Raw genomic sequence first — 216,278 nt, forward strand, 5'->3', positions numbered from 1 at the left:
CCTGAAAGCACGGCAGTGCTGAAGTGGGCGGAGGACGTGGGGGGGGAGGGGGGAGAGAGAAAAGGGGGGGGGTACGAGCGGCGGGTGAGACTGTTGAGGAGAATCCGAATTACAAGGCTCTCCGTCTACAAATTACACCCTGCGCCCGTCATGATGTCGTGGCTGGGTGGGTGATTTTTTTCTGCGAGCGAGGGCTTCCGGTTCCTGCTGGCAGGAGGGAGCTTAGAAAAATCTTCCAAGTGGAAATCCTGTATAAACCCACTTACCTCGGGCGGGGAGAGCGACTTTGAAATCATAACGATTTGCTTTTGAGTAGATATAAAACCCTGTGACGGCAGAGTCGGGGTTGGGGATGGCTACCCTCTTACGCTCATGAGAAAGAAGTCCCCTCCCCCCCCAGTAAAAAAGCTCGAAGGGGTTTATTTCTGAAGAGACAAATCAAATAAATATCAAATAAAAATAGTGCAGACAAATAAAGCAGCATCAGCAGACTGAGGTGCTACCTTTTCATGGCAGGGTTTTGAAGTAACCCTGCTCTCTCAAAGGGCTGAAGAAAACCATATCATTCTAGATGTTGAATTGTAGCTCTCAGCCACCCTAAAGTGTGGCAGTGATGAGGGAACTAGGAATTCATCAGTAACAAAGCCTCCTTCCTCTTTAAAACAATAAATACATCATCTGTTCTCCCACCCATCCTAGTCTGGACCCTTTGGGTGACAAGGAGAAATTCAACAGGTGAAAAACAGACATATACTCTAATGTGGCAAGGGAGGTCATACTTCCACTTCTGATAGTACATCCAGTACCTCATGTATAGGAATCAATGTACTGTAATTATTTCAGTCCCCAACATGGCACATCACGAATTTATATTAACCGTGTTGAATAAAATTACTGGATCTGAAAAGACACAGAAGGGCCATCTTCCCAAGATGTTTATTCTTGTACGTGTTACGGTACTTCTAAATTGAGATTAAAATCCTACTCTGTATGCAAGCTGTTACGCCTCAGTCTTTTTCCTAATTAAACTTCACTATTGAGAGATTTTTGAATATATATATTCAAGCCTTCCAGTGACAATCGGACAAAAAAGATTGCTGTTGTAGTCAAGAGTATCTTTCTGAAGAGAAGAAAATGTACTGCCCATGTACAAGGAACCACTGACAGCATCTTACTTGCTGTCCTTCCAGAGCAGAACTTTCTTGTGAAAAGGAGTAGCCAGTTGGAAAGCTAATGTGCTGAAAAGTGTCTGGTCAGAAAGTTAAAAATATGAAAAGAGAAAAGGTACTCAATAGAGGTTGGGAATGGAGAGACCAAACGGCAAACAGTGAATTTTAATTTATTATATTAATAATTTATTTTATCCTATATTTCGGAGCAGTATTTTTTCAGTCCAGTTGGGATCCCTTCTGAATTTTATTTGTAATAAAATATTGCTGATGCATCCAACACATAAATAAACCAAACCGTTATTTACATTGGCAAAATGTTTAACCCTTCTTTGCAGTTATGATTGTGTCTTTCAGCCTTGAGGGAGGGGGACTGTTTTCATAACCAGCTGCTTGACATCTGTGGCTTTTTCCAAGAGCCATGTTTTCCTCTTCTATGTGTATCTGTAGAAGCCTATGGGTGTTCAAGCTTAATTGTAACAGAATTTAAAAGGGGAAAGAAAATGGCAGTGATGATGCAGCATGCACAACTTAAAACTCCATGACATGGCACCAGTGATCCATTTTGCTTTTGTGTCCAGACTGAAGAACAGAACTGTGTGGTCCAAGAACTTGACATACAACATTTTTACATGTTTGTTCAACTAAGAAAATTTATTTGCTTGCTGTTTGACTCTTTTTGTTATTCTTTTGATCCAAATGATTACAGAGACGAATTGATTTTTGTATCTGTTTATTAGTTTTACAGTGATAGGTTCAAAATAAAGGGGGCACAAGAGATCTATGATCACATTGCTCCCCCCAACATATTTTTCTTTGCTTAAAAACTAATGTTGCATTTCAGGACCTGATTTTAATTTGGGAATGGTTCTGCAAAGGGTTAACATTTCCTTTCTGCACCATTTTTCAGATAGAATTTTTCACTGAAGGGAAAAAACAGATCTGTTTTGTTCCTTGCCCATGGCTAAATGTTACCTGCTAGCTGGATAGCTCAATGGTTTAGACTGAGCTTGGGAGTTCTATTCCCCATTGTGCACCTGTGACTACAGCCAGCCTGGGTGGCCTTGGGCAAGCTGCAGAATCCCCCAGAAGAAGGGAGTGATAAACCGCTCCTGAGTATTTACTACCTGGAAAACCTTGAAAAAGGCTACCGGAAGTCAGAATTGACTTGATGGCATCTGATTATTATTATTAAAAGTAATCTGGAAGTAAGGATTTATATCATGAAATAATATAAAGTGAAATCCCTCATGGTGATTTTAACCCCCAAAAAATCATTTTTATATTAGGAAAGTATATCATCTCAATATGGGAATTTAACAGAGATAAGTACAGATACACAGAGAGGGCTTGAGTAATTATACTTGGTCTTGTGTTTTTCTGCAGCATATTAGTATGGTTAATTGATGCTTTAGCTGTAACAACTTCCTATCATTACTCCTTTACAGGGAGCTTAAGAGAGAGTTGAAACACTTCACATTTTTTAAAAACCCACTTGTGAAATGGAGAATATAGTGTGTGATTTGTAGATCATATGTTCAATAAGATCTGTAAATCTTACTTCTGTTACTCTGGAAGTCTGGAACAATCTCTGAATGCCAGTCTTATTTGAAATTGGAAGTCTCCAAACCGATTTCAATACTTTTTGGTATGAATGCATAGGTGTCTGGTGTCACCAGTGGGGGTTAAAACAATACTCTCTAGCCAGTTAGCTACGGAGGGGATCCAACTTGTTTGTCAGACGTTAGACAAACCAACAATTATCAATCTATCAGTAATACATAAACATCTGGCACCATCAGCAAACTATGGACAATAGCACCCTCTGGGGTTATAGCCTGGGATTGTGAAAAAACGTCAGCTGCTAAAGCACACATTTACTTGTGTAAGGGACATCTCAAGTAATAATTTTTTTTTTGTATGTTTAAAAAAAAAATTTTTTTTCTGGAGGAAGATGTGATGAAAGCTCCTACTGTGTTAAGATACATATTTCTTTTATATCCAGTTATGAAACAGATATAAGATTCCGAGTTATATGACATCAATCTGTATTTGCTTACTATTACTGTACATTCCTTCCCCTACCTATATGTTTTGGTCACATCCTGCCTCATGAAAGGAACTAAAGATCTCACAAACTTGCACATAATATGTGCTCTTCTGGTTGGCCTAATAAAGATATTGCAGGTGTTAGTGTAATTTCTTACATATACATTGTGAGATGGTTGTGGATACCTATACATCATGTGCTATAAAGTTGGTTCTGACTATGTCAATTATCCCAGGGTTTTCCAGTATAAAGTACTCACAAGTAGCTTACCAGTCCCTCCTTGTGGGGCACACTGGCACCATGACACCTGACCAAGAGCCTACAAGGAGCAGGGCATATAACCCCATTGGCTACGTACATATGCTTTGATTAATCTTAGTGGACCCTCTCCCTGGAGGCATTCAAACTCCTGGGCTGCTGAGCTATAACTGCACTATTATAAGAATCTGCTTATGCACATATCAAGTTGCTGTGGTAAAAAAAGAAAGCAAACATATTCAACCTGCTCCCCAAACTGAGGTCTACTTTGGCTGTCATTTAACAAAAGACAACACCAGATTTTTATCTGAAAAAAAATTGTAATATTAGCTAGTGTGCTGTACACAACAGCCTGATTCCCTGAGCAACAATGTGGGCAGGCATAGCCATATGGTCCATGGGCCAAATCCAAAAACAGAATGAGCAATAACATTAGACCGCTAAACTATCACAGATAGGCAGCATTTGCAGCCTACAGATGGGCCATTGCTGATCTTGCAGGACAGGGAGAAAGATCATCCTAACTAAATGTTGAAACCCTAGGATTTGTAGTGAGTAGTAGTAAAAATAGTATAAAAATAAAATAGTAAAAAACAGTCCAAGATTAAGGTTCAGCCTGACGCAGTGGTTCCCAGCCTTGGGTAACCCAGGTATTCTTGGACTGCCACTAACTATAGCCTTCACCATTAGCTGTAGTGGCTGGGCTTTCCGGGTGTTATAGCCCAAGAACACCTGGGTTACCCAAGATTGGAAACCACTCGTCTGACGTGTTTGGAAGGATCAGGTTTTATCTGCAGAATATGAGTACAAAGTCAATTATCTTTGTCTGCATAAACAAAGTTAATGCCAGTCGTTCAGTGAATGTTCTGTTGCCGTATATCATAATATTTCTGCTGTTATCTGGAATATTCTCCTTTATTCATTTCTCAAGTACAAATATTTGGTGTCTCATTGCAGCAAGGCACAGAGTGCAAATCCTTCTGCTTTGTAAGCACAATGTCCCAGCCAGACATTGCTTTCCAAACTAAGCTTTTTTTTTTGGTACACTGTCAACTGACTTGACACAAATAGGGAAATAAGCCATGCCACTTCATGAAAAGGGCAGGGAACGCCCACAGCAAACAACAGACAAGGGCAACAGGTTTCAGTTTTCACATTACTGTATACTAAAAATCCCAAAGAATTTAATGATTTACAGAAAACTGGAAGGGTCTTAGACAGTTCTTTTTGCACTTAGTAATTATATTATGATTGTCTCAAGACATTTTGCATCTTGAAGCAGGGCAACAAATGGCATCCCCCACCCCACAGTCAAGAAAATGCCACAAGGATGCCTCATCTCATCTCTGTTAGTAAAAATTCAAGACCAACAAAGTAATCAAACAACAATCATGTCAACCCAGATCTTCCGCCTGAAGCTCCTGCCTTCCTTTGTCTAATGGTAGGACTGGCTCACACTAAACTTTCATTCAGGGGTGGAGCACAGAGAAGAAAGAAGTGTATTATATTGAAAAGAGTATTTAAAAAAAAAACAATTCTAAGTAACTAAATCTGAAATGGATTTACACAAGATCAATTATCAGTTATCTTCCTTACAGAACCAAGGGCCCCCTCTCCATGTTTAGTGAAAGACAAAGTTCACAAGAACCCCAACTTTGAAGCAGGAGGGGGTGAATTTGACAGCCGATAATGACAGTAACACTAAGGTGTGATAAAGAGTGTGTGGACACTGCAATCCACTGTAAATACATTTTCTCTCCAGGGAAGTAGAAGTAAAAGGGATTAACTGCAATGGCATTTTCTCATTGGTTCCTGTTAGACAGACACTGTGTGTTTTGATGGATAATTAGTACCTGACAACACTAGACTTATGGAATGGAGGTCTTGAAGAGGCATACCATATATATTCAGCTCTTCTTTGAATGCCCGTTATTCTCTTGCTCCCAAGGGTTACGGGCCAAGGCCTTTCACTGCTCAGAGCCTGACAAAGATGGCTTCTTAGAACAGCTTAAGGCAGTGGTTCCCAACCTTGGCTCTCCAGATGTTCTTGGACTAAAATTCCCAAAAGCCTTCCCCTCTAGCTGTGCTGGCCAGGATTTCTGGGAGTTGTAGTCCAAGATCATCTGAGGATCCAAGGTTGGGAACCACTGGCTTAAGGTGACGCTACCTTCTCTTACCCTCTGCTAGTTTTGCTGTCAGGTGATGAGTAGAGGAACCTGATGATGGGTGCAGGGCATACGGTGGCCCTTTTTCTCTTCACTTGTGCTGCTGGAACCTCCAGTGCTATAATAAGGCATCCTCTTCAAAGCAGTAATACAATGTAATGAATAAGCCAAAGACAATAACTTACTCAGAAGGAGGAATAAGAAATAATGACAGACTATCCCTGGTATGCAGAGGCAATTGATTCAAATGAGACACAGAGATGGAGAATGTGTGTCCCTACACTTTAGCCAATGCAGCCAATGACAAAGGCATGAGAATATTATACTCCAGCAACATCTGGTGGGTCACACATACCCCAACACCGATATGATTATCTGGAAGTAAACATATAGTACATATGTTTTTTAAAGCCACATAAACATTAAAGGATCCAGAAGAACTGAAGAGGTCCCTTTTGTCACATCCCAGTGTGTTTCCCGTCTGTATTGACTTGGGCATGAAACAGAGGGTGGCTGACGGCTAATTATACATTGCTTAAAGCAAGCAGGAAGTAGTAATACATTCCCTGGTGGTGACAGGCGACAGTAAGACACTTCCAATTAAAAGAAAAGAAAAGCATTTTTTTTTTTATGGTTAGGTCTGTAAGAGTGCACAGAAAATACCATGCAAATTAGACATTAAGTGTATTGTCTCAGTGGCAGATCAGCAGATGGGTAAGCACTTTTTATTTGTAGCTGAGCTTGAAGATAGACCTTCCTCATATCCCAGCCAATAACAGGAAATGGCTAAAAAAAAACCAAACCCAACACCTGCTTGCATTTAGAACATTCGTATAGATACTATACTTATCAGTATAAGAATTCATAGGCTGCAATCTGATGCTCACTTACCAGAGAGGAAATCCTATTAAATCCAGTGGGGCCTATTCTTGAGTAGCTCTCCATAGATTTGTATTGTCAATTAAAGAATTCATGGTTCGTATTCTGCACAACAAAGCTGGAAGCACATTATAGGCCACTATTGTTGCCATGACTCCCACAGAAGAGACAGAACCATATATTATTGAAGACTTTGCACATTCTACCTCAGAAATTTGTGTTTTTGGTCTTGTTTTTTAAGACAAAAATCATTTTGTATAGGTACTCAGGATGTATGGGGGGGAAATGTTAGTATTTCCTTCTTTTGGGAGTCTTTCAGTTTTGGTTTCTTTCAGGTGCAGTTCTTTTTTGGGTTCGTTTCTTTCAGATTCCCCATTCTGGTTTCTGATGCTAAACCCAATGAAGCTCTACACAATACTCAAAACTACAGTGCTTCCCCGAAAATAAGACACGGTCTTATATTAATTTTTACTCCTAAAAACGCAGTAGGGCTTATTTTCAGGGGATGCTTTTTTTTTTCCATGTACAATAATCTACATTTATTCAAATACAGTCATGTCATCTTCTTCTGGTGGCTGCACAATGGTGGAGGGCGGGGTTTCACTTAACTAGGGCTTATTTTTAGGTTAGGGCTTATATTACGAGCATCTTGAAAAATCATACTAGGGCTTATTTTCAGGGTAGGCCTTATTTTCGGGGAAACAGGGTAGTCCATAAAAAGAGATATGACAAGGCAACAGATAAAAGTGGACAATAACAACAGTGCACAAGAAAGAAAAATCAGCCATCCACACACTTACGCAGGTACTAATAATAGTTTAAACATTACAATTAGCATCACATCATCCCCATCAATTCATCATTAGGAATTACATAGACGAGAAAGGGAAGTCATTATCATAATCAAAATAAAAAACACACGTACTCACCAAGGGCAAAATGATCAAACCCTCCCAATTCAAACCCCCAAAAGATGAAGGTGTGGGGAGACAGGTCTCCCTTCTATCACTTTAATAGCTTTAGTTCAGCAGCGCAGGCAGTAGTCCATCAGCTGGAGAACAGGTAGCCAGGGACTGTAGACTTTGGAACTCACTCCCTCAGGAGGCCAGACTGGCCCTATCTTTGCTATCCTTCCACAAGCAGGCAAGGACCTTTCTCATCAGGCAAGCCTTTCCCCAGTAACTAGCTACCTGTGTGTGATTTTTAGGTAAACTGCTATGCATTACTGCTTTGACTGGATTTTTAGTACTACTTATGTTTTCCATGTTTGTGTTTTCATTTCTCAGAGTGGCATTTTTCTTTTTTTAAATATCTGTCTACTTACTGATCTTTGCCTCAATATTGCCTCATTGTTTTCAACTTTAAATATTATATATAAATAAAATAAATTAATAAAATGAATACCTTCAAACATCAATAAAATAAAAGGCCAAAAAGCAGAATAGTATGAAAAAATGAAAGAAATGCATAATGTTCCATAACCTCTTTTGGAATCCCGAATCTTTTGTATTTCAGAGAGTCTCTATCATAAAGCCATGAAAGAATCTGGAAAGGGCTTCTTTCATGCTTTTAAAAAACCACTGGATTAACCCAAAAGTCCCATCCCTAAGTCTTACCATATAATTTGCCAGAAAATTTTTGCCTCATCAGATTCCTTAGAGCACTGGTTCTTAACCTTGGGTTACTCAGGAGTTTGGGACCGCAACTCCCAGAAGCCTTCATCACCAGCTGTGCTGACTGGGGTTTCTGGGAGTTGCAGTTCAAAAGCATCTGAGTAACAAAGGTTAAGAACCACTGCCTTAGAGTACAAATCCAATGATCCCTCACCACTGAGCCATGGAGGCAGGAGCTTCTGTAAGAAGGAAGCCCCACATATCCTCAACCCTGGTTTATCCTGTGTAGAGACATTTGCTGATAATGCACCCTCCAAATGTGTTGGATTACAGGCTCTAAAGGCAATTACTGTGGACGATGGAACTTGTAGTCCAACACATCTAGGGTAAGTGCTCCCCTCCACAGATTGGAGAAGGCTAATGTAAGAGTTTGATAGCCCAGTCCTATGCATATCTAATTAATGGGGTTCAATGGGGCTTACTCTTGTTTAATGCTAAAAGCATTGTAATCCTGGATTCATGTATTCTGGCATAAGCTCCTTTAAACATAACAAAACATGCTTCTGAGTAGACATCCACAAGATTGCATTGAAGAACAAATAATTACAAAACAGTAATAAAAAAGCACCTCCTCAGACATACTCATTGTTTTATGCACTTACCTGAGAACTTATTTCCTGGGAAATACATGAAGTATTACAACGTAAGTGAAGAGAAAAAAAGAATGGAAGAGGAAAAAAAATACTTTGATTTATTTACTATTGAGATCTATATCCCACCTTTCTACGAAAAGTAACAACAATAGCAGCTGTAATTAAAATCAGAAAGAAAGTTAACCAGCACCAGGACACAAGCAGGAAGCTTGGGCAGTCTTCTAATCTGGGCCTTTCTCCCATGTGTATAACATTGAGCTATTTGTAAGGTGCCTGTAAAGTACTGTAGACAGAATTACCAGACTGGAACATTATAGTATTTGTAATCTATAACATGCAAAAATCCCATCTTTATGTATGACCCTCTAACTGTTGCTGAATTGCAAATTCCCTGATCCCTTCAAGTAAACTGTTGAGCTTTCACATCTGTACTGTATATGGTAACTGTAAATGCTATAGTTTAAATTTATTTTCCTTATATACTTTCATTGGAAGATGTCTTAAAAGTTCCTTCACAGCTGCTCTTTTGAGATTTAGTCTTCTGATTTCTTGGCTGCAGTTTCCATCTGGATTGATGACTGAACTGAAATACACAAAATTCTTCTCAACTTTGGTTTCTTCATTGTCAACATGAAAGTTATTAAATTCTTCTGATAAATTCATCTTTCTTTCTTTCCTGCCCCATTAGTGCAAGCCCTACTGTGGGCAGTTTACAAGTTAAAACTTAAAACCCCACAATACTCCATATACAAACAAACAAACAAATGGTTGTTCTCTTAATATTCAACTATGGTCCTGCTTTTTCATTTTCTTCTTTCACCTACATCAGAAGTCATTTCAAGTCACAGCTGATTTCTGCCAGTGATATGGTGATACCAGCATATCTTAAATTATTGATTTTTCTTCTAGCAGTTTTCACTCCTCCTCCATCTGAATCTAATCCAGTTTTTCTGAATGAGATATTCTACAGAGGGGGAGATAAAATACACCCCCGTCTAACACCTCTGTCTATGGGAAAAATCTGTTTCTCTGTGTTTTAACAATCACTTCAAAATATTTGTAAAAATTAGAGAGATGAAACAAAGCACTATTTCCCTTGCAATTTAACAGATAACAGAACAGCCCAAAATTTTTAAAAATCATGTCAAAATCCTGCTACATGGGCTTCCAAAAATACATTTTGAAAATATAAATATAACTAATTTAAAAAGAAACTTTGTGTATAGCTGTTTGGTTACTTTTGAAATATAACCTATATGTTTGAGTTTTGTTTGCAACTTTGAAATCTGTCTCTGTTTTGTGTAACTGGGAGGAACTTTTCTGGGAGGGAAAGTTTGTCTAACCAGCACAAACAAATCATTTTTTCTGGCCTCTGAATTGAAAGAGAGGCCTACCTCTCTACTGAGTGTTTTTTTCTTCTCTTTGATCTGTTTGTGCCAGTTGTTTGTTGCTATTGATCTGTTCAGTTAACTGTGAAGTGTGTGTGCAATAAAGAAAGCAGCATATATAAGTCTGTACTGTAACTTCAAATAAATGTAAGTAAACAAATGCTTTTTAGTCTTTTTCCAACAAATGTCTCAGAGTGAGTTATTGAGACTTTAAGTGCCAGTTAATGAGAAAAGGGTGGATTTTAGGGAATGCACAGCTATTCTTGGTAGATCTCTGGGCTTTGTGGAGCAAAAGAGAATTTCACCAGAATTTCAAAACTCTACAGCACTTAGTATTCTAGAAAAACAACCGACAGGTAACAGCATGACTTTTAACTAGTTACTCTGAAGTCCTTGGAGTTAACACATATAAATCCTCTAAAACAGGCTGGCAAATCTCATTCCTCCCACTGTTATCTGTTCCTTCCCGGTCAGCCCTAGATAGGCATGCCCTTTCCTCTAATCCCCACCGTTTAGCGATTTTCTTGGTTACCCATTTTGGTAAGAATGTGTCTCATATTAAAAAGCTGAAATGTACTGGCCTTAAAATAAAATACAATTACTGTATGTTTGGAAGTCTCAGCTTTCGGCTCCACTCATCATTGCAAGGTGACCCCTGAAATTTTTTGTGAAATTGCATTCTGCCCTTGGGCTCCAAGATCCTATTGTTATGATGATTCAACTATTATTATTGTTTATTATATTTATATCCCGCCTTTCCACTAGGAAAGAGCGCTCAAGGCGGCTTACCTCTCCTCGCTCCCTTTCCTTGCTCTAAAATTAATCTGGCCCAAATCCTGCTGCCCAGCGTCCCAGAAGGGTCCCGGATTGAGGAGCGTCTCTGCAAAAATGTCTCGATCCAGGACGTAATGCCATCGGGCTGCGCTACCCTATGTCGGGGGAAAAATGGTTTCCTCAGAAAATCCCCGGTTTTAAAAGTGAAACCTTCCTTGCTCTCATTTGCAAGGAAATTCCCCATAGATCGAGACGAGCAAAGATCCTTCCTAGCTATCCTCGCCATCGCTACCGGCGCAGAAAGAGGCGGAAGCCGGGGATTTTTTCTGGGAACGAGTTCTTAGGCAGAAAACCGAAAGTAACTTTTGCGATCATGTGACGCCCGAGGAAGCGAGCGAAGTCCCCCCCCCCTTTTTTATTTCTATCGGTTGTGGAGCGGGCTTTCATCAGCACCGAGGCAGTGGGGACGGAAAACGAAAAGGTAGGGACGCGGAGGGGGAGGGCAAGCCCGATCGATGTGCGGGGGACTGGACTGACTCAGCTCTCCGAGGAGGATCCTCCTTCTTGCACCGGATCTTCAGCGGAATAAACTGGAAACTGGCCTAGGAAGAAGCAGCCTCCCTCCCCACCTCCCCACCAGGAGTTCCGAAATAGGCTTTATATTCAGATCTTCCGATGCTTGCTTCTTTCCTCGGAAGGAAGTGCCGCTCTATTTGAGTGGGCTTACTTCCTTTGCAATAACAGTGTGCTTCGTGATGGGGTACCAAGAGGATCGCCCCAATCCACTTCGTAGCTAGGCGGAAGTGACCCACACTTGCTTCTTTGTGAAAGTCTTGTTGTGTCTAGGATTCCAGCCAAGACCTTCCCATGTATGTTCTAGCCTTAGCTAGCCTGCCTGCAAAATGGGGAATATGATCCGTTGCTATTAGGATAACAATCTAAAGAGATTTATTCAAAGCTTTGAAAAGTCACTACTTTGGAATACAGCTCCCAGCATCCCGGGAGCTTCGACTGGTTTGGGGATTTGAGGCGTTGTAGTTCAAAATGGAGTATTTCCAAGCTCTGGGATGGTGATCAGTTATCACCACCCCCAGTATACTGTCAAATGTAATAAAATCTCCGAACAGTTACAATTAAAAGCATATCTCAAAAAATATGGTAGCAGATCAGAAGCACTGAATAGGCACACTGTAGTCTTTCTGACCAGAACAGTTCCCCTCCTCCAAATTTTGGGGTGAGGCAATATCTTGCTTGGTCCATGAGCCCACACTTCACGTGCGCAAAATTTCTGCCTCAAAACAAGGCACATTCACTAATTATATAGCAGGCATACAAACACAGTCTCTCATCTGCGATGGTGGCTGGTGGTTCCATTTTTGCTCTGAATCCACCCTGGGTCTTAGTCTGCACTTTACAGGAGTTATCTAAGGGTCATCACCCTAGATATTATTGCTAAAGTGCAGAGTAAAATGTGGAGTGGATTCACAGTACCCCCAAAATGAGGGTCACCAGCCACCACTGCTCCTCTGTAAGTGTACATTCAGAGAGAGAAAGACAGAAGGAGGGAAATGATTGAATTGAATTATGATTCATTATTCCATCATTATCTTCTCTCTTCTCAGCAGGTGAAACTGTGACATCCACAACCACAATCCTCAATGGGTGCTCAGAGGCCTCTGATTGTACCCTGGCTAATAGAGAAGTTGGATGCCCAGGTATACCCAGGGGTATCATGGCTAAACCCTGAACGGACTCGTTTCCGAGTGCCATGGAAGCACGGGGCACGGCAGAGCGCTGTTCCTGAAGATTTCCAGATCTTTCAGGTAACCATATTTCAATAATTCATATCTGTGTGCATCACATTGCTTTCCCCTGTGGATTGTGGAACGAACACATCACAGCTGCTTCGTTTCTTGATTTCAGGCAGCTCAAGGCCAGCCCTACTGTTAGGCAGAGCGAGGCAGCCACTTCACATATTTGATTGTGGATTTCGTGGGAGTTAGTAGCAAATTGGGGACCACGGAGAAAATTGCTCCTGAATTCAAGGGGGGGAACTGTCTCTGCTCCTGTCATAAGCTACCTGTGATGAAAAGGCAACATATTGTTCAATTTTACAATGCATTGTTGTGTTTTATTTTATTTTTTACGTAGGTGAGCAAGGGGCACTGGTGAGATTTTCTGTGTCATGTACTACCATCACTTGCATGGTTTTAGGTAACATGTGTCTTGGCTTAAATGATTTCAGGGGTTTCAAAAGGATCCAAGTTTTGGTAAAATGCCCATTCTAGTGTAATGCTTCCAAATGAAGAGGATTTTATAATGGGGGTCCTACAGCTGGGTAAAACCCTTGCTCAGTTTACCTTTCCCAGGTATTGCCTACAGTATAACAGTGGGTAACCCAAGTGTCTTTGGACTGCAACTCCCAGAAACTCTGGGGGGTGAAGCCTTCTGGGAATTACAGTCCAGGAACGCCTGAGTTACCCCAAGGTTATGAACCTGGCTTATAGACAGGTACAACCAAAATTTTCAAAGCTATGTTAAGTACTCTTAAGTTATTTAATCCCTCGTAAGTGTCTATACTGTGCTATAAGCCAATACTTTGAAGTAGGCTCAGAAGCTAGTACTGATCGTGGAGAACAACGGTTTAACTAAGGTTACTATATCATTAGAAGCCTATAGTCTCTTTTCCTTCCAAGTATGTAATTTCTTGAAAGCTTATATTTTTATATTTTTATATAATTTAGCTGCTTGTAAACTGCCCAGATTAGTGTGTATGCACTAATGAAAAGAGAGTAAGAGAGAGTGAGTAAATAAAGCAAGCAAGCTTCACACAGCTCATTGTGGAAAAACACCATATAAATAAACTTACTGAGAGTGTAGCCTCAATTAGGATTGCTCAAGGCCAGATGAAGTTATGATGGATCTAAACCAGACCCAGGATTGGTGGGTTGGAGCTTCGCTGGGGGTACCTTCATTGTCTCCAAACCTTGTGCTAGCATAGAGACTGTCTCCCTGAGTTGGAAGAGGTTTGAATCTGACACAATCCATCTCATCCTGTCTCTTCTCTATCTTTTTTTCCCTCTCTTCTGCTGCCAGCTCTTATCTGGCAAAGCAGTTTTGCTTGCAGATTCTCCAAGCAACAGGTCCCCTAGATCAGCAATGGCGAACCTATGGCACGCATGTCACAGCTAGCATGCAGAGCCCTTTCTATGGGCACGCAAGCCATAAGTCGCTGGATCGCTACTCCCCACTCCCCCCGTGGAGCCAAACCTCAGGAGGCGGCTTCAGCTGCGGTGCTGGTGCTTCAACAGGCGGATCCGGAGTAGCAGGCGCTGGCGGAGGATCCGTAGTGGGGTCTCGAGGCACCTCTGTGCCTGAGATTTCCCCGTCCGCTGCCACTTCTGGTTCTGCCTCTGCAGTGTCCTGCCTGCTGATTTTTTTTGTTTTTGTTTTTCCGTTTGGGCACGCGAGCCCGAAAAGGTTCGCCACCACTGTCCTAGATCAACTGACACAAAGGCATTTCTGCCAGCAGAAGAGGCAGCGGTGTACCTTTGAGTTATGATTACACTGTAACACTGTAGGGGATAGCAACATTTTGTATTTCTCTTAGATTTTCCTAGTAGCATATTGAGTCTTTGATTTAGCCTATGTGCAAGCTTAAATGTTAAAGGAGAAAAAGGAGGCAGTGTTCCTATTGGTTATTTATGCCACTGGCAGCTAGTTTAACCAGTTGTTGCTTGTATTCATATCATGCCAAATCACATGCCTAGCACACAACCAAGAATACAAGCAGCTACAGTGGTGCCTCGCTTTATGATCACTCCGTTTAACGATGAAACCGCATTACGATGAACTTTTTGCGATCGCTTTTGCGATCGCTTTACAATGTTTCCTATGGGGGAATTTGGTTCCCTGCTTTGGAAACCAATTCTTTGCAAAACAATGATTTTCAGACAGCTGATCAGCGGTTTCAAAATGGCCACCAGGTAAACAAAATGGCCCCCCACTGTTTTCTGGGACGGATTCCTCACTGCACAGGCAGCGAAAATGGCCGCCCTATGGGGGATCTTCGCTGGACGGTGAGTTTCCAGCCCATCGGAACGCATTAAACAGGTTTTAATACGTTTCTATGGGCTTTTTAATTTCGCTTTACGACCTTTTCGTTCTACAGCGATTTCTCTGGAACAAATTAACGTTGTAATGCGAGGCACCACTGTACTTAAGTAGCACCAATCTGCTGCTGCAATTTATACCATCGTACATATTGCTAGTGTAAATGAACAAGAAAATTCAGTCTCAGTTGCCTCACCCAATAAGATTTAGACAGCCAAGGCCTGTCATATCTTAGATGCTGGCAGATCCATCTAGCAGAGGTAGGACGGCCATCTCTTGAAGATTATCATCCTTTGGATTTCCTGCTTTAAGCAGGAGGTTGTATTACATCCTTTGGAAACCACTTGGTTCTCCAGATATGTTGGACTTCAACTCAGATAGGGCCTAGACAGCATTACCAATGGTGAGGCTCTGTGGGAGTTGTATCTGGAAGTTGAGTCATGGCAACTGAACTTCTTTCTTATTAGGTTGAAACATTTCGCTACTCATCCAAGTGGAATGTTCAAAGTATTTTGCTTTGGTTCCTTTTGTTTTAAGAATGTTGTGAGCTGCCTTGGGTTCTTGCTCTGGAAGAAAGATGGCACAAAAATGAAATGAAATGAAATGAATGATCCATAAAACTAAAGTGGAAAAAAAATCTGTTAGTCTCAAAGGAACCATAATACTTTTGGTTTTATCCTTTATGCATGTTTTTGTTATGCAGGTGGAAACAAACCAGTCTGGCTACCTCTTCAAAAGTGGCCATGGAGGAGAGGAAATCTTACCTACTGTTGTCTTCCCCTTCTAGGACTGGGCCATTGCTAGAGGCCGCTACCGCCCTGGCGTAGACCAGCCAACCCCATCAGAGTGGAAGCGAAACTTCCGTGCTGCCCTAAACCGCAAAGAAGGGATAGAAATGGTGCAGGATAGCAGCACAGACTCTGAAGATCCCCACAAAGTGTTTGAAATACAGCTTAATATTCCGAGTAAGGCGTTAAGATGAGACCAAGAGGCCCAGTGTGGGGCTTCTAATGGTGAACCTTAGGCAAAAGGTGCACAGTGATGGAAGGACGGTGTGTGGGTGGGCTGGGGGAACTGCAGTTCAAGAAATCAGTTTTTCTAAACTCTGGACTCTTCACTGAATGCACCATAATCTTGCTCATGACTGTCTTCTCATGCAGTAAATCCAAATGGTGGTGCAGGAAGGGTGGTGAATGCACCGTCTGATGATCCATCCTCTATGTCCACTGGAAGCCAGGAGGTATTTGGAGGTGGTTTATCTTCTAGTCAGGTCAGTTCTTCCTCTTTGTCCAGGTCTCAAGAAATCCAGAATGGGGAAGTGGGAATGGAAAGAAGAAGCAGAGCATGAATTCTCTGTAGCCTTTTCACTTGATTCAAAGTTGTTCCAGTTGTGCATCAGCAGCTGGGGGTCAATCAATGGACTGAACGAGGGTGAACAAGGAGCAGCTCAATCTAAATGGGTCAGAGGTGTTATTGGTTAACAGAAAAGCAACAACTTCTGCTGGGTGGGGGTCACCTTCCCCAACAAAAATTCCCAGAGTTTGGACTGTATAGGTGTACACTTGGATTCATCCCTGACGTTTTTGTCAGTGTTCAAGAGAGTGTTTGCACAGTTGCACATGGTGCTCTAAGTACTAGATGAAACCATTACAAGGTCATATTCTTTCATGGAGCATGCCTAGATTTTGGGATTTTTAGAGGAGTTCTTTTGCTTGGTCCTGCCACCATAAGAGACCTATTTGGCTTTGGTGATGATGTGAGGGAGGGGCTTCTCAGTGACTGCTCCCAGGCTCTGAAACATCATGCCAAACGGCTTCACTGGTTCTTAATCATTTTTTTTAAAACAACATTTCAATTGTATTTTAAATTTTATTTTTGCTACTTCTGTTATGTGCTGTCAAATTGATTCCAGCTTCTGGCAACCCAGTGGCTTCCAAAAGGTTCTGTTAGTATGGGCCTAAATCCTATTGTGTAATTAGGCCTATGAGGGGCAAACAACGTGGTCTACCGTGGCTTCTTACTGGCAGTCATCAAGTCCTTGTTTGGAATTTCAGGTGCACTCCAGCCCACGAGACTGATGTGCACCCAAAAGTCCAAGTGGCGACTCATTAATTAGCAGCAAAAAATCTCATGCAAGTTATGCCATTTGCCTTCTGCAGGTATAAATAAGCAATGGGATTTTGGCCATTTTAGCCCCCATTCATTGGTAGAAAAATGGCATAAAAATGAGAAAGGAGGGGGTTGTTGGGTTGTAGGGGTTTGTTTTTTTCTATGTATATGTTTTTTCACCCTTGGGATGTACATTCTAATTCCACTAGCCAATATGGCAGCTGGTTTGCTTAAGGGCTTTGAGGGGATTTTAGGTAGAAATAGACTGTAAGGGATGGGGGGGGTTGTAGGCATTGTAGCCTGAAAACAACTTTTCTAAGCTCTGCTATAAACAAATGATTAGAGCAGGCTGGGGAGTAGGGGACCAAGTAGCAGAGCAAGATGGGAATCAAGGAAGCAAAGGCACTGAGTTGTCTCCATCCTGTTCTTCAGGACAACATATTGGAGAATGTGCTGAGTGCCCTGGATCTCTCCAGTTCCCAGGCAGGTGAGTAATGGGGATCAGAAATGAATCTGGGAAAGGGATAGAGAGGATTGTGGGAAAAAAAGGGGCAAAAAATTAATAAGGGTTCACCTCTTAAAATGATCCATATTCTGTAGTCAGATTCTACTGTACAAATAGTACATGATGAGGATCCCAAACCTGTTAATGTTCCAGAGATGCAATTCAGGCAGGTCTTTGTCACAGAGTAAGCTTATTTGCAAACAAACCTGTGCTTACCGTTCAATGATGCATCACAAACCAATTAAGCTAAATTCACAAACTGGGAGATGTGAAGGATTCTTGCTGTGATAATCAGACATTTTCAGCACTTAAAGAATTTCCTCTGTGAGTGATATACTATTTTTAATATACTGTACATTCTGGCCCTCAGACTTGGTCATGTGCTTACTTTGTCTCTTTCTTTGATAATACTGTAAACAATTTATTTCCATTACTGAATTTGTGCAGAATTTGTACATTTTTTGAGGCATGAAGCCACGATGTGCTAGAAAAATAGATTCCCCCCTCCCCCCAAAAAATCCAGAGAGAAGAAATTCTCCCATCACCTTTTACTTGACTAGAAAAGAACATGCTTGCAGGCAGGTGGCTGGTACACATTGCAGAATCTCTTCCTCCCCCTCTGAGATCCTTTGCATTGTACTCCTTACAGCTATGGCTTGCAACCTTTGCAGTGGAGGAGACTAGGAGTCAGATTTAAAGAGATTTCAGCTGTAGGTACTAGACTTTGTATGTGTATGATGAAACACAAGAAGCAGCTCTGATTGTGGTTGGATTCCTACGCTAGATGGGAGAAAGTTTGGGAATGCTGCCTTTAGCTTCCTATTTCACCCCCTTGGTTCATCTTTCTCATCAGAGATATGGAACCAAGAATTCCTTCTAAATCCCAGGAAGCAACATTATAACCCATTTATGCCCCAGTCCTCTTAGCCAACTGTCCTAATGTACTAAGACACCTTTCCTATCCTGCAGCCTTCCAGATGTTGTGGACTCCAACCCCCATCATTCCCAAACAGCTAATGGGTAGCTGGATTCAAAATATCTGCAGGGCACCAGCATGGGAAAGACTGCTATTGAGTCCTTCAGTTGAGGTTTCCGCAGTGTACTCTTCTGTCCTGGTCATCTGTAAGTTAGGCATTAATCATCTTTCGTTCTTTCCCCCCTGCAATGTTTCATGCCAGAAGTGGAAGATCCTGTTTGGGGTGGAAGCCTGTCCAATACCAACCTGGATCTGAGTCTGACAGCTACAGGGTCACCATTGGGACCAATCTTGGGAACCAACATGTATGGTGAGCTTCTAGGATCTCTAGACCAAGGGTGGGCAAGTTGTGGCTTGATCACTGAATGCAACCACACAGGTGTTGTTGTTTTTTGCTCCTCCCAGAGGTCTCCACCCCCTCTTATGAAAAAAAAATTCTTTGCAAATCAAAATGAGTGGTTTACAAACCAGCCTTGGGATTGTCTGCTAAGAACCCTAACTGCACACCTCAAAATTAAACCAAACCAAGCCAAACCAGGAGCATTTCTCAGCTAGTTGTTGTCGGGGGGGGGGGGGCTATGGTGTCTGGCAAATTCCAGGTGGTCTACTGTGGGCCCCGGAGCTTCCAAAGGTTATTTACCCCCCCAAAAGGGCATTTCCCCAGGGACTGTTAAATGTTGGCTTTCTTAGGTTTCTACCTGACCCACTTGTGTGTGGTGTATTAGTGTTTTGAATCTTTTGCTTCTGCAACCCAGTGCAAGAAGAAAATCCAGCTTGCTATGGAGACCAGCCTCCACCCAGTTTGAATCCAGTTGACGTCACAGTGACACCCTTGGAGCAGATCTTGGCATCTCCTACATTTGGTAAGCTTCTGGGATATAAAGGAAAGAGTTGTTTCTCTGGTGACTGCTGTGGAGAAGGGAGTCTGTGCCAGTACCTCTAGGCAGAGTCATTACCCGGGCAGAGCAAGCAGGGCTTTTGGCTGAAGGCAGCGAAATACAGTGGTGCCTCGCAAGACAAGTGTAATTTGTTCCGCAAGTAGCACTGTCTTTTGAAATTTTCGTCTTGCGAAAAGTGGGAATCTCGCAAGACAAAAATAATTCATCTTATGAGGCATTGGTCTTGGGGGAAAAATCATCTTGTGAAACATGGCCATAGAAGCCGTCTTGCGAGGCACCACAGCAGTCACAAAAACTATTCGTCTTGTGGGTTTTTCGTCCCACGAGTTGTCTTGTGAGGCACCACTGTACAGAGCATGAAAAAAAATTGCCGCTGGACGGGTACGATGCCCACATGGAGATTTGATGTTGGAAAGGCACAAACCTACATGTTCCAAGTTTTCACATTATGGCCAAGTGCTTCTCCCTATGAAGGGAACACAAACCAAATGGGCTCAGCACTGAACCAGTTTTACACTAAGACCCAAGCATGATCATTCCCATTCCTCTGTCTTTAATCTGTGTATACCTGTTTCACGTGACATGGGCTTAACGCAAGAGGGCACTGAAATTGCTAGTCCCTGCTGTGCCTGAAGAACATATATCCTTCATATTTTAGCAAGATGTGCAATTTGGGTGGATCTAGAGGCCAGTTTTCCATCCCCAGAATCAGCTGCATAACATATAACTGAATAAAATTGCCTCTCCAAATAAATAAAAAGACACACCAGCTGAAATCGAATTGCGCACTCTAGCAATGAGTGTAGCTTTTGGAAACAGATTTCCATAAATTAATAACTCTCACTAGATTATCAGTTACATACTAAACTGCACGGCACGGTATGCAACAGCCAAGGTCTGCAGAGATTTACTAACTTAATGACAGTTTTCACTTAAAAATTGGACCATTTGGCTGAAATCCTATCGTGCAGGTACACAATGTGGGATTTCCAAATCCCACCCACCCCACCTCAGCCCATGTATATGCAAAGGAAGGTGTTTGCTTTATAGAGAACAGGGCTTCCTGGAGGGTTCTAGTAGTGGTTCAAGGACTGAGGGTGTTGCCACTCTTCTCCCCCTCCCCCCGTGTGAAATAATGATGGATAGAATGTGATCTCTTGAATTTCTGCTCACCATGCACCTGAAAAGGGGACTAGGGTTCTAGAAAGTGGCGGTTGGCTCATCTGGCCCAGTCTTGTTTACAAATGATTTGTGGACCAATGGATATTTTTGCAAGTTTTACAAAGCATCATAGACCTTGTTAAGGGCACAAACAGGGAAAGCTGAACTACAAGGAACCTGATAAACTTCCCGTCGTTTTTTGCCCATGACATTTCATACCCTACGGCGGCTGCTACACAGGGCTTGGAAAAATTATGTTTAAACTATAGCCACCATGTTCGTACCGTGCTTGCTGGTCGATTCTGGGAATTATAGTCCAGAAAAAGTATTTTTTTTCTAAACCCTGATGCTACACGGGTAGAGTGAGGAGGACCAGTCATGTGAATGGTCTTTCACATAACTACAGGTGGTTCATCTGAAACTGCACACAGATACCCTAACTTCCCTCTCTTCTCTTTAGAAACAGATTTTGAGGTTCGGGCTTATTATCGGGGCCGGATGGTTTTCACCAAGGTGTTCAGTAATACACGAGGCCTTTGCTTTGTGCCTCCTGGCTTCTCTGGTCGCTATCCTGATTTAGTGGATGTGGTCCTACCCGACCCGTCTCCCTTGAGCGACCAGGTGCAAGCATCTTACACCCAACGCCTTCTACGTGGGGTAGCTCCAGGGGTGCTTCTCCGCATCGAAGGCAAATCGCTGTGCGGCACACGTCGAGGTCCTTGCCATGTCTTCTGGAGCCAATCTGAGATAGCCACAGAGAATACACCACGCGGAGAGTTGTCAAAGGAAAAATTCTGCCCCATCTACAGCTTGCATCAGTTTACGGAAGGTAAGCCTATGCTGCCCATGCATTCCCTGTTGAGAGCCACCGGCCAAAGGCTCTGCTCGCTTTGATTCTGCTTCTGCCGCAGTGAAATGTCTGCACCAGCATTTAATCCTCTTCTGTCATCATGACGGGGAGAAGGCTCAGCTCACCAATCAAAATGTATAAAAGTAGCTCCAGCTACAAAGAAAACTAATGCTGGAGATTTTTTCCCTCCTCTTTTGCAGCCTTACTATAGTTTTTCATTGATGCTGCAATTTGAAGTTTCTATTCTGCTACCTTCTAAAAGCTTGAAGTCCCTACCTTGTGTCATTTATCCAAGTAGACATTAGAGGGGTAATTATGGGGTGAAAGCTGGCATTATATGCAGGGAAATGTCCTTGGCAGAAAAAAAATTTTTTTTCTGACCTCCCTTACTGTGAGGCTAAAAGATAACAATTTTTCTCCCAAGGCAGTCCTTTGTCAATGAGGAATTTGATCCATTCAGTTTTCTGGCAGTGAAGAGGTAAGAACACAGGAGACTGACTTGCAGAGTCAAAATACTGGTCTGTGTAGTTTCCTGATGCCCTTCCTGCCCTTGCATCTTCAGCTCCCTTTAGTTCTAGGCTGCACTGTCAATAATTAAATAATTAGTCATTCTGGGATTTGTAGTTCAGACTGTTGAAAGGACACCAGATTGCTTGTGCCTTGTCTGAGAAATGACTGGAAGTGGGTCTTAGATCATAGAAACACAGCCAAATGTCCTAAAAATCAATCAGCCAACTGGGACACCTTCTCTTCCCTCTTTCTGGGGAATGCTACTTTGATCAATACTGTTCTTCAGGCAGATCTTCCTTTGGCATCTGGCGGTTTGACCAGTTCCACTCCCCCAGGGAGCTTCCATGGCAGTCAGAAAATTGATCTCAGGTCTCCCGAGTCCTAGTCCATCACTATTGGGGGCCATATAAAGAGGATTCAAGATAACCACTGGTTGGGAACTAGGCCTTATGTCATTCTCTGGTGGGGCAGTAGATTATTAAGGAAGCTGCTCTTTCTTCCTCTCTTCCTTCAGAACTGATTGGGTATATGGAAGGAAGGAATAACTCCCCTAAGTACACTTTGTGGTTATGCTTTGGAGAAAACTGGCCTGACACTGAGCATCCCTGGAAGAAAAAACTGATCATGGTAGAAGTAAGTGCCTTTTCCCCTTCTTTATGCTGCTAAAGACCAGAGATATGAAAATCCCTTTCTTGAAACACAACTCTCACCATCAGGTCTGATGGATTCTAAAAGTTGTAGTCCAAACATGGAACTCTCCCCATGTTTGCTAAAAACAAACTTAAACATGCATACCACCACCTCTAATATGCTTCTCCAGTTTCCCCATCTTTTGAGCAAATGTGTTGCTATAAATTAAAACACCTTTTAATAACTACAGCTAGGATTGTTTAAGCAAGATTTGACAAATGGGACGTACCATCAGTTTCTTTCTTGTGAGATACAGTAGCTACTGTACTGTATGAGCCTGAGCAGATGGGAAGATGAAGTGATACTGAAATTTGCCTCCTTCCTCCACCCTTGTTCTGTCTGTGTTTGCAACTGCTTCCTGTGTCATTACTGTCCCCTCTGAAATCCCAGTACCCCGAAATGAGTGCTTAAGGGAATGAACTAGCAGCTCTCCTACCGTTCTTTGCTCAGGAGGCTGCCCAGGGGGCAGAATTAGCCAAACAGTTGCTGCTACTTACTGGCACAATGAAAAGTTTTACTATTTTGTTCACAGTGACGTGCCATTAAGAGTAAATGGCTGTGGTTTTTCTCAGCCAGAGTTTGCTGCTGTAGCCATGAAGTGTTCAGCAGATATCTGATCAACCCATTTGTTTTTTGCAATTTCTAGTTTTCTCCTGCCCCTTTTGTTTCCTCCTGTTTTGCAGTGGGCAGCTAGGAAAATAAACCAAGACACAGTTATAGATTCAGGCATGATGGCAACCTGTGGTTTAAACAAGTCAAGACTGTTTTAAACCAACAAGCAGCTGTGGCTTCTAATTGTAATAGGCAGATAGCAAACAAACCAGTTTGTCAGAATGAGTTTTGACATATAACCAGCCCAGCATTCAACAAACCACAACATGGCTTATTGTTGTTTGTGAATCCAGGCAGTGCTCCTCTGAGGTAATGTAAGTCAGCAGGGTAAAGTCACAAAAAAACCTTTGCATATCTAACTAGAACTAAAGCTGAGGTGATAAAATGTCCCTTTCAGTTGATAAAACACGTATCTCCCTGACACTGCTTCTTTTAAACATGCAAACTAGAAATTTGTTGAAAAACACAAGATAGTAAATTTCATCTGACATTCCCTGGAAAAAGTGTTTTCCGATTCTCCATTTGTATTTTTGAACAGCCAGTTGTATCCTACACCCATACTAGCTTTTCTAGTCTAGCTCTAGAACTTCCACAAAGCAGGCATTGCTAACGACTTTGCAAGAGCTCACAAGGAATCTTCCTGCAATCAGAGGTGGGGTAATACCCACCATCTCTCAAATGGCTTTAAACGTGGAATTCCCTAAGGAATCATGGACTTAACAGAGTCTATTAAAGTCAAACCCACTGTCAAATGGAGTCTGTCTACAGTTTCAGGATCTCCAGTTCAAAAACAAGTCCTTGTATATAAAAAGGAAGTTAGAAGTATTTACTAAAAAATTCATTGACCATTTCATCCAAATTGTGGCAGCTGTCGTTTGCTTTGAAGTTGTGACTTTTCATGCTGAGATAAAAGACCAGAGCAATGCTATAAAATGGAAACGGAGGTTTTGAATCTTTTCTCTGTATCTCTTTCCCTCAAGTATGAGTGGGAATAAGCATATGTTCCAGAGACTGGAAAAAAAATCTTGTTTGGACTGTACCCCCTAGGATTTCTCCATTCTATCAAAAAAAAGCCATTTCTTCAAGGTCTGCATGTTCCCCAGATTTGCTACTTTGTGCTTCCTGAGCAGACCCTGAATTCTCATCCTTTAGCTGGCAGTTCTTCTATTATGGGTTTACCAAGGCCAATCAAAGTATGTAGCTGGCACAATACAACTGTGAGAAGATGGGACAAGGAACTTATCTTTGTTGTGCCAGTGTTTAAGAAGTTATTATTTGTTACATTTATATCGCACGTTTCCACTACAAAACAGTGCTCAAAGTGGTTTGCAATTCTCATTCCCTCCCCTTGCAATTTGTCATAGTCTCCAACCGGACAGCCACCAAGGTAGTGGCCAAATCCTGCTCTCCTACATATACGGAGGGTACTAGATTGGAAAGGGCAGTTTATATACCCGGAAACAGCTCTGGCTCAAGCCATTTGCCTACTTGAAGTGTCACAGCAAACAGCACCACGTAGGTCAAGGGGCAGAGTCCTCAAAGCCAGCCACGTGGCTTTGGCAGCTGAAGCAGAAATCACGTGGTTTACTGTTGTTTGTACTGCCATACCTGGCAGTACAAATACATTCATAACATAGGAAGTAACTGCATTTTTAGGACACCCAAAATATGTTACCATCAGAAGCTGTATCGCTCTCCCTTCACAGAGGACTAGTTCTGCTCAGAGAGCAGCAAGAATGGATTTCTGATTTTCAAGTTATAGCTGAGGCTCAGCCACCAGGCATCTCCATTTCTTTGGCAAGTCAGGAGAAGTAGGGTAATTCTCCTTGACAGTGGGCTTGCTGGCTTCAGAAAGCAGCCCTGCACTGTTCTTCCCATTTTGCTTTCAAATCTTCCCTCAATCTCAAATGTCATTAGAAGTCCTTTCTTTAAAACAGTGCCTCCCCCTTCTTATTTTCCTACTCTCTCTACTACACTATCATTGTTTTCATCTCTTTCCTGTATTCCCCATACATCTATCCTGAGTGAGTGACCTACAGCTTTCCGGAGGCTGCTGGACTGCAGTCCCTACTGCCTGTGGGAGATGCAGTCCAGCAACCTCCGGAAGGCACAAGATGACCAAATCTACATTTTAAAAACCCCATCTTGCCCCATATGTGGGACAGTAGTCCCTCTCCCTCCAACAAGTAGGTGAAAGTAGATGGAAAGTCTCAACAACTTCAGGTATTACAAAGAGAACAGAAAAGAATAGCAGGGGCTTTCAAGACCTGCAGGGCCAGGGCACCACTACTTCTGACCAAGGCTAGGGGATTTGCAGAACTCCAGAGGTTATTTGCTTGCATCTCCCATCATCCCTCCCTGAGTGTTGCTGACTATGGCTGACGGGAACCGAGAAGCCAGCAGTATCGGGAGGACACCAGCTTCCCTAGCTTTGTGGTTGATAGTAGCATGCTGCAGTGTAGTACAAGAGGGAAAAACACACATAGGAAGAACCAGCCATTAAGTGGCAGCTGTTTTGGTTTTCCCCTCCAGGTCATACCTAAGGTTTTGGAAGCTCTCTACGACTTGAGCCAGATCTATGGGGCATCTTCATTAAAACAAAACAATCCAGACTTAAGGATATCAGACTCACTGGAGCAACCCTCCTTCCTGGATCAGCTGCGAGAATGGAAAGAGAAGATGGAGGTGGAGTCCAGCAACTAGCCCATTTCACAGAGAGGCAAACTCAACAGTCTTCCCTGGAGCCTTTTCAATTCTTTTCTTCAGCAGAGGGATTTTCCTTCTCTTACTTTTCCTAAGAGAAGCTGGATGCTGGTAGTTGAAAAACAGCTAATTTCTATGTCAGAAGGTGCATTTCCTTGCACTTGTATCAGTTCAGTACTAGAGATGAGCAATTCGTATTCGTATCCCTGGGGACACAAATACGAATATCAGCACCACAGGTGCCGTGGAGATCCAAGCTCTTCCCCCCCAAACTGACTGGTCCACTTACTGGTTGCTGCGTGGCATGCATGACAGTCATCCATAACTTTGCACCAATCGTGGAAGCAGCCTCGCTGTCACTTCCCTGCCTCCCCACACAGCCGACCACTCCAGCGAGAAGGCAGGAGTGGGAGTCTCCTCACTCAGCTGTTGTGTGATCAGCTGTGCAGAGAGGCGGCAAAGCAACGTCTGGGCTGTTTCCATGATTCTCACAATAATGTGGATGACAGCCACGCGCACCACATGGAGAGCAGTGAGTGGACCGGCTGGTTCAGGGGGGAAGGAATGGACCTCTGTGGCTCCTGTGGTGTCGCTATCCATATCCCCAGGAATATGAATACGAATAGCCCGTCTCTATTCCATACCACTTTCACTGTCTTCACTCTATGTCAGTGGTTCCCAACCTTGGGTGACCCACCAGTTATTGGACTGCAATTCCCAGAAACATAGCTGGTGTTTGTGGGAGTTGCAGTTCAAGAACACCTGGTTTATGCAAGGTTGGGAACCACTGCTCTATGCTAAGGAATCCTGGGATTTGTAGTTTAGTGAGCTGCTGACCATTCTCTGCTGGAAAGCCATGAGAGTTCATGAAATCAAATCTAACGGGGTTCTATGTATCTCCTCGTTAAACTCAAAATCCCAGGATTCTGCTGGATAGGTCAGGACAGCTGAAAGTATTATCAAGCTGATATAAATGCATAATGGAGATACAACTGCAGCACATCTTCCACTTGAATAAGAGACTGACTTTAGCTCTCTTTGAGTGTTCACTATAACAAGAGGGAAGCCTGCTAGCCTTGCCTTCATGTGAAGAGCAACTGCTCTGGAGAGTCTCCTCTATGTGTGGAAACTCTTTACACAAGCCAGAAATCTGAAAAATCGTGTTTCTGGCTCACATGGAGTCTGAACAGAGAAAAGGCTCACTTTTTCAGATCCTTCACTTCCCAGATACACAAAGCAACAATGAAGCTAGCACATTCCTCATGTTACTTTGATCACCTCAACAGGGTTTGAGTTGGTTTGAAATAGGGTCTTTATTTGCTGAGGATGTTCTTCTTTCCTTTCTCTGCCCTTGCCAAACTGGTAACTGTAGTCTACAACGTAATACAAACCCAGATGTGTACAAAACTGAATTTATCATCATTTTCTAATAAAAGTCTTGCCACCTACTCATACTTACCATTAATCATAGACTTTACTGTTTTACAGTCTTGGCATGGTATTTAACTCAGGTCTCTTCTCATCCACAGCAATGTTGATGCAAAGACTTGCTTAAAAAAAATCAATATTGCTTATATATGCTTATTCCTTATGGTTGCATTTAGTTCATATTTTGGCTCATTCTCATCTTGATGCTGTTTGTATTTTTCATGTTGTTCTCCCACTTTATATTCCATTCCACAATCCTCAAATTCTATTGTTCATGTTATTATTAAAGCTTGGAAAAAATATTTAGCTGCAGATACCCTAGCCATGGGCTATCTGGATGATGGCTACTGGGAATTTTAATCCAGAAGAGTAACTTTTCCATTCTCTACTTACTTTAAGGCTTTTCAGGAACATGGTCATTTTCCTTTCTCAACTACTGTTTCTCCTTACTGCATTTTATGTTATGTTATTTTCCACCTAATCCAAGGGTGAGCTGAGAGTTTCAGGCTCACAGGATTGAAAATATAAGAGCTATACTGAATCAGACAAAAGGCTTAGCTAGTCTAGTTTTCTGTTCACAAAGCAGGCAACCAGTTGGCCTGTGAGCAGGACATGAATGTCACTGCAGCATTTACATACAGTGGTGCCTCGCTTGACGAGGATAATCCATTCCAGCGAAATCCTTGTCAAGCGAAATGAAAAAGCCAACTGAAATGCACTGAAAACCGGTTCAATGAGTTCCAATGGGTGAAATACCTCAGCGTCCAGCGAATATCCTCCATAGGGTGGCCATTTTCCGATGCCTATGCAGCGAAAAATCCGTCCTGAATGCAGTGGGGAGCCATTTTGAACAGCCGGCAGCTATTTTGAAAACCCGACGATCAGCTGTTTTGATCGTCGTAATGCGAAGAATCGGTTCCCGAAGCAGGGAACCGACTGTTGTAAAGCGGATTTTGCCCATTAAAACATCATTTTGCAATCGCAATAGCGATCGCAAAAACGTCGTGAAGCAGATTCATCGTCAAGCGGGGTAATCGTTAAGCAGGGCGCCACTGTACTTTTTATGTTTGTTTTTTACTGGAGCCTTGAGATCCACTAACTTGGAGCCAGGTGCAAGAAACATGTTAGAATTAAAGAAGTCTGAGCTCACAAACTTATTTTGTGTATTAAAGCAGAACAGAGCTCACAGTCTTTCTAGACAAAAATACTCCTTCCTTAATATACCAGAGCTTTATGCCAGTGATACACTTTAGGACAGGAACCAAGTCATATTGTTACTGTAATTGTTAAATAACTGGTAATGACAAAATGTTGTTGATCTACTGCAAATCCCCAGGGTCTACCAGTAGGCTCAGATCTACCACCTATCCCCCCTGATTTTAATCATCTGGTTATGCCAAACTTTGGATGTAACACATTACAAATAACAATGCTACCTGGTAGCATGCATCTTTTTCAGGGAATGAGGGCATAACAGTGGTCCTTTTGCAAAAATAATGTAATGCTCAGTAATGTTGTTACTATATTTTAGTGCCATAACTCACTGCTGCTTAAGTATTTCTTTGTGATAGAAGGTCTTTTTCTTTCCAAAGAAGAACATTCTTGTGAAATACTGTAATAAACTAAAAATAATGTGTCACTTGTACACTACAAAAGTACAGTGCTTAAAGTAATAAATACCACAGAATTAACTTTTTAAAAAAACTTTTAAAAAGAGTAATAACTAACACATAAATTTTTAAAATAGTATCTCTAGCTCTAAGTTATGATTATCTTTTTCTGTGGACCACTTGCAGTCCTATGCCCTGGTCTCTCTCTCTTCTTGAGACTTTCTACATCCCACTCTATCTTTGTGGGTTTTTTTAACAATGCAGTCCTGAATATGCCTACTCAGCAGGAATCCCATCTACATTTACTTCAGTAAGGCTTAATTCTAAGTAACTGTGTAGGATGGAAGTCTTAAAATTTACTTCCATATTGCACTTCCTTCAAATTGGTTTGGGGCTCCTATTTCCTTTTGAATTTGTCTTTCCCTTCTTTCTGCCGTTATTTCCCTAACTTTCTGAAGCTAACTATGTTCACACATAGTGCTAAACCAGGAATCCTGGCTTAATGAACCATAATATGATGAAACATTTGGTTCATAAAAGCAGCTCATTAGCTCCTATTTCACACTTAAATAAAACAGGATATTAAAAAAATTGTATTATGTGCAAACTCAGATTAATGGTTAAGCTACATCCAAACAAGCTAGGATTTCTAAGCTAACACCAATCATTGGTCAAAAGCTCATTTATGCTCTTGATGTGTTTAGGCACAAACCACCATCATCCTAAATCTGGCTGTAACACTGGCTTGTCAGCTCATTCGTGCAAATTATTGAGTGGTGTATACTGGCAAATTCTGATTAACACCATGGTTTACCAAGCCAGGATTCTGCACTAAGTATTACATGCAAATGCAACTACCGTTAAGTTCATACTATGATCCTGAAAAGTAGGTCTTTTGTCTTTATAATACAATGCCTATAGTTTTAGTAACTTTAAACAAAGCAAGGAGAAAACAAATATGTGCACCCCAGTACACTCCTACCCTGTTGTAATTTCGGGGCAGAAGTAGCAAAGAGCCAAATAAGCTGGCGGGAAGGAGATGAAACCAACTTGTCTATCATCTGGTACTGAGCCACACTTGTCTGAACGTTAGAGATTCAGTATAATCACCATGACCAAGAACCATACATAGTCTGATGTGTCCTGATTTCCTCAAATCCTCATTTAGCACCTGTTGTTCTTTGGGTAGCATAGCCCAATTATTCCAGTATATATTTTTGGAAAAACATCATTTGCTTTGTTCCTCCTTAAACTCATGCCACCCCATTTCATAGGAAGCTCCAGTCTTTATAACCAGAGAAAGAATTTCTCTCGTTTTCTCCATGCCATGCATCATTTTAGAAACCTCTGCGATTCTCCTTCCAACCATTTAATTGCTATTTTTTTCTGAATGAAAATTCATTTAACATTATTGGACCATTTTGGCTGGTACACCCTGGGAGCTGTAGGCTTTTTAAGAAGCAGTTTCTCCAAGTTTTTCCTCCCCTGAACCTGCTCAATTTCAGAAAGGCGCTGACCTTTAAGGCATGAACAAGAACAGGCAAATATTAGGCAACAGGACAAATGAGGAGGCTCAAGATGGATTATAAGATAGGCAGTGTATATACCAAAACCCGCAGAAGTAACAGTGGGTCCCAAAATCCAATGACAGGCATGGAGAAAGCGAGATGGAGAGTATTTTCACAGGTGGCTACAGGGCCAAAAAGGCTGCCAATCTTGTTCTGGGGTGGCTGACCATGTCAGGACCTTCATCCTAGGCAGTGATTTAGTGGCCACTAGGGACTCTGGCAGCTGTAAACGTAATGCCTGGGAATGTTAGTTACTAAGGAGGGATCCTTGAATAGCAAAGCATTGAGGCTGCTCTCTTGTTAAGTAAACTGGAGCAACAAGCACAATCTAGCCATGTTTTGAGATAATGGACACCAGGATTCTTCCAACCATCAGAAGAAGACTCCTTATTCCTGAAGCCCAGAGCCCTCCCCTGCCCCCATTGCTAAAGGATCATGGAAGCGGAGCCAGGTTTGGATGGCTAAATGCAGTTTTATGAAGAGAAAGAGGGCAGGGAAAGAGAATGACAAACTTACAACTGGGAGGAGGGCACGGGGGGGGGGGTGAGTTACCTCCCCAACATGGCAGCAGGAAGCTGCCACCCCAGGGCCATTGTGGTACTGCTGCTTCATGACTGCTGACAGGGAGGGTGAAGAGAAAAAAAAAACCCCAACAAATTAAAAACATGCTAAATGAGTAAAAACTAGGTGGAGGAGGGGCAGGAGAGGAATAACACCACCCATTGTATCATGGGAGCTTGAGAGCGATGAAACTACAAATTAGCCTCATCCATCGGTATTTACAGGGCAAAACACCAGTCAGCTTGTGACTAAAACTGTGAAAGGTGTTTGTGGGAGGGGGTCCGGGACAGATAGCAGATGCACAAGAACCGCACTCTTCAAATGCCACCACTCCCTCAAACAAAACAGGGTGTCCCCAACCCTCTCCTTCCACAGACCCCACACAGTAAATGAGGTGGGAGGAAGGGCTCAGCCCAGCCTATTTGCATAAAGAAGGACCACTTTGTTTTGTTTCTTTTGCCTTCTGTTCAGAGGGGGGGCATGGGTAAGCCAGACTTGTCAAGACCTCCTATTTCCTTGGAGGCCCCCGCCTCTTCATCCATCTTGCGTCCATGTTTTCGAAAGTACTTGTATCTCTGGACATAGGCCTTGACGAGGTTGTTCACCTTGACTGGATTAATTTCTCCACTCTTGCTGTGGCAGATCTAGAGGATGTAAAGGGGAGAAGTTAAAGCAAAGTTCCCCTTCTTTCTTGGTGCCTCTTTTGTATCCCCCTCCCTTCCAAGCTCTTCTCTGCCCCTCTCCCCTCCACTCGCTTCTCTACCTTGTGGACGGCTTTGCGGAGGATGTCCTTGTATTCTTCCTTTGTGATCTCCTTTTTCTGGTAATAGGGCTTGATGGCTAGTTTCACTTCCTCCACGGCTCGCTCTTGTGTGTGAAGCTTCTTCAAGTACTGAAGTGGGAACACAGCAGTCAAGCTAGCAGCCTAAGCAGACCACCTGTCTCATCTGATTTTTGAAAGCCAGGCAGATGAGGCCTGGCTTGTGTCGGGATGAGAGATCACCAGATAATAACACAGTAGGACAAGAAAGGCATCCTGCCTGAAATCCTGGACAGCCATTATTGGTAGACAGAGCTGACAATGCTAGACTATATGGGCTGACAAACTCTTTATAAAGCGGTAACATTCAAAGTTCAAGAAAAAATGATGATCAGGATGTGGACATAGTTAATTTTTTGGACTACAACTCCAAGAATCCCAGTCACTGGCTGGGAATTCTAACAGTATAGTCAAAATGTCACCTAGCCAAGCTTGGGTTGCACCACAGAATTGACAATGGTGACCTTGTCAGTTCTGAACTAATTGAGCCCAGCCCTGTTAGCCATTACAAACAATGAGGCATCTGCCAAACTGCTATGTGTGCAACAGCATAATCTAATCTTGGCTCATATCTTCAGGCAGTAGCATGAATTCTGTCAGATGCACTTTAGAAGAACAATGAGCAACCTGGTGGTCCCTCCAGTGGTTTTGAACGTATGCTACACATCCAGCTTGCCCTGCAGTGAGACACTATGGGAGGAAGTAGTCCAAATTTCCCCTTCATGGATTGCTGCCTTGTCGTGGCAAAGGGGCTTGAATAATCCAGAGAAGCTATGGGCTAGGCCATGCAGGGACGCCCAAGATGGACAGGAGAGTTCTGATTGAACGTGATCAACCTGGAGCAGGAACTGGAAAGCCACTCCAGTATCTTTGCCAAGAAAACTTCATGGGCAGAAACAAAAGACTAAAAGATATTACTCTGGAAGATGAGCCCCTCAGGTCGGAAGGAGTCCAACATGTTACTGAGGAAGAGCGGAGGAGAAGGACAAGTAGCTCCAGAGCTAATTAAGTGGTTGGGCCAAAGCCGGAAGGACGCTCAGCTGCGGACACGCCTGGAAGTGAAAGGACAGTCTGATGGTGCAAAGAAAAATACTGCATAGGAACCTGGAATGTAAGATCTATGAACCTTGGTAAGCTGGATGTGGTCAAACAGGAGATGGCAAGAATAAACATTGACACCATGGGCGTCAGTGAACTAAAGTGGACAGGAATGAAAGAATTCAATTCAGGTGATAATCATATCTACTATTGTGGACAAGAATCCCGTAGAAGAAATGGAGTAGCCCTCATAGTCAACAAAAGAGTGGGAAAAGCTGTACTGGGATACAATCTCCAAAATGACAGAATGAGTTCAATACGAATCCAGGGCAGATCTTTCAACATCACAGTCATCCAAGTTTATATACCCACCACTGATGCTGAAGTGGTTGAAATTGACCAATTCTATGAAGACTTACAACACCTTCTAGAACTGACACCAAAGAAAGATGTTCTTCTCATTATGGCAGACTGGAATGCTAAAGAAGGGAATAACAGGAATGTTTGGCCTTGGAGTTCAAAACAAAGCAGGGCAAAGGCTAATAGAATTTTGTCAAGAGAACAAGCTGGTCACCACAAACACATGGACATTACCAGATGAGCAAAACTGAAATCAGATTGTGTTCTCTGCAGCCAAAGATGGAGAAGCTCTATACAGTCAGCAAAAACAAGACTTGGAGCTGATTGTGGCTCTGATCATCAGCTTCTTATAGGAAAACTCAAGCTTACTGAAGAAAGTAGGAAAAACCACTGGGTTAGTCAGGTATAATCTAAACCAAATCCCTTATGAATATACAGTGGAAGTAAAAAACAGATTTAAGGAACTCGATTTGGTGGACAGAGTGCCTGAAGAACTATGGATGGAGGCTCGTAACATTGTACAGGAGACAACAACAAAAACCATCCCAAAGAAAAGGAAATGCAAGAAAGCAAAGTGGCTCTCCAACGAGGCCTTACAAATAGCACAGAAGGGAGGGGAAACAAAATGCAAGGGAGATAGGGAAAGTTACAGAAAATTGAATGCAGACTTCCAAAGAATAGCAAGGAGAGACAAGAGGGCCTTCTTAAATGAAAAGTGCAAAGAAATAGAGGAAAATAATAGAATGGGGGAAAAAACCAGATCTGTTCTAGAAAACTGGAGATATTAAAGGAACATTTTGTGCAAAGATGGACATGATAAAGGACAAAAATGGTAGCGACCTCACAGAAGCAGAAAACACCAAGAAGAGGTGGCAAGAATACACAGAGGAACTATACCAGAAAGATCTGGATGTCCCGGACAAGCCAGCTAGTGTGGTTGCTGACCCTGAGCCAGACATCCTGGAGCGTGAAGTCAAGTGGGCCTTAGAAACCATGCCTAACTACAAGGCCAGTGGAGGTGATGGCATTCCAGATTACGCTGTTAAGGTGTTACACTCAATATGCCAGCAAGTTTGGAAAACTCAGCAGTGGGCAGAGGACTGGAAAAGATCAGTCTACGTCCCAATCCCAAAGAACGCTCCAACTACCATACAATTGCACTCATTTCACACGCTAGTGAGGTTATACTCAAAATCCTCCAAGGTAGGCTTCAGCAGTATGTGGACCGAGAACTCTCAGAACTACAAGCTGGGTTTCGAAGGGGCCGAGAAACTAGAGACCAAATTGCCACCATACGCTGGATTATAGAGAAAGCCAGAGTTCCAGAAAAACATCTACTTCTGCTTCATTGACTACGCAAAAGCCTTTGACTGTGTGGACCACAACAAACTATGGCAAGTTCTTAAAGAAATGGGAGTGCCTGACCACCTTATCTATCTCCTGAGAAATCTATATGTGGGACAGGAAGCAACAGTTAGAACTGGATATGGAACAACTGATTGGTTCAAAATTGGGAAAGGAGTACAACAAGGCTGTATATTGTCTTCCTGCTTATTTAACTTATATGCAGAATATATCATGCGAAAGGCAGGACTGGATGAATCCCAAGCCGGAATTAAGATTTCCAGAAGAAATATCAACAACCTGAGATATGCAGATGATGCCACTCTGATAGCAGAAAGTGAGGAGGAAATTAAATCCATTGATTGATTCCATTTTGAGATGACCCATTAGATCTGTGGGGCTTACAGTAGTGTTGACTTAACAAGTCACATTCTTTCAGTGGTTTGAGTCTATGCAGAACTAACAACTGGACCTAGCCCTGTCAAATTTTAATATCCCCTAGATTTATATGACTATGGCAGTTGATTACTAGGAAATATGGTCCGCTGTACCTGGAGGACCACAGGAGTCAAGCAAAGTTTGGGCCATGCTCACTGGAAGATTCTGGGAGAAGAAGTCCAAAAAGACAACTAGTGGGGACTTTATGCTAAATGTCTCTTCACTAACCCACAGATCACAAAAATTCTCTCCTTTCCAAAGGCTTTGTTTTTTTACCTTATCACTGTCTCCACGCCCTTCGGAGCTAGTGCTGCCCAGATCGGTCCCAGATGAGGAAGCAAAGATGCCAGCTGAAGGAGGGCCTGCTGAGGCCTGGCTCAACGTCGCAGGCAACACCCCCGTTGGGGTAGTGGGAGTTGAACCACAGCCACCAAGAGGCAGGGAACCCTGAAGCAAGTAGGAGACAGGTGGTACAGCCAGGTGTGAGGCAGACGGCTGGGTGGGCGGTGCTGGAGGCTGAGGGGGGCCCAAGGAGGCTGAGGGCTTTGTGTGGGTCAAGATCTGGAGGGTCAGAGAGTGCAACACAGAGGGTTAAGATAGTCTGGGGGGAAAGAAAAATCCACGGCCCACTGGCTTAGCCAGTGGAACACAACAAAGAATATAAACACTAGAATGTGCCTCAAAACGGAGGCAAACTGATAACTAAATGGGTCTACCTGGCTCTACAGAAACAGAACCATAATATGGCAAAACCCATTTTCTTAACGATAATAACACAAATACTCCATTAGCATGACTATGGCCATGCCAACTGGGGGATTCTGGGAATTATAATCTTAAAAAATGTTTCTGAGCCCTGAGCAAGACAAAGTAACCTTTCATTCTCCATTCCCCTTCATTGTGACTGAATGGTTGCACAGCTTGGAAGCTGCGCAAACAGTCTATGGCAAAGGCAATGTGCGTTTTTTCTCTATTCCTCCCTCTCAATCCCCCTTTCTTTGCCTATTGTCTCTTTGAGATCACAAGGTTCAGGGGCTGGAATTGTCATACTACTGAGCTTTCCACTCTGCATAGGGAGACTTTTTGGCTAAAGGGTGGAGCAAATTTTTATTAGATTAAGGGTGGGCTACATATAAGCCACATACAACTACCATTGTTTTTCTAGCTCCTGACCTCCCCTTGATTGCCTTGTGAAAACAAGAAGCACAAAAGGTGTAGGTCTCATCTTTAAAAAATATGTGCCCCTAGAAATTTCCAGGAAGTGTGATTTTGCTTTTACATGACAGAAACTTCAGTAAGAGTTGCGACAGCATCAAGAACTTCAGGGATTTTTACATGTGAACAAGGCACCCAGGAATCTGCACACTGTTTACTTGACAGAAAATGGACATTTCCCAGCAAATTGGGTTGTAGAGATTCTGTGGGGGTCCCTGGATAAAGACCATCACTCATTTTAATGATTGTTCAATTTCCTAAAGCCCTGGTTTCTCCCTTCAGCACAAACTGGGGACTAGAGATAAACCACAGAAAGTGGTAGCAGTAAACAGGTTTCTGCATAGCAGAGGAATAGTTAACAATGACATTAACACACCAACAGAACATTTAAGTACTCTAACAAAAAGCTTCCAATATGGTTTGAATTAGAGGCTTTAGAGAAAACACCCAAATTGTTCTGGGGGAAAGAGGAAATGGCTGCTAAACAGAGCTTGATAGCTGAATGGCTGCAAAATGCCACTTAATTACAAAGAAAAACATCTGCTCTTCAGCGGGATGAAGCAAACTCACATCTGTAAATGGAAAGAATTTACAGCCTTAAACCCACTTGTGTTTCTTTGGAAAGCCAGTCCCATTTTGTTCAGCTGGACTTTCGTCTGAGTAATTGGATCCACAGCTGAAACCTGAAGTTTTAAACTGTGAGTTTGTCAAAATAGCTTATTTGTACACATCTAATCATTTGGCATGCATTATGCTAAAGATGGGGAGCCTTTGGCTTGTGGGGATATTATGTCCCACAGAGTTTCCTCCTCTATAAGTCCCTCCCTTGGCCAACCCCCTGCCCCATGACAGTAGGAAGCAAAAATGCCTATTGTTCATCTTTGAACGGCAATGGGATACAACTGTGAGGATGCCCAATGCTTTGCCCCCCCCCCATTCTGATGAGGAAGGGCATAGGGCAGATGAAGCATAATCATCTTGGGTATGTAACCTGAAATAATGCTCCTCCAAGATGTCAGTCTTACGCTTCCTCTATGGCTTCCCAAACTGGAGATGCTGAAGGGTACAAAACATTAGTCCCCAGCCAAAGTCTGCAGCTGTACTAGGAGCAACTCCAGACACTGTTTGGCCAGGGACCCCATCATGCCTGCAGGCTTGCTGGGGTGGGGGAGCGGATAATTCATGCAATAAATGATAACTCCTAGTCCACCCCCCAAGATATTTGGGACCCTCTCTCAAGTGACAAAGTCCTAAATAGCACCAGAAGGACATGAGGGCCTTCTGTAACCACTTTGGGAAGTGAAGAAAACAGAGGCCTAGGAGAGAAAAAGTCACCATTCCTTAGCACTGCAGTAGACGGAATTGCACTTCTCAGACAACCACCGAAAAACCTAATGCAACCCCTCTCCCTTCAGTTATGTGCCAGCAGCGCTAGGCAATCTGCCGTCCTCCAAATTTCCTGGGTCACAAACTCTGAACTTTGGCTGGGGTTCGTGAGAGCTTTAATCTAAACCAGCTAGAGTGCACCCGGTTGGCTAGGACAGTGTTAAGCTGTTGCCTAGCTTCAAACATATCAAACACTCCCACAGGAGTTTGGACCAATTCACAGCAATGTCTAAAGAGCCCCCAAATTCTCTATTAAGAACTAAATTTTGCACATATTTTACAAATATCCTAGAAATCTGAAGATGTCTTCACTGAATTTCAGATTCTGGTGCAAAAAAAAAAAGCTTGGAAAAGGACTGGAAGCTTGCTTTGTATCATTTCAAATTAGAACACTGGACTACAACAACCATGTTGGCTGGGGGATCCTGGTAGTTGAGGAGTCAAAACCCAACTTCTGCAAGCTTCAGGACTGAAACCTAGAATATCAAGACTGCCACCATCAGGTGAAAGAAATGCAAAGATACTCATCCGTCATTCAGATTCTGCATTCAACTTAACAGTGTCAAACTCCTTTCGTACCTGATTGGTTGCTTGAATAAGCTCTTGGGCTTTTGCACGGCTTGCAAGATTGGCCTCTTCCATCTTGAAGAGGAGGGCAGTCACTAGGTAAGAAATACACATGGTTTTCAAGTGGCAGGAGAGGGAGATCAATCCACAGATTGCCAGGCCCTTCTGCCAGCCTGGACCTGGCCCTCTAACATGACAAGGGAACCCAGGATGCTCTGTCTTGGACTTCATGCACTGAGCAAGAGGCTGAGGCAGATGGCCTCCAAGACCACTCTTTTTTCCAACTCTATAATTATATCCCCTGCCTCTTGCCACAACAGAAAACAGCACGAAGGGAAGGAGACTTATAACAGGGAAAAGAACAAGTACCCCGTGTCCAGCAACATGCTCAGGTCCCACTGCTCTTACCCACCCACTTGCTTTTAAGAGAAACTTAAACTTGTTTGGAGATCCAGTAGAACATCACAGATAAGCAGGCCCTTGCCTTCCCATCTTGTTTTGCAGTGGCACCATGAAAGAAAATCTACTTATCTTACAGGATACATCTCAGCTGGAGTATGGCCCCTGACATCTCTTGGGGCACTTTCATAGCGACATTACAAGAGTCCCAAGATCTTCCAAATGATTTCCTCCGCCCATTCCTGTGGCAGTGGCACTGAGTTTCTACATAAGGCAGTAAAGTTTCTGCAAAAGATTCCTTGCTCTGTTTTCTCCCACCCACCACCTAAACACTGACCCAGAGTAATTGTAGAGCTGGCCCAAAGGGTTTTAGTGCAGGAGATGAATGGGGATGCAAACTCCCACCCAAAATAAAATAAAAATTGATTAACTGAAAACTGACATGGTGTGAACCCCAAGGAGATCATCCTGTTTTCTTTGGCTCATTTGTGCCAAGACTAGAAAAATAAGGGAATTATTTCCCATCTGAAAGAATGCACACAGGTACCTGCTCAAGGATAGAAGAACTCCATGCCCCGTTTCCATTCTTTCTGACTGCTAGATGTGGGGCCAGCCCTACTATTAGCCAGAGTAAGGCAACAGCCCACAGGGCTGATGGTGGGGGCTGCAAATATCTGGCCAACCCTCTTGAACCCTTCAGCTATTCTCTTTTGTTAAAGGATGCAACTGTGTGTCTTATATAGCCATTTCTGCACCCACTAAACTGTCCAGCTTGCCTGTAGATTTCAGATGCAGTGGATTCTGCTATCACACCCTTGGTATTGAAAGAAAATACAGCTGGCAGCCCAGTTAGGTTTTGAACTGTGAATTGGGAGATAAGATGGAATCTTCTTTGCCTTAGGCAGCAAACCATCTTGAGCATGTTCTGACCTCGAATCTAACAAACTGCATATCTATCTGCCTTTGTGTCACTTGAAGGAGAAAAAAACTTTCAAAACCATAGACTTTGGAACCCAACAACAGCAAAAAAACAAAAAAACAAAAAACACCTTAGTACATATATGAAAACTGACATTGTGTGGCTTTTGAGCCTCTGTACTGTATCTTGGCTTTTCCTTTGAGTCTGCTTAAAGTAATCATCATTCCATATACAGTAAGACCCCCATATCCAAGGAATCAGTATCCACAGTTTCACGTATCCACAGTCTGAAAATATTAAAAATATTAAAAGATCCAGAAAAACCTATTTTCATATGTATTACCATAACAGGCCACCATATGGAGCAAGGGACCATACTGTACTATGAATATTTGTTAAGTGAAGTCCATGGTGCCCTCTAGTGTCCAATTCTGACAATGCATGCGAAAAATATTTTTCTTGTTTTTTTTTCCTTTTATCATGCTATACCTACAATGCCTACTGTTATCCACAGTTTTCAATACCCACAAGAGGCCACACAACAAATCCCAAGAGAATATGGGGATCCTATAGTACATTTAGGCCAAAAGGTGCCCATCTGCAAGTATGTCCTTTCTTCACATTATTCTCTTGCTGCTAAAGTTTAAAACATTTGAAGCCTATGGTCACAGAACCTGTGGCAGAAGAAATGGGAACCATTAACCATCATCCTGCTCCAATCTATCTTCCCAATTCTATAGGTTGGAGGTCTAAAGCAACTGCCAATATTTCATCCACAGATTTTAAGAGACACCACATTAAGTGTGACATGGTAAGGATAGTGGATTAGGACTTGGGAGACCCAGGTTCAAATTCCCACTTGTCTATGACATTCACTCACTGACCTTGGATTTGTCACTATGTCTTCTACTACTCTACCTCACTAATTATTCAAGAGGATAAGAACTGAGTAAAGCAACACATATGTCACCTTCAATTCTGTAAAGGAAATGTGGGATATACCTATTATTATTACTTCAAACCTGTCTTGCTTTTAAAAAAGGAAACCTAGAACAAGCTAGGCTGCCAAGACTTATGGTCAGAATTGGGATCCTGTGATTGGACAGTGAACATTTAAATGACTTTAACTTAAGGGGCTTACTGCATCATGGACACAGTGAGCCCAGCTTTGGAGACGGGCTCTAGATGGATTCATAAGAATTCTACTAAAGTAAAAAAACAGAATTCTTCTTGGAACTTGAGATTGGAGCCTACAGAGCTTATACTGGCAGTTCATGTCAGAACCTACCATGGCCATCAATGACTACAGTTCCATGAATGGCCTGCCCTCCTCCCACACCAGCCCCCATAGAATACCTACATGCCAATACACCACTGGTGCAGTCTACCCCACCCTGCAGATTCCAAGACATGGGGGCAGGCGGCTGGGGAGTGCTGCGGGGTGGATGGGGTGGCTGTTGCTGTTGTGGCTGCTCCTCTTTGGTCTCAGACATGCTGTCTGCTTCGGGCTCATCAGCTGGCACCCTCGGCTGCTCAGCTGGAGGATCTTCTGGAAGGAAGGAGACATCCGGAGTCTTACAGCTACTGTCCACTGTCTGAGAATCAGGAGTCAGCTCCTGATCTGGAGCCAGCAGCTGAGGGCTCGGCGGCTTGGCTGTGCCCTCTGATTTCTCCGAACCTGACCAGGATGGCTCCTCTTTGACCCGCAGAGGGCTGCTTGCACCTTGACTGCAGCTGTCAGCTTTGGATTTCTTCAGTCCAGTTTTCACTTTGAGCTTCTTCTTCTTCTTGGGTTCTGAGGAGGCTCCCTTTGGCTTGATGCCCTTCAATTTCTTCACACCCATCTTGGCCTTCAGCCCTTTGACCTTCTTGGGTTTGAAGCCTGGCTCCTTGACATCAGCCATCTCACCTTGACCTGCTGCTGAAGCCCCGACCATCAACACCTTCTCTTCTGACTTCAGGAAAGGTGAGCGGCTCTCCTTGTCACGGCTGAACTTCACACCAATGGAGCCCACTTCTTTGACTGATGTGGTGCTGCTTACCCCTTCACGGATCAACACGGCCACCTTGGACTGAAGCTTCACTTTCCGGCCAGAACCCAACTTACCACTCTCCTTGTGGCTTCCGGCTTTAATCTTTTTCCCAGGCTTATCCCTGTCAGGTCGGGCCTTTTTCTCAGCCTTAGGCAATTCCTGTTGTTCAGAACAAGGAGGCCCTTCCTTTGGCTTCTTTTTGTACTTATCCCGGGCACCAGGCCGCTCCTCAAGGTAGGCTCTCTTGCGTTCTTTCTCCTTGGGTATCTTCTGCTTGGTGTCCTCTTCAGGCCGTTTGTCCTTGCGGGATGGGACTACATCCTCCTTGGCTGTCAGCCGTGCTCCACCAGATTTGGATTCCTCAGCAGGCTCACGGTCTGAGAAGCAAGCATCAAAGCTCATCCCTTCAGAATCGTAAAGAACCTCCCGCTTAGCTCTCTCTGGAGTCTCCAACAGTCCCTCCATTTTCTCCTGCTGGTTGACTGTGATTGTCCTCTTGATGGTGAAGAGATCATTGTCATTGAGATCCTGGATTGAAGGTGGCACGACAGTCCGCGCATCTCTCCGACGCTCCATCAACACCTTCTCAGACTTGGGCTCTTCCAAGAGGTGAACCTCCCGCTCCTTGTCCTTCGATAATCGATGGGAGGAATGCTTTTCACGGGAACGAGACCGAGAACGCTTCTTTTTCTTTCTGCTGCCCTCTCCCCGATGTTTCTCTTTGTGCCGACTGCGATGTGCCCGACTACTGCTGTGTGACCGGGAATGACGGCTACGACGCTTCTCCTTGGATTTAGACCTTCGGCTCTTGCGCCGCTCCGCAGAAGCATGCGAGGAGCCAACAGCAGACAAGCTGGTGCTGATCGAGGGGGACCAGGAACGAGAGGCTCGGTGGTGTGAGCGGGACCTTGAGGCTCTGTGGCGCGAATGCCGACGTTCCTTGGATTTTGAGCGTGATTTTGATTTCTTCTTGGGGTTCCAGGAGGAGACATAAGACTCCTTGTTTTTTGAGGCCTTGCGCTCTCGGGATCGTTTGCGCTCCCGCTTGGATTTCTTACATGAGCCTGAGCTAGAACCAGAGTGAGATTTTGAGGCAGGACGTTTGGGGGCAGGTGGCGGCGGCGGTGGCGGAGGCAAGGGTGATGGGGCTCGGTAGCGTTCTCGGCGCTGGGTGAGGATCTTCCGCCTCAAGTCCACACCCTTCCAACGTGGGTCAGGCTGGCTTTCACTAAAGTCAATTTGCAAGGCGCCTTCATCGTCCGAGTCTGCATGTAATGACAGGAAGTCATCTCCCTCCACCACCCGCAGGGTACGCTGTTCTGCAGGCCGGCATCTGCTCCGGAACAGTCGAATAGGACTATACCTCTCATCCTCTGGCTGAACAATCTCACCTTCTTCAATTTCAGAGTCACCACCTCCACTCCCATCCCAGTCCATAGATGATCGGCGCCCAGCCCGATGATGCCCTCCTCCCTTGGACACCTTCTCCCCACTCCTTAGTTTGGCATTTCCAATGGTGACCACCTCCAGAGACACCTTCCCCTCCAGCTGGGGCTTGGCTTCTGCATCCAAGCGGCCTTTGGGGGCCAGGTCTACCACAAATACCCGGCGGCGTGGCTCAAGAGCTTGGGATTCAGCTTGATCTGGAGGGAGCTCCTCAGGCAGGGTGGAATCTGCACCTGGAAGTTCTTTGCCCTCAGGAGGCTCAACAGGGCAGGTGCCCTTGGATTCATAATCCCTGTCAGCCTCTGCTTCTGGTTCTGAATCTTCTTGTCCTTTGTCTGAGCTGGGGAAATCTTGGCTCAAGCTGTTCTCATCATAGATTCCAGCCAATGTTTCTGAGATGCGGCTAATGCTGTGGGACATGTCTGGAGGATGCTGGTCATGGTCATCATCCTCGTCATCGTCCTCATCATCCTCCTCCTCAGGTGAAGGAGTACTAACAGAGGAACTGGGGTTGGAGCCTGTGGGATCAAAGGGATCATATTTCTGGTCATGCTCCCCGCCCTCGGCCTCTTTCTGGGGAGAGTCACTGAAGCCAAAATCGCCATTCAAGTTATCCTCATCAGTAGGGTGGAAGGGATCATAAATATCTAAGTCCGGGGAGCGCATTGGGGGGCAAGGGTTCGAAGACCCACCACCACCACCTTCACCAGGCAGGCCCTGGTGAGAAGATATGGAGGAACTTGATGAAGAACAAGATGATGAAGAAGAGGTGCTGGAATCAGCCTTATCCAAAGAGTTGGCAGGTGGTGGCTGGGATCGCTGCTGAGTTTCAGACTCCCGGCCAGTGGTGTTCTGTGGGCGCTGCTGCCCCCCACTGGATACCCCCATGCCAGTGCCCAGAGTCATGCCCAAGCAAGGTGAAGGAGAAGTCCTATCTGCTTTAGGAGACTGAAAAACCCTGCTTCCACCTAAAACAGAAGTCCAAGTGGCCTTGTTTATTACAGACAGAGTTCCGTTTGGGTCCAGAGGGTAGGGCTGCTCTGAAAGGGAAAGCTGGCCAACAGGGCACGGGCTGCTTCCTCTCCAGCAGGGTGTAGATGATTGAAGGCAGGCTACAGAGAGGGCAAAAGAAAAAAGAAGTGCGTCAAAATCTGTACCTTGATCCCCTGTGCTTTAAAACAGGGATAGGAATTGTGTGGGCCACATGCAGTCTATCAAACCACCCTGCCATTAAAACACGACCCCCCCATTGGCAAAGACAAATGAACAATTTGGTTCTCAAACAGAGAGTTGCAACCCCAAATGACTCTAGTGGGTGTAACTGACCACTTCAAGGCCTTTTTCACTTCAGTGTATTCTTGAAGGCTTTCGTGGCTGGCACCCGTTGGGTGTAGGTTTTTCAGGTTGTTTGGCCGTGTTCTGGAGGTTTTTCTTCCTAATGTTTTGCCAGATGCTGGCCACAGAGACTGGCGAAACATTACGAAGAAAAACCCCCAGAACACGGCCAAACAACCCAAAAAACCTACAGCAACCAACTTTTTCACTTCCCTTGAACATTTTTGCAGGCCAAAATAAACCTTTTCTTTACCTCTAAAACTGGAAGTGGCCATCTAGATACTTTTGGTTTTGAAAACGTGGAAATCTTGAGTTGCATTTAATGAATCATCCAGCAATCTCTGGACACTTCACAGCTTCCCATTTCTGCTTTATAGAAACCTTTCCCAAAACCATACTCTCCAGATATACTGGGAGTATGGCTTCCAGCATTCTCAGCTAACAGGGCCAGTAGGACCAGTGGTTGGGAATAATGGGTATAATAGAACACCAAGACATCTAAAGGGCATCGGGTTGGAAGAAAATGCTCTAAAGGGAGGGAAGCTCCTATATCTCAATTTGCAAATGGTTTTCCTTTTAACTTTAAGTCAGCCAAGGTTAATTCAAACTTTGCAGATGTCAAGATCCAGATAATCCTCAATTTGTCTTTCACCCATACATCCCAAACCATACATCCCAAACCCTGGCATCCCTATCAGCCCACAGACATGCCGAGTTACAGGGCTACTGTCATCAGCAAATTGACAGTTTTAGCCCAGATCTCCATCCAGAGTTAGTGAATCCTGCCTTCCAGGTTAACTAACCAATCACAGGCTTTATAGGCATCCCTTTAAAGATTTTGATCACTGCCTAGAACAAAAGACCCCAAGACAGTAGTATGAGAAATTCTGCAGCCATGTGACCTTGGGCAGACCAGGGAGGCCATACCTAGAATCTTCTTTCCCCAGGAGATGGAGGTGGCCTGGGTGGAAAAAAAGAGCTGCAATGCAATCTATTGATGCAAACACAGCTATGCTGAGGGAGGGCCATCAATTTTTTCCCCTTTTTTGCAGTCAAGTCTGGCAGTCTTTGTCCCCCTGCCTTAATAAAGAACCACTGTTTCCCAAGGAGGCAAGACAAAGAGATTTTTTTAAAAAACTGGGACACTGAGATCTGGGCCCTGTCAATACCTCCTGCCTCAAAATCCAGAGACCATTCTCTCCTCTAGAAGATAATAAGCCTGCATCCTTTTCTCCATCTCTCTCATTCTCGCGTGCACATACAAACACATATACCTGTCTTCTGTATCCTCCAGGACAGGTTCCTCCGAAAGATCCCTGACAGGGCACCAACATCCCCCAGCCGTACTTCGGCTACCAGCTCCACTTCTTCCATCTCTTCATTTTCACTGTTGAAAGGCAGAGAGAAAAACACATGCCCATTAAAAGAATCAGAATAGAGATCTCACTGACCTATCACAGATCCTGTGTTCCCAAGCCAACATTGTACTTCTTAGAGTTTAACTGAGAGAAGGGGATTCAGATGTTGTTGGAGTACAAACTCTGTTAACCCACACAATTGCTGGCCATGCTGAGTGTGACAATTGCAGTCCCACAACATGTGGAAGGCCCACCTGCTTTAACCAACAGATTCAATGAATCTGTGGTCTTCCAGATATTGCTGGCACCCTGTTTTCCCATCCAGTCCAGCCACTGGTAGGGGACCACAGGAGAAACTGGGTAGCGCCATCTGGAGAACCAACAGTTCCCCAAACTATAGGTAAAGGTAAAGGACATTTAGTCCAGTGGTGTCCGACTCTAGGGTGCAGTGCTCATCTCTGTTTCCAAGCCATAGAGCCAGCGTTTTTGTCCGAAGACAGTTTCTGTGGTCACGTGGCCAGCGCGACTAGACACGGAATACCGTTACCTTCCCACTGTGGTGGTACCTATTTATCTACTCGCATTTTTACATGCTTTCAAACTGCTAGGTCGGCAGGAGCAGGGACAAGCAACGGGGGCTCACTCCGTCACGTGGATTCAATCTTACGACTGCTTGGTTTTCTGACATTGCAGCACAGAGGCTTCTGCGGTTTAGCCTGAAGCGCCACCACGTCCCTTCCCCAGACTATAGTTAAGCCGTAAAACAAGATTCAGTGTATCTGCACAAATTTCTGAGCAAAGTCGATGCTACAAAAAGCCACGCTGCCCAGATCTACAAGCGAGTCAATCAACACGCACTTGACTTCAACTAAAAGTGACCGTTTACTTTTGTGCTTTCTTTCCCAGGCAGTGATCTGGCAGTCATTAACCAAAACTTTACCTCTCTGGGAATGCAACACAAGTGCAGCTGCCTCACAGCTCAGAACCATTACTCTTTGGGACTATAACTCCTACTTGTCATGCCAAATAGTCATTCCCCATCTTTGAGCTGCCTCTGAAGCTGAACACCAGGGTAGGCAAGTGAGATGTGGGCACTCTAGTGCCCACACCTACCCCTAAAAGACCTGCTAAGCGTAATACCAAGTGCCCAATGAATCTTTGAGGTCTGAAACAACAGCATTGCCCATCTGTGTGCCCTACTGTGGCATCAGGGGCTGCCAGGAGTGGCTTTCAGCAGGTTCCTGCCCTTTTGCCCCAAATGACTTTTTCACCACAGAGACATGAAGGCTTGAGGCCATGACATTATTAGAAGCAGGAGTCATTCTGGCAGATCTTGAACACTGCTTCCCAGTGCTATTAGGACTCGCACTGGGAACTAAGGAAGAGACTTTTTCTGCTGCAACGCCACCATGTCTGCAACCGTTCCTTTTTAGTCTGGCAGTTGTGATTCAATCATTCTCAAGCTACTAAAAATAACACAGACATTTCTGCATTTGACGTATTTATGAATTTCATTTGTGAAGCAGCATATGCTTCTAAAAGCACCGCTATTATTGTATCATATCCACGGGATGGCTTTAATTCATGGAAGATTAGGCTATCAGTGGCTATTAGTCATGTTGCCTATACATCATCTCCAGCGCCAGAGAGAAATGTGCCTCTTGAGTACCAGCAGCTGCTGGAGAACACAAAAGTGGAAAGATGCTATTGATCTCATGTTCAGCTTATGGGCACCCTAGAGGCATCTGATTGGCCACAGTGGATTAGGAAGGGTTTTGGTTAGCAGGGCTCTTTGTTCTTCATAGCATTTCTCTACTTCTGTAGAGGACTTTGTTTTCTAAGCAGCAGAAAATCAGAGTCTTTAACCCAGATTCCAATATGGCATCCACAGTAGCACATTACAGATCTATGCTCTGTAAGAGGAGCCCACTTACTAAACTGCCTCTGTCCCCATGGGGCTCTCTACTTCCTGGGGCAAATGGGAAGTCCATTCCAGGTAATCCAAGACTCCAATCAAGGCAGATACTGTGTCAGAAGAAGGAGCTTCGGGAACCTTGAGGAAAAATGAAAAGGTAGCATTAACAAGGACAAGATCTAAAATTCGTCTTCCTTGGGTATGGTGTGCTGGGTGGGTGGGTGGGAGGCAACAACAAACCAATATTCACAATACTAGAAGTTATGGAAGCTACTTTTCTGGACTAAAATCCCCAGAATCCCCTAACAGTACAACCAAAACTGTTCACTATACTGTAAAGTTAAACTTTTGTCATGACCACCTATAATATCTGGGTGGGCAACCTATCTTCCAATGACATTACACTGCTCCTCCCAAACTCAATTATGCTGGCTAGGGCCAAATGGAAAGTACAGATTGTCCATCCTGCAATAAACAGTCCCATCCAGTTGAGCATATTGTTGACCAGAATTTGTATGACTTGGAAGAGCAAGCTCAAGTGCTGTTGACCTCAATGTCTTAACAATTTCCAATATCCAATTGAGCAGTATTTGCCAATCTATAATTGAACCTGTGAGTTCACTAATTTTCACCCATCATGCAGGAGGAAGCTTTATTTACACAGGATGGCATTGCAACATACCTCGCCCATCTGGCCATTCTTATCACAGGCCACTGCGGAGTCTCCAGTTCCTGGCCAACTTCCTCCAAGCCCTTCAGATTTGGAGCTCCTGCACCATTTTCTGCGGCTTGTGCGCTTGCATTCAGCATCTAGACAACAGGGAAATTACAGCACAAGGGACTCAAAGCTCCGACAAGAGCAGGCAGCATTCCAGAAACTGGGATACAAATAAAACTACTACCCAATCCAATGTTTTTAAAACGTCATCTAGACTAGAGATGCTCAGCTTTGAAGGATCTAGAGACAAATGACCCATTCCCACGACTCATGAAAAGCCATGTTCCAAAATTATGAGGGAAACTGTGCTTCTGCTTTGCAGAATGATACTGCGGGCTCATTCTGAAGGGTAGAGGAGCACACTATTTTACAGCAAAACTCTTGCTCCTAAACAATTCCAGGAACAAAGAATGACTTTTCCACCAACACCACCACTGATTTTTTTCACGGACTGGGGGGCATGTGAAGGTCTAGGGGTTCCATACACCTTTCGGTGGAGCACCATTGCCAAATGGTGAACACACACAATTCATCTGGGTAACAATCCTCCCCAACTTATTCTCCAGAAATATTGTACAATAACCCCCATTAACCCCAAACAGCCTGGCCACTAGCCAAGATGGCGGAGAGTATACGAGTTGTAGTCCACCACGTCAAACAGACAGAAGATTGAGGAAAGCAGAAGGCTGGGGAAATCTTTCTGAACAATGGGAGGCAAAATATCAGTTCCAAATAAAGGTTGCATATCCATTACACAGATATTAGAAGTCAGATGTTGTCTAGTCCAGGAGTGCACAGAAGGCAGATTTAAATCCACTGGCTGATCTCTGGGAGTGTTGCAAAATACGAGAATTTCTGCTACCTGAATGTTTAGCAGCAGCAGTAGCAGCAACAATACAATGTCTATGCTAGATCATACTGTGGTACAGTGGTGCCCCGCATAGCAACGATAATCCATTCCGAAAAAATTGTCGCTATGTGGATTCGTCGCTATGCGGGGCTAAAAAGCCCATAGAAACGCATTAAAACACGTTTAATGCATTCCTATGGGCAAAAAACTCACTGTTATGCGGAAATCCTCCATGCGGCCACCATTTTCGCTGACCGGTAAGCGAGGAAAGGGCGTGAAAACACAGTGGGCGGCCATTTTCTTTACCTGGCGGCCATTTTGGAACCGCCAATCAGCTGTTTAAAAAAATCGCTATGCGAAAATCGGGAACCGAAACGCTTACTGATCATCGCAAAGCGATGTTTTACCATTAGAAACATCGCAATGCAATCACTTTTGCAATTGCAAAAAACACATTGCTATGCGGATTCGTTGTTAAACGAATCCCTCGTTATGCGGGGCACCACTATACAAAGAAATGTCTTGTATCTAGACATTAACAAGTATTATCTCAAAATTTAGAAAGTTTGTCCAGATGGCTGGTATCTGGCAGCTCTCCCCTTAGATGGTGCCGTCCCTGTGGGTCAGACTACAACTCCTATCATCCTAGCTGTTGTGGATATGACTTGTAATCCAATACCTCTGAAGGGCATGAGGCAGGAAGGGTCAACAAAGCAGCTTACTCACAGAAAATTAGGCATATTCTGTACCCACAACACAGGCCATACAATTTCACCAAAGCAACACTCCCATCCCAACCTCACCCCATTCTGCAGCCACATGTGTCACAGTTATGTAGTTTTGTCGTCTTTCAGGCAAGAGATTTCTGCTGCTGAAGGTACTACCCCTCCCACCCTTTCCCCATAAACTCCTCCACCCCTCTATCTAACTCTAGGTTCTGAAGTACCTTTCTCACTCGCTGGATCTTGTAGTTCACCTGCCAAGCCAGTGCCCACAGCTTGCCGCAAAGCTTTCTGCAAGGATTAAAAAAAAAAGGGGGGGCTGTGGTTAGCACCTCCTACAGAATATCCAAAACTGCAACTGCCAAATACCCAACTAAACTATTACTGAATATATCCGGATGGGGAGAATGAATGGAGAAAAAGTCAAACTGTGCAATAGAATGAAAGCAAAAGGATAAAAATCTTATGTGTGGGTGTTTGACAGAATAAATCATGACATGTTAAGGATTTAGGATCTTTTTTCAAGCCTACTGTCTTCCGTATTGTAGGTATGCAGTAAAAGTAATAACAGCAACAACCTGCTACATTACAAGAAACCATCAGACCTGAAGCATGCATGGGTACTACAGTAGTTACTAAACACGTCCCAACCTGATAAATGAAGCATCAAAATAAGAGGTATAAAAAGAACGGAACTTCTGTACAGTAAATGCCTCAGATCCCCAAAAGAATCTTTCAAAAGTTAAATCATTTGGTTAATGCCAAATGTGCACATTACCCCTGATCTAGTAACCTGGGACAAACAGAATTTTCCCTATTTAGAACTGATCCGGAACTTCCCTTTTGTAGGTTGTTTCCAGTGCTAGTTGGATCTTTTAAAAACAAAGAGCAATCTATTGCACAGGTTGTTTAGTCATTCAGCCAGGTTTCAGGATCCAGGACTGAGCTAACACCTTCACTTCTGCTACCAACCAGCTGAACCTGTATTGTGTCTTGTACCTATAGGAGACCACAACATTGTTTGAGTCAGCTTGACTTATCTGAGGTACTCCAGCACCAGAAGACTAGTTTTTGTCCCTTTTGCCTGCTTTCCTTCATATGTCCCAAAAGTTTGCAATTTTAGAACATTTATTCTTTATCCCCTTGGAAGAAAGGCCAAGCGACGGGGTTGTGAATGCATTTGCTCTGCAGGCTGCTGAACATTAAAATCCAGATACATACAGTATATTAACGTTCAGGCAAACAAAAAGAATCTCCTCTTTCTGAAAAAGGTAGAACTAAGTGATTTGCTTCACAGTAAAATGTTACATATACTTCTGTCTTCCAGTCAATTCTTTATCTCTGAATCCCTTGAGTTTAAAACAGCTGTTTTTATACCATTATTGTTTAGGGTATGACATGAAGGGGGCCCCTGATGCATTCCAGATGTTGTCAGGCTATACCCCACCTTCCCTGACCATTGGTCATGCCTATTAGGAATAATGGGAGTTGGAATCCTGGAACTGAAATTCCACAGATATCTATCCAAAGAAAATAGAACAGGTGCTTTTTCTCCTGGGTTTATTCCAAACTTGTTTAAATAAAATAAAAGCACACTGTTGAGCTAGTGGATTTTTAGTTTCTACATGCTGATGTGAGAGGCTGATCTTGAAAATGGTTCTCTCCTACAGGTCTTGATTTCTGGAAATTTCTGAGGGCTTACCAAACAAGATGAAAAGTTCTAACTATGAGCAAATAAAGAGAAAATGCAGAAACACAAGCAAAAGAGAGATGAATCCAGAAATTATGTTCTGAACACAAATATGGAGTAAATGGAGACAAAAATATTTATTTTAAATAAACATGGTTATGTTGTGTCTTTTCATATAACGGTTTAACAACATAAAAGTATTTCTGGTAGTAAATGAAAGGGTACTGAAGCATAAGAATTTATCTATAATAAAAGCAAGCAGAGCTGGATTCAAGAATAGTACCCAGGATGCAAAGTATATGTTACTAAAAAAGACTTTGTACATGAGTAGGGGGGAAAAGGCTCCAATGTACACACTGCTATATTAGCCTTGGCCATAATGATACTGCAACAATACATAATGATACTGTACTGGCCATATATATTGCACGAGGTAACAAACCCAAAGTTTGCTTAACTAAGACAGGGAGAAGAATACGGGATATTGTGCTCCCATTTTTTTCACTAACCACAGTTCGGTATTATATCAGAACCTCAACAAAAGCTGGATAATCTTAACAAGTGTCAACCGAAATAAAGCAGCTTCAAACCAGTGTGCAAATATGGCTTGCTTCAACTAACCCAATTAAGATCAACCATAGTAAAGCAGCTATTGGTTTTAAAAAAAGGCTAAAGAGGATGGATAAGAGCTCCTGGTTTTTATTCAAATAGCCTTGGGAACACTTGACTCTGCGGGTGTTCTAGCTTGTGGGTCCCACCAGCCCAACCCAGCATGGCCAATGACAACAGACTGCAGGGTTATAGTCCAAATGGCCCATAGGGCTACAGACCTTCTAGTCCAAGGTCTGTAGCTTTACATTAGGACATTAGTTTTATATCCTTTAATCCTCTGGTTCAGTTGTTCTCAAACCACTCTCCCACATCAGACTTGAACACTTCCGAGTCTCTTGGACAAGCTGGCAATGTGTTTTCTTCCTCCCAGCATTGTCATTATCGTCATTATTATTATCAAATCCAGCAGTATAGTACGAAAGTCACAGGTTCCAGGCTTGGATGCTGTCAGCATCTTCAACAACCTGGCCCTGATGATCTCAGTTGGGGGGGGGAATTATCAAGTACAGCACCAAACATAAATATTTTAGACTGCTCTGCAAACTTTTCATGCACCACATGATTAGAGCTTCGAGACCACCGTTCTGCAGAGCTCAGTTTAAGAAAGTCTGTTGTAGTTTTTAAGACTCCTGAGGTTTTAGCCATTTAAATTAATTTGGCTGGATTAGATCCAGGCTTGTACTTAGTAGATCAACTGAAATTCATGGTACTTGAGATAATCTTGATTTACTTAAATTCCATAGATTTCACATGTGAACAAGTCTAAAAAATTAGACTCTAGGTTACTTTACATAAAATACAGTATAAAAAATTTAGGTGATTACAACTGCTCAATATAAACCATCAGCAGTTGAATAAGCTCTTCATATTCCATTGTTTCTCAGAAGAGCTTAGACTAAAAAAAAGAAAAAAAGGTTATTCTTAAGATCTGATACATTCATGTATGACATTTTTATTTGTACAACTTGATTTTTGGCTGGGGTAGGGGCTTTAAAAGCACAACCTGTCTCCTTACTGCTATGATCATGATGCCAAGAAGCAAAGACCATGAACTTCACTGCAAAACATCTGCAGTTTCTTCAGAAGTTTGCAAAGTTCAGCTTCAGGCTTGGAGAAGAAAGATATCTAGCCCTTAGATATGCAGAAAGCAAAAGACAACATGGACAGTTTCATGGCTTTGAACCACAAAGGGACTGGGTTCACTCTTAGTGATTAGCACAGGAGGTTTACAAATTTGGCATTTATTGTCTCTTTTCTCTTAGCACCTACTTTCTTCATTACAGACACAGTATTTTCCTACAAAAAGGAAATAAATATGCCAAATCCTTATGTTTCTGCATACACAAGACTTGAACTGACAGGATACACAGAGTATCCACTTTTAATAAGGAATATAGAATTCTGCAGCAGTGGAAAAGTGTCAGGGGAAAGAGCTAAGACATACAAGAGGCTCCCAAAAGGTATTGTCCAAGGGAGTTAAGCATTTTTCTTCTTACACCTCTGGTCATGATCCACTGGCAGAAAAGCAAACATGTCAATACCAAGTTTCCTGCTTCTCCCACAAACTCCCCTTCATCTATTTCAATAAGGTGATGAGCACAAAACATCATGAAAGGAAAGAAGTCCCTTTCACTAAGGCATGTTATTTGAAATACGGAAGAAGACGTTTCTTATAGGTTATCTCCGGCCACATATGGATTCAGCAGCACTCTCTCTCTCTCTCAATTTAGAGCAATGCTTCCCATGCTTGGGTCCCCAGATGTTCTTAGACTATAACTCCCAAAAATCCTGGGCAGCAGTTTTAGTCCAAGAACATTAGGGACCCAAGGCTGGGAACCACCAAGTCAGAGCAACGCTTGACCATTTTTGGTCCTACCTCCTCTGTGCTAGTCTGTGCACTACGTCAGTGTGCCAAATTTCTTCTTGCACCTGGTTCAGATCTTCCCTCTCCTTCGCAACTATCTCAGGAAATAAAAAACGACCATGTAGCTTCTCAGGAAGAAAACCAATTATGTTCTAGGAATAACACAAGTGCTAAACTTTACATGGCTAAATGGTACACTGAGTCTCAAAAACAATTTGAAATGTGCCCATTCAGTGGGAACACATTTAGCACAGTGTGCAAATACATCTACACCTGACACTTCATTGATGCAAATACGCATGTACCCAATCAAAACATTTTCTATGCAAAAACCTGGAAGTCATGAAAAGGATATTAAGGCCTATATGACTGTTATAGACAACGTCTCTAGAACAGGAGTATCAGGAAAAAAGCATTAGCTACATACTTATATAAGGCACAGGATTAACAATAGCTTTTGTAAAAAATGTGGAAGAGAGAAAATCTTCAAGATAACCACCTGAAACAATACAAATGCATATGAGAAACATAGTTTCAGGCACTCATTCACATCTCCAAAGATTGTGATGACACAAACTGATGTTCTGAACAAAGATGCTACCATTGTCCCGAAACACATTCCTCACATTCATCCTGAGGGGGGTTATGAGTTTCCCAGCATCTGCTGCTCTGTCTAGCTAGGATCAGTAAGCAGTGGTCATACCTACACTAACTCCAACCCACTATGTCATGAGAAACAAACGGTCATTACCAAAATTATCACTTGGCCATCACAGAGGGCACCTGATTGGTCCCAATCCGAGTCAAGAGAGGGTTCACTGGCCGGCTTCTCACCACCTCGTGTAGGATCCTCCCTTACTGGAGAGCCACGATTCTCTTCTTCTTCCATGTCTCCACAGCTGCAAAGCCTGGATGTTAACAGGAGTGAGGTATTAATGATATGTGAAAGTTCTGATCAACGTGCCCACTTCAGAGCCAACCTCTTGCACTAGATCAGGCGCAGCAAATGTAGAGTCCTCCAGATGCTGCTGGATTGCCATCCATACCTGCAAAGACATAATGCTGTCCAAGAACATCTGGTGGACTGCAAGAACACTATTCCTGCATTAGTTAGGGAGAAAGCACTCTACGTGCATAGACATTAGGAATGCTAGCATCTTGCCTGAAACAAGTCTCCCGCCTTCATGCAGTTCCTTACCAGAGAATGCAAGAGGTCTAGCTCCCAACCCATGTTCCCATGTACCCCTTCTGTCACAGGAAACTCTGCCAGTATCTACTGCTTGGATGTAGCGTTAGGTCTGTATTGCCCATATTTAAGTAACCAGGGAAAATGTGGAGGTGGAATGGAATAAGGAAGCCACTGCCACATTCTAATTATGCATGTCTAATTATTAACCAAGAAAATACAACCCATTTGGTTCAGAGGACATCCACATATTTCAGTCACAAAGACAACAGCTAATTCACTCAGATAAGAGGAAAAAGGCTTCCTATTCCATATTCAGATTATCGTCTCTCCTCAGCGTTCCCTTGCAGAAAAAGAAAATGATTCAAGTCATTTTGCTAGCCACCTTCAAGGTAGTAGAAGGAAAGAGGAAAATCAGGGCTGGTCTCCACACACCCTTCTGTGTACCAAAGCTCACCATTGTAAAGGAGTGCTATGACAAAAACATAAGAACTTCTCAGCATATACAGGAAACTTTTTTATTTTCAACTAGAGTGGGCCGTGCTATGCCTAAGATGAGTATGTTAAAGATGAAGAATCATGGGTAGAATTGCAAAGTTCCAACTTAAAATCCAGTATAATGATGGGGTCAATGTAAAATCTTATCGAAGGCTGCATGAAGGCTGCGTGGGATATGATAGTACAGTATTTAGAGGTCTTGTTTTCTAATTTTCAAGGTGATAAGAACAGACAAGACCCTCAAATTTCTATTTTTTTTCTCAGTTTCTTCTTTGAAATAATTGCTTAATTGATGCAGTTCTCTGCTATATTCTGCATGCCAAGATGATGCTTCTGGCCCCTTATACCAATCTTCCACAACCTAATACTTTTCATAAGTTTTCGACAACAACTTCCATAAACCTTAGCCAGGACTAGCTAATTATAAAATTATAGGAACAGCAGTACAACACATGTGCCAGGTACAAGACTGCTAAAGCTACTTCACAATTATTATGATTTTATCTAACTGATAGATAATCTGTTCCCCACCCTGAACCCAAAGTCCAATATCCAAAACTTTCTTTTATTGTTAAAAAACTTTATTTCAAAGATTTAAGAAAAAGCCCACCATGTTTGAGACACATTATCAGCTCATGATCCTGCCATTGTGTGACAAATAAACCATTCTATTTATTTCCTATTTGAAACCCAAACTCAATATTCTGCTGTCATCTTACTTTGAACGTGTCATTCTACCAACCTACTGAGATCCCTAAAGCCTTGTGACAACACTGTGTTTGAATAGTATCTTTAGCCTTATAGCCATGGACTCCCTAAAATCCACAAGGACACAATCCCACTCAGGCCCATTGTAAGTGCCATCAACTCCCCGACATATGAATTAGCAAAATACCTAGCCACCCTCCTACAGACCCACATTGGACAAACCTCATCCTACGTCAAAGACTCAGGACATTTCATAAGCAAGATCAGCACCCTAAAACTCAAGTCTGGAGACAGACTGATCAGCTTTGACGTAGTATCCCTATTCACCAAAGTACTGATAAAGGACACTCTGATGCTCCTCCAGCAGATCTTTCCAGAAGACATCCCTTTCTTAGATGTCATGGTCATATGCAAAACTGACCTCCGACTGGGACACAAGGTCTACAGAAAACCCACCCACACAGACGTACACAAAAACTCCAACCATCACCCATGACAAAAAGGAAGCATAAGCAAAATCGGAACTGTGAAGCTCAGTTTCTCAGCACCAAACTCAACCATCTGAATTGGGCCCTACAGGCAAATGGCTATTGCAAGAATGAAATCAAAAGAGCCATCAAACCAAGAAAACAACACCAAACTGAAGAGGAAAAACAGCCACGCACGAATAAAGTATTTCTGCCATACATCAAAGGGGTCATGGACCACATGGGGAAACTATTGGAAAAAAACATAACCTACAAACAGTATTCAGACCCACCACAAAAATACAACAAATGTTACCGTCAGCAAAGGACAAAAGGGACCCCCACACCACTGCAGGAGTATACCGGATACCTTGCAGTTCTGGACAGGTATATATTGGAACCACAAAACGCAGCGTTCACACCAGAAACAAAGAACATGAGAGACACTGCAGACTAAAACAACTGGAAAAATCGGCAGTAGCTGAACATGCCCTAAAACAAGCTGGACATGAAATTCTATTTCAAAATACTGAAGTACTGGACAACACCAGCAATCATTATGTTAGACTGCACAGGGAAGCTACTGAAATCCACAAACACCAGCACAGCTTCAACAAAAAAGAAAGTCTAAAACTCAACAAGGCCTGGCTCCCAGCACTGAAAAATACGGCCTGGAAAAGGTCAACAAACTTGACTGAGACACAAGGACCAAGGATCATTGCACACAAAAGACCAGCTAAGGTCACTCATCAATTACAGTGACAGATAATCTCTCCCCCTTACCACAGCAATACATCCACAACAAAAACACGCTGATCACCATAATCACCTAATCTCCTGAAGAAGACAAAAACTGTTCCCACAGCTATAAATACTCAACTATCCAATGAACAGCAACAGAGCACAGAGAGAGTTCCTTCTCCTGTCCTCTGAAGATGCCGGCCACAGAGACTAGCGAAACATCAGGAAGAACAACCTTCAGAACACTGCCAAAGAGCCCAAAAACCCACAACAACCAACAAACATTCACTTTTGTTTGCCCCCCTTCTCTCCACACTGTTTCTTGCCCTTCTCTACTTCTCATTATATGTTATTCTCTGCACTAAATATTACTCTTAACCTAAGTGTCATTGCAACCATACAATTCTCATCCTTTATATAACCAATCTCCTTCATTATTAGCCACTTTGGCAAAGTGACACAGCACATGCTTTGTATGCAAAAGATTGAAAAAAAAATCAGGCAGTTGAGAAACCTCTCTATGTGAAATCTTGGAAGGACATGAGAGTTAGCAAGCATATTGCACTGCAGATCCCATCATCCCTCACTAATGGTTACTCCAGCAAGGGCTAATAGAAGATGACTACTCTAACTAGGACTAATGAGAAATTTCCCATGCCCTTTCAGGTTGCTCAGACTCCAGTTCCCATCACACCTAACCTGAATAACTTACAACAAGGAGTGATGGGCACTGGTGTCCAACAACACCAAGTTGCCCACCCCCGGAACACACAATACTGGACTTTGTCGAAGTTGCTCTGATTGCCCAGTTTCTTCCTGCACGAAAACGCTACCCAACAAACTCTAATGAAATCCAATGCTGCCACAATCAGTTCCTTGCTTCCATACCACCAAAGGGACCTTGATAATTATGCCAAAGCCCACCTCCAAGCCACACTGAGATATCACCATCTCCTATATAGATCTGCAGGCCTCAGGCTCCTCAATCTTTTACATTGCTTTTTTTTTAAATTGATCACAGCCCCAATGCTCTTCCTTTTGAGGACAAACAAAGCCTGGTCTGTCATATGTTACCTGGGGTAGGAAATCTCACTGGGTTCAGGGGGATTTACACACTAGTCAGTATGCTTAAGACTGCATCCATACTTATCCCTTCCCATTTATTGGGCCTTTCCCTTCACAACCCCCCCCCCCAAACGAAACAGACACAGTTCAGGGATCCCAATGGGACCTGCCCCTCCCTCATGACTATGGGAAACGTCTCCACTTCACGCTGAACCCCAAATCAGTTCGCCTGACTCTTCCTCCCCAGATTACAAACCTTCCCCCCCCTCAAATTTCTAAAGGGTTCACCTCACGACCTTCTCTTACGTCACCGCAAGCGAGCTCCCTCTCGGTCCTTTTTTTCAGCCCTCGCCCCTGCATTGCGTACCTCTAATATCTCCCTCACCCCCCAAAATAAATTAATACTTCCAGCATCCCATATCCTGACGACTGTACCGTTCTTTTAACCAACATCCCTCTCAAAGAGTTGCCATAATTACCCGGCTCCACCGGGATGCTAGGCCCTTCTGCCCGCCCACTTTAGCACAAGAAGAGGAGGAGGCGCGGCCACTGCCGCCGATACTGTCCAGGCCCAGCCTCTGCGGCAGCCATTTTACTCCGCTCGGCTCCGCTGCGGGGAGAGCGGCCGTGAAGGGCGGGGCGAAAAGGACCAGAGGCTTTCCGGGAGATGTAGTACTTCGGCCCTTTCAATCTTTAGCCGACTCCCAGTGCAACGGACTACAATGACCAGAATGCCTGGGAACGCTTCGGAAGCGGAGCGCATGGCACGACGGGAGATGTAGTGCCAAAGGTGCCGTGCTCTCGGCAGGCTTTGGGTCGAAGGGGTCACTCCCGCAACGTCGCGCGAGACCAAGTGGCTACGCTCTTGAATAGTTGGATCGTAAGACACATACTGTACAGTAGTTTACTGTAACAATTGGCAGGAGTCATCCATGTGCGGGGCAAGAGTGGTGGCATTGCCTGGTCATGCATGTACTCTAAAATCAAATGATGTAATTTTTATCTTCTCTTGTTTGTTGCGATGCTTTAAAATGGTCTTACCTTCACCCCCTGCTCATGTATTTTTTTTAAAAAAAAACACGCCCTAAATCCAAAAAGCAATAATTCTATCCAAACTAATTCAGTTATAATCTTCACTCTCTTCTGCACTTTTGTTTGTTACAATACTTTCCAAGGATCGCATCTTCTGTCCTTCCACTGCACTGCTATAAAACAAGGCACGCGGGGATGAAGAGGAAGGACAGGACTTGCCATGCTTATAAAGGCTTGTGACAGGTAGAAACTCAACAGATAGTCCCCCCAATAAAGACGCCGGGGGGACAGTGCAACAGGATTCTGTCCGTTTTGTCTTTAAAAAGTATAATCAGATGGGTTTCCCCTCCTATAATGCCTACCTACAGTCCCTACAATCTCAAAGCGTGGTTCCAATTAAACTCGTGGGATCTTTGTAGTATCAAATCTCCGTTTTTTCCTAGTGTAATGCCAATATTCTCTAGTCAGATGTACAGGTTGTGCGGGAACCTGTGGATTCCGACTTGTGCCTTCTTGAAAACTATGTTAAATAACTTTTCTTACGATGCTTGGAGGTGAGGTAAGTTGCATTCAGTGGGTTTACTTTTGAGTGAAAATTTGCAGCGCTTTGGGCTATAATGCGTTTTCTAAATCGGTTCAATTGCCTCTTTTTTATTTCCTGGCCATGGAAATCCGCGTCCTTACTCGCCGATTCTTCCAAATAAAAGTCCCCATTTTTTATTTTCCTTTCTCTCCGTCAAGCCAGTATAAAATGGGAACAGATATTGAGCTGTTGCTTTTATTGTTCCGGCTCAATAGAAAAGAGGCGGTAATATTTGAATGTCCCAAGCCGTTATTCCTCCTTGCATTTATTTACAGTACAAGTAAGAGATGATATTCGGGAGGGCTGATCTATTAGTCTGTTCCGTTTCCCAAAGGTAAAGAAAGAAGCACTTTCAAAGGCTTCCAATAACTTTAGGGGGAGGGAAGAAGACTTACTGCACGATTTTTCCTCTCTTCCACCCCCCCTCCATATTTTATTCGTGTGCGTTTACGTTTTAATACTTCCGGTACTCTTTCCACGATTATTCCCCTTACAGAGAAGTCGAATGGGAACAGGAAATGAAGACTGTATGAAATTCTCGGAACGTTGCGGATCTCTTTGTCAGAAACACGTCATTGCCCCAGATTGTACTTCCGGAGCAAAGTCCCAAGTTTTCTAACCTGTCTTAACTCTCCTGACGAATGTTAGCCTCTCTGCCTGGGATTTGGCCGCGTTACGTGGGAATGTAGTTTTCGTCTATGCACGCTTCCCGAACAGGAAAATCAGGACGGGAATTTAGATCTGGGGTTCCGATCGTTTTGCCTCACAATGCCTTTACATCTTGGCATGGTCTGAGTTGTACAGTAGTTCTTAAGGAGTTTTTCTTTGGAGGGGGGGCAAAGTAAAACCGCCCACACCGTAGCCTGCAGCAATGTGGTATCCATAGAGATAAGAAAAGGGCATGTCGTCATAGGAGGAAACCGACACTCTTTGATAAATAACATCAGGAAGAAGAACTTTGGGCTTTGTTCCTCCCTCAACCTAGACATGAGGTTGCAGCATAGGTGTTTATTCAGATCTAAAAGACACTAACTTGGGAGAGGAAATCTTTTGCAGTATCAGATCTTAATCACATTTACCAAAAGTTCTAATCCACACGGGTGAATCTTGCGGGCAATACTGTACTTGGATTTGGGCATTAACAACTTGTTTGTGTCTCCTTGTAGGAATTGCATATTTATTTAGCCTGCTAACTATAGAAAAGAAAGACGCTGGTAGCTGACAATGGAGTTTGCTGGCAGTCTGCACCCCACAGGTCTATATCTTCCCATTGTCTCTGTCTACCAGCAAAAGGGACTCTTTTCTTATACCGTTCCTTCTAAAACATCCTTTTTATGGGTTTGGTGATTTAAAATAGGTACCCTCCTGATTTAAAAAAAAAGAACTCAGAAAACTAAACAAGACCGCTGAATAGTTAAAAACAATGTTTCACACCACCTTTTTTACCTTTTGGGGCTGGGGGGGGGAGTGTTCTCCCTTCAAATCTCACTTCCTTCCCTCCGCTTGTACAAGTTGCATTCTGACTGTAGTTCTCTAGCAAGACCTGTGCATTCAATTTGGCTCCAGCAAATATACATGTGAATGCAAGGTCACAGATGACCAGTGCAAAACTTCTAATCCTTCTTGCACCTCAGAAGTCCCAAGCTATTTGGTTATACAGTATTGCCTGATTCAGAAGGTGGTGCATGACAATCGGTTGCAGGATAAATGAATAGCAGGCATGCAAATACCCAGTGATTTCCTATTTTTGTCTATAAAATAGTGGGGTAGCCAGACTTAAAGTCTGAGAGAACTCAGAAGTGGAAGCAACAGGTTTGACAATGGAGTTTGTTGGTAATCCAGTTGGACAGCTAGCTGAATAGAATTTAGTTCAGTGTCATCTTACAGAGCTGGTCCTACCATGGGACAGAATAAGGTTGTTTCTTCAGGCACTGGATGCTTGTGATTGGGTTGATAGGATGTAATATACACATGTGTGTAACTAAGTGAATCAAGTGTCTAGCTGTTGAGTCAGAAGCTGGGAGTTTGACCTCCCCTCTCCCCGGTGCATCCCAAGAGAAGAGCTAGCCTGTGTCCCCTCATGCATGCTGCATAGTCTCAGGGTACCCTCAGAAGGAGGAAATGTTCAACCACTTCTGAGTACTGTACTTGGCATCTAGAAAACCCTGAAAAGGGTCACCATAAATCAGAATTGACTTGACACATGCAATTATGATTGTTATTATTACATGCACAGAAAGAGGTAGAATAGCTTAGTGGGTTAGGGTCTTGGTTGTGGGGTCAAGGACTGGAAGTTAGAATTCCCATGTGCCTCCTGTAAGAGGGGGCAGCTGAGATCCTTGTGAGCATGTGTGGCTGATGGAGCTATATGCCCTGCTACCTTTATAGATTTGTGCTAACTGCACTGCTGAAAGAAAGGACTGGTAAACCTCTTCAGAGTACTGTACTGTACTTTATACCAAGAAAACCTCATGATGGTTGCAATCAACTTGACAACTCACCATGTTTACAGAACCAAATTGCTTATTAAAGGAAGGAAGGAAGGAAGGAAGGAAGGAAGGAAGGAAGGAAGGAAGGAAGGAAGGAAGGAAGGAAGGAAGGAAGGAAGGAAGGAAGGAAGGAAGGAAGGAAGGAAGGAAGGAAGAAGGAAGGGAGGGAGGGAGGGAGGGAGATGTAGTTCTTATCCAACTGTTAAGTTTTAAAACTCTTCTCTTCATAGGATGGATAAATGATAATATATCTTTCATCCTGCACATTGTATGTAGTTGGTGGTTTCCACCACGGGTGGGTGGGTGATTGACACCCCATTTAGATCTCCCCCAGTCTTCTGTGCTGGTGACTTGATTGTGGGACCTCACACTCATTGTCATGCATTTTTTCTTGTTTTGACTCGCACAGGAAGATAAAGGGCAACGGCTTGTAGCACCTTTTAGGGAAAACATGAGAAAGGTGACACGAGCCGTTGCCCTTTATCTTCCTGTGCAAGTCACCTTTCTCATGTTTTCCCTAAAAGGTGCTGCATGTTATCTTCCAATCTCATGTGCCCTGGAAGCAAAATTACGTTGTTGGGCTGGAATGTGGCATCACTAGCATGCTTAAATATCCATGTGTCTCCTCAAAATCTTTTCATCCCTCTCTGGCTTATGCCTGATCCTGTGCATGTTTGCTTGGAAGTAAGTTTTAGCATTCAGTAAGATTCAGTAGCAGCCTATGATTGCACCATAGTTCCTCACAAAGCTTGTCTCTGAGGTTTTCAAGTTAGGGCCAGCCCTATTGTCAGGCAAGGGGGTTGCTGCTTTGGGCTGCAGATTTCTTATGAAAGGACAACACATTGTTAGTCATCTTGGTTTCTCCCCCCTACTAGACATGAGGGAAGCATTTGAAGGATTTTCTGCCTGTTATGCCTGAATAAAGAGCCAGCGTGGTTCAAGACCTAGGTTCAAATTCCTGCTCAGCCATGAAAACACATTGGGGTGTGTGTGGCAATGGTAAAGAGACATCTTAAGTACCTCTCACACTTTGATAACTCTGTTAAGGCCTCCATAACTCAGAAACAACTTGGCAATGGATAACACACATGTATCTGAAAAATCTGCCTCCTGTACCAAAATTATCTAAAATGTGGGTGATCTGCACCGAAGGGTGTCATTAGTGTCTTGGCCTCAGGCAGCTAAATTTTGGGGCTGGTCCTGTTTAGAGTTCTGGGCCTCACACCTTTTGTGACTCTTCGCTATATACTGTAGATTGTGTACCAATCATTGAAAAATGATTGGTACACAATCCGCTTGGGCCCTAGATACCTGAAGGACTGCCTCCTTCCATGTGAACCTACCCGGCAGTTAAGATCTAACCAGGGGGCCCTTTTGAAAGCGCCGTTCCCTCGAGGTAGGAGGGATAGCTTGTAGACAAAGGGCCTTTTCGGCAGCTGCCCCCAGACTATGGAACGCCATCCCAATTTGGATTCGTCTGGCGCCAACGCTGATGACATTTCGGTGCCAAGTCAAAATCTTCCTGTTCCAAAAGGCTTTTAATTGAAATAATATCAACTGTGGGTCCTGATGGCAATTTTTAGAGTATATATTTGAACTGTATTTTAATTGCTTTATCTTTTTAATTGTATTTTAATTATTGTAGGCTGCCCAGAGACCTTTGGGTAGAGTGGGCATCATATAAGTTAAATAAATAAAATAAATAAGATTAATGATTATATTTACCCACGGTATGCAGTATATTCCTTATTTTTCAGTAACAAAAATATGTATGTAGGCATCCTTCAGTCTCAAGAGACTATGGTAACATGCTCTGAATAGAAGTCTTGGAACAAAGTCTAGTGTGGCTGAGAAGGCCAATTCAAGAGTAACAATCCCTTCCACACTGAAGACAAATAGTCTGTCCCCTGATTTTGCTGGTTTCTGGACTGCCTCTTGGCCTTGGCCCACTGAACAAGTGCATCTTCTAATTGGGAAAAGCCATGATGCACCATGTCAAGGTTTCCCATCTGTTGAGGTCCATTCCTAAGGCCTCCAGATCCTGCTTGCAGATATCTTTGTATTGCAGCTGTGGTCTCCCTCTGGGGCACTTTCCCTGCACTAATTCTCCATACAGGAGATCTTTTGGAATCCGACCATCAGCCATTCTAAGGACATGGCCGAGCCAACATAGACGTCGCTGTTTCAGTAATGTATACAGTGGTACCCCGCATAGCGACGATAATCCATTCAGAAAAAATCATCGTTATGTCGATTCGTTGCTATGCGGGGCAAAAAAGCCCATAGGAACGAATTAAAACACGTTTAATGCGTTCCTATGGGCAAAAAACTCGCAGTTATGCGGAAATCCTCCATGCCGCCGCCATTTTCGCTGCCCAGTAAGCGAGGAAAGGGCACGAAAACACAGCGGGCGGCCATTTTCTTTACCCGGTGGCCATTTTGGAACTGCCGATCAGCTGTTTTAAAAAAACATCGCTATGTGAAAATCGGTAAACGAAATGCTTACCGATCATCGCAAAGCGATGCTTTACCAATAGAAACATCGCAATGCGATCACTTTTGCGATCACAAAAAACACATCTGTATGCGGATTCGTCATTAAACGAATCACTCGTTATGTGGGGCACCACTGAACATGCTAAAAATTCCAGCTCGTTCTAGGACTTTGTCCTGCCAGGTGATACCAAAAATGCATTGGAGATCATGCATATGGAACATGTTCAGCTCCCTCTCTTGCCATGCACAAAGGGTCCAGGACTCACTGCACTACAGGAGTGTGCTCAGGACACAGACTCTATAGACCTGGATCTTGGTGCATGCTGTCAGCTTCTTATTAAGCCATACTCTCTTTGTGAGTCTAGAGAACGTGGTTGCTGCTTTGCCAATGTGTTTATCCAGATCAACATCTAGGGAGAGAGTTTGTTGAGCCAAGGTACACAAAATCATGAACAACCTCCAATTCTTGTGTGGAGATGGTAATAGAGAGAGGTGAGTCCATGCCCTGGCCCATGACTTGTGTTTTCTTCAAGCTGATTGTTCATCCAAAAAGTCTTGGCAGGCCTTACTAAAATGGTTCATAGGTTGTTGGAGCTCTTCAGCAGAATGGCAACAAAAATATAGCAGCTTTTTAAAAAGAGGCTAGAGACTTGGTGGTTCTTTCTCTCACCATCTCTACATCTGTATTCTGCACTGAAAGTAAGGCAACCTTCTTTTACAACTTCTTTTTCACTGTTATCAAGCTGCTTACTAGTGAACTACCTCCATGCAACCTTTCCCCCCCACCCGCTTATGGTGTAGCTTCCCTGTATCTCTCCTATTTAGTGAGATACACAGATTTAGTGTTTCTTAAAACAAGACTGCTGGCTTTTGTATCGACAGAGAAAAAGCCTCAGTTGCGTCCCGAGCTAGAAGGCTTAAGAGGAGAAGGCCAAATGAAGTCTGTAATGGGCACATTTCACGGATCCCCTCAGTTTGCACTGTACATGAGAAGGAGGTCTATTGCAGGCAGTGGGTGGAGGAGGGAAAGAACAAACACTGAGCGCCTCCACTTCCTCCACACAACAGATGAAAGGAATGTGGTGGTGAGCTCATGCCCCCCCCACACCCTCACTCCACACCAGGGCTCAGCACTGGGTCCTAGTGTCCCTCCCTCCGTCCGGCATGCCAGCTCCCCCTTTAACTCTAGGCCGTCCAGCTTGGAAAGAACCCAGGAGTTCTGAGGCAATGCTTGAGCACCCACACGCCCTGTCTGTTTTGAACAGTTACGTTTGCAAGCTGTTTATACATGTTTATTTAGAATTCGGAGTACGTCTCAACATGCCAGGTCATTAAACTTGTCCGGCGGAATGTACCCCCAAGGGAGGTGGCCAAAAACAACAACAAAAAAAGGAATTTTAGGCGGGAGGGTGAACACTGCCCCCCTCCTCCTCCACCATCTGTAGTACCTAAAGCCAGCCAAGTTATTTTGGCACAAGAGGCAGAAAATCCCACAATGGTTTTTTCCCCCTCTCTGACAGTAAAAACAGGATAATAATACTTGTAAATTCAACAGCTAAGAATCTGCTGCCTGAGGCAGTCACCTCACACTGCCTAATAGTAGGGCAGGGCCTCTTTCTGAGGGAACATGCCTAGCCTAGCATCAGGCTGTTTCCCTTGGATCCTTCCTCCAGCCTGGGTCCTAAGCAATCCACCTCCTCATTTCAGAAAGCTTAAAAAGGACCTGGATCTCAGCAAGGCGGATTCCAACCTCATCTCAGCAAATATAACCCGGGATCCTGGGCCTAAATCCAGCAGGGGTAGGGAAGCAGGCCTTGCCCACTTGGTATTTCTTCAAAGGTACCTAGGTGAAATCCGCAGACGGGTCAACAACCCGTAGGAATCAGTAACAGACTTTGCCCCTCCCGAGAAATATTTCTGCAGACGCCCGTGCAACTTGCTAGCCCGAATAGAGCAGACCCATTGAATCAATGCTATTTACACAAGTAACGACTTCTCATTCAGCAGTGGCTTCAATAGATCAACCCCAACGAGACGAATAACTGAAGCCTTCCTTGGTCGGCTGGCAAATTCCAACTCCTGCCTAAGAAAAAGAGGCAAAAGGTCGCCACGTGGGAATCTCTTGTAAGGGGCAACTAGTTATTAAAAGTTCCTGCCATACACCCCCCCCCTTCTCCTCTCCTCTTTCTGGGGAGATCTGGTTCGCTGTGATTACGTCAATTCGTGCTTTTCACTAGCTGCCGGCTGGATTTTTTTTTTTTTTTTTGAATCCGATCTCCTCCTGAGTCGGTGGGGCAGGGTGGGGAGTAGCGCTTGACCTAACCCCCCCCCCCGTTTTGCGCCCGTCGGGACGGAGCGCAACGAAAGCGCTCCATCGGGCTCAGCGCCGAGCGCCTCCCTCCGGCACTAGGCACGGGGCGGATCCCCCTCGAGGCGAGGGAGGAGTGTTGGGGGGGGACCTGAGAAACTCGTTCCGGACGTGGGACCCGCCCCGTAGCGGCTCCCGCTGGCCAAATAGGGAAGCGAAGCAGCCGGGAATTGCCGCGCTTCGTTTCTCCGAGCGCCGATTCGTATTAAAATAGGGCCCACCCCGGATCTCAGCCATCTCCCTTGGGGGGGGGGTTGTTTCGGGGTGGAGAGTGGCAGGTCATGGCAGCGGCTGGACGTGGGGTTGTTTGAATTCCTCGGTCCCCTTCCCGCCCATCCCCAGCCTCTCACCCGATCCGGATCAGGATGAATCCCAACGAAGGCGCGGCGCCGCAGGAAAAATATAAGCTGGTCGTGGTCGGGGGCGGCGGCGTGGGCAAGAGCGCTCTAACCATTCAGTTCATCCAGGTACGTAGAATAACAGCAATAATAATAATGTGAGGAGTGGCACAGCTGGGCGGGTGGGATTAAAAAAAAAGTTTTTGCAACATGTTTCCGTGCTGAAAATGACAAGGCGGCGGCGTGTGTGTGAAAATGAAACTCGTCTTTACGATCTTGCGCGCTTAATAAAGTTGGCTGTAACTTTTTTTTTCCAAGCACGGCGACATCCCAAAGTTAAAGTGTGTGGTAGGATTACAGCCTGGCTTTCGGGGCTGTGCGCGCTTACTTAGGAGGGAAACCCGCAGGGGCCTGATGACGTTCGCTGCCGGGAAAATGCGCCCGAGGATCGGGGCGTTTGTTCTGCCTTGCGGCGGAGGCAGGGTGGGGGGGGGGGGTCGGTTCTGAACCTACCGCGATTCAACCCACAAGATCAACAGTGAGAGATAGGGGGAGGAAAGCAGATGTTGTTTGTCCTCGGATTTCAGTAACGCCGGGAGAGACGTGGAAGGTTGTTAAAAGTCCAAAATAGATTTTTTCTCAAACTTGAAATCCATCCTTTGGAAGCTGTGGCTGTGATCTCGCACTTCCCCTGTCGGAAAACTAGAGATGGGGCATGTTTTGGCAGAGATGGATCAGAAGGGCGGAGTGGAGAAGGGCAGAAAACAAGGCAGTGAGTGGCAACCCTAAAGAATCGCCTTCAGAACTAAAATTTTTCCAAACCATCTAACTGCCCACTGTTGGGAACAGAATATATTGGATTTTCAGTGGCCAGATGTCTTTACCTGCAGGGCTAGGGAGGGCTCCTGCCAGAAGACAGAGCTGGCAGATCTCTGATGGATGTTGCTGTACTCCAGATCCCATTATTCCTGTGCATTGGCCGTACTGACTTGGGCTGGTGGGCAGTTGGAGTCCAACAACATCTGTAGGGCTGGCTTAGAGTCTCAAATTGAGAATACTGGGCAGGTTGTACCAGCAGTCTCCATTCGCATAAAGGACAGGCAAAGCTGGATTGATGTACAAGGTAAACAAGTAATAGTGTGGAACAGTGGTTCCCAACCTGGCCAGCCCGACTGATGTTGAAGGTTTCGGGGAACTGCAGTCCAAGAACATCTGGGGACCCAAGGTTGGACACCACTGGATTAGGATGTTACAAATAAACTGGTTTAGAGTATCTCTAAATAAATAAAAAAATGCAAAGGTGTCTCTTAGAATAATACCCCCCCATTTCTTGTAAGGTCATGATCATTTTTAACTTTTAAATAGTATGGGGAGCTCAAACTGATAATGTTTCAAATTATCTCAAGCAGCCCTCTCGGAAGCTAGGTTGAGATGGAGCTGACTTGCGGAGGACAGGTAGCATTTCATCAGCTGTTTCCCTTGTTTAGTACCAGGGAAAGATGCTGGTGAGTCTCTCTGTTTATTGGGTGCTGTGTAGCACCTAGGAAGTCCATTTGCTATTCTGCTTCAGGTAACAAAACCTCTTGGGCCAGTCTTGATAGTTCTACCCCTTGGAGTAACCCAGCAATGCCACCCTTACATTCTTCAGAAAGAGGAGGAAGCAGAACCTAAAACTGGGCTCCATGGAGGGACAGCAGAGTGGTATAGTGCAGTGGTTCTAATCTAAACCTCGGGGAACCAAACTGTTCTTGGACTGCAATTCCCAGAAACCTTCACCATCAGCTCTGCTGGCTGGAGTTTCTGGGAGTTGTGGTCCAAGAACATCTGGGTTAGCTGAGGTTGGGAACGGCTGGTCTAGTGCAAGGAGTCTGAAGGGACTCTAGTTTGAGCAGTCTTGGGACGTCATCAACCCCACCTGGGAGTTGAGTTTCCTGTTTGTGCTGCAGAGCATAGCAAGCTTAATTCTTTCTAGGTTTGTTAATGTTCTTTCCTTTTCTATCTTGTTTTAAAGTCTTATTTTGTATCTGACTATGACCCTACGATTGAGGACTCGTACACGAAAATCTGCAACATTGATGGCATCCCGACACGGCTGGACAGTGAGTATCGGACGTCTGGCGTCCTACTTGAGTGTTGTGGAAAGCTGTATGCACAAATGCTGTCCAGGTGGTAAGAATCGGGGGGGGGGGGGAGGATCCTAGCATCTTGCGGTAGGCAGCCTCTTTCTGTGGTGTCATTTGTGAGGGCACGGGGGTGCTGTCATGACCACAGCTTTGTGGGAGGAAGTAGCAGGATACTTTCCCTTCCCTCCCAAGGGGAGGGCCAGGCAGTTTGCAGGACATGTGGTTGCCAGCTCAGAAGCAGCAACAGCAGTGGGGCAAAGTAGGAATGGGGAGGGAAATTTTGCAGTGGTCGGACCTAGATAGAATACAACTGGAAGGAAGGCATATCCATGGACCAGAGATAGTCAGAAAATAGGAAACAATCTATAGGGAGATCATGGGATGATGCATAATACTGGACCCTGGCTCCAATATTTGTTTGTTGGTAACATTTAATAATTTTTTAAATTGTAAACATGTAAGTAATGTCTCTTCTTCCTTTCTCAGTTTCCCATTTACTTTATTCGTTCCAATCATGTAATCTAAATGATTTTTTAAAATAAATGCTGTACAGTATAACAGTACTTTGAATTAAATTGGTGTTGGTTTGTTCCACGAAGTCACTTTGCAAAGCCTATTAGGGATTGTGAGGTATGTGAGATGTTCGAGAAGTGGTTTACTATTGGCATCTCCACCATCGCCCATGAGTTTTCTTCGCTGTGCAGAGATTTGAACCCCGATCCCACAAGTCCTAACCTGACATTATCTCCTACTTCACACTGCCATTTGTTAAGTAATTAATTAAAATAAAGAAGAAAGATGCATATGTATCAAAAGCAGGCATCATGCAATTGTTCCTCAACTCAAAGCTCATTTTTGTACAACTGAGATCCCCTTCTGCCAAAATTCAAAGGAAATAAAGTTTATGTACTGCTACAAAAATCTACCCAAACATGTACTGCCCTGTTATTGCTTCGCCCCTTAAAAGAATTTTGCCTGCAGGTAATGAGTAGTGCCATGATTTTGGGAGCTGCCATCTCAGTTTACCATGCTATGTCTTATACAGCCTCACTCCAGTAACACACACACACTGTATTTATATCCTGTCTTTCCTCCAGTGAGCGCAAGGAAGTGTCTATAGCTCTTGTTCTCCCTGCTTTTAGCCTCACAACAACCTTGTGAGGTGGGTCAGGCTGATAGAATGTAACAGACGCAAGGAATGAGTTGGTTCGTTAAGGGCATGAACCTGGCAGACCTCCCAGCCCTCTCATCATCACCCCATCCTGGGCAGTCAGTTTCCCGAGGCATTGTGGGAAATTAATAACAGATCCGTAAGTGGCACTTAGATCCCTAAGCGGTAATGTCAGCCACTTAGTAACCTTGTCAAGACTCACTAGTGGGCACTTTGCTGAGAGGCCTGCTCACATTTGGAGCCAGGCCTGCTCATAGCGATGCCAGCTGCTGTATTACATCCATTATGTTCAGAAAGATTTGGATGTGGATTACTTTCAATTCCTTACAGATTTCCTCTCCCTTCCCCAGTTTTCCTCATCTCATGTAGACTGACTGTTTTTTGGAGGCTGCTTGTTTTTATTATTTCCTCACTTCTGTTTAATAATAGCAGCAGTAAAATAACTGTTCTCTTGAATTGTGTATTAGCACAACCTGTAGTCTTGAGGCAGATCAGGGGCCATCTAAGTCTGGGTTTCTCGCTATCTAAAGTGAAAATGTTTTCAGATTGCTTAGGATGATATAATATTACTGATTTTCTTCAGAAAATAGTTCAGTATTCCTAAAATGGCTTCACCTTTCCAACTATTTCTGGTGGGTTTCACTTTTTATTATTTTCTATTATCCTTTGATGATATGTGAGAAATGCAGTGGTTTAGACATCTGTCTGCAGAGGCTAGGAGTTGAGTCCCCCACTGTGCCTCTTTAAGATCCCTTCCAGCTCTGCAGTTCTAAGGTGATCATGATTATAAATATGTTTGTGGTTGTGGTGGCTTATCAGTTGATGGCTTGTACTCTTAACCAAGTCCTACATCAGTATGCAACGTTTACAAACAGTTTGGTGGCCATCAGCAGTGTTCACCGCATATACTTTTCTTCCTATATTTATGTCTCATGCTTTTCTGGTCAGCTCAGAACCACCATTTAAATTTCCTACAACATTCTTGAAGGGGGACGTGGTGGCGCTGGGTTAAACCGCAGAAGCCTCTGTGCTGCAGGGTCAGAAGACCAGCAGTTGTAAGATCAAATCCATGTGACGGAGTGAGCTCCCATCCCTTGTCCCAGCTCCTGCCAACCTAGCAGTTCGAAAGCACGTAAATGCGAGTAGGTAAAATAGGTACCACCTTGGTGGGAAGGTAACGGTGTTCTGTGTCTAGTCGTGCCGGCCACGTGACCACGGAAACTGTCTTCGGACAAAATGCTCGCTCTGTGGCTTAGAAACGGAGATGAGCACTGCACCCTAGAGTCCGACTCGACTGCACCCTAGAGTCCGACTCGACTGCACTAAATGTCAAGGGCAACCTTTACCTTTACCTTACAACACTCTTGAGGTACCACCACACCAAAGCATTATGAGAAATGTGAATGGTAAGCTCATTAGAGGTCACTGTAGTAAGAAGAGGTCTGTAACATTATAGAAGCCATAGGGCATTTTGCGAAGGAGCAAAATCTAGCTCTGGTTTTGTCAGTAAGTTATATCGACTCTTGTGTTGCATCCATCCCCTTCAGAATGATTCAGATAATTTGCTTACCTTTCCTTATAATTTCTATCTGTCAGTTTTGGACACTGCTGGGCAGGAGGAGTTTGGGGCCATGCGAGAGCAGTATATGCGTACTGGAGAAGGTTTTCTACTGGTCTATGCCATCAACGACCGTGGCAGGTAAGAACAAATCTGTGGTATCTACTTTTGAGGGTCATGTGGTGTCGGTCCATAGGTGGGGAACTGTTTTCCTGGGGCATCAGTTTGTGGGAAACTGCATGCCAGTAGTGAAGGAGGCCTATGCCAGTGATGTTTAAAGGTACTGCTTTTCTGTCTCTTTCTGACACCCCCTTTCCTCTTCTGTATATTCTACATTGTTCACATAGGAAGATGTGCTATTTGCAGATGAAGAAAACTAATAGAGTCCTTTGTCTTGTGTTGTTTAGTGAGTTGATAGTTATGAAAGGTCTTGACTGTGGATTAGCCATATTCCAGTTCGTGAGTAATCCATACTCAGTCTTTCCAGTCTCTTCAAACTGGGAAGGTTAAAAAAAACGATTAAAGATGCAATCCAATGGGAACGCATCTCAGGGGTTATAAGGTAGTGATGGAAGCCTATTTGCAGAGATGCTCCTTGTATCAGACCTTTCTGTAGTTGCTTCTTTATTGTTGCATTGATGGAGTAAGAGTAGCAATAGGCGTTTTAGGGGTGGGGGTACCAGAGGCAGATCAGGAAAGGCTCTATTTGGATCTACTAGATCTGTAGCTTCCTTGTTTCCTGGGCCTATTCCCAGAAGAGTGGGTGGGTGGGCTGTCAGCCCTTTAGGAGCAACAACAAGGAGATACTTATTAACAACAACAACCCAAAGATGAAGACTGCAAAGGAGGAGGAAAAATCTGCCCCTCCTTTTGCCCTGACCAGCACAAGCCTGCAAGATCTTTGGAAGAAGGACAAGGGCTCCCTTTGGATTTCCACATGCTTTGGCCTACAACTCCCTTGGGCCTCAGGGAGATGAGCCCCAGAATCTCTGAAGAGTCAGTGGTTTCCGCATCCCTGCCCTAGGAAAGCGGTGCTCCTTCTATCATGATTTTGTTCTTTCTCATCCTTCCTAGGTTGCTCTGTCTGTTCTCAAGAAACATTTTGTTGAGGGAAAGATTGTCTTCATCTCTCTCTCTCTCTCTCTTCTTTCAACCGTAGTTTCAATGAGATCAACAAATTCCACACGCAGATCCTACGCGTGAAAGACCGTGATGAGTTCCCCATGATTCTTGTGGGCAACAAGGCTGATCTGGACCCTTATCGGCAGGTAAAGGGATGATGGGGCCTCCATTTGTGGGGTTCTGTAGCACATAAAGCCACTCATGATTGTTCTCAGCCTGCCTGGTTAGTAATACGGAATTAAGGTACATTTAGTTTACACAGTCTCCTTTTAAAGGCTTAACAGACCCAGAATTCTCTTCTTGTTTCCAACAGGGCAGCTGCTCACTTAAATAATTCTGTGAATTCCAGCTGCTTAATCTGTTCTTGGATTTCATTTGCATCTGAGTGGGAACAATACTTCTGAAGTGAGATATTTAAGCCGCTCCTAAAATATCTGACTTGCTTGGAAAGACCTATTAGGTCCACTATAATTTAATTCAGACTTGATGGCATGTAACTAACTAGAGGTTCCTCAATTCGTTTTCTTATGTCTGCTGCCAGGAGGCCCAGAAGTTGAGGGCAGAAGGACAGTGTAGGTGGAAGGCTTAGTGGCTGCGGAGTCACATAGAAAATGACTTAATACTGGTTGCAGGGAACAGAGTTGATTACAGTAATTCTTGTGGCTGTAGACAGGATGAGTGTGGGCTGGTGGGCTTTCTAAGAAGTCTAAATTGTGCTTTCTTGATGCCTTTGACCACAAATCTCACTATCCCCATTCAGCACATTTTGTGGGGATGATGGGAGTTGTATTTCACATGCGTTGAGGGTTGTTCATTTGGTAGAAGCGGGGATAGTATTATTATTATTATTTATTGTATTTATACCCCGCCTATCTAGTCATTTCGACCACTCTAGTAGCTCTGTCGTGGGGAAATGTGGGTCAGCCAGAACCATTATTCATCAGAAGGAGGTCTCCAGAGAGAAAACATTGCATTGTTTTTTTTTTCCTTGCGGAGAAAAAAGAAATTCAGGGATTACTAAATGTTACAATGTATTCATCACATTTTGGAGATCACTCATCCAGTAGGATTTCACAAGTCTGAGGCAACTTCATGGCATATAACAACAGTTTATTGCAGTCATATCTGGCCTTTCTTCCATGAGGGAACTTGAGACATTGAACATGGGGCTTCTAGGGAATCTCCCATCATAACACCCACATGTGGATTTCCTTTTTCTCCTCCCCTGTCCCTTTTTGTGCCCCATTTCGAACTAGCTTGCCTAGGAGGAGAATTGCGTTGATGAGGGGCTATTTGCTGGGAAGATTTGGGAACTAGAAGAAATTTCACATCCCTCCTGCTTCCCACTTCTTCCTTCTATATTCACCTTCGCCACTGCCATGTGTACCTGGGGAAACGTGGATCTGGAACTTTTGCAAGTTCTGGTTTAGGGCCAGATGTTTTCAGATGGGTAATGTCTGCTCTGGCCCTTCAAGCGACTCCGTGCTTGGTTGGAGGCCTGTCTTGATCTAGCATCAAAGCCACTGAGTGGTGGCTTCCCTTTTCTTTCAACTGTTTCCCCCACTCTACCCTCCCCTCAAATGAAATCCTGTTTCCTTGCTGTTCCTCACTCATTGTTGTACCTGATACCTGTTGACAGGTGCCTAAGGAGGAAGCTCTCAGCTTTGCCCGGGAGAACCACATCCCATACATGGAAGCTTCTGCCAAAATCCGCCTCAATGTGGATGAATCTTTCCATGAATTGGTCAGAGCTATCAGGTAAGAAGGCAGCTAGCTGTTATTTTTTTTTTGTGCCAAGCCTGACCCTGCAGAGTGAGCAAATCAGCTCGTAAAAAGCTAAAGAGTTCCCTCTGACAACGTCCTGGGACATGGAGCCCATTTGTGACTAGGTGTGATTCCAGTCAGAGAGTTCCTACTTCTTTGTGCAGACATTCTTAATTGTTAGAGCAGTATGATAATGGAACCAATTACTACAGGAGGTGGTGAGTGCGCCAACGCTGGAGGCATTCAAGAGAAAATTGGAAAATCATCTGTCAGATCTACTATGATTTGGATTCCTGCACAGAATTAGATGGTTGGATTCGATGGACTTATAGGCCCAACTCCATGATTCTCTGATTGTTCATCTATCCTATCTTTTCCTTCTTGTGGCAGGGAAAAAGATGGAAAATATTAAGTGGTTGAGAAAGGGGAAGATTTAAAATGGAAGTCTGTGGCTAGTATCTAAAGGTAAAGGTAAAGGTTCCCCTTGACAATTTTTGTCCAGTCGTGTCCGACTCTAGGGGGCGGCGCTCATCCCGCTCTTCAAGCCATAGAGCCAGCGTTTGTCCGAAGACAATCTTTCCGTGGTCACATGGCCAGTGTGATTTAGACACGGAACGCTGTTTACCTTCCCACCGAAGTGGTCCCTATTTATCTACTCGCATTTGCATGCTTTCGAACCGCTAGGTTGGCGGGAGCTGGGACAGGCGACGGGCGCTCACTCCGTCGCGTGGATTCGATCTTACGACTGCCTGGTCTTCTGACCCTGCAGCACAGGCTTCTGCGGTTTAGCCCACAGCGCCACCACGTCCCTAGTATCTACTCAGTATTTACACATACATGGAGTGCCAGCGCAGAGGCTGCTGCCAAGCTCCGATGAACTGCTGGTTGAACATGACCAGGCACCAGACCAACACCTTGTTGGACTGAGGCCACAGCTTCCACACTTGGACCCTTCCATACACTGAGATAATGAGGAGGATACTGGCCTGTCTATTTTGGAACTCCCATAAAATACTGTGCCTAAAATAGGGCAATTGCACAGTAAACGTCTTTTCTGGAAGCCTTATCTCAGTGAACCCACCCCAGGGTTTGGAATTCTATGGAGGAGAGCTGAATTTTCCTTTTGTGCCTTTCCACTGGTGGGCAAAGATATTTTTATTTAGGCAGGCATTTGGCATCTAACCTCACCGGCTGCAGAAGAGGCTTGTAACTGGATTGATACTCTTTGGTTTGAGATTTTCCAAGTTGTGATTCAAATCTTTTGTTTCTGCATTTATAACAGACTAATTCCGGCTATTATTCCTAGCTAGAGTAGTGCTGTTGTATCAGTGTTGACTGAGCAACTACTGTTCTTCCAATTATAGTGCTCTAATTGGAACTGACAATTGTATTTAACCTCTTAGACTTTTATTTCGTCTAACTGCTACTACTACTACATTTGCTTGTTTTATCTTAATCTGCATAGAGTCCCATTCTAGCTAGAATTAATAATGGGATGTAACCCCTTGCTGTTTTCACCTGTGCCATTCTGTAGAAGAGGTAAAGGATGATGTTTTTCATTTCTATTATTACTGAGAATTTCCTTCTCAGATGCAATTCTGGTCATCATCTCCCGAAGTATTACACCTGCATTGCTTTTAATTGATCAAACTGATTACAAAGTGCCAGGCATGGCTGTCTATTACAGCAGGGATTGGGAACTCACGGGCTTCCTGATCGTGATGAACTCCATCTCCCATTACCTTGAGTACTGGCCATCAGAGTTAGGGAGATGTCCTTTGGAATCCAAGAGCACATAAAGGGCCATGTATTCCTTACCCCTGCAGCTAAGGTCTAACAAATCATTAATTTTGCGGATCTGCAAAGTCTCCGGAAACATGGAGGGACGACTCTGAAGCATCTGGCAGGTCACAACACAATGGGGCCGGGCTGTGTTAGGCTTCTTTGGTTACTAGTTCTGCAGGCCTGCTTTGCTTCGATTTCAGCCCTGCAGCTTGCAAGTATCTCAAGGTCTGAAATCTGCATCAGTGTGCAATGTTCATTTCCCCCTTCAGCTGCAAGCTATATGTCCACCCTTGTTAGAGCCCATATGATGAGGATGTGGCTTTTGGTTCTTCACAGAAAACAGGTTATTGAACCTATAAAGAGGTGAGAATGTATGACTTGACTTGCTAAATGATGCTGTCTACAACAGCATTCTCTGCAGTCCAGCTGTAGCTGGTGCTGGTGCATTGTGCAATGGCTTTTTAATATCTGTCATTCAGATGCTAATTGGTGGTGTACCACTTCTGAACATGATGGCTCAGGAGTAACAGTAACCAGTGCCATGCTGGAAGGGGATTGTGCAGTTTAAAAAAAGGGTAATTTTTGGGAGATTTGACAGCAGCTGGGCTCTTTACCCACTAATACATCTATTGAACAAATGCTCTCTCTTCTATCAGTAAGGTCAAATTTCCCTAATCTGCTAGATGATGGGAGTTACAGTCACATCTGGAAGGCATCGGGTTGGGGAGGATGATGTAAAAAATTTTTTTCCATCCCGAATTGTAGATTGGGGTGAGAAATATTTAGTTCTCCAGGTATTCTGGCTTACAGTGCCCTTCGTCCTCACCTAATATGGCCAAGAGCAAGGGAGTGCAGGAGTTCAGTATAAAGCATGTGAGGGCCCAGATGTTCTCCATCCCCAGTGAAGGTGATGGAGAAGGCCAGTTCTTTTAGTGTATTTCGTCTCGATTTCTTACTTTATTTCTCTCTTTTTTTTCCTCCCGCCCAGGAGGTTTCACGAGGCGGAATCTCCCCCAGCCCCAGCTGTTAACCCTAGAAAGAAAGAAAGGAAAGGTTGCCCTTGCTCCATCCTGTAAACTGCTCTCTTGCACCCAGCGACAGATCCCAGAAGGGGGAGAAGAGCTGTTCCGGTTCCCTACCAGGACAGAGTGCAGCAAGATTTCTCCCCAGCTCTACCTCCCCCACTGCAACAAGAGCTGGCAACATGTATTCTCCAGTATGTCTTAATACTACAGTTTCTCTCCTGTCACAGAGGACCCTACACACTGGAACGGGGCAGGAAGCTGATTTCAAATCCTATCTCCAGCTCGGCGCTGCCTTACATGTGTTGATGGGGGTTGCTGGGGAAGAAGATTCAAGCCTCTTGCCTCCTACTCAGGCCGCCCCTTCTGTCCTAAATGTTTGCAGGACAATTGCAACAGGAGGTTGCCCACTTTGCGAAGAAGGCACAAGGCAGCACAACTCCCGGCATATAGGTTCAAAGGGGCAGGTTTGGAAGGGAGGGGGCAGGTTATAGGAGAGCCTGATGATCTGTCATGTTGGGGAATTAGAAAGTCACAGCAGAGGATCATAAAACTTTCACTCTCGCTAGAGCCAGCAAGCTTCTGCGCATACACAAGATAGCCGTACACATTCAAAGGCATATTGTAAGAATGCATTCTGCAGAACCGTTTTTGACTCCCTCTAAGCAACTGAAGAAGCCATGGGTTTAAATTTTGGCACCCGGTAACTGCTACCACCCTTTATTTTTCTAGAAATAGTTATGCACTCTTCACATACAGAACAGTAATGTAGAGGATGCAAGAATACTAGACAAGTTGTCTGGAAGACAAACCTCTTCTTCATTTTGGGAAATGAAAAGCAAGGAAAGAATTAATTCAAAATAAATTTTCTCTGACACACATCACCCGGCAATACTTTGTTTAGGGTGGAGCTAAAAGTAGCACCTCCTCCCAGCTCTATTGGGTAGTGTTGATTGGATCCAAACTGCAACATCTGTCATTGTAATTTTTTAAAAAGCTGCTCTTCACAAAGGCTAGAATGATTTGACTTCACATACAGCCATCCTTTTTTGCTTTCCTTCGCTAAAACATCTAGAAATAGGAAGCTCTGAAAAGTAACATTTTTAGACTACAGTTCCCAGAATACACAAGACAGCATGACCACTACCTATGCTGAGAAAGGAATACTGATATAGTCCCAAGAAGTAATTTTTTTCAAGCTTTGAACAAACTGAGCAGCAACACTGATTTGACATTGATTTATTAGCAGCGCTAGTATTGATCACTTAACGAGATCTTCCAGTAATGTCTGCAGTCATGTTTAATTATCACTGTCATTATTGCATGTTTGTACAGAGTGATTTTTTATTAAGAGTCTTTCAGATTATCCACCCAGTATTTATGGTTCGAATCCTCTACCTGCTACCTCTAGAATAAATGGAGGTTATTAACCAGACATGTTTTTTTTATCAGTCAGGAAAAGGAATACGTGAGGATGAGATGGGTGTTTTTGTAATGAATTCCTATTCCACCCCACTGCAAATCATTCCAACCTGTAAAAATATCAAAGCGTTAACTGTGTAGCTACAAACAACAGCCTTGAAGCACCTTACGTATAAGCTGACTTATCTGGGCATAAACCGTGGTGGTTTAGAGCCCACTTTGCCAGTTGTAAAGCGGGATAATCTGTCCGTGCATAGGTACCGGGGGTGGGGGCAAGGGAAGAGATTTTTTTTTGGTACACAATGGGGCCAAAAGGCTATGAAAAAGGGTAGTAGCAGGCTGTGAACTTGTCACTTCTTCAAAAGTAATTTTAATAAAAGGGAAACATTCCCAAATTAGATTGTATAGTTGTGTTTGTCACCAGTGTCACGATAGCATTGAATGAGGTGCTGCACCTTGAGTGTGTATGTGTATCTAGTCAAACGCCCACCGAACGGAGTCTTGCCTCTGTGGTAGCCTTGGATTAGGCTACCAGAGCAAGCACTGGCACAGCCAAGAGGAAGACAGGTTCATCGTAATCATTGGCTGGTCTCCTGGAGGTCAGTGCTTGTGCTATTTGCACAATTTCAAGTTGTTATGCTGGTAGGACTTGTTTACAAGGTTTCCTCCACCTTTTTCCACACAGCAAAGACTCAAGGTGGTTCAGTAGAATCCTGTCCTGTGATATGGCCATCTTCAACATGAGAATGGTACCAGGATTGAGTTTTTGGAAACAGTCCTGGGAGAGAAGCTTTCTTCCACATAGACACACACTGGGTTGTGTTAACAATTACTTTGGTTGACTGTTTTAAGATGAGGGATACTTCCAGGTACTAAAACCCAGTTTCTGCTTTGCTGAAACAAGCGGATGATAAGCAAGAGTTGACATAGGTCTCTTTTAACACAGTAAGAATGTGATATGTAGCTACCCTCTTTTGCACAACTGTAGATCATATTAGACAGGGATACAATCCAGGATCAAGCTGATGCTACCGGCACCTTCTGCAAAATCAATACCAGACCTCCAGAATCACACTGCCATCTTTGTGTAAGATTTCAGTAAAGCCTTTTTCAATGGGAACAGCAGAAAAAATGCTCATATGTTTATAAAGGTGGAGAGGGAAAATATATTGCTCTTTTTATTACACAACTATGATAAATGCATCGTAACGGAAAAGATTATGCTTCTCTGCTGTAAAAAAAGCACATTTTGCTTTGAAAGGGGGTACGTGAAAGTTGGATTCTTACAACTGCAGCATTCTGGGAAAAGCCAGAAAGTATCTAGTATTATTTCCTGTACCATTCAGTCTACAAGTGCAACTGTCTTGTCACTAAAATTTGCCCTTTAAGGTAGTCTGTCATTCAGTCTTCTCTGTTGTCCTATGATCAAACTGTTTGAGGTAAGGGTGGAGTGCTAGCCACAAAGGTTGCACCCATCCTTCCAACTTGGAAGTATTTCTGCCATACAGAAACTGTTTTCTAATCTCAGCATCTTCCAAGCACTTTGCAAAGATCTAGAACGGCAGTGTTTTGCCCCATTCGAAGTGCAGACAAAGAAACAGCACCTTACTTTAAAAGTTGTGCTAATTGGAAGTCATTAATGAGGATGCTATCAAAGAACTAAAATCAGAAGTGGATTTTTTAAAAGGTGTGAATAAACGCAGTACATGACAAGATAAATACAAAATAGTTTTAATACTATTCTTAGTAAGAAGGGTTGAAATATTTTTCTGGTGACGCTAGATTTAACCTACGGATCTTTCCTGCCCCATATACCCAACCAGAAATCTTGTATGTACCACATTTCCTAGCTGCTCGCAGTGCTGCTGTTCCACAAATTGAAACAGCCCAGGGATGGAGCAAGTAAGGTCTATCTTTATTCTTTTCCTGTGCTTTGAGTTATCTTTAATAATACTGAATAAAGTCCTAATTAACCTTCCCAAGCTGGAACCAGGAATTATGTTTAAGGTGTCTAAACTTGGGAGGGGCAACAAGGGGGGGTCTCTCCAGCTGCTGTAGGTCCATGATTCCCAGTATCTCTCACCATTGGCAGTGCTGGCCAGGGCTGATGGAAGTTGCATTCCAACAATCTGGAGAACCACACTTGCCCATTCTTGACCTAAACGGAGGAAGACATTAATCCAGAGGTCGCAGCTTCCCCAGGAAGATAGTCCATGGGTCTGAGCAGCAATGCTTTGGGGGCCAAGTGCAAGAACCTCGAGCTTCTAACAGGGAAGGGAGCAAGAATTGGGATCAGTGCTCAGGTATCCTGAGTTTCCCTTTCTCTTTTGTAATAGAAACCACGTCCCTACCAACTTAAAAAAAAATCAGAAGACAAAACGTTGACCAACTCTTCACTGCCACCCCGGTCCCAACAAAATGAACAAAGCTGTGCATCAGGCATTTGATTTTTGCAAAGAAAAGTGTTTTTTGTCATTTTGTTGTGTACACAGTATACAATGTGAGTTTTACATATTGAGAGAAAAAAACGTCTCAGACACTAATAATAAACAATAAAAATATATAGGAACATCCAATAATACAGAACACAAATCCCATATCTCAGAACAATACCCTTGAGGCGCGAACAAGATACACAGAAATACACGTCGTAAAAAAAGGGGGGCCTTCCAAGATCCAAATAGAGGCGGGGGGGAGGAGGAGGAGGAAGAGGAGAACAGACGTCGTCGTCGTCTTTTTGTCATCACAGGAAGCTAGGGTGCGCATGTGTGTGTGTGTTCTTGATGAACTTGGAGCTGGGTCCCCTCTGATTTCTGGGTGCGCAGGGTTTGGCTGCTCAGTCCCCCTCCATTTATGGGCAATGCTTTGTAAAGCGGGATTGATGGTACCATGTCTGTTGTCCCAGAAAGTGTCTTGGCTCTCTGTTCCTCAAACACTAACCCTGTACTGTGAAATATTTTCCCCACCCCACCCCACCCTGTTTCCCTCATATAATCCCAAACCCATGTTCAACTAACCCCACTTCCACACACAGGTTCAAGCTACAATCCTTCACCTCTAAGGCCCAAACAGCTATCGTTAACCAGGTCTGTAAGGGAAAAGCTGTTTTTAAAAAAGAAATTAAATTGCAAGCTTCAAAATATCCAGAAGGAAGCCAGTCACAGCTTTCTTCCCTTTAAAAACACTCCTGTTTAGAGTGGGGCACCAAATTCCAACCATGCACACTTGCATACACGCTTGCCAACCTCTATTCATCCACAATAAATAATGGGGGGGGGGGGGAAAGGGAGGGATAGGGTCTATGGGATTATGGGGAGTTATGCATATGCATTGACTCTGATTCAAATACCCAGATGGGCCCTAAACACCTTCCTGTGCTTCTATGGGTAATCGCCACCGTGTTGGGGTGGGATTTTTTTCCCTGCTCCCCACTCCACTCTCACATGAAGTACCTTTTCATACCTTGCTACCTCCTCACTACAAAAAGCCTGAAACTCAGCATACTGGGGAATTTTCACATACCTTGTTAATTTTGGATAGGAAAAAGAAAGGAGTAAGAGATCTTTTGGAAAGAGGAAAGACCAAAGAACAGTCAGCATTTAGAAGTGAGTATGTATGTGGGAAAGAATACTGGAAGCATAAATGAGGTAGACACTGGCTGGGAGGAGGGAGTCTAGAGGAGGGAAAGTCTACTTTTAGGTACAACAGAGTGTCTGTCTAGTGGCTCCTTAATCACTCATATATTTTACTCAGATTATGCTTTCAGGGACCCCAGCCCATCTCATCAGATACTGCAGCCCACAAAAACGTACGTTCTTCTGTGCCTTCAAGTGGGAACCAAAGCTACAGCGACCCTAGTAGGGCTTTCAAGGTATATGAGATATTTAAAGAATGATTTTACTAGTTCCACACCCCCAGTGAATTTCTATAGCTGAGCAAGAATTTGAACCCAGGCCCCCTGAATTCTAGCCCATCTCTCTATCCAGTGCACCACACTGGGTATCCACAAAAGCTTATGCCAGATAAAAATCTTGTTAAATCTTCCAGGTACCACAACACTCTTTGTTATCCTGGTTGCAACGGACTAATATTGTTAACCGTTCCCTCTCTAAATACGTTCAGGTATGGGACTGACTCGGAAAGATTCAGGAGAGGGCAGAGAAGCAAGCCAAGAAGGATCAGCTAACTGGTTGCTTATTATGTGTGTGAGAAAGACATCACTGGGAAGAATGAGAATAAAATAAACACCGAGAGGATGAGCTGTGATAGAATTGTACAGCAGGCAGGGACCAGGAACACCTGCGGAGTTGTGAATTGACCTGTTGTAGCTAGGGTTAAGACCTAATCCTCTATCTAAACAGAATTCATTTTAGCACTTCAGCTCAGGATTAGAGCGGGATCTTTGCTTAGGAGGTTGGGTATGGGGTGGAGACATGGATATCTCCCATCACCCTCAATAACAACGATTAAAAAAAAATAACAACCTCCTAATGAAAGTTTTCAGTCACAGATACAGCTGAGAGAAGAGAGAGAGAAACTCCTGTGGATCATTAAATTCAAGTTAGTCAAATACAGTATGATACATAGACTTTTTATCCTATACAGTATATACAGCAGGGGTGGAGAGGGGAAGGGGAACAGACTCCTGCCTTATCAAACACCACAACACAAAGGGACAGGAGAAGAGTATAAAAGAATAAACCCTGCCTCAAAAGAGTTCCAAACTAAGAGGCATGAAGGGACTTATCTACAGACTTTTACTGCACCCTTCCCATGATCTTGGGGGGGGGGGGGGAGAGTGCAATTTGGAAAATCTTTTTTAAAAAGAGAGTGAGATTAAGTCTCAGCACAAGCAAATTGCTACAAGTGTCACTACACTTCTGTCTTCTGACTATTTATTGTTAACTCATCAGAAAGAATACTGAGATGCTTCACCTGTCCAAAAGGGCTAAATTCCCAAACTCAATGAGGAGAGGGGGGGGGGGAGGATTGGGCGGAAGAAAAGTGGCTTGTGGCAGCTTGACCAGCAGCCACTACCCCACAGCATGAATAAAAAAGAAGTTATGCTCCAGAGTGTGAGCGAGCGTTTTCTGGAACAAGTTATGGCTGGGAAGAAGCAAGCTGGCAATAAATATTTCTTTTTGGAAGCAAGAACAGATGTGGATCGCGGTTAGTTTCTGGGGTCGGTAGCTTCCCCCCCCACTCCAAACAACATGATTTGGCTGAGATGGGATTGTTTGCAGACAGAAAGGGGTTCTGAGTAGGGTGCCAGGGGAAGACGGGGGGGGGGGGGAGGTCATACTGCCTGATCAGATTGTGGTTAAGAGGAGCTGGGGACACTGTAAGAAGGGTGGTCCATGCACCAACCCCCGCCCACAATTCACAACTCTCCCTAAGGAGAAGTAAAGGTTCGTAATGGAAGAGATCCAGGATAGAACCCAGAAAAGCTGGATCCTTCTGTTTAGACCACTCTTGTTGCTGCAAATTCACCCACCCGCACCCCACTCATCCCAGAGATGCACAGGAGTCCTGGATCCCAGCCTCCCAGTTTTAAATCACACACCACCACTCCTCTGACCTTCCTATGGGTTCTCCTACTCTCACCCCCCTACCAGAGCAGGGGGCAAGGTTGCTCAATTAGACATTTATACATTTATATATAAATAATATTTCTCTGTACAGCCAGGGCAAAAGGGAAAGGGGGTTGTCCAACCATCCGACATTTGATGAGAACCCTCCTCAATATGTTTCTCTTTCTCTCTCTTTCTCTCTCTCTGTGCCATCACAAACATTCCACACATCCCACCACCAAAATAAGAGGCCTCTCCCAGGTCCTGGTTTTGTTTTGTTTTGTTTCAAAGAAAACCCGAAAAGGGAAGGGGTGGTGGTGGTGGTGGTGGTGGTGAGCAGAGTCTGAACTCAGTTGCCTGTAATGGTACCCCCTCTCGACCTTCCTCTCCCCACTTCCTGCTCTGGCTCTGCAGAGGGGCGGGCGTTAGATGGCCCCTCCTGGGGCGTGGCTCTGGCAGCAGCTGCATCACGCGCATTTGCTTTGCGCCTGAGTCAGCAACTCACTGAAGGAGTCAAACAGTTTCTCTAGCCATGGCTGGTTCCGCATGCATTGCTGCACCACCTCTTCCTGGCCCAAGTCCTCATCCTGACCCTCGATTGCCGTCGTCTGGAGAAGAAATAAAACCAAGGATTTTTTTTAAAAAAAAACATAGAATTACCTGAGCTATGCTCACAGAGAAGTGTTTCAAGAAAGCACGTGATTTCTTTCCATTAGACCCAGGGCCAAGGAAGACAAAAGAACATACGAATGTCAGTGCCCTGGCAACACAAATTTTGCAACTGTTGTAAGACTTTAGAAGTGCATGTATTCCCCCCTCATGCCTTGTAAGTTTCTCACAGTTCCATTATTTATTCGATATTCAAACCCCTTTCTTCCCCAAGCGGGACTCAAAAGTGCTTCATAGCTGAATTATGAAATACAGATAGAACTCAATAATTACAGGTACAAGTAAAAACCAGCACATCCATGAAATGCTAAAACAGTTACATAAGTGATAAACATTAAAGCATTAGAATTATCAATTATTAGACACAAGCCGCACGCAAGAGCTACAGTATGCAAGCTATCAAAGGCAGATCTTCTACCCCAAAAGGTAGGTAAACCACCACCCTCCAAATGATTTGGACTAGTTTACTGTTGCCCAGGGCAGATGGGAAATGTAGTCCAAAACACACAGAGAGGGTACCAGATTGCCAATCCTTGCTCAAACCATTAATAACCTTAAGCCTGTCAACTCACCATTTGTTTTATTTATTTATTCAAAATATTTTTAACCCATCATTCTCCTTAATAAGTATCCTAGGCCACTGGTTCTTAACCTTGAGTTACTCAGGAGTTTTGGACTGCAACTCCCAGAAGCCTTCACCACCAGCTGTGCTGACTGGGGTTTCTGGGAGTTGCAGTTCAAAAGCATCCGAGTAACAAAGGTTAAGAACCACTGTCCTAGACAGCTTACATCATTAAAATAATATTTACACCAAAAAAATAAATAAATATACAAATATTAAAAAGGATCAAACAAATATCACACTAAAAGATGAGAAACAAACGAAACAACAAAAACACATTCAAAGCAATAAGGCACAATCCATTAAAAAAACCCTCTCAGGCAGCCAATCATTAAGGGAAAGTTTGCCTGAAGAGCAAAATCTTTGCCTGCTTGCAGAGGGACAGCAAAGATGGGGCCAACCTGGCCTCCTGGGTAAGGGACGGAGTTCCAAAGCTTGGGCGCATCAACAGAGAAGGCCATCTCCTGGGTCCTCAACCAAACACACCTGTGAAGGTGGTGGGACTGAGAGAAAAGCCCTTCCTGATTATTTTAACACCTGAGCAGGCTCATAAAGAAAGACACAGTCTTTGAGATAGTTTGGACTCAAGCTTTATAGGTTGGAACCAGCACTGTGAATTGCGCCCAGAAATGGATCATCAGCTAGTGGAGCTGCTATAACCGGGGGGGGGGGGGGGGAGGTTGTTATGTGATCCCTGTAACTAGCCAGTCAGCAGTATGGCTGCTGCACTTTGGTCCCGTTGAAGGTTCCTGACACTTTCAAGAGGCAATCCCATGTACAGCACAGGAATCCAGATGGGTGTAACTAAGGCATCTGTCACTGCGGACAGATCATACCTCTCTGGGAATGGATGCAGCTGGCACACTAGCTGCTGAGAGATCCAGGAGAACCAACAAGGACACCCCTCCTGTCCAGTTCCTAGCACAGGTCACTCACCAAGGCGACCAAAGCAGTCGCCATCCCATAACCTGGCCTAAAGCCCAATTGAAATGAATCTAGATAATCCGTCCCATCTAGGAACCCCTGGAGCTGAGCAGGCAGAACCCGGCTCCAGCACTTTGCCCAAGAATGGAATATTAGAGACTGATAGGTAATTATTGAGCATTGTGGGATCCGAGGAGGGCTTTTTCAACAATTATCTTACTATTGCCTCTTTTAAACATCCTGGGATCCTACCCTGTTGCAAGGAGGCATTCGCCACTCTTCCTACCCACTTGACCAGTCTCTTTCTCGCAGCTTTTATAAGCCAGAATGGCCACTAATTTTTTAGATTTCATCAGGCATTGTTCACACTCTAGTTTACTTACCCTTTGCAACCACATGAAGCTCCTATCTAAAATTGTATGCTTTATATCACTGATTATGATGCCTCAAAAAACATTTCCCTTGAGGGGATTTTTTTTTCTGCTCATTTTCCTTGTGCTCAAGAACTGACATCACAATGATCTAGGAGGTTACTCCCACCATGTCAGATAAACAGTCTGCGTGGTCGTGATCCTGAAGTGCCCAAACTGGCTTCATCAAGAGAATCTCTCTCTTTGCTATGCTCATTCTCTGTAAATCAAGATCTGCATTCCATGGGACAAGCAGTAACATGATGGTAAGAGGACATTTTAAACATTTTTGAGATGCCTTTCCAAAGCCCAAAGTAGCATATGCAAATGTTAAAGCACATCCTCCTCTCAAGTTCCATCCGGCAGCTACTCCATTTCACTCTCTGTGCAAGCAACAGTTGCCCAAAGAGCATGGAACGCCACACAGCTTCATCCGCTTGATCAACCCTGACTACACACATACACAAACTTACACATAAGCATGATTATAACCTTATTCAGCAATTTATCTGATAAAGTCAGATTCCCAACCACAGGAGCAGTTTAATCATGTTCAGCAGGAAGTCTTAAATGTCTGAAAATTACTACTGCCAGTTCTGGCAGCTGGGGGGGGGGGGGGAGAGACAGGCAGACCGTGTCAATTTTGGGGCATTTAAAACTCCATCCCCCTCCCCAAAGGCTTCCTCAGGACCCAAGGGGGACAGGAAATTTTTTATTAACAAAATATGGCTGTGATTGATGATGTCATCAGACTTAATTGTGTAAATTTACATTACAAGATTTCCAGCCAATAGCATTCATTCATTCATTCATTGGATTTATACTTTGCCCATCTAGTGGCAAGCCATTACTCTGGGTGGCTATAACAAAGTAACATGGATGGACAAACAGAATTAAAACAACAAATAAAAACAAGAACCCACACTTAACGTGTAAGAGAAAGAGTGTGAATGAGAATTAGGGTGAAGTGATGGTGGTGTCCTTATGCCAAAGAGTTCCCAGAAGAATGAAAGTCCCAGGAGCACACTCACCTCATCCTTACAACGCAGAAAGGTGTGGTACTTGTAGTGGTGAAGGGAATGGTACAGAGTGTAGAAAAAGGACTTCTCCACTTCCACACTGAATTCCTATTGGTGCAAAGAGAGGAGGGTGAGATTATCAATCAACAAATTCACATTGCACTGCTTTCCCCTCCTCCTTATTCTCCAACCTCTTCACATTCACAATCGTAGTAACATCTCAGAATCATACCTTTCACTCCTTAGATCAGGATTAAGTAACTATGGTCCTTCAGATGTTGTTGGGATTCCAAGTCCCTGCAGACCAAGCCAACATGGGCAATGATGAAGGACACCAAGAAACAGAAATCCAAAAATTTTGGAGGATCATAGTTGCTCACTCCTGCCCTGGATGATACAATCATGCTGAAGTTCCCACCTCCCCACGTCCATTACAAGCTCCTAATTGGCTGGCTTGCCCCTCTGCCTTATCTTCCTTTTCTACCTTCTGCTAAAACAGCACTTTCTCCCTGTTACTATGGACACATCTTTTCCCCACTGCCTGAAACTCTAGGATCAACCTTATGCTTTTGATTCCATGGCATTCAACATTCTCTGCCCCTCTGGCTCTGATAGAGGCTTTGAAAAAAAAGAGGTGCTGGCAATGAAGCGTGGATATATAGAAAGAGTGTGTGTGTGTGTGTGTGTATGTGTGTGTGTGTGTGAGAGAGAGAGAGAGAGAGAGTTACAGTCATGCCTCGCTTTACGATTGGCCCATATAACGACAATCTGCTTAACGATGCCTTTTTGCGATCGCAAAAGCGATCACAAAACGATGCTTCCTATGGGCAAAATCCACTGTGCGATGATTAGTTCCCTGCTTCGGGAACCAATTTTTCGCATTATGATTGTCGGGTTCCAAAATGGCCACCGGCTGAAGAAAATGCCCCCCCGCTGTTTTCTAGGATGGATTCCTCGCTAGACAGGCACCAAAAATGGCCGCCGTATGGAGGATCTTCGCTGGACGGTGAGTTTTTAGCCCACTGGAATGCATTAACCGGGTTTTAATGCGTTTCAATGGGTTTTTAATTTTCACTTTACGATGTTTTCGCTCTATAGCGATTTCGCTGGAACGAATTAACATTGTTAAGCGAGGCACCACTGTACTTATTCTATTCTGTCTCTTGATATGCTTCCTCTCACAGTGATTCAAACACCACCACTCCACCTTCCCTCTTAAACTTTCTCAAGGCCTATCCTGAACCAGGACAGTTAACCTGCTGTGATCCTCAATCATTATTTTATTAAAGTTTCTATATTTCTCTCCCCTCATACATCTTCTTAATTACCATGCACCAGCATTTTTAAAAAAGCTTCCACTTTGTGAGTTGTTTATTTACTAAACCCTCTGAGGATTCCAGTAACCAGGCCTAGCAGTAGGGATAAGTCATGTGACTAAGGCCTGCTGCGGGGAAGGTTTTATGTACATTTCCTGCACCTTCCCAAAGGCAAAGAGAACTTCAATATACATCCTCAAGTGACTTCTGATTCTTGCAACCATGGTTTACTAAAATGAGCAAAGGATCTTGTTTGCCCCAATATGTCACTCTGGCTGTGACAAAAATGCTCTCCACAGGTAAATTTGGGAATTTCTGTTACTGTTGTTCTGCTTGTACAAAAGAATACAACTTGTGTACATGACAGCTGTATATGCATAGTTATTTATATGTATAACTTTTTATGTTTAACTATTAAGGTGACAATTAGGCTGAATGGGTTACATTATGGATCTAATTCTGTGTAGATTCAGCAACAATCTTATTCTGGGAGACTGGAAAGTTCTATTGGAGCACATGAGGGTTAGAAATGTACATCTTCCAGACAAGAATCATGTTGTGTGTGCAGCTATCAAATGGCTGTTAGACAGTATAAAAAAATACAGGCAGCAAGAAAATCCAACAGAAGATTTGTTCTCTTAATGTTTTTGTTCTCAACATCAGAAATGTAGGTATTTGTTCATCTCTAACACTGCAAGTTTGATTTCTTATTTCACAATGCTCATTTTATATTCTGAATACACTGTTGAGTTTGTGAGAAAAAAAACATCCCAAACGATGTACTGAACAATTTCCCTTCCCTGAACAGGAATGTGCATATCAGAAAAAACAAGAAATAAGGCACTGGTTTACTGGAATAGGAGAGAAGGAGACTTAAAGTGAGTCGGGGTATTATGAAAAGTAGATGTGAAATTCATTACTGATACTCATATTTAACGCACAATTAAGGGACAGAATTAGTGGCTGTCACAACATCCTGTGGCAATGAACACACACAGCTTTTCAAAAAAGATTAGGAAAGTTCATGGCGCACAGATCTGGAATCTGTGTTCAGAGATACGCTACTTCTGCTTAAGGTTAGAGAAACGGAACTCCCTCATACTCTGTGAACCTCCCGAGGCCTTCAAGTTAGCAAATAAGAAAAACAACTATCTTTACACGTCTAACTGTTCTCTCACCTGCCTGAAAATCAGTACAGCAATCACTCCCCAACTTGCTAAAGAGACGGCCAATACTGTGATTCAAAGCCATAACTAGCACTGCACTGATTTGTCAAGGACAGGCTACTTTCTGCATTTGAACATTCTGTTCAGCTACTCCCATAGGCATTGCCACTGGTGCAGCATCCCCTGTAGTTCTTCAAAAGTACACATACAGCCTTCATGTACAATTTTTTTTGGCCTTATTTTCGAGCTGAGCAAGGATTAACAGTCCCGCTTACAACACCACCTCCATTGCTTAAGGAACAGGATGGCGTCTGGCAAGATGGAACTCTTGCATTCTACATGATTCTGTAATTTATTTCACTGTTCCATTAAAGGTCCACTAGACAGCAAGGAGCCCATGAAGGCAATTCCCCAAGGATAACATGGGGATCTTCCCGCTCCTGCACTACTCACTTTTCCAATGATGGGGGAAAGAGATAATCCCCTAGTTATCCCTAATCAGTGATGAGTGATAAGACTGTGATCTTCCCCTTACGCTATTTTCTTTCCTAACTGCAAAAACAAGTAGTGTGTGTGTGAATCCTCCTTGTTCCAGGAGTAGGTTTGAGATAGAAGATGGGTATCTTCTGGGCCTTCCATGCCTGGTTTTGGACTGTCTGGGGGCCAAATTACGTAGGCCTAGTGACCAACGTTTCCTACCCTGAGCTAGTACGTCAGAATATGAGCAGGAAGACCTATCAAATTACTACTTAGCCATGAAGCTCTCTTCGTGTAATGCTGGACCTGTCATGTTCTTTCCACTTCATAGGGATATGTGGATAAAATAGGGAAAAAGAGAGTACTTGAATTTGTTGCTATGCACTTTCAAGCGATGGTGACCCTAAGAGGGCTTTCAAGGTAAGTGAAGTATTTAAGGAGTGGTTTTAGAGGTTCCACACTTCCTGTGGGTTTCCATGGCCGATCAGGGATTCAAACCCAGGCCTCCTGAGTCTTAGTCCATTACTCTATCCACTACACCACACTTGGCATCGCACATGTATACTGCCTTTGAACGTCCTGGAGTAAAAGCAAGATACAAACAGGAATCAATGTAAAACCGGTAAGTTTACCACGGATTCATTATACGATGGTGATTCCCAACACCTACCTGCGGTTTGGATACATTCTTTTTGAGTTTGTTGAGTGTCTTGCGGTTGTAAGGTTCACCACCTGGGCACAACTTGACTGTGGCATCACACGTCTCAGCATGGAGTTGGGGAAATGTGTGGAGTGCCTCCTGCATGGGGAGCAAAGTGTTAAAAGTGAGTCTATCATTCCCATGTCACCTCAAAAGGCACTCCCAAAAGATGGAGAACTGAAGAGCCATTGATAAAAATATCAGAAACTCCAGAGAGAAAAGATTGCAGTTAGGGGGTGACTAGAGAAAAAAGGATACTCCATTAAACTACCAATGTAAGAAAATCAATCTACTTCCCATTTTCTTAAGGAATGGGCATCAGTGCCCAGGGCTTCAAGCAAGAGCCAGGCATACACCTCTTATTCCCAGAGCCACTGGGAGGCTGGAACTGCAAGCAAATCCAGCCAAAATTTAGAAGCACAGGCTAGAACTTTACTGCCTTGGCAAGCAGATGATCCTCAAGAATTAGTCCCATGTCACTCCTTGCTACATAGCTCCAACATCTGCTGTCATCCCTTTGTTTTGACAACCTGCCATTGCAGGAGGCTACAAATCATTCCATTAATGCTTCCAAACTATGCAGGAATAACAATTTTTTCCCCTGATGATTATGTAAGAAAAGTGGCCTTTTCCTACTCAACCACTATATTCAAGCCAGGATGCTTGCCATTAGAGTACAGAAAATGTAATTATTTTTAGACCTGTATAAAAGGTCTGTATGTTGGATAAGCCCAGGGACCAAAGGACTCAACAACCATCCCAAGTTGGAAAATAATCTCCTTTCCAATAAATACAAACTAGACTCTTGCCACAAACTAGCAAAGTAAAAAAAAAAGAGAGAGATAATTCAGAACAGTCCTGAGTCCAGCCAGTGGGCCTTTCTGCTTTAAAGTGGGTTTTACAAATTACTTTGAGACTGAAAAAACAAAGCTGTTATAGAAGGGTTGCACTGCAAAAGCCCATGAAAACTGCAACCTCAAAGGCAGCACGGAGACTCATTTGGAGAATGTGTAAGTTCTTCTATGTTGGACTTAAAGGAGAGGTCTAAGTTAAATTGATCTAGGTCAGCCTCTTCCTATTGGACAGCAGAGCTTGGAAAGCTGTCATTTGTCGAAACATCCATTTTCTCAGCCCTGCCAGATGTTTTGGACTTCAATTAACCACAATCCTAGCAGCACAGCCAATGGTCAGGAATTTTTGGAGTTGTAGTCCAAAATCTAAAGGTCGAGAAAAGCTTGCCCAGGGATTAAAACCATGGACCTCTTGCAAACATCTCAGCCCTCACTTTCTCTCCTTCTCTTCGTTGCAATCGTGAATGAGAAAGGAAGCTTCAAGCTAAGCCTCGGTAGAAAAGCAAACTAGACCTCTAAAGGCAGAAATGCTATTGCTTGGCATCACAGAAGGTGACACTTTCGCTCCTTCCAAGTCAGCAAGTAAATATTCACCACTGCGATTCTTATGGGTCTGCACACCCAGTGACTTAGTGTGTGCTCAAGAATCACACCGCAGACTCTCTTATTTGTTGACTGGGAAGGAAACAGAGGATTTCAATTATGCCTTTTGTCAAGCAAAGCAACAGGATTTCAGCCATTATAACATCTCTAAACAATAAAATCTCTGAGAGAATAAGAAAATTCCATTTGCTCCTTTTCCACACCTGTAGCGACGGACTAAGGGACACTCTCTTCAGCACCTTTTTCTTGTGATCGTTCAATATCCCATCAATCTTCCTCATGGGCGGGAGATAAAGTTCATCTGTGGGAGAATTATCAAAATACGTCATACGGGGCATTAAAAGCATCTAGCGTGATGGAGGGGGGAAATGTATGGCCGGGGGCACAGACACCTAGCACCCTGCATAAAGGAAATGTTTTCGGCTGGAAGTCTGCACAATCCAGGGAAGAGGCACAACAAGATTTAAATGCCACATTTGATTTCTACAGTTGTTGGAACCCTTGGGTAAGAAGACACTTTATTGAAATTGTCTGAGGAAGTGGACTTGTCCACAAAAGCTCCCATGAAAATACATCATTTAGTCTTTAAGGTGCCACAATGTTTTTGTTTCCTTTATTGTTTATACAGTGGTGCCCCGCTAGACGCTTACCCCGCATGACGTCAAAATCGCTTGACGATGACATTTTTGCGATCACTATTGCGATCGCAAAACGATGGTTCCAATGTGTTTTTTCGCATTACGTTGATTAGGAGCCTGTTTCACAAACCGTTTGTTCGCAAAACAATGTTTTTTCCGGTTCCGCAAAATGGCTTCCCTCCCTTCTCAAAATGGCTGCTTTCCGGATGGAAGCTTCGCATTACAGCGAATCAGAACAACTAATCGGCAGTTCTCTATGGGCAATCTTCGCTGGACGATGAGGTATTTCCCCCATTGGAATGCACTGACCAGTTTTCAATGCATTCCAATGGGGATTTTTTTATCGCTTGACGATGATTTCGCTTAACAGCAATTTTCCTGGAACGGATTATCGTCGTCAAGCAGGGCACCACTGTATAGCTTTTGTTTTTTCCTCATATACTAGCACAGACTAAGACCACTACCTCTTCTAAAACCACTTTATTGAAAGGTATTGCTGATGTTAGACGTCAACAAAACTTACGCCATGATCAGTTTGTCAAGTATTTAAATCACAGGACTCTTTGGTACATGAAGAAAATGCATTCTTTTAAAGGAAAACTCTAACCATGTTCTAAGATGTATCTCCATACTCCACATACTCCAAACACTACAACCAGAACAAAACTGTACTCTAGGAGCAAGAAGTTAAGGTCACGATTTACAGCTCAAATTCTGGAATTATTTTTCTTCTGCTTCTTAAGCAAACAGCAAGTTTTTAAGCACTTATTATGGCAACAGTCCATACCTAGGCAGTTTCTAGTGCAAGATATTACCTCTACCACCCAAGTACTACTCTATAGACACAAAAGGACTTTGGCTCAGAAAGGGCTCCCTTGACCCTCGTACCAATCAATGTACAAGGTACCACTAAGCAAGCAAGCATACCATTTGTATCCTCAAGAGCTTGGATCATGTCCGGATCAAGGGCAGTGCTGACCAGCATTTCCACATAACTACGGTACATCTCCTTCATGGCTCGTGTATTGAGAATACGACCCGTCGGCACACGTTCTAGAAACAAAATAGAGAACTGGTTTATTATTTAAGGAATTTATACCTTGACTCTCATTAAAGTTCAGGAAGCATTTCTTAAACATTCAAGGTTGCTAGAAGAAAAACAAAGCACAGTTTTAAAAAATTACAATTAAAAAACCCCCCAAATATGTTATCTATCTATAGCTCACCACAAAAGAGGTGCAAAAAAACAAAACCTTCCAACAAAACCAAGGGGAGAAAAAAAATATTCTGACCTGGTTGGGAATTTTCTCTCATTCAAGATATGCACCCCATTACAGAAAAAAGGACACGTCTCTCAGATTATCTCCCATTTGCCAGTTCTTCAGAATTTCCCTCAGTCGAGCTCTATAATCATTCAGAAGGCACCCTTCTCAGGTGTTACCTGGCTTCCACTCTAATCTGTTTTAGCCACCACAGCCCATGTTAAGGGCTGGTGGGAACGACAGAAGAAAAATGTCTAAAAGGCCACACGCTGCCTGACCGATTCCTAGCTTCTCAGTTGCACCCTGAATGTACTCCTCTCTCAAAGGTTTGCTAAAATTCTTCTTCTCAACTTCCCGTGCCGTGACTGGGGTTCCTCGATTCATCTCTCGGACTACCCGATCTCTGGCCACCAACCAGTTCCGGATACTATGCCTGCCCTGTTCTACTTACCTTCCTCGCTCTGCTGGTCAGGGCTGGAATCTGAGTCAGAGGACGAGGCGGCCTCCTTAAGCCATTTTTTCCTCTTCTTGGGAGGTGGCTCAGCTTTCACCTTGGCTGGCTTAGGTTTGGGTTTAGAGGCTCCACCGGCTGGGACAGCTTTTGTGGGCACGGGCACAGGGGGGTCTGTCTTTTCTACTTTGGGGGGCTTCTCTGTCTTGCCCACTTTCTCTGCCTTGGGGGGCTTTTCAGACTTCTCAGCCTTGACAGGCTTTTCTGGCTTAGGTGCCTTCTCAGCCTTGGGGGGCTTTTCAGGTTTCTCGGTCTTTTCAGCCTTGGGTGGTTTCTCAGCCTTGGGTGGCTTGTCTGGTTTCTCAGCCTTTTCTGGGACTTCTGGCTTCTCGGGTTTCTCCACTTTTGGTGCCACTGGAGCCTTGGGACCACAAGCCTTGGGCTGACTCTGCCTCCTGCAAAGGGAGAAACACATTTGTGACACCCAAGGACAGTCTTCCATTCATGCCTCAGGGGCATAAATGGCCTGAGCTAATCTGAGGGGGCCAAGTTTACTGAGACACAAATACAATTTGGGGAAGAGTCAATGAGAAGTTGAGTGAGTGGTCAGCCAAGTGAATATGATTAAGTTCAAACCCTGTCAGTTTGTGCAAACGACAAAACCTTCAGATAGGCTACTATTTAGTCAGAAGCAACAGGGGACAGAACAAGGCCCAGGGACAAATAGACACATAGTGAGGAGAGCAAAGCTATAAGGTCTTTATACAGCTGAGCCAATATTTTTGTGGCCATGTGAAAGGTACATCAAGTGAGGAGTAGGGAACTTGCTAGATCCTAGGTTCCCAACCTTTGTTACTCAGGTGTTTTTGAACTGCAACTCCCAGAAACCCCAGCCAGCGCAGTTGGTGGTGAAGGCTTCTGGGAGTTGCAGTCCACAACTCCTGAGTAAGCCAAGGTTGAGAAGCAGTGTGCTAGATGATAAGGCAGGTGAGAAGTAAAAAAAAAAAGCTAAACTCTGGAGGGACTATGAAAGAGGCAATAGCCAAACCTCCTAACATGTGATGTGAAATAACAGAGGCTGTTAGAAACGAGCTGAAGGGTGGTAGCAAGGGGTATGTGTGAAGAATCAGAACAGAAAATGGCCATTCTTAAATCTGCCTTCACTGGAAAAAGTTCACATGAAGAAAAAGAGCAACAGGGCGTGTTTTTTTCCCTGCTACTTCCTTTATTGCAACTGGGCTCTCACAAAAAATAAAAAATTAAAAATTAAAAAAAGCCCTCCCCTCTTGCCTCTTTACCTGACAGCTTGCAGGGGCCGGTGCCAAGGCTTCTTCGAACAGACACGTACATAATCTTTCTTGTTGATGTTCTCCAAGAATTTGACATAGAGTCGTTGGTACCGGTTCTTAGCATCGCCAAAGTAGCCCAGATACTGAGCAGGTCAAGCATGAAAGAAAGGCATTGAGTATCAAAAAGGGCGATGAAAGGGGAGAAGCTTCCACACATGACTTTCCCTCCTCCAGGGGAGAGACATGGAGCTGAAAATCCAACCCATTTCCCGAGACTATAACTAGATGAAGCCCAAATGCCTGCAGAGATCACCCCAAGTACAAAATTGGCGACATGTATGTGTCAGTAGGATGCACTAACTCATTTCATCACCCATAAAAAGTCATTTGCATTAGATTCCGCTTCAGAGAATTGGAAGGGATCCCAAGGGGTCACCTAGACCAACCCCACCTGTTGCGGCAGGAAATCTAAAGAATCTCTGATAGTAGACAATCCAGTCACTCTCCAGACACCTCCAATGAAGGAGAGTCCACCACCTTCATGCCATGATCAAGGCAGAAAAGCATGCTGGAAGAGGGGAGCTATTTCTTCCACCATGGATGGATGGAAGAAGAAATAAGGTTCGAAATTAGGGTGGGGTTATCAAAAAACTGAGTTACATCCAAGATTCTCCATATAATTATGCAAACCCATGAGCCCCCCTCCCCCACCTCTGAAGCTAAAATTCCCCCATCTGTGATCAATGCGATTATGAACCTACATGATAAATGGAAGCAAAGCACACAAGTACCGCATCCTCGAGATGGGCCAGGCGGCAAGGAAACTTACATTGCTGGTAGCGCAAAACTGACGCTGGCCATCCTTGATTTCAGGAGTGAACTTCTGAAGCAAAGCTTTCTGTACCCGCCAAATTGGCGGTGGCTCCCGCCCAGTCTGAAGGGCAAGCTGGAGAAGGACAAACAAAAGTGAGGTACTGATCACAGAAATGATGCTAACAGCCTCTTGCCAACAAGCCGAACTGCTGCCTTGCAGCAAAGACTGTAAAAAATAGCTGACTTAAAAAATAACAAAGACGACAAAGAGATCCTGAAATTCCTCCACAATTTCTCTGTCTTCATGCGACTTTCTACAGCGGCTACCACTAAGGTGGACTTTCTCAGTCACTTAAGCGACTTCACTCTCCAAGAGGTGAGTATAAGAATATTTGTAGTAATGATAGTTCATCTGATGAGACTAAAGTTTCCTTCAAACGTTAACTTTCATTTTATTTTGGAGGACTGCTTTGGTTCCACAATGAAGGTATTTAGAAAAACTGGACTCTACTGAATTGTAGCTTGTTAATTACAGCTTGGTGGCAGTCCACATTCTGAGCTGAAGCCATATGGAAAAGTCACCCAGCTACAAGAAAGCTGGCCTGGGTCTTGCCAGTGCTTGGATAGGCTAGGGTCAATGAACCCTATGCATGAGTTGACTAGAGAGCTCAGTGAGATGATGTATATGCTTGCAGGACCAGGGGTCAGGTATTTGATTCCCCATTGTGTGTCCCCTAAGAAGAGCCAGCCTGTATAGACTTAGGCAAGCTGCAGAATCCGAGGGCACCTCCAGAAGAAGGAACTGGTAAATCATTTATGAATAAGTTATACCTAAGAATCCCTGGCATAGGATGACCTGGTTTTATGACATCAGCAAAAAATTATGTTTCCCTCCTCCACAGTTTATGACATCCTTAAACTCTGCAAGTAAACTGGTCACGCTTAGGCTTCACTGAAGGCAGTGGGATTTAAGTTAGCCACAATTAACGTTCCACAGCAATTTCAACAAAAACTAACTGCAAGGGTCCCCAATTAAGACCCAACATCTGATAAATCAATAAAAACAGGCTGTCGCTTGTGTGCACATCCTGTATTCTTAATTATATTATTGGTTCATATCCTAAGGTACTCTTGTTTTCCATTCAAAAAAGGTTTTTTTTTTTACAATTTTATTTAAAGTTCAGACTGATACATTTGAAGGGATGGCCCATTCTGAAATCTTTTTTGTTTTTGTTTTGGAGATGTAACATTTTGGGGCTTTGATAAAACAAGTTTTCATTTTGATAAGCAAAAGCTCAGGCAAGAGCTCCATAAAGGCTCTATTGGGGGGGGGGCGGTAAGGAATATGAGGCCCTCCTAATACTTTTAGACTGGAACTTCTCATATGTTATTATTTATTTATTTATTTATTTATTTATTTTATTTTATTTTATTTTATATATATCCCGCCTATCTAGTCGATCGAGACCACTCTAGGTGGCTAACAACATAAAATAAGACAATAAATATATATAAAACAATTTTTACATGATAAAGACATAAACAAGAAGGGGAACTAATGGTAGGAAAGAGAGAGAAGAGGACATTAGGAATTGTCTGGAGGGAAGGCCCGCCGAAACATCCATGTTTTTAATTGATTTTTAAAGATACCCAGTGAGGGAGCCGCACGAATCTCAGGAGGTATGTTGTTCCAGAGGCGAGGAGCCACCGCCGAGAAGGCCCAATTTCTTGTCTTTTCCTTCCGGGCCTCCCTCAGCGTTAGGCTCCTCAACCTCACCTCCTGGCTCGCACGTGTGACACAGGTAGATCTTGGTGGGAGTAGGCGTTCCGCCAAGTATCGAGGCCCTAAACCGTTTAGGGCTTTGTACGTGAGCATCATCACTTTGAAGTCGATGCGGAAACGGATGGGCAGCCAATGCAATGCGGCCAGAGTAGGTGAGATATGTTGATATTTTTTCACTCCACTAAGTAATCTGGCCGCCGCATTCTGCACTACCTGTAGTTTCCGCAATAGCCTCGAAGGCAGCCACACGTAGAGCGCATTGCAGTGGTCTAATCTTGAGATTACGAGCGCGTGTACTAAGATGGTGAGCGCCCCGACATCAAGGTAGGACCGCAGCTGGGCTATCTGCCTGAGATGAAAAAAGGCGGTACGGACCACCCAACGCCACCTGAGATTCCATAGTGAGCGCCGGGCCCAGATGGATCCCCAAGCTGCGGACCCCATCCCTGGCGGGCAGAGTCACCCCCCCCAAAAGAGAGGGAGTTTCCCAAATCAGTTCTAACCAGTGCAGGCACATTTCTCACTCTTGGTCAAGGAACCTCTCATGGTGTAGCACTGCTTACACTGCTAGACCCTCTGATTTAAGATTTCCATTTTAAGAATAAAGGCACATATATATAGGTTTAGCCTTTGTGTATTAGATTTGTGCTTCTAAAATATATATAGCCGTCCACCATGATAACTAAAGCTAATACAGATGATAGAGAATGTAAGAAAGGTGAAAAAGAACTACAGAAGGCAGGGTGGACCATTGTACCAAAAGCGGGAGAAACTGAACCAATAGAAAAGGTGGGAAAAATAGAAGTTTGTTTAGTGGAAGAGGGAAAGAATGGGAAGGAGGTGGAGCAGGAGTTGACAGTTTGGGAGGAGGATATAAATGAAGAGGGTGTGCGCTGGTTCAGCTCAGTGATAGCGGAGTATGAGAGTAAGAGGATCGAGGCACATAAGAAGGCATTTGAGACCATAAGACATCAGGAACTATTGAAAGATTTTCCCAATCTGAGAGTTGGAGGGCTCTTGCAAGAATCGGGCACGCAGGAGGAGAAACCGATCCAGTACATGACCAGAGAATGGACGGTGATTGTGGCGCCTAGAGAATTGGAACTCCAGTGTGAGGTCGAAATTGCGCATAACCGATTCTACGATCGTCCCGATGAGAGAGGCTGGATCCGTCATGCCTGTTGCAGGACTATTTGCACCCTTTGGAGCACTCCTCCCCGGTTGCCAGGAATGGCTTGGGAAACCTCCCCAATGAGTCCCTGGGACTATGAAAAGACGTTTGGTTCCGTAAGTTGTGGTCTATCGCCCGAACTGAAGTTATTTGATCCCTTAAGTAATGTGCTGGAGGAAGAAGGTGTCAATAAAAGTGATAGTTCAAAAATTATAAAGACGTCTCCCTTTTTATTTCCCATGGAAGCAGAGAAGCCGCTCAGAGAAACCATTGAACCCAATCACACAAATATATATAAGAAGCACAAATCTAATACACAAAAGCTGAACCTCATTTCAAATGCTGAATGTGATGAAACTCAAGCCTTACAAAAAGACCTTCGTCTTGTATTTTAGGACCTTCGTAGCACACTTTGGGACTAAATTTCGTTGCTTCAGGTTCTATGCTTTATATGTGTTCCACTTCAACACAGAGACTAAAGGAATCTTTGCATGGTAGCCCCTGGGTTCGTTACGTACCTTGAGAGCTTGGACGTCCTCAACACGGATCACAAACTCATCGCGCTCTCGGAAGATCCCCTCCCCACCACTCTCCACCTCCTCCTCATCCGTCTCCCCGCAGATGGCTGCCGTCTCCTGCTTCTTGGCAAGATGAAGGGGCCGTGTGTCTTCAGGGTCCTCGGGCTCCGGAGATGCCTGGGCTGGTGGCTCCTCTGGGACAGGTAGAGCTTCTTTGGGTGAGGGAGCAGGGGAAATGGGTGGTGGGGGTAGCTCTTGCTGGGTTTCGACCTCCACTGAAGGAGCTGGACTGGGGGCTTTCTCTTCCACTGGTGGCACATCTATGGGGGAAGAGTGGGAGGTGTTAGCCAGCTAGATTGCCACATGGGAAACGATCAAGAGTCATAGCTTGGAAATGCTACTTTTTGGACTACAGTCTCCAGAATACACCTGTCTGTGGAGAGACAGTCATCCAAAAAGTAAGTTTCTGTTTAACCTCTGAATTAGAAAGTGGTGAGGACTCCAGGGGGAAAAAAAAAGGGGGGGGAGTCCCAACTAACAGCAATCTGAGGTAATTTGGAAAAAGATGGAAGTTGACCATACAACAGAAAGGCATATGACGATTACAGGTTTACACATTCAGAATTTGAGAACTGTTAAGGGAACACAGGAGAAAGCAAAATACCCAGTGGAATTTCTATCACACGGAAGTCAAAAAAGAGTGAAACATTTCCTGAGTCATAGTAAACAGAAAGACATAAGGGCTGGAGATCCTCTAGGGCAGCCATCCTTAACGGGAGCCATATGCCTCCCTAGAGGACCCTAGCACATTCGAAATGGGGTGGAGATTGAAAAATAGGAGAAGTTTCCGGAAGATATCTGTTCATGTCGTATCCTTGTTTGGCACACAGCTCTGGAACCTGAGAAGAACTCCTTTAAAGGTATGTGGCAAAAAAAAACACACGTTGCTATAGTTTAGGGTGTAGATGGGGACATGCTCTGCTCACACTCACCACTGGGCTCTCCCTCCTTGCGGTCCGTGGGGTCATAGAGTGCCGAGATGGCTGAGGAGATGCTCTTCTGGAGGTCCTGATTCTTGCTGACAGAGTCCTCCTCGTCCGATGAGAAAGAAGGCAGCGTCTCCAGGTTCCGCTTCAGCTCCTCATCTAGTCGCTTGCAAGGACTGGTGCAACTCATGACAAGTCCAGCCGGATCCCCTTCTGGACCATCCAAACCTCCAGGCAGCATGGAAGACGCCACGCCAAAGGGAGGTGGGGGCTGGGATGAAGAGGAGGAGGACGTCGCCGAAGGAGGACGTGGCGTCTTGGAGGGGCTGCCTGAAGAAGAGGCTCCCGGAGCAGCCATGCCAGGGGCCCCAACTGTGGCTGCTGAGGTGCACGAGGAGGAGGGCAGCGTCTGGCGTTTGCCTGATTTCAGGAAGTCCAGGAAGGAGGCCATGAACCCCGACTTCATCTCAGGCTGCTTCTCCTCTACCTCCTTGATCTTCTGCTTGATCTTCTCTCGGGTCTGGCTGCTATCTAAACTGATCTCTTGAGTGGGCTGGTGAGATGGGGCAGGGACCTCCAACTGAGACCCCTCCAAACCTTTGGGGACTGGCAGTTTGATCTGACAAAGGAAAGAGAAGGGACAAAACCTGAGCAATTTCAAAGCAAAGTGTTCTGCCTATATACCAGCCCATAGTACTTAAAGGATTCTCTTGGTGGTTTACAATTTAATCATGTAGGTTACATATTGCGTGCCCCCCCCACTCCCCCAGCTAGCTGGGTACTCATTTTACCGACCTCAGAAGGATGGAAGGCTGAGTCAACCTGGAGCTGCTCGGGTCGAACCAGGTCATGAGCAGCGTTTTCACTGCAGTACAGCAGTTGAACCACTGTGCCACGAGGCTCCTCGTAAGGTTCAATAATATTTCCTGCTTAGACAATGGTTTAACATCTGTTATCCCCCACCTCACCCCTCCCAGCTTTACTCTGTGTACAAGCTCTACGGTCACAGTGTTTCCAGTCTTTTCCAAAAATATGCAAATTAGGTGATCTTGTATGTGTCTGCCCAATGTTTTCCACTTAATAACAGTATCAGAACACTCTAAGGACTCGTTCCCTCTCTCCCCTGCATGAACTAGGTGACAACTGGAAAAGGAGCAGAGTGAAAAAAAGGAGCAGGATGACATGGAATAGATTCATAGTGGGTGGAAAAGCATCAACAGGCAAGCTCTGCTTGGCACTGGAAACCGCCCAGAGCCAAGTAAAGTTCTCTCCAGCTCATCTTCAGTGCGTATTTCCCTACTGAGACTCAAGGTGGGAGATGTTGTCAGTCTGCAGTTTCCAGCATCCATCCAGACTGAACACACTGCCCAGCATGATGGGAATTGCAGTACACCAACATGTGGAAGACCGCACACTTCACCACCCAATGACTGTAGGCACAGTCTCATTTTCTCAAATCACAGCCTTCCTTGAGAAATGAAACTTGAAAAGACCAAAGAATTCAAGGTGGGATTTGCCATCGTGACATACAGAAGCTGGCTCTCCAGATGTTTTAGCCGACAATTCCCATCAACCCCACCCAGTATGGGCAATGGTAAGAAATTCTGGGATCTGTATTTCCAGACCTGAAGGGGCCCTCTCTTGGTGAGCCCTCTGACAGGCTTTGCTAGCAGTAGCAGCTGCAGCGCACCCAAGAGCACCAACCAGCCTCCAGCACGGATCTGGGAATCTTAAGTTCGCGGCTTTACAGTGGCACGCTATTGAAAGCATTGGGGGGACTTAAAGAGGAAGCTTCCTGGCCCCCCCGTCAGCAGTTGTGGGGGGACAAGTTATCAACCCGTTAGGACCCCAGCAATTGCCCCATTATGTCATATCCTGAGGCCAAGGCTGACATGATGATTCTTACCATCACTGGCAAATCTTTTCTTCTGCTATACAACACTATCACTATTTGGAAGAGCCAGTGAAATACCACAGCACACACGGATGTGGGGTTACCCAAGGCAGACACATTTTGATCACAGAATAATTTCCTTGGTGCAAAACATTCCGCGCTTCAATGCAAAAAGAAACTGCTTTTAGTTCTTGCATGAAAACTTCATTTTAATACTGATACATTTTAAAACATTTATACTCTGGCTTTACAATACGAACCCTTGCAGCCATTTTTAAGTAACATGTATTAAAAACAACCGGCATATCAGAATTTTTGTTGTTGTTAAACCGAGGAGGAGTGACTAATAAAAGAGCAATCAAAACCAGAAAATTTAAGTTACTCAAATATCTATTTTTAAAGGCTAATGTTTCTAGCTGCTCTCTGAAAAGTGAGATTAACAAAGAGACCTTTCTGTGAGGGGGGCAGGGAACACCCCCACATTCAGAGTATTGGGGTCACTTATCTCCTGTCCTTATCCACCGTTCTTCAGAGACAGCAGAAGGAAAATCAGTGCCCTCAGCCAGCAAATGAAGGGTCCAGAGTCAGCTTAGCACTCATCTTTATGAGGTGAGTTTGCCAATGGAGTCAAGGTAGACAACACTCATTATTTTGGCCCATGAGTTTGAAAACCCCACAAGCACAGCTCTCTACCCCTGGCAGTAAAAAGGATGTAACAGAAAAGATAAATCATTTTTGCCCTTCTATGACATTCCAAGTCTGCTATCTAAGGCAGCTACTTCACTTAGCAAATGGGAGGTGGACTTTGGGTAGCTAGAATACATGTGCAAGGCCTAACACAGCTAGTGAAATACCACTAACAAGTACAGCATACAGGTGAGACAACACAAGACATTTTACAAGGTAGATTCAACAGCTGAGGGCACAACACTTTGTTCCAATCTCCATCCTCATTTTCCAAAATGAAAAGGATTGCAGGCATCTCTGAGGTTCATTACTCAAGGTACAATGTGGTCTATATATCAGCACAATGACTATAACTTGGGCAAATCACTGACTTCCACCATCTTCTCATAAATACAGACCTCGGCTTCTCTCTGTGTGCATGTGTGGATGTGCAACATACAAAAATGCCATCATCAGTCAGTCCTTGTGCATCCACATATCCTCAAATGGACCCCTATCACCAACCATTCTTCTGCCCTCTTCACATGCAGCTATGCTATTGGGTTTACCCAAACATAAGAAAGAAAATTTCTAAGAGCTAGTGCCTATACACTTGGCAACATGACTGCTACCCCAATAAGTAAAAGCAGGGGGGAAATCTGTGGAAACATCCACTGGACTCAAATGTACAGGAGGGACTCAACTAGTACTAGCGTTGCATGTGATATGCCCTTGAGTTGCCAAGGACTGGTTCATGCCATGTAACAGCCCTTTGAGCGTATCAGAGGCAACAGCCTCAAGGGCTCCAGAAGCCTGCTCCCCTCACATTTACACAGTAGATCTGAGTTACAGCTCAGTGGCAGAGTACAAATTTTGCACAGAGAAAGCAGCTTCAGTTCCCAGCATTTCTTCCATTAAATAGGCGCAGAGAGAGCTTTAAAAAGCCAGAAAGGATGCATTCATGAGAATTCCCTGGCTAGCATGGCCAGTAGCCATGCTGACTAGAAGATTGTGGAAGCTGTAGTTTATTATTTTTTTTAAAAAGATCTTGACTAAGACAGCCACAGGTGGAAAACCACCAAGCCTGAAACTTAGGCAAGTGCAAGGAAAACGTCTTCAGACTTAGTTTCCCAAATGGTCTTGGTTGATGTTTTCCAGGGGAAGGTATGGCCAAAGGCATACTAGCATTTAACTCATATCTTAACTTTGATCCTAAAGCCCTCCCTGCCAGGAACTAAAGTACAGGAGGAGCTTTTCAACCTTTTAGAATGGGAAATAATCTACAACAGTTAAAAATGGATGAGAGCAGGGCGATTGAATTCAGTGGGGATTTGGTGAGTCAATTTCCTTGCAAATTCCAGTGAGTTGATTAGCCTACTCTTGTCGTGATTTATGACTGGATTTCAGCCAGTATATCACCAAAATGAAAGGGGTGAAGCCATTTAGGGAACCTGGGGACCTCAGGAGAGAGAGAGCCAGATTCAGCCCCAGGTCTGAGGTTGCCCCACCTGGACCCCAGCAAGCCACTGCCTCTTGGACCAGACAGGAGTGAGCCAGATGAACAGATAGCCTAAAAGTGACCAGCCTCCTCTGTCCCCTTGCTAGTCCATTTTCTCACTGGCATTTGCCCACTCTACTGCACCCTTTAGAAAACATACCCTCTTACCATTACGAACTGTTACTCAACAACCAGACCCCCATCTCCTCCTCTGTCCAGCTTACCTTGAGTGGTTTGAGCGACTCCAAGCCCGTTCCTGGCTCAACCCCCTCGTCCCCTGTTTTCTTGCCCCTCCCTCTCCCCCGGCCACGGGGCTTCTTTGTGCCATCATGAGCCACACCGTGGGGCGGTTCAGTCAGGGGCCGGATGCGGGGCCGCCCCCGTGGGCGGGGCGGGCCCTCTCGCTTGGGCTTGGTGGGCTTGCGGCCCCGTCGCTTGGGCCCTTCCATGAGACCGCTGTTGGGTGGGCAGAAGTCTATGTCGCCCATAGGGCTGAGGCTGGTCCGGTTGGTGCGGCAGCTAGAAATGAGGTCCGGGAGCAGGTCCGGCAGGCGGCGGCTGTTAAGGCGGATGTCAGCCGGGACGTCCTCCTTGTCCTCATCGTCTTCGAACTCATACTCCTGGGCGTAGTTCTTCTTGGGCGGCTGGAAAGGGGGCTCTCGCTTCTTGAGCAAATGGAAAGAGGACGTCTTCAGCAGTTTCTTGGGCTTGGAGGAGCAAAAGATCGGGGACGTCAAGCCCGACTTGGACTCCGAAACAGGAGCCGTCCCATGTTGGCCGGGCTGAATCAGCCCCAACTGTTCTGTGTTGACCGTTGAAGGCAACTCATGCTTGACTGACACAGAATCTAACCCCAAGTGCTGCCCGTCCCCACTTTCAGAGGGACAATAGCTCTGGTACCCTTGTCCTCCTGGCATCATGTCATAGCCTCCCTCTTTCAGTCCCTCTCCCCTCTCCATGCCTTGAGTGCCGTCGTCTGGCTTGGGGAACTCGTCCCCAGCGCAAGGAGGAGGTCCGAACATGTCCTCCATGCCTGGGAAGAAGCTCCGGTCTTCGTCCTGTAACAGGGAATCTGGGAAGCAGATGGAGGTAAGGGGAACGAAACGCTGCTTGGCCCCTTGTGGGCTGGGGCTCTCAAACTGGTCCTTGCCCTCCAGTTGGCCCTGAGGGACTTGCTGAGAGGAATCGGGGTCCAAACTGGCATCAGGAAGGAGATGCTGCTGACTCTGCACTGCCCCACTTTGCCCCAAGTGAGACTCCAGGCTCAGCTCCGGCTCCAAGAAGTCCTGGATCTCTTGAGACTGAGAAAGGTTGCCCTGGGGCATCACTTCCATGCCCTCCGTCTGCATCCTTTCCGGCTGAAGCTGGCCCTGGAGCTGAGGGGACTGCTGGGGTTCGAGGAGCTGGGCTTCCATACTCTGGGAGCGCACGTGAGCCTGGTGCAGGTGGGCCTCCAACGCCTGCATCTGAAGCTGGGGCGAGGGGGCTTCAGCCTGATGCAGGCGCTGCGGCTCCATCAGGTGGACATCCAGAGGGGTGCGGACCTTCCCTCGAGAGTGTAGCTGGCTCTGGGTGTGGGTGAGCACCGACTGGAGCAGCTGTGACTGCTGCTGTTGCTGCTGTTGCTGAGAAAGGGAGAGAGGGGGCAGGTCCGGAGGGGAGTCCAACATCAGAGTAGCCCCCTGCTGCCCAGGCATCAGTCCGTGGGGCTCCATAGGGTGGGGCTGGGGGGCATGCTCCGGGGTCTTCTGCAAGTAGGAGTGGGCCTGGGAGATCTCCTTGCCACCTGCGTCCATGTGGCCTCCCTGAAGATGCTGCTCCACTGACTTCTTGATCTCTTGCCCATACGAGTCCATGGAGCCTGCTTGATGGCTGTAATGGACTACGGAGGTGGCCAGGGACTCCGGGGTCGAGCGGGTGTGCGAGTACTCCTTGGCCCTCTCCCCTTTCTTCTTGTCCTTTAGGCTCTGCAGAGACATCTCAAGGCCTTGATTATCTAGGTTGGAGTTGGTCCGGATGACGCTCTGCAAGTGGTAGCGCTCCTCCGTCTTGCTCAGCTCATACCCCATCCCTTTGCCAGCCCTCTCTTCACACTCCACCATCCCTTCCGTGGGCACCCGGGGCGGGCTCTGTGATTGCAGCAGGTGCTGGATCAAGAACTCCTCGTCCTCCGTCCGCTCGGAAGACAGCAGGTCCGAGTCGGCCTTGGCTTTGCCATACGACGCTGCCCTCTCCAATCCTCCTTGGGAACTCTGGTAGCTCTGCGTATGGGCTGACTGCATGAAGGAAGGAGACAGCACGGAAGTAAGATACTTCTGAGACTGCCCGGGCGAGGCCACGCTCTGGGGCCGGTTGGTGGTGGGAGACTGGAGAGGCCGAATGATCTGCGAAGGGCTTGAATCCGGAAGGTTCTGGCTATGCGAATAGCCGATAGACTGGCTGTGGCCTGGCATGGCTGGCGAATGGCCGGTGCTGTAACTCAGAGATGGACTGGCCGTGGGCATCCCCTGGGAGTGAGCTGGTACGTAACTTGGCGTCTGGCTGACCGAGACGTGGGGCTCCGTTTGAACGCTGTACCCAACGGAGGACAAGCCTTGCAGCTGCTCAGGCGAGTAAGTCTGATTCTGACAGGTCTGGAGCCCCTGCCCACCCTGCCCAGCCTGTCCCTGTTGCGACTGCCCGCTGGTGGAGTAACTCTGAGCTTTGCTCACGCTCGTGAGGTCTTGGGCCTGGTTGCTGCTGAAGCCCTGTGAGGCCTGGCTGACTGAAGAGAGATTCTGCGGCTGGCTGACTGAGTAACTCTGCGCTTGGCTCATGGAGAGCAGGCTCTGGGGCTGCCCGGGGGAGTAGGCCTGGGACTGGCTGGCAATGACCGAGCTGGGCTTGGGGGTGGACGAACTGTAGTTGCTTTGGCACTTGGGCGTGGCTGTGGAGCGGGGCGGCTGGCGGGAGGCCGAGTAGCTCTTGGATTTGGAGGAGGAGGCCGTGCCAGAATACCCGGGGGACTGAATGATGGGACGGTAACTTTGGGAGGGCTCTTGTCGCGTGGCCTGGGGCGTCTTCTGCTGTTGGGAGCCTTCGCTGCTGGCAGGGGACTGTTCCCCCAAGGGGCTGCATGAAAGACTGGAGCGATGGGGCATCTGCTGGTAGCTGCCCCCACAGCTCAGGTAGTGCTGGAGGGAGTGAGCGGCGGGCAGCTGGGGTTGGGCGCTGGAGGGTCTCTGGTAATGTTTGATCACACTGTCCTGCCGAGGGATGGCCCGCTCGATGGAGGACGCAGGGGAACTGGAAAAGACCGAGGTGTTGTAAAGCTGCGAGGTTTGATCCGACGGCCCCAGCGAGGAGGAGAGGAGGTTGAACTGGGAAGGGAGGTGGCGGGACGCCGACTCTTGAGCACTCCGGTAAGCTGAGCTTTGGGAGGGCAAGCCTGTCCCCAGCACGGCGCTGCCCAGCCGGTCGAAGCTGAGAGAGGAAGGGACGCTGGGCTGGGAGGACTTGATGTGGAGCAAGGGGTCATGCGGAGACAACAGGCCATTGGAGGTCGGGCTGAAGGTAGCGTCTTGCAAGGTGAGGGAGGAAGTGACCGGAAAGCTACGCCCACTGAAAGAGGCTGGGTGCTGGTAGGCAGAGAGCGCTGAAGAGGAAGGGAAGGTGCCGGAGCCAGGGAGTGCCCCCGAGATGAAGAGCTCGGCCGGCGCTGGAGTGTGCATGGCTGCAACGACAAAAAGAAGTCTTCCGTCAGGAACGTCTGGACCAAAAGTACAGAACAGAGAGATGAAGAGCAGTTCCCCACCTTCAGTCTTAGACAGTACAGTGGTGCCTCGCATAACGACGTTAATTTGTTCCGCGAAAATCGCTGCAAAACGAAAACGTTGTCATGTGATTTTAAAAAGCCCATATAAACGCATTAAAACCCGATTAATGCATTTGTAGGGGCTTCAAACTCACTGTCCAGCAAAGATCCTCCATAGCGTGGCCATTTTTTTACCCGGCGGCCATTTTGAAACCGCCGATCAGCTGTGCGAAAATCATCGCATTGCAATGATCGGTTACTGAAACAGGGGACCAATCATCGAAAAGCGAAATTCCCCCATAGGGAACATCGTTTTGCGCTCACTTTTGCAATCGCAAAAACATTGACGTAAAGCGATTTCGTCGTGAAATGGAGCGCTCGTAATGCGAGGCACCACTGTACCTGGAATGGGCAAGTCCGGGGACTTAATTTTCTTTTTCAAGATATAAGGGAGGCTAGGGAAAGGCTGAGGGGTCCTGGTTAGCATTTCATCGGGAGACCACCATAGGAACAGCAGGCATCTTCAGGCAGGATCGAGACAGAACCTTGCCTGAGATCCTGGGAGAGCCAGTGCCCACCAGAGTTGACTACACAGGGCTAGGTCCGGTGGGCCAGTGGTCTGTCCAAGGCTTAGCATAAGTTTTCCTATGTTGCTTAGTCATAGCACCACAGTCTGTTTCAGGGATGAGAAGCAACTCCCATCAGCCCTGGCCAGCATCGCCAAGTAGCAGTCAAAAACATCGGATGGGTCACAGATGACCACCCCAAGCTATTGCCACCTTAGGGACAAGACTCAGGCACATCAACACTAACTGCCAAGCAAAATCCCCCACCCTATCAAGAGTGAAAGGCTTCCGTTTCTCCCCCCCCCCCTTTGTAACTCCTGCACCAATATAAAAAGGACCAAATGGCACACTCCACCGTTCTGGAGTGAGGCAACTCCCACCCCTGCTTGAACCACATGCCACCTGGCCATGTTGGAATGTGCTCCGGAGCTATTACCTGTTTGCCAGGATGGGGTGCGGAACTGAGAGAGCAAGGAGGAGGCAGAAGGGCCTGGTTGCGGTGCCCGGGACTCCAGTGCTGAGATGAGGTTCATGACGGAGGCATCCGGCGTGGCACTGCTGGCATGATGGAGCCCTGTCTCGAACAGGCCAGAAAGACCTGAAGGAGAATAACAGGGAAAAAAAAAACTTTGTAACTGTTGGAGCAGTAAGGCAATGGAACCAATTACCTTGGGAGAGGGTGAGCACTCCAAAACTGGAGATATTCAAGAGAAAATTGGATCTGTCAGATCTGCTTTGATTTCGATTCCTGCATTGAGAAGGAGGTTGGACTTGATTGCCTTATAGACTCCTTCCAACTCGATTATTCTATTAACATGTCATTTTAAAAAAGAGACAGAGGAAAGCAATTAAAATGCCTACAGTTAGTGAGAAAGACGGGTGAGATGAATGCACTGAAAGGAGATAGGAAAAGAACTGTCACAGGGTACAAACAAGAGAATTTCAAGACAAACAACACAAGAGACCATGAAGAAACAAGGAAAACAGGAGCATTAGGGGACAGACACACTCTGGAGTTTTAATTCATTTTATTTGGAAAGGGGGTGGAAAAGAATCAGCCAAGAGCAGCACTGAAAAGCAGAAGGTGCAGAACGAGAAGTTGACCACCAAGCAGATGTTTCGTGGTGGTGGCAACCAGAAAAACATAAAAGAAAGATGAGAAACTGGAAGGCAGGTTAAGACTGGTAGCAAAAACCTAGAAACACCACTTTACTGGCATGGTTCATTTTTCACATTAAGCACAGGATTCACTATTTCTTACAGAGAAAGAGCACGTTACCATAGTATCTCGAGACTGAAGGATGCCTAATACTATTTCTTAACTCTCGCACACTAAGATAGGACATTCTATGACACTGACAATGCCACAGCATCCCTCCTTTTTTCAGTCCATGTCCTCAAATTTCACCATGCTAAAAAATAAGCATACCTGTAATCTGTGTCCCCAGATTTTGCCTTCTTGTCACATATAGTTTCTCCAAACAAACAAAAAATATCCCAGACAAAAACTGTTCTGAATAAGCTTTTACCATCATGTTTTTTTTAAAAAAATTCAAATAACATAACAGAGAAGGCTAAAACAAATTTTGCAAGCTAAGTTATGAGAGAGCAAAGGAAAACTGACATATCTGCTTGTCAATAGGATGGCCATATTTTAGGGAAATCAACATTTCTGGATAGCTTGGTGGTTTAAGTATTTGGCTATTCAGCAGCACTTAGGAGTTCAATTCTCCACTATGCCTCCCTGATGGACTGGATTCAATGAGCCACAGGATCCCTTACAGCTTTGCAATTCTAAGACGATGGTGGTGGTGGTGATTTCTCTCATGGGGGATACCAGAAGGAGTCCATGGAGGGCGCCTATTTCATTTTCTCTGATTTTATTTTACATTTATTTAGTCTGTTTTGGGTTTTTTTCTGGCACTGGGCATTTGTGTGGAAGGCACTTGATTCTAAATACGTTTAACGACGAATCCGCATAGCGATACATTTTTGTGATCATTTTTATGATCGCATTGCGATGTTTTAATAGGCTAAACATCGCACTGCGATGATTGGTAAGCGTTTCGCTTACCAATCTTCGCATTGCGATGTTAGGGAAACAGCTGAGCGGCGGTTCCAAAATGGTCACCGGATCAAAAAAATGGCCACCCGCAGCGTTTTTGTGCCCTGCCCTCGCTTACTGAGGCGGCAAAAATGGCGGCCGAATGGGGAATCTTCACTTACCGGTGAGTTTTACCCCCATAGGAACACATTAAACGGAGTTTAATGTGTTCCTATGGGGTTTTACGTTCCGTTTAGCGATGTTTCCGGATAGCGACGTTTTTCCTGGAATGGATTAAGGCCGCTATGCGGGGCACCACTGTATTGAAATACTTACCGTATTTTTCTGTGTATAAGATGACCCCTTCCCCTTTTCTAACCCTAAATTTGAAAAACTGATCCCTGCTTTTCCCTTCCTTTTGCTAAGCCCCATGGCTTAGCAAAAGGAAGGGAAAAGCAGAGATCACAGGCCTGCACGATTACTGAGCCCACAACCAGCAGTGGAGGCAGCAGCAGCAGCAGCAGGTGGAGACTGAGGCAAAGAAGCAGCCGGGCCCGGTCGCCTCTCGCTGCTACCCACTGACGCCTGATTGCAAGGAGACGATCACTGGAGGGGGCGATCAAATGGTGCCGGCAGGAGTCAATGGGCCGCTGCGAGAGGCGGCCGAGCCTGGCTGCTTCTTTGCCTCAGTCTCTGCCTCCTGCTGCTGCCTTCCATGTATAAAACGACCCTCAATTTTTTGTCTATTTTAGGGGAAAGTGTCATTTTTATATGGAAAAATACGGTATTTGGTCTTGGAGCATTTTTATACACCACAACATACTGGAATTATCACTGAAATCAGGAAATACCCCACAATTCACATAAAACAAGTTTTAAAATATATAAATGTAATCCAGAAGAGAGAACCAAAACCAGCTCATTGGGTGGGGAACTAGGAAAATGGTTTCTTTATTCTAGAAGAATTGTACCCTGCTTTCTACACAAAGGTACTCAAAGGACACTGAAGTAGGAAAATAGCAGTAAATAACACCATGAAGAGAAAGTAACAACCAAAAGTGAGGACTTTCAGTGCGAAACCACAAAAAACTCTTTCCTCCAGCCCAGTCCAGATTTCCCCACCTATATCCTGCCTTAGATTAAGGAAAGAACATTTTAAAAAAACGCACCCATCAATGAGAGCCATGTTGCATAGTGCTTACAGTGATGGACAAGAGGAATTTGAGAGATCTGGGTTCTAATTGCCACTCAAGCCCAGAAATCACGGAGTGACCTCAGCCCAGTGCTTTGAGCTCAGAGGTGGAACAGTAAATAAACAGACACATTGTACGGTTCTGAAAATATGGGGGGAAGCAGAAAAGCTGAGCAAGGGGAAAAGGAACATTGATAAGGCTGTCACTCACATTTGCACAGAAAGGGCATATAACAGTGGAGATGGGGAGAGGAAGGAGAGGCCCGGTTGAAACACGTATGCACGCCAACATCAAGGAGAGAAGAAAGAGCACAGTACCTGCCGGGTGGTGGTTTGTGGCGTAGCCCTGCAGAGGATGGGGAGTGGCGTATGCTTGGCGGTGTAAGATATCTGTGTCTGGGTGTGAGCCCCGGGATCCGCCGTACACCAAGCTGAAGGAGAAAGAGAAACAGACAAAAGTTCAGGCCGGGCCAACGAGTCAAGATCATTTAACACTGAGCTGGAAAAGAGCTCAGAAAGGTTTGGTCTTTTCGGACGGGAACTCTCAAAAATTTCCCAGCTTTGTCAAGGTTTGAACTGGGCAACTCGTGAGCTCCTAGAGGCTGCTGGGCTCTGATGGCAATGACCAGCATCAGCCTTGCCAAAGGTAAAAGGTGCTTGGAGCAGTCATGCTCCCAGACTGGGAGGTCACAGGGATACAATATAAGGCCTTTAACACACTTTTGAAACATTCCACTGCGTGGATAAATGGATTCATCTCTCAGTGAGGGACAGCCCATCCTTCTCATCTGCAAGTGTGGCTGAGGGCAACCAATGAAGGAAAGGTACTTATTTTTATAGGGCTGATCTCAAATGCAAAGAAATAAAGGTCCAGGTACATATTTGCTCCCTTCTCCCCACCCTGCAACATTACCTAACTAAGCTCGGATCCCTGCTCAGCTCTAAACTTTCTGTGCATTGCACCTCTAAATCAAGCAGACCAATGTCATCCTTATCAGGCGAACACATTCATTATTGAAAATGAAAATACTCTGAAAATGTCCCCCCAAAATGGTAGGGGAATTAATGTATAGGACTACCCAGAGGCAAGAATACTTAGAAAATTCACTTTCGCAGGCTGAAGGCTCAGAGAAACCCCACCATGCTCTGGAAATACTTCTAATTCACTAGGGTTATCCTCTTTTGTTTGCAACCCCCACATGCAGGAAAGAGGACTGGAATTGCAACCAGTGAAGCATCCTGGGAAATGTAGTCCCTAGCTCCTGGTTTTCTACAGCCTGTCTCTGACTTGCATCCTTTACTATACCCTCCCATCCTCCACTCCACTCGCACAGGAAGACGCAGCTGTCTAGCCCAGAGGCCAAAACACAGCTCACAGAAGAACGCCCCTGAATCCTGACCTGCTTCCTCAGCCGTGGGCACTGCTGAGATCTTCCTGTCCTTAACGGCAACCCAATCAGGTCAGGTGTGCTCCTGAGGCTGAGGATGAGGCCATGGCCACCGACTCCTGTCCTTTACCTGCAAATCCTCTACCTCACCCCCCTACACCAAAAACAGCCCGTTATTTTCCTGATCTGCACAAATCCCTCTCTCTCTCTCTCTCTCTCTCTCTCTCTCTCTCACACACACACACACACACACACACACACACACACAGAGAGAGAGAGAGAGAGAGAGAGAGAGAGAGAGAGAGAGAGAGAGAGAGAGAGAGAGAGAGAGAGAGAGAGAGAGAGAGAGAGAGAGAGCAAAAGTTCGTTGCTCTGTCTACTACGCAGCCTTTTATCAGACAAATGGCACACTAAGGAGACTGTGGTTCCTGCTAAGTTACAAAAGCCCTTCCCAAGACCTCACTCCCAGACTACTCACCCACCATTTCTAATGAAGCCACAAGTCCTATTTATCAATATCCCATTCTCAATCCCCACCCTGTCACAAAAACAAATATGCTGAGCCAGCGTGTACCTCTTATCCAAAAATCCAGGACTCTGGGCACTAGCTGTGCTGATCTAACAAATTTAAACAGTACAATGTTATACAGATCTGCTCAAAATTAATTCCCATGGAGTTCAGTGGAGTTTCCTTCCAGGCTAGTTTGTGTAGCAGGAGAGGGGAACTTGCAACTCCTGAACTGCAACTTCCACTGTCCTGCCCTGCTCCAGCAGACTGCCTGGGGCTGATGGGACCTGGAGTCCAGCAGCATCTGTATGGCCACATGTTCCCCAGCCCGGTAATACAGCACTGCAGCCTCAACTACTGTTGCAGTCTAGAACAGCCACTCTTGTTGGACAAGAACCTGGTGTCTGTTCCAAGGCTGTAAAAATTGTTTCCGCACACAGCGAGATCCCATACTTATCCCTTTACCCTCTTTAAGCAACACCCAGGTGCTTCAGATCCCACGCAGCACGCTCCCTTCTGCCAGATTTCTCTTTGGGAGCCACTCCATGTAACATGATTACATGCAAGGTCGCCACTCCCCTCCTTCCAGCGCCAAACCAACCTGACACCGTTATTTATTCTTCTGGAAGTGTGTGTCGAGACATGTGCCACGATTAGGCACATACCACGCAGGAAATGCAAGCAGCACAGCCTTGGGACAGGAGAAGTGCTACATGGGGTCCACCCCTGCCCCCTCCTGGCAAAACAGGAAGAGCTCGCGTGCTCAAGGCAAGAGTACCTGACTTGGGAATGTGCCTACCTGCCAAAAACCTGCAGGGAACCATAGAAGCTACAAGAGCAGATATGAAGCATGGAGGTCAAAGGAAAAGGAGGCCCAATTTGCAGCCTCTACAGACAATCCTCTGCCTACATATGACTGCAATATGGGGATGGACAACACAGCAGCACCTATGAGAGGGCCATTCTGCTACGGGTTACAGGAAACGAGGGGGTCTTTCATTTCACACTACTATCTCAATTCTTTACTCGCTACAGCATACTGTATCAATAGTTGGATGGAAATGCATGCAAAGACTAAAAGAGAGACAAGAGGCAGATCCATGAAAAATTAAGCTTCCTCACTGCCTCCTAACACAAAACAGAGAAATCTCCCATTTCTCTTCTCTTGCTATGCTCTCGTCCTGCAATGAACTGGGCAGTACCTGATGGGATGCTGCAAAACAAATGCATGTTTTTGCTAGCAGCAAACGATATTCCTTTTCTCTGCAACGTTTTAATTGGATTGTTTATTTGCAAACATGCTTTGCAAGCAATATATCCACCCTCACAACCAACCTGCAAGGTGGGTCACTCTGGCTCCTGCTGTGGAGACCAGGAACCAATGCTGAGAGTGTGTCCGATTCCCAAGGCTACACAGCAAAAAATATATAGGGACTGCGATACTTGAGACCAGGTGTCCCAGAGCCAAGCATCAATCTCCCCAACTAGCACCTATTCGGGAGCACTGGCTCTCACCTAGAGGGCCTGTGAAAGATAAACAATACTTTTGCTTGCAAGAAGAAAAAAGGTTCACCTTCCAGAAATCCGTACCATGTGAGCAAGAGCTGATAAGCTAGTAGACCTGGGAGCTTTGAGAAGACCTTGAGTAGGTCAGTGGCTAAGCCCCAGGTTCCCCAACCAGTAAACTGGGAAGAAGAGTGACCTTCTTCCTTGGGGTGACTTGAGGACATGCCTCACTATCAACCCCAGCCTTTGGGGGATGGGGAAAGCAATACATCTAAACACCACTGTCAGAAATGCACCTAAGCATCATGTGCACACACAAACACTATTTTAGTTTAACGCTAGGACCACAAGGCAGGCACAGAATCCATCATGGTCGGAATTGTGAGAATTATGGTCCAAACATGTAGCTTTCTGTGTTCTGATTTAAGAAATCGTTAATGTTCTTGAGCTTGCTTCTGTTTCAACTAGTAAGAGCTGAAGTAAGGGAAAATAAGGACACGTGTTGCACCTTAAAGGTATATATTCTTGCTCTTGAAGTTGCTAATTACTGTTGTTTAAAAAGCCTACCTGATTGGAACGCTTGCTAACCCATCTCAGTGTACACCGGCATACAATACTGTCTTTTCCCCTCTCTTTGAAATAACCCCTCCATAGTATGTGCTCCCAAAGTTTGGATGGAATTGGGAATATTAAGGATTTATATCAAATTATGGGACAAAATACTGAATGCAGACAGGGTTAAAAAAATGCTGTGCAGTTGTCGGGATGTGGGAAAGAATAAGAAAGTTGGCATGCTCTCTGCTGTAACGTACTTGGCAGCAACATTTCACACCTGCAAATTTAAACAGCAAAATGCAAAATACACTGGGCAACTTTGACAAAATTGGCACGCTTTGCCATTTTTCCCCGTTTCCAAATATGACCTATGGTGGTGAAGGTGACAAAGGATTAAGAGGTACAAACGTTTTAGGCATTTTGCAAAGTGAATGACTCCATCTGAGTCCTATTCAAATCAAAACTTGTTTCATGAAGATTGCATGTATGCTATTTACAAGAAATACAGACAGAGGAGTCTGGAATATGCATGGATGTGTCCTGGATGAGTAATGGAATGTGCATTCATATGCTCTGTTAGCCAGTGATTGCAATCGTATTTCCTAGATGCAACGGTCTGGACAAACAGAGGCACTGCATTGTTACCATCACTTTTAGAATAACTCACATCCCAAAACCACACAGGAAACCATGGAAGTTAAAAATGTATTGCATGAAATGCACCCACAACACAGGTGCAAGAGCCAATTGCCCACAAGTGTGCCAATCTGTAAATAGGCAAGCCTCATACATGTACCATGCAAGTGCACTCCTTTAACTGTGCATCTTCTGGAGGCACAGGTGCATGAAGAGCAGCTAACACCTTTCTACTAACAGGGTTCAATGACCAGCAGATATTACATGAGCCATGGAAAACAAGGTACAAAAATAGGCAGGTCACAAATGCAGGAAAAATATGTGACAGAAATCTTGACTTGCGAGTAACAGGATGATGCACAGCATAAAAGACAGGCACCAATCAACGATCCATGTAGCACTGTAAGCATAAGGACAATGCAAAGACCAATGTCACATATGCAAAGTCAATTGTACAAGTTTCTTTTTGCATTTTGCATGCAGATGCGCAAACATGTGTGCACCCCAGAAATAGCAGGATGTGCTAAGGACAGACACAATCATATATATGGGCTTGTGTGTTTCTGGTTTACCCTACATGATACCAACAGGAATCCTGCCGAAGAGTCTACTTGCCCTACAATGTGTGCTCCATGGCTAAAAACGCACTTCACAGATTTCCAGAATTACCAAATATGGGATTACCAGCCAGTACGAGGCAAAACTTGTTATTATGGCCAACAAGAGGGAGACCTGTGCAAAGATGGGATTTAAGAGTGCATGCAAAATAGATCATCCGGAGAAACGACTGCTCCTTAAAGTCATGTGAAGATAGGTTTCACCACCCAGCTGAGGTTCACAAGACAGACTGAGTAAGATCCTGGGGTTGGGAAGGACAACAAGCTCCTCTTCCTTTCTCCTCAATATCTGAAGCTGTTTTGCAAAGTACGCAGAACACACACAAATTTGCATTTTCATTCAAGTTGGTAGAATTCAGCTTTTCTTAACACAGAATTTTATAAGCCTTCTTGATAATCTATTTAAGAGGAAAATCCCAGTCTCAGCAACAAGCCACCCTCAAAAACCACCTCAGGTGCAATGCATGTCAAATGCTACTATAACAGAAAATAATAGTTGCGTCTCATGTGCACGCATACATATAATATTGTGCATAGGTACATGCAGTGAAAGCATAAATCTGACATTAACTACAGAATGTGCAGGCAAGTGTATAGCACCAATAGTGTAATTGACAGGAGCATAAAAGTTCCCAAGACGTCCAGGAGACACACATAGACTGCCAAAGCTTGTACACACTGAACCTTTCCACTTGCACCCTTAAGAGGAGCGGAAGAGTGGTGAACCTGTAAAGAAGAGCATGAGATTTGTCTCATACGGCAACAGGCAGAGATCCTGTGGTGGATGTGGGAAAGACGGAAATGAAGGCCAAGAGAAAGATGGCACAAATGGGAGACAGGACTGAGAGGAAATCTGGAGATCAAGAAGGCCAGATGGGAGATTATGCCCTTCCTAGCATCAAAGTTAGGAGCTGCAAAGTCAGCCCGTCATATAGTCTTGCCACACCAGCTCTGCCTACTTCTTCTCTAATCAGTCTTGTATACAGCCATCAAGCTGGTTTCCTCTGGTACTGAAGAATCACTTCTGAGTGACCAGGCAGGAAAGTCTTTGTAAACTTCAGAACATTTTCTTTTCTCTTAGATAAGATGTGCCTGAAACCATTAAACATCTGTGCAGGCAGGCTTATACAAATTTGGTGGGCTAGTCCTTTTATACAGACTTACAGTATTTCCAAAGCTACCCCAAAGCCATTTGCTGATGGATCCACAGAGCCAACCTACCTCCTGTCCAGAGGGAAAAAGAAGAGCACCGGGTCTCAAGCCTCCTTGGAAACTACGCCTTCCCACCTGGATGTCCTAATGACCAATCTCAGACAATTAAAGTCTTGCTGTATGGGATGAGGAGAGAACAGAGACCTGACAGAAATGTATTCTGCATACATTCTGATGCACCCTTAACAGAATTTGCAAAAGGAAGAAAATCCTTTGCTCTGTGCACCAGAACGGTATATCTGTGCCTTCCAAAAGAAAGCAGAGATCTCAGCTGACATAAAAAGGTGGTCCTTTTTACATGCAGCCAATAAACAGAAAGACAGAACAAATGCTACATAATGAAATGGAACAAGTTAAACGATCACTAGGCTAAGAATTCTCAAACTTTGGTCAAACTGATGCTCAGCATCTTTAAAATACAAACACAAGTGAACCAAAATAAAGAAGGGCCATCCCTTAGCAGTCCTTGTCACAAGACAGGGCAAAACAAGAAGGAAGAGAATACTTAGGGGGACAAGCCAAGGAGAAGCCGAAACATTTGGGGGGATTGCTCCTCTGCAGAAATAACAAACAATCAACATGGAAAAATAAGGAATGTGCACAAGGTTCTTTCTAAAGTGTGTGCCTGTGCATGACTCTGCTCCCCTACACACAGCATTCCTCCTCTGAGAGGCAGAGCCCTGTCCACCAGGGCCAAAAATTATATAGAACTTTGAATGTGTATCCTCCTTATTTGCTTCGTACATTCCTGCACACATATGCATATAAGACAAGTACATTTCGGTGGCCTTGCTCTGATTTTTAACGTGTTTGCAATACATGTACATATCTAAAATGTTCTTCATAATCCATTCATAAGCCTTGCTTATAAATCAGGAACCTTGCACTGGCAAACCTGGAACCTGATATCTCAATTCCTTAATCTCCTTTCCAAGAAAACGGACTTCTGCCTCTGAAAACCCCAAGAAACCCAGGAAAAAAAAAATCAGGACAAGGCCGCATGGTATCACCTATCCTGAATAAACCTAATAACCCTGGGCCTTGTCCAGCTTTGCCCTTCATGGCTACCTATGGAAACACCAGCTGCAGACGGTGTCATCTCAGTTAAAAGAGCATGCGCAGGCACACAAGTAGGCAGCATTTGGACACCAGCACCAGGACACTACCAGCCTGCTCGCTCACATCAAAAATTGCAGGTGTGTTAACACCATACACATGTGACAATTCAACGCAGTGAAGATGATGGAGAGTGAGTACATGGAACAACTGAGGTCAGTGCCACGTTTAAATCAAGACTCAGGACTCAGGTGAACTTCCTTTTTATCAGAGATCACAAGCATAAGCCATGGACACAAGACTTCTTCATCTAATGCAAAGGTGCAGCTTTGGGACATGAGGACAATCATTTCAGTATTGATGCAGCTGCATCAGATTTGCAACACTAGCACTTCAGTGTAGAACAAGTGGGAGCCAAACAACACAGCATGTTATCTGTCTGTCCCCTCACCTGTACCAGTAAATATGAAAACTGGAAATGGTACTGAAGAAGCAAACTGTCCTCCGATGCCCCAGGTTGCATTTCTAATGTTGTGGCCAATTCGAGTAGTGAACTGAAGAAGATTCCACCTCTCCTAGGTGGGAAATGTGGGTCTTCTAGATGTTGTTTGCCTGCAACTCCCAGTAGCCCTCATTGTTAGCTATAGTAGCTAGGGATCATGGGAGTTGCAGTCTCGTAACATCTTAAAGGTCACAAGTTGCCCATTCCTGCCTTAGAATATAGGTGGGATTGGGGATCCAGGCCTCCTGGCTCCTGCAGGAAGGGAACAGGAAACAGTAGGTTAATGAGATCCAATGTTCCTATTTATCAAGAAGGCAGTTCGGCCTAACACATTGCAGCGGTTGTCCAGATAGGTGTAAAAACCGAGGATACTTGTGTTCTTCAAGAAGGGAGGCAGACCTATGGAGTTACTCTCTGAGGAGAGCAAGCAGGAGCTTATGTTCAGCAAACGGAAAGAGGGGAACATGTTTAGCCACAAGAATGGATGATTCTCTTCCTGCCTTCCAAGTAAATGGAGCAGCTCAGATCTGTAATTAGTGGAATACTCAGAAGTTATCCTTCTTCCTAATTAAAACACACAGATCCTCATACAGAGAGAGGAACAGACAGCCGAAGAGTTAAAATCTGAAATCCACACTCTTTTTCTAGGTTTTCAGGATTTGTAGGGTCAACTCACACTCTTCACAACTCTCCTCTACAAGTGATGCTTTTTACAGGCATAAATTGTAAACTGTGTGCCCCAATTTATAAGAGCAGCATAAAAATAGACAGACCGCCTACAGCCCTCCATATCAGCCTTATTGAACAGGGGAAAGTTATGAGAGTCACAGGGGTTCCCAAAGTCATGCACTTCCTCTTTGCAAAACCCTCAACATCTTAATCATGCTGTTGCACAAGGATTACCTTAAATTCTAGAACTTCAAGACCTACACACTAAACAAAATGAGCATCAAGTTGGATCCCTCTCACCCTTAGGAGTGTGTGTATGGGAGTATACACAGATGTCACCTCAGGGATAAAACAGGAAGAGTTTATTATCCTTTGCCTAAATTCTCCCAACCTGTGAATTAGAAAGAAATTACATAGCCCATGCTCAAACATCTTTTGTGGTACTGCGGGTTTATCTTTCAGAAAAGGATGAAACTGGAAAGAGTTCCTCAAATGCATAGTATATGTAAATACTGAGGGGCGGGGGGAACTTTACATACATAGAGTCTCTCCCAGTCCAGAACAAAAACAAAATGCCTCAAGGAGTACTGATTTGACCAATGCAACATTCCTTGCCCCAAAACACAGAACAGAGCCTTCTTACTTTATACCACAGAATAGAGGAAATGAAATGCAACAGCTTTCCCACCAGACATAGGATAAAGGATATCACCAAGGAGCACTTCTTCGTGTATGTACCTCTAGGGACAGGAAAAAAGAGAGAAATCCCAAAGCTATCACACTACAGTATATTTGTATGTATGTACAGTATGTATGTGTGTATCTCTTCCCACCTGCACAGACCTAAAGCACTTTCTCCCTGCAGCAGGATCTGAGATTGTTATGCATGGGGAGAACCGAGGACCAGCGCCTCCTCTCTTGCACCCCCTCCTTTTGTATCCACACATTTCAGCCTCGCGTTGACCCCCGTCGGTTCCCCCCCCATATCTCGCCCTCCCCCCGGCAGCTGTACGCCTCAGTGGGTGTCCCCCATTCCGCTGCATGGCCTAGAGAGGCTCTCTCGGCACAGGCCTCCTTCTCCTCCTCCCACTCTTCTTCTTCTTCTCTCTCTCTCTCTCTCTCCCCCCCCCCCCCGCCCGCCCCTTGCACACACAGCAAACCCTGCTCAGGGGAGGAAGATCCCCCAACCCTGCAGCCCGAATGCCAAGCCTGGAGCAGAGGGGGCAGGATCATGCCCTCCGGCATTCTCTCCGGATTGCCGCCGCCGCCCCTCCCGAGTCCTGCTCCCCACTTTCCCAAGGCCCAGAAGAGACACGGAGGCCTGCGAAGAAGCGGGGCTGGAGGAGGAGGAGGAGGTTTCCTCCTTGATCCCCGCCAAACCCGGCTCTCTCCGACGCTGCCTGGAGAGCAGGACGGGGCGGCGGGAGGGAAGGGGGGGAAGAGAGAGAGAGAGAGAGAGACACCCTTTTCCTCCCCGCCACCCACCCCCACCCCCCGGGCGTTCTGACCTGGCCTTGGCCGAGCGCTCGTAGCTCCATCCCGGGCCGGCGCCCAGCGGATCCCCGAAGCCGGCGCTGGGGTAGTTCCTATCCATGGGGAGCGGGCGCCGGGGAGCAGGCGCCTGCTGGGGCCGGCCTGGGTCCGTCGGTCCGTCTCTCCGCTCAGCCTGGGGCCCCCCCTGCGCGCCTGCCCCCGCGGCGGCGGCGGCGGCGGCGGCAGAGTCGGTCGAGGGGGGGCGATCGGGGAGGAGATCGCGGAGGGCGGGGGGGGTGTCCCTCCTCTTCCTCCTCCTCCTCCTCCCCCTCGGCCGGTGCGGTGGCGGCGCTCCTCTCCCCTCCCGCTCGGCCTCGGCTCAAGCCGCGGGCTGGCGCTAACGCTGGGGCGGCAGGAGGAGGGGGGGGAAGAGGAGGAGGAGGAGGAGGAGGAGACGGCAGCGGCGGCGGCGGCGAGCCTCTGGGAGGCGGCTCATGGTGCAGCCATGTTCGCTGGGCGTCTGTCTGCGCTCCGCTCCGCTTCCTCCCACAATCCCGTGCTGAGGAGGAGGAGGAGGAGGAGGGAGCGAGCGATGGAGGGATGGTGGACAGACGGGGGGACGAGGGGATGGATGGAAGGAAGGCAGGCAGGCAGGCAGGCAGGAAGGAAGAGACGGGGCGCAGCGAGAGAGAGAGAAGCCGAGGGGGATCCAACCGAAAGCGAGAGAGGCAGGAAATGGAGCAGCGAGGGAGAAGGAGGCGCCCGGTGGGGAGGAGAAAAGGGAAAGCCAGGGATGGACGGCGTGGGCAAGAAAGAAGAGGGGGGAAAAGGACAAAGGCGCGGCGGCGGCGATGATGATGATGGAGGGAACGGGGGGCCAAGTCCGGCCAGGGCAGAAGAGGGCGGGTGGATGAATGGATGTGAGACACATCAGGCGGTGGAGGGAGGAATCCTCGGGAGAAGGAGGCAGAGGAAGCGGGAAGGGAAGGATGGAGAGCGGCCGGGAGAGTTTTCAAAACACCGATGGAGGATGGAGGGAATGGGGGCAGAACAGGAGGAGGGGAGAAAGAAAGAAAAACTGGTGGGAACTTTTGATGAGCCGCGTGGAAGCCCTTGCGCCTTTCTTTTTTTTAAGTTTCCACGTGTAAATGAGCCAACGAATACGGAGGGGAACGCCGGAGGTGCTGCTGAGGATGGTTGTTCAGAGTTTGCAAGCGGGTCTGCTGAGCTGATTCACACGATCAGACCGTAGAACCGACTCTCTTCCTCCACCACCACCCCCCACTGGTGAATTCCCCCCCCCCGCCCCGGTGAATTGACTAGGATCCTTGGTCGTGGATTCTGCTCAGTGTTTTCGAACATGTGAACGCCCTTCAGAATGTTACAGCGGGCAAGAGTCGAGCTCAGGTAGAAAGATGGAGACCAGCCCTACTACAGTCTGGCTCTCACGATTCTTTCACACGTTCTTAACGTAGGTGTACAGAGCGTGTGATGGAATGTGTACAACCAGCATGTGCTGAATGTTTGCTTTACACACACACGTTTTAAAGGCATTAGAAGATTATTGTAGATACTGGTACTATCAAGATTGCAGATTCCAGTGTTTTTACTACATATCTGCTTGTGCTTTCATCATCAGAACTGCAGAGCTGGAAGGGACCCTATGGATCATCGAGTCCAGCCCCTGTTAAGGAGGCAGAGTGGGAACCAAACTCCCAACCTCTGGCTCCACAGCCAGATATCTAAAACATTGATACTGTGAAAAAAATGTGTGCGTCTATTTCATGTGTCCCAGGTTATATGACAAGTAAATGCTAAAGTTGTATGTATTGTGTACGTATCCTTATACCACAATTAATGAAATAAGTATGTGTACTGTTATATAGTGTATATAGATCAAAATAACCATTTTACCATTTTTGTGTCATTCGTCAGATGTCCAGCTTCCTGATGCAACCCTGTTGGCAAAAAACAGAGGCGAGAGAAGAAGAGAGAAAATGGCAAAATATCACGGCACTTTAAAAACTAACAGATTTATTCTAGTGTGAGATCTTATGGATCAATATACTGTACACTTCTTCAGAAACAAGCAATGCAAATACATGTCTGTATTTTACCTGCATGGTGATGAAAGTCATGCCCATAATTATAGAGGATATATATTTTCACTCTTTATGTCTGAAGAAGTGTATTTTAACCCACAAAAGTTCACACTGAAACAAATCTGTTTGTCTTAAAAGTGCTGCAATATTTTGCCCTTTTCCTCTCCCTGCCCCCGAGTTTTTGAGACAAGCTAACACAGCTGCTACTTTGGAAATTGATGCAATCACACCATTTTACTTCTTTGTAAAACTACAAAGAGAATACAAATTCTGATATAATTAAGGGCCTTGTGGCACCTTAAAGCCTAGCAAGCTTTATTTGGCAAAAGTGTTATTGGTTCAGATATATCTGAACCAGTGGGCTAAAGTCCACAAAGGCTTGTTCGAAATAAAACAGGTTAGTGTTTCAGATGCTACAAGACCCCTGCTTGTTTTTTGCTGTAACAGATCACCATGACTAACTCTCCTGGAAATTCCTGACATAATTCTGATGATTATTAATCTCTTATAATACAGACAGCAAGTTGTATATCCAGTGCAGTCGCTTCTGGCTGTAGCTGAATCAATTTTAAGGCCAGAAGTTAAGCAGCCACCAATTTTCCATTTCAGCTGGAGGCAGATTATAGTATAAGTAATTTCAAAGACTATGGCAGCTAAGATTTTGTTTAGGGTAAAACAAAGCCCGGGTTGGGCCTGTCTGAATAGCTTTTACCTCAGACTTAAACATGGCCTACAGCGGGGTCTCAAACTCAATTTACCTGGGGACTGCTGGAGGCAGAGTCTGGGTGAGGCTGGGCCGCATCAGATTTTCTGCCAAGTGCAGCAAGAGCCCGAGGAAGCCACCCAGGAGTTTCCTCAGCCCGGCTGGGGCTCCAAAGAGGAGGGGCACGCGAGTCCTTGTCGCTGGCCACGACCCCTCCGGCTCCTTTTTCACTACCACCAGCAGCAGTAGGACGAAGAAGCAGAGAAGGGACGGAGCGCTGGTGACCGCCTAGTTGGGGGAGGAGGGCATGGCATAAATTTTATTTTAAAAACCCTCGCAGAATTGCCTTGCCAAAGGAGAAGAGCCCCCAATAGTACCCGCGAAATTAAACAGAATGGGGTGGGCTCCCCCACAGGTGCGTGTGTGTGTGCACGCACACACAAACACATACACACATGGAGGTCAGGCAACCTTCCACTGAGGGCCCCCCTCAAAAAAGGTGCACGCAGCAGCAGCTGCCCCCACCATGACAGAGGAGCGAACTCTGCGAGGTGAGCCCAGGCAGCCTCCGAGGCAGCTGAAGCAGGACAAAGGAGGAGGAAGCACGCCCGGGCACTGAGGCGGCCGCTGGCCTGGCTGGTGCTGGGGGTGTCGAGAGAAAGAGAGCCAGAAAGCTGCTTCCCTAGAAGAGGTGGCAGCAATGGCAGCTGCTGTTGGCAGCTTGGAGACACTCTTCGAGGATGGGCCGGGAGCAAGCTGTGCTCTCAGGCATCGTTCGGCGGCGGCTCAGACGCTCAGTGAAAAGGGCTGGCAGCACACCTTGCTAGCTGCCTTTCCCCAAAGACAGCGCCTCTTGCACCCTCCATCTGGAACTGCAGCCTGCAGACAGGCGGACTGGCTGGCAGGCTGCAGTTCTGGATGGAGGGTGCAAGAGGTGCTGTCTTGGGAGAGAGCTGGTGAGCAAGGCAAGGCTTTTTTTGACTCTTGACAGCAGAGGACGCATGGGCACTTTGGGGGGGCAGGCAAGGTGGGGCCACAAACTATCATCCAGTGGGCCACAAATAGCCCCTGGGCCACATGTTTGAGACCCCTGGCCTACAGCTTGCTTTGCCACTGACACCAGATGGTTACTGTATTTATATTCGGGTTTGAAGTAAAAGGGACCCACTGAGAGACTTGGGTGGCAAGTGGGGTAGAGGAAGAAAGCCTCTGCCCCCCCTTACTGCTATTTATTAACTATATCCTTAGCACAGTGATATGAGGAAGGGGGCATCGCACACATAGTTTTGAGTAAAGCACCCATCTCCTGTCAAAAATACAACATATGATTTTTTTTCATTTGCTGGTTACGGAATGTCATATCCTTTACCTTCAAGTGGCTTACCTGTACTGTAACTAGGGTGGAAAGCATATTAGATATGCACCTCTGTAGCAATTGACAGGAGACCAGGCATAACTGGAAGCTAGAATTAATCTAGTGATCTTCAGAGCCTTTGCAAGAACCCGTAAGGAATTAAAAGTCTATATGTGTGCATGTGTGTATGCACACAGCATCCGCTCTTAGGATTGGACAGCAGCATGAAGGCTGTGGATTGGCCGGTCCATTTTATATAAAGAGTAGGTGCTCGTGGCCTCACTGATGGAATACAAACTTTCCAAAGTTCTCAGTTCTTGCCAACGTCAAGGAAACTCAGTGAGCTAGATCAGTGGTTCTTAACGTGGGCGATAATGCCCCCCAGTGGGCGATTTCATTTTTCAGGGGGGCGGTAGAACGAAAAGGGGCGGCATGGGGGCGCTGGAGCAGAAGGGGGCGGTAGGGGGGCGCTGGAGCAAGCCAAACCTGTGAAGATGGCTGCAGCCTTTTTACAGTGTGCATGAATACATATTTTCCTCCAATCTTAATTTAGTTTCAGAGTTTTTATCTTGAAATTTTTAGTTCCTGCATTTGTTTTTATGCCCTTTTTATATTTCTTTTTGCGTCTTAAAATTCACTTGTAACTAAATCATTAAATGCTACTTTTTGGGGGGCATTTCATTTTCTTGGAATTTAATTTTGTTTTCAGGGGTCATTGGATTTAACTGTCTTAAATAAATAAATAAATAAATAAATAAATAAAGAAAGAAAGAAAGAAAGAAAGAAAGAAAGAAAGAAAGAAAGAAAGATATCGTCACCGCGGGGAGGGGGGCGATGATAACTTCCTCAATGGCTCAAGGGGGCGTTTCTTGCAAAAAGGTTAAGAACCACTGAGCTAGATGATGTATCTCCCCCCCCCTCACATTGCCAGTGATATTCAGATACGTGCATCTTTTCCCATTTCCTCTCAACTCCCTGAGATTTATAATGTTTAATCTTTTTTATTAATTGCCTTTTGCCTTCCCCTAACAATCAGCAAAGCAGCATGCAATATAAAATATATAAAACAATATCCTGACATACTAAACAAATAGGCACTGGATGCAAGGAAAGAAGATTATACTTAAAATTGTTCACACTCTAGGACCTGTCCTGAAACTAAACCTCTAGAGAAGGGCATGAATGCCTGGCTAACTGTCTTTAAATTATCAACCCTTTGTTCATTTAAATTATGTTCAATTTTAACAGTTTCTGTTGTATAACCATCCAGAGTACTGTACTTATGAAGCAGTATTGCTGTGTGGAATAAATAAAGTAGTACCCAACACTATGTGTCACTTCTGTTGCAATGCTGCAGCTATCTGTATCTGTATGCAGTGTTGTGGGCAAAGAATCGGTGCTTATATATGTGGTTTCTGGTTTGGTCCAGTGGTGTAAAAGTAACCTTGAGGTGCACAGCCTCATCATAAGAGAGTATGCACACACAAAAGAGCAGTAGTAAGTAATGGAATACCTAATTTGTTAGGATCTGAATGAGTGCAATCCAAAACATTGTTATCTGGGAGTAAGCTGTACTGTAGGTTCAATTAATGACATTGCTGTAAGAAAATCTTCAACCAGCTGAGATTGCGATCTTTTAGCTTTTAATGGAAATACAAAAAATTGTGCAAAGAAGTGTTGGCAGCTGGTATGAAGTAGGAAACCCCCCAAAAGAACAGTGTAAATACCCAGTTTCTGTTTTTCTCACTTCTGTGCTAATTGTCACAAATGACAATAAAGCCTGAACCCTTCATTATCTATTGAATTATTTCTAGCATATTCTGCCTTTCTTCCAGAGCAGTCAAAGTGTGTATATGGTCCTCTCTATTTTGGTCCTACAAAAAACCCTGTGACGTAGGTTAGACTCAGAAATTGTGACTGCCCAAAGTGAGCTTCATGGCCATGAGATTTGATCAGATCACCTTGATCTAACATTTATCAGTTGCTCTTGATCTGAGAAAAGACCAAGAGGTCTATTCTCCCTCTACTACACTACTGATTGTGGTCAGTATCCTATTGCTAGTTCCATCTACAACAACACAAGAGACGACTCTATAGATGGAAATCACCAGATGGGCAGTATCGAAATCAGATTGATTATATTCTCTGCAGCCAAAGATGGAGAAGCTCTATACAGACAGCAAAAACAAGACCTGGAGCTGACTGCGGCTCTGATCATCAGCTTCTCATAGCAAAATTCAAGCTTAGACTGAAGAGAGTAGGAAAAACCACTGGGCCACTCAGGTGTAATCTAAACCAAATCCCCTATGAGTACACAGTGGAAGTAAAGAACAGATTTAAGGAACTAGATTTGGTGGACAGAGTGCCTGAAGAACTTTGGATAGAGGCTCGTAACATTGTCCAGGAGGCAGCAACAAAAACCATCCCAAAGAAAAGGAAATGCAAGAAAGCAAAATGGCTGTCCAACGAGGCCTTAGAAATAGCAGAGAGGAGAAGGGAAGCAAAATGCAAGGGAGATAGGGAAAGTTACAGAAAATTGAATGCAGACTTCCAAAGAATAGCAAGAAGAGACAAGAGGGCCTTCTTAAATGAACAATGCAAAGAAATAGAGGAAAATAACAGAAAAGGAAAAACCAGAGATCTGTTCAGGAAAATTGGAGATATTAGAGGAACATTTCGCGCAAAAATGGACATGATAAAGGACAAAAATGGGAGGGACCTCACAGAAGCAGAAGACATCAAGAAGAGGTGGCAAGAATACACAGAGGAATTATATCAGAAAGATGTGGATATCCCGGACAACCCAGACAATGTAGTTGCTGACCTTGAGCCAGACATCCTGGAGAGTGAAGTCAAGTGGGCCTTAGAAAGCCTGTCTAACAACAAGGCCAGTGGAGGTGATGGCATTCCAGTTGAACTATTTAAAATCTTGAAAGATGATGCTGTTAAGGTGCTACATTCAATATGCCAGCAAGTTTGGAAAACCCAACAGTGGCCAGAGGATTGGAAAAGATCAGTCTACATCCCAATCCCAAAGAAAGGCAGTGCCAAAGAATGCTCCAACTACCGGACAATTGCACTCATTTCACACGCTAGCAAGGTTATGCTCAAAATCCTCCAAGGTAGGCTTCAGCAGTATGTGGACCGAGAACTCCCAGAAGTACAAGCTGGATTCCGAAGAGGCAGAGGCACTCGAGACCAAATTGCTAACTTGCGCTGGATTATGGAGAAAGCCAGAGAGTTCCAGAAAAACATCTACTTCTGCTTCATTGACTATGCAAAAGCCTTTGACTGTGTGGACCACAACAAACTATGGCAAGTTCTTAAAGAAATGGGAGTGCCTGACCACCTTATCTATCTACTGAGAAACCTATATGTGGGACAGGAAGCAACAGTTAGAACTGGATATGGAACAACTGATTGGTTCAAAATTGGGAAAGGAGTACGACAAGGCTGTATATTGTCTCCCAGCTTATTCAACTTATATGCAGAATACATCATGCGGAAGGCTGGACTGGAGGAATCCCAAGCCGGAATTAAGATTGCCGGAAGAAATATCAACAACCTCCGATATGCAGATGACACCACTCTGATGGCAGAAAGTGAGGAGGAATTAAAGAACCTTGTAATGAGGGTGAAAGAAGAGAGCGCAAAAAATGGTCTGAAACTCAACATCAAAAAAACTAAGATCATGGCCACTGGTCCCATCACCTCCTGGGAAATAGAAGGGGAAGATATGGAGGCAGTGACAGATTTTATTTTCCTGGGCTCCATGATCACTGCAGATGGAGACAGCAGCCACGAAATTAAAAGACGCCTGCTTCTTGGGAGGAAAGCGATGACAAATCTTGACAGCATGTTAAAAAGCAGAGACATCACCTTGCCAACAAAAGTCCGAATAGTCAAAGCTATGGTTTTTCCTGTCGTGATGTATGGAAGTGAGAGCTGGACCATAAAGAAAGCAGACCGCCGACGAATTGATGCCTTTGAATTGTGGTGCTGGAGGAGACTCTTGAGAATCCCCTGGACTGCAAGGAGAACAAACCTATCAATTCTAAAGGAAATCAACCCTGAGTGCTCACTGGAAGGACAGATCCTGAAGCTGAGGCTCCAGTACTTTGGCCATCTAATGAGAAGAAAAGACTCCCTGGAAAAGACCCTGATGTTGGGAAAGTGTGATGGCAAGAGGAGAAGGGGACGACCGAGGATGAGATGGCTGGACAGTGTCTGCGAAACAACCAACATGAATTTGACACAACTTCGGGAGGCAGTAGAAGATAGGAGGGCCTGGCGTGTTCTGGTCCATGGGGTCACGAAGAGTCAGACACGACTAAACGACTAAACGAAACGAAAAAGTTCCATCTAAGAACTGACCCACTGAATCCATTGCTCAATAGGAAGTCATCAGTTTGTGAATCCCACTGACTCAATGGCTATCCTCTAGTTGAGACTAACAATAAGATACTGGCCTATGTATTCAGAGTATTAACCAAATCAATATAAAATGGGCCTTTGGCAGTCTGTCTCCCCAGGAACTTGGGAGTTGGTTTGGCTGAGTCAGAGAAAGAAAAAGTACTTTAGACATGCTCAAAAGGACTGTTTCTCCCAACCATCAAGTTAAAAATAAAAGATATAATGGAAGGATTATTCTGTGTACTAACTGTAAAAGTACTGCAGGCACATAAGCAGACAGAGGATGTGACCCGAAGTGAGAGTTAAACTGCAGCATAAACAGACACTAGTATATAATTACACTAGTAAATAAGACCACAGGCCTTATATTGTGGAAAGAGAGATGCAGGTTCCTAAATGTTTCTGAATTGGCTTCCCCCAATAAATGCAATTTTAGAAATGTGACAGAACTCCTGCAGCTGAATATTATCTCTTGTGTTTGACTTGGCTTCCTTTTGCTAGAGTGTTCATCTTCATTGTGAAGCCTTGGCTTTTGGCTGTTTGTTTGCAATAGTATAATTTTTGCTCTTTGTTATGGTTTGAGCATTTTGCACTATGCATATGCCAAATTTCAGTTCTGATGGGATATTTTAGAAATACCATAGTCATCTAAGAATAAACAAAGTGACATTTTCAAGGAATTCATCTTACAAAGCTTCCCTTTTCTCATTGTTTTTGGTACGTAGGTACTGACAGGAAATACATTCTCTGAGCATGCATTCTTAGGCAGCCAAAACAGTCTCATCTGTGCACAAAAAGTAACTATCAGCATGCTCAAGACAACCCCAAGATTTGCAAAGCCATAGCAAAATTCAGGGGATGGTCAATGCACTGGAGAGGCAAAATAATCTGAATGCTAGCTGTTTCAGAGAATCCTGGAAGTATATGTGGTCAATCAGCTGGCTGGCCAGAACCACAAACAAGAACAATCTACATCACAACAGTTTTTGCAGGTCCCACTTTTGTGTAAATTAGATTTACCTACACAAATTTTGTGCTCCTGTGATAGCTATCGAACTGAAATTTGGTGTAAAATTTTATCTGTGTGTATGCACAGAAATTAGGCGCCTTACACTTCTTGTTCCATCTTGTTCATTTAAAGATTGCTAGTCAGAGTGTATATGGAAACCTCTCCCATTCCACAGTGATCTCCCCGATGTTGCTGCTAGTTATGGGGAAATAGTTATATCCACTGCCATCATCTCAGCTGATCAGTGCTCCTCTAGTTTTAGGGGCCATCAGCCAAGACCAACATATGTTCTGGTCCCAGGGCCACAAGTTGTTCACCTCCGATCTGCATAGACACATTGATGTGAGGCTTAATGACATGAGAGGAATAAAAATGATTAGAATACATTCACAACAGATAAAACGTTGGAATTTGGTACACAAATTTGACAAACTAGATGACTAGTAAAGCCTCAACTAGAGTATGTACTGCTTACTTCCATCCCTCAAATGATAGGATAGAGAAACTGTAGCCAGCACTACACAGGTAAACAATCTGGAACACAGATGGTGAAAGGATCGGTTCTGGTGTTTCTTTTCTATACAGTTTTAAGATCCTCACTGGAGAAAAGAGTATAGTAATGCAGTAGCAGTCAAGAGCACATCTCAAGGTATAGAATGAGAAAAGTAAAGCATTGGGGAAAATATGCTGAGGCTGCTTTTCATCATTGTCATCATCGTCATCATTATCATTTACTTGACTTTCCACTAAAAGATAATGCTTAAGGCGGCTTACAACTTTTTAAAATAATAAAAATGGACAAGCCTACATTTAACTAAAACATTGATTAAATCATATAAAATCACATAAAATCATATAAACCCACTCCACAGCAATATTATTTAAACCAAGCAAAATGCATTAAAATGGTTAAAACTGCAAAGGTTAGAGATTAAAACAGCCCAGGTGGGCAGAATAAATGTCATGCCTGTCTAAAAATACCTGCTGAAAAGAGTGTATTCCATAGTCTGCGATCTATATGTGAGAAGTCCCTGTTCCACGTGTTTGTTAGGAGGGGGTTTCTTATTTGTTTGTTTGTTTGTTTGTTTATTAAATTTATACCCCACCCATCTAGACCGGCATCTACTCTGGGCGGCTAACAATAAAAAAATAAAATAAAAAATATAATAAAATAAAAAAAACAATAGTAATATAGTTCTTAAATTGTTGGTATTTCCAAAAGGGCTTCAAGTTTGGACGGACTCACAACAAGAGAGGTATTCCCTCAGATATCCAGCCCCTGACCTGCTTAGGCCTTTAAAGTTTAAAATTAACACCTTGAATTGGGGCCGTTAAGCAACTGGCAGTCAATCCAGGTCTTTCAGTACTGGGGTCCTGTGATCATGATACTATGTACCCGTTAGCAACCTAGGTTTCGCACAGTGTACCAACTGAAGATCCCAGACCTTTAACGGCAGCCCCAAATATAGTGCATAGCAGTAGTCAAGGCATGATGTAACTTAAGGCATGGATGACAGTTCCCAAGTAGGCTCGGCTCAAGAAAGGCCGTAGCTGGGGCAATAAATGGAGTTGTGCAAAATCACTGCTGCCACCTGGGAGTCTTGCAACAGTACAAAGTCAAAGAACACTTCCAAACCATAAACCTGACTTGTTAAGTGGGGCACAACCCTTTCTACAACTGGTTGAGTCCCAGTTCCCAAATCCGACTTTCTACTCACCAGCAGCATCTCTATCTTGCCATGCTTTAGTTTCAGCTTCTTCACCCTCATGTAGGGCAAAAAAAAAGAGAATAAAATACTTTAACCACCATTTTATATTGATTTTTTTCCCCCAGTGGTGGCAGCAGGAACTTGGGAGCTGCAAGGACGGAACAGTGGGACAAAGGCTGACTTGGAAGCTCAGCATGTCTAGAAGAGTAGCAAACACAATACCTTGATTGCTAGTCATGGCAAATTGGCACCAGTGGATATCCTCTGATTACGTTCTTCTCTAGTGTAAGCAAAACCCCAACTCACAAACTACCCTGACTTTCTTTATTCATATTAGAGCGTTGCACAATTCAAAATCATGGAAACACACAATATATAGGTAAAATCAAAAAACTTTTTAAAATGTCAAGACAGGAAGGATGGACATATGGAAAGACGTTCACATTTTATTTTCCACAAAAAGGAGAGAAAGAGAAGTTCAGCTCAGTTTTTTTAGTACATTCTTGTCGTCAGGATAATCCAGCCTTCTCTCCATCCTTGGATCTATGAAGATGAGTTTGCTCTGCTTTGCTCAGAAACAGACAATATTTCAGGACGGACAAGTGGAAACACAGGACGGAGATGAGTTTAAGATATGTGCATTTTGCCCAGTTTGTTGTACAATCACTGCCACTTCACAGTCCTCCTGTTCCACACAGATTCATGCAATATAGCTGCTGGCAGCGCATGTAAACATATTTTGCTTCTGCTCTTCCACTGTTATATAATTGCAGTGGTGTGTATATTTTCTACCACTGATGCATACATCACCACCTTCTGCCAATTTTGAAACATCATTCCCTGCTTCATTTTGCCCAGACACACTTATCACATTTCTTGCATGCTCAGTACTTCTCATAACAACCAAAAACACTGGGGAGAGGGGCCAGCCTCCATTGCAAATTGCCAAAAGGTGGCTATTGTCAGGAACCTGGAACTATGGATGACTAAATCCAAATTTATAGGTGAGGGAGGAACACAGTTCAGTGGCGCAGCTTGGAAGTAACTAGTACCAACTAACGTAGTTATGCACAACTGCTTAGTTTTTGGTAATTAATGAGTAATTACAAAGTTACTATGTAGGGATTTTTTTTTAAATTTGATCTTGATTTTAATCATTTTGAAACAAGTTTTTCAGGTTCTATGCCATTCTCTTACCAAACCAAGGGAAAATATTATTTCACTTTGAGTGGATGGCCCAGGTATATTATTTGGAGCAATCTTTACATCCACACACAAGGACTGACCACACCACACCTCTAATGACCCTATTTAACATCATCTAGACTGATCTTCTTTCTCTTTAAAGGGAAAACAAACAAACTGAAAAAGATCCTTCTATCCGAAGAGAAAGAACAAGAAAGCAGGCCTTCTTGGCAGTGGCCGCTCGCCTCTGGAACAATCTTTTTTAAGAGCCAACTCAAGACCTTGCTCTTTTGGCAAGCCTTCCCTCCTGTCTATACCTAATTTACTGTATTTGCTATTTTTAATTGTATTAATGTTGTTGTTCTATTTTAATTTTTTATTCTTGAGTGTTGTTAGCTGCCCAGAGTAGACTTCGGTCTAGATGGGTGGGATATAAATTAAATAAATAAATAAAAAATAAATAAAATATCTCCTCCTCTCTGTATTGCTCAAGCTGTTTAAAAATATTGAGACATGAAAAGCTTCTTTCCTCCCCCCCCCCCCCCCGAATAGAGAAAGGGGGACAAAACTTTCTGATTCTTTTTAATTGTTGCTAACTGACACAGCACATTAGGGATACAGTACTTTTAAAGGGCTACAGACAAGACTTTTGAAAGCATTGCTGATATCTTAACAACAATTTAAGAAAATTTGAAAACTTCCTTTCTCTTCCCCGCCACATAGAAGTGGGAAGGAAGCTTTCCATTTCACAAGAGCATTAAGTGGAATAATCATAGGGACAGCTTAAGCCAGCTACTTTGGTTTGATACCAGCAATCGCACACAATGAAATTGAATGGAAACAGAACGATCCTATCTGCTCAAAAAAAAGGGACCTAAAATGTGTGAATCGGGATTGATTAGGGACATGCTGATTCATGATGGTACATATGTTGTATGTCGCTGCAGGGAAAAAACAAACCAACCTGTTTCTAAGCTGTCTTGCATTTTTCTAAATATTCACAAGGTGCAATATCAGAATTGGTCACAAGAGGGAACTAGAAAACATTTCCTTGCATTCTTCTGGGCTGCTATGCTAATAACAAAAAATGCAAGAAATTACTTGCATGGTGATAACAATGATAAAGGTTAGTGGCGACCAAGCTGCAGAGAAGTAGCATGTAACAGAAATAATTCCTTCTGAAACATAATAGTCCCATATCTACAAATTAGTGAAGAACCTGCTTTGCATGGAGATAGTTCCAAGTTCAGTCCTCCCCATATATTGTTCCATTAATGAGATACCTGTGATGTAAAAACAACAACAAAAAACCAACTTCCTTTCCACCCCAGACTTGGAGAACAGCCCCTCGTCAGAGCAGACAACAGTAGGCTCAGTGGACTAATAGTCTGACTTGGTATCAGAGTTTGGTAAGTTACTTTTTAAATGTGTTACGTTCCCTGTTACTCATCACCACATTTAATTAGTAGTAATTAATTAATTAAATCATTCCTGACAATGTGAACAAAATAACTTTTTGCCTTGAATGCCACCCTTTTGTCACTTTTTGTTGCTTAAAAATAAAAACAGGATTAATAAATTTCGGGATTAATAAGAGAATGGCCCAGCCAGATGCTTCTTAAAATGCTCTTTAAAAGTGCCTTCAAAAATAGCTAGAAAAGATTGCCAACTACACCAACAGAATATTTTTGTTCCTATTTGTTGTCTTGCTTTTGGAACGTGACTTAATTACACTGGGTTGTCCCTCCCCAAGAAAACCAAAAAAACCATACCCCAAACAATCCTCTTTTTGACACATATCAGTGTTGTTCTTAATTCTTTACTTCCTAGCTCTGCCTGGTTTCAGGTAGCTTTGCTCCAGAGGGTGGAGGGTGTTCTCCAGATTCAGAACTCTGAGGTCAATATTCATAAAAGGCAGCGCTTGGTTGAAGAGCCATCAGCACATAAACCAGGCTATTTGGATTAATGTCAGGCCGAGCCAGGTCCAAATCCTTGAGGTTACATGCCAATGACAGGGGACAACTCACACATCCCTGTTCTTTTCTGGACGTCAAATAATTCTAAGTGTATAAAATGTACTAAGCATATTAAATTTACCAAATCTACGGCAATATGATTTTTTTTGCGGAAACCCCAGAATCATTATTTATCAGGTATAAACAAGCATGTCTTCCCTGAAATGCACATAGTTCCCATCCATATTTTGTACATTCATACCACAACAGGACACACGGCTATAACAAATCTTCCCAAAGCAACCAGTGGAGATGAGAAAACTATTTGTGGTTACAAAAAGATCTGTGCAAATTGGCAATTAATTTAATGGCAACATATTAAAAATATAGTAAAATGCCCTACTTTGGGAACATCACGAGGAGGCAGGATTCTCTGGAAAAGACAATAATGCTGGGAAAGGTTGAAGGCAGCAGGAAAAGAGGAAGACTAAATATGAGATGGACTGACTCCCTAAAAGAAGCCATAGGATTGAGTCTACAAGAGCCGAGCAGGGCTGCTGAGGACCAGACATTTTGGAAATCGCTCATTCATAGGGTCACCATAAACTGGAGGTGACCTGACAGCACACAACAACAACAACAACAAAGTAAAAATCAGAAATATTATTCACATTTGCAATTTCAGGTGTTTGTTTCTCAAACAACATGCAGGATATTCTTATGTGCTCTGCACATGGACACACACTCTCCATAAAGCACATACTTGTATCTAATATACACACTGGGTTGTCTACTTCCATGTCACGTGTTTAGATTTGTGCTGTCCCCCCACCTCAGCTTTGTTGCATGTTATGCACAATGTTTTTTGTACATGGGAGTGGGGGGAGTGAGGGATGTGGAATAAATCCTCCAGGAATGTCAGTCTTGCTGTTGACAACTCAGGTTGGTGGGGCCAAGTTGGTGTCGCTACTCCTGCAACGAGAGAACATAAAAAAATATATAACATCTTATCCATTAAAAAGAAGCTACTGTACATGTCGATGGGGGAGGGGTGACAAAGAAGAGCAACCCTAATTTGGTCAAAACCTTCCTTTTTAACGGGAATGCTAAAAAGATGAAGGATATGTCTTCACAACCCTTACTTTGCTTATGGTGAGGCAATACCTCTCTTTCTTGAAGTAGGGCTAATTTTCACAACTCCTTTTGGAGCAACATACAAAATGTGTACCTGTGCCCAGTTCTGCTTTCACACATAGCTGCCTTTGTACATTGAAAGAGATCCTTGGTTGTAGCACAGTTGCTATCACACAAGAAGGCCCTTACAAATCAACACTTTCTCCCTGGTGTGCACTGTTTTTTCTGTCACAAGGATGTGGGTCCATTCCTTTTCCATTAGGAACACCCTTATGTTAACCCCAAAATGTGGGTAAGACACAATACCAGCCTTGCTTTCTACTTCTCTCTCTCTCTCTCTCTCTCTCTCTCTCTCTCTCTCTCTCTCTCTCTCTCTCTCTCTCTCTCTCTCACACACACACACACACACACACACACACACACACACACACACACACACACACACACACACACACACACACACACACACACACACACACACACACCAAAAGGCATATTCTTAACAAATATATCATTCATAGCTGGTATTGAGTTAGAGAGTATCCAATGTGTTGTATTGAACAGAGTGATGAACTAGGACTATGGAGGCTGGGGTTCGAATCCCCCACACAGCCATGGTAACTCACTGGGGGAGCAGAACTAGTAAAACCACTCCTTAAATATCTCACTTACCCTGAAAGCCCTACATATATAACTAACAGAGAGAGCCTGTTCACGGGGCATTTGTCTCACTATTTGGTGTGCAGGTTGGTCACCCTTTTTCCTGGAGTTGATCAATTTGCCACAACTGACACCATTTTGAACCCTTATCAAGGGGTTCTACTATTTTGATGTGAGTTGGAGAGCTCCTGTTTAATTCACTCCCAAGAAGTGGGCTTGCTTGGAATGCACTGAACTAGAACTTTGCCGTTCTTTGTAGTGTCAATTTCCAGCATTCTGAAATGGTTTATGAGCTGCTTCAGGATAATGTAAATTAAACACTTTCCCTGATAATCTACAAGGACAAATGCCCTTTTTTTTTTTGCTAGATCATTGCTGATGTGAAGAATCACTTTGATTATTCTTTTTTAAATTTCCTAAATGTCTGTATATCACTGATCAAGAAACTGCCCACAGCTGTGGTTTCAATCAGCAATACACGGACAGTCAAAGAAAAATATTTTTAAAAATCTAATTGAAGCTATTCATCATATTAACAACAATCTAATAAATGTTTTTTTAAAAAAATTGACTTCTGACCCTCTGCAAATGATCAGGGGAAGTTCTGAACAGACATGAAGATCAGTATGCCATTCAGACAGAAGGAGTGCATCAAATGGCATCTTCTCCTGACCTCAACCAACCCTTTGCAGCCCACTCCAGCCTGTACCAAAATGGCCAGTCTGGACAGGCCCTAAATAAGAAGGTATATCTGAGTTTATCTCATCTATCCCTTGTTCACTGCAAGCAACAACTTCAGTGTCCCAACAGAAAGCGGTCCAGACTTGACTTGCAGAGCAGTTCTTATCATTATGATAGTTCTCTTTGCCAAAATCTGCTTCTCTGAAAATGTATCTATTTGCTCTAGTCCCATGCTCCAGAGTAACAGCCAACAAGAATTCTGTATAATCTTTCACAATTTTACAGGTTAGTATAGTACCTCCCCATTAAACTTTGTTTACACCCTCCCCACACACCATCCTGGTCCCCCTCCTCTGAACAGGTCCGCTTTATTAATTTACTGCGATATCAGCAAAGGAATTGCTTTTTAATGTATTTTAAATCCATCCATCCATCCATCCATCCATCCATCCATCCATCCATCCATCCATCCATCCATCCATCCATCCATCCATCCATCCATCCATCCATCCATCCATCCATCCATCCATCCATCCATCCATCCATCCATCCATCCATCCATCCATCCATCCATCCATCCATCCATCCATCCATCCATCCATCCATCCATCCATCCATCCATCCATCCATCCATCCATCCATCCATCCATCCATCCATCCATCCATCCATCCATCCATCCATCCATCCATCCATCCATCCATCCATCCATCCATCCATCCATCCATCCATCCATCCATCCATCCATCCATCCATCCATCCATCCATCCATCCATCCATCCATCCATCCATCCATCCATCCATCCATCCATCCATCCATCCATCCATCCATCCATCCATCCATCCATCCATCCATCCATCCATCCATCCATCCATCCATCCATCCATCCATCCATCCATCCATCCATCCATCCATCCATCCATCCATCCATCCATCCATCCATCCATCCATCCATCCATCCATCCATCCATCCATCCATCCATCCATCCATCCATCCATCCATCCATCCATCCATCCATCCATCCATCCATCCATCCATCCATCCATCCATCCATCCATCCATCCATCCATCCATCCATCCATCCATCCATCCATCCATCCATCCATCCATCCATCCATCCATCCATCCATCCATCCATCCATCCATCCATCCATCCATCCATCCATCCATCCATCCATCCATCCATCCATCCATCCATCCATCCATCCATCCATCCATCCATCCATCATTTGCACCAGAAAGACTAAGCACCTGAACCACACCATATCTTTGGACTTCTCTCCAGAGAATCCTGCTGCAATGCTGGTTAATGATGGCATAACAGAAAAGATCTATCTAGGGAAAAGAACTAGAGAAGGTGTTCCCTGTCTCTTGTATTGTTTGCTTTAGTTACTGAATTATGCTGGAGATGCTGGAGTTAAACCTGAGACTTTGTGCTTGTATTTGGGCTTTCACTTCCTCTCCAAGGCAAGGCAGGAACAGAGACTGTGCTCCCTCTCACTTGTTCATTTAGACAGTTTGTACTGGAGACCCTACAGGTCCAGGGCACATTTGTGAAAACAAGAATGGGCTGGGACAAGAGGGCTGGGACTTTTTCTCCACCTGGAAAAAGCCCCATGGTGTATTTCATCTTGGTTCATTGAGTATCAACAAATATCCCAATTTGGCTTGAAGAAAAGGCATTTACTTCAAGGTTTTCTCACTGATTTATGAGCTTTTTGTGTCCTGCTGATAAGGAACTGACCCTAAAATTTCTTTTGGACTTGTTTTCTTCTAATGGAACAACCTAGCTTTCTGAAATTTTTCTGGCTTCACAGTTTCTTTTCTGAGCTGCTAAATTTCTAGTCCTGATTTCCAGACAGACATGGCTGTTAGGTTCTTCACAGTAACAGTTACCTTGAAGTATAATAATCTTCTAAAATAAGAGAAACACAGACTTCTCCTGTTTCGGCCATCCACCCAGAGCCAACATGGAGAGAAAGTTATATTCTGTACTGCCATTCCTTGTTGAACCAACTGCCTAGCTTTCTGTCAGTTTGCATCACAATCACATTTGTTTTCTAACCTTCCTGAAAGGGGCTCCGGGCGGTATACAGAGATGTCATAGAGCTACCCTCATTTTTATTTTCACATCGGAAATTCATTATGGTGGGATAAATGCAGCTGCAGAGGAGCAAAATGAGATGGGGAATCTTGTGGCCTTCTCACCCCTTCTCGGCTCATCCCTTCTTCTTTTTCTTCTTCTCTCTCTCTCTCTCTAGATTGCTGCTTTCTTCCCTTGTCTTGCTCTGACCAATCATATCTAGCTCTCAGTTTTCTGGATGCTGATGAAACAAGAGACCTTGGCAGGAGGTGCCAGTGAGTGTTGTACCTGTTGTAGGGTGGAGGGGGTGCATCATGCACACCTGGAGCTGCCATCGCTTGCTCATAGGATGGAAGCCCTGGTGCTGTTTCAGGCTTTGGAGCCTCATCAAAGCTGGCGAGGGGCATCCCAGGATGCAAGCTGTCTTCAGTCCTAGGGAAGGAAGCAGATACAACAAGAAAGTGACCCACAAATTATTCTCATGCAACTTGAGTTGCTGGCTTGCAAGCCCCCTTTAAAATATTTTAGAAAAGCATCTGCTACCAAAGGGCTTTTTCCTCTCCTAGAACAGTGGTTCCCAACCTTGGGTAACCCAGGTGTTCTTGGACTATTGCCCTGGCCAGCACAACTGGTGGTGAAGGCATCTGGGAACTGCAGTCTAACAACATCTGGCCTAGAATACATGTTTTGACTCAAAGGACTTTGTGTCCTTGAGGAACATCCAGCCAACAGTCTCTATGAAGCTGGATCCTCCATGATCAAACTCCTCAGGAGCCATGGTGACATCACTGTTAATTCCAGTCCACCATCAGCCTATGCATTTTGACCAGAAAAGGTAGAGGCCTTCCAGAACTGAATGTTCCTCCAAACACTAAGTGCTATAAGTGTGAAGGAAAAAGATTTGCAGCTTGTCCAACTGCAGCATTCAAATTCAATAGGAGATTAAATGTTAAAATAACAGGCCATCACACAAGCAAAGTAAGAGGTGTTTTCTCCTATAACACTGGGAAAGGTACCACATTTAACCACATTAAATCAAGCCTGGAAAACTACTGGTTTTTAGCAATGATCATAGTACTGTTCACTTGTCAGCAATATCCCTGCTACTTCTTACATCAGAAGTCTGCAACTTGCAGGCAGCCACACAAGGCCATTTGGAAAACCCTTGCCACACCCTCAAAATCACACCACTGAAATTGTACCAAAGTGTAGCACCAAATAGGGAAACCACACTTAAAGCAAAGGTACTTACTTTAAATGATGCTTTCTCCATTTATTGTCATATTTTAGCAGCCAACGGCTGAAAGCCATTTAAAGCAAACCATATTTTTTATTTAAATGGACTTTCTTGATTGCTAACAAAACTGTGGCTACAGTGTGGGTGGATTGGAGGGGGGACTGATTTTCAGAGACAATAAATTTGCCTACCCATCTTACACCAATTGAAGAGTCCAGAAGAGATTAAAAACCAGTCTCAGCCAGATCTGCTGTCTATCAACAGCATTTCATCTTATTTGTGTTTAATCTGAGTTAGTTCACACACTCATCCAGTTCATTACAAAATACAGGCGATGTTCAGGTGTATGGACCACTTCCTTAGAATTACGTAGATGCGTATTGATGGCATCTTATGCCAAATTTCTGGAAAACAATTGCTAGCTTTTTCATGTAGATGCTAAATCAAGTACTATAGAGATGATGGGACAGAACCCTGTAGGTTAACACAGATCAAGGGCCATGGTGCCAGACAATTGCCCTCTAGGACCACCTTCTGAACATAACCTGACAGGAAGGAAACACTGCAATATAGTGCTCCCAAGGCCCTGCAAAGTGCAGAAAGGTATTATCAAAGGCTGCTGGGAGGCCTAATACAAGACAATGGAGAGATCCAAGGGACTTTATAGATCCATAGTTCCCATCCCTCACCTCTCAATTTAAGTGATTCACAGGGACAATCAATACAGTCTCCGACCCATATCAGGCTGGCTGAAATGGGTCCAGATAATCAGTACCATCCAAACACATGTGAGCCAGAATGTTATTGGGGTTTTACTCCTGAGTAAGGAGAATTGCATAAATCAAGGCAGAAAATGGTAGCTGATTAACAAGGTGCAGCTCATGTGCCAGCTTGTGTAGGCAGTCATGTGACTAACACCTGACCTGCCATGTGAGTGGCACCTTGTTAAGTAGCTACAATTTGCTACCACGACTTAGGCAATTACATTTATTCAAGAGTAAAACCCATTCTGGCCCTGGAGCTGCAAGATGACCAGTCTCTTATCACCATAGCTAAGAACATTATTCATTCATTTCACAGCCATTTAACTCCCTCTTTGACCATTTCCTTCCTCTAAAGCAGCCATAGATAGTTGCCAAGTGAACACAATACTTCAAGCGTCTGATGAAAACACTGAAGTCATAAGACCCCTTGTTTCTGCTGCCTACAAAGTTACACTGCTAGTCCTCAAGGAACTGAACTTTCTGTTAGCACTGCAGAAGTCATGCTGTTTTGAAAACACTGCAAGTGCCCCCCCCAATAACCTTCAGCTTGGGTGGGGGTGGAAATTTGAAAGGATGACATTTGGATATCACTGGCACCATGCCCTCAGTGGGTCCGCCTTTTTGCTCTCATTCTGCTGGCGTTGATCATTTTGCCCCATTCAAGAAACAAAACCCCATGAATCTGACATTCTAGTAGTACAAAAGTCCTTCCCCCTTATTGTTTCTTGTGCAAACCGCACAAACCTAAATATGAATTTATATGACTGAGCAATACAAATCTTCCAATGTTCATAACTCTGGAGGATTTTCAATAAATAATATGATAGAAAGGACCATCCAGCACAGCTTTTCCTAGTTTGGCTATATATTAAATCTAAATTGCCTCTAAAGCTGCTATTTACCCCATTGGGAGAAAAGGTGCAGAAGAAAAAGGAATAACCGCATCCCGTGTCAATTACAAGAGAGCTGGTCAAGGATACAGTTCTAGTCTGGGTGTAGGCCACTGGGACTGTTTCTCTCTTTCCCTGTTATCTCTCTCTCACACACACAAAACACCATCTCCCTTTGGTCCCTAACTCATACCTGGACCGATTCCTCTCTTTAGCCCGGTATCTGAAACAATACAAGGCCACAACTGCAAACATGACCAGAGAAAACAATGCTGCGATGAGGCCAGATACCAAACCAGCTACGTCCACGCCAGGGGTTCCTGGGGAAACAGGAGAAATTAAGGGGAGCTTAATTGCAGTAGATATGCTTGCCTTGCCTTGATGTAACTTGAATGTAGAAATGGGGATCTGCATATAGAGAGATGGGAATTCCCTCCCTCCCTCCTTTATCCCGCAGTCCTCTGTGGCCCTCTTTGGTGGTGGGGGCATGATCATGACCCTTGTCATCCTTAGATCCCCAGCCATACTAGCACTAGGTGGAGCTTTGGCACAAGGCATTTCAACCAGTATCTTATCATTCTGCCAGTTCATGTTGTTTTTTAGCTCATATTCTATACTAGCCAACAAATACTGTTAAGTCTGCAAGTATTACTATATTAATACAAGCAATTATATCTAATCACTCCACCCTGGTCACACTCACCACCATATCGTAAATCATTTCATTAACAGGGCTTGGAATGTCTACTTTTTTGGGGACTACCACTTCTAGAATCTCTCACCCGGCATGGTCCCTGGCCATGCGAGATTCAGGGAAATGTAGTCCTCCATGTAACTTTTCTAAGCTCTGCTAATAAAGAAGGGTATGTTAAATGGCCACAAAAGGTTCCATCTATTGTACCTCTAGGGCAGCGATGGGGAACCTATGGCACGCGTGCCACACCTGGCACGCAGAGCCCTTTCTGTGGACATGCGAGCCATAAGTTACTGGATTGCTACTCCCCCAACCCCACAGCCAGACCTCAGGAGGTGGCTGCAGCCATGGTGCTGGCGCATCGGCAGGTGGCAGGCCAGGACCCAGAGCAGCTGGCACTGGCGGCGGATCCAGAGTGGGATCTCAAGGCACCTCTGTGCCCAGGATTTGCCCTTCTGCCACCCCTTTTGGTTCTGCTGCTGCCACTTCCAGTTCTGCAGCATGCTGCCTGCTGGTGGTTTTTTTCCCCCCAGTTTGACTACTCAGGCCCAAAAAGGTTCACCGCCACTGCTCTAGGGGATAGAAAAACCAAAATCTTCTGTTATAACATAGAAAGGTCTTTTGGTAAATAGAACAGGAGCTTCCCTCGTCCTAGTATTAGCTGATTCAGGATAGATAATGAGGTGTAAAGAAAGAGAGACAGCAGGTGGGCTGCTTTTTTGGCATTTACTCACCTGCTCCTCCTTTCCCATTGTGTGGGTAGGTTTCCCAGAACTGCTCCTGCAAGACAGAACCAAAACAGAGCATTAATATGACATTGGTGAAAAACAACAGCTTTCTCACCCTAAATGGCTTCAGTTCAGGATATCTGGGGGGGCTGCCTCCTCACATATCAGCTTGCTTACTCCCTATAGTCTAATAGCATCTAAGGGCATTACAGTATTTCTGTCCCAACAGAGTCTCATGACTGAAGGGAACAAGAGGATGGACCTTCTCTGTGGCCACACCTGAGCTGTGAAAATTATTTACTCCAATAGCTTAGTCTGCAACATCTTTGATAGCATTCTGTCATTGACAGCATTCTGTAAATACAGTAGAACTCCCATATCTGCAGGATCAGTATCAACAGTTTCATTTATCCGTGGTTTAAATGTATTAAAAATATTAAGAGAAAAACATGTATTACAAGAACCGGCCACTAGAGGGAGGCACAGACCATGCTATGAATACTTGTTAGTGAAGAATACATACCCCGTTTCTCCAAAAATAAGACCTAACCTGAAAATAAGCCCTAATATGATTTTTCAGGATGCTTGTAATATAAGCCCTACCCCCCAAATAAGCCCTAGTTAAGTGACACCCTGCCCTTCACCATTGCGCAGCAACCAGAAGTATATGACATGACTGTATTTGAATCAGTATAGATGGTTGTACATGAAAAAAATAAAATGTAGCTCCATTGATGTTTGCTATTCGGGAGGTCCCTCAGGCTTCCACCAGCTTCTCTCCATTCGAGATGATGTATGGATGGAACCCCAGAGGAATCCTAGATCTAGTAAAAGATAAGTGGGAGATTGGGAAGGATGAAGCCCAAATAGTGGTGCAGCAGGTGACTGAAATGCACGAACACTTACGGAAGGTGGCAGAGATAGCGAGGGAGAACTTACAAAGGGCTCAACAGGGACAGAAGAGGAGATAGGATTCAAAGGTCAAATCTAGACTGAACCCAGGCAGAAAGTATTACTGTTGATGCCTGCAGAAAATGCTAAGTTATTTGCCAAGTGGCAGGGCCCGTATGAGGTCCTTCGGAAAGTAGGACCTGTAGATTATGAAATACTGATGCAGGATAAGAAGAAGAAAGGGATCTTCCATGTAAATCTATTGAAAGAATGGAGAGGGAAGCATTATGGGGAGAAATAGGAGAGGGGAATTTCAGCCCAGAAGCTAAGAGTTGTCTGCAGAAGGATTTAAGAATTACTATAAGCGAGGATTTGGACAAAAGACAACAGAAACAATTGAAAGACAAGAATTCCAGGATGTTTTTTGAGGATTACTGGGTCACACAACCCTAATAGAACATCCAATTAACACAACACCCCAGGTAGTGGTGTGGTCAGGAGGAAGGAATTGGCATCATCACCTAAAGGAGACCATTAACAGAGAGATTGAAGAGATGCTAGAACTAGGGGTGATAGAGCCATCACATAGCCCTTGGCGAAGCTACCCGGTGGTGGTTCCAAAGTCAGATGGGAGTGTACGATTATGTATAGATTTTAGGAGGCTGAATGAGGTATCCAAGTTTGATGCTTACCCTATGCCCAAGATAGAAAATCTGCTGGAGAAGATAGGAAAGGCGGAGTACCTGACATCTTTAGATCTCAAGAAAGGGTATTGGCAGATCCCTTGAGAGAAGAAGATAAGGAGAAGATGGTCTTTGTCACACCTAAGGGGCTGTTCCATTTCTCCCGAATGCCATTTGGGTTGCATGGAGCTGTGGCTACCTTTCAGAGATTGATGGACAGGGTGTTAGAACCAGTGAGGGAATTCTTAGGTGCCTATATTGATGACATACTGATCTATAGTAACAGTTGGGAGGAACACCTAATCCATCTTCGCAGAGTGTTGACAGAACTGGGGAAGGCAGGACTGAGAGTGAACCCTGTAAAGTGTAAGATAGCATGGAAGGGAGTAACGTTTTTAGGCTTCCAAGTGGAACAAGGGAAGATCCAGCCGGTATCAGATAAAGTTGATAAGGTAACCACCTGGGTCATTCCCCAAACTAAGAAGGAGGTGCAACAATTTTGGGACCTGGCTGGATATTATCACCAGTTTGTCCCCAACTTCGCAGAGATAGCTGCCCTCTTATTGATTTAACTAGGAAGAGAAAAATCAAATAAGGTAATCTAGGGAAAGCGGGAACAAAGGGCAGAAGTTAAAGGAGATATTGGCAGAACTACCAAGCAGATATGCTCCTGATTTCAACTTACCTTTTATAGTGCAGATGGATGCCTCGGACAGGGGAATAGGGGCAGTGTTGTCACAAAAGAAAGGGGAAGTGGAGTAGCCGGTGATGTATCTCAGTAAAAAATTGAATGCCCGAGAACAGAAGTATGCTACCATTGAAAAGGAAGCCTGAGCAGCTAAATGGACAATTCAGACACTCAGATATTATCTGTTGGGATCTCGTTTCACATTGGTCACAGATCACGCCCCATTGCAATGGTTGAATTGGATGAAGGATACTAATCCTAGGTTGACACGTGGGTACCTGAGTCTACAACCATTTACGTTCAAAGTACAGTATAAAAAGGGAAAGCACTTACGCTAACTCTGATTATTTTTCTTGACAGGGAGAATGGGACGGCAAGACAGAAGAGAGGACGGCCCACTCGTTGGGGTGTGTGTGAAAGACAGAAGGCTGGTGTGCCATTCTCAGCAGATGATAGAAAGGTGGAGACATCCAAGTCTGTAGAGGGAGAAATCATAAAAATGGAGGAGGATGAATTCGAGGGAAAGAAAGCCATAGAGATGTGCTCGGTGGAGGAGAAGGAGGGAGACAAAGGAGAGGGGTAAGATCTGATATTATGGGAGGAAGCTATAAAAGGAGGGGGAGAAGAGCGGGAATTTAGAATCGAAGTGGGCAAGAAAGATGGGAGCATGAAAGACCGCACGGTACAGACTGACAGGATAGAAGACCACACTAATAAGGTCTGTGACTTGCTAAAGGACTTCCCAAACCTCAAGACGGGTGGAGGATTGCTCCCTGATCCCTCTTCTCCCCGGAGTGGAGAGAGGGTTGACAAGCCCCTAGAATGGATGGTTGTGGTTTACCCCCCCGAAACCAAGGTGGAGGTAGGTAGGTGATCCATCCCGGTCCTTTATGCTAGTGGTTCCCAACTTTGGGCCTCCAGATGTTTTTGGACTTCAACTCCCAGAAACCCTGGCCAGCAGAGGTGGTGGTGAAGGCTTCTGGGAGTTGTAGTCCAAGAACATCTGGAGGCCCAAGATTGGGGACCACTGCTTTATGCAATACCCCACCCAAGGAGGGGGATTGGATGAGGCATCTGTGTTGTGGGATGGTGTGTTCAGTGAGGAGTAATCCGATGCGGCAGATGTCAGACCGAGAACGCTTTGGTGCAGCCTCTAAGTGAGAGAAGGAGTGTACGCATCAGAACCGAAGTTGTTAAGTTATGGACTGATACCTGAGTTGAGTAATGTTGACCCGTTTAGTAATGTTAACCAAGAAACAGAAGAGAATAAAGTAAAATTTGTTGGACAGTTAAAGTCACCTCCGTCTCTCATTCCCGCCAAAATGAAGGAACCATCACAGATTTCTGAAGAACCCAATCACAGGCACCATCCTGTCCTTTATTTTAGGCAGGAAAATGACTTGTGCTGACTTTCCATCCCATAATCCACAGTCTTCTCTCTCTCTCTCCCCCTCTCTCTTTTTTTTACTCTCTCCGGGAGAGACTCTCAGCTCTCCTCTCATACTCTGCGACTAACATATCTCATAATTATACTCTCTAAGTAAATGAGCCGTGCAATCAAAAAACAATTAGCGCAATGCATTCCGTTTGGAGACTGTTCTTAGTGCAGACATTTAAGCTCAAGCAAATTGGATGTCTCCAAGCTTTTCCCCAGTGTGAAACCCATTTCAGCAACAAAATTTGCATGCTTCCACCCTAGTGGCTATGCCATAGATCATCTAACAAGAGAATAATAACCACATTTTGGGTGATGGGGACACTTTAACTTGCTGCTGAAGGCTGGACTTCTCTAAACGCAAAAGTATAAAGCCTAGGGCCCTTTAAGCTGCCCCAAAGGATCATTGCCAAAATATCTGAATAAGAGAGTCCATTACTTCCTGTTCTTTCCCAGTGAGAGAGTAGAGCCAGCACTACCAGCACTATCTACCATTAGACAGAGTGAAACAGTTGCCCATGGGATCAGATGCTAGTAGGCATCAGAAAGTATTGACAGTGAGAACGGTTTGCTCTGTGGCTCAATCTGTACCCTCGAAGCTTGTCTGTTGCCTCCAGATAGGGTAGAAGACATTGCTCCATTAGCAGTCCTTAAGAAAGATTCAACTGCCTGTATCGCCAGCTTTTGTACACACAAAGGGGAATTATCTTGATCTTTGCCTCCAGCAGTAGAATGTCTTATGTCATCCCCAAAATAATTTTTAATTTCCAAAATTATGAGTGAAAGAGAAACAATTAGTAAAAGTGAAAGAAGAAAATGCCAAAACAAGATTATCATTGAACATCAAGAAGACTAAAATCATGACAACAGTTGGATATACACAACTTTGACATTGACAAGGAAGAAACCGAAGTGGTTAGAGATTTGGTACATGTCGGTTCAGTCATGAATCCAAATGGAGACTGCAACCAAGAAATCATAATAAGACTAAGACTTGGAAGGGCAACAATGAAGTACAGTGGTGCCTCACACAGCGAGGTTAATCCATTCCGGATTAACCCTCGCTGTGTGAAACATCGCTGTACGGAAAGAAAAAAGCCATTGGAATGCATTAAACTTAGTTTAATGCGTTCCAATCGGCTGATTTACTCACCGTACAGCGATGTTCCTCTATGGCCGGCAGCCATTTTCGCGCCCTCCCCTCGCTGAACGAGGGCGCGAAAATGGCTGCGATCAGCTGTTCCGCGGCTTCAAAATGGCCGCCAGAACAGCCGAAAGGGCCGGGCGCAGCGTTTTCGCGCCCTTGGTAAGCGAGGGGAGGGCGTGAAAACGCTGTGTGCAGCCATTTCGGCTGTTCCGGCAGCGTTTTCACGCCCTCCCCTTGCTTACCAAGGGCGCGAAAACGCTGCGCCCCCCCCTTTCAGCTGTTCCGGCAGCCATTTTGAAGCCGCGGAACAGCTGATCGGCGGGTTGCAAAGCGAAGGTTGGTAAGCGAACTGCTTACCGACCTTCGCTCTGCGATTTTCGCCCATTGGGGCCATCGCTCTGCGATCGCATTAGCGATCGCAAAAGTGTCACCGTAGAGCGAATTCATCGCTCTACGGGGCGCTCGTTCTGCGAGGCACCACTGTAACTAGAAAAGTTGTGTCACTGGAGACCAAAACCAAGATCATCCATACTGTCATATTTCCAGTCATCATGCATAGGTGTGAAAGCTAGACAGTAAAGAAACCTGACAAGAAAAAAAAACCTGATTTGTTTGAAATGTGGTGCTGGAGGAGAGCTTTGTGGACACCGTGGACAAACAAGAGGGTCCAAGATCAAAGCAAGCCTGAACTATCTCTGGAGGAAAATTTTTGAAACTGAGACTGTCCTACTTTGGGCACATCAAGAGAAGATAAGGATTGTTAGGAAAAGACAATAATGCTGGAAAAGTTTGAAGGCAGCAGGAAAAGAGGAAGACCAAATAAGAGATGGATTGACTCCCTAAAGGAACCACATGCTTGAGTTTGCAAGAGCTGAGCAGGGGGGTTGAGGACAGGGCATCCTGGAGATGACTTATTCATGGGGTTGCCATAATTTGAGGTCGACAGCATATAACAACAACAAAATGATGAGGGAATGGGGGAGGGAAAATTATGTTTAATTTCTAAAATGAAAGGGCAATAGTTCTGATCCTAACTCAATGAACTAAAGAACTGCAGTAGGAGAGAGTCTAGCCCCTGAGTTACCCATCAACAAGAACTGGGCACAAAGTACTCTCGGAAGTACTGTCCCCAATTCCCACTTGCTACAACGTCACTCCCTCTGCACAAGCTTTTCCGCTATCATTTCTGCCTTCAGCCCAAGTGTCTAGTCCCTTCCTTGGGTATGATGGCAGTGGCAACAGCAGCAGCACCACCGATGATCTCTACAGTGACCCTACCAACTGTGCTTTGCTCTGAAAACCCCTCAGAACAAACAGCCCTGGCAGACATTGGACTCTACTGCAGCACTGGCTACATTTTTATAGGATTCTAGAAGCTGTTGTCCAAAGTCACACTTGTATGCTGTAGTCTAGATAGTGTTTTAATTCCACACAATGTCACAGAATGGGTTGAGCTCAAATTAAAAGTGTGGTTAGATCTAGCTGTTCAACGTTCCTCAGAGTTCTGGGCCAATAAAACAAACACATCAAGGATCTCACAGAGTTCCCAGTGTTAGGCTCTGTCTGAGGATCCCACAGGCCCTATCTCTGTTGTAAGCAACCTGTTCGTCTTCTATATAGAACCCAAAGGAATTACCTGTCCAATGCAAATCATGACCACTCCCCCAACCTGGCCTTTATTTCATTTCATTCACTAGCAATTCACAACATGAACTCAAGAGGGCAACATCCTATCAGGGAAAAAAAGACTCCGGCATCAAGAACAGACATTGGTTTCCCCTACCTGTAACAAACTGTATCCAGATTTGACTCTTGCTAATGAAGGTTCATTACACACCAAATTAACCTTTACCAGAGGACCATGCTTGCATTGTTCAAACAGGTTAACAGCTACTCCTTAACTACTAAGTTAACAATGGTAAAAAGCCGATTCTCTGTAAAGTGGCTCAATTAAACACCCCTTGGTAAATCTTAAAGCAGTGTATCTGGCACTATGTGAAATGTAAAGTGTCCAAGCAACAAGCATTCTGTCTTTAATTAAAAGCAGAAAACAATTAAGATTCTCAATTGGTTGTTTACATATAAGAATTTGTGTTATGTAACCATGCAAGTGTTTAAAATGCCACAGCTCAAGCTGCTACCTGTAATTACACAGATGGGGAGATGTGTCACATTTAATAAGGGATCAAATGGCTCCATTGTAAGTACTGGAACAGAAAGAAGAATTTAAGCAAATGCAGATTCTGTTGTCATGCAGGTCCGACAGTGGAAAATACTACCGGCTCTAGACAGCTACCTTTTCTCATTGAATCTAAAGTCACACTTATTAAACAAGTAGAGAGTTATGGAGCAGCTTATAACCTCCTCTAGCACTGTGTCACAAGGAGTTATGTGGTACCTTGAGACACAGGTAAGGAAGCTTTGGCTCCCTATATGAGTAGACTATGTTGATGTTGTTTTGGTTATTAGTGATCCTGGACTGCAAGGAGAACAAACCTATCAATTCTAAAGGAAATCAATCCTGAGTGCTCACTGGAAGGACAGATCCTGAAGCTGAGGCTCCAATACTTTGGCCATCTCATGAGAAGAGAGGACTCCCTGGAAAAGACCCTGATGTTGGGAAAGTGTGAAGGCAAGAGGAGAAGGGGACGACAGAGAATGAGATGGTTGGACAGTGTCACCGAAGCTACCAACATGAATCTGACCCAACTCCGGGAGGCAGTGGAAGATAGGAGGGCCTGGCGTGCTCTGGTCCATGAGGTCACGAAGAGTCGGACATGACTAAATGACTAAACAAACGAAAGAACGATTGTATATTGTAACATTGATTTTTATGATTTTTGTAGAACCATGATGTTTGATTTGGGGAAGGGGGTATTGTTTTAGTATGCTGTAAACTGCCCAGAGTGGCCATGCAGCCAGATTGGTGATATAAAAGTTGGGTGGGCGGATGGACAGACAGATTCCCATCGTTCCACAAGTTCAAAGTCCATTTGGAAGGCCAATATTTCCCTACGCTTGCTTTAAAAACTAATAAATGTATTGTGGCAGTCTTCAGAGAGGCAGCTGCGTTAAGCCTATTTGAGCAGCGAGATCAGCAAAATCAAAAGTTATGTGGCAATTTTAAGACTAAGAAATTGGTTTCACTGAGAGCTCTCATGGATTGTAGTCCATATCTCCACAGACACAGAACAGTTTGTATACAGTGTTCACGGTCTGGGGATCGAAGAAGGAACAGGATTAGGGATGGATAGGTAGGAACCAGGACTTAATAGGAATGACAATTGCATATTAACACCTAGTAATGAGCTGCCAAGGCGACAATGGTATTATTAACATGGACAATAAACCTTCAATATGTGGATTAACTGTAACTTCCTGGCAACAGGATGATGCAAATAACAGTAGTTCTCAGGGTTTAGTTTTACGAATTAAGTTTTACAACAAATGCTTTTTATCCATTTAGGGGAAAAAACTAAAGCTGAAATGTAAGCAAAACAAACCTAGTAATCAAAACAAAGCAAAGCCTTCGAGAATACATTAAACCGAGTAATCATTTACAGCAGCAGCAGTTGGTGATAACACCATTACCCTAATATGGCCAAGTTAATTAACACCTACAATGGGACAGGAAACTGGCATAGCTGTTTCTCCAGCATCATTTTGGGAATACCATGAAAAAGGAGGTGTTAACTCTCAAAGAATCATGGTTACATAAAATGCTAGCTAATTTCTTGCCAACAGTAATTTATAGCTATATGTATTAGTGGTTTTTCTGGTTTTTAAAGCATAATCATCCAGGGCTGCAGGGCTTTTGAACCACAATTACTTTCAAGTAGTACTTTGCATTTAATAATTTGTTGATGTTAAATTTTTTTAAAAATTGACATAAATAAGTGAGAATGTCAGGGAGGAAAGACAGAAAACCGCTGCTGCCTGAGGCCACAAAGGTAACATGTAAACAGATCATTTTAAAAAATTATTATTATTATCTGTGCCAAACATGTTTGCCGTTTAGACGAATGCTACAACCCCTTCTCCTCCCTTTGCCACTTGCAACACCAACACCACATTGTGCCACTGAAAATCAATGTTGCCTACCAAAATCAGCAATGCCACAGAGAAAGGCAAGAAAAAGCCATGGCTCTTATTCTTATTTTATTAGAAGAAAGGTAAAACATATTCTAAACATAATAAATCTTTTAAGAGTCAATTAAAAACATGGTTATATGTTCAGGCCTTCCCTCCTGTCAATATTTAACTCTTTTTTTCTTGTTCTTTCTTTATTTGTTCTGTTATTGTATGTGTTCTGATTGAATGCAGACTTCTATGTGTGATATTCTTATGTTTTACTGTATATATTTTTATTGGAAGCCATCCAGAGTGGTCGACCAGACCAGATGGACGGGATATAAATCAAATCAAATCAAATCAAATCAAATCAAATCAAATCAATCAATCAATCAATCAATCAATCAATCAATCAATAAATAATCCTTCTGGAAGAAAAGGCATAGGCAGTTGTGGATGATGACAGGAATTGACAAAATATTGCCTTTGTCATTATCATCATCATTTACATTTATAACCCTCACCTTTTCCACTATAGTGTTCCAGGTGGCTTAAAATCATAAAGCATAATTTAAAACACAGTGAAAACAAGTTCAGCCACAAAAATCACTATATATCAAATTAACACTGTAAAAAAAAACCAGAATCAATAAAGCTATAAACAGCAAATGTTCTCTCAATAAATTAAACACTATCAAAGGTCAATGTTAAAAGATGTATATCCACATCTTTCTACAAACAGGAAGAATGGAAGCTGTTTGCAGCTTTGAGGGAAGTGCCTTCCACGCTCTTGAGGCCATGCAGGAAAAAGGTCTCTCACATGTGCCTCTTGATTGTGGCTGCTCTCTGCAACAGCTGGCCTTTTTAAGAGGGTTTTTCCTTAAGATCTTAACATCTGGACAGGTTTGTAATAAGGTAAAGGTAAAGGTTCCCCTTGACAATTTTTGTCCAGTCGTGTCCGACTCTAGGGGGCGGCGCTCATCCCGCTCTTCAAGCCATAGAGCCAGCGTTTGTCCGAAGACAATCTTTCCGTGGTCACATGGCCAGAGTGATTTAGACACGGAACGCTGTTTACCTTCCCACCGAGGTGGTCCCTATTTATCTACTCGCATTTGCATGCTTTCGAGCCGCTAGGTTGGCGGGAGGTGGGACAGGCGACGGGTGCTCATTCCATCGCGTGGATTCGAACTTACGACTGCTGGTCTTCTGACCCTGCAGCACACAAAGGCTTCTGCGGTTTAGCCCACAGCGCCACCATGTCCCTTTGTAATAAGATGGTCCCTTAAATAGCCAGGCCTCAAGTTGTTGGCACTTTGAAGGTTAAAACCAACGCCCCAAATTGGGCTTGGTAAGCAACTGGCCACCCAATTGTAGGTCTTTCATTACTGGGATTTTATGCTCGCAATACCATACAGCTTAGTCTATTGTTTTCAAGGGCAGCCCCACATAAAGCACATTGCAGTAGTCAAGATGCAGTATAACTAAGGCATCTTATGACTGTTGCCCACTCAGGTTGACACAGCTGGGACATAAAACAGAGTTGGGCCCCCACCTGTTAGGGTGTTTATATAATCAGGCTGATATTTTGGAACTGCACAACAGTGATATGTGCAAAGGGGGACATGGTGTGGGGATGAACCCTACTCCTTTCACCTGCCCTTTGCTTGCATCGATGAGGGCTACAACTGCAATGCACTTTATAAATTACATTATATCAATATATTTTTCTCCTAGTCCAGCTATAGCACTAAACTGATACACCATTGATTCAAATGCTTGTGACCTGTCAATTCAGTGTTATTTCACTTGTTAAACACTAAAAAAAGAGGAAAAAATTGAACATTAGTGAAAGAGGCAGTAGGAGAGTGGTAAGGAAAGGGGGCTGTGTGACCTACGGCCACTTGAAATGCACTTTCCTGGGATAATTAAATGTTTCTGAGTGAACAGTGACAACAATCTAAGTGTTAGGATGTGATACACATCAATCCTAAACAGCCTTCCGTGGAGTCATGGCCTTATTCTTTAAGTAACAAAATACTTTTTGTTGGTTATGTTGCAAGACACTAACATGGCTATCCCCCCTCAAAAGATTTGAAATGTTCAAGTTGCACCTATAATTTGGCTGGCATATGTCAAGTATCTTCACATTTGTACCAATGTCTGTATGTTCTCCCCACCCACCACTTTGGAAATGCATAACTGATCACTCTGTCTTAGTTCCAGGCCCCTTCTTTTCCCCCCATACTCAACTGTTTTGAAATTATCCTCAAAGACTTCTCGGGCTTCTTCGTAGTTGCAAACTTCCTCGATGCACTCACGCTCCAGGTTGTCCGGGACGACTAACTCAAAATCCCAGTGATTATAAAGAAGTTTACGGCCCAGGAATCTGTGTGCAGTCAAGTCATCTAGGAACACTGAGAACAGGAAGCTGCCATTATTATCTTGAAGTTTAGAAGAACAAGATCTTTGTGTTCTCATTGAAAGAAAGGAGGATTATAAAAGATTACCGTGTCAGATTGGGAGCAAGTGAAAACACACAAGCAGACCCTGAATTCTGTGACAGGAGACTCGAAGCAGAGCTTCAAAAAATAAGGTTTGAAGACTTTGACATTCCAAGTTTCTGGTTCGAACAAATTTGAATGGGTTGTATTGTTCTTGAGTTTCCCACAAAGAAAAGAGATGTGACCAGGGATGTTGGCAAGTCTTTAGGTTCAAGTCCCAAGTCCAAGTCTTTGGTCCCAAACCCCAAGTCCCAAACCCCAAGTCAGAGTCCCTATTAAAAGACTTCGAGTTGCAGAGCCAGAAGGGACCCTCTGGATCATTGAGAACAGCCTCTGTCCAGGAGGCACAGTGGGAATTGAACTCCCAACCTCTGGCTCCACAGCCAGAGACTGAAGCCACTGAGCTATCCAGCAAAACAAGCATTTTCCCACAGAAAAAGGGGAGGGGTGGGTGGGTTCTGGCTTGTGAAGGGAGTACAAGCCACTGGGGGTAAAAATAGAGTCGAGTCACTCGTGCAACTTAAGTCCAACTTGGCAGTGAATCCCTTGCCTCCAGTCCTCTTTTATGTCTCTTCCCCCAGATCTTAAGACACTTTGCCATTTTGACAATAACATATACCTCAACACACACACACCCCAAAACCACTCTTTTCCAAGCTCTGTCTCAAAATGTGTTGGACTACTATCACCCCCATCAATCCAGTAAAGGGATCTCAGGGTCACAAATCTGAAGACCTGAGGTTGTGGAAGGCTGACACACAGATTTCACTCTGTTAGCAGGGGTTATGTGAAGAGAATTCAACAAGGTCAGGCTCCAAGGAGAGGAACCTCTGTGCCACTACCTAATTTAACCTTCAGCACCTCTCTACATCTGGCCCTAATATGTGCATGCGTAAAGGAGACATTTCTGTGGCCTTCATGGAAGATAATGCACTGAGAGCTTGTCCCATATGGTTTTGTTTCTTTCTTTGCCTTTTGTTGTCTGATATTAGATCTTGTCTGATAATGTGTTTCCAAACACCATTACTGTGGCTTTGTAACTACTTTGCTGCCTTCAGGCAAATACCTTCCCTTCATGGTTGAGCTTTCATGATTTTTTTTTTTTTTTTGGCTGCTTCTGGAAATGCAATGCTTCCCTTACATATTGTGTTCCTTGGCACATATGGAATGTGGTTGTGCAAGTGTCAGGAGCTATTAGTCGTGACAAGCCATTACTTGTGATGCATGTGTTTAGGAGTGAGAGAGGATATGCAGTGAAGGTTGAGATGCTTATTACAGTTAAAGCTAACATCTAAACAAATCATGGTGTGAATATTTCCATCTATTGCACACATTACACTACAGTATTTGTTCTTAAATGATGCAAAGGTTAAAATGTTGTTGAGGTATGAACATGTGGATAATGTTTAAAAACACAATCCTACGCTTACTTTTGAGGAAGTCCCATAGAGGAAATTAGGTACCTCAATGGCAAACCAAAGCCGATGGGTAAAAAGGTTAGGCTGAAAAATCCTTGTAAGGGTGTGACTACATTAGGAAGTCAAATAGGAACAATTCAATTTGTTGCAATTTGATACGCAGTCTGTATTACTTTTGAAATTGCAGTTAGTGCTCACAAAGGGGCTGCAGATTGATACAGGAATTCACTGTTCATACTGGATGCCTTGTGATTTGCATTCCAGCCCCTCGCCCCCTCTTTTTTACTTCCTTCCTCTGGTCCCACCTCTGCAGATCCACATACCTAAGAATATTTTTAATTAAAAAATCAGAGGACAATTGGAGGAAAGAATGTTGGGGGTATGTCTCCTGGGGCCTGATCGTCACACCCTAACTGCCAATGTCACAGAATCATCTCCTTCAGACATGCCCCTTTATAAGAACACATCACAACTAGTTGCACATGAAAAAGCCCATTTGAATCATTCCAGCTTGAAAAAGTAGAAGTTCTCCAACAGCAGAGAAAAAACCCAGTTTGGGAGCGAGTGAGCGAGTGAGTGAGCAAGCAAGCAAGCAAGCAAGCAATTAAGCAATTAAGAAATTAAGAAAGAAAGAAAGAAAGAAAGAAAGAAAGAAAGAAAGAAAGAAAGAAAGAAAGAAAGAAAGAAAGAAAGAAAGAAAGAAAGAAAGAAAGAAAGAAAGAAAGAAAGAAAGAAAGAAAGAAAGAGAAAACAAGGCTGGACCATTTCAAATCAGCCTTTGCATCATGCAGTCAGTAAAAAAATATTTTGAAATCACCCACTTTATAAGCAAAGCAAATCCCACGGTATTTTGCCATGCAAGCTGCACTCTGAGCTCATACTGGAGTTCCAGAATTCAAATCAGTTCAGAAACAGAAACACTGCCAGTGGGAAAACTGGTGCTTCACCATTGACCTTCAAAATCAATTTCCAACATGCCTAGATGAGCCTAGGGTATTTTGTGACTGGGGAAACAAGTGAAATATCCAATATATTTTTGCTTCTGGATTTTAAGAAGTGTCCCATTGAACAAGGATGCAGAAAGTTTATTTTTCATGTGCCCACCCATTTGTGGAATTCTGTAGTTCAATTTTTTTTTTTAAAAAAAAGGTAATGTTCCCCTTCTACACCCATGAAAGCCTTCTTCTGCAAGTTACCTTGATCCTCCTGAGCCTGCTGATGACTGGGGTGCCTCTGGAGGGAAACAGAGAGGCCATGGGCTACAGCTTGGAACAGCAATAGAAGACATAGAGAACTCCACATGATGGCCCTTGGAAAGACAGTATGAGATGGTTGGTTACTTAAGGTCTGCCCTGGACTAAAAAGGGTGACAATACGTTGTTGTTGTTTAGTCATTAAGTCGTGTCCGACTCTTTGTGAACCCATGGACTAGAGCACACCAGGCCCTCCTGTCTTTCACTGCCTCCCGGAGTTGGGTCAGATTCATGTTGATCGCTTCGATGACACTGTCCATTATGTACCATGGGATAAACTAGTGAACTCTATGAAAGCAAAACAAAACTTATTCAGAGATCTAGCCAATTAAGAGTTACTCCCACAGAAAACAATAAAAGCAATCTAATCTAAAGCTATACTTATAAAAGTAACATATTTCCAGTGCACAGACTTCACTTTTTCTGATGTAAAAACCTAAACCCCAATTTAACAGATAATTGTAATCTTTTCACGTTTCAATCTTTTAGTTTTATTTTAAACCATATATTGGTTAATTCACCTTTTAATATTTAATTTTTTGTGTTTTTAATTGTGTGAATTTTAATGCTGTGAGCCGCTTTGGGTCCCTTTGTTGGGAGAAATGTGGCATAAAACTACTACCACTACCACTATTACTACTAAAACATTTGCTCATCTGCCAGCATTTACTTGCAGCAGAGACAGGACACAATCTATATCGTTTTGCCTAATTTAGAAATCTCCTATAAGTGATCTATTCAGACATCTAATAAGAAAATCATGCCCCTCCACAGTAGATCATGGGATAGAAAGAGTAATTAAGGAAGGTAATGTTAGAAAGAAAAAGAGCAGGCCATGCCCATTTGTAAAAATCTGTCCCTGCCCACTGCTGGCTTCAGTCTCACCTATCACTAGCAGGGATTTTCCCCCACCCCAGTTATTACACTTCTAAAATAAAATAATAATAATTCTTTCCAGAGGTTGGGATGTTATTTTTTTTTAAATACAACTCCCAGAATCTGGCTTTTTCTGAGCTTTGTCTACCCCTGCCTTGCAGAGTTCAGCTTTGCTTGTGCAGCAGGTTGTGTGGTCTACCAGATGTTGGACTGGAACCTCCATAATCTCTCTGCACTGGCGTAGCATAAATGCTATGAGTTGCATCTGGGAAACCACAGGTTCCCTAGCTGTATTGTCCAAATACAATACATTACATTTGTCCATTCATTTTATTATTATTATTTTAAAATATGTATGTACATTTTGGTAGGACACACAACAATGAGCTCAAGTTAAAGGAAGTCAGATTTCGGTTGAATATCAGGAAATTTTTTTGTAACTGTTAGAGCAGTATGACAGTGGAACCAGTTTCCTCGGGAGTTGGTGAGTGCTCCAACACAGGAGACATTCAAGAAAAACGTAGATAATCACCTTTGATTGTATTCCTGCGTTGAGCAGGGGTTTGGACCTGATGGCCTTGTAGGCCCCTTTCAACTTCACTTTTCTATGATTTTCAAGTAGGAATTCCAGTATCTAATATGAAGAGGAAACAGCTGTTATGTACAAAGGAGGTAGGAATTTCATCAGAGTCCAAGACAAGGATACAGTAGCCAACGTCCTCTTTTATTCAAGAGAGGACTTCATTTGAAGGGCTAAGAAAGGATGGCCTGCCTTTTGAATCTGTTCTTGCTTTGAGGATCTTTCCAGTTTAGGTCTGATTGAACAATAAAGAAGCATGAGGAGGGACGTCAGGGAAGCAGACATACATGCTTTTGTACTTGATTCAGATGCATTGGAATTCTGATTAAATTATAAAATATTTCTAATAATCTAAACTTGTATGTGATAATTTATATGTATAGAGGCAAAGTTATATCTAAGCCATCAATATTCCTTCCCTATTAAAACTCAGTTGGGAATTGTGCACCCTACAGGCCCAAATGGGCATGTAACAAAACTATAATCCTATTTCACCTTCCTGTCTGTCTGTCCATAAAGACAAATCCTGTTCTTATCTGAACAAAGCCACACATTCTTCTTCAGTTGTTTCCAGAGCTCTTGAAATTATATATGTAGACTGTTTTTTTTTTCTTAATTTAACCAGAAAGTTAATCATTTTCAGCCTAATGCTCACAATCTGGGTGATGTATCCCAGGATCCTTTGTAACACCATGCATTATATTGTAAAATAATTATCAAATTCCACATTGTTTTACTGCAGGAAAAAAGATCAAATAAGAGATGGACTTTCTAAAGGAACCACAGGCTTGAATTTACAAGAGATGAGCAGGGCAATTGAGGACATGACATTTTGAAGATCGCTCATTCATAGTACAGTATCACTATAAGTAGGAGGTGACTTGACTGCACATAGCAACAGCAAAGGAAGAGAAGGGAAATGTGGAGAAGGCTATAAAAGAAGGGGGAAAGGGTCACAGAATGAGAATGGAATAGACAAGGAGGAAGTCTGAAAGGGACAGTAGAAGAACAGGTGGCTGATACTAATCTAGTTGAAGTAAGAGTGTTGGAGGAAATTAACCACTTTGAGGAATGGGAGGAGGTAGTAAAAGGAGATCCTTGGAGTGGGGAACTGGTATTGTTTAGAATCCTCAAAATGGAAGCAGAAAGGATACAATCAACTCAGACCCCTCTTAAATCCTCTTAGTGGTGGTGGGGGGATGAGAGAGATGGCACTGAGCCCAGGAGGTTATTCCCTGAGAGAAGAATGAAGGAATAATAGTACCCTAGCCCAAGATACAGGAGTGGGACTGCCAAACCTCCCATTCCCCAGGAAGTTCAACAGGGAAGAGATGGAAGTTGACTGCCTGCATTCAGTGGAGTTGTATAAGCCATCCCTATTGCGGTGCAGCCTGCCTGGTGTACGCGAAGCCACTGTTGTATTCCAAGGAAAATTGGGGGACTTAATGTTGACTTTTGCTAAGGTTAAGAAGACATCCTGGGTCAGACCAACCAGACAGTTACCGAGAGGAGAGTATGTTGATTTACATTTGTTGTTGCAAGTTGATAGTATTAAAAGTAGAGGTTTAATAAAACTTGTCCTGGAGGTAAATATGGGTGAAGGAAACCTGACAGGCATGGTGGATGCAAGAGGGGAATCACATGAAGACCTTTAAGCAGTAAGTTATCCCAGGAATGCTGGTTTTTAGCTTAGAGGTTTTTAATGTTTTCCAATTGCTTTTATATTTTATTCTTTTAATCTTAATGTATGTTTAATGCTTTTTTTGGGGGGGGGAAGATATTTTTTATAGTGTCTTAAAGTTTCTTAAATTCAGAATGAATTTGACACAACTCCGGGAGGCAGTGGAAGATAGGAGGGCCTGGTGTGCTCTGGCCCATGGACCCATGGGGTCACAAAGAGTCGGACACGACTAAACGACAACGGAAGTTTCTTATTGTACCTGTTGGGAGCTGCCTTGGGTCCCAGCAGTGGTCCCCAACCTTGGGCCTCCAGATGTTTTTGGACTTCAGCTCCCAGAAATCCTGGCCACCAGAAATGGTTGTGAAGGCTTGGGAGTTGTATTCCAAGAACATCTGGAGGCCCAAGTTTGGGGACCACTATAGGAAGGAAGGATCCATAGAATAATACTAATATTATTACATTTTTTAAAAACCAGCGATGGACATTTATTGCTCTCCAAGTGTTGCTGGACTATTCCTACCATTCCCCACCACTAGCCATGGTGGCTTGGGCTAATGGCCTTAACAGCCAGCAATATCTGGAAAGGCGCTAGTTGTCCATCCCTTAGATGTATACATGGCCTCTTCAAGCAGTCAACATTCTTTATGTGCTCTGTTTTGAAATCCATACAACAACCTTATAAGGTAGGTAAGAGTTATTATCCTCCTGTGCCTAAGGTGATCAACTTATATATATATATATATATATAAATATAAATATATATATAAAAATTCCATCACCAACATGTGGCCAGGAACATAAGTCTTTTAGGCCAGGGAAGGACCCTGGGGCATGTTTTGTTATGGAGCCAGTGAACAGGCACTAGTGATCTGGGTCATGGTTTTGAGAACAGTAGTTTCATATCTATTCAATGCCTAGTTATTTTAATCATTGTCAGAGGGAGAACCTAGGATGAAACAGGTGTATTAGGCTGGTCAAAATTGTACTAAGAGTTATCTCTGTACTGCCAAGTACAATCCTATACCTGTCTCTTCCTTTTGACTTCAATGAGTATTATTCACAAATAGGTGGATATAGGATTATAGGGCATTCATGGCAGAGGCAAAATTTCCTAACCGGTAATAGCTCAGTATTTGAGATACTACGTTATTATACCTACTCCAAATGAGGTAAACTCCCTAGTTTCTACTCCCATGAGTTATACATTAACCACTCCAGACTCTACCTTAACCGCTCCAGCCTTTACCAGGTGTTTTCAATATCTTAGGTATTGCCCCATGAATGTGTATCTTGCTTGCAAGGTAAAAAAAATGGAGCTGAAAGACTATTGAAAACAATGGGATTTACTTCTGATGACATGTGTAGAAGACTTTATTGCCAGAATATAATAAAGGGATTCAATGCTTCATCCGTGAGAGTGTTCTGAAGTTCCTGTTTTTTTTCAGTTCTAGATTACTGTGAGGCTTCACACAGTTATTACAAGCTGATGTTGAAGTTAACTGCACCAAACATTTAACTTCCAGCTCTTAAGCAAAAGGTAACTAGGCTGTCATAGGAATAGAACTAGAGGAGAATATTTTAAATATTATCTTCTTTTGTAAAAGTCCAATTGTTAGTCCCAAAAAGAGTAGGCATTGTACAAGAATTAATCTTACAGAACGGTTGATTTCCCAGGATCCTATTGATTCAATGTGTCTTTTCTAGTTTGGATTAACTATTGGGTTCAGGCAATATAATTAATCAAAATAATCCCCTTAGTACTGTAAAGGCACACAAGAAAAACAGAGAGAAAAAGACACTCTCTGGAAAGCAAAGTGTTAAAAAGAAAAGCCAGTTGCCTCTGCCTGCTGCCAACTCACCTGTGCGGAAATCGTGGGTGGAAAGCAGGTACGCTGAACTGGACGGAAGCACCAAGTTGTTCCCCCAAAAAATCCTGTTTGCCCACTCTAGATAAGACAAGTGGGAACAGTGGGAAGGTCACCCAACTGTCCAGTAGATGAAGGGTAAATAGATAAAAAGCTTCATTCCAGGGCCATCTAGTTGGACAGGGAGAGGAAACCAACAGAAAATGAATGTTTCCTGAATGGAAGCAGGAACTGCCCAAGCTCCAGGTGAGAGTGGGTGGGTCTGAGGAAAGGTCACATGGAGAAGGAGATGCAGGTAAAGCCAGAGGAGGGTAATTTGGAGGAGGAGTTTGAGGCTGAGGCGCCAGAATTCCTGTGAGTGGGCAGGTAACCTTTGTTCTCTAAATGTCTAGCCACCTCCACAGAAAGCACGCTAGGGTCACAGGACACAGCCCGCAGTTTCAGAGATCACTGGCTCTCATTATGCATGTTTATCATTTTGCACACTGCACAGGTCTCCTTGGTGCTTTAGAAGCATGTTCCAGGACTCAGGTCTGAAAAAAAAAACAGATTGGCTTAAAGAAGCCCTACTTCTTCCTCATTTTTTCTTTCCCTTTGTTTGGTGTTTTGGTGTTAGTTTTGGAAGCTTAGACACAGCTCAGACAGAGTTGTAAACATATTAAACATGGTCAGGTTGATTCTGACTTATGGCAATTGTTCCTAGTGGATAGAGTGATGGACTAGAATCCTGGAGAGCAGGGTTCAAATCCCCGCTTGCCCATGAAAACTCACTGGGGGAGTGGAACTGGTAAAACAACTGACTTCTCTTGAAAGTCCTATTAGGTCACTATAAGTGAGTTTCAACTTGATGGCACAGAACACACACACACACACACACACACACACACACACACACACACACACACACACACACACACACACACACACACACACACACACACACACACACACACACACACACACACACACACACACACGACATAAAGTTCGCTGAAGTGGCTCATCATCAACCTCTCTTTCTTTTGGTGCTTTAGGATCTTAGTGTCCATAAAGCCACACAGGCAGGCTTGTGTCAAGTGGGGATTTGAAGTCCTGACAATACACCACCAATTTTTCAAGAGAGCCACAGGGATATAGCTTGTCTAAGGTTGAAAATTTACAATATCCCAAGTCCATATGGAAATATTTCATAAGGCTAAAATGGAGGCAGCGTGAAATTCAGCCAGGACCCTAAGAGAGGGCGCTTTTATCTTGAAATAACAATTGCATTCTAAGGTCCAAGTCCCTCATCTCTAGCAACAAAGGAAGCTTTCTGGGATGCTGTCTTGACAAGCACGACAAGACCTCCCCAAACGGACTTCCTTTTCAGCCCAGTAAGACAAGAAATTGGTCTCTTTGTTTTGCAGGGCTTCTCTGTACAGTGGTACCTCGACTTAAGAACTTAATCCGTATTGGGACTGCGTTCTTAAGTCAAAGCACATTTCCCATAGGAATGCATTGAAAACCATTTAATCCGAATCTGCTGTTTTTTGTTCTTAAGTCGAGATGCTGTTCTTAAGTTGAAGCATTAGTTCCCATAGGAACTAATGCAAAGCTGGTTAATCTGTATCTACCACTAAGGGGCAAATTTTTTATTTTTTATTCTTTTGACCTAAGGTGATCATAGGTCAAAAAAAGGGCAGGAAAGGTTTTTTTCTTTTAGTTCTTAAGTCGATGCTCCGTTCTCAAGTCGAAGCAACTTTTTGTGAATGGAGCCGTTCTTAACTTGAATCGTTCTTATGTAGGGACGTTCTCAAGTCGAGGTGCCACTGTATATGCTTCTACCTTTGCCTCTGCCATGGCCTTACTCTGAAGTGGTGTCTTGGAAGGTGTCAGAGGACATATAGGGCAATCCTTTAAAAATGTTTTGCCTGTTGGTGTTTTTTAAAGGAAAAAAGAATGACTATATGGGATTCATATTGACTGTAACAGAGTTCAGGACACCCGGAAGTTCTAGATTTTTAAAGTTCTGAGTTCCAAATCCAAAGGGCTGTAATTCAAAATCCAATTTCTGGTGCTACTGCACACCTCCACTTAATATTGTTAGAATGTAATACATGTACAGTATCAGTTCAGGAGGGTCTGAGCTCTTGGACACTTGAGTCAGAAATGTTGCATGAAGAAGACATTTGGCCAAAAATCTAGAAAAAGCCCCTTTGCTGTCATAGTGACACACTGTTTTCTTACCAGTTTGTGTACAGTTTCAGTCTTGTTCACTTAGGTGTCTTTTAAGGGTCATAACCCATTTCCTCATATCTGAATTACAGAAACCAGCTTGTTTTGTTTCCTGTACAGTCTATTTGCCAAGCAAGGCTGTGACCTCCTTTCTTCATACCACAACCATTAAATGTTGATTGGTTTGGGATTCGTTTTTTCTCCCCATATCTAATTCATTGTTACAGATTAAGAGGTCTTTAGATTTCTGACCTGTTTCCATTTGTATTTATCAGACCGTGTTAACCTATTTGATGAGGGTCTACACACACTTTGTACATATCTATAGCTCAGTGGTTTAGAGGCTGAGAGTTTGATTTCCCACTGTGCTTCTGTAGAGCCAGCCTGTGTGATCTTGGGCAAGCTGCATATCCCAGGGCACATCCAGAAGAAGGGAATGATAAACCATTTATGTGTATTCTCTACCTATAAAACCCTGAAAAGGGTCACCATAAGTCAGAATTGCTGTTATGATGGTGATGATATTCTAAAACCCTAGAAAGAGACTGCAATCTACAGTAGATCCCTATTTTCCTCTTGTGCAGTGGTTCCCAACATGCATTTTAAAAAACTCTTGGGATTCTTAGCCCCAAAGACAAGAAGCTTAAGCATTCTTACACACATCACTTATAATAACACTGTGCTGAGTGATCTTTGTTTAGCATGGATCCAGCTTCCAGTTCCTCAGTATTAATTGCTATATAACATTACTAATAGTTGTTTGTTTAAAAATGCCAACACTTTCCAGTCTTGATTGCTCAATTGATCAGCAGGTTTTTTAGCCTGAGGGAAGAGTGAGTCACAGGAATGGGTGGTGCTTATTTGTAAGGAGAACAGCAGAAATTCTTGTGGCTTACAGTACCAGAAATGTTGGCTGAGAAGTGTATAGAATGTTTTCTTGTCTCTGTTTTGAATGCCAAATTATGAGATCTGAAATTAGATCATTTTAGGGCTGGTTTGTATGCAATAATACACACCACTTGACTGTTGGTGTATACATGACTGTGACTTGCCACAGAATTTGCTGATGTTGCAACAGTTGCTTTCAGTCTGCTCCCTCTCTGCGCTTAGATACATGCTTTATCTACCTTGAAAGTGAACTTAGTTTTTAAAACAAGAAAACCATGTATTCATATTTCTCTACAAAAGCAAACTGGAAAGCCAGCACAGAAATATACCCCGTAATATTTTACAGATTAAACAAGGGGCAATGTATTATATGCTTCTGCCGCTATTTCTCATAGCAGCAACGTCCCATCCCTGCACATGGCTGCAGAGTTCTCTTTAGCTGCTCTAGATTTCCACAAGACTATGTCATGTATGCATGCTTCCTATCAACAAACTAACTGAAATCAGCCTTTCAGTTATTTTTTGATAACCTGTCCGGCTCTGGTTTCTGAAGCAAACCTGAGCAAAAGTTTCCTTTAAAATAAACAAGAGTGAGCTAGGTGCATTTACACAGGCTATATTTAGTTATATCCTGTTTAAACAAGCAAGCTACATTTAGTCTCCTGTCATGTACCTATGTACTTAGAACTAAGCTCCCTTTTGTTAAACAGGGCTACTCTGTAATCAGGATGCATAAGGTGGGCAACCTTAAGCGTCTTAGCAATATTTGCAGTAAGATTGTAATAATACTGTATATCTGACATTTTGTGTTTAAAGAACTAAGTGGCATTTGATTTTAACCTGGGTTAAAATGACCTTAAAGCAAAGTAGATACTATACTGGGATACCCAGGGTGGTGTAGAGAATAGAGTCATGGACTTAGGAGACCTGGGTTCAAATCCTCTCAGCCATGGTTGCTCACTGGAGTGAGGAACTGGTAAAACCACTCCTTAAATATCTCACTTACCTTGATAGCTCTATTGTTGTTTTTGTTGTTTAGTCGTGTCTGACTCTTCGTGACCCCATGGACCAGAGCACGCCAGGCCCTCCTGTCTTCCACTGCATCCTGGAGTTGGGTCAAATTCACGTTGGTAGCTTCGATGACACTGTCCAACCATCTCGTCCTCTGTTGTCCCCTTCTCCTCTTGCCTTCACACTTTCCCAACATCAGGGTCTTTTCCAGGGAGTCTTCTCTTCTCATCAGATGGCCAAAGTATTGGAGCCTCAGCATCAGGATCTGTCCTTCCAGTGAGCACTCAGGGTTGATTTCCTTCAGAATGGATAGGTTTGTTCTCCTTGCAGTTCAGGGGACTCTCAAAAGTCTCCTCCAACACAATTCAAAAGCATCAATTCTTCAGCGGTCAGCTTTCTTTATGGTCAAGCTCTCACTTCCATACATCACTACAGGAAAAACCATAACTTTGACTATGCAGGATTTTGTTGGCAAGGTGATGTCTCTGCTTTTTAAGATGCTGTCGAGGTTTGTCATCACTTTCCTCCCAAGAAGCACGTGTCTTTTAATTTTGTGGCTGCTGTCACCATCTGCTATGATCATGGAGCCCAAGAAAGTAAACTGTCACTGCCTCCATATCTTCCCCTTCTATTTGCCAGGAGGTGATGGGACCAGTGGCCATGATCTTAGTTTTTTTTTTTATATTGAGCTTCAGACCGGTTTTTTGCACTCTCCTCTTTCACCCACATTATGAGGTTAATTCCTCCTCGCTTTCTGCCACCAGAATGGTATCAACTGCATATCAGAGGTTTTTGATATTTCTTCTGTTCATGCGGTATTCTTGGCAAAGGTACTGGAGTGGCTTGCCAATTCCTACTCCAGGTGGATTGCATTTAGTCAGAACTCTCCACTATGACATGTCTGTCTTGGGTGTCCCTGCATGGCATAGCCCATAGCTTCTCTGAGTTACTCAAGCCCCTTTGCCATGAATCAGTTCCGACCTGAGGGTATGTGATATTATACTGTACTACTGTATAGTATACTAAAACAACATACCAAACATGTTACCAAAACGTACTTCATCAGTTGTAATCTGTGAAATGATAGACTCTAGTGTTTACCCATAAATTAATTTCATTTGTGTTCAGTGGAGATTATGCCCTTCTAGATTTGTTTAGGATTGCTCCCCCAGCGTTAATCCTGTATGTGTAACAACAGTAAGATGTACATTTCCCATTCACGAATTGTACTCCTGTGTCCTCAAATGGGGTGGAGGGAAACCTCAGGAGCAGCAATGCAGGTGCGTATATAACAGACACTTAATTTTGCAAAACCTCGGAACCAAAACCGATCCCAAGAGCAAAAAACAAAAAACCCAAATCGAAACAAAATACTCTCAGGCACCAAAAAACAGGGAGTGAAAACGTACAAGTAGATCTCCACAGAGAAGGCTCTGTGATAGCATTATTAGGAGGGGAAGAGGAAACTGGTCTTCTTTCTTATTACCAATCCACTGGGGGAAAAGAGGGTTATCCTTGCGGGGGTGGGGGCGCCCGCGCGGAGGAAACGGCTCCAGCCACCCGTCTCGTTTCTCAGTAGGAACCTTAGTGCCACGGCCCTTCTGTTCTCGGGGCTTTGTTTCCTCGGCAACGGAGGAAACGGAGCAACTTGTGCCTGATGCACAAGTCGGAGTGTAGAAGACCGGTACGTTTCCGGAGTATGTTGAGTTCCTGTTTTTAGAGGAAAAATCAAACCGAGGGGAGAGATCGTCTGTCCTATCTACAGTATTTCAAAAAAACATTTTTAAGGTGTAACAGAAGAAAGGAGGAGGTGAGCTGAGGCCCGGAGTTACTGCGAGAGTGCCAACTCTTGAACTGGCTCCGGTAGCCGTCCCTGTGGAGCCCGTCTGATAGTCCGCCATTACGGGTAAGGATACGGATTGTTGTTCGGTGAACACCTGCCATTGCTGCAAGACGGGCGCGAGGAACCGGCGACCCTCCAGAGGTTGGCGAGCTGATGCTCCAGTCACCCCTTACCATCGGTCAGGTTAGCTCTGGCTGATGGGAACTTGAGTGGCAGAGCATCTGCACCGCCGCAGGTTCCCTTGCTGCGTGTTGTAGTTTGCGAGTTAAGAAGGCTGTGAAAGGCACAAGGAGTCTCCAGTGGGGTGTGTGGGGATAGAGTAGTTGACTAGGACTCCGGAGACCTGGGCTGGATTCACCGATTCTGCTGTGGATGCTCACCGAGGGGCTGAAACTGGTGAAGCCACGTCTCAAATGCTTCACTTAAATAAATAAATAAATAAATAAGTCCAATAAATAAATAAATAACCTTGAAATTCCGATTAGAGTCCCTATAAGTCAGTTCTGGGTCCACGGCATATAACAACAAAAAAGGTATAAGAGCAGAAGGGTGTAACTACTGCTTTTGCAGCCAGTGGCTGGTACTGTACTGGCAAAGCGGCGGAGGGAAGGGAGTCACACCGGTTTACATGGAAAGCTGGCCCAGTAGTTGTTCAGAAAGCCTCGAAAGGGATGGTATGCCTTTGAATGATCTAAACCACCTTGGGTTCTTTTTATGGGTTAGAAATATTTTAAATAAATAAATAATAATATATATTTGTGTGGCTTTTGCATCATAGCTGTGAATGAGGAGAGTAAGCTGTTGGGTAGGGGAATAGCAGTGGGTATATTGAGGGAGAAAAGGCTGTGAATGAATGTCCTGAACAAACAAGTCGGGTCAAATCTGGACCTGAAAGCGTTAGCACTAGAAAACTGCTGACAGTTCCTTGGGGATGGACGAAAAGAATTGCGAGGCAAAGGAGGCGCAATATTGCCACTGTTAAATGTGTCTGTCTAAGGATATTAAGTTGGAAAATGTTTATTCACTGAAAACTGGCAGAATGACTATTGCAGAAATCTAAAAGCTTGTAAGATAGAGGTGTAATGTTTGGATACAGCCATGAGGAACAAGCTGTTGAGTTATTATTAAATTAAAATGTTGGGGGAATTTGTGCATGCTTTCAGGCATGCAGTCTTTATCTTTTGAGATGTAATTGAGATATGTTGTATATCAGATGTGGGGAACCATATGGTAGGCTAATGTTGCTTATGTTCCTCTGGAACATTTAAAAATAATGTGTTAAACAAACAGACTTGGTTTTGACTCTTTGCTGAGGTTTGTATGGTGATTTTTAGTGGAGAGAATGGGAAAAACCGAAAAGAATAAAATAATTCTGGAGCAATTTTATTCTGTCATTTTGGGAATAGTAACTGACATTACTGATGGAAATATTGCTGATGGAGATATTTTGCACAAGACATATTGGAAACAACTATTTTCCCAGTACAGTAATTTGTTGTTTTGGTATAAGGAGAATGGATTTGAGGTGGTGGACACTGTTATTCATGTGGAATTTTCAAAACCATAATTAGGATTTTTAGAGAGATGTTAAGTGAGTTGTGAGAATTTGATAGCACGTTTCCACGCATACCTACTTAGAAGTAGGCTACCTTGAGTTCAATGTGTCGTGCTCCCAAGTAAGTGCTTATAGGCATGAAGCTTGAAGGGATTGTTCCTAGATTTGCATCTTCGGATGTGACAAGCAATTTTGCTTTGGGGAAGTGAAAACATGGCCAATTGTTAAGAATCTGAAAAATCTAGAAAGCAACAAACAAGTTGGAAAAAGCTGTTGTGAATCTAGTGAAATTGTTAGTCAGATGTCCGCTAGGAGGCAGTTAGAGATGTTTCTACAGAGGAAAACTGTGCCCATTGCTGCTTTCTGTTTGGCTGACTTTCTTTTCTGGAAGCATGGAAAGAACATACCAGTAATCCTTTTTATGAAACAAAGGAAATGTCAGGAGATTCAAGAATTACTGAGACTAAATTGCTAGACTGAAATTTCTGAGAGAAGGAAGTAGCATCCTTTAAAATGCAGTAAATCTGGTAATCTGATTAAAACCAGGCTAGGTTAGGGGATATTGAATTGCCAGTGCCTTGGCGTGGCCCTGGATTTCTCAGTTTTATGCTGCGGATGATAAAATATTAAGAGTACCTATTTGCTTAATATACCCTGATGTTGGGAAAATATGAAGGCAAGAGGAGAAGGGGACGACAGAGGACGAGATGGTTGGACAGTGTCATCGAAGTGAGCAACATGAATTTGACCCAACTCCAGGAGGCAGTGGAAGACAGGAGGGCCTGGCGTGCGCTGGTCCATGGGGTCACAAAGAGTCAGACACGACTTAATGACTAAACAACAACAACAATTTGCTTAATATAGTTGTAAGGGAAGGCATTTCAGAAGGCACAGGTGAAGCCTGTGGTCAAATTGCTAATGAGTGAGATATGTCTCTGCTAGTAGAGTAATAGGTTTTGGAGATGGTGAGGAGGATGACACAAATTAAAAAAATTAAAGAAGTACTGTATTTATGAAGCATGTTTCTTGAATATAGTTCTCCCCCATGCAATCAGTTCTGTCATACAAACAAGGATGAATCTAATTGGGAGGAGAGGTGGAGCCTGTCATATCATGGCCTCTGAATATCTTTTACATGTCACTTTTTCCTTTCCCCTTCTTTACGGCACTTTCAGTCATTAGTTTACCAATCTATATCCCATTCTAGCACACTTGGTTAGTTTCTTTGGGTTCAGTCAAGCTCCATAGACCTGACTAACAAGAACTTGTCCTTACTTGTAGAAGGAAGAGAACAGCTGCTGACTTCTTGGATTGTCTTCCTAAGCCTCCATGACTCGTCATGGCAAGAACTGTACAGCAGGAGCTGTATACACCTATCATGAAAAGAAGAAAGACACAGGTGAGAAGGCTTGTTTTTTCAGGGCTGTGGATTGGGGCTGAGGTTCATGGACATTGATGGAGCAGGAGGGGATGCCTTGTTCTAAGACACTGGTAGTGGGGCTCCAGGTGAAAACCCAAAGAGCAGTGCAAAAAGTATTATTTCCCAGAGCTTGGAAAAACTACTGGCCCTGGTTATCCCCACCCAGCACAGCCCCATAGGGAATCCTGTGAGTTCAAAAAAGTAACTTTTCCAAGTTGTGCGTGACCCTACATAAAGAAGCCTTGCCTGCTGTTAATGGAACCAGAATTGTACATTGAAGGATAGCTGAGATAAAAAGGGTTGTTAGAGGGTTCCAAGCCATTCTTGAACTATTGTGGGATGATGGGGAGTCCGAAATGGAAGCTACAGGTCTTACCTTTGGCTTCTCCCCATTGTTATCAGATCAGCTTCTTTTCCCACACTAGTTAAGGGAAGGGCAGTCACTAAGAGTCGGTGGACTAGGCTCCCTTTGGCCCTTCCATGAAGACCAGACCTGGGAGACTATGGTTAGTGCAGTTGATCTTGACCTGGTGATTATTTGGGAAAGCTCTGGCATACATATGTGTATTGGGCACACCCTGAGCAATGATTAACACCACCCCAGTGTTTCATTGAAACTCAAATGGAAACTAATCTAAAGGACTCCTGACCAGCCTAATTTCTCCCTCTCTCCCTGCCTTGAAGGCACTGGGTAACCAACGAAGCCCATAAGTGGTTAAGAGGAACAAGCTGATCTACCTGAGCACATCCCTTCATGATCTCAGCTTTTCTGGGCTGGTATTCTACCAGTTGCTTTCCGTCAAGGAGAGATGTAGGGCTGCCACTCAGAGAGTCTCTTTGAAAGCGCGTAGCCTTGCTGTGACTTTTCCTCCCCCTTTTTTCCCCCAGCTGCCTCTGGATACGGGACCCAAAATGTCCGCCTGAGCAGAGATGCTGTTAAAGACTTTGACTGCTGTTGTCTCTCCCTGCAGCCTTGCAAGGATCCTGTTGTAACGTAAATGTCTGGTGCAGTCTATTAGAGTTGCTTAGTAAATTGTGGCAATATATAAGGATCTGTTGCTTATATGCTTTAGTAGTGAAGGAGTTACTTTTTAAAGTATAGACCCATTGTGTGAAAAATAATGGTGTCCTTTTCACTGATTTAACAAATGATGCAAAATCATTTTTTTTACTTACCTCCTGTGTCTGTAGAGCTAATTTTTTGTCCATGCAAATTACTGGACAGATTTGCCTGAGTTCACTTCCTAGTCTCAGTTAAAACAGGTCATTAAATCTCAGTTAGGAGATTGTTCTGTTTCACAGTGTCTTGGTTTTTACATTTGGGTTGTTTTGAAAGTGTGTTCCTTTTTATTTAGTGTATTGTGTGCATTTCTGAGACAAGGCCACCATTTCTAATGATAAGAAAATATGAACCATAATGGACTAGATCCAATCCAGCATTAGGTTCAGTTCACATGGTGGCTGATTAGTTGTCTGTGGGGAACTGCTAGCAGGTTATGAGTACAGCAGTATCATCTGACTTGTGTTCTCCTGAAAATGATGTACAGAAGCATACCACCACTGATCCCAGAGAGGATGCAAAACCATCCCAAACAGTAGCCATTGATGATCCTGACCTCCATGAATATCCATTCCCTTTTTGAGCTGTTCTGGTTGGCAGCCGCTGCATCTTGCGACAATGAGTTCCATTGTTTAACTATGCATCATATTTTAAAAAATACTTTCTTTTACATGTCCTGAATCTCCCACCATTAGGCTTCTCAGTGATGTGGATTCTCTTAGTATGAGTGTGGGAAAAATTATAATTGATGGAAGGGAGGAATGAGAGGTTTGGTGTGTGGGAAAGAATAAGGATGTTACAGGAAATTGCATTTGTAGCAGGCAGAAGAAAAGAGAAACAGCATCAAGGACTGATGTCATTACGGACCTTCAGTCTTGGCTCTGGCAGAGATGTCAAGAATATTCTTGCCTGTCAAATACATAAATACGCAAGGAAGTGATGGTCTTAAACCTTGCCTGTTTTATTTCACTATTTTTTCCTGCCAGGTCCTGTAGTTGTATGGAGACTATGCTCTTCCTTCTTTCCTTCCAGTTGCCAAATAGAGATGGTTGAATTAGGAATGAAGAACTAATGGTTATCTGGATGTTTTGGTCTACAGTTCTCACATTCCCTTATCATTGACTGCCAGTTAGAGCTTGTGAGAGCTAACATCCCAGTCCTCTTGATCAAGGCTGCCAAAGTTCCCAATCTTGGCCCCCCAAAAGTTATCAGACAACAACTCTCAGAAATCCAGGCTTGGACAGCTAGTGGGGAAGGCTTCTAGGAGTTTTACCCCAAGAACATTTGAAGACCTAAAGCTGGGAAGCACTGCTCTAGAAGGGCAGTGGTTTTCACCCCTGCCAATAGTTATTGTCTTCCAAAGTTCTCTGAGCTGCATGTTTATCCTTGAGAAGGGGATACATAACTATTCTTATGATGCTCTGTAACTCTCACTGAAGTCAGAAGCTGAAGAATGGTTCCTTTTGTGTTTTTCTCTTCCATTCTCCGCAACTACAGCCCTGATGGATACTTATATGAAAAAGAAGCCATCCTAGAGTACATTCTGCACCAGAAAAAGGAGATTGCACGGCAAATGAAGGTACTAGAGAAGATGGTTACTGGATAAATCTGGGGAACAAGTAATTTTTTTATGTTCACATGTGTCTTTATAGATGGGAGAGAAGGCACTGCTCCAGTGTTCTAGGCAATGTTAGAAATGGCACTTGAGAACTGTGACCTTGTTTCATGGGCATGAGAACAGACCCATGAAACAGGATCTAGTTGAAGTGGAGATTTCTTAATTGCTATTGTGATGTGTTTATTCCGGTAATGTCACTTGTAGCAGGCAAATGCTTTCAACTCCCTGTTCCAAGACAGTTTCTTCATCTGCTTTCCATCCAGCTCCTGCGTCTTGCCCAGGCCTTACTCCTGGGGAAAGCATTTTCCAGAAATAACTAGTTCTGTATTCCTATGCTCTCTGTTATCCTCTCAATACATTTAAAAAAGCCTGTTCTTTCCTTCTACCTTTATCCTCAGGAGTGGTCCACTTCTGCCTTTGGATTTTTCTTTACTTACAGTATTTGTATACTACTAAGCTGTTTGGTATACAGAGATATGGAGACGTAGAGCAGGGACAGAGGTCATGGTACTCTTTTGAACACTGGCAGGCTTACGAGAAGCAGAAGAACGAGAAGAAGACAGAGATGGCCGAGCTGACGAAGGCTGCCAAAGAGTCCAAGGTGAAGAGCTTCTTAGACAAAGAGCTGAGCATCGTCAGCAAACCCCTCAACCCCTTTGACCACAAGGCAGGTAGGTGTTTGAACAGAGGATTTGGGCAGGTTTTGTCAGTGAATGATCAAAGAAGAATGTAGAGAAGAATATTCAAGGTAATTCCTCCTATTTGCTTCTGAGGCAGGGATACAGATGCCATTCTTCTTAAGAAATGACTCCCATTCAGTTCCCTCTGATTTGGAAGAGTTTTATCATTGATGTTTAAGTGTCTCTGGGTGCCATGGGGGGAATCTCTGCTTGCTCTGGTCACATTTGTTCCATTTATTTCCCTTACACTTATATCTTGCTTCTCTAATGAATTCAAGATGGTGTACATGGGTCATCTCACTCTCTTTTTATCCTCGCAGCACCTGTGACATAGATCAAGCTGAGAGAAAGTAGATGGCTCAGAATTGCCTAGCAAGTTTCATGGCTGAGTGGAATTTGAACCTGTGTCTCTCAAGTACCAGTGTAGCGTCCCAACCACCATCCTTCATTAGTTATCTGCTGGCTCATTCTTGTATAGCTTTGTGCCCCACATCCATCTACTCCCTTATGGTTCAAGTCCCCACCCACCTCTTTCCTAGTAGCTCTCCTGTAGTCAGCATCTTTGAATATCTCGATCCTACCATTCTCCAGGTGGGGAAGGAGCTCCCAAGGAAAATGTGAGGATATGAAGTCTTATTCCAAGCACAGACCAAAGATGGCTGCATGGTCCCCACCCTATTCACGGCTGAGTTTTCTTGTGATGTTTAATGTAAAGTGGGCTGATGGAGTGAGAAACTGGAATGCACAAAGCAAGCTTTTGCTTGATGCTGCGGGAATATTGCAGTGTCCTTAATGTTGCACACCTAAATTTTCCCCACAGGCCAGCTTAGATCTCCATTGTTTGGACTGCTATGGGACTTTTAACACCCACTTGCCATATTCTATGTTTATAGAGAACGCTCAGCCTGGACCCAGCAGTGAAGAGAAAGCCAAACAACTGCCCAGCTTCTGGATCCCTTCATTGACCCCTGAGGCCAAGACCCAAGTCATTCAGAAGCCAGTGAGTTTTATCGCTCTTCCCTTTCAAGTTTCATATCTTCTTCTTTTTCCGCTGCAGGAGTGGGACATAAATAACTTCCTATATGTTATTGGACTAGAATCCTTTCTAACCAGTGTTCAAGGATGATGGGAATTCCATTCTCAACCGTCTCCGAAGCTGTTTGTTCCTTGTTCTTGTTCTGATGTCATCTGCACCAAAGACCAGTTTATCTCCTTGAATTAACAATGAAAACTGTTGCTTATATTTTGGATCTTAAATGGAGGGCATGACCTGCAGTTGCAAAACCTGAGATGGTGGAGTTTCTGGATGACATCCTAATGATATAGTGTTCTGTGTGGCTGGCTACTATATATATCTGTAGATTTAAGAGGGTGTTTTCCTCCACATCTAGTTAACTTTTCTTCATTAAGGTTTGTAGATCACTTGTAAAGTAAGGATGCCCATCTAGTGCTGGAGAGGGGAAGCTTCAGCCCAAGGGCCAAATTCAAAGGGAACAAACAAGCTCTTTTGTGTTTTTGTTGTTGTTCTCATTTTAGGACAAGTGTGTTTACTGTCCTATGGGTGGGAAGCCTCTGAAGCTGAAGGACCTGATCCCTGTGCACTTCACTCCTGTGGACCCTAGTGTGGATCGTGTTGGACTAATCAACCGGCAGGACCGCTATGTTTGTGCCGTCACACGAGACATGCTGGGGAACTCTGTCCCTTGTGCTGTGCTCCGTCCTTCGTGAGTGATGTGGGGGTGCATTTCGACATTGAGGAATGGGGGCTTTTAAAATGTAAGAAGTGGGACGATGTCATCAAGTCTATAGAGGTTAAAGTGCAGGAATATAACAAGTGTCATGCTGTTGTTTCTTAAAAGGGGTTCTGTGGTAACTCTGGAGTGTGTTGAGAAACTCATCAAGAAAGACATGGTTGATCCAGTGAATGGGGAAAAGCTGACTGAAAAGGACATCATTGTCCTGCAGCGGGTAAGAGTGAGTTCTCTGATGTAGGTGTGAGAAGCCTATGGCTGTTTAGACATTTGCTGGATCCCCCCCACCCCAGCCTCCTGGTCCACTTACCAGGCTCTGCATGCTGCTGGGGTCCTCCTTTGGCAGCCTTACTCCAATCCAGAGAGGAGCCCAGGCAACCTTTCTCTGCCTCCTCAGCCAGCCAGCCACTCATTGGCTGTGCAGGGAGAGTCCCCTTCCCACCTCCATGCCAAAGTCTAACATCTGTGTCTGCAATCCAACGTCAACAGTGTGTAATCTATATATGAAATTTTGAATATTATTCGGTGCCTCTAATGAGGTACGCTATCGTCTACAAAAGCTCCTGGTACAATAAATTTGCAGACTTCAGCATGTCACATGACCGTTCCTTTCTCTACAGCAATGTTTCCAACCTGGGGGTTGTGACACCCAAGGGGGTTGCCAGGTGTTTTCGGGGTGGGGGATTTATTGCAAATGTATTGTCCTGTATCACCTTATATGTGTTGTAGTCCTTATTTAATGATTTCTTCCTTGACCTTTCAGAGTTAGCTTGTATGTGTATGTATGATAAACAGGCCCTTTGGGGAAGAAAGAAGCCTCTAATGTTCTGAGAAGGAATTTTACTCCATTAAAATGCCTTTTTATGGAGATATGGTGGTGAGGGGTTGCAGATTACCTGGCTATTTTAAAAAGGGTCACAGCTCTAAAAAGGTGGAGATCCACTGCTCTAGAGTAATTAGTCCTTGTTTATCAGTCTCTTGCTTAATAGCAGCATATGGACTCAGCACTTGGAATGGTCATATTGCAAGTTAGACACTGAATAAAACAACAAAAAAGACTTAAAAATATCAAAGGCAAAGCCAGCCATAGATCCACACCTGTTGTCATCCAGTATTGCCTTATGACTATTCTCTTATTTTAGGGTGGCACAGGATTTGCAGGATCAGGCGTGCAACTGGAGGCCAAGAAGTCCCGCCCTGTTATGCAAGCTTGACAACCATCCCAGCAGAGGAGTGAAGCAACTGCTTTGTCCTGCTACCTCAGGACTACAAATAGCGCATATGAGGTAGCAAAAGTGTCCTGTAATTTTTGTAAATAAAAGCTGTTTTGGTTTTGTCCTCCCAGTGTGAAACATTTTATTTAATTTAGTTGGGAAGTGATTGGTTAATGATTTTTCAGCTTAGCTTGGAAAAAAAAGGTCTGTAAGGGAAAAAAAGTGAGTGCAGATCAGAAATACGAATTTGTCTTTTGGTTTGTTGGTTAATGGTGGCTGGAGCAAAGTTACATAACAAGCTGAACTCGAAGCCAGTTTTATTCTCACATAGCTTTTCTTACCAAATGCCAGAATCCTGTTGCCATAAATTATACTGCAGATCTCTAGTGACAGGACCAGCTGTGGCCATTTCAGGAATTTAAAAGTTTCCCATTTGCACCCATCCCCAGGCTCTGGGGATCCTCATCCTAAAAAGCCTTCAGGTGTTGTGGAATGCATTGAGGAGTAATTTAAAGGAGGAAATTCCCAACTCCTAATCCCAGTCCGACCACTAGGATGTGCAGCAATGATTTTCCCACTTTAAATCTCTCCCTACCCTGTTCCAAGCCCCCAGTTTTCCTACGATGAATGGTGACTCTAGGGATCCCCAGAGCCTGGCAGGGGAAGTGGGAAGCTATTAATTTCCCATAATGGTCATGGTTGGTGACATTGTCATAGCATAACTTATGCCAAGAGGATTCTGTCCAGTGACTCTAGTCAGAAAGATAAAATGGTTCTTCATCTTGCACATTTGATACCAACAGATACTTTCAGCCTACAAGCCTATGCAGAGTAGAAAATGACTTCTGAGTAAATGTGTATAGCGGTTGGAGTTCCTGGGTTTGTTAGCTGGGGTGTACATTGTCACTGAAAACATTGGTGTTGGCCAAAATAAAATGCACCAGAACTAGCAATCATGCAAGGTGCCAGTGTGATCCTGTGAATGTTTACCCTAAAGTATGACTTTGAATTTAGTGCATCTTACTCCTGTGTAGGTTGGTTGAGGATGAGAGCCTGAATTTTGAGATGGTGGAGATAAAATGCTGTGGCAGAGATATGCTTAACTCCTTGCTTCTCACAACTTGAATTCAGACGCATGTGCACACATTCTTTCCTGGAGCAAGTCCACTTGTGTTCTAACTCGGGTGTAGGGAGCCAGGCTAGAGGGGACAACCAGCCAGATCCATTATTTTGTCTTTCCTACTCACTCTGCTTCACTTGCTTACAGTGCCTGTTCCTGTAGCTTCCTGAATAGGGAGCGTTCTGTAGTTGCAGACATTAACTCCTTGTTTAGACACATCTCTGTCAGGGAGCAAGGCCTTTTATTGAACCAGTCCCTTTAATTTTGAAAAAAAAAACTTTTGTCATATAATATGCGGCTTACACTTTTGCCAATCTATACAATATAGAGGGGGTGGGAAATAATTTTTATTAATTATTCAGAGTGTTACAATCATGAGGTTACAGCTCCTGGTGGGCCCCCAGCTGCTTAACGTTTTCTTCATATTCTTTGGCGCCCTCAAGACTACTTCGGAGAAGCTCCGTAAACTCTTCTCGTGAAAGCCTGCCATCCTGGAGAAAAATGAGAGGAACAATGCACCCAGAGGAACAATGTTCACCCAAGGTTTAGGAGCTACGCACACAAATGCATGCAACGCAGCCCACAGTGATTTCACACAAATGAAAAGTAGCACTGAAATAGGTGGTTCTGAGCCTATTGCCTTGTTTTTCTGCAATTAGTGGTCCCCTCTCTTTACTTGCCCTGATAGGGTCCATTATGGAAGGTTAATATCTGTTTTGATGACCCTGGCAGGCTTTAGGGGGCTTTAGTTTGTTTCTTAGATAAGCAGTTAGGCACCTATTGGAAAGGAAGCAAAGGGGTATCTTGATGTCCACAGAGGTAACAGTGAACAAACACTAGCCCTTCTAGAATAATTTGAATGCCATGGGGGAAGAGAGTGAAACGTGTTTAGCCTGCCTCCTCCCATTCTGGAGTGTAGGCACCTGAATAGTGCAGTAAGCTTCACAGTGTTTTGGGGGAGAGAGGGGGGTACAGGTGAGGAAGAATGGATCATATACACAACCACCCAGGTGTATGCCAGCTACCCTAGCTTCTTTGAAAACTTAAGCAGGCCCTCACACCAATAAATAAGGAAGCAATTCCCCTCTGGAGTGTACTTCTCCCACCCCCTTCTCAGGGAGGATGTCCTAATATACATCCCCCGCCTGCTTTGATCACAGCTCGTCATGCTCCTTTGTCAAGTCTTCTCCATAGTTGGTTGCCTGGCTCCCCACAAACATATTCCAATTGTCCAAAATCTCTTCCTTGGTTATTTTCTCGTTCTGCGATGAAGAGGAGAAATGTGGGGATGGGGGAAGAGGTGGTGTGGAGAAGAGAAAGCAAAGAAGGAAGCACACAATTACAACCCAATTACATTATATCCCAGATAATTTATTCAAAATTCCCAACCCCTAAATTGGTTTTACCTACAGTACTTGATTAGTGAATTATAGGTAAAGGAAGATTCTATGATTAATTTGAGCCAGAGATGAAAGGAGAAAGGATTTTTTTTCTAAAAACCCACCTTAAGGGATGTCAGCATCCCACTTTAAAAAAAAACAGCATTTCACAACACACACACCCTTACCCTCCATGCAGCAACCAAGAGGTTTAGAAGGAGAACTGTTTTAAATTCATCTTTTGCTTTTCTCTTGTGGGCAGGCCAGTTTTCAGAAAGGGAGGTAGCAGAATTGCCTTTTAATGCTAGCAGGCAAGTTTTACGTTCTGTATCTGGGCAGTGGGCTGGGGAGGTTCTCAGAACCATTTTGTGACCCATATCCTTCCCAAAAGGCTGAAAACAATGTACTTTAGCTTCGGGGTTGGCATACTGCTTCCCACTACCATCCTCACCACACATGCCCATTTCACAGGCACGTCTGGAAAACTGGAAGGCTTTGAATTCTGGGTATCCACAGCCTTTTCCAGAAAGCCCCAGCAATACCTGTTGCAAAACCTTCTGATGGAGCAGGACTAGCTGTGGACCTTTTCACAGCAGGAGAACCTTTTTCCCCACCTTGGGAGATACTGTCGAACTTTGCAAAGAGACTGGAGGATTTATTAGATATACAGTGGAGTGCTATTAAGTTCTAGCAGAGGGATATACATCTTCTTGCCCTCTAGAGAGTTGGGACTAAAACTGCCATAGCCTTTTATCATGAACCATGTTGGACAGCACTTCTGCCACCCCTTATTTATAGTCCATTAAATAGAGTTATTTGGATGGTGTATAATATATATAGATACAATAATAACTAGAGGCGCAGAATGTGAAACCAGCAGCTTTATCATAGAAATCAGAAGCTAAAACAACCCGAGGAACCTCCCCACCACTACCACTCTAGGAAGATAATCTTATGACCTTGCTCTTCCATTTTAGGAAACGGAGCCTAAGCAGGTGTGTGGTTGGAGAATTGGCAGCGTGTTACGGAGCGCCCCTAGCAGGTCACAATCTTGCAGGGAATGTCCATTCCGCCTCTGTACGGAGATTTCACCACCTGGAATATGCTTAATGTTCTGCCTCTTTCAAAAACGAGACCATAGTTCACCCCCTACTAAGTGGTACTATAACGCCAGTGGCAAGGAAGCCCCTGGAAATTCTCCCTTCTCTCTTCCCCGGGCTCAAAGAAAGGACACATTTGACAGAGGGCACTAAAAATGTATTTCCAAGGCAAAATTAGATGTAACATTAACGGGCTCACATAAATTGAAACATATTCTCGTTAGGATAAGATCTAGGTCTTTTATGACGCTGGGGAACTGAAGTGAATGTCAAAGCCAGGACCAAGCACTGTAGATCTAGATGTCTTGTCCCAGAAACTGGCTGTGTTTACAGCCATGTACTATTTCAGAGATGCTCAGACAGGTAAGTGCTCAACTTTTTAGTTAAAGGTTGTGCGAGAACTGTGCCCACAGAGAGGATTCAGTTGTCTCCTGTGCTTTCTCCCACTTTCCTAAAAGGGACAGCAAACTATTTTTCTGTCACGGTCTCCATGCTGGAAGTTGGCTGCACAGAAATAAGTCTTGGAAAGGGCCAAAGTCAAAAGGGAGGAAGGCCTTGTCTCCTTCCTCTCTCAGATATCTCCCTATCTTCCCCCTAGTGCCCTGCTGAGGGAAGGAAAGGCTGCTCTCATTAGTTAACAGAGGGCTTTTGAAATTGGCTAGTGTTACAGGTAGCCCCCACCAAAGGACCTTGTGCTTTAACACTGACTTCCCAGGGCTCAGGATACCCTGCAGTTGCTTAGCAACCACAACTCAATTTCTGCCTTTCACAATCCCTGGAAAAATGACCTCTTAAACTGAAGAATGATGGCTATGAAGCAAAACAGCAGGAGGCCTTCTTCCTCCAGGACTGACAGTGATGAGTTACCATTCTCCTCCCTCATCCTACAAATAGCTGGCAGTCAGGGACAAGACTTCAGTCAGTGGAGGAACCAGTCACATTAACTAATGATTGGGGTGGGGTTGGGTCTTTAATCAAGGCCCTGATACTGTTTTGTTTGTTTGTTTTAATAATATCACATATGCAGCTCTGGAAAAAAGGGACATAGAGTAGAGCAGTGTCAGGGTGAGGCACTTAATCCCTCCCCTCACAATTTCTTGCTATTTGCTTCCTTGTCTGTGAGGTTCTGTCTGTGTATGCACAGCCACAGAATCCACAGGGGTAAATACCATATAATAGAAATGGCTAATAGGATTAAACATGTCTCGCAGCCACTTCTTCATGGTAAATCCCTTCCCAAGAAATGCTTTTTATAAAATAGGAACACCTCCATTACATTAATTTACATGTCATGTAGATAATCCCCAATTAGACAGCCTTACCAGGACAAAAGCTCTCCATGGAGTATATTAAAACCCAGGCATATTAGAGAGAATATCAAAGCCCTTCAACTCTTCACTTCCTGCTTTAAAAAGACAGGTCATTTACCTGTAACGGATGCTGTCGGGAACATTTTAAAGCAGTGGTTCCCAACCTTGGGTCCCCATATGTTCTTGAACTAAAACTCGCAGAAGCCTTCACCATTAGCTGTGCTGGCCAGGATTTCTGGGAGTTGCAAGCCAAGAACATCTGTGGACCACTGGTTTATCCCCTTCCCCTTAGTCAATATAGTGCTCCACCTAACAGTCACTCCTTAGTTCCCTCCAGCCAACACCACAGCGCAATTGCAAGCAGTGTGGGAGACAGCATGGAGGATGGATGTATTGTATGAATGCACTGACAACCATTCAAAGAGCCACTTCTAGTGGTACGTCACTTGTACTCCTTCTTTGTGGTCTGTATGATTCACACATATGGGTGACTCTCAAGCTCACTTACCAGTTTGTGGAATGTCACACAAGTATAGAAGACAGCACCGCACAACCAAACAACACTTCCAATTTGGCTGTAATATCTAGCCTCTAATAGTTGCCAAGAGTCACAGGCTGGGACCAAACTGGAGCCTTGCAAATGACCTCTTTAAAAAGGCTGTTGATGCCCCTGTTGCTCACTCACGGCGGCGGAATGTCCCCTCAAGGACCTTGGCAAGGGGCGCTTGGCTAATTCGTATGCCAATGAGATTGCTTTCACTACCTGCTTAGAAAATCTCTGTGAAGACACCTGTTCACCCTTTTTGTTTCCTTGGCAGCAAACGAACAGTCAGTTAGTTTTCCTTTAAAAATGTTCTGTCAACAAAGAATACGAGAGCTCATCTAAGATCTAAAATATGAAGAATTTTCTCTACAGGAGATAGTGGTGACAGAAAAAAACATGGGTAGGACTGGCATGAAAACGTGAAAGTACATTAGGTAAGAATGAAATGTCTATAAACAAAGTTACTTTACTTTTATGGAACTGTAAATAAGGTTTATTGCAATGCAGTCAGCCAAGTTCCTTCCTTGCCTAGACAAAGTTATAGCTACCAAGAATACTCTTTTGGACGTCAGAAGGCTCAGGTGAGCCAAAGCCATGGCTTCAAGAGAAGCCTCTGTTAGCTGAGTTAACACCACTGATAAAGACCACTGTGGTGGTTGTGGTTTTATGATTGGGTAGATATTTTTTTAACCCTTCAAAAACCTCTTTACTAAGGAATGAGAAAAAGGTTTTGATGATTTTGAACTTTCTGTTTGGTGAGCCACAATTCCTGATAAGTAAACTTTTAAAAAAGACTATGAGAGATCTTTCTCTTTCAGGCGCAAGAAGCACACAATGTATTTTTGTGAATATGACTCATTTATAGATTTAGCCAATTCTATACATTTTTTCCATTTATAATAACAACATTTTCTGGTGGACTGTTTCCTAAATTCCTTGAGGACCCTAGCTATTGAGAGATAACACTCTATGCCAGGGGTCTCAAACTCATTTTACCTGGGGGCCGCTGGAGGCAGAGTCTGGGTGAGGCTGGTCCGTATCAGATTTTCCACCAAGCGGAGCAAGAGCCCGAGGAAGCCAGCCGCCCGGGAGTTTCCTTAGCCCGGCTGGGGCTCTGAGGAGGAGGAGGGGCGCGCAAGCCCTCATCACCGGCCACGACTCCCTCCAGCTCCTTCTTCACTACCACCACCAGCAGCAGGAAGCTGAAGATGCAGAGAAGGGAGGGAGCACTAGCAACTGCCTAGCCGGGGGGCGGGGGGAGGGCAGGACATAAAAAAAACAAAACCCTCACAGAATCGCCTTGCCAAAGGAGAAGCTGGCGAGTGAGGTGAGGCTTTTTTGACTCTTGACAGCAGAGGACGTGTGGGCGCTTCAGGGGGGCAGGCAAGGCGGGGGCCACAAACTATCATCCAGCGGACGACAAATGGCCCCTGGGCCGCATGTTTGAGACCCCTGCTCTATGCTGTTAATTTTAGTCTTTCTATGTCTGTGATAAATTAGATCTGATTACACATCAGGACACCTGGAGTTTCAAGCTGCCTCAGATTGCCCTTTGTCATGGGGGGTTGCAACCATGACTGGCATGACCACCTAGGAGTTATTAGTATTGCATCTGTTCCCTCCTGTTTTATCTTCACAACTGCCTGATGAATTAACAGAGGGAAGAAATACATGAGGGTACCCAACCAAGTCCATGCAGATGCATTTGTCTTGCAGATCTCACTCTGTCCTGCCCAGAAACAGTTCATTTTGCAGGGTTTTTTTTCCTCCTGAGTAGCCAATTTGTAGCTATTTGTGGTATCCCTCACTTCCGTGTTATGTTTTGCATATCCTGTCTAACAGTTCCCATTTGAGAGTCTACATTTGGTTTCTACTCACAGCATCTGCAATTTTTGTTGTTTTCCCTGGAAATATGGATTGACACCAGAACAATATGTTTCTCGGAAGTGTTGTTGGAAGTACCAGGTGCATAGAATGGGTACCATCTTGTTTGTTTCTGGAGCAGTATGTTGGCTAAAAGGGAGGGAATAAAGCTCTACAATGTTCCCAGGAGGGTTCATGCAGGCTCAGAAGTACCCATGTGAGTGAATCACAGAAACCGCAAAGAAGAATGAAGGCTACTCTTTCAGTGCTAGGAATGTAAACATTTCAGTTTGTCATCTTCACTGTACCCGTACATATGTCCTAACCCCTCATGTGCCAATAGTCTTCTACTGTGTCCTCCAGCTGTGTTCAACTGTAGCACTTATCATTCCCAGCCAGCATGGCAAGGGTTATTGGGCATGATGGGAGCTGTAGTCCAGTACAACTGTGGGTGCTGTATTGAGGAAGCCTGTTCTATTACTTCAGCACATCCAACCCTACTTGAAGTTTTCTTTTTTTAAAGCTGATATGCTAAAAATAAATGAATGGAAGCCTCAACTTTCCCTGCCTCCTTGCTTTTTCAAGCCTTTGCTTGCAGCTTCTTCCCCTTGTCCGTTCCTCACCTTATCAACATCTGAGTGGGTAAGGAGATGTTTTGACTCCACCTCAGCATGGTCATAGTCGGGTGGCAAGATCCAGTGCCCAATCTCTTCCCGGTCCATTTTCCCATCTTTGTTGAGGTCCCGGAACTCCAAAAACTGTTGCCGTTCGGTCTTCACCCAGCTAGGTTCTGGCTCTCCATCTTGAGGAGAATACATGTCACCTGTTCAAAGGAGAGAAAATAGAACAAAATGCCATTTTCAAAAGGAGATGCCTAGTTCCACTCTACTGAGTGATCACCTTTTTTAAAGCAAGCTGTATACTCCCTGGTAGCCTCCAAGTCAGCAGTGGACCAACTGAGGCCTTGGGGGTACATGCAGCTCCCTTTTTTCTCCTGAATAAGACAAAATAATATATGGAAATATGCCACTTCTGAAAGCCTCCAGGACAGGTGATTCATCTTTAAACAGACCATAGGGCCATCTGCACAATTTAATACTTCATATGCTAATTTTTCAAAATCAGGAACACATTTTTAGCCATTCCTTTTTGTTTGCTTGCTCGCTTGCTTGTTTGTATAGAGGGGCCAATGGCCTTTTACAATCTTTGTCATCTCAACACCCACTGAAGTTGCTCACTCTTGCTCTCAGTCAACAGAACACTATCTTAACTCTCTCGCTATAGCTAGCTTCCTTCCCACCCCTCTTAAAAAGGCCTGGACTCTGTCCCAAGACCAGTACATTTCCCAGCACAAAGCAAAGAAGTAGCATTCACCCACAATGTTCCCTACTTACCAAGATACTCATCCACTTCAACAAAGCCATCCCCATTTTTGTCTATATCCTCAATGGTTTCCTGGGGGGAAAAACAGTACAGACTATTTTTGGACTGGACATATGTTTCAGCATTCTTATCATTTGTGCCAGTGATTGTATCTTTTCATGGTGCACTTAGCAGAGAATTGGAAATAAATCCGGTCATACATAAGATCAGACCCATGGAAACTGATGGAACACCATCATGACTGATTTAAGTCCTACTAAAGTCATTTCTGGATCTAACTCCCTATGAACTAAACTTTGCTCTTCAAATTTCTGGTTTTGTTTTTAACCTATTCTTTCTGTTTCCAACCCACTTTGCAGTCGGCCGATTCTTGGCTTACAACCCTATTCAGGTCACGTATGGAGATGGGCCTCTTGCTATCTAAGACTCCTATTTCTACAAACATCTCCTGTGGGAGAGGGGTTCCATGTCAATAATGTTCCAGTGAAAACAAGGGCCAAAATCCTGGAGTGAAAATGCATGTGTAAGGCAGTTACACAGCAGTTTTTCTCATCATGTTGGATCTCCTTTGCACATTCAAGTACATAACCAGCTGCATGCCTGATTTTGAAACTGCTGCAACACCATGGGCACAACACAGAGCTTTCTGATGATGGACAGGTAAAACTTGTACCATCATCCTTACACAATCATGTAATTAAACAGGATTCTAGCTAAGTGGTCTACTGGCATTGTAAAGCTTAATAAGTCGGTGCATTTGAGACACTGAGACCTACCACATGCAATATGTGAAAGCGGCTGTGTCCCTGACCAAAATGTGAAAAAAAACCTACTTTTGCAGACCGCACCTTTATCTTCTACTCAGCATACTCTCAAGAGGACAGAATAGTACAAAAAGCTTTTCCAAGCTCTGTCCCTCACCCAGACTACCAAAACCTTCTCCTCTCCCATGTGTCCAACACTCCCAGTCTCACCGTCACCACGACGTCCTTCATGTAGTCAAATTCTTCAGGGTGGAGGAAGGCTGTGAACTCTTCACGTGTTGCGCTCATGTCCCCATCCTTGTCAGCTGCCCTGAAGCGTCGCTCATCCCGGGCCAACATCTTCCGGTAAGAGTCTTTGTCTTCAATATCACCAAACTCCTCTCCTATGGGAAGCAAAGATGGAAGCACTCATAAGGCCTGCAGTAGGCTTAGGTTCACATGAACCAAGATCCAGAGGTTCCCTACAAGGGGAATTGGGGACATGCGGCTCTCCAGATGCTCAGACGTTGAACCAAACCTCCTATCATACCTCACCATTGGTTAACCTAGCAGAAGCTGATGGGAAGTGCAGCTCAACAATATTAAGAGGGTTTTCCAATATTTATCCTATAAGAGGAGGAATTTCAGAGTCTCTCAACTTTAAATTCTTGCTAATGGCCTTGGGGCATACAGTATATCACAGAAGTGAGTACACCCCCTCACATTTCATAAATATCTTAGTATATCTTTTCATGTGACAACACTGAAGAAATGACACTTGGCTACAATGTAAAGCAATGAGTATACAACTTGTATAATAGAGTAAATGTGCTGTCCCCTCAAAATAATGCAACTCACAGCCATTAAAGTATAAACTGTTGGCAACACCCCCAAGCGACAATGTCGCCCCTAAGTGACAATGTCCAATATGGGCACAAGTGTCAATATTTTGTGTGGTTACCATTATTATCCAGCACTGCCTTAACCCTCTTGGGCACAGAGTTCACCAGAGCTTCACAGGTTGCCACCGGAGTCCTCTTCCACTCCTCTATGACAACATCACAGAGCTGGTGGATGTTAGAGACCTTGCACACCTCCACCTTCCATTTCAGGATGCCCCACAGATGCTCAATAGGGTTTAGGTCTGGAGACATGATTGGCCAGTTCATCACCTTTACCCTCAGCTCCTTTAGGAAGGTAGTGGTCATTTCAGAGGTGTGTTTGAGGTGGTTATGTTGGAATACTGCCCTGCGGCCCAGTCTCCGAAGGGAGAGAATCATGCTCTGCTTCAGTATGTCACAGTACATGTTGTCATCATGGTTCCCTCAATGAACTGTAGCTCCCCAGTGCTGACAGCACTCATGCAGCCCCAGACCATGACACTCCCACCACCATGCTTGACTGTAGGCATGACTCAATTGTCTCTGTACTCCTTGCCTGGTTGCCACCACACACGCTTGACACCATCAGAACCAAATAAGTTTATCTTGGTCTCATCGGACCACAGGACATGGTTCCAGAAATCCATGTCCTTAGTCTGCTTGTCTGCAGCAAACTGTATGCAGGCTTCCTTCTGGGACGACAGCCCTGGAGACCAATTTGAGACAGTGTGCGCTGTATGGTCTGAGCACTGAGCACTGACCCTCCACCCTTTCAACCTCTGCTGCAATGCTGGCAGCACTCATACGTTTATTTCCCAAAGCCAATCTCTGGGTATGATGCTGAGCACGGGCACTCAACTTCTTTGGTCGACCATGGTGAGGCCTGTTCTGAGTAGAACCTGTCCTGTTAAAGGGCTGTATGGTCTTCGCCACCATGCTGCAGCTCAGTTTCAAGGGTTTGGTAATTTTCTTATAGCCTAGGCCATCTTTATGTAGAGCAACAATTCATTTGTTCAGATCCTCAGATAATTCATTATTATGAGGTGCCGTGTGGAACTTCCAGTGACCAGTCTGAGAGAGTGAGAGTGATGACACCTGCTCCCCCTTCACACCTGAGACTTGTGGCACTAACGGGTCTCATGATACCTGAGAGGGAAAACGGCTACTTGGGACCAATTTGGATATTGTCACTTAGGGGTGTACTCACTTTTTTTTGCCAGTGGTTTAGACATTAATGGCTGTGTGTTGTGTTATTTTGAGGGGACAGCACATTTATACTGTTATACAAGCTGTACACTCACTGCTTTATATTGTAGCCAAGTGTCATTTCCTCAGTGTTGTCACATGAAAAGATATACTAAAATATTTATGAAATGTGAGGGGGTGTACTCACTTCTGTGATATACTGTACAAAGGAGGGAATCATTAGAAACCATCCCTGGGAAAGGTGCATGTTTTTGAATTTGGAGTGATGATGAACTGGATGAGTGGGGGTGGTGGTGAAGGGAAAGGTTTAGATTAGTTGGACACCATGAAAGATTTCAGGACAAGCTGAGCTTGTACAAAAGGGACACACTGCATTGAAGCCACAATAGAACAAAACAGCTCGTTAGTATATTTTTTAAAAGGCTGCAGAGCAGCTTTTAAATTAACTTCCAGGAGAAGACCAGTAGGAATGTGGGAACAATTCTAAAGAACAAGAGTGAACTTGTCCTTTAGAAATGACGCTGTAAATATTCCAGTAAAATAAGTAAAAACATACATATTTAAAAATTGGCAAACAAGTGCTAGAGGATTCGAATGTGCTTAATCAGCAGGATCAAGGATATCCTACAAAAGGAAATTTGTATTTAAAAAAATCTATGACAGTGGTTTCCAACCTTGGATAACAGTTCCCAGAAAGCTTCGCTACCAGCTATGCTGGTTGGGCTTTCTGAGAGTTACAGTTCAAGAACACCTGGGTTATCCAAGGTTTGGAGCCACTGATCCAGGACCTTTGAATAACAGTGAAGTTCCAGTGAAGGGAAACACTTCTACATCCGGAAGGGTGGTTTAGACCAGCCATTCTCAACCGGGGGGCCGTATGGCTCCCTGGGGTACCTGGTACTTTCGAAGGGGGGGCCATAGACTGAAAACAATTCTTCACACACTATCTTATAAGATTTTCTATATGACTTATACACTCCTGATTCAGCCTATATTTCTTTCTTATTGCATTTATGGTTGTGACCCCCCCCCCAAAAAAAAAGATTGAGAATGGCTGGTTTAGATGACCTATGGTGTACTTTCCAACTCTTCAATTCTATGATTCTGAAAGAGGATGGAGACACTGCCTTATGAGCTGAATTATTCATCATGCTGATTAGTCGCTGAACAAGTAGCCCCTGTCAAGAATGAGAATAAAATTTTGCAGCAAGTGTAGCTTTGGTCTAGCTGAATGGGATTTTTCTTATACAGGTCACAGTGCCTGCATCTGGATGCAATTCAAGCCTCAGCCAGGTTTTGCACACTCCCCCTTTTCCTATTCCTTCTCCAGCACAGACTATGGGAATGAAGAAGCCCTCAGTTCTGTTTTCAGCCAAACCGTGTTCTGCCTTGTTAACTAGACACATGGTGGTTAATTGTAACTGGTTGGTTTGAAAGATGCCAGCTTCAAACACTGGGTTATAAAGCAGGAATCCTTTAATAAATCTTGAGATGAACCACGATTTGAGTTGTGAAATAGCAGCTGAAACTCTGTTGCTTAGTATATAAATTGCAACTAGGCTATGCCCATTGAATCAGTGGGGATTTGGTCAGTCATCCCCTCCGTAAATTACACTGCTTCCATGAGCCTGTTCTAGTTGTGACTATGCTACACAACAGCACTTCAGTCATAGTTGGTTCATTAAAACCAAGAGCAAACACTTCTGATACTCTTGCGGCTGACATGGGCAGGGGAACGAACCCTATGTGTCTCTTGCAAACTTACTATCCTCCTACCATCACAGGTGAGTTTGCTACTGTAGCAGTAGCAAAAATCTTGCAGTTTTCCTTTGAAAGAAACACGAACCTCATTTCCAAGTTGATTCATGCTCTCAGAAGTTCTGTTAGCATCTTACTTTTGCAGAGAAAGGGGAAGGGCTTCTGTAAATTTGCTGCTATAAGAAGCCACAAGGCAGCCTGTAACACACAACAGGCCTTGGGAAGTGGAATGCAATCTACCACCAACCCAACTCTAAGGCACTGCTTGTCTCTGGGCTAAATATGGCCCTTCCACAACCCGCAAATGCCCAGCAGGTCCTCCTCTACATTCTAGTTGCAGAGAAGTTTCTCCTGTCCAGCCAGCCTTCTTTGCGATTGGCTCCAAAAGAAGGCAAAACTGCCAAAACCACAAAAAGAGCTCAATGCTTCTCTCTCTCCCAGGGCTGGATGCCAACCTGGATCTCACAGTCTCAGCCAGCAGCAACAATGCTGGTGAGAAAGCAATAAGTAAATGAGAAGCAGACTAAGTTGAATGCTGTTCTCTGTGCCTACCAGCCAATCTTGCTAATAAACGTACTGATGTAAACTTGGGGTTGGGCGGATCAGAGAATAGATACTAAACACATAAACAGGCCTTAAATTAACTAGTCCAAACTCTTCTAAATCTGCTACCCACCCAGTCCCATTTGCTATATTTATCCCTAACTAGTTATTTTTGCCCCATACATAGCTGCCTTATATAAAGTCTGGTTATTCGTCCATCTAGCTAAGGAATGTCTATTTAGATGGGCAAGTCTCCAGAGGTTCCACCAATGGTCCTTTGCATCATGTGTGTCATTTAACTGGGGATCCTAGGATCTGAACCTGGAAATCTTTGAATCTAAACACATACTCTATCACAGAACTACAATCTCATTTGGGAGCACCTGCAAGCCCTACTTTGCAAAAGCTATCCTCTTAACCCAAGGATACACAACCTACCACTCCCTAAGGCCTTAACTGTACACCCCAGGAGTACCCTGGGGTGTACACTTAAGGTGTACAGAGGATCACTGGGTACCCTGATCTCTGCTGTAAGAGGATCACTGGGAAGGGAGTAAAGGAAACATCCTCCACTCCCTCCCCAGATATTATTGTACAGATCATTATTTAAATGTGGGGAGGGAGAGGAGAGACGTCTCTCTCTATAGTCCCAATAAGGAAAGTGGGTTATCGAGTTGTGTGTGTATAGGCTTATGTACGAGCCCCTATGTAGCATTTCATGCAACCTATTCTAGTGTTTCATGCCACCTTTTTCCATTCACCAGCAATTTCTTTTTGCATCTCAGCTCTTTAGTCCCCATATGTGGACCAGAGTTGCCCTCCAGATGTTTTGGCCTACAATTCCTATCAATACCACCCAGCATGGCCAATTATGAGGGATTCTGAGAACTGTAGTTCAAAACAGCTAGAGGGTCAAAGCTTCCCCACTACAGCAGTAAGCAGTGGTTTTCCCCCTGTGCTTTCAGGCTTTACCACGTGCTTTGACATAACCACACACCATATAAATATATTTTATTTTGGAAGCTCGGGGAGGACCTATTAGGTTGAAGAGAGGGGCCTGTCCAGGGCCCTTCCCATCAACCTAATAGCTCCTCCCGCAGCTTCTAAAACTGGGCTAAGTATCTCCCAGGTGGCGTACCCCTTCTGCATGCAATCCCTTTCTCATAAACCACTTGCATTCTTCCAGACGCACCTTCATAGTGACCATAAGTGGCATTTTTGAACTCAGCCCAGGTGATATGCCCATTGTTGTCCTTATCGTAGTCCTTCCAGTTCTTGTTCACGTTCTCATAGATATAGCGATTCTGAGTGTGCTTGATCCAGTCTTTCAATTCAGGCTGAGTCACAAAGCCATCTCCATTCTTGTCAATTCGATCAACAATTTTCCTGTAGGAGGGATATCACTGCTGTAAAAAGAGGCTCAGTGAAGAGGGGAATGGCTACTAATGTAAATTAAAGGTGCATGAAATCCATCTATGGCGGGGTGGGAAACCTTGGCCTTCTGCTCTCAGCAGCCCCACACAGAATAGCCAATGGTAAAAGATTATGAGTTCTGTGGTCCAAAACATCTGGAGGACCAAAGGCTTCTCACACCATCTTAAGATACATAGGGCATTAGCCTGATAATTTTGTGAGGGATGGAAGGCTATGGGACAAAAATTGAAGCTGTCTGTCCTTATCCACCCAACCTCACAGTTCGGAAGTATCCTGCCTGAGGCTGCTGAATATCTTACCAAGAAGAATGAAAAGGACTTTTAAGTTCCTTACCAGGATTATTTACTGTATAATATCTGTGTCCCACCTTTCTTCCCAAGAGCTCAGAGTGGTGTACGGGGTCTCCTTCCATTTTATCCTAACGGCAACTGAGGTTCAAGGTACCTCAAGGACTACCTCTCCCTTTATGAGCCTGCCTGAATGTTAAGATCCTTAGGGGTGGCTCTCAGCCCCACCACCTTCACAAGTGTGTCTGAGGGGACACAAGAGAGGGCTTTCTCTGTTGCTGCTCTCAGACTGGGACCCTTTCTCACAGGAGGCTAGCTGGCCTCATTTTGCTGCCCTTCCACAAGTGGATGAAGATCTTTCTCTTCAAATAGGCTTTCCCTTCATGACTGGCTGTCTGAGAGGGGTTTTTTTAATGGATCCTTGTTGCTTTAAATGTGTTTTTGGTATCAATGTTGTTTGCCATTTTAGTGTAGTATTTGTTTGATTCTTCTTAAAATATTTGTATACTTACTTTTTTAAGGTTTTAAATATTGTCTTTAATTGATATAAGCTCCCTTGGATCCTTTTTATGAGGAACGGTGAGTGTAAAAATACTTACAATATATAAATGATAAGACCTGAAAAGGTGGTTAAACTGAGGGGGAGTACCGTGCCCAAGAATACCTTGTCAACTGTTCTTCCCCATCACAGTCCGGCATGCTAACCACTACACCGCACTAGATTTGAGGGTTTTTGAACTTGAGGGAATTTAAACCAAAAACAGAAAAGAAGTTTAGTTTTTGAACTACAGCTCCAGAATCCAACAGCTTACATGGCCAATAAGGGACTCCAAGAGAAACAGGGCAAAAAAGTAACTTTTCAAGGTCCAGGTGCTATAACAATGGCCTTCCCTCACATTTTCAGGTGGAGTATCTCCTTAGGCGATCAGTTTTCTGCTCTACCAAGCAGAAAACTTCATGCCTTAAGAAAACTAGTCTGAAATGTTTGAGAGGGCTCATTTCCAACAATTAAGATTCTATCCTGCTTGAAAGAACATCAAACACATGCTTAGTGGGAGCGAATTGTTCTACATATCATCTGGTGTTCTTTTTGGGCACTTGGCCAGTCACAGGTAGACACTAATCCTTTGCAGCTAGGTGTACATTAGGGATGGGCAAGTGTGTGAATCAATTTTGGGTTTTTTTCTGCAACCCAGGGATCCATCAACAGAGCCAGTTATGAAATAGTGAGCATACTTTTAAGGTGGATATACAGTGAAGTCGGTGAGGCCATATAAAGCCTAGGAATTTGTGATGGATACTGGAACCAAGTCCGCATGTCTTTTTGCACAAAAACCCATCCCTGATTGTTTCCAAGGATCGTTTTTTCATCCAGAGCTTGTAATAATTCTTTTTTAACCTACATCTCCCATTATCTGCCAGTCCTTGGTCACGACAGCTATGGAATTCTGGAGGTTACAGGCCCCAAAGAGAACTTATCTAAGCTCAACTTTCAGTAACCTAATTTAGACATCAAAAGCATTTGAATCATTGCTATTATTACAGTCAGAAACACTGCCCTACTCTAAACGACCTAGAGATAAAGCAATAGATTGCCTTTTACCTTCCACCCACATAGTACTGGACAGAATGCTGCTCTTCTCTCAAATTGCAGTGGGTTCCATAATGTTTACTAAACTGTAACACAGAATTCAATATCATTTATGTCGACAGTACAGTGACAAACTGCAGGTGTTTCAAAGATGGCTGTGATTCACACTAAGGATGACCCATATTCTGTGTAAATTGGAAAATTTACTTTCCCAAGTGGCCATGACAATTGTGGAAATACAGGAGCTTGTAATCCAGAAAATAACTTTTCCAAGGTCCCATCGAAACTCATGCTAATAAAGCACATTTCTATAATAGTTGCTCACTCTGCATATATAGTGCTATTTTTGTTAGGAATGGCCCACTAGTGACTCTATTATATGAGCCTTTTATAGTTCACCCCATCAACAGCTATTGCAAACACACCTTTGGAGGATTAGATCTTGCTTTGTTTCTCAGAATTTCAGGATGCAAAATCCTTTATTCCATAAAGAGTTTCACAATCCTGCAACCCAAGGATGGGATGCCCTGCCCTTACCCTAGCCGTTGTTTGCTCTCTTCTGGAGTCAGCTGATCAAATGTTTTGGCCTCTTCTTTGCCCAAGAAGGCTTCGTGATCGTATTGGAAGTCTTGGTTGTCATCATGAGGGTGGTCACTGAGGTCTTTGCCATGGTGGACACGATCCTTCTTGTCAGGAGGGGGCTTGGCCATGACCCATGTGAGGCACACGGTTAACAGACAATAGGAACACAGCATCTTCTGCCAAGTCATTATGGTGCAACTCTGAGAAAGGAACATTTTCAGCAAGGAGAGACAGTGATTTGTCTAACGATGTACAGAACATTAAAAGTTACTTACTTGGAATACAGATCACAGAATCCCACAGCCAGCATGTTCACTGAGGGTGTTTGGAAGCCACCCTCCCAAAAATATAATTTCACCAAGTTTTTAACCCACTTTGGTCCAGGTCAGCAGCTCAAGGTTAAGAGTTTGACAAGGATATTTCAACCAGCCTCATTATTGATTTTCTTCTTCCATTTCTCCTATGAAAGTCCACAGTCCTTACATCCTAGTTCCAGATTTTGCCCCATCTTTTACAGTAGATATATCCCAATATATATCCACTTTAAATCTTTGTTCCTCCAGCTACATCATGCCATGAGAGTCTCCTGTTACTTCAGAGGACTTTCTGCCTTGATGCCCTGTAAGTTTTTCTGTGTGATGATGTTACATTGCTTATTGCTTTCAGATCTTTTCACCTTTTCTATAAAACTATTAGCACAAGTCCCATGCCTAGGGCAAAGTATGCACAAGTCAGATAACCACATACTGCTTTTCTGCATCCCTCCACCACTACATTCCTCCTTTTCCACTGTTCTTTCTCTGTGCAAACTTTTGAATTGGGGCAGAGACCTCTTACACTTAGTGAAGCACTATGCATTATTAATACATTAATCATCATAATCACGTTTCTTGATGTGTCAGGAAGCTAAAAGTCCTGTATCTTATTTAACCTACAACGTTCCTGTTAAAGATGTATATGTGTTTTATATAACAGTCCAACATTCCTCCATGATGCAGGGGAAAACATGCTTACAACAACCTTGTAAGGTTGCCTGAACTAAAAGAATAGCCGCCCTACATTTGCTCAGCTAGCTTTGCAACCAAGTTGAGATTTGAATCAGGTTACCTTAGTACCAATGCAGCATCCTAATGACCATGTGGGTTCTTGAAAAGTGTGGTAAACTGAACCCAAGCAACCTCCCACACAAAAAGAACACAGAGACTGGATTTCCGACAGCTTTACTCAGGAATTTAGCTTATTTTAATACTATCTCACCCACCCAGCCACACATACATGCCACTTTCAAACCCTGACATCTGACCGTTCAGCCTGGAGGCAGGCAGTGCATAAAGGCCTCTCCCAATTTGAAGAGACCCTTGTCCAGCAGGCCGAGGCAAAGAGGAAGTCACAAAAGCAGCAAAACCAAGGAGCTGGACAGGGGACAGACTGGATTTGTCTTCAGTGTGGAAGAGATTGTCACTCTCGAATTGGCCTCCTCAGCCACACTAGAAGCTGTTCCAAGTCCTACATACAGAGCACGTCACCATAGTCTTTCGAGACTGAAGGATGCCTAACTAACTAAGGTGTCATTTTGATCTGCCCAACCTTCTTAAGAGAACTAAAATGTCTCAGCTCTTGATTTCTTTTTTCTACAAGACATTTATCGACACACAACTACCAAACCTCCAGAATTCTAAGAAAATTGGGGTGGGGTAGGGGTTGGGATGGCAAGATGAAAACACGGTCCTGAAATAAGGCCTGCACCTGTGGTTCTGAGGGCAAAACTAGGGAGGAAAAGCAATCCCGTAAGCCCAACAGTGGAAGAGAACTAGGCCAGTTCCCAATTGTCCTGCCCAAAATACAGAATGTTCAATTCCTGGAAGCCGCTCAATTAAAGTTGTCCTCAACTCCTTTCAGAACAAAGCCACAGAGAATCAAAGTGACAGGAGAATCAGAACACAGCATTACTTCCTGGGCTGCAGGACAAAGAAGAACCTGCCCGATGCCAAATTACTTGGACAACCAGCAAAAAGCAACCTCCTGGGCCTGAACCAAATGGGACGCCCACCTTCCCCTTAACCCTGTTCTGCCACAGCACCCAACGTGGCAAATTCTGGAGAGGCCAGAGAGACAATACTTTTCTTGGATCAGGAAGCGGGACACAGGGAGAGGAAAACAAGGTTCAGAACCCACAGAGGAAGGAAAGTATGGGATGAGTTTGCCTGTTAAATTAGGGGAGGAAAAGTGCCACAGTGGAGAAAGGAGGGTGACAAGAATAAGATCTGGAGCAGATTTTTAGGTCCAAGAAGACTTACTGTTGCTGCAGCCACAAAGTTATCAATTGGCAATTTCCATTTTTTCTTCCCCTGGCTTTCCCCTCCGGACCGTTAGATGGTCATATTACTAACTCCACTGACTTCGAAGTGTGATTACTTACTACTACAAATTGTGCAGCTCGGCTGGGTTTGAGGTCCCTCTTGCTCATTCTGCTGAATGAGGCTCAAGGCATCCGTCCCAAATCCTACTATAAGCCTACCCACCCCTACCCCATCCCATGGATGCTTTAGCAACCGCCCCGTTCTTTGCAACCCGTCGCGGGCGGCAATCGGGACTTGGAAGCGGCCGGAACGCCCAACAATCCCAAGGCACCACCATGAGGTTCCCACGAGAGGCAGCCCCCCCCCCATGCACAGCTCCAGCGTATCAACCACAGCCGTTTTTCCACACACCCCCGCCCCCACCCCACAGCCACGCCATCGAGTCCGTCTGCAAGCTTAGGACCCACCAGTGTGCCTCAATTCATGCCCCCACTCCGGCCGCTGCGGTCGTAAAGACTAAATTGGAAAAAAAAATCACATTTTCTCTTCCCACCCCCATCCCCAATTGCAACGCTAGACTCTTACTTTCTATTATGTTTTTTCCACGAAAGCCCCGCTCCCTGCCTCTGCCACCCATCCCCCTCGCGAATATTTTAGCACGCTCCGTTAAATGACGGCTATTCATGCCCTATCGCCGCCCCTCTTCCCTCTCTACTCCACTAGGCACCCGATCCGCGCGGCTCCCCGCTCCCCAAAGCGCTTTTACCTCCTCGCTCCGGCTGCAACTTGCGCGATGCCCCTTTTTTTGGAGTGCCGTCCCAGTTCATCTTCGGCTGCCCCAGGGTCTCCCCGGGGCCACGCCCCTCATCCCCGGCACAGCCAATCGGAAGCCGCCGCCGGCCGAGGGGCGTGGCCGAGGGTCTCCCGGACTGGCCGATCGGCGCCACGTTGACACTGAAGTTTCATTCTTCCCACCGTTCCCCCCCCGTGCCTTGTGAGGGAAGGCAGGGCGGGATCTTTGGGGTCGTCCTGCGGCGGGTTTCCCTCTTCTCACGCCAACCAACTGCAGGGGGACACCTAATCCCTACCCCTAGTCCCAAAGATCTGCCGCGGCCACCACCTACTTTGGCAGCCAGGCCCCCAAACCCAGCCTGCGGCCTCGGGAGCTGCTAAGGACCAACAGGAGACCCGAGACTCAGCAGAGTGCAGGGCGTGCCTAGAAAAGCAGTCGAATGATCGCCCGAGGAAAATCCAGAAGTCCCAAACTTTTAGCTTCTGTATTCTGACCCAGGCCTTTCTTATTGGGCAGAATGATGCGGCTGCCTCAGGCAGCAGATATTGGGGTGCTGTGAAAAGGCAGCAGCTTGTTTGTGCTTTGATTCGCTATTGCCCTGTTTTTAATGCCACAGAAGAAAAACGTGTGGGGTTTTATGCCTTCTTGCGCCAAAATACATTGGCTGGCTTTAAGTGCTTAGGTCTAAGATTCAGGGAGGTGAAATTGGTTGTGTTGTCTTTGGGCCAGCCATATTTGGACCACTGTACAGTACTTTGATTTCCCAGGGCTTTCTCAGGTTATGTTTTCTGCAGGAAAAGGCCAATTGGAGTAAAAAAGCTAAAACTGGACTGATACTAGAATGAGTCTTCCTGGCTCAGACTAAACGCCAGTTAGTTCTCTTCACCTTGTGGCCCATCCATTTCCTAGGGAAAGCCTCCTAGCAGGGAATGAGATTAGTAATCCCTCTGTCTCATATTCCTACTCTCTCTTGCTCCTTGAGTTGATATACAACCATCCTGTCTAGTAACCTTTGATGAATATATCGAGACCTTCTTCAAACTCATCTTTTTAGTGCCCATCCTTACATCTTGTGGCAGTGAATTCTGCAATTTAATTATGAACTGTCTAGATGTTATTCTTCTGCCCTAAATCAACCACAGTTCAGTTCCAATGGCTGGTTCCTAGTTTCAAGTACTATTATGAGAGGGAGTTAAGCCTTTCCTTATCCGCTTTCTCTTCACCATACAGAATTTTTCTATAACTCTATCATCCATCCCTTTAATCTCCTATTCTCACTTGTTGGTTGGGTTGAAATGAGCTAGATCCCAACAAAGGATTACATCACCCAGCACTCTGTTCAATAGGCATGAACCAAATATCTTGGTGAGAAAACCGTTTCAAGAACACAATAGCACCTTTCTTGGTCATGATCTCCAGGATCTGAACAAGTCATATTGTTTCCACTTAAGATGCAGCTTTTAGGACTTGTGGCTATTGATGGACTCATCATCGGTTTGTTCAGTCCCATTTTAAAGCCATCTGAGTGGGAAGACTACATCCTGAGTTAGTGAATGCCACAGGGTTTTACAGCTGGAAAATCTTTCATATTGTGTTTATGACTATGGCCCAGAAAAGGCTGAGGATGGCTGCTTTACAAGATCAGAACCCAGGGACTTCTTTAACATGGACCAGGCATCATTTGCCAACATTGCTCACTTTCCCCTCTCATGGTCTCCTCAGTCCCTCTGGGGATGGTTGGAATCCTCACAGTGGGGGTGCTGGATTTTCCTTGCAACAATATATTGTTTTGAGCTATGCTTGTTGTAAGGCAAAAGATTGTGGGGAACCTTGGTCTCCAAAGAGCAGCTAAGACATCTTGATTTACAGAGAATCTGGAGATGAATTAAATGGAATTAGATCAACACAACTGCCAGCATTTGGGGACTCCTTTTGGGAAAATGGCTTGAAAACTGTCATTCAGAGTGCCCGTTCCTCAGAATTTAATACTATGTCGCTGGCTCTTACTTACTTTCTCCCTACCACCACCATTTATTCCCCCCCCCCCACAAGCTGAACAGTGCTAATCATAGTAACCTTTCCTCAAAGAGAACTACAGGACTACCTTGTTTGTTCTGGTTACCCTTTCCAGCTTTATTATACTCTTTCAGTGTTGTGGTGATCAGAATTGTGTCAAGTATTCCAAGATTTGTGCCAAGATATTGGCCATTTTATTTTATTTTCTGTTTCCAGTTACATCCTATGTATAATTTCCCCTTTTCACTGCAAACACATGTTGGGCCAACATTTGAAATCTCAATTTGTGGCTTTTCATTCAATTTTGGCTATCAGTGGTTCAGCATCTTCTATGATTTCTGAGAGGAGAGGTCTAAAGAGGTAAAATAAGCCAGCTGGGGGTCAAGATGGGCAGGAGAATCAGAGAGCCCTATTCCCCTTGCCACTTTGCCTTTCCCTACCTCAGGGTCCTCAGCCTGAGGAGAATGTCTTCATCTGTCCTATTAGAGTTAGTCCTGTGAAGGTTTGATTCAGACAGTGTTTGAGAGCCAGAATGAGATCAGTATGAGAGGTCCCTGACAACATCCACTCCGTTGTGTGAAAAACTAGTGATACTGAGAGTGGTTTATAATTCTCATTTCCACATTCAACTCAGGGCCAAATGAGCAGTGTCAGCAAAGAACTGACTTCATGTGCACCTATAGAAGTGGCCTTACCATTAGGCAGAATGAGATGGCTGCCTTAAACAACAGATTTGGGTGCCCATGAAAGGGACTCAAATTGTTGGTCATTTAATTTATTGCTGCAATTATTTTAGTGCCAGGGAGAGGGGCAGGTTGTTACGAGATTATTTGGGTGAGGAGGGGCCTCCAGTCCCAGGAACTCCAATGTGTGGAAGGAAGTACTTAATTTAGGACACCCAAATTACTATGTTACAGTATTTCTTCCCTCTTTGTTCAGCTTTGCCTGCATATTCTCCCCTGGCAGGGAGGGGGAACCTCCAGCCTTTGGCCTAAGTACAAACCTTTAGGCCTTTCAATATGGACTTCCAGATATAGTACTTTGTAGGTCACGACCCCTGTCTCACCTCATTCATAATGATGGAGACAATTTCTTCTGACTTGCTCTGTGTTCCAGCTACAAAACTGGTGGAAGAAAGTTTGTACAAATGAGGGAAGATGAATCTCTAGAGGCAGATGCTTTTGCCACTCAATTATTTGCTGGAGAAATTTAAGAGGCACATTTATAATTTCACCTCATTTTGGCTCTTGTCACAAGCACTGCTAGAATATGGACCCCAATATGATTTGGGCCTCAAACCCCATTTCTCCCTCCCCCTTCGTAAACATATGCCATTTCCTTCCCTCCCCCCCCCCATTGTATTTGCTCCTTCAAGAATATTTTGATAAGCAGTGCCAATTTCAACATAAAGCCCAGCATTTCCATTTCAAGCAGCAGATTTTGGGTGTATCATAATGATAGTAAACTGTTACCGGTAATTAGATGAATGACAGCAATATGTTTTTACTGAAAGAGAGAAGAACATATAGGCTGGTTTTGTTTTGTTCTAGATGCCAAAAATTTTTGATTTTGGAAAAGAGGCACCATTTGCTGCTGTGCCCCAGGCAGCATCTTGTGCTAGCCCTGCAGCTATTCTGGTTTTGCAGTTTGTTTGGACTAGCTCTCTCTCTCTCTCTCTCTCTCTCTCTCTCTCTCTCTCTCTCTCTCTCTCTCTCTCTCTCTCTCTCTCTCTGTGTGTGTGTGTGTGTGTGTGTGTGTGTGTGTGTGTGTGTGTTCCAAGCTGTGATTTATAGGCAGTTCAGGATATTTTTTTTAATTGAGCTGGGGTAGAGGAAGGAGGCTAGAACCAAATTTAGTTTTTGTTTCAGATCCAAGTCTTCTCCTTTAGAAACAGTACTGTTGTTACCTTAATTACCTTCGGTCTGGATTACTGTAATACTGTCTATGTGGGGCTGCCTATGGAAAGTGTCTGGAAATTTCATCAGGTCCAAAACACAGCAGCCAGATTACTGACTGGGGCTGGTTACAGGGAGCATATAACCTCCCTGTTACAGCAGCAACCCTGGCTGCCGATTTGTTTCTGGGCTGAATTCAAGGTGTTGGTTCTAACCTATTAAGCCCTAAATGGCTTGGGCCCAAGCTATATCAAGGGCCACATCTTCCTTTGTGAGCCTGCTCGAATGTTAAAATCATCAGAAGAGGCCTTTCTCTCAGCTGGTCCACCTTCTCAAGTATGTTTGGTGAGGACATGGAAAGGGCCTTCTCTGTCACTGCTCCTAGACTTTGGAACTCCCTCCCACAGGAAGCCAGGCTGACCTTATCTTTGCTGTCCTTCCACAAGCAGGCAAAGATGTTTCTCTTCAGCAACCTTTCTCTGAGTGACTGAGAGGATTATTTTAAATGGATTGTTGTACCTTACTGCTTTGAATGTGTTTCATGTTGCTTCTGCTTTTTGTATAGTATTTGATCCTTTCTAGTCTTTGTATACTCATTGTTGTTAGCTTTAATATTGTCTTTTAACAATGTAAGCCACCTTGAGTCCTTTTCAGGAGAAAGGTCGGGTAAAATGTAAAATAAACAAACAATCTGTCGGTTTTTTAATAGGGAAAAGTTGTTCTATCTTCCACAGAAAGCTGGCTGCTTTCTCTATTGCTCATTTTATGAAATTAACAAATATGAAAAGGCAGGATTAAATAAAATTATTTTATTCAAAATTGAATCTTGTTTCTTATGCACCAAGCCACCCAACTAGCATGCGATGAGGAATTCATACTGGGACTTGCTAATTGCCTGCAATTTGTCATTTCCTTTCCACTAGCATAACTATGTAACAGAATTATGGCCCGTATATATTGTGTACAGCTGTTATAATACATTCCATAAAACATAGAGGTGTACAGTATAATGAACCTTGTTTTAGTATGTAGTAAACAATCTTCAATTTTAAGCTAAATAGTAACCAAAATCCTGTTGTTTAGCACTAGAGTAGACCCATTTGAATCTGTGGAACTTACTGAGGAGTTCACTCACCAAATCAGTGGTCCTACTCTAGTGGAATTTACTATGTTAAGCAACAAGATTTTGCCAATTTTCTTTCTGTCTACCTTCCCATACTGATTATATTTGGATGACATAATTATTGTAATTTCCTACTTTAAACCAGAGTAGGACCGCAGTATCCATACTGAAAACCACAGATAAGAGCAAACCCTATATATATAGGGTTTCTGGTCACTAATGCTATATATACAGTACAGTACATAGCATTGTCTCTGATTCCCTCTAGTGAGCAGTTCTGGTAATTACATTGCAGAAATATGTACTGTATAAATTCACATTCCTGATTTTTTTATTTAACATTTTAAATATCTTCAGACCATGAATAAGTGAAATAGTGGATATTGATTCCTCGTTTACAGGGTGTTTACTGTATGCAACAGGAATTTGGCCATTAAACAGAAGAACAGGAGGATGTCGCATTCTGTGATGATGACTAAACAGAGGGAATGAGGTATCTTTCTTTGAGCAATGTTTTATGGACCTAATTATACCTATTAGTGTTTGTACATTGTTACTTAAAATGACATTAAGACATAAAACAAAATAAATTCAACAGCATAAAATAAAATATTGATTTCTTAGATAGAGCCTCAGCTGGTATAGTATGTGATGAGAGGAAAAAGGCCCAGCACTTCAGTTAAACTCATCCTTACCTACTGTTCCAACAAAAAAATGCTTGTTTCTTCAACATTCCCATTTATATCAGAGCAAAATAAAAATAAAAATTAAACAGACTTCCTTTTTGCCTACAAAGGTAAAATGCATGCTGCCTACAAAGACTTTTTCTTATTATGAGTTTATCTATTCATGTGTATGTACAGTAAGGGCCAATTACATAATGAGCAGAAAGCAGAGCTGGGCCTACCGTTAGACTGAGACAGTCAACTCCACAGGCAAACAGAGAAGGGGTGGAGGACAGCAGTATTGTTTCTTCAGATTTTCCTTCTAAGCCGCCTGGCCCATCTGCTCATTTGGGAAGAGAGAACTGTATGTGTCACTACAACCTGTCCTGTAACCCCGAAATTGGACTTTTGTCTTCCAGTATGGTGGAGGACCCTATCCCATTGCCAATGCTGAAGGAAGATTCAATGGCCAATCCTAGTTTTGTGCATGGAATATAAAGGATTGCCATCCTATATCTTGTCTCGATCAGTAATAGGTCATAGGCTGGTGCTGCATTTCCCCCCTCAATTTGAAGATAGGTCTTTCAAGGCCAGCAATATTAGACATTGACACTTGACCCTCTCCATTGACCCACATACCACGCTAATCTCAAGGGGGAGGATTTCTATGACATTTCACACTTTTTCTGCCAGCTACAGTTCACCCTAAAAGCAAGTTTAAACATATTTATGAGTAATCTGGCCTTTCTCACCAGATTCCTCATGAACATGTCAAAACCCACTTATAAATTCAAACACATTCTGCAGAAATTTGTATTTATTTATTTTATGAAAAATATGACATGTCATAGAAATTCTCCCCCTGCTAATCTTTAATCACCAGGCACTTTGAGATTGTTACACTCCTCTTAAGCCACATGCACAGAAACTGAATTTTGCCCTGTGATACCATTTCTTTCTACAAGGTGGCAGCCTCACTTCACTCCTCCCCTTCAGCTGCAAGTTTTTGGACTCTTTATATACATTTTTTCTGTATTATCCATAAAGGAGTTGTGCTAAACCTAAAGAGAATTTTCTCTATGAAAGCTTGCAAGTTGTTTGATTTTTAATGGTCCAATAAAAGGTATAATCCATAACGAATGTTTGTATCTCCAGTCCACCTTCACCTTGAAGCTACCCCAAATATATGACTCCTTTAGGAATCTTGGTTGCCACATCATGTCCTTCTCTTCAACATTCCACTTTTGACCCTGTCGGCACAATTTCTTTTCCCAGAACCCCCTGTCCCTAAGAGTGGCCATCCAGAGGTCTATGGAGAAGCGACACATGGTGATAGGCAAACCTGGTGGCTTGTCCTTATAATGATTTGGCTTGTAATAGTGGTGTGAGCTTTCCCACTGTGACTTTCTATCACAGATGCAATACCTGTCCCTCTACCTATGCCTGTTTGCTGGAGGCTTTTGGTGTGACCAGATAACTGCAAAGGTGCGTACCTGATTACATTGGAAAGGGTCGCTTTAACAGGAGCAATTAAACGAATCCTTCCATCTACTGGGGAATTGCTCCAGCCCAGTCCTAAAAATAGGAAGCCCTATAATTGGGCCAGAAAGGTCCAGCTTAAGCACAAATTTAGGTTGGGCTAGAGTGCGTTTCCCCATGTGTCATGTGATTACCATGAAATAGATTGCACCAGCCCACTCCATAATCTATTTTCATGTGTGATCACACTGTGTATCAGTTGAGAGCATCCAGATTGCGTTGTCTCAGCATGTCTGATCCCCACCATCCTTGTTCAGGATTTGGATTCAGCTCAGGTGAGGGAAGCATATGTTGACATGGAGTGATTTCAGAGGTTGTTGATTCAATCTGTCTTCAATCAGCAGCTCTTGTTGTTTAAACTGAAAAGTCACTCCAAAGTATTTGTCTTCCTTGGTTCATTACCAAGTCACTGCTTTTTACAGAGAACTCTGCATCACTACAGGTAACCTGCTGTTGTTTCCTTTCCTTTGAGTTGGATTCACCTTTCTGTTCATCCATCAGGCATTACAATAAATTCCAATTCTTACTTCCACTTACATTGGCACAGGATTGCACTCTTAAAAGACTCTTCTCCTGGAATCATTCAGCTGCACCTTCATATAAATCAATTTTTACACAGGAAGAATGGGAACAAGAACCACAGTGGATTAGAGTAAAGGCCTAACTAGTTCAAGTCCCCCCCCCCAGTAGCCAATCAGTTACTTAGAAGAAGCCCACTAGCAGGGCGAGCATCCTGCATGGTCCATCTCACATTTCCCAGCATATAAAAAAGAGAAGCATTTTGGTTCTGATATTGGAGCTGGTATGGAAAACCTTAATTTGTAGTTGTCAATGGCCTGGGTCTCCATAGACATATCCAAACCACCCACTGGTAATTTTCATGCAGAGGGAGGGAATCTGGATAGTGATATATCAGCATAATTCGTTTGCATAGTATAAACCATTATGACACAGTGTATCTGTCTGTGCATATTAAAATAAAAATTAAAGTTAGGATTTGGTGGGGCAAGACTCCATGGATACCCATTAATTAATCTATTTGATTTTTAAACCAAATATCTGCACACTAGCTTTTGAATACCGACATGTCTTGTATCACATTTGCCTCCACGCATTCTTTTGTGTTGAACAGGAACTAGTCTGTTCCTCCTACATGAAATGCATTGCTTGCAGATGATGCCATGTATCAACATTGGGTGATGAATTGGTTAAGAACCTCTGATGTTGGGGATATTATTATTAGGTTCTGTAATAACGCTTCTGTGGGTGATACATGGATAGTGTTGGCAACTTGGTCTTGTGCTGGGTCTAGATCTTGTGTTGGTATCTCTGTCGTGGTGTCTGTTGTTGCTGGTGAATGTTCTTTTGAAGCTGGACAGTTGTATGTAAAGGAGTATAAACCTGCCAGCCAATGTCTGTAAGAGTTCTACAGTACACATTCACCACTAACAAAATGCAAAACAAGTCAACATGGGCAAATGGGTACCACGAAGAACCTCCTATGGCAGTGGTTCCCAACTCTGGATAACCCAAATGTTCTTAGGCTGCAAGTCCCAAAAACCCTGGCATCACAGCTGGTGGTGAAGGCTTCTGGGAATTGTGGTCCAAGAACACCTGAGTTACCCAAGGTTGGGAACCACTGGTCTATGGGACAAACTCAGAGCAAATCACAACACTACACTGTTTGATGTCAACTAAAATGCTCAGGTAAAACCACCCAGACATATACCATCAGTGTCCCATTGCCCGTCTTGGACAAGGGGGCTTCCCTCTCACTTTGCCTAATGGCTGGCCATTTCAGGGATTGAACCCAGGACTGTTATGAAGCATGTGCTTCGCGACTGAGCTACATTCCATTCCTGTTCAGAACAAAGGATTATAACAAAGGGAGTCCCCTCACCCCCAGCCCTGCCGGCGCTGGCATTAATCTCCTCTGTTGTTTTAAATTCATTTCCAGTCTCTAACTCCCCTGACCCACAGCATACCTTCCAAACCCATCTTTCCTTCTCTCTTGCTGCTTCTCATCTTAACTTAAATTTCTTCACTGGTCCCAGCTTGCTAGCCATCTTCCCTTTCCATCTGGTTCCTTAGTCATTTTCTATCCCAATGGAGAATGGGGACAAGGGGGGCACCATCTGGCAGGCTTTTGGCAGGCTATCCCAAGGGGTCTTCTGTACCGGCTGATGACATTGACTCCAGGCTGGAAAGATATACTCTCTTTCTCTCACCCTGCCTGTTCTCTGCCTTCAGCTGCATTTTCTGGGATGGCCCCAAGGTGAAACAAGTCACAGGCCCAGAGGGCACACATGGAATTTTCTGGCAACACAAATGCCTTCAGGCATCACGGCTTGTGTCTGGTGGCACAGGAGAGGAAACTGGGTTGTTTGAAACACAAGTTGGACAAAGTCGAAACCCTTGTGGGGAGTAAATTGATAGGGAATAGATAAGGGAGGCATATGATGAGTTATATATATATATACATATCAGAGAAATGTGGGTCAAGCTGAAAGCACTGCTGGATTCATCTGTTCCTTTGGGAGTTCTTCCAGTGGCTCAGGAGAACTGAAGGGCCAAATATCTCTGGCATATTGGGTTGAAGATACGAGGGATTATCTTGTCAAGTCTGAGAGTGACAGGAGTGGCTGAATGGCCTGATGGCAGGGGACACCTTAGGAGGCTCATGATGGGGGGAGAAGGGTGTCCCCAACCCACTTGTCCACCAGCTACTCATGGCGGGGAGAGACACAGAGGTTTGAATCCAGGTGAGGCCCTGTGTTCAGAAATCATTGCATGTCGGTCCACCTAAGGTGATACTGCTTGAGGAAGTAAGTTGTATATGCCGAGGAGCAGGGGTGGATAGTGGAAAAACAGTGACTTTTTGCATACATTTTGAAGGAATCATTTAATGGGAAGGCAGCTGGCCAGATGACTGGGTCAGGGATGATGATGATGATGATGATGATGATGATGATGATGATGATGATGATGATGATGATGATGATGATGATTATTATTATTATTATTATTATTATTATTATTATTATTATTATTATTATTATTATTATTATTATTATTATTATTATTATTATTATTATTATTATTATCGCAAGCTACACTTCAATTCTAGAGGATGCTAGCAGAACTGTAGAAAGAGTGCCTAGGGCTGGATGATGGGGAGAGAGGCACATTTTCTAATCCCTTTGATATGATGTTCATGGCACCCCCCAAGGACCCTAAGAAATGGTTGGGGGAGGGAAGAGGCAGCTCGCTCCGCCGCGCTGGATCGCCCTAACCCAGTTCCTGCCTCACATCGAAGTGACACGTGCTAGGGATCTGGTTTCGGGGGGAGGGTTTGAGCCGCGTGACAGCCAGCAATGGGTGCCACCTTGCATTGGCCTCTGCTCAGAAGTTCCTTGACATGGGGAGAGGTGGGTACACAGCAGGGAAAGCTGTATTTCCAGCTGTAGTTCCCCCCAGATTTCTTTCCATTCAAGTGCCCTTTACTCCTGTGGCCTTCATTAAACATACACTTCCTTCCTGCCCTCAACAATGTCCTCCGCCCAGACACAAGGATGCTCACGCGTACACAGACAGGCAAATACATATGGCATGTCTAGCTGTGGGTCTTATTTCATATTACTGAAACTGTGAGGCTGTGTCTGGGCCTATGAAATCACTGGTTGCTGTTGAAATCTTCTCCCTCCCCCCCCCCCTCACCCTTTCGCCTCAAGGGATATGGCTGAGAATCTTATGCTGCTCTGCTATTTCTGGGGCAGCCTTGAGAAGTATTTGCTAGAGTCCGGGTGCAGGCATGGCTTTGAATGGGACCACCTTAAAGTCGCAATTAACAAAATCAGGGCCCTGTCAGTGGCAGGAGATAATCTAAAGTGATGGAGCTGGGGGGAGGGGCAAGGGAGGGCAGGGAAGGACAGGGCACCAAAAGATGTACAGGCTCCCCACTTGTAGAGAAAGGAACAGCTAGACGTCTAAGGAGACTATATTTTATAGATCAGCATGTTGGTGTCCACACAACACGGTGATGGTTCTTGAGCTTCTAGTACAGCATTGGAATAGAAGGGAAATATTTGAGACTCAATGCTGCAGGTCATGGTTATTTGCTTTAAAGGGGGGGGAGGAGTAATGAGGGAGTATATCCTATACCTCTATAACAATCTATCCCTTCCAGGCATCATCCACCCCTTCGCCATGCCACCTCTCCCCCCCCCCCGCCTTCACTATAGTGTGTGTCGCTGGGCAGATAGATTGGGCCTGACAGTCTATGGCTCCCCCCAGGCCCCCTTCACACATGAGTCAATCTGCTTTGCATTTTTAATTGACGGCATGTCGCAGTAACAGAAATGTGTACTTAGCTCCCCCCCATCCTCCCCTGGCCACGTGGACAATCTTCCTACTCTTCACAAAGATTTCTACTCTACACTGGTAGGTCCTTTTGGCTTCCTAAAAAGCCCAGGGTAGGCATTACCACAAAGTAATGCTCTCTGCTCCGAGTGTACAGGACTTTTTATTTTTAAATGGTAGATTTTTTTGGTCATCATATGATGGAGCTTTCCTTCCTTCCTTCCTCTCCAGTTGGTTCTTAATTGATAGCATTGTTCATGTTTGTTTTCTGTCATTTGGGTTGCTTAGCCCTAACCCTAAAACAAGTCCTAAATATTATTATTTTTTTCTCTTCAAAGCAGATTCCTAGGTGATGCATCTTTAGTGATTTTCAGTCCTTGGTGTCCCTGAGTAGAGACCTCTGCTTCTTTTCTCATCAACAGCTCATTCAGCACACCAATGTCCTACAAGTTTTCTCTCTATGTGTCTCTAATGGGTTATTTTGATCCAGCCTGATGTACCTCCACTATCCAAACAATTCCCTTTTTCCTGTAGGTTTTTGTTTGGCCCTGTCTCAGTACCATAATTATAGTTCTTTCTAGATGGGAGGCCGCTTACAGATCACTGAGGAAGTGGACAAAATACAACACATATTGTACATGCATAAGATTGCATATGCTTATGTATGAAAACCTGAAATTATTTTATTGATTTAATTACACTACATCTCAGCTGAGTGGGAAGCACATGATCAAGGATATGGTTGCTAAGCCTGTTATGCAAGTGTTGTTAAAGGTAGATGTGCAACTGCAAAGCCACTACTCTCCCTTCTTTTTATGAGTCTTTCAATTAGACTTGGACTTTCAATTAGAAAGGATACCTTCAAAAAGAGAACATTTCTTTGGCTGTCCAACTTAGAGGTCTGTCTTCTATAAATGAGAACATCTGGTCCTGATCAAATTCTATGTCTCTTCTACTTTCCCATCTATGGTCTTTCTGGACTACAGTTCCCATTGC

At 44.1% G+C, this 216,278-nt stretch overlaps 7 protein-coding genes across 14 annotated transcripts; 3 read left to right on the top strand and 4 right to left on the bottom strand.

The window, feature by feature from the left end:
- The first annotated feature begins 11,028 nt into the window (after positions 1 to 11,028).
- On the top strand, positions 11,029 to 51,970 carry IRF3 (interferon regulatory factor 3). Of its 3 annotated transcripts, none has more exons than XM_073004393.2 (10): positions 11,029 to 11,430; positions 12,572 to 12,772; positions 15,850 to 16,027; positions 16,223 to 16,332; positions 17,604 to 17,658; positions 18,855 to 18,962; positions 19,408 to 19,515; positions 21,173 to 21,541; positions 22,587 to 22,705; positions 51,778 to 51,970. In XM_073004393.2, the coding sequence occupies exons 2-10, from the start codon at positions 12,608 to 12,610 to the stop codon at positions 51,799 to 51,801; spliced, it is 1,236 nt and encodes a 411-aa protein (XP_072860494.2). In that variant the 5' UTR covers positions 11,029 to 11,430; positions 12,572 to 12,607; the 3' UTR covers positions 51,802 to 51,970. The 3 variants fall into 3 exon arrangements, with proteins under 3 accessions (XP_072860494.2, XP_020649690.3, XP_020649691.3); XM_020794031.3 differs by lacking the exon at positions 51,778 to 51,970 and adding an exon at positions 25,907 to 26,646; XM_020794032.3 differs by lacking the exon at positions 51,778 to 51,970 and adding an exon at positions 25,907 to 26,646 and having other exon boundaries at positions 11,300 to 11,430; positions 12,575 to 12,772.
- SCAF1 (SR-related CTD associated factor 1) lies at positions 28,652 to 59,567 on the bottom strand. Of its 3 annotated transcripts, none has more exons than XM_020793963.3 (11): positions 59,418 to 59,567; positions 55,025 to 55,181; positions 50,332 to 50,398; positions 48,500 to 48,627; positions 47,837 to 47,955; positions 45,819 to 45,931; positions 41,091 to 44,321; positions 38,425 to 38,507; positions 35,521 to 35,805; positions 32,008 to 32,136; positions 28,652 to 31,888 (listed from the first exon to the last, which is right to left on the bottom strand). In XM_020793963.3, the coding sequence occupies exons 2-11, from the start codon at positions 55,160 to 55,162 to the stop codon at positions 31,712 to 31,714; spliced, it is 4,470 nt and encodes a 1,489-aa protein (XP_020649622.3). In that variant the 5' UTR covers positions 55,163 to 55,181; positions 59,418 to 59,567; the 3' UTR covers positions 28,652 to 31,711. The 3 variants fall into 3 exon arrangements, with proteins under 3 accessions (XP_020649622.3, XP_020649623.3, XP_078234104.1); XM_020793964.3 differs by having other exon boundaries at positions 59,227 to 59,532; XM_078377978.1 differs by lacking the exon at positions 59,418 to 59,567 and adding an exon at positions 55,320 to 56,259.
- An 8,559-nt stretch (positions 59,568 to 68,126) lies between these two features.
- On the top strand, positions 68,127 to 80,611 carry RRAS (RAS related). The gene is made up of 6 exons (XM_020793996.3): positions 68,127 to 68,373; positions 70,256 to 70,343; positions 73,135 to 73,237; positions 74,256 to 74,364; positions 75,858 to 75,976; positions 78,756 to 80,611. Exons 1-6 carry the CDS (start codon positions 68,272 to 68,274, stop codon positions 78,841 to 78,843), a joined length of 609 nt encoding a protein of 202 aa, XP_020649655.1. The 5' UTR covers positions 68,127 to 68,271; the 3' UTR covers positions 78,844 to 80,611.
- Positions 80,612 to 85,105: 4,494 nt separating this feature from the next.
- Positions 85,106 to 125,393, bottom strand: PRR12 (proline rich 12). Its single transcript, XM_073004395.2, has 14 exons — positions 125,260 to 125,393; positions 115,421 to 115,533; positions 112,303 to 112,464; positions 107,732 to 111,219; positions 103,456 to 104,068; positions 102,464 to 102,783; positions 99,008 to 99,124; positions 98,188 to 98,321; positions 96,890 to 97,344; positions 96,104 to 96,229; positions 94,742 to 94,839; positions 93,055 to 93,183; positions 89,438 to 89,533; positions 85,106 to 86,389 (listed from the first exon to the last, which is right to left on the bottom strand). Exons 1-14 carry the CDS (start codon positions 125,343 to 125,345, stop codon positions 86,249 to 86,251), a joined length of 6,078 nt encoding a protein of 2,025 aa, XP_072860496.2. The 5' UTR covers positions 125,346 to 125,393; the 3' UTR covers positions 85,106 to 86,248.
- Positions 125,394 to 136,824: 11,431 nt separating this feature from the next.
- PRRG2 (proline rich and Gla domain 2) lies at positions 136,825 to 168,581 on the bottom strand. Of its 2 annotated transcripts, XM_073004397.2 has the most exons (8): positions 167,609 to 168,581; positions 164,021 to 164,122; positions 162,556 to 162,668; positions 159,691 to 159,854; positions 148,532 to 148,577; positions 147,297 to 147,423; positions 144,501 to 144,644; positions 136,825 to 140,626 (listed from the first exon to the last, which is right to left on the bottom strand). In XM_073004397.2, exons 3-8 carry the CDS (start codon positions 162,659 to 162,661, stop codon positions 140,593 to 140,595), a joined length of 621 nt encoding a protein of 206 aa, XP_072860498.1. In that variant the 5' UTR covers positions 162,662 to 162,668; positions 164,021 to 164,122; positions 167,609 to 168,581; the 3' UTR covers positions 136,825 to 140,592. The 2 variants fall into 2 exon arrangements, with proteins under 2 accessions (XP_072860498.1, XP_020649662.2); XM_020794003.3 differs by lacking the exon at positions 164,021 to 164,122 and having other exon boundaries at positions 167,609 to 168,580.
- A 4,756-nt stretch (positions 168,582 to 173,337) lies between these two features.
- On the top strand, positions 173,338 to 182,992 carry NOSIP (nitric oxide synthase interacting protein). Of its 3 annotated transcripts, none has more exons than XM_073004399.2 (9): positions 173,338 to 173,633; positions 176,407 to 176,524; positions 177,434 to 177,539; positions 179,103 to 179,184; positions 179,753 to 179,894; positions 180,797 to 180,903; positions 181,440 to 181,627; positions 181,763 to 181,871; positions 182,797 to 182,992. In XM_073004399.2, exons 2-9 carry the CDS (start codon positions 176,455 to 176,457, stop codon positions 182,866 to 182,868), a joined length of 876 nt encoding a protein of 291 aa, XP_072860500.1. In that variant the 5' UTR covers positions 173,338 to 173,633; positions 176,407 to 176,454; the 3' UTR covers positions 182,869 to 182,992. The 3 variants fall into 3 exon arrangements, with proteins under 3 accessions (XP_072860500.1, XP_078234107.1, XP_078234106.1); XM_078377981.1 differs by having other exon boundaries at positions 173,608 to 173,753; XM_078377980.1 differs by having other exon boundaries at positions 173,620 to 173,711.
- Positions 182,993 to 184,315: 1,323 nt separating this feature from the next.
- On the bottom strand, positions 184,316 to 203,769 carry RCN3 (reticulocalbin 3). The gene is made up of 7 exons (XM_020794009.3): positions 203,659 to 203,769; positions 200,548 to 200,792; positions 197,891 to 198,084; positions 192,542 to 192,714; positions 191,579 to 191,639; positions 190,808 to 191,007; positions 184,316 to 185,250 (listed from the first exon to the last, which is right to left on the bottom strand). Exons 2-7 carry the CDS (start codon positions 200,778 to 200,780, stop codon positions 185,143 to 185,145), a joined length of 969 nt encoding a protein of 322 aa, XP_020649668.2. The 5' UTR covers positions 200,781 to 200,792; positions 203,659 to 203,769; the 3' UTR covers positions 184,316 to 185,142.
- Positions 203,770 to 216,278: the final 12,509 nt, after the last annotated feature.

The sequence above is a fragment of the Pogona vitticeps genome, chromosome 6 (assembly GCF_051106095.1).
Source record: "Pogona vitticeps strain Pit_001003342236 chromosome 6, PviZW2.1, whole genome shotgun sequence".
Classification (NCBI taxonomy): domain Eukaryota; kingdom Metazoa; phylum Chordata; class Lepidosauria; order Squamata; family Agamidae; genus Pogona; species Pogona vitticeps.

Excerpts from the sequence above, each read along its gene's own strand:
- IRF3 (XM_020794031.3), top strand. The coding sequence starts at position 12,608 with ATGGGTGCTCAGAGGCCTCTGATTGTACCCTGGCTAATAGAGAAGTTG. Across the intron at positions 19,516-21,172 it reads CTTGGCATCTCCTACATTTG|AAACAGATTTTGAGGTTCGG; the intron begins GTAAGCTTCTGG and ends TCTTCTCTTTAG. Across the intron at positions 22,706-25,906 it reads AAAAACTGATCATGGTAGAA|GTCATACCTAAGGTTTTGGA; the intron begins GTAAGTGCCTTT and ends TTTCCCCTCCAG.
- SCAF1 (XM_020793963.3), bottom strand. The coding sequence starts at position 55,162 with ATGGAAGAAGAAGAGAATCGTGGCTCTCCAGTAAGGGAGGATCCTACA. Across the intron at positions 48,628-50,331 it reads AGATCCAGCGAGTGAGAAAG|ATGCTGAATGCAAGCGCACA; the intron begins GTACTTCAGAAC and ends CCTGTTGTCTAG. Across the intron at positions 38,508-41,090 it reads CACCAGTGGTGTATTGGCAT|TGACTGCCCTCCTCTTCAAG; the intron begins GTAGGTATTCTA and ends TTTCTTACCTAG.
- RRAS (XM_020793996.3), top strand. The coding sequence starts at position 68,272 with ATGAATCCCAACGAAGGCGCGGCGCCGCAGGAAAAATATAAGCTGGTC. Across the intron at positions 73,238-74,255 it reads GCCATCAACGACCGTGGCAG|TTTCAATGAGATCAACAAAT; the intron begins GTAAGAACAAAT and ends TTTCAACCGTAG. Across the intron at positions 74,365-75,857 it reads ATCTGGACCCTTATCGGCAG|GTGCCTAAGGAGGAAGCTCT; the intron begins GTAAAGGGATGA and ends ACCTGTTGACAG.
- PRR12 (XM_073004395.2), bottom strand. The coding sequence starts at position 125,345 with ATGGATAGGAACTACCCCAGCGCCGGCTTCGGGGATCCGCTGGGCGCC. Across the intron at positions 112,465-115,420 it reads CACAAACCACCACCCGGCAG|GTCTTTCTGGCCTGTTCGAG; the intron begins GTACTGTGCTCT and ends ATTCTCCTTCAG. Across the intron at positions 94,840-96,103 it reads AGCTCTTGAGGATACAAATG|ATGAACTTTATCTCCCGCCC; the intron begins GTATGCTTGCTT and ends ATTCTCCCACAG.
- PRRG2 (XM_073004397.2), bottom strand. The coding sequence starts at position 162,661 with ATGTGGAGTTCTCTATGTCTTCTATTGCTGTTCCAAGCTGTAGCCCAT. Across the intron at positions 148,578-159,690 it reads TTGAGGATAATTTCAAAACA|GAGCAGTTCTGGGAAACCTA; the intron begins GTTGAGTATGGG and ends TCTGTCTTGCAG. Across the intron at positions 140,627-144,500 it reads CCCCCTCCACCCTACAACAG|GAGTAGCGACACCAACTTGG; the intron begins GTACAACACTCA and ends CTCTCGTTGCAG.
- NOSIP (XM_073004399.2), top strand. The coding sequence starts at position 176,455 with ATGACTCGTCATGGCAAGAACTGTACAGCAGGAGCTGTATACACCTAT. Across the intron at positions 177,540-179,102 it reads TGCAAGGATCCTGTTGTAAC|CCCTGATGGATACTTATATG; the intron begins GTAAATGTCTGG and ends CCGCAACTACAG. Across the intron at positions 180,904-181,439 it reads CCCAAGTCATTCAGAAGCCA|GACAAGTGTGTTTACTGTCC; the intron begins GTGAGTTTTATC and ends TTCTCATTTTAG.
- RCN3 (XM_020794009.3), bottom strand. The coding sequence starts at position 200,780 with ATGACTTGGCAGAAGATGCTGTGTTCCTATTGTCTGTTAACCGTGTGC. Across the intron at positions 192,715-197,890 it reads CACTTATGGTCACTATGAAG|GAGAGGAGTTTGGTGATATT; the intron begins GTGCGTCTGGAA and ends TGCTTCCCATAG. Across the intron at positions 191,008-191,578 it reads TGAAGTGGATGAGTATCTTG|GTGACATGTATTCTCCTCAA; the intron begins GTAAGTAGGGAA and ends TCCTTTGAACAG.